Source organism: Homo sapiens, chromosome X (assembly GCF_000001405.40).
Source record: "Homo sapiens chromosome X, GRCh38.p14 Primary Assembly".
Lineage (NCBI taxonomy): Eukaryota > Metazoa > Chordata > Mammalia > Primates > Hominidae > Homo > Homo sapiens.
Window position 1 is genome coordinate 12779341 of NC_000023.11, and position 250007 is coordinate 13029347.

General features: G+C 42.2%; 4 protein-coding genes, 1 long non-coding RNA gene and 2 pseudogenes across 7 annotated transcripts, besides 40 other annotated features; 5 read left to right on the forward strand and 2 right to left on the reverse strand.

The window, feature by feature from the left end:
• Window positions 12072-44882, forward strand: PRPS2 (phosphoribosyl pyrophosphate synthetase 2). Of its 2 annotated transcripts, none has more exons than NM_001039091.3 (7): window positions 12072-12279; window positions 19867-20059; window positions 29894-29992; window positions 30682-30806; window positions 40167-40340; window positions 41304-41463; window positions 43364-44882. In NM_001039091.3, exons 1-7 carry the CDS (start codon window positions 12158-12160, stop codon window positions 43454-43456), a joined length of 966 nt encoding a protein of 321 aa, NP_001034180.1. In that variant the 5' UTR covers window positions 12072-12157; the 3' UTR covers window positions 43457-44882. The 2 variants fall into 2 exon arrangements, with proteins under 2 accessions (NP_001034180.1, NP_002756.1); NM_002765.5 differs by having other exon boundaries at window positions 19867-20050.
• Window positions 12328-12777: a silencer, noted in NCBI's record as "silent region_20663". NCBI's record gives its function as "represses an Ori minimal core promoter by ATAC-STARR-seq in GM12878 lymphoblastoid cells {active_cell/tissue: GM12878}" and the evidence as "EXISTENCE:reporter gene assay evidence [ECO:0000049][PMID:35858748]".
• Window positions 40467-41666: an enhancer, noted in NCBI's record as "MED14-independent group 3 enhancer chrX:12837926-12839125 (GRCh37/hg19 assembly coordinates)". NCBI's record gives its function as "activates an origin of replication core promoter dependent on BRD2, BRD4, P300/CBP and CDK7 cofactors, and independent of MED14, by STARR-seq in HCT116 cells {active_cell/tissue: HCT116}" and the evidence as "EXISTENCE:reporter gene assay evidence [ECO:0000049][PMID:35650434]".
• PSMA6P2 (proteasome subunit alpha 6 pseudogene 2) lies at window positions 46471-47656 on the forward strand (annotated as a pseudogene).
• Window positions 64656-64975: an enhancer, noted in NCBI's record as "active region_29412". NCBI's record gives its function as "activates an Ori minimal core promoter by ATAC-STARR-seq in GM12878 lymphoblastoid cells {active_cell/tissue: GM12878}" and the evidence as "EXISTENCE:reporter gene assay evidence [ECO:0000049][PMID:35858748]".
• Window positions 65577-66093, reverse strand: MRPL35P4 (mitochondrial ribosomal protein L35 pseudogene 4; annotated as a pseudogene).
• TLR7 (toll like receptor 7) lies at window positions 87732-111021 on the forward strand. Its single transcript, NM_016562.4, has 3 exons — window positions 87732-87783; window positions 88141-88241; window positions 106172-111021. The coding sequence occupies exons 2-3, from the start codon at window positions 88239-88241 to the stop codon at window positions 109316-109318; spliced, it is 3150 nt and encodes a 1049-aa protein (NP_057646.1). The 5' UTR covers window positions 87732-87783; window positions 88141-88238; the 3' UTR covers window positions 109319-111021.
• Window positions 88570-88639: an enhancer, noted in NCBI's record as "active region_29413". NCBI's record gives its function as "activates an Ori minimal core promoter by ATAC-STARR-seq in GM12878 lymphoblastoid cells {active_cell/tissue: GM12878}" and the evidence as "EXISTENCE:reporter gene assay evidence [ECO:0000049][PMID:35858748]".
• Window positions 88660-88779: an enhancer, noted in NCBI's record as "active region_29414". NCBI's record gives its function as "activates an Ori minimal core promoter by ATAC-STARR-seq in GM12878 lymphoblastoid cells {active_cell/tissue: GM12878}" and the evidence as "EXISTENCE:reporter gene assay evidence [ECO:0000049][PMID:35858748]".
• Window positions 122190-122484: an enhancer, noted in NCBI's record as "tiled region #5588; K562 Activating DNase matched - State 12:CtcfO, and HepG2 Activating non-DNase unmatched - State 13:Ctcf". NCBI's record gives its function as "activates a minimal TATA promoter and a strong SV40 promoter by Sharpr-MPRA in K562 cells, with weaker activity in HepG2 cells {active_cell/tissue: K562 | HepG2}" and the evidence as "EXISTENCE:reporter gene assay evidence [ECO:0000049][PMID:27701403]".
• Window positions 122385-122444: an enhancer, noted in NCBI's record as "active region_29415". NCBI's record gives its function as "activates an Ori minimal core promoter by ATAC-STARR-seq in GM12878 lymphoblastoid cells {active_cell/tissue: GM12878}" and the evidence as "EXISTENCE:reporter gene assay evidence [ECO:0000049][PMID:35858748]".
• Window positions 123477-163960, reverse strand: TLR8-AS1 (TLR8 antisense RNA 1). The gene is made up of 5 exons (NR_030727.1): window positions 163838-163960; window positions 162878-162994; window positions 128876-128993; window positions 126850-126911; window positions 123477-124645 (listed from the first exon to the last, which is right to left on the reverse strand). It is a non-coding gene; the product is annotated as a TLR8 antisense RNA 1 (long non-coding RNA).
• On the forward strand, window positions 127280-143829 carry TLR8 (toll like receptor 8). 2 transcript variants are annotated; one of them, NM_016610.4, is made up of 3 exons: window positions 127280-127369; window positions 130966-131102; window positions 139704-143829. In NM_016610.4, the coding sequence occupies exons 2-3, from the start codon at window positions 131046-131048 to the stop codon at window positions 142824-142826; spliced, it is 3180 nt and encodes a 1059-aa protein (NP_057694.2). In that variant the 5' UTR covers window positions 127280-127369; window positions 130966-131045; the 3' UTR covers window positions 142827-143829. The 2 variants fall into 2 exon arrangements, with proteins under 2 accessions (NP_057694.2, NP_619542.1); NM_138636.5 differs by lacking the exon at window positions 130966-131102.
• Window positions 167425-167868: a transcriptional cis regulatory region, noted in NCBI's record as "candidate enhancer chrX.229 targeted for multiplex CRISPR interference". NCBI's record gives its function as "positively regulates TMSB4X gene expression with high confidence in K562 cells {active_cell/tissue: K562}" and the evidence as "EXISTENCE:mutant phenotype evidence [ECO:0000015][PMID:30612741]".
• Window positions 167425-167872: a biological region, named in NCBI's record as "CRISPRi-validated cis-regulatory element chrX.229". NCBI's record gives its function as "regulatory_interactions: TMSB4X".
• Window positions 167743-167872: an enhancer, noted in NCBI's record as "active region_29416". NCBI's record gives its function as "activates an Ori minimal core promoter by ATAC-STARR-seq in GM12878 lymphoblastoid cells {active_cell/tissue: GM12878}" and the evidence as "EXISTENCE:reporter gene assay evidence [ECO:0000049][PMID:35858748]".
• Window positions 170830-171242: a transcriptional cis regulatory region, noted in NCBI's record as "candidate enhancer chrX.230 targeted for multiplex CRISPR interference". NCBI's record gives its function as "positively regulates TMSB4X gene expression in K562 cells {active_cell/tissue: K562}" and the evidence as "EXISTENCE:mutant phenotype evidence [ECO:0000015][PMID:30612741]".
• Window positions 170870-171164: an enhancer, noted in NCBI's record as "tiled region #4636; HepG2 Activating non-DNase unmatched - State 23:Low, and K562 Activating DNase matched - State 5:Enh". NCBI's record gives its function as "activates a minimal TATA promoter and a strong SV40 promoter by Sharpr-MPRA in HepG2 and K562 cells {active_cell/tissue: HepG2 | K562}" and the evidence as "EXISTENCE:reporter gene assay evidence [ECO:0000049][PMID:27701403]".
• Window positions 171512-171941: a transcriptional cis regulatory region, noted in NCBI's record as "candidate enhancer chrX.231 targeted for multiplex CRISPR interference". NCBI's record gives its function as "positively regulates TMSB4X gene expression with high confidence in K562 cells {active_cell/tissue: K562}" and the evidence as "EXISTENCE:mutant phenotype evidence [ECO:0000015][PMID:30612741]".
• Window positions 171512-172024: a biological region, named in NCBI's record as "CRISPRi-validated cis-regulatory element chrX.231". NCBI's record gives its function as "regulatory_interactions: TMSB4X".
• Window positions 171570-171864: an enhancer, noted in NCBI's record as "tiled region #3540; K562 Activating DNase unmatched - State 5:Enh". NCBI's record gives its function as "activates a minimal TATA promoter and a strong SV40 promoter by Sharpr-MPRA in K562 cells {active_cell/tissue: K562}" and the evidence as "EXISTENCE:reporter gene assay evidence [ECO:0000049][PMID:27701403]".
• Window positions 171795-172024: an enhancer, noted in NCBI's record as "active region_29417". NCBI's record gives its function as "activates an Ori minimal core promoter by ATAC-STARR-seq in GM12878 lymphoblastoid cells {active_cell/tissue: GM12878}" and the evidence as "EXISTENCE:reporter gene assay evidence [ECO:0000049][PMID:35858748]".
• Window positions 176426-177289: a transcriptional cis regulatory region, noted in NCBI's record as "candidate enhancer chrX.232 targeted for multiplex CRISPR interference". NCBI's record gives its function as "positively regulates TMSB4X gene expression with high confidence in K562 cells {active_cell/tissue: K562}" and the evidence as "EXISTENCE:mutant phenotype evidence [ECO:0000015][PMID:30612741]".
• Window positions 176584-176663: an enhancer, noted in NCBI's record as "active region_29418". NCBI's record gives its function as "activates an Ori minimal core promoter by ATAC-STARR-seq in GM12878 lymphoblastoid cells {active_cell/tissue: GM12878}" and the evidence as "EXISTENCE:reporter gene assay evidence [ECO:0000049][PMID:35858748]".
• Window positions 177354-177583: an enhancer, noted in NCBI's record as "active region_29419". NCBI's record gives its function as "activates an Ori minimal core promoter by ATAC-STARR-seq in GM12878 lymphoblastoid cells {active_cell/tissue: GM12878}" and the evidence as "EXISTENCE:reporter gene assay evidence [ECO:0000049][PMID:35858748]".
• Window positions 177354-177924: a biological region, named in NCBI's record as "CRISPRi-validated cis-regulatory element chrX.233". NCBI's record gives its function as "regulatory_interactions: TMSB4X".
• Window positions 177458-177924: a transcriptional cis regulatory region, noted in NCBI's record as "candidate enhancer chrX.233 targeted for multiplex CRISPR interference". NCBI's record gives its function as "positively regulates TMSB4X gene expression with high confidence in K562 cells {active_cell/tissue: K562}" and the evidence as "EXISTENCE:mutant phenotype evidence [ECO:0000015][PMID:30612741]".
• Window positions 182890-183142: a transcriptional cis regulatory region, noted in NCBI's record as "candidate enhancer chrX.234 targeted for multiplex CRISPR interference". NCBI's record gives its function as "positively regulates TMSB4X gene expression in K562 cells {active_cell/tissue: K562}" and the evidence as "EXISTENCE:mutant phenotype evidence [ECO:0000015][PMID:30612741]".
• Window positions 184568-185229: an enhancer, noted in NCBI's record as "NANOG-H3K27ac hESC enhancer chrX:12982027-12982688 (GRCh37/hg19 assembly coordinates)". NCBI's record gives its function as "activates a minimal SCP1, AML or CMV promoter by ChIP-STARR-seq in naive H9 embryonic stem cells {active_cell/tissue: H9 hESC(naive)}" and the evidence as "EXISTENCE:reporter gene assay evidence [ECO:0000049][PMID:30033119]".
• Window positions 194207-194276: an enhancer, noted in NCBI's record as "active region_29420". NCBI's record gives its function as "activates an Ori minimal core promoter by ATAC-STARR-seq in GM12878 lymphoblastoid cells {active_cell/tissue: GM12878}" and the evidence as "EXISTENCE:reporter gene assay evidence [ECO:0000049][PMID:35858748]".
• Window positions 194287-194546: an enhancer, noted in NCBI's record as "active region_29421". NCBI's record gives its function as "activates an Ori minimal core promoter by ATAC-STARR-seq in GM12878 lymphoblastoid cells {active_cell/tissue: GM12878}" and the evidence as "EXISTENCE:reporter gene assay evidence [ECO:0000049][PMID:35858748]".
• Window positions 194567-194686: an enhancer, noted in NCBI's record as "active region_29422". NCBI's record gives its function as "activates an Ori minimal core promoter by ATAC-STARR-seq in GM12878 lymphoblastoid cells {active_cell/tissue: GM12878}" and the evidence as "EXISTENCE:reporter gene assay evidence [ECO:0000049][PMID:35858748]".
• Window positions 194810-195649: an enhancer, noted in NCBI's record as "H3K27ac hESC enhancer chrX:12992269-12993108 (GRCh37/hg19 assembly coordinates)". NCBI's record gives its function as "activates a minimal SCP1, AML or CMV promoter by ChIP-STARR-seq in primed H9 embryonic stem cells {active_cell/tissue: H9 hESC(primed)}" and the evidence as "EXISTENCE:reporter gene assay evidence [ECO:0000049][PMID:30033119]".
• Window positions 195770-197883, forward strand: TMSB4X (thymosin beta 4 X-linked). Its single transcript, NM_021109.4, has 3 exons — window positions 195770-195828; window positions 196906-197021; window positions 197437-197883. The coding sequence occupies exons 2-3, from the start codon at window positions 196922-196924 to the stop codon at window positions 197469-197471; spliced, it is 135 nt and encodes a 44-aa protein (NP_066932.1). The 5' UTR covers window positions 195770-195828; window positions 196906-196921; the 3' UTR covers window positions 197472-197883.
• Window positions 196489-197327: an enhancer, noted in NCBI's record as "H3K27ac hESC enhancer chrX:12993948-12994786 (GRCh37/hg19 assembly coordinates)". NCBI's record gives its function as "activates a minimal SCP1, AML or CMV promoter by ChIP-STARR-seq in naive H9 embryonic stem cells {active_cell/tissue: H9 hESC(naive)}" and the evidence as "EXISTENCE:reporter gene assay evidence [ECO:0000049][PMID:30033119]".
• Window positions 198463-198582: an enhancer, noted in NCBI's record as "active region_29423". NCBI's record gives its function as "activates an Ori minimal core promoter by ATAC-STARR-seq in GM12878 lymphoblastoid cells {active_cell/tissue: GM12878}" and the evidence as "EXISTENCE:reporter gene assay evidence [ECO:0000049][PMID:35858748]".
• Window positions 198936-199228: a transcriptional cis regulatory region, noted in NCBI's record as "candidate enhancer chrX.239 targeted for multiplex CRISPR interference". NCBI's record gives its function as "positively regulates TMSB4X gene expression with high confidence in K562 cells {active_cell/tissue: K562}" and the evidence as "EXISTENCE:mutant phenotype evidence [ECO:0000015][PMID:30612741]".
• Window positions 200183-200242: an enhancer, noted in NCBI's record as "active region_29424". NCBI's record gives its function as "activates an Ori minimal core promoter by ATAC-STARR-seq in GM12878 lymphoblastoid cells {active_cell/tissue: GM12878}" and the evidence as "EXISTENCE:reporter gene assay evidence [ECO:0000049][PMID:35858748]".
• Window positions 205257-205436: an enhancer, noted in NCBI's record as "active region_29425". NCBI's record gives its function as "activates an Ori minimal core promoter by ATAC-STARR-seq in GM12878 lymphoblastoid cells {active_cell/tissue: GM12878}" and the evidence as "EXISTENCE:reporter gene assay evidence [ECO:0000049][PMID:35858748]".
• Window positions 205257-206022: a biological region, named in NCBI's record as "CRISPRi-validated cis-regulatory element chrX.240". NCBI's record gives its function as "regulatory_interactions: TMSB4X".
• Window positions 205361-206022: a transcriptional cis regulatory region, noted in NCBI's record as "candidate enhancer chrX.240 targeted for multiplex CRISPR interference". NCBI's record gives its function as "positively regulates TMSB4X gene expression in K562 cells {active_cell/tissue: K562}" and the evidence as "EXISTENCE:mutant phenotype evidence [ECO:0000015][PMID:30612741]".
• Window positions 207841-208037: a silencer, noted in NCBI's record as "fragment chrX:13005300-13005496 (GRCh37/hg19 assembly coordinates)". NCBI's record gives its function as "represses an EF-1alpha promoter that drives an FKBP-Casp9 reporter gene in an ReSE screen in HepG2 liver carcinoma cells {active_cell/tissue: HepG2}" and the evidence as "EXISTENCE:reporter gene assay evidence [ECO:0000049][PMID:32094911]".
• Window positions 224869-224918: a silencer, noted in NCBI's record as "silent region_20664". NCBI's record gives its function as "represses an Ori minimal core promoter by ATAC-STARR-seq in GM12878 lymphoblastoid cells {active_cell/tissue: GM12878}" and the evidence as "EXISTENCE:reporter gene assay evidence [ECO:0000049][PMID:35858748]".
• Window positions 225369-225428: an enhancer, noted in NCBI's record as "active region_29426". NCBI's record gives its function as "activates an Ori minimal core promoter by ATAC-STARR-seq in GM12878 lymphoblastoid cells {active_cell/tissue: GM12878}" and the evidence as "EXISTENCE:reporter gene assay evidence [ECO:0000049][PMID:35858748]".
• Window positions 226762-226811: an enhancer, noted in NCBI's record as "active region_29427". NCBI's record gives its function as "activates an Ori minimal core promoter by ATAC-STARR-seq in GM12878 lymphoblastoid cells {active_cell/tissue: GM12878}" and the evidence as "EXISTENCE:reporter gene assay evidence [ECO:0000049][PMID:35858748]".
• Window positions 234111-234190: an enhancer, noted in NCBI's record as "active region_29428". NCBI's record gives its function as "activates an Ori minimal core promoter by ATAC-STARR-seq in GM12878 lymphoblastoid cells {active_cell/tissue: GM12878}" and the evidence as "EXISTENCE:reporter gene assay evidence [ECO:0000049][PMID:35858748]".
• Window positions 234301-234470: an enhancer, noted in NCBI's record as "active region_29429". NCBI's record gives its function as "activates an Ori minimal core promoter by ATAC-STARR-seq in GM12878 lymphoblastoid cells {active_cell/tissue: GM12878}" and the evidence as "EXISTENCE:reporter gene assay evidence [ECO:0000049][PMID:35858748]".

The following is a 250007-nucleotide window of genomic DNA, read 5'->3' on the forward strand; positions in this document are numbered from 1 at the left end:
GGAGCCTCAGTTTCCTTATCTGTACTAGTGGAACACTATCCGACAGGGTTATTGTGAGAATGAAAGGTGAATCTATGAGAAGGAGCTTGGCACACAGTAGGGACTCATGTTCCCTTCTTGGGATCCCATCAATTATTGAATAAACAAGCAACCTTTTTCTTTATTAAACTGATACAATTTATATTTATTTGTATTTCACACAATATGGATATTTATTAAATGTATCTTATTGGCTTCCTTTAAGGTATCTGAAATTGAGGGTCTAAATAGTAGAGAGAAGTGTGCTTGAACTTAAATTCCTAATGGTGGCTGGCGCAGTCCTCTTATCTATGACGGAGTGACCTTGAAGGAATGCCAAGGAAGTTAATCATTTACTAAGTGTGGCTTTTTCCCCAAAGACACTTGAGCTGAGGCTTTTTCAAGCCTGAATAAGGTCACATAATTCTTCTTTTCAAAGATCGAGAAAATTACGTCATGCTTTTGAGAATTGATATGTAGATAGTTGTTATGGTAAGTTGGCATTCATGGAAAAGAACATTTTTTTGGTTAAAAATCTATGGTAATCAATCAGATTCTTATATATGATAAGCTGTCAGAAAGTACATGCCAAACTCTCACCTCCTTTAGAGGTCTGTTTTCAAAGAAAAAAATGTTTTCAAAAATTATTCATTTTCTCTTTTAAAAAAATAAATAAACACTAGCTTTTGAAATAAACAGTTTTTTAAAAAAACACTAAGAAAATATTTATCTCAGCATTTCTCTACTACTTTGGCTAAATTAATTAGGTACAATAAGCAATTTGTATTTTTTTAGCTGACACCTCTGATCCCTGGGGAGCAAAAGATGCTGAACGTGGGAGAATAAAGAGAAATAGTGTTACCATCACAGCCCTAAAGACCTGATGTTGGTGGGAACAGAAAATGGTGGTAAAGATCTAAGTCAAGAATAAGAAAACTAAGAACACATACATGAAACACTATTCTCTGGTTTACTACCAGTTTCTCCAAGGAAAAGTGCCTCAGTATTCTCAGGGAAGAGAAGGAAAAGATTAAGATAATTCAGAATCCAGAGAACAAAAAACCAATGGTAGAATTGAAAAAGTTAGCTGTGTATGTGTGTGTGTGTGTGTGTGTGTGTGTACCTTATTATACAATGAACAGAAAGGCATGCTTTGTTAGAGTTATTCCTTATCACTCTAAAAAGTTTCTGAGGGTCACTGAGTACTAATTCCTTTTCATATCTGGGTTACTTATGAGAGTGGCTTTGTCTGCACAACATAAAGAGAAGTGGGTGTTTAGGAAGATGCCAGATATTAATGAACTCTTGGTTGCTGTCTGCATGGATCATGTCGATTGCAAATATAAGGAGAATCAGTTGGAGAATATTTCTAATTTTGAAGTTCTTGCTTGCATGCCTTCTTTATTTAAAAAAAATTATGAGACTCTGCCAAGCAATATGCTAGATGAGGGATTGACAAACTACTTAAGGCCTACTGGCCAAATCCCAGCTGCTTTGTTTCTATACAGCTTTCAAGCTAATAATGGTTTTTACATTTTTAAATGGCTGGGAAAAAAAAACCAAAAGAATATTTCATGGCACATTAAGATTAAATGAAATTTAAATTTCATTTCTATAAACAAAGTTTTATTGGAACACACCACACCCAGTCATTTACTTGTGCTACCACTGAAGACTTGTGTAGTTGTAACAAAGATCCTATAGCTGACCCACAAAGCTGCATGTATTTGTTCTCTGGCTAGCCCTGTGCTAGACTCTGAGGATAAAGCTGTGTCCAGGACTGATCCAATCCCTGACCTAACGTTACTTATGTTCTAGTCACCAATGGCAAAGATATTCAACATGCAATTAAAGGCAGCAAATTGATCATTACAGATGAGGATAAATACTATGAGGGCAATCAACAGACAGAGTAATGAGACCAAGAAAACTGAGCTGGGGGTTGGGGGAGGACAGAGAATTGTTGTCTAGAGGGAGGTTAAAGAAGTGACCTTTATAAACTGAGACTAAAAGATTAAATGAACCGGCCGGGCGCAGTGGCTCACGCTTGTAATCTCAGCACTTTGGGAGGCCGAGGCGGGCGGATCACGAAGTCAGGAGATCGAGACCATCCTGGCTAACATGGTGAAACCCCGTCTCTACTAAAAATACAAAAAATTAGACAGGCATGGTGGTGGGTGCCTGTAGTCCCAGCTACTCAGGAGGCTGAGGCAGGAGAATGGCATGAACCCGGGAGGCAGAGGTTGCAGTGAGCCGAGATGGCGCCACTGCATTCCAGCCTGGGTGACAGAGCGAGACTCCATCTCAAAAAAAAAAAAAAAAAAAAAAAAAGATTAAATGAACCAAGCCTGTGATAGAGGAGCCATTTTGAGCTTTCTGAGAGAGCAAGGTGCATGTGCAAAGTTCCCATGGCCAGAAAGGTTCTGTGCATCTTAGAAAGGAGAGGAGAGAAGCTGAAGGTCAGTGGGGGAAGGTGATATGAACTCGGAAAGTTAAGCAGGGCCAGTTTCCAAGTATTATGGGAGGCCATTGACAGGTTTTAAGGAGAATAGTAATTCATTAGCTTTGATTAAAAAAAGAAAAAAAAAGTCAGACTGGGCGCTGTGGCTCATGCCTGTAATCCCAGACCTTTTGGAGGCTAAAGCAGGTAGATCTCCTGAGGTCAGGAGTTTGAGACCAGCCTGGACAACATGGTGAAACCCCATCTCTACTAAAAATACAAAAATTAGCTGGGCATGGTGGCAGGCGCCTGTAATCCCAGCTACTTGGGAGGCTGAGGCAGGAGAATGGCTTAATTCCAGGAGGCGGAGGTTGCAGTGAGCTGAGATCGCACCACTGCACTCCAACCTGGGTGACAGAGTGAGACTCCATCTCCAAGAGAATAAATAAATAAAATAAAATAATAAAAAATTTTAAAAATCATTCTGATTGTGGTGTAGAAAGGGATTGGAGGGAGGCAAAGATCTTAAGAAGAGAGCCCTCCTTGGGGGTTCAAGGAGGCTGATGCAGGGGCTGCCTGGTGGCCATGGCAATGGAGAGAAGGGCAGATTTGGCAAACAGAATCAACAGTCTTGGGATGGAAGGGTGACAGGAAAGACAGAATCGAGGGTGATTCACACATTTTGCCTCTGATTAACTGGGTGATTGGAGGTGCCACGTACTCAGGGAAGAGCAGGCTGGACCAAGAGCATGAAGACTTCCCATTGGAGAAGACCAGTGTTTTCTCTAAAGGTCCAAATAGTCAATATTTAGGCTTTGAAGGCCATGGAGTCCGTACCACAACCCGTCGACTCTGTGCTAGTCACACAAGAGAAGCCACAGATAATATGTAAATGAATGGATGTGTACATATGTAAAACTTGATTTACAAGAATGGGTTATAGACAGGATTTGGCCTGTGGGCCACAACTTGCCAACCCCTGTTGTAGATTTGTATGTTCAAGTTGGACCTCAAGTGTGAAGTCTGAGCTGAAGATACAAACATGAAAGTCATCAAGATTAAGTCATGGGCCTGGATGATGTCAAGGAGAGTTTGTAGAAAGAATAAAAACAAGAAAGCCCAGGGTCATGCTTGGAGGCATCCCAACAATTCTTGGCGAGGTGGAATAATCCTTATCAATATTGTGTTACCGGGATTATTTAGAAGCAGAAAACATTATCATAAGGAAGGAGAAGGACTCTTTATACACTACGTTGATCTCTAATTGAAAGCCCTCTTCAACTGCTCACACTTACATGGGAGAGTGAAGTGGGGAGCAGGAGAGAGTAGTGGTAAAGAGCTGCTTGGCTCCACTATGTAGCTGTGTGATCTTATCTAACTTCTCTGTTTCTCAGTTTCTCTACCTGTGAAATGGGGATGAGAGTAATAAGACCGAACTCACAGGGTTGCTGCAAAGGCCTGCCATAGTAAGTGCTATATACATGTACAATATTGTTATTTCTTCTCTTAATTGCTACCTTATTCCAGAAAGGATTTGAGACAACTCGCTTTTATTGGCCCTTGCTTAATTTAGACACTCACAGTAAAGTTAAGCTCAGCCTAATTTCAATTACTTCATGTTATTTCTTTCATCAGAATATTATCCACCTCCTCCCCCACAATGTAAATCCTTTACCCCCTTTAAGAATCTTCCATCTCCACTATTACAAAACTTCCTTCCTCTTCCACCTGCATCCTGGGTGTGGATTCCTGTGCTCCTTATCTGGCCTTAACTCCTCCTCTGCTTGAATTATGTATGCAGTATCCAGCTATCTTAAGCTGACTGAGGGCACCAGATCTTTGTTCTTATTTCCAGAAGTGACTGATACAACCTGCATGAAAAGGACGTTCCCCTTGGCAGCATCAGATTACATGGAATTACCAAGAGAAATCAATGTAATTCCATCTTCACCTTGCCTCCGAAGAAAGCTTTAATGACCAATTTTCACAGAAAGAAGCTAGTTTAATATTCATCTTCACTGAATTCAAGCGAGTTTTGTTTTGTTCAGGTTTTCATTTTGTTGAGTATCAATATGGACTCACTGATTTTTACATATTTGGTACATTTCAGGCAACTAAATTTGCATTAATTTTTGATGTTCACACTGTCCTACCTTTAATCAATAGTAGCCACTTCTTAATTAATTAATTAATTTTGCTTTTGAGAGACGGGGGTCTCACTATGTTGCCCAGGCTGACCTCAAACTCCTGGGCTCAAATGATCCTCCTGTGTTAGCCTCCCAGTCGCCAGGTTTATAGATATGCTACCGCGTCTGGCAATAGTAATCATTTTAAACTGGGACCTTTATCCTTCTGACGTATTCCCCATCATCTTTGCTATATCTGAGACAAGATGTTCTAGTTCACTTCGTCCGTTCCTGACCCAGACCTTGAATTGGTCAAATCGCAAGAATACTTGGTTCCTTTCCATGGAAAACAATATTCAAAAACCAATCTTCTGATTCTGGAAATTGGTAATGAAAGGGAAGAAAATTTAAAATTTTTCTCTTGCTTCTCTAGTACAAACCTTATTTTAGGGTAATCAAGTAGCCCAGAAGACGAAGGGAATTCCGGCTAATATTGTACACAGCAAAGATTAATAGAATTAGAAAGTTTGCATTTTGCAAGGCTAAAATGCAGGCTTATAACGCTGTCAGCACCTTAAACCAGTGATCTATCTCAATATTGTATCAAGATAACCTGACATGTTAATACGTTAGATGTGATAATGGTCTTGGAATCATAAAGAAAAATGTCTTTATCTCTCTTTTTAAGAGCTTTATTGAGATACAATTTATATACCATTACAATTCACCCATTTAAAGTGTAAAATTCAATGGCTTTTATTACGTTCACAGAGTTGTGCATTCATCATAACAATTTTAAAACATTTTTATTACCGCCCCAAAGAAATCCCACACCCTTTTGCTTTTAGCCCTGCCATCCCTCCATCTTCCCATCTCCCTAACTAACCCTAGGCAACCCCTGATTTATTTTCTGTATATAGATTTTCCTATTCTGAACATTTCATGTAGATGGAATCATGCACTATATGGTCTTTTGTGTCTGTATTCTTCACTTAGCATAATGTTTTTCAAAGTTTCTGTAGCACATATCAGAATTTCATTCTTTTTAAAAGCTAAATAATATTCCATTGTACAGGAGACCACATTTTGTTTATCCACTCATCAGTTGATGGACATCTGGGTTGATTTCATCTTTCGGCTATTGCGAATAGTGCTGCTGATAACATTCATGTAAACTATTCATTTGAATGCCTGTTTTCAACTCTCTTGAGCATATACCTAAGAGTGGAATTCCCGGCTCATATGGTCACTCTGACCATTTGAGGAACTGCTAGATTTTTCCAAAGCAGCTGCACCATTTTGCATTCCCACCAACAGTGTCTGAGGATTTCAATTTCTCCACATTTTTACCAACATTTGTCATCTTTATCTGCCTTTTTTATTATAGCCAACATAGTGGGTATGAAGTGGCATCTCCTCGTGGTTTTCACTGGCATTTCTCTGATGGCTAATTACGATGACTATCTTCTTTTTTCTTTTTTTTTTTTTTTTTTTTTTTTTTTTGGAGGCAGAGTCTCACTCTATCTTCCAGGCTGGAGTGCGGTGGCGTGATCTTGGCTCACTGCAACCTCCGCCTCCCGGGTTCAAGCAATTCTCCTGCCTCAGCCTCTGAAGTAGCTGAGATTGCAGGTGCCTGCCACCATGCCCGGCTAATTTTTGTATTTTTAGTAGAGACGGGGTTTCTCCATGTTGGCCAGGCTTGTCTCAAACTCCTGACCTCCAGTGATCCACCTGCCTCGGCCTCCCAAAGTGTTGGGATTTACAGGCGTGAGCCACAGCGCCTGGCCTCTTTTCAAGTGTTTATTAGCCATCTGGATATCTTTTTTGGAGAAATGTCTACCAGATCTTTTGCCCACATATTTTTCATTTTTTAAGAGATTAAATTTTTTAGAGCAGTTTTAGGTTCACATAAATTAAGTGAAAAGTACAGACAATTCCCATATACTCTCAGCCCCCATCCATGCACAGCCTCTCCTACTAACTAAAATCAATGTACGTATATTGACACGTCATTATCACCCAAAGTCCATAGTTTACATCAAGGTCCACTCTTGGTGTTGTACATTCTATGGGTTTTGACAGGTATATAATGACATGAATCCACCATAGTAGTATCATAGAGTAGTTTCACTGCCCTAAAAATTCTCTGTGCGCCACCAATTCATCTGTCCTTCCCCTCTTCCCTGACAACCACTGATCTTTTCACCATCTCTGCAGTTTTGCTTTTACCAGAATGTTATACAGGTGGAAGACTACAGTCTGCAGCCTTTTCAGATTGGTTTATTTCACTTAGTAATATGCATTTAGGTTTCCTCCATGAGCAAAATAGCTCATTTATTTATAGTGCTGAATAGCTTTCCATTGTCTGGATGTATCACAGTTTATCCGTTCACCTACTGAAGGACATCTTGGTTGCTTTGAAGTTTTAACAATTATGAATAAAGCTGCTATAAACATTCATGTGCAGTCTCCTTTGCCCATTTTAAAATTCGGTTGTCTTTTTGAGTTGTGGTCATTTTTTATATATCCTAGATACAAGACCCTCATCAGATACATGATTTGCAAACATTTTCTCCCATTCTTTGGGTTGCCTTTCTTTCTTTTTTTTTTTTTGAGAAGGAGTCTCACTCTGTCGCCCAGGCTGGAATGTAGTGGTGCAATCTCGGCTCACTGCAACCTCTGCCTCCTGGGTTCAAGCGATTCTCCTGCTTCAGCCTCCTGAGTAGCTGGGATTACAGGTGCGCGCTACCACGCCCGGCTAATTTCTTCTGTATTTTTAGTAGAGACGGGGTTTCACCATGTTGGTCAGGCTGGTCTCGAACTCCTGATCTCGTGATCCGCCCACCTCAGCCTCGCAAAGTGCCGGGATTGCAGGCGTGAGCCACCATGCCCGGCCTTCTTTCACTTTCTTGATGGTATCCTTTGAAGCATAAGTTTTTCATTTTGACGTCCAGTTTATATATTTTTGTTGGTGGCGCTTGTGCTTTTGATGTCATATTAAAGAAATATTTGCCTAATCCAAAGTCATGAAAATTTATACCTATGTTTTCTTTTAAGAATTCCATAGTTTTAGGCTTTAAGTTTAAGAATTCCGTAGTTTTGTAAAGATGCCATCTCTACAAAAAATACAAAAATTAGCTTGGTATGGTGGCGTGTACCTGTAGTCCCAGCTACTCGGGAGGCTGAGGCAGGAGGATCACTTGAGCCCAGGAGGTCGAGACTGCAGTGAGCGGTGATCACACCACTGCACTCCAGCCTGGGCAAGAGAGTGAGACTCTGCAAAAAAAAAAAAAAAAAGAAAGAAAAAAGAAAAGGAAAGAAAAGAAAAGAAAAAAAAGAAAAGAAAACAAGAAAAGAAAAAGAAAAGAAAAAAGAGAAGAAAAAAAGAAAAAAAGAAAAGAAAAAGAGTTTTATAGTTTTAGCTCTTGCATTTAGGTCTTTGATCAATTTTAAATTAACGTTTGCATACGGTGTGATGTCTTTATCTTTTTACAGATATATGCAGGCTAAATAATTTAGAGGTGAATATATAACATCTGTAATTTACTTTAAAATACTTTAGATAAAAACAGATAAAGCAAACATGGGAAAATTTTGACAGCTACAAAATCTAGGTGGTGGGTATATCGGTGTTCACTCTATTTTCATCTCGGTTTTTGGATTTTTCTTTAAACAACAGAAGTAAAAGGTAAAGTTCTAGAAATAAAAATCAGAAAAATTACTTGATTCTGAGTGAAAATGTTATTAATAGAGAATTAAAGTTGAATCTATTTTAACTTATTTTTAAAGTACATTGCTTATAAATGTTAGCATTTCATAATAAGTTATAAATTATTTGCCACACCCCTAATAAAAACATACAAGAAAAAGGTTATGTCAGAGTGTCTTGGCATTGCTCTTAGGAACTAGTGTTCTAGAACTTCTTGTTCTAATACAGCAACTATCAGCCACATGTGGCTGATGAGCACTTCAGATATGGCAAGTCCAAATTAAGATGTGCTGTAAGCGTAAAATCTATATTGGATTTTGAAGGCTTGACACAAAAAGATGCAAAGTAGCTCATTAATATGTTTTATGTTGATTACATGTTGGAATGATAATATTTTGGATATTGGATTAAAGTGTATTATTAAAATTACCTTCACTTGTTTTTTATATTCTTTTAAAATACAGCTACTAAAGTGTAAATTACATATGTGGCTTGCATTATATTTCTTTTTAAAAAGTTTAAAATTTTTTCATAGAAACATATAGGAAACAATCATTACATTTCTTTTGGATGGTACCATTCTAGAGAGAAAAGGACTGGACTAGAAGATCCACATTCTAATTCCTTTGCTGCTTTCAACTAGCCATGTGACTTGGGGAAATTTCTTCCGTTTCTCAGCCCTAAAATAGTCAGGGATAAATTCACTCAGCAAATACTTAGACTTCTTACTATATACAAAGAACTTGGCTAGATGATGTGGGAAATAGAAGACGTGAAACTGTTCATAAATTCAAATCATTGTTTTACCGTTAATCTCTATCCATGAGTCAATGAAGATAGAAATCAACAATAGAAAATATCTCATCATTTTAATTTTTTCCACTAACATTTTATCTTAAGATAATGTATATTTTATAAACGGTCTGAGACCCAGATCACATATGCACAGAGTATATGTTCTTTTTCTCTTCTAAGTCTTGGGTCTTTGAACAAGTGTTCCATTTTTCCAGAGGCTCCCCAACTTCAAATGTTGTTCAAGAAGTGCACTGTGGTAGACAGTTGGTGGACAGTACTCATGCCCTCCAGTTGTCCCATACCATGTTGACAGCTGGTCTTGGCCATGTAACTTGCTTTGGTCAATGAGACATTAGCAAGCAAGTTAAAAACAGAGGTTTGATAAGCACTTGCTCATTGAGACTTATCTTCTTGGAACACTCCTTGGAACCTTGCAGCCATGCCGTAAGGAAGCCCAAACAACCATGAAGAAAGGCCCACATGGAGGAGAGAAGGGCCAGGGGTTCTTTCAAACTAGTGATTCTCAACCTGTGGTGATTTTGCTCCTTGTAGGACATTTGGCAATGTCTGGGGACACTTTTGGTTGTCACAGTGGTGGATAGGTGCTACTGGCATCTAGTGGGTAGAGGCAAGGGAGGCTGCTAAACAATCTGCAATGCACAGGACAGTCCCACAACAAAGAATTACCCAGCCTAAATATCAGCTGTGCTGAGGTTCAGAAACCTGCTCTAGACCAATGTTTCCCACAACCTGGCTCCTATGGATCAAGGATAAAGGCATTTGGGAGAGAAAGTTTTCACACTTAAATAAAATTATCTGTAGCTGCTCATTTACAAGTGACAGCTTTCTGAACAGTCTGTGACTCATGATGATTTTTCAATGATTCCCATTAGTATTCTCATCAACCCCAATGGCACATTTCACCTTGTTTACATTTAGCATTTAAGCAGAGTAACTCATCAAACTATTGAACCAACAATCATTGTATTAGTTGCCCCAACTGAGATATTGTTTCTCCTTGGTGCTATCAAGTCCATGGTTTGTCACAATTCAATCCGAGCTTCCAAATCTGCAGCCATTTACCCACCCAAAGACCAGGGGCTTTAACTTTTACTGTTTTATAGTCCATCAGCTTTGGTTCTGTGTTACCAAAGAACCACAGCCCCATCATGCTAAGAGGATGCCACTTTCCCTTTGAGAAGAGCATCTATATATTTAGAAGAAACCATTATTAGTCAATTTTATCTATGAGAGAAATATTAAGAATATAAAAATTATAGTAATTTGCTGATAGTAAATTTTATTAGAAGAGTTTAAATATAACTACATTAGCAGACTCAATAAAAATTTTAAACATAGTGGGTCAAGTATAAATCTCATTGCTATGGTAATTAGCTGTGAAATACATAGATAATAAACCATTGCAGATAGGGGTTTTTGTTTGTTTTCTCACATAATAGGGCACATATGCATCTCTAGGCGGAATGAAAAAGGGCCAGAAATGCTGCTAAAATTGTCAGTTTGAATAACTTTTTGATAGGCTGGCAGATACAAAAGTTTACAAGAAACACTCGATGTGCCAAGTAATCTCCTTGCAAAGTACAAGGACCCAGATGAAAAATCCCAATGATGCGAATCATCCCTGTAATCTCCCAAATCCCATTATGAAGTCTGATTAGAGTAGGCTACAACCCAATTGCAAGTGGGCTTTGCTGTTGATGGAGAGCCAATTCGTGGCAAACATTAGTAAAACCAAGCCATTTATCTACCCGGTTGAATCAGCCTTTGTTGAGGAGTGTGAAACTGTGACCAGCATCACCAACCAGCCCTCTATAGACAGGGACTGCTTTCCTTTCTCCTACACTTGGTTTGTGCCCTGAAGTTGGCTCTGGTACTGCATTGGCATCTTGAGAAAACCTTTTTGCTGGTTTCTAGCAGGAAAGAGAGGAAGGAGGCCCTGACTCCAGGGATGTGGAGGGACTGAGCTGGATTGTCTAGGGAGATCTGTGTTCCTGGGATCAGGCCCTTGAGCACCCAACAGGCAGAAGGTTGTGAAGTGCCCCAAGGACCATCACATCTACCGAAAAATGGTGAATCTGGGGGACTTGGTTTGATCCAGTGAGCCACCAAGAGCAATACTTCCCCTCAGCCTGTGATGAGGACTCACATAGTGGTTGGATTTTTTAAGGACACATGGTGCAGGGGCAACTCTGTAGTTCAGGGGTCATCAAGTTTGAACTATGAGGGACCACATGGCCAATATTTACATTTTGCAGACCAAGCAAGAAAAGGGAAGATATTACGTAGGAACTTACATAACAAGAGAGAAAAAATTGTCACAATGTTTTTATTGATATAATCCAAAATACGGTAATATTTGAGTACAATTATTTGCAACTCACATCTATTAATGAGAGAAAAGGAATTCTTTTGCGGGGGGGATATTTCTCTTAATTGGAGTTCAAAGGCGGTGTCTGCTATCATCACATAAAGTGCAAATGTTCATGTATGAAAACCATGCTTAGCTCTCTGGTACAAACACAGGGAGCTCTCGCGATCTGGCCCATAGGCTGTAGTTTGCAGACCCTTGCTATAGCTGAACACCAGTCGCCCACACTGGGTTTGCGGTGTTCCGGGGTGGGAAGTCGCTCCGGGCTGCGAAGCACCTCGAGGGATCCCCCCGGCCCGAACTCTCCCTCTGTGCCCAGCTAACCGCGGTTCATTGGCTCTCCCCGCGAGGCAGGTCTGGAAGATCAAGAATGAAGCTCGGAGCTCTCTCGCGGAGCAAGGACACCTTCGGGCTTCAGGACCACCCAGGGCGTCCAAAACTGCTGCCAGGGCTGTGCCCCCGCCCCCCGGCACTTTCCAGCTCCCCCTCCACGCCCGCTCTTCCTCCCTCTCTGCCCCCTCTAGCTCCTCCTCCGGCTCCTCCCCCTCCGCTCCTCCCCTTCCCTACATCTAGCCGCCGCGCTTTCCCGCTCCCGCAGCAGCAGCCTCCCGCGTCGCTGTCGCTGTTGCCTCCGCCACCTCCTCCGCCGCCGCGCGCCCCTCGGAGTTCCGCGCCCCACCATGCCCAACATCGTGCTGTTCAGCGGCAGCTCGCATCAGGACCTGTCCCAGCGCGTGGCCGACCGCCTGGGCCTGGAGCTGGGCAAGGTGGTCACGAAGAAGTTCAGCAACCAGGAGACCAGGTGGGGGCCGCGCCGGCGGCCGGGCTAGGGAGAGCGCTGGGCACGCGGCTGCGGGGCCGGGTTGGGGGCCGGCGCCTGCCCGGGCCACCTCCGCGGACGCCGCGCTCCCCCTTCCGGGGCGGGACGGTGGCAACGCGGCCTCCGCGCCCCCGCGCCCGCGCCTGCGAAGAAACCGAGGCGGGGCGCCGCGCGTCCCGATGCGCGCCTCGGCTGTGCCCCCGGTTGCAGGGCCTCCGGTCCTGGGACCGCGGCGACCCGGCGGTCCCGAGCCGCTCCCGGCCTCCCAGCGGTGCCGCCCGGCCTGGCGTCCCCAGCCCGGAAGGGAGACGTCTGGGCGGTCACAGACCGTCGGGGAGAGAGTGGGCGCAGCGGGCGGGAACCGCATCGGGTCAGCGCGCGGTGGAGAGACGTCCTGGGTTGGCTGGTCCCAGTTTCCGCGTCCCTACAAAGCTGAACCTCAGACCAGTGCGTGCGACTAAAGGTTTCCCCCCGTCCCCAACTCTGGTTGCACGCTGGGTTTACCTGGGGACGGTCCGAACGCTGCTTCCCCCGACCTGCCCCCAAGGGTTTGATCCAACGGGCGGAGGATCAGCGATTTTACAAGCTTCCCTGGCTTCTCCTGAGCAGCCAGGGCGCAGACCACTGCGTTATCCAGAGGGTGCAGTTGTGCCAAGGTTTGAAAGACTGTGAGAACCCCAGGACGCACGTGCTGGGCTCCCCTCTGCTCCCACTACTCTTGCTGCTTTAAAGATGATGGACTTTCAGCTTCCTTCTTGTTCTAGGACTCTGCTGTGTCCAGCAACAACGCCGTGATTCGACTGTAACTTTCACCCATTTCTCAAGTCCAGGAGAGCCTCAGGTGGTGGCCATCCTCGGAAGCTGACCTGGGGGGCTCCTTTGTCTATCTGCCTGAGTCCACACAGCTCCTTGACTCATTTCAAATTGGTCTCATTTTTCCCCCTTCTTCCTCCAATGTCTAGTACCGTTAACTGTCCACAGTTACTGATAATTTTTATATCTTTGGCAAAGGTTCAATTTTACCAACATTTTCTAGAAATGGTGTTGGAACAGTTGGACACCCATATGCCAAAAAATATGAACTTCCATCCATACTTTTCACCATTTGTAAAAATTAACTTTGAAGTGGATCATAGACCTAATTGTAAAATCTAGAACTATAAAATTTCTAGCAGAAAATCTTGACTTGGGGTTAGGCAAAAATTTCTTAAGGAGGAGTTATGTTAATACTGATGGGGAAGATGCTATATTTTGGCAAGTCAGCTTTTTAGGATATGTGAATCTTACGTGACTTCTTCCAGGTGGCAAATTCCAGTTATGGCTCCGATGATAATATAAGCGAAGAAACATTGTGAATGAGTGGCAGGTGGACTTTGGCTAAAGAATTCCACTCTGCAGTGTTTAATGCAGAAGTCTGAGAGGATGGTCTAGGGCTCTGGAGAAGGATAGAGCTAGGTTTGAGTGTTGCAGTATTTTGCCAGTCTTGTTCAAGTTTCAGTCGCTGTAAGAACACGAGAAGAAGAATAGTTTTTGTTCAGAAGGTGTCGTCATATAAGTAAAGGAGAAATTTGTTGATGAAGTAAATTTTGAAAGCAAATATGTTGCCCTTCCAGGTACTCAGTGCAGCATGATCTTTTGCTAAGGAGCATGGTTAATCTAGATCAGTTCACTGCTAAGTCAGTGTTGAGTTTCTCCTAAAAATACCACATGTGCCACTGGGCAAAACTCACTCAGACACTGAAGTATGATTGTTTATACATTTGGTTCAAATATAAAGCAGACTCACTTTTATTTTGTTTTTGGCATTTTATAACCATCACTTGATAATTAGAAATCGTGGGACCTCAAAAACCACTCAGCATGAAGTTTGGGAATTGCCTATATAGCTACATTTTATGTTTTTAATGTATAGAGTATAAAAGGTTCACTGCCTGACTTTTCTCTTTTCCATGAACTGTACAAGTACAGAGCTTAATTTTTATAAACAGCCCTCTCTGGACCAGTTACTGTGCTAGGAATCCAGCTTTTAGCTGTGTAATCGTAGAGAGGAAAAACTGAAGGGCAAAATGAAGACAAAATTGATTCAGTTCATGTAAGGGCCCCTTCTTGAATCTGTCACTGAACTAGGATCAGAAATCTGGTTTGCTGTCTCCTGGCCATCAATCCTCCCATTTTGCGTTTTTTATATGCTACTTTACTGAACATAGAGCCTTCCAATTTTACCTTCTTATCCCTAAATCATTTCAGATATGCAGGGAGAGGTCCGCTCCAGCTTCACTATAGACCATGGAAATTCCATGATGACATCTTAGGACAGCAGGTGTCTAGATGTCTCTGTTGTAACATTTTACTATGGTCAGTTAACCTGCTGGCAGAATCTTTAGCTATACTGTGAGACAAGGTTATGCAAAGTTATACAAGGTTATCGGTTACCATGTAATAAATAAAGAGCTTAATGGCTTAAAACAGTAATTGTTGATTTGGCTTACAAATCTGCAATTTGGGAAGGGCTCAGTGAAGAAAGCTTGTTTTTGCCGCGTATGGTCACAGCTGAGGCTGGTCACAGCTGAGGCGGCTAACTGGGGCTGGAGGGTTCTTGAAGATGGCTCACATGACTGAAGTTGTTACTAGCTTTTGCCTGGGAGCTTGGTTAGGAACCTCAGCTCCTCTTCTTGTAGGCCTCTCCATGGGGCTGCTTGAGCTTCCTTACAGCATGGAAGCTGGGTTCTAAGAGCACATGTTCCAAAAGACAGGACATTGAAGCCACCAGTCCATTAAGGACTGGGCTTGCAAGTTGGTGTATCATAATTTCTGTCATATGCTGTTGGGCAAGTACAGAGCCCTCTCAGATTCAAGGGCGGGAGACTAGACCCTGCTCCTTGATGGGAAATGTGTTAAGAGTCTGTGGCTATCTTTTAGTTACCATGCCCGTTTATTGTTGAGTCAGTGACGCTCTTCAGCGTTTTTATTTGGGGGTCAATAAAGATCCTCTGGCAGAATGGCAAATGGATGCTGCCTTCTAGCCACAATTTTTTAAAGACCTAGAATAAAGGTAGTCATGATCATCTTTTTGAGTAGAAGCAGGACTAGCTTTAGGGGAAAAGTTGCCATGGTGATGATATTCTCTGTCCTCCCCTGGACTGCTAGTCATATGAGAACTGAGGTTCCTGAGTAAAAACAGGCCAAAGAATCTAATCTTGTGGGATAAACGTCATAAGACCAGGAGTTGGCAAAGTTTTTCTGCAAAGGGCCAAATCGTAAATATTTTAGGCAGTGCTAGCACATGTAGTCTCTGTTGCTGCGGTATCTTACAGTTCTGTAAGTTACGGTAATGTCTGTCACAGGTTAGCAGGGCTGTATTCTCTTCTGAGGCTCTAGGGGAGAATCTGTTCCCGTGCCTTTTCCGGTTTCCAGAGGCAGCCCACATTCCTTCACTATTGGCCTCTTCACCTTCAATGTCAGCAACAAAATGTTGCTCTGACCCTGCTTCTGCTGTCTCCCTCTTGCATTTTTAAGGGCCCCATGATTACAATGGGCCAATTTAAATAATCCAGGATAATTTCCCCATGTTAAGGTCAGCTGATGAGCAACCTGAATGCTATCTGCAAATTTACTTCCCCTTTGCCATATAAACTCACATATTCAAAGGATTAGGATGTAGACATCTTTAGGGGGCCATTATTCTGCCTACCACGCCATTCTTAACTCACAGGCCATAGAAAAACAGCCTATGTGCTGTGTTTTGTCAACCTCTCAGCTATATAATACTGTACTTGATTTCTGCTGTAGTTCATTTTGTGCTGCTATAACAGAATACCAGAGACTGGCTAATTTATAAACAATAGAAATTTGTTTCTCACAGGTCTGGAGGCTGGGAAGTCCAATACTGAGGGGCTGGCATCTGGCAAGGGCTTTCTTGCTGCATCATCCCATGGCAGAAGGGTGGAAGGGCAAGAGAGCATATTTGAGAGAGAGCAATAGAGGGCCAAATTTGCTAATATAATAAACCCATTCTCAAGATAATGAGCACACTCTAGCAATGATGACGTTAATCCGTTTGTGAGGACAGAGCCCTTATGACCTAATCACCTCTTAAAGGTCTCACCTGTCAATACTCCTATACTGGGGATTAAGCTTTCAACACATGAACTTTAGGGAACACATTTAAACCATAGCAATTTCCAAATTAAGTTTATGTCATAGTTGATGTAGTGTTCACAAAGCAGTTAGATTTAGCTCCTTAGATCTTCAAATAGGAGGGAGCACATAGAACTCTTTCTATCCCCCTCATCCTGTGAGGTTGGCATATTTTCATCCATAGTAGAAGGCGTGCAAGAAGATGTGTGAATGTTATCAAAACTAATTTTCACAACATGTCAACTTGAAAAACTTTATTTTTATTTTCCTTTTCTTTAAAATTTTTTTTAGAGACGGGGTCTTGCTATGTTGCCCAGGCTGGACTAGAACTCCTGGGCTCAAACAATCCCCTTGCCTCAGTCTCCCAAGTAGCTGGGACTGTGGGCATGAGCCACCATGCCCAGCCTGTTTTTAAATTTTCATTAGGTATAATTGGCTCTTTTTTTTTTTTTTTTTTTTTTTTGAGACAGAGTTTCACTTTTGTTGCCCAGGCTGGAGTGCAATGGTGCGATCCCAGCTCACTGCAAGCTCCGCCTCCCGGGTTCAAGTGATTCTCCTGCCTCAGCCTCCCGAGTAGCTGGGATTACAGGCATGCACCACCACACCTGGCTAATTTTGTATTTTTTAGTAGAGATGGGGTTTCTCCATGTTAGGCTGGTCTAGAACTCCAGACCTCAGGTGATCAGCCCACCTTGGCCTCTCAAAGTGCTGGGATTACAGGCGTGAGCCACCGCGCCCAGCCTTAATTGGCTCTTTTAAGAAAACAATTTCATTGAGTATCTGATAGCAGGAGAAGAGAGAAGGATAATTATTCATGTTCCTTATTTGTAATTTTAAAATATTTCATTTTGGGATGAATAAATTTACAGACAATTCTGCCATAATGTGACATATGTATTCCTAAAAATTACCACGCTATGCAAAATCAGGCAATCCAAAACCACAGGGCTTATGAGAAAAATGGGGTTAGGGACATAACATTCAAAAACTTCCTCAGTGACCCATTAAAAAATCATAGGAATGTTATATAGATTGAGCATCCCTTATCAGAAATGCCTGGGACAACAAGTATTTCAGATTTTTTTTTTTTTTTTTTTTTTTTTTGCATTTTGGAATATTTCTATTGTACTTACTGGTTGGACATTCCAAATCTCCAAAAATCCAAAATCCACAATGCTCCAATGACCATTTCCTTTGAGCATGATGTCGACACTCAGAAAGTTTCGGATTTCAGAATTTCGGATTAGGGTTCCTATCAAAATGGTAAAACACTGACATGTATTACATGCTCAAAAAATACTGGCTGGGTGCAATGGCTCACGTCTGTAATCCCAGCACTTTGGGAGGCTGAGGTGGGCGGATCACTTGAGGTCAGGAGTTCAAAACCAGCCTGGCCAACATGGCAAAACCTCCCTCCACTAAAAATACAACAAATTAGCCAGGCGTGGTGGTGCATGCCTGTAATCCGAGCTACTCGGGAGGCTGAGGCAGGATAATCACTTGAACCTGGGTGGCAGAGGTCGGAGTGAGCTGAGATGTCACCACTGCCCTCCAGCCTGGGCAACAGAGTGAGACTCTGTCTTTAAAAAAAAAAAAAAAATTACATAAATATTATGACAGAGATGGAACTTTCCATTGAAAAATGCCTGAGGTTTAGGGTTCTCTGAAATGACATGAAAAGTTGTGACACCAAATGTGAATGAGTGTGGCTCATTGTCCTCGAGGTGTGTACATGTGTATGTTTGTGTATTTCTAAGTGGCTCCATTCAGCTGGGTACACTGCAGTTTTCTGCAGTCTCGGGATAAGAGGTTGTGCATAAGAAAACATGAAATTCATGCTATGCTCAAATTGTTCCAAATAATATCAATCATTGGAACAAATTTGCCTTTTCAAAACATAGCAGAGCTGACCATCTTCTTGGTTTGGACGCAGAGCTCTGGGAAGGACATGCCTGAGCACACAGCACTATTTTCTGTTTCTTCCCACCAAAGGAATATGCCAGGGATGAGCTGGCTCTCCCTCTCATGTTGGACATCCAGAATTCTGTACCTGGAAATACAGAAACTTCCAGACATGCAATTTTCAAAAACTTAGCTGCTATTTACTCTTTCTCCAGAAGCTACGCAAGGATGCCAACCAGCAAAACAAGGAAGTATACCAAGAAAGAGGATACAGAAAATGGCAAATGGAGTGCAGGAGAGGGGGCAGGGAATCCCCGGATGGCAGCTGTGCACAGGCAGAGAGATAACCCAGGCCTGCCACCCCTGGGAGGGATGCCTGCAAGACGATGAAATGCAGATGGGACTTGAGGCCTCTGATCTTGGGAGATTTTGATTGTTAGTGAAGGGTTTAGGGTGGAATCTGGATTCAGGATTCAGAAAACTTAGCAGATAAAAAGGTAAGAGAATGACCTCCAGGGAAAATAAAAAGAAAAGATGTGCATAAAAAGAAAATACAAGCATTCGTTTAAGTTAATTGCATGGCAGAGCTCTGAGCAGCATTTGCGCAGTTAAAAACGTACAGTCAATCTTTAATGTGAATATTGATCTATATTGGGATGATGGCGAGATGGGAAGTTTACATTGCAAGTGATGGAACTGAATGGAAATGGAGTTCAGTCCTCATCTTCCATAGTGAGAAGTCAATACACTTTGCCTAAAATGAAAAATCAAGACACAGCAATACACACATAGTAGCTAGACTTGAAGGAAAGTATCCAAAAACCCTATCAAGAGTTGAAATTGGTGGCCTCTGGGCACTTTCTCTGTTATACGTCTTACAGAATGGTTTGAATTTTTTAAGCAATATGACTGTATAACTTTAATAAAAAACTAAAACTAAATGTAGTATTTTGCAGAAAAGAGTTAACATTAGCAGGCCTGAGACTTAGGCCTGTTCGCAAGGTTGGCCCTTGGCTGGCCTCTGGGAGCTTACATTTTGCAAGGGTACCCACCATTTCCCAGTAAGGATGGCTCACTGCATAAACTCTTAAACAATTGATAAACAATGTGGTTCATGCTGAATGCCTGTGAGTCTGACATTTTGGTACGTGCTAGGCAGAGGGTGCTTATATGACCAGCCCACAATACAAACCCTGGGACTTGAGTCTCTAAGCAGCTTCCCTGGTAGAGAGCCCTTCACACGTGTTGTCACAGCTCACTACTGGGGCATTAAGCTCTACCTCTGACTCCCCTCAGGGAGGAGTCTTGGAAGCTTGCACCCTGTTTCCCCCAACTTCACCCCATGCACCTTTTTCCCTTTGCTGAGTTTGCTCTGTGTCCTTTCTCTGCAATAAATTACAGCCATGAGTGCAACTATTAGGCTGAGTCCTATAAGTCATCCTGGTGATCATCAAACCTAGGGGTGGTCTCAGGGACGCCCAAGATGCAAATATGCTTCGATATTAACCGATGGCAGTTTTCTTTTCCTAGCGTGGAGATTGGTGAAAGCGTGAGAGGGGAAGATGTCTACATCATCCAGAGCGGCTGCGGGGAAATTAACGACAACCTGATGGAACTCCTCATCATGATCAATGCCTGCAAGATTGCGTCATCATCCAGAGTAACTGCCGTGATCCCGTGTTTCCCATACGCCCGACAAGATAAAAAGGACAAGGTAGGAGAGGTGTGTGCCCTAGAAACCTGCTGTGGGCCACTGTCAATGTTGTTTTTCCTCATTTATCCCCTTGATTAGAATTATCTGGAAAATGTTGGCTTTTTCCTTTGATGATCAAGTAAATATGCTTTCTTATTTTGTTTGTTGAAGATTTGGCTTTGAACCTACCCTGACATTAATATTCAAAGAAACAGGTAATGCATATTTTTGCAGGTATTAAAATACCATTATTGTCCTTGTTATAATGAAATTATTGTATGTCTTTGTGGTGGTGGATAGAACTAAATACACACACATACATGCACAAGAGTACAAGTCAAACTAGAGCACATCTGAATCAGATCACTGGATTGTATCAATTTCAGGGTCCTGGCTGTGATACTGTGTTATAGTTTCACAAGACGTTACCACAGGGAACTAGGTAAAAGGTTCACAGGATCTCTGCGTTGTTTCATACAACTGCATGTCTATCTACAATTCCCCCGAAATAAAAAGTTTAATTAAAAAAAAAACCCATGATCTCTTTTTAACCTTTTAAAAAGAACAGAAATAGTATCATTGAATTATGTTTTTCACAACATTAGCATCAGAGGAGGCTCTGTGAGTCTTTAGAAAAAAATTGAAGAAAATGTGGTTGGTCTTTGCCTTTCAGAGCAACAGAGAAATCGGAGGTTGAGAAGAACTTTGAAGGAGATTGTATTAGTTTTCTAAGCTGTCATAAGAAATTACATAAACCGCGTGGCTTAAAAGAGCAGAAATTTTTCCCTCACAGTTTCGGAGGCCCAGAAGTGTGAAATCAAGGAATGGGCAGGGGCACGCTCCCTCTGAAGGCTGTAAGGGAGGCTGCTTCCTCGCTTCTTCCAACTTCTGGTGTCTCCTTGCATTCCTTGGCTGTGGCTACATCACTCTGGTCCCTGCCTCTCTCTTCACCTGGCCTCTTCCCTGTGTCTCTTCTCTGTTTCTTATAAGGACACTGTCATTGGATTTCAGGCCTAACCTAATCCAGAATGAACTCAACTTAATCTTTACCTTGGTTATATTTGCAAAGACCCTATTTCCAAAATGAGGTCACATGCTGAAGTTGTGGGTGGACATGAGTTTTGGGGGGATATTGTTTGACCTACTACAGTGGTCAACTCCCAGCTGTTGTGTGTTCCGTATCTTATGGATAGATAGATGTTCAGCCAGGCTCAGCGAGAATCCTGCCAGTTTTCAAGACACACTGCTGTTCTGTGATTTGGTAACTCAGTGCAAGAAAGGTTTTCCCCAATATGCTGCTTTTTATCTCCATAATTCATTTCTGAAACAACACAGATTTCTGAAGCAGCACACAAGATCCCCTCATATTTGAAAAAAACCCTTTATAAATTTGAATTCATATACCAAAGTCCCCCTGAATTTTAATCCCAGTCTCCTCAAGACATGGTTTCCATTCCCTGTCTTGAAGATGGCCAGTCAGTTAATTTCTCACCTAAAATCTAATTAGAAGGGTCCACATACTTTATCTGTAAATGGCTATATGGTCTGTGTTGCAACTATTCAACTCTGGTTGTACTTCAAAAAGAGCAATAGACAATATGTAAATGAATGGGTATGGCTGTGTTCCAATAAAACTTTATTTATGGACACTGAAATGTGAATTTCATATTATTTTCACATGCCTTGAAATACTATTTTGAATTTTTTTCAACCATTTAAACATGTGAAAGCCATTATTAGCTCACAAGCAGTACCAAAACAAGTGGCTGGTGGCTGGTGGCTAGCTGGATTTGGCCTATAGGCTACAGTTTGCCAACCCCTGTATTAGACCATTGATAGATTGCGTGCGCACGTGTGTGTGTGTGTGTGTGTGTGTGTGTGTGTATGTGTGTGTGTGTTTATGATCTAAACTTGACCTTGGGCAGCCAAAACCTTAGGTCACATACACTGCTGTGAAGCTGTATCCTCCCACTAGCTATTTATACAGACAGCTCCTTTTATTTTAAACTTGATTTAAACTGTATTTTTAGCTGTTAAATTTCAATTTTCTAATTTTGTCCCATTGGTATAATCTGTTGTCTTAGCTATTCTTCCCATCTGTGTGTTTCCACAGGATTGTTTAGCATCTTTCTCCTTGTCATATCACATCCATGTCATAGAAGAGCTAATTTTCTGCCATTATTTCTTCCTTCCTTGTGGTTTAGTAAATTCTCACATTGTAGCTGGTTTTTTGTTGTTTGTTTGTTTGTTTGTTTTTGAGACGGAGTCTCACTCTGTCACCCAGGCTGAAGTGCAGTGGCACGATCTCAGCTCACTGCAACCTCCGCCTCCCAGGCTCAAGCAATCCTCCTACCTCAGCCTCCCGAGTAGCTGGGACTACAGGTGTGCACCACCACGCCTGGCTAATTTTTGTATTTTTGGTAGAGACGAGGTTTCACCATGCTGGCCAGGCTGGTCTCGAACTCCTGACCTCAAGTGATCTGCCCGCCTTGGCCTCCCAAAGTGCTGGGATTACAGGCATGAGCTACCGCACCTGGCCTGTAGCTGTATTTTTAATCAAGCTCTTTCACTCACAATAGATTTTATATTTTGTATTTGGCCCTAAGATATTGAATATATTGTAACTTCTTTAGAAAATTACTCCTTTTATCATTGCACATGCCCTCCTCCACTATTACCCGATTTGTAACCCCATTTTGTTCATTAAGTGATAAAATATCAGAAGCTCTACATTTTTGTTAGCACATATCTGATTTGCGGTGACCTCTTTTTACAAAGTTGTATTTTCAAAATGTTTTCTTATTTGAGTTGGAGAAACTAGCACTGTTTTTTCCCAATCCTTCTATTGTAGGAGGTGTGATGCAGTCCAGCCTCCATCCCCTAGTTGCCAGTAGTGCTCCCAGCCACCACTAACAAGAGCCCTATGGATTTCTGGAACTCCAGTGGCTATAACTTGTGTTTTGTTTTGTTTTGTTTTGTTTTGTTTTGTTTGAGATGGAGTTTCGCTCTTGTTGCCCAAGCTGGAGTGCAGTGGTGCCGTCTCAGCTCACTGCAACCTCTGCCTCCCAGGTTTAAGGATTCTCCTGCCTCAGCCTCTCAAGTAGCTGGGAAGCATGCGCCACGACGCCTGGCTAATTTTTTGTATTTTTAGTAGAGACAGGGTTTCACCGTGTGGGCCAGGCTGGTCTCGAACTCCTGGCCTCAAGTGATCTGCCCGCCTCAGCCTCCCAAAGTACTGGGATTACAGGCATGAGCCATCGCGCCCAGCCGGCTTTAACTGTTTTGTGGAACTGTGTTGTCTAACTAGCTAGTAGCAGCTTTCCTGATGTTAGACAGATGTGTTTTCCATTTTGACCCATTGTGAAAACATATTTCTTTTCTTTCTTCTACCCTTTCTTTAATCACTTTGCTGTAAGTGTGTTTCTTGGTAATAACATTGTAGCTGCTTTTAATTTTTTATCCCAGTCAGACAATTCCATGACTTTCTGAGCTTAACTGCTGATAGAAGAGAGGTCTTTCATCATCAACCACGCAGAGGCAGGGCGGTTGGTAACATTTGAGAGACAGTGTGTGTAGTGGCTTAGGAAGTCATGTGGTTTCTCGTTAGAGAACACAGCTAGGAAAGAAGGAATCACGGTGGGGTGTATTCGTTTCCTAGCACTGTTATAACAAATTACCACAAACTGGGTGACTTAAAACAACAGAAATATGTTCTCTTAAGTGCTAGAGGCCAGAAGTCCAACATCAAGGTGTTGGCAGAGGAATATTCCTTTTGGAGGCTGCAGGGGAGGCTCCTCCTTCCTTGCCTCTTCTAGCTCCTGGTGACTGCCAGCCTTGAGGCCACATCACTCTAATCTCTGCTGGAATCTTCGCATGGCCTCCTCTTTGTCTCCATCAGATCTCTCGCTCACTCTCTCATTTTTAATTTTCTTTTTAGAGACAGGGTCTCGCTTCGTCACCCAGGCTGAAGTGCGGTGGCACAATCTTAGCTCACTGCAGCCTCAAACTTCTGGGCTCAAGTGATCCTCCCACCTCAGCCTCCCAGGTAGCTGGGACTACAGGTGCACACCACCACGCCTGGCTAATATTTTTTGCTTTTTGTAGAGGCAGTGTCTCACTATGTTGCCCAGGCTGGTCTTGAATAGGAATTCTCCTGGGCTCAAGAGATCCTCCTGCCTTGGCCTTCCAAAGTGTTAGGATTAAAAGCATTACCACCACACCTGGCATCTCTCTTTAAAGGATACATGAGGTAGCATCTAGTGTTCACCTGAATAATCCAGGATAATCTCCCCATCTCAGGATCCTCAATGTCATCACATCTGCAGAAACCTTTCCAAATAAGGTAACATTTACAGGTTCCAAGGATTGGGCTCTGATATTTTTGGGGCCACCATTCAGCTCACTTCAGGAGGCCTTAAAGGAAGTCACTGATGTGTTAAGAGACGAATATTTTAAGGACACTTTGAGCTTTGAGATAGTACATATCATTTATCATCTAGGCCAGGATGCTTTCAAGATTGAAAGGGAGCTCTATGGATAACTGTGTTGGGAAACAGGTGTCTGCCTAGACTGTCCTGGGCAAGTGACATAGGGCCACCCTCTCTATAGCCTCTGGAGGTGGCCAAGACACATAAGCTGTTCTGACACCATTATTTCTGACATGTCTGTGTAGTCAGTGTGACTCATTATAGTGAGGAGACAATTTTGTTCTTTCCCCAAACTTCTGAAAGGGGAATTCTTAATTCTTAATTTTATCTAGTATTTGAGGTGTGCCTTTGCTTTATTTTTTTAAGACAGAGTCTCGCTCTGTCACCCAGGCTGGAGTACAGTGGCACAATCTTGGCTCACTGCAACCTCTGCCTCCGGGGTTCAAGCAATTCTCCTGCCTCAGCCTCCCAAGTAGCTAGGATTATAGGTTTGCGCCACCACACCTGGCTAATTTTAGTATTTTTAGTAGAGACAGGGTTTTGCTATGTTGGCCAGGCTGGTCTCGAACTCCTGACTTCAAATGATCTGCTCACCTCGGCCTCCCAAAGTGCTGGGATTACAGGTGTGAACCACCGCGCCTGGCCCACCTTTGCATTTTTTAAATGGCTGATAATACTTTTCCTAACTATTCCTTCCTTACCTTGGATCACGTGGCTTGGCTTTGTACTGAGAAACTGTACTTTGGTGAGGGGAACTGGGATTTAGTAAGCACCTAAGAGAGATGGCCAGAGCCTGTCAGCATACTTCATCTCTTAGAATCTCTTAGACAAGTGCTACTGTTTACCAGTACAGGTGAATGATGAGGAGACCAAGCATGATTGGGGTGGGGGGTGAGGGTTAGGGGAAATGCACTTCTACCTTTTTGCTTCATTTAGGAAGGTATAAAGCCATGTGGCGTTAGATTGTGATGAGAAGCTGTGACCTACACTTGATCTCTCATCCCAGAAAGAAAATGCTCCTGCACAGCCGCAGGAGGAGCTCTGGGCAGCCCTCCAAGACTTTCTGTTGTGCTGTTTCCTTCCCTTAGGGCTGTATTACCTATGACATCTAATGACAATGAAATTCTGTGTAATTGCTCTTCTTGGAATGCCTTGCAAAGAAGCCCAGAAAAAAAAAATCTGGAAGCTTTTAACCAGATTCAAAGCTGGTTTTGTTTTTTTCTGTAAACCTTGCTGCTGCTTTTTAAGCAAGCCCTGCACATATGTAACATTTTATTTGGGGTTTTCTTTGTATGTACAAGACACCAGGGACAGATTCTGATGGTGAAGGAATGGTTTCATAAATTAGGACACATCCATACAATGTAATGTTAACATAGAAAAATAATGATGATGTAATATTAATTGTAAAAGACATGGTGCCAAGTGGTCTGAGCTCTGGCACTGAGAATCAAGTAGGCTCAGATTTGAATTCCAGCCCATTATTTACTCAGTTTATCCTTTGTAAAAGTTACTTAAACTGTCTGTATCTTTAGTTTCCTTATCTGTAAATTAAGTACGACACTAGCTACTATTTATGAAGTACCTACCATATTATGATACATGAGTGGGCAAACTTTTTCTGAAAAGAGCTGGATGTCAAACATTTTGGGCTTTGTGGGCCGTTGGGTATCTATTGCAGCAGCTCCACTCTGCCATTTTAGTGTGAAAGCAGCCATTAGTCAATGTGTACATGAAGGGGTGCGGCTGTGTTCCAGTAAAACTTTATGTGCACTGAAATATGAACCTCATATAATCTTCAGATGTCACAAAATATTGTTCTTCTTTTGATTGTTTTTCAACCGTTTAAAGACGTAAAAACCATTGTTAACTCACAGGTTATGCAAAAACAGGCTGTGGGCTAAGTTTGGCCCATGGATTCTAATTTGCCGGTCCCTGCTATAGAAGACACTCAATAACTGCTGGTTCCCTTCCCTGGTAAAAACAGTAGGTTGGGCCGGGCATGGTGGCTCACACATGTAATCCCAGCACTTTGGGAGGCCAAGGCGGGCGGATCACCTGAGGTCAGGAGTTCGAGAAGAGCCTGGCCAACATGGTGAAACCCCATCTCTACTAAAAATACAAAAATTAGCCAGGCCTGGTGGCGTGTGCCTGTAATCCCAGCTACTCAGGGGGCTGGGGCAGGAGAATTGCTTGAACCCAGGAGGCAGAGGTTGTAGTGCAGTGAGCTGAGATCTCACCACTGCACTCCAGCCTGGGTGACAGAGCGGGACTCCGTCTCAAAAGGAAAAAAAAAAAAAAAGGTAGATTGTGGGCAAGACTGGGAATAATTACTTCTGAGGCGGGTAAAGGACTTGTAGTTTGGGGATTTCTTTTTTCTTTTTTCAAAATCATTTTCAAGATCATGTTCTGTTTTCAATAAGATTTTCTTTTTTTCCTTTTTTGTAGCAGAGAAATTGAGAACAGTTTTTCCTGATGTGAATTTCTACAGTCTTGTAATTTTTTTAAAAGCCTGTCAATTTTACACTTTTCAAAAGGTGATATTTGATGCCTTGAATAACATCTGGAATAGCCTGGGACTCTGTCATGATTGGGCTGACTTGCAAAACATTTGACTTTTATGCGTTTTTCACTAAGGGAGCTGAATGTTTTATTTTTGGCTACTGTACCTTGACACTACCTTTGTTTCAGTGCTGTACTTACTTTTCTTTGTATAGGCTAGCAAGTCAGTTAACTAGTAAATCATTTTTCCTGCAAGATTCAGTTGGGTATGAGCCAAACTCTGAGACACAGAACAGAAACCAAATTTGTAAACAAGGTGTGAAGAAGAAAATCAGAAAGCGTGAATTTAGGAATTACCCTGTGGTTTGGATCCTAGAAGTTAAGAAACACTGGATGCCACTGAGGAGAGATGAGAAGGGAGGATTCTTTTTGCTGGCATCTTAGTCTGTGCTACTGTAACAAAATACCACACACTGGGTAATTTATAAAGAACAGAAATATTCTTTGGTGCTGGGCACGGTGGCTCACGCCTGTAATTCCAGCACTTTGGGAGGCTGAGGTGGGCGGATCACCTGAGGTCGGGAGTTCGAGACCAGTCTGACCAACATGGAGAAACCCCTTCTCTACTAAAAATACAAAATTAGCCGGTTGTGGTGGCGCATGCCTGTAATCCCAGCCACTCGGGAGGTGGAGGTTGCGGTGAGCCGAGATCACACCATTGCACTCCAGCCAGGGCAACAAGAGCGAAACTCCATCTCAAAAAAAAAGAAATATTCTTTGAACGTGTGTCCTGGGAGGGGGGAAAAAAAGGACAAAAATATATTTTCTCATAGTCCTGGAGACTGGAAGACCAAGACCAAGCACTAGCATTTGGTGTCTGGTACGGGCTGCGTCCTCCAGAGGGAAGAATGCTGTGTCCTTACATGATATAAGACAGAAGGGCAAGTTTGCAAAATGCTGCCTGAAGCCTCCTTTAGAAGGACCTTAATCCCGCTCTCAAGGGAGCAGCCCTCATGGCCTAATCACCTTTTAAAGGCCCCACTTCTTAATCCTATCACATTGGCAACACCTGAATTTTGGAGGTGACCTTTCAACCCGTAGTAACTGATTCGACAATTGTAGGAAAAGCACAAAATTGATTAGTATTGCAAATCAGGTTCTATTACAAAGCAGTTGTAGCAACTGATTTGCTCTTTTTATTATCCTGGAACTTTGTTACACTAAATAATTCTCACAATTAGTGAGGCTAATGAGTAAGCCTTGGACATTTAGTGTTAATAGAGATTCTGTTAGTAAATATTTATTGAAGAACTACTGAATGCAGAGTGTGGAGCTGTGTTCTGCTGCGAAAATTCGATTTTATCCCAAAGGCAACATGGAATATAGTACGGGGGAGTTAAATGATGAAAACATGAGTTATGATCTATAATTAGTGGAGAAGATTGAAAAAATAAAAAAACAAGAAAAATATATTTTCCTATAATCTCACATTCCAGAAACATCTGTTAACTTTTTAGAGTGTTTTCCTCTCATTCTTTTCTTTCTGTTTTGAACATACATGCATACCTTTTTTTTTTTTTTTTTTTTGAGATGGAGTCTCGCTCTGTCGCCCAGGCTGGAGTGCAGTAGTGCCATCTCGGCTCACTGCAACCTCTGTCTCCAGGGTTCAAGCAATTCTCCTGCCTCAGCCTCCTAAGTAGTTGGGACTACAGGCGCCCGCCACCACGCCTGGCTAATTTTTTGTGTTTTTAGTAGAGACAGCGTTTCACCATGTTAGCCAGGATGGTCTGGATCTTCTGATCTCGTGATCCGCCCACCTCGGCCTCCCAAAGTGCTGAGATTACAGGCGTGAGCCACCGCGCCCCATATATACCTATTTTTGATAAAATATATATTTCTTTTTAAAAAGTGGTATATTAGGGAAAACACAAATAATCTGTTAACATTTTCAATGTAATTCCTTCCTGCATGTGTTTTTACATGAATATACTGTGTGTGTGTGTGTGTGTGTGTGTGTAACAAGGATCATTTGTTACTATTTTGAATGAAATCTTTTTTTAAGCTTTTATTTTCTTTTTTGTGGCTGATATATAGAAATACTGTTGTTTACAACAAAATGCTGAACGCCACCTAGGTCTAATCATGTGTCTATATAATTTCTTGGATTTCTTTGATGTGGGCAGTTGTATTGTCCATAATTTATGATGTGGAAACCAAAGCTATAGAAAAGTTAGGTAATTTTACAAAGAACATAATATCAGTAAATGACACTAAGTATGAAATTAAATAGTAACTATTATCAATCCCCTTACAGTATTCATTCTTTGACCTTGTTTTTTTCCATTTGTAATAGTGTTAGCGTCCAACTGTCAGCTCATGTCCAAATGTCGGCTCATGAATTCCTCTTTAATAGCTGGACTTCTTTTAGCCTCTGGCTGTGTGAGGGTCTCTTGACCTCAGTGATCTCACATGTGCCACTCTGTCCTTCTAGAACACTATTCTCCTCGCCTTTGCTAAACTTGCCTTAAAAGTGATTTCCTCAGAGGGACCGCTAATAATGATCTTGTTTAAACTTTATGCCCTTCCTACTACTATCATCTCTCTCTCTCGGTACCTTTTATTTCTACACACTTACCATGATTTCAGTTACACAGATTGTGACATTACATGTACATATGTTTAACTGTTTGCTTCTTTCATATTTGTTCTCTATACCCAGCGTCAAGCACTTAGTTTTGCAGTAGTATATGTAAATAGTAAATATTTGCTGAATAAGATGGAATGAATATATCTTTTGCTGTCACAACATGTATAATTTTCTTTTTGATGCTTCGTTGATTGCATCTATGATTTATCCTTCTCATGTACGTCTTAGTGGGAGGAATCTAACAGTATCCATCTTTTCCTGTTATAAAATTAATGTTCTTACTTGTAGAGTCGTGCCCCAATTTCTGCAAAACTTGTGGCCAATATGCTGTCGGTGGCTGGGGCGGATCACATCATCACCATGGACCTGCATGCTTCTCAGATACAGGTATCCGTGTTTTCCTTCTGCAAATGGTTAAATCAAGTCTGTTAAATTAAATAATCTTAGGTAACATTACTTGTGTTTGAGTTTATATATGGCTACTCTCTTGGATTTTTGTCTTTACTAAACTTGAAAATATAATTTGATATTAGTACTTCCAGTCTCTATCACCACCTTGCCCCCCAGTCAATTTTGGAGGAGTGGGGATGGCTTTTTGGTAGTAAGCTCTATATAGTTCCATCTCAGCTTATGGAAAATAATTAGAACGGCAGTCATAATGTACACTTTTTAACTTCTTCATAACTTATTTTCTTTGTCTCTAAAACAGGCCAAATTATACTGTGCCACTTTGTGTTATATAATGAACGTGAAGTATTTGATTTATAATAACTACTTAAGAGACAACAAACCTTTTCCCTCACCGTCCTGCATAGCCATTCTATTCCTCAGAATATAGGCCATCATAAGACAATGGAATATGTCCCAAGAGACAGATTGGACTGAAATATGCCCCTATAACATATCTGTCTTTTGATTTAATTCTGTTTAAAATTAACAAAAGGGAGTCTGTTATAAAAGCTTCTTTTGAACAAAAAATGCAAATGTTATTTAATGAAAGCGATTATCGTTTAAAAAAACAAAAGAAAACAAAACAAAACAAAACCCTGCAACATGACACTCACTTCTCCCTTTAGGGATTCTTTGATATTCCTGTGGATAATTTGTATGCGGAGCCCGCAGTCCTGCAGTGGATTCGGGAAAACATTGCCGAGTGGAAGAACTGTATCATTGTTTCACCTGACGCAGGGGGAGCCAAAAGGTATCATGCAGGCTACACCTTGCAGATTTCTCCATCTGCTGATTGGTTTTTCCTTTTCCGATGTATTAGATAAGGAAGCATGCTGTAAATTACTTAAAGCTTTATTTTGCTAATGAGCAAGTAAGTAGACCGCAGGCTTCACTTCCAGAGCAGAAACCCATCATCTTTGTTAATATTTCGTCATTCAGGAAAGAAGAAAATACAGAGACACACATACACAATAGGTATATATTGGTTTATTTGTTTTCAGCAAAGGGTAGATGTGTTTGAGGTTTTTTTAAGTTATCGTTTTCTGATTATAAAAGTAATGAGCCTAATTGGAAAATAAGTCTTTTAATTAACAGCACTTGGAAATGGTAGCCAAAATAGAACAATTTTTTTTTAAAAGAAATCTCTGTACATAGAATACCAAGAAGGAAATATCTGAGACCAAGAAATAAAGCAGAGGCGGAAAGCCATGTCCAGGTGGCTTGGGGGATGGGCATCAGATCCAGCAAGAGCCTGGTGGCTTGGGTTTTAATACTCACCTGGAAACCCCCATAAAGAAGGGAGTTAAAGCCAGGCACGGTGATGTATGCCTGTAATCCTAGCACCTTGGGAAGCCGAGGCGGGAGAATCACTTGAGCCCAGGTGCTCCAGGCTGCAGAGAGCTATGATCACACCACTGCACTCCAGCCTGGGTAACAGAGTGAGACCCTGACTCTAAAAAAAAAAAAAAGAAGAAGAAGAAGAAGAGAAGAGGGCTGAAGGCCAGATTTCTAGCCAAAAGCCAGGGGGAAAGCCCATCTTTACCTCGGCCTTTGGTTTAGGGGAGGAAATAGTCACCTATGAGAAGTCAAACCACGAGCCTGTGCCACATTCAGATGTGGAGTGGAATGCACACGAAAATGTGCTCCAGGCTGCAGAGCCCCTGCAGAGGGAGAATTTCACAATCCTAGCTGCTCGGTGAGTGCTCCCTGCTCAACCTGACCCGATGCCTGATCCAAAGTTAGAAAACCAAGAGAACACAGTCCACGCAGGCCCAGCATGTGCAGACAACAGGGCAGCAGGCAGCCAATACTTGGGGATAAGATAATAATTACTGGACTATCAAATAAGTAAGTTTAAAAGGAAACTGAGGTGAAGGAGAGTTAACAACAACCTGGTCGTAACAGTACGGCAGTGATGAGGCACCCAGTGGTGTGAGAACGTGGTACTAAGTAGCACCTCTGAAGGGCTTCACAGAGATACTCGAGGCGTTAACAAGCAATCAGGGTACAGGGTGTTCAGAATCAAGGATGAGCACAATAAGAGAATGCTGCAAGCTGAGGCTTGGTGACCCAATGACCTTGTAGAGCTTTGCAGATGCTATCTGGGAAGAAAAAAAGCTGGGAAGGGAGTTTTATTGTGTAGGTAGAGACCTCCATAAGGGAGAAGTAGGAGAGACTTCTACCCCCCAGTCCAGTGAGGAAGCAAGGAAGCTCTAAATGTGCACTAATAGAGGAGTGATGAGAGTGACAAGTGATCAGCCTTTGGAATGTCTGACATCAAAAGCCTGTCCCTCATTTGGCACCCTCATCTGCCTGCAGCCCAGCTGAGGACCTAGGATCTAACACAAAAGCTTAGAAGTAGCCCAGAAAGTTGTCTTAACACTCTTGCAGGGAAACACAGGCCCTGATTCTTAGAAGAGCCTTGTTCATTCTGCTCAAAGCTGCCTTCCAACGGCTGCTGGGGTTCCCAGCACAGAAGAGAAGGAACGGACCATGCAGCTGGAGATCGGCCTCTGCCAGCAGCAGGAAGTGGCTGTGGCCAGGGAGGAGACACAAATATATAAAAGACGGGAGCAGAAAGTTAACTTGCAAAGACCCTAGGTGGGCAGTCACGGGGTGGAGGGCAGCGCTGTGTCACGTAGCCTATTACTGTACGGTGTGTAATGTTCACAAAAATGCCCTTGGCCAAGAATCAAGGTTGAATGACGCTGAGAGTCCTCTGCAAAAGATTGTGAGCAACATTTTGGAGTCATATCTACTAGAAATGCTTGCAGTTGACTTGGAAACTTCTGCAAGTCACATGGAATCTGCATTCAAATGAGGCAAATGCACTGGCCCAGTGGAAGGTTAGAGGCAAAGAATCCAGCCAAAGGGGTACAGGAGCGAGCGTCAGATGTAACTGGGTTATAATAACAGCTTTGTTACAATGTAATTCAAATACGTACAATTGGCCGGGTGTGGTGACTCACACTTGTAACCCCAGCACTTTGGGAGGCCAAGGCAGGTGGATCGCTTGAGGTCAGGAGTTCGAGACCAACCTGGCCAACAGGGTGAAACCCCGTCTCTGCTGAAAATACAAAAATTAGCTGGGCTTGGTGGTGCACGCCTGTAATTCCAGCTATTCAGGAAGCTGAGGCAGGAGAATCACTTGAACCTGGGAGGTGGAGGTTGCAGTGAGCCGAGATCACGCCACTGCACTCCAGCGTGGGTGACAGGGCGAGAGTCCGTCTCAAAAAAGAAAAAGAAAATACCAAAAAACTCCAAATACGTACAGTTTACCCATTTAAAGTGTACAGTTCAGCAGTGTTTTGCATATTCAGAGATTTGTGCAACCATCACTATCTAATTCCAGAGCATTTTTATCACCCCAAAAAGAAACCCTGTACCCATTAGCAGTCACTCCCCATTTACTTCCCCCCACCTTATCCCTGGCAGCCAGGAATCTACTTTCTATCTTTATGGGGTTATCTTTTGGAGACTTTGTATATCAATTGGTAGTATAGAACATGGCCTTTGTGTCTGGCAGATACCTTTGTAAACCAGAAAATGTTATTTTGGCAGCTACTCAGCCCAAAGAATAGTAGATTCCACAAATTTGTATGACCATCTTTCTTTCCTCCCCCAACCTTGTTTTTATATACATAGTCTAAGAATATCATACATGCTCTTAGCAGAAATTCAGACAGTACAAAAGTGTCCCATCCCTGTTCTTTAAATGCCACCGTTATTTCCAGTGTCAGAATTGTGTTATTTAAGCGTATATCTGCCTATTTATTTCACGCAAATGGCAATGCGATGTACACAGTTCTTCACTGTGCTTTTCTGAAAAACTCACTTGCTGTATCTTAACAATGATTCCATAGTCGTGTTGTGCAGCTGTGCAATATTCCCTTGTGTGCATGTACCACAGCTCCTGTGACCAGTCAGGCCCCCTCTTCCCCATTTGTAGGTGCCGTTGTTTGCACTCTTAAATGCAGTTGTGAAGCAATATCGTTGCTTTGACATTTTGTACACGTGTGCTAGTAGGATACGTTCCTAGAAGTGGAATTGCCGAGTCAAAAGGCATGAGCCATTTTAGGTTTGATGGGCAGTGCCAAAATATGGTCTTTTCCAAAAAATATACCAGTTGACATTCCATCATGTATGGATGCCAGTGACTTTCTACACAGCCTTGCTCACACAGTGGGTTATCAGGCAGTTTACTTCCAGATCAGGTAGGTGATCTATGGCATCCTCTTCCTGTGAGCTCTGGTTGCTGTGGGTGAGGGTAGTGCCCTCACCAGGGTATGTTGATTTTCCATGAGATGGGTCTCTATTCAAATCTTTTGCCTATTGTTCTCTTGGCTGGGACGTTTCTTGTGGATTGTCTACAGTTTTGCATAGACGAGATCACAGCTGTTTCTCATGTGTGTTGCAAATATTTCTCCAAGTTTTTTCATTTCTTCTCCTATTTTGTATTTTTATTCTCTGCAGGACTTTAAAAACCTTCTTACGTAGTCAGGTTTATTTTTTCTTCACATTATGGCTTCTGAGTTTATGTAGGAGTCATCCTTCTCTTAAAATTTGTCTTCTCCCATGATTCTGTATATTTTTTTCTTTTTTAATGTCCCAAGTTTACTTCCATCTGAAATTTATTTTGGAATAAAGAATGAAATAAGAATCCAGCCCCCCCACCCCCGACTCTACTGTCTAGTTTTTCCAAAACTATTTATTAAATAATCCACCTCTATTGATTTGAAATGGCATCTTTCATCATATACAGAGTTCCCCATTTCAAATAGATAGCTATTTGCCAACTCCTACTTTTAAAAAAATGCAGAATAAAGTAAACAGAATAAATGGCTGGGGTTGAGATGCTGTTTTGTTTTGTTGAGACCTCCTTTCAAGCAGTCTGCACTCAATCACCCCTGCTCCCTCTGCCAGGAAAATCAAGCTTTTTAGGGAAGTACATTTCAGAATTTTTGTCACCTCCTTTCTCTTTTCCAAGTGTTTCTGCTACACATTATTGTCATCCTCATATTCTAGCCCCCAACTGACAGTCTCCTCAGAACAGCCTTGCGGGTAATACATGACATATGCAGTTGACATTATCTGTGACTTCTTTGCTTGATGCAAAAGGTCATAGTTAGCAAAATAAAATACTGTAAATTTCTGTCTGACCAATTGGAGCTTGTTGCTTTAGAAAAAGCTTTGAAGCTTGACTCGTTCCGGGTAAAACTGAATGTTGCCACAGGAGGTCACTCTTGGGTAGGCTTTGTAGCTTGGTTGGGTTGACCACGGAAAGAAAATTAAACCTAAGAAACCTACCTACCACTGCTGAGATAGCAAGTGTCAACCTAAAAGTGGTATGGGAAGAGGGTAAAACTAGATAACTCAGATTTAACTTTTTTTCTGATTACATAATCTTTGAAGATGCTCTATAGGAAATTTGGAAAGTAGAAAGAAGAAAATCTTAACACTTTATATCTCAACCAGTGATGCCACTATGAATAATTTGGTGTACTATGTATCTGTCTCTCCTGGGGGAGCTGATATGGCACATGCACCCACAGAGAAAAGATTGTAAATATGTGCCCAGAAGAAATCCAAAACTGTATGTATATAATTTTCGTTCTGCCTTTTTCTGCCTAAGATTTCAGTGTGGTATGTTGTGTCAACATCATTTGTTAGGAGTATGTATTAGGTCTCCATGATATACAAGGAAAAGAAGAGTTACCTATAGCTTTTTCAGGAAATCATAGCGTTCTAACAACCCAGGAAGCTGTTTGCAGGGGTATTTTCTCTTATCTTCTTCTTCTGACATTACCATTGGATACCTTTTAGTGGCTAGGGCTCCCCACTCAAGTGAGATGTCTGTGTCCCCCACTGCCAAGAACCACAGAGCTCACCTTCTTTCCCAGTCCCACTTCCATGCCTACCCTGCTGTCTGCTTGTGAGCAGGCTCGTGAGAACAGGCGCCACCTGGCAGAGAGATGAAAACAGGTTCTGCTTTAACTTCTCCGGTATAGAACTTCCACCACAAAGGGCAGTGCTTCCCAGTGCTGGGCTGTGGATTGGTATCCTGTCATGCCCAAATCTGCCTAGTCGTTACCAAATAAGCAGACGGTAATGTATGTGGACATTTTGTGCGAGGTGTTCATGTGTCTTGGGAAAACCTGTCTCATGTTCCCAGAAAGTAGCTTTCCTTACCTGGAGTTTGAGTGGCTTTTATGACATTGGCATGTAGATAATAGAACTGTACGTGTTTTTTTGTTTGTTTGTTTTTTGAGATGGAGTCTCGCTCAGTCGCCCAGGCTGGAGTGCAATGGCGTGATCTTGGCTCACTGCAACCTCCACCTCCCGGGATCAAGCGATTCTCCCGCCTCAGCCTCCCAAGTAGCTGGGGTTACAGGCAGCCACCATCATGCCCGGCTACTTTTTGTATTTTTGTAGAGATGGAGTTTCACCATGTTGGCCAGGCTCATCTTGAACTCCTAACCTCAGGTGATCCACCCACCTCGGCCTCCCAAAGTGCTGGGATTACAGCTGTGAGCCACCGTGCCTGGCTGAACTGTAGGTGTTTTAAGGTGATGATGGAGCAAAATTTTTGTTGGCCTTTAAATTAATTTTTTTAATTAAATCTTTAAGTAAGGAAACTGTTGACAGCTAGACAAGTTTACAAACAAAGGGTATCTGCTAGGGCTACTGTGGTTTTGGTTGCATCCTGAAGAATGAGTGTTTTAAGGGTAGGATGAGTGTTCTAAGGGTAGGAGAAACATGGACCTCAATATAGTAATGATTCCCTTTGCTTCAAGGACGTTGATGTCTTATTCTCTTATCTCACAGTCTCTGTGTTTAACTGGAAAGTTTGGTCCCTTTTCTTTTATGATAATTGACATAGTTGGATTTATGACCACCACCTTACTATGTGGTTTTTTTGTTTTTGAGACAGAGTCTTGCTCTGTTGCCCAGGCTGGAGTGTAGTGGCGCGATCACAGCTCACTGCAGCCCCCGATCTCCCAGGCTCAAGTAATCCTGCCACCTTAGCCTCCCAAGTAGCTGGAACTAAAGGCGCATGCCACCATGCCTGGCTAATTTTTGTATTTTTTGTAGAGATGGGGTTTTACTATGTTGCCCAGGCTGGTCTCCAATTCCTGGGCTCAAGTGATCTGCCTGCCTCGGCCTCCCAAAATGCTGGGATTATAGGTGTGAGCCACCATGCTTAGCTACTATATGCTTTAGTTTTTCCTTCTCCACAAAGTAGACATTATTATTATTTTGGTTTTGTACAATCAACATTTGTTTAGATTTGTCCACATATTGATCAATATCTTTGCTTACCTTTCTCTGCCCCTGCCCCTCACCACATCTCAATGTATCTGTGGTGATTTTCCTTTTGCTTAAGTTGCATTCTTTAAGTGGTTATATGTTAGAAATAAATTCTCAGGTTGTATAGTTTGGCTGAAACTATCTTTATTTTGCTCTCCTTCTGGAAAGGCAGTTTTGCTGAGTATAGACTCCTAGCCTGAGAGTTATTTTCTCATATCACATTGAAGATATGACTCCATAACTTCTGGCTTCCATTGGGGAAGTTGAGGACTTGGCCATCCTTACTAGGTGACTTGTCTTTATTCTTTGTCTCTTTTAAGCTTTCTTGGTCTTCTATAGTTTTGTTAAGATTGTTTGGGAATTCATTTGTTGGGTTTATTGGATCCGAGGATCCTCAGATCCAATAAACCCAACAAATCATCAGGAAACAGTTGTCAGAAGACATCATTGGTCCTGTGTTTCCTACGGAAATAAAAAACAATAAATATTGCACTGAATGTTTGTGGTTTGGTGTCCCTGAATAATAAAGAAGGAACATATTTGCAAAAAGTTGCATAGGGTTTTTTTATGCAGAATTTTGTCAGAAGACAGTGGTGCTGCCATGTTTTTCTTTGAGTGCAAATGTACATTGCTAAGATTTTTTTAAGATGGCATGTGCTTTGAAAAGAGGATATTGCATTTTTAAGAGTTTAAAAATCTTATGAGTGAGAAATATTAAAAAATCTTATTTTCCCCTCTTTACAAGAAATAAAAGATGTTCCTCATAAAAAAAAAAAAAAAAAAAAAGGAAATATTAGCCGAATAGGTTATACAGAGTTACCATATGACCCAGCAATTCCACTCTGAGGTATATTCCCCAAAGACTTGAAGACAGGGACTCAAACAGATACTTATACACCAGTGTTCATAGCGGCAGTATTCAGTATAGCCAAAAGGTGGAACCAACCTGAGTGGCCATGAACAGATGAATGGATGAACGCAATGCGCTGTATCCACCCAATGGAATGTTATTCAGACTTAAAGAGAGATGAAGTACTCATCTATGCAGCCGTGTGGATGGACTATGAACAGTTTATGCTAATTGAAAGAGGCCAGACACAAAAATGCACGTATTTTATGATTCCATTTATACAAAAAGTTCAGAATAGAGACAGAAAATAGATTCATGCTTGGCAGGGCCTGGGGGGAGGGGAGAATAGGGAGTGCCTGCTTAAGGGGTGTGGGGTTTCCTTTTGATATCATGAAATGTTCTGGAACTAGACAGAGATAATAGTTGTGCAATGTTGTGAATGTACTTGATGCCATTGAATTAATACACTTTAAAATGGCTCCAAGGATAAATTCTGTGTTATGTATATTTTACCACAATTGAAAAGAAACACTGGCTGGGCACAGTGGCTCATGTCCGTAATCCCAGCACTTTGGGAAGCTGAGGTGGGCGGATCACCTGAGGTCAGGAGTTCGAGACCAGCCTGGCCAACATGGAGAAACCCTGTCTCTACTAAAAATACAAAATTAGCCAGGAGTGGTGGTGCATGCCTATCACCCCAGCTACTCAGGAGGCCGAGGCAGGAGAATCACTTGAACCCAGGAGGCAGAGGTTGCAGTGAGCCGAGATTGTGCCATTGCACTCCAGCCTGGTCAACAAGAGTGAAACTGTCTCAAAAAAAAAAAAAAAAAAGAAAAGAAAAGAAACACTGGTTGTGTTGTGAAAATCCTCAGAAATAGGGAGGGGAGCCTGGAGCACCTAACTGCCCTTCCCACTGCCTTCTCAGCCCCAGAGAGTGTCCCCTCTGTCCTTCATCAGAGCACGCGAGGAGCTCCATTCCTGGTCGTCATCTGAGGATGACACAATGAGTAGGACTAGGACTTTAAAACTAGTGTGTGGAGGTTATATCCTCCATGTACTGCGTCTTAAGTTGGGCCATGTGTGTATTGGTCCCCAAAGCATTTTTTCAGCTAAATTGCATAATGACTGTTATTTTAAAAACTGGAAAAGGAAAATCTTAATGTTACATTATACCTGTGGCATTGTCTTGAAATAAGTTTCACCATTTAAATCCACTCTTCACAGGAAAATCTGAAATGCCCCAGGCTCACCAGCAAGCGAGGCCTGCCCACTTTCTCTTCCTGTTGGCAGCTCAGCTCCTCCTGAGCTAGTGATTTTTTTTTTTAAAGAGATGGGATCTTGCTATGTTGTCCAGGCTGTATTCGAACTCAGACGCAAGCCATCCTTCTACCTGCGACTCCTGAGTAGCTGGGCCTACAGGCACGATGCCATGCCTGGCACCATTGATGTCTGAGCATTTGCCTTAGATGAGCAGAGGAGCTGGACTCACAGTTTAAAGTCTCCTTAGACCTTGAATGCAATGAAGCCCATCCTGACTAGCCTACATATTAGATGGCTGTATTAACCAGGACTTTTGTCCCCACTATCTGTGCCACAAACTGGGCAAATAGTAGTTCCTAAATAACTTACTTTAAGTTGTACCTGTCATGGTTTTAAAATGCTACCCACAAATACTAACAAACTGAATATCAAATTCTTACCCAGTAGTTCTATCCAGTGGCCAGGGTGCCCTGACGGTCATTCCTAGCTGCCCCAATTGCAAGGTCCGCCATTAGCACATTTCTCCCTGTGGATTGCTAAGTGCCTGCCCCAGACCATGCCTGGGCTGATCAAGAGAGGCCTGATTCTTGCATCATCTCTCGGGTGTGGTTGCCTGCTACATTCCCAAAATACAACTTTAAAGGCGAGATCTCTAGTTGACTGTATGAACATGTTCATTTGTGCCTTTGCCAGGGTTACATCAATTGCAGACAGGTTGAATGTGGAATTTGCTTTGATCCACAAAGAGAGGAAGAAGGCGAATGAAGTGGACCGGATGGTCCTGGTGGGCGACGTGAAGGACCGTGTGGCCATCCTCGTGGATGACATGGCTGACACTTGCGGCACCATCTGCCATGCTGCGGACAAGTACGCAGGGCGGTGGGGAAAGCGTTAGGACTTCTCACTAGGAAAGGGAAACACATCAGCTTTTAGAAATTGGGCTCTTTTTTCCTGATTATTGCCGGTCTTGGCAGTGGAGTTTTAGACCAAAGGAGATTCTAGGCCCTTTTATCTTTATACTTCTTTCTCTGGTAGAAAAGAAAGCACGGGCCTTTTCGTTTTCCAGGGTGAGCTTGTAGTGTACCTGGAAAAAGGTCAAAGAAGGTGCTTCCCTTTGCACTGAGCACGACAGGAAAGATGGTTTTTCGGGCTTCTTCAGGCCCTAGCTTCCTTCCATTTGGCTTTCGTGCCAGCCTTCTCAGCCACATGGGTGTCTGGAGGATTTGTAGAGCTGCTGCCCAGTATGGAAGCCCCCACCCAGCCACACGTGGCCGTGGAGCTCTTGGAATATGGCCAGTCTGACTTGAGATGTGCTGAGAGTATAAAAAGGCCACTAGGTTTTGGAGACTTAATATGAAACAATGAATATATATCTCATTTACATATATGTTTTTATGTTGATTACACATCAAAACAATGATGTTTGGCTATATTGGTTTAAACAGGTGGTTCTCAACCAGGAGTGATTTTGCTCCCTGGGAGACATGTGGCAATGTCTAGAGACATTTTTTGTTGTCACGGCTGAGGGGTGGGTTGTCGTTAGTGGGTAGAGGCCAGGGATGCTGTTGAATTTTCCCATAATGCGTAGGACAGCCCCCGTGACAAAGAATTATCCTGGCTCAAGTGCCAAGGTTGATAGTCCCCGATTTAATGGAATACAAAGTGTTTTGCTCATGCTTGAGTGATCCTATCTTAGGTTAATAAATGTGAGTGAAATTTGTTGCATTTTTCTTTTACGGAGCACACTTTGTGCTTTTACCATTCATACTAGGGGAGAGTATTCCAAGAATATTTGCATACCCTTAATTTTTATCTTCTGCTGTTCTACAGGCTGCTGTCAGCTGGAGCCACCAAAGTGTATGCTATCCTTACCCATGGGATCTTCTCTGGACCAGCTATTTCCAGAATAAATAATGCCGCCTTTGAGGCTGTTGTCGTCACAAACACAATTCCGCAAGAGGACAAAATGAAACACTGCACCAAGATTCAGGTACTGTCTATACACCAAAGGCAGCCAAGCAGCCAGGCACCTACTTTAGATCCTTAAAAATAGCATCATGTCTTGTGTGTGTGTGGCTCCTTGCTAAGGCACATGCTTGGCAGAGGCGGCAGCTTCTCATGACGGCAGGATATAAATCATATTAGATCCCTGAAAAAGGCCAGGACCAGCAGAGGTCAACGTTCGCTATTTAGAAATAGAGAGTGAAGAAAATCACAATGGAAAAACAGTCAGAAACGGGTTGTGCTAAAGCTAAACTTAGAATTATCATATGATCCAATAATTCCACCCCTAGGTATATGCCCCCCAAATTTGGAAACATATTCAAACAGAAACTTGTACAGACATGTTCATAGCAGCACTATTCACAATAACCAAAAGGTAGAACCACCCAATGGCCATCAACGGACAAACAGATGGCCAAAGTGTGCTCTGTCGCTACGATGGAATACTATTCAGCCTTTAAAGGGAAAGAAATCCTGACACATGCTACAGCATGGATGAACCTTGAAAACATCGTGCTAAGTGAAAAAAGCCAGATGCAAAAGGAGGAATATTGTGTTTCCGCTTCTAGGAGGTACCTGAGATTGGAAAATTCATAGAGACAAAGTAGAATGGTGCCTATCAGGGTCTGGGGGTGGGGGGGGCAGTGGGGCGTTATCTATCATTTAATGACTATATAGTTTTTGTTTGGGATGATGAAAACAGTTTGGAAATAAACAATGGTGATAGTTTCACACATTAGGAATGTAATTAATGCCAATAAATTGTATACTTAAAAATGGTTAAAATGGCAAATTTGATGTTATATATGTAAATTTTCAACTGATAAGAACAGACACTATACTTGATCTTAGCCAGATAGATAAATAGATAGATACATAGATAGATACATACACACTCACACAGTGAAAAAATGGGGGTGGGAGCAGCAGGCTGAGCTGAGGATCTTCAGAGCTTTGCTCCTTCCCGTCCCTGCTGATTGGATGCCGACGGGCCAGCAGAGAGCTGGTAATCATATAGATAGCAATTGGCCTGAAATAAGTCAAAAGGGTTTGAGGCCCATTTTGCCTCTATGTCGCTGTGAACCTTGGCAAGTCATTTCATTGCTCCAAAGCCTCGGCTCCCATCAGCGTAGCATGAAGGTGCATCACAGTGATCTGCTTCATGATTTCTGATTCCTCAGAGAGAAAAGCAATTTGCTTGACACAAAGCAGTAAGTCTGGAAATGGTCAGGATAGCGATGTCATATATTTTCATGCCTGATTAGCAGTAGTTTAGGATGGGAGTTGGCACACTATGGCTCGCAAGTGAAATCCAGCCTGTCATCTGTTTCTGCAAATTTTTATCAGAGCACAGCCACGTCCATTCATATATGTATTGCCCGTGGCTGCTTTCACGCTACAATGGGCAAGTTGAGTATTTGTGACAGAGACCCTCTGGCTTCCAAGGTCAAATATGTTAACTATTTGGTCCTCTATAGTTTGCTGACCCCTGAGTTAGATGATCACAGTTGTGCTCTTAAATGACGCAGTCACCGCCTTTTCAGAAACAGAAAGAAAAACCTTCCGTATAATGATTAAACTTAATTTAAAACAACAAATGCCCCTGGAAAAGGATGTCTCTGGTTAACAGTATCCCTGAAAAGCCTTCTGTCTCTGCATTGAAAATCTCCCTTCCAGGATCCCATATGGGTCTGGTTCAACGGGTTGTAATTTGAAGACATACCCCAAAGCTGTCTGTCCTCTCAAAAGTGTCGGAAGTTTTGATAGCAACACATCATGTATGCTGCAGAAATTGTTTCTCAGCTTTCCAGCTTTTCAATGTTTAAAGAACTCTAACTAAGATGTCCTGCTTCCCTTCTCCCTTTGTTTTTCTCATTGGCATTTAGGTCATTGACATTTCCATGATCTTGGCCGAAGCAATCCGAAGGACACACAATGGGGAATCCGTGTCCTACCTGTTCAGCCATGTCCCGCTATAAATCCAGAATGGGAAGTGTCCAGCAAGCCTACTCTGACTTCTGACTTGTTTTTGTTTTCTGGATTTTTAGCTGTAGGTATTCAGCAATGATAGGTTAATCACTGGCAAAAGCATCAGATCTTTGTATATGCTAAGATTTATTGTTTCCCCTTCTAAAGCTCAAGATCATTTCTTTCCAGTTTTTGGGGAAATGGTGGTGGTTATTTGGTCTTTAAGTGAACTGTCTTAAATGAGAAACGTTTTTGTCATTTTGACTTTTAACAGGTACAGGTGATCTCTTCCTTTGTTCTTTCAGTACTTTGAGGCGACAACTTTCAAGTATATAATTTCATTGTGGAAGTCATAGTTTATATATTTCGAGGTTGCCAAAGGTGACTTCAGATTAAAGCCTTCTGTGTAAATATATACTGATAATGCCTATGGACATTTGGGTAAAACCCTGTATAGAATTAATTATCCTTTTACTTTGGAGTGAACCTTGGAAAATTTATAATTATAATACCATGGATTTTGAATTTTCCTTTTTTTTTTTTTTTTGGATAACTCAGTTTCAGATAAACCATCTTGGTTACTGTGCTTAATTTGGACCAAATTTTATTTAGCTTAATATGGACACTGACACATTTTGGGGGGTATACATTAGACATATCAGAGCAGTGTATTTCTGGATCATTTTTTAAATGACCTCTTCTAAAACATAACTGTCACTTACCTGAAATGCTGCATCCTAAAATTCCAAAATTATATTGAGCAATCGCCAAGGCCTAAAGCCAACTGACTTAAAGGTAATCATTTCAGCTAAGATTAAATTTAAAGCCTAAGAATGTATAGAGCTAGTTTTAAAATAATGATCTCAGATTTTTAAAAAGGATATAGGAACCTGCATTGTCATTCTCTGAATTAAGAACTGATGGTTTCTATCATTATTTAGCCCCACCTTTGTATTTTAAAATCCTTCAGAATACATTTATGAACCAATGCGACTGGACTTAGCCACACACAATGGAAATTCAGACCTTGACTATTTGGTGTTTCCAGTTCACAAAGGTGATGAAGACTGTCTTGGGAGCAGCTTAATCCCAAAATTTGTACATTTCTTGCTGCTCCTGGCGTGGAAACTTAAGTGAGACCACCAAATACATTGGTCCTGTCCAATTCTACTGAATGGGGGTGGACCTGGCATTTATCTGGCCAAAAACAGGAGCCAGAGAAATATGAATATACCAAAGTTGTTTGTTTAGCCTCCAACTTAAATTACATTAGTCAACTTATAGATACTCATATGATCACTTTTCTTTTTAGATACTACATCAACTAGATTCAGGAGTATATCATTTGCAGTGCTTGTATTGGTTTAAAATGTAAGATTTTAAGATCCTCTAACACTGTACTAAAACATTTCAATAAAATCATTCTGACTGCGTTCATAGTTTGTATGTATCATTGTGGAGTAATATGTTTTGACGGAGTGATGTGTTGCAGTACCTGAAAATGTTTGCTACTTTACGATTATAGGCCAGCATACAAAATTACAGAAAAGCCAGAAGTTAATTGATGTCAGCTGTTTTCCATTTTGAAGGTGTTTCTTCCTGAAGAACTTACCAGCAATCGCCTTTCCTCAAAGCGTAACAGCTGTGCCACATAAGGTGTCCACGTTGTTAATTCCACATGTTTCCTATAAAATTAAAGATGGTACAGTGTGTTCACGCATCAGAGTAGTGATGTTCAATATCCATCTATTGGAGCAAACCAAACTTAAATGTAGGCTGCATAAAACTTGTTCATATTCATTGATTTCAGAAGCACCGAGGAGGATTCCTGTCCCCATAGAACAGCCTGTTCAGTGATACTTCAAACTACTCTCGTGAGCGCAAAGTCAAGTCATAATTACGTTCCCCTGGTGAAGCTCAGCTGTAAAGTATGTGTAACACTAAGAATGGCAACATGGTGTCTTGAAGTCACAGTGAAATATGAAGAATTACATCCAGGTCCATCTGAGAAAAAAGGTGATCACAGTGTGAGAGAACATGATAGAATGTACTAGAAAGGAGGGAAGTGAAGGAGAAGTGAAAGCCAAAGACACTTCATCAGCTTTACAATTGCACTTAATAATGCTGCCACACCTCTTCAGAGACGTTTCATTTCCTATGGCATGTCCTATCTAATCCCCTAGCTGAACTACAGGGGACAGGGAAGTAGTGAAGGGAAAGATGGAGTACTAAGGCGTGCAGAGGTTGGAATCACGCTGGGGATACCAGGAAGGGCTCGGTGATCACCATTAGACGGTTCACGTCGGAATTTTCCAGAACCCTATGGTGTGTTCCAGTGTGGACTGACGCAGGACAGCAGAGGGCGTTTGGTACATGATGTGTTTGAGCAAGGATGTGCCAGGGAAGATGGGAGTTAGGGGCTGAAACATACTCAGCTATCCTGTATCTAAATTGCGTGAAATCAACAGGGCTCCTCCTTCTCATTACCAATATTTATCTTCCTGATTTATCTCCCTGTGCCCCAGGAACACATCCCTCCACCTTTTTTCTGCCCCTGCTTTCCAAGATCACATCCTGGGTGGTTTCCTTTATTGCAGTCTTTGAGCTCTGTTTCCTATTCTGAAAGCATAATGCCCAGGAACACAGACTTCACCACTTACCGGAGTTTAAAAACCAACAGCAACAACGACCTTGGGCTGGTTGCTTAACCCCTATGCCTCAGTTTCCTTACATGTGAGATGGGGATAATAAATGAGACGTTATGTGTAAAGTGTTTAGAATTGCTTGGTTTGTACATTAACTTCAGTTTTTAGAGTGAGCCTCCTGAAACTCCCCTAGAAAGAATGTAAGGTATGAAGAGGCAAGATTTTCATGCATTTTCTAGGTGTTCATCCTAGAGGGGAACAGACTGCCCTCCTGCCATTTTAGAAGGGCTACATTGTCTTGGCATGTGACTGCCTCAGTGAAGGGTAGCATTTAGGTGACAAATAGTTGCATGTTAAAAAAAAAAAAAAAAAAAAAACTTGATTATGCTGAAAGTAGTGGTTCTACCAGCATGTCCCGTGGTTCCAGCGCTGGTTTTGCCCACCACATTAACATTTTTTTCGCCCGAGGGCCAGCACTACCAAGTAGAATATGCATATGCTTTTAAGGCTATTAACCTGGGTGGCCTTCCATCAGTATTTGTCAGAGGAAAAGACTGCTGTAATTATCATACAGAAGAAATGCTTGACAAATTATCGGATTCCAGCACAGTGACTCACTTACTCAAAATAACTGAAAACATTGGCTGTCACTGTGATGACCGGAATGACAGAGGTACAGAGGGCACGCTATGGGGCAGCTAACTGGAAATACAAGTACGGCTATGAGATTCCTGTGGACATTCTGTGTGGAATTGCTGATACTACTCAGAATGCTACAATGAGGTCTCTTGGTTGTATGATTTTCATTGGTATAGATGAAGAACAAGGCCCTCAGGTGTGAAAGTATGATCCTGCAGGTTACTGCTGTGATTTAAAGCCACTGCAGCAGGAGTTAAACAAACTGAGTTAACCAGCTTCCTTGAAAAAAAAAAGTGGGCCGGGTGCGGTGGCTCACGCCTGTAATCCCAGCACTTTGGGAGGCCGAGGCGGGTGGATCACCAGGTCAGGAGATCGAGACCATCCTGGCTAACACGGTGAAACCCAGTCTCTACTAAAAGTACAAAAAATTAGCCGGGCGAGGTGGCGGGCGCCTGTAGTCCCAACTACTCTGGAGGCTGAGGCAGGAGAATGGCGTGAGCCCGGGGGGCGGAGCCTGCAGTGAGCCGAGATCGCGCCACTGCACTCCAGCCTGGGCGACAGAGCGAGACTCCGTCTCAGAAAAAAAAAAAAAAAAAAAAGTGCAAAAGAAATTTGATTGGACATTTGAACAGACAGTGGAAACTGCAATTACATGCCTGTCTACTGTTCTATCAATTGATTTCAAACCTTCAGAAATAGAAGTTGGAGTAGTGACAGTTGAAAATCCTAAAGTCGGGATTCTTACAGAAGCAGAGATTGATGCACTCACATTGTTGTTAGTTTACCAAATCCATGATGCCACTTACCTGTGTGTTTGGTAACAAAAAAAACAACATTATGGAGGTCCCTGGATTGAAAAAGGAGCCTCTCCCACTCCTCCTACTACTGAATTGATTAGGACTCTATAAATAAAAGCAATGCTTTTGGTATCTCAGCATTTTAGGAGGCCAAGGCAGGTGCATCACCTGAGATCAGGAGTTTGAGACCAGCCTGGCCAACATAGTGAAACCCCATCTCTACTAAAAAATACAAAAATTAGTCAGGCATGGTGGCGCATGCCTGTAATCCCAGCCACTTGGAGGCTGAGGCATGAGAATCACTTGAACCTGGGAGGCAGAGGTTGCAGTGAGCCATGATCACACCACTGCACTCCAGCCTGGGCAACAGAGCAAGACTGTCTCAAACAACAACAACAGCAACAACTTTCAGCTGAGTGCCGTGGTGCATTCTTGTAATCCCAGCTACACAGAAGGCTGAGGCAGTAGGATTGCTTGAGCCCAGGAATTTGAGACTGGCCTGGGCAACATAGAGAAACCCCGTCTCTTAAAAACAACAACAATACTTCCAGTGGGCTGTAGAAACAACAGGTAGGAATGAATGTCATGTGATTATAGAGATGGTAATCAATTGAGGTCATTTACAACAACCTGATTTCATTGTAGCCCTCATTCACCATCCATCCCATCATAAATACAACCAAAAGTGGTGCCCAATATAAATGGGAAGAACAGTCTTCACTATCCTAACAGCCGAGTTCTGTGGCCAAAAGAAAACCTGGCTGAATGAATTTTACATTTTAAGAGAGTGATAAAAAAAGAGAATAGGAAAGTGAAAAACATAATGCAGTGGAAAATGCCCTAAATTGGAAGTGTGGCGATCTAGATTCTGGTTCCTGATATGCTGCTAGCAAGCTGGGTGACCTTGGGAAAAATGTGTACACCACTCTGGGTATGAGCATCTTTCTGCAAAAATTAGAGGAAAGATGATTGCAGAAGTCCCCAGCAGTTTTAATAGGCAATGCCATTTATGCTAGATGTAGTTGGAATAGTTCTAACTGAAGGCACAGATGGTTGCTCTCAATAGGGTGACCAACTTGTCTTGGTTTGCGTGGGACTTTTCTCGATTTAGCCCTGAAAGACCTATATCTTAGGAAACCCCTCAGTCCTGGGCAAACCAGGACGTTTGGTCTCCCGTTCCCTCTTCTAAGGTGGATAGTTCTGCATCCCCGGCACTACCTTGGTAAGGAATCCCACGAGCATGGCTTTGATCTTGTGCTGGTTGCAAAAACAAGCAGGCTATATGATGAGCCCAACAATGTGCAGGGCACCTGTGGTATCACAGGTCTTTTAAAATCTGTTCAACTAACTATAGAAGCTCAAGAGCTGTAGTCACAAAATCAGAGAGAAAAAGCAGGGGCACCTTTAGAAAACACCTTCAAGCCTGGCTTGATTGCCAGTCCTTTGGCACAGCTACCTTTAACACCATAAGTGGTCTTCAGAGACCCCAGGGAACAGTCCAGGCAGAAGGCAGAGTGCTCTGAAGGTTACCTGATGTACGTTGTCCTTCCGCACATTGAGAGATTCTTAACATTTGTGAGGGCATGGCCATCTGTGTCTGAGGACGTATGATGCTCTGATTTTCCCTACACAAGGAGTGCTAAATCTAGTATTTTCTTGCATGGAAGCTAAGACTGACCATGAATTATGGACATATTTTAAGAACTAAAACTGAACACGTCACTCTTTAAAATCATCCTAATGATTATTTCTGGGCATATTTTGATGTACATTTACCATAGGATAAGCTCAGTATGTGCCATTGACATTTACTCACCCAAGGAACCAAGGAGCGACCCTAAATTTCTTTTCTTTTTCTTCCTTTCCTTCCTTCCTTCCTTCCTTCCTTCCTTCCTTCCTTCCTCTCTCTCTCTCTTTCTTTGTCTCTCTCTTTCCTGTTTTTTTTGAGACAGAAGGTCTCACTATATTGCTCAGGCTGGTCTTGAACTCATAGTATCAAGCAATCCTCCTGCCTCAGCCTCCAAGTAGCTGGAACTACAGGTGTGCACCACCATGCCTGGTGCAACCCTAAATTCCTTTAAGTCTCAGAAAACCTTGTATTTAGGACCAAGGCTATGGAACAGAAGAATCAAAAGAAAGATAGGCAGAGATCCCTCTCCACAGCAATGGTGATCTGACCTCGCATTAATTTCTGCACCTGGATGCATTCATAGCATTCAAAGAGCAATTCTTTCTTGAACACCGACCAAGACTCATTCCTTGTCCTAACAACAGTCAGGCTCCTCTGAATCCTCTCCTTGACCAGACCTGTCTTGGGCTTCCCTCTCTGTCATTGTGGAATTTAGTTTGAGCAAGAATCCTGTGAAGTCAGTTTATCAAAAAAACTCCTGCCCTTGGTATCTGACCACCCTCGATATCTTATCACCCAGGCTTGCCTTTAGCAAGAATTCTATTTGAGTTGATCTAGCAAGAATCCCTCCTACCCCTGATGTTTCCTTAGTGGTTTTCCATCCACGGCCCCCAACCCTGCTCGTTGCTTACAAATCCCCACTTGTCCTTGTTGGAGTCAGAGCTGAGATTAATCTCTCTCCCCCACTATAAGACCCCATTGCAGTCTGTGGTCCCTAAACCTATCACAAAGACCCCCTTGAATGAAGTCTTCCTTAGTGTCTTCAATGAATGTGATGAATAACTTTTTTTTTTAACAATACAAAATTCACAGAAAAAGTCCTATGAATTAAAAAGCACTCTGGGGAAAACCAGTTGGCGCGAGAGTTATTTTGGAAGAATCAATAATCCTCCACTGATGTGCATTGGTACAGCCATAAACACACTTTCAACCCTTGCGTTTTGGAGAGGTTTTATTACATGTACATAAATTAGGAACTTTAATACATCGGAGAAATACCACTTGCTTCTCTGTATTTTGACTCATGTGAACATCTTGGCTTAGACATATGTCAAACGGAAAATTCATATTTTTAGTCCTTCCACAGGCAAAATGAAGGAGTTGGTCTTGTTTCATTCATTCATTCATTCATTCATTCATTCATACACTCAGCAATCCCTTATGAAGCACCTATTAGTATACCATAGTGTTAGGATGCGGCTGTCATATAAGTATGAGATAAATAAAATACATGAATAAGGCTTATGTAAATCTAGCCTTCAGAGTTGACACAGGTCGTTTTTTGTTTGTTTGGTTGGTTGGTGTTTTTTTGAGATGGAGTTTCACTCTTGTTGCCCAGGCTGGAGTGCAGTGGCATGATCTCAGCTCACCGCAACCTCTGCCTCCCGGGTTCAAGCAAGTCTGCTGCCTTAGCCTCCCGAGTAGCTGGGATTACAGGCATGTGCCACCACGCCCGGCTAATTTTGTATTTTTAGTAGAGATGGGGTTTCTCCATGTTGGTCAGGCTGGTCTGGAACTCCCAACCTCAGGTGACCCGCCTGCCTCAGCCTCCCAAAGTGCTGGGATTACAGGCATGAGCCACCGCGCCCAGTGACACAGGTAGTTTTATGCACAATCATTTGATGTCAGCAACACAGAAGTATGATGGCACCATGCTGTAGGCAGGATAATTTATTTGGGGTGTGTGAAACAGTGGGGTGACCAGGAAAAGGCTAGGAATGTGGCCTGCTGGGTTCAATTCTCAGCAGTGATTCCAACACTTTATCCCCCTCCCCAGATTTTCTGGTATATCAGGCTTTGTTCTTTTAGTATTTGTGTTGGTGTGTTCCTATTCTTTTGGTATTTAAAAAAATTGGAAATCGGAATCATTTATATTGTGAGCCTACAAAGACAGCTATATTCAGCATTAAAATGCAAAAAGAACAAAGGTGCACTTGTTTAAAAAGTATGTGACCCCATCTCTTCCAGATCCTCCTACGAGATACTCCATTGTTTGCAAAGCCAATTCTGGTATACTTCTGCTGTTGAGCTTTTTTTTTCCCACATTTATTAGTTTCTTATGTTTCTCTTGTATTTTCCTGAGAGCCAATTTTATCCGCAATAAAATTCCCAAAGTCCTCGATGGAGGCATTTCAGAATCGGGGCAGGGGAGGCAGAAGGTGAGACAGATGTGAAGAACTGGAGGAGGGTGTTGGGGGTGGAGAAACGGGAGGGAGGTTGGACAAACTAGCCCAAGCACCAGCATTTCCCCGGGGCCAGACACTCCCCAGGGACAGATTCCCTGCTTTCACCTCCCAGCATGTTTCAAGGTTGTTCAGCCTCAACACTCTTGCCATTTGGGGCTGGCTCATTCTTTCCTGGGGGAGCAGCATCCCTAGCCTCCACCCACTAAATGCCGATAGCAACCCCCATCCCACATTTGTGACAACCAAAAGATGTCTCCAGACCTTGCCAATGTTCCTTGGGGGCAAAATCACCCCTGCTTGACAACCTGATTTATTTTAACCAAGACTTTCTTCCTCAATCTTCTTTCCTGAAGACTCAGGTCAGAGTTACAGAGGAGATTCATCCTGGCCCCTGGCCCAATCACAACTAAAAAAGCATTTTAGCACAAAGTGGATAAGACAACGGCAATCATACCTCACTTTAAAAAATTCAATGCTAGCGTTTTGGTACAAAATGAGGTTTACACCAAAATAATCACATTATCCTTGTTTTGTTGTTTTGTTTTGTTGTTTTGTTGTTGTTGTTGTTGTTGTTGTTTTTTCAGAGACAAATGTCTTGCTCTGTTGCCCAGGCTTGAGTGCAATGGTGTGTGTGGCACCATGCTTGGCTAACCTTTAAATATTTTTGTAGAGACAGAGTCTCGCTATGTTGCCTAGGTTGGTCTTGAACTCCTGGCCTCAAGTGATCCTCCTGCCTTAGTCTCCCAAAGCACTTGGGATTACAGGTGTGAGGCATGGCACCCAGCCACATTATCCTTTTGATGCAGGGCTACAAGCACTGGTTCCTATATCTGCCATGACCTGGACACAAGATTTTGAATCCTTCACTAAATTATTCCCTCAATTTTCTCTAAGAACAATTCAGCCTTAGAATAAGTCACAAGGATTTTGGTTTTTTAATCAAGAAATTAATATACTAGGCCTGGTGTGATGGCTCATACCTGTAATCCCAGCACTTTGGGAGGCCGAGGCAGGAGGATTGCTTGAGCTCAGGAGTTTGAGACCAGCCTGGCTAACGTGGCGAAACCCTGTCTCTACAAAAAATACAAAAACTAGCCAGGAGGCCGGGTGCAGTGGCTGATGCCTGTAATCACAGCAGTTTGGGAGGCCGAGGCAGGCAGATCACAAGGTCAGGAGATCAAGACCATCCTGCTAACACGGTGAAACCCCGTCTCTACTAAAAATACAAAAAATTAGCCTGGCGCGGTGGCGTGCGCCTGTAGTCCCAGCTACTCGGGAGGCTGAGGCAGGAGAATGGCGTGAACCCAGGAGGCAGAGATTGCAGTGAGCCGAGACTGCGCCACTGCACTCCAGCATGGGCGACAGAGTGAGACTCTGTCTCAAAAAAAAAAAAAAAAAAAAAAGCCAGGCATGGTGGTGCAGGCCTGTGGTCCCAGCTACTTGGGGGGTTTGGGGGTAGCATCGCTTGAGCCCAGGAGGTGGAGGTTGCAGTGAGCCAAGATCGCGCCACTGCACTCCAGCCTGGATGACAGAGTGAGACTCTGTCTCCAATAAAAAAAAAAAAAAAAAAGGAAGAAATTAATATACTAACAGTAACCTTGATGGAGATGATTGAAGTTTAGTCTGATTTTAACAGTGACCTCAAGAGAGCACTTTTTTTTTTTTTTTTTAGATGGAGTCTCGCTCTTGTCACCCAGGCTGGAGTGCAGTGGCACAATCTGGCTCACTGCAACCTCTGCTTCCCGGGTTCAGGTGATTCTCCTGTCTTAGCCTCCAGAGTAGCTGGGATTACAGGTGCCTACCACCACACCCAGGTAATTTTTTTTGTATTTTTGTAGAGATGGGGTTTCACCATATTGGCCAGGTCAGTGTCAAACTCCTGACCACAGATGATCTGCTGTCTTGGCCTCCCAAAATGCTGGGATTACGGATGTGAGCCACCTCACCCAGTCAAGAGAGCAGATCTTTTGATGAGCCATGCAGGTCTTGGGTTACCTGGCCCTTCAGTTATTTTTCATACTGCTGTGAGAAGCCAGAATGAAGAGGAATCAATATATCCAAGGTAATTTAACTCATATATATATATATACTTTAAGTTCTGGGACACATGTGCAGAACGTGCAGGTTTGTTACATAGGTATACACCTGCCATGGTGGTTTGCTGCACCCATCAACCTGTCATCTACATTAGGTATTTCTCCTAATGCTATCCCTCCTCTAGCCCCTCACACCCCGACAGGCCCCGGTGTGCGATGCTCCCCTCCCTGTGTCCATGTTTTCTCACTGTTCAGCTCCCACTTATGAGTGAGAACATGCGGTGTTTGGTTTTCTGTTCCTGTGTTAGTTTGCTGAGAATGATGGTTTCCAGTGTCATCCATGTCCCTGCAAAGGACATGAACTCATCCTTTTCTGTGGCTACATAGTATTCCATGGTGTATATGTGCCACATTTTCTTTATCCAGTCTATCATTGATGGGCATTTGGATTGTTTCCAAGTCTTTGCTATTGTGAATAGCACTGCAATAAACATATGTGTGTATATGTCTTTATAGTAGAATGATTTATAATCCTTTGGGTATATACCCAGTAATGGGATGGCTGGGTCAAATGGTATTTCAGGTTCTAGATCCTTGAGGAATTGCCACGCTGTCTTCCTCAATGGTTGAACTAATTTACACTCCCACCAACAGTGTAAAAGCTTTCCTATTTCTCCACATCCTCTCCAGCATCTGTTGTTTCCTGATTTTTTAATGATCACCATTCTAACTGGTGTGAAATGGTATCTCATTGTGGTTTTGATTTGCATTTCTCTAATGACCAGTGATGATGAGCTTTCTATGTTTCTTGGCCACATAAATGTCTTCTTTTGAGAAGTCTCTGTTCATATCCTTCACTCACTTTTTGATGGCGTTGTTTGTTTTTTTCTTGTAAATTTCTTTAAGTTCCTTGTAGATTCTGGAAAATAGCCCTTTGTCAGATGGACAGATTGCAAAAATTTTCTCCCATTCTGTAGGTTGCCTGTTCACTCTGATGGTAGTTTCTTTTGTTGTGCAGAAGCTCTTTAGTTTAATTAGATCATTTGTCAATTTTGGCTTCTGTTGCCATTGCTTTTGGTGTTTTAGTCATGAAGTCTTTGCCCGTGCCTGTGGCCTGAATGGTATTGCCTAGGTTTTCTTCTAGGATTTTTGTGGTTTTAGGTCTTACAGTTAAGTCTTTAATCCATCCTGAGTTCATTTTTGTATAAGTTGTAGGGAAGGGGTCCAGTTTCAGTTTTCTGCATATGGCTAGCCAGTTTTCCCAACACCATTTATTATATACAGAATCCTTTCCCCATTGCTTGTTTTTGTCAGGTTTGTCAAAGATCAGATGGTTGTAGATGTGTGGCATTATTTCTGAGGCCTCTGTTCTGTTCCATTGGTCTTTATATCTGTTTTGGTACCAGTACCATACTGTTTTGGTTACTGTAGCCTTGTAATATAGTTTGAAGTCAGTTAGCGTGATGCCTCCAGCTTTGTTCTTTTTGCTTAGGATTGACTTGGCTATATGGTATGTATTTTTGGTTCTATATGAAATTTAAAGTAGTTTTTTTTTCTAATTCTGAGAAGAAAGTCAATGGTAGCTTGATGGGTATGCATTGAATCCATAAATTACTTTGGGAAATACGGCCATTTTCAGGATATTGTTTTTTCCTATCCATGAGCATGGAATGTTCTTCCATTTGTTTGTGTCCTCTCTTATTTCCTTGCGCAGTGGTTTGTAGTTCTCCTTAAAGAGGTCCTTCACATCCCTTGTAAGTTGTATTCCCAGGTATTTTATTCTCTTTGTAGCAATTGTGAATGGGAGTTCACTCATGATTTGGCTCTCTGTTTGTCCATTATTGGTGTATAGGAATGCTTGTGATTTTTGCACATTGATTTTGTATCCTGAGACTTTGCTGAAGTTGCTTATCAGTTTAAGGAGATTGTGGGCTGAGATGATGCGGTCTTCTAAATATACAATCATGTCATCTGCAAACAGAGACAATTTGACTTCCTCTTTTCCTATTTGGATACCTTCTATTTCTTTCTCTTGCCTGATTGCCCTGGCCAGAACTTCCAATACTGTGTTGAATAGGAGTGGAGCGAGAGGGCATCCTTGTCTTGTGCCAGTTTTCAAAGGGAGTGCTTCCAGCTTTTGCCCATTCAGTATGATATTGGCTGTGGGTTTGTCATAAATAGCTCTTATTATTTTGAGATATGTTCCATCAATACCTAGTTTATTGAGAGTTTTTAGTATGAAAGGGTGTTGAATTTTATTGAAGGCCTTTTCTGCATCTATTGAGATAATCATGTGGTTTTTGTCATTGGTTCTGTTTATGTGATAGATTATGTTTATTGATTTGCATATGTTGAACCAGCCTTGCAGCCCAGAGATAAAGCCGACTTGATTGTGGTGGATAAGCTTTTTGATGTGCTGCTGGATTTGGTTTGCCAATATTTTATTAAGGATTTTCTCATTGATGTTCATCAGGGATATTGGCCTGAAATTTTCTTTCTTCATTGTGCCTCTGCCAGGTTTTGATATCAGGATGATGCTGGCCTCATAAAATGAGTTAGGAAGAAGTTCCTCTTTTTTTATTGCTTAGAATAGTTTCAGAAGGAATGGTACCAGCTCCTCTTTGTACCTCTGGTAGAATTCAGCTGTGAATACGTCTGGTCCTGTGCTTGTTTTGGTTGGTAGGCTATTAATTACTGCCTCCATTTCAGAACTTGTTATTGATCTATTCAGGGATTTGACTTTTTCCTGATTTAGTCTTGGGAGGGTGTATGTGTCCAGGAATTTATCCATTTCTTGTAGATTTTCTAGTTTATTTGAGTAGAGGTGATTTTAGTATTCTCTGATAATAGTTTGTATTTCTGTGGGATCAGTGGTAATAACCCCTTTATCATTTTGTATTGTGTCTATTTGATTCTTCTCTCTTTTCTCCTTTATTAGTCTGGCTAGTGGTCTATCTATTTTGTTAATGTTTTCAAAAAACCAGCTCCTGGATTCACTGATTTTTTGAAGGGTTTTTCATGCCTCTATCTTCTTTAGTTCTGCTCTGATTTTAGTTATTTCTTGTCTTCTGCTAGCTTTTGAATGTTTGCTCTCGCTTCTCTAGTTCTTTTTATTGTGATGTTAGGGGGTCGATTTTAGATCTGTCCCTGCTTTCTTTTGTGGGCATTTAGTGCTATAACTTTCCCTCTAAACACTGCGTTTGCTGTGTCCCAGAGATTCTGGTATGTTGTGTCTTTGTTCTCATTGGTTTCAAATAACTTATTTATTTCTGCCTTAATTTTGTTATTTATCCAGTAGTCATTCAGGAGCAGGTTGTTCAGTTTCCATGTAGTTGTGCAGTTTTGAGTGAGTTTTTAATCCTGAATTTTAATATGATTGCACTGTGGTCTGATAGACTGTTATGGTTTCCATTGTTTTGCATTTGCTGAGGAGTGTTTTACTTCCAATTATGTGGTCAATTTTAGAATAACTGTGATGTGGTGCTGAGAAGAATGTATATTCTGTTATTTGAGGTGGAGAGTTCTGTAGATGTCTATTAGTTGTGCTTGGTCCAGAGCTGAGTTCAAGTCCTGAATATCCTTGTTAATTTTCTGTCTCATTGATCTGTCTAATATTGACAGTGGGGTGTTAAAATCTCCCACTATTATTGTGTGGGAGTCTAAGTCTCCTTCTAGGTCTCTAAGAACTTGCTTTATGAATCTAGGTGCTCCTGTATTGGGTGCACATATATTTAGGATAATTAGCTCTTCTTGTTACATTGATCCCTTTACCATTATATAGTACCCCTCTTTGTCTTTTTTTAATCTTTCTTGGCTTAAAATCTGTTTTATCACAGACTAGGATTGCAACCCCTGCTGGGTTTTTTTTCTTTTTTTTTTTTTCTTTTTTTTTTAGATGGCGTTTTGCTCTTGTTGCCCAGGCTAGAGTGCAGTGGCATGATCTTGGCTCACCACAACCCCCACCTCCCAGGAGCAAGCAATTCTCCTGCCTCAGCCTCCCGAGTAGCTGGGATTACAGGCATGTGCCACCACGCCTTGCTAATTTTGTATTTTTAGTGGAGATGTGGTTTCTCCATGTTGGTCAGGCTAGTCTTGAACTCCCGACCTCAGGTGATCCCGCTGCCTCAGCCTCCCAAAGTACTGGGATTACAGGTGTGAGCCACCTCGCCTGACCAACACCTGTTTTTTTTTTTTTTTGCTTTCCATTTGCTTGGTAAATATTCCTCCATCCCTTCATTTTGAGCCTATGTGTGTCTTTGTACATGAGATGCATCTCCTGAATACAGCACACTGATGGGTCTTGACTCTTTATCCAATTTGCCAGTCTGTGTCTTTTAATTGGGGCATTTAGCCCATTTACATTTAAGGTGAATACTGTTATGTGTGAATTTGATCCTGTCATTATGATGCTTGCTGGTTATTTTGCCCATTAGTTGATGCAGTTTCTTCATAGTGTCGACGGTCTTTACAATTTGGTACGTTTTGCAGTGGCTGGTACCAGTTTTTCCTTTTGATATTTAGTTCTTCCTTCAGGAGCTCTTGTAAGGCAGGCCTGGTGGTGACAAAATGTCTCTCAGCTTTGTTTTTCTGTAAAGGATTTTATTTCTCCTTCGCTTATGAAGCTTAGTTTGGCTGGATATGAAATTCTGGGTTGAAAATTCCTTTTTTAAGAATGTTGAATATTGGCCTCTCTTCTGGCTTGTAGGGTTTCTGCGGAGAGATCTGCTGTTAGTCTGATGAGCTTCCCTTTGTGGGTAACCCGACCTTTTTCTTTGGCTGCCTTTGACATTTTTTCCTTCATTTCAACCTTGGTGAATCTGATGATTATGTGTCTTGGGGTTGCTCTTCTCGAGGAGTATCTTTGTGGTATTCTCTGTATTTCCTGAATTTCAATGTTGGCCCGTCTTGCTAGGTTGGGGAAGTTCTCCTGGATAATATCCTGAAGAGTGTTTTCCAACTTGGTTCCATTCTCCCCATCACTTCCAGATACACCAATGAAACATAGGTTTGGTCTTTTCACATAGTCCCATATTTCTTGGAGGCTTTATTTGTTCCTTTCATTCTTTTTTCTCTAATCTTGTCTTCACGTTTTATTTCATTAAGTTGATCTTCAATATCTGATATCCTTTCTTCCACTTGATCAATTCGGCTATTAATATTTGTGTATGCTTCACAAAGTTCTCGTGCTGTGTTTCTCAGCTCCATCAGATCATTTATGTTCTTCTCTAAACTGGTTATTCTAGTTAGCAATTCCTCTAACCTTTTTTCAAGGTTCTTAGCTTCCTTGCATTGAGTTAGAACATGCTCCTTTAGCTCTGAGGAGTTTGTTATTACCCACCTTTTGAAGCCTACTTCTGTCAATTGGTCAAACTCATTCTCCATTCAGTTTTGTTTCCTTGCTGGCGAGAAGTTGTGATCCTTTGGAGGAGAAGAGGCATTCTGGTTTTTGGAATTTTCAGCCTTTTTGCACTGGTTTTTCCTCATCTTTGTGGATTTATCTACCTTTGGTCTTTGATGTTGGTGACCTGCAGATGGGGTTTTTGTGTGGGCATCCTTTTTGTTGATGTTGATGTTATTGCTTTCTGTTTGTTAATTTTTCTTCTAACAGTCAGGCCTCTCTGCTTCAGGTCTGCTGGAGTTTGCCGAAGTCCACTCCAGACCCTGTTTGCCTGGGTATCCCCAGCGAAGGCTGTAGAATAGCAAAGATTACTGCCTGTTCCTGCCTCTGGAAGCTTCATCCCAGAGGGGCACTCACTGGATGCCAGCTGGAGCTCTCCTGTATGAGATGTCTGTCAACCCCTGCTGGGAGGTGTCTCCTAGTCAGGAGGCACGAGGGTCAGGGACCCACTTGAGTTGGCAGTCTGTCCCTTAGCAGAGCTCGAGCACTGTGCTGGGAGATCCACTGCTCTCTTCAGAGCTGGCAGGCAGGAACATTAAAATATGCTGAAGCTGTGCCCACAGCCGCCCCTTCCCCCAGGTGCTCTGTCCCAGGGAGATAGGAGTTTTATCTATAAGTCCCTGACTGGGGCTGCTGCCTTTCTTTCAGATGTGCCCTGCCCAGAGAGGAGGAATCCAGAGAGGCATTCTGGCTACAGTGGCTTTGCCAAGCTGCAGTGGGCTATGCCTAGTTCGAACCTCCTGGCAGCTTTGTTTACACTGTGAGGGGAAAACCACCTACTCAAGCCTCAGTAATGGCATACACTTCTTCCCCCACCAAGCTTGAGCATCCCAGGTCAACTTCAGACTGCTGCGCTGGCAGCAAGAATTTCAAGCCAGTGGATCTTAGCTTGCTGGGCTCTGTAGGGGTGGGATCCGCTGAGCTAGACCACTTGGCTCCCTGACTGCAGCCCCCTTTTCAGGGGAGTGAACAGTTCTGTCTCGCTGGTGTTCCAGGCGCCACTGGGGTATGAAAAAAAAAAACTCCTGCAGTTAGCTCAGTGTCTGCCCAAATGGCCAACCAGTTTTGTGCTTGAAACCCAGGGCCCTGGTCACATAGGCACCCAAAGGAATCTCCTGGTCTGTGGGTTGCAAAGACTGTGGGAAAAGTATAGTATCTGGGCTGGAATGCACTGTTCTTCATGGCACAGTCCCTCATGGCTTCCCTTGGCTAGGGGAGGGAGTTCCCCGACCCCTTGCACTTCCCAGGTGAGATGACACCCCACCCTGCTTCTGCTCACCCTCCGTGGGCTGCACCTACTATCTAACCAGTCCCAAAGAGATGAGCTGGGTACCTCTGTTGGAAATGCAGAAATCCCCCACCTTCTGCATTGATCTTGCTGGGAGCTGCAGACCGGAGCTGTTCCTATTTGGCCATCTTCCCAGCCACCTGGTAATTTAACTCTTATGGGCCAAAATGGCAAAAGTCATCTGTGGTCAAATCACAGAGCCCATTACGTCTGTCAAAGGTCATGGAATTGATAAGATTTTGGAGTTAGATGGAACATTCATGACTGAATGATTCCCATCTTATTTTACAGATGAGGAAACTAAGGCTCAAAGAGACTAAGTAACTGGCTTAGTAAGGTTACACAGTTCCCTAGAGGAAAAGCTGGGGGTAGAAAATGGGGCTTTTCGGCCAGGCGTGGTGGCTCCCGACTATAATCCCAGCACTTTGGGAGGTTGAGGTGGGTGGATCACTTGAGGTCAGGAGTTTGAGACCAGCCTGGCCAACATGGTAAAACCCCGTCTCTACTAAAAATACAAAAATTAGCCGGGCATGGTGGCACACACATGTAATTCCAGCTACTCCAGAGGCTGAGGCAGGAGAATCATTTGAACCAGGGAGGCAGAGATTGCAGTGTGCTGAGATTGAGCCAGTGCACTCTAGCCTGGGTGACAGAGAGAGACTCTGTCTCAAAATAAACAAACAAATGAACAACAACAACAACAACAAAAAGAAAATGGGGGCTTTTCTGTTCTTTAAGCAGAGATGTTTGCATTAACCCAGGCAACTTCAATGATTCTAATCACTAGTGCATAACAGTGAAGGAGCTTATTAAACCTCAGGGCAGTGAGGAAAAGCAAAAAATACGGTACGGTAACTTCCATCAGAACCTGAAATACTTGCATCCACTGATTTGGTTGTCCTTTGCCTTCCTCCAAAAACAAGGTCTTCATTTCACTCACTGTGTTTGCGTGGTCCTTTTTCAGGTCGTTATGCTAACATGAGAACCAAAATAACAACACTGGGTAATGGAGATTTTTTAAATAATGGTGATCTGTAAGGCAGTGGTTCTCAAAGTGAGGCCCTGGACTAGCAGCATCTGCATCACCAAAAACCTCAGGAGAAAGTTGAAAACCACCCTGATAGTTAAGTCCATGCTAGTTGCTAATGTAATGGTCCCTGTCTGTTGCGTAAGGAAGGATCATTTCCTTCTCTGATAAAAATGGCTCTGGCTCTGGTAAGTTATACTCAAATTTAATTATATTTCATGGTAAATCTTGTCAGCTGAAAAGTTATGCCAACTTGGTGGACAATGGCAGAGAATACAAGTTTCTGACTTACCTCAAGGTTTGAATGTACCTAGAGCAGAAGTTTCTGATATTTGTACTCACTTAACCAACAACTATAATTGCCGGGCACTGTTGTGGTTGCTTGGGATATTTCAGTTGTTACTAATGCTTTGGTTTTATGGAAAGACAAAGACAATGCTGGTCTTCTAGCAGCACAAAGTATAAGGTAATGTTCCTATATTATTCATAGTCCATTGGCAAAAATGCAGTTATTATCAAAAAACATTAAAATTAAAAGTATTTAAGTCATTTGTAATAAGGGATTCAACAAACACTCAATATCTAAGTAATTTCCAATGATTTCAGTAATATGAGTATTGGCTTTAAAAAGTAATGTTTTAGAGCCAAGTGCAGTGGCTCACGCCTGTAATTCCAGCACTTTGGGAGTCAGAGGCAGGAGGATCGCTTGAGTCTTAGAGTTCAAGACCTGCCTAGGCAACATGGCGAGACCCTGTCTCTACAAAAAATTTAAAAATTAGCTGGGCATGGTGGTGCATGCCTGTGGTCCCAGCTACTCAGGAGGCTGAGATGAGAGGATTGCTTGAGCCTGGAATATCAAGGCTGCAGTGAGCCATGATCACACCACTGCAATCCAGCCTGGGTGACAGAGTGAGACTTTGTCTCAAAAAAAACAAAACAAAAAAACAAATAGAGAATAAAAGGTTTAGAAACAGATACAACTGGCTCTAGGAAAACAACTCAACTGTTGAGAGCAATAAGTCATATGTACTGACAGCCTATCAAATTGAGATGTTAATAAGAAATCGGCCAACTTTTTTTTTTTTTTTTTTTTTTTAACAGAAGGTAAGGAGAATGCAGGTTAACCAGTGGAATTTCAGGTCAGTTCAGTCAAGAGAGTTTTGACTATGCCTGTTGGTCTCAAACTTGGTTATCAATTGGAATCACATGAGCAGCCTTGAAAATTCCAAATACCCAGACTACACCCAAGAGTAGTTAAATCAGAAGCTTTGGTGTCAACATAGTAATCAGGAACTTTGTAATGATCCCATTCCGGTGTGCAGCCGAAATTGAGAAGCTCCAGTTTAAGGTCATGGGCCATGAAGCTTTCAAGTTCTGCCACCTCCTCTCAACATTAATGTGTATCAGCTTTGGGAAACTACATGTAGAAGGTATGAAGAATGGCAGAAAGTATATAAAGGGACAAATCACCACCATTAATTCCACAAATCAGTACAGGTCAGTAGCTACAGTTTGGAGAATTTAAAACATTTTCCTCTTTAGTAAGAATTCCTACAAAGAAATGCCCATTTAAAATCCTGATCTATTTCAATTGCTTGCCAGAAATGTTGTACCAATTTGCACTCTCACCCAAAGTCCCTAAATCCTGACAAACACTGTGAATTGATCATCTTTTTCCTGTTTTCCAATCTGATAATTTAACAGTACTGGGGTATTGTTTTATTTGCATTTCTGTAAGAACTTTATTTTATTGACTACAAATATTTTACTTTCCAGGATCTATAAAGCAATATAGCAATATAAATAATATTATATAAGCATACTCAAACCTTGTTAACCTATCACCGATTATTGCAATACTATTTTTAGATTTTTTCTTCAATTGCAAAAATACTTTATTACTGATTAAAAATAGTATATATGCACTGATAAAATTTTGATAAATGCAAAGACAAGTAATGAAAATCATCAGCAATAACAATGGCTAAAAGTGGAGTATACATACAAACAAATACTTGTTTTGAAACTTTTTTTGGTTTACTCTTAGCATAGTATCTTTTTCCATGTCATGTAGTATTCTAATGTGTGACTTTTGGAGGCTGCATAGTATTCTAAAGTAATATGTTTTGAATCCAATATTCTTCAAAAAAATATGGAACAACAGATCTTGGCTTAAATATGAATTTTTTTACATTTCTGTTGTATATACTACAAGTGGTGGATTGCTACTTTGGTGGTTCCCGATGAACCATAACTCCTGGTATTCACACTTCTGTGGTGTATCCTTCCATATTAACCTCGGGCTCGGCCAATAAATAGGACATTAGCAAGAATGATGTAAGCAAATGCTTGATAAGTGCTGGCACACTGGAGCTTATGTCTCTTGAAATGCTCACTCTCAGGATCAAACCACCATGAAAAGAAACCCAAGCTAGCCACATGGGGAAGAAAAGAGGAAAAGATCACTCCCTCTCAACCTTCCCCACTGGGGAACTAGACATGTGAACAAAGCCATCTGATTACAACCTCACAGGAGACCCCAACTGAAACCAACCAAAGAACAGCCCAGCAGAGCCCCAGCCAACCAAAGAATCATGAACAAATAAAGTGGTTACTGTTTTAAGCAGATATGTTTTGGGTTGGTTTGTTACACAGCAAGAGATAAGCAAAATGTGACAGCATCTAATATGAATACCTGCTTTAGATATGAAAAAGAAACCCTTAGATATGAAAAAGAAACCCTTAGGATCATAAACTCAAGAAGAATTTTTTGTTTTTATCTAGTCAGATTGCTGAGGTCCTGGCTGTTTAGATGACTTACAGAAAGAACTTGGGTAGTAGAGTCAAGATATGAATAGTAACCCAGTTTTATTACTAGAGATTTGACTTCGTTGAGCATCAGCTTTCTTGTGGGCGAGTTAGGTTTTAACAATAGCTGCCTTGCAGGTGTTTTATTTTTAAGCATTATGAATGATGGTGCCTCCAGTTCCATAACAAGATGAAGGCATATGCAGATGTGAGTTAACATTTTCATTGGCTGGCCATGTATGTTGAATCCCAAACAAGTGGTCTTCACTACACCTCACCACTCACAAATCTACTTATGAGTCTCAGATGGTGAGCTAGATGGTCAGTAATACCCACCTCAGGAAAACTGCTTCTGAGTTTACAAGACAGCAGGCGGAACAGCTCAAAGACCAATGCATGCATAAATAGTCTTTCCTTTTTTTCACCAGGTCAACTACTCGATTATTTGCACTGGGGGCCTTTTTTCAAAGCATCTGACCTTTTGGACTCGTCTGGTGAAATCTAGTATGTACTTAGGACCAGCCTTCAACACAAAGGAAGGTTTTTGTTACATTCGTTTGCATATCCTGTCAAGGATATCTTCAGAACACTTTCATTTCACAGTAAAATGAAACTTACGGAAGAACTAAGCAGTGAAGTGCTTCATACTTTCATTTAAAAGGGGAATGAGAAACAAAAGACAAGGTTAATTATGACACCGGGGCTTTACAATGCTAAAAATATCCTATATACAAAGGGATATGTAGGCTGTGTTCTTTTTCCATGTCATTACAAAGAACAGGCTCAAGGTATCTGCAAATTTCTAATAAAAATATTATTACTTGAAAAATGTCCATGGTTGTATCTAACTGAAGGGATTAAAACTTTTAGACTTGTTATACAAATACCATGATACTTGTCATCAAAGTCCTCCTTTTCATCAAGCAGACCCTGACTTACAGCATCTGAGAGTGGAAAAAACTAGCATGAACCGTAAGGCAGTGGGATTCATACCTACCTCTCACTCACACGTTCATCCAAACCAAGCAAGTTGCATAAAGCAACCTGAGACTTTATACTTCCACATGCTGGCAACACAGCATTAACTAGACTCGGGCAACTTGTTTAAGGGGTTTATTTAGGTTCCTATCAGTAAAGAGGTGTTTTTCCAGCTTTGGGAGAATATGTATGATGCCAAGTTTTTTTTTTTTTAAGTTTAAATACTTTTATAAGTTTAATGTTGGCATTGGATGTTTACATATTAACTGGTACAATTTACATCGGTTTTATACTTACCTATTTTTGCAAAGATGTCATGTACACAAAGATACATATTCAATAACTGAGAAACAAGTGAAACTTCTGATCTATACTTTCAGGTTTGTTTCATAAAGATATTTCTGATAAGGATTATCAGCATACAAGTTTCACCTCTTCCAGAAGGACACTGTCATTTTATCTAAGAGTTTACTCTGGGTTTTATTGCAGAACACAAATTCCCTCAATTGCTTTTTTCTTGCAGGTGTCTTTTTCCAGAATTTTTTCTTATAACCAGCCTTTCTCCTCACCCAAAGGCCAGAATGAAGTCGAAAAAACCTATAGATAACAGCTTTCACAGTTGTTCTCTTGCCTTTTTGTGTACTGACGTATATTACAGTTCTGACTGGCAGCTTCAGGACACTTGGAAGCAAGGGGGCCACTCTGTTGGGGATCACTGCAGTATGCCCACATGTCAGGTTTCTGACAGATGTGATCAGCCTGGGAGTGGAGGAAACAAATGGTGTCTGAATATGACTAAAACGTCCAGTAGACAATGCAGAAATAAGAGAGGCATTCCTGGCACAGTTTCGGTGGGCTGGAGATGCAAAAATATTCAGGAGCCATAGATTCCTGAAGCTGCTCTCATCGCACCAGCAAAGGCAGAGGCAGCCATCTTGCCAGCCTGCTATGATGCCAAGTTTCTTTCTTTTTTTTTTTTTTTTTTTTGAGATGAAGTCTCGCTCTTGTCCCCCAGGCTGGAGTGCAATGGTGTGATCTCGGCTCATGGCAACATCCACCTCCCGGGTTCAAGCAATTCTCCTGCCTCAGCCTCCCGAGTAGCTGTGATTACAGGTGCCTGCCAACACACCCAGCTAATTTTCGTATTTTTAGTAGAGACGGGGTTTCACCATGTTGTACAGGCTGGTCTCGAACTCCTGACCTTAGGTGATCCGCCCGCCTTGGCCTCCCAAAGTGCTGGGATTACAGGCGTGAGCCACCACGCCCAGCCAATGCCAAGTTTCTATTGAACCACTTTGATGTCTATGTCTGAGTCAAATGGCAGAGCCGGGACTCAAATCTAGGTCTTCTGTCCACGACCATATCTTTGTTCAATCACCACTCTGGATGCTGATCAAGTCTGACCTTCCTTTTCATTTCAGAGCATTCACCCCAGGAATCCTTCAATGTTTAAATCTCTAGATTAAAATATGGTACTGCTGGGCATGGTGGCTCACTCCTATAATCTAAAAAAATTGGGAGGCTAAGGTGGGAGGATTGCTTGAGACCAGGAGATCAAGGCCAGTGTGGAAAACATAGTGAGACCCTGTTTCTAAAAATAAATAAGTAAAATAGAATAAAATATGGCACTAAACTAGGGTGGCCAGATAAAATACAGGACACCCAATTAAATTTGAATTTCAGATAATAAATAATTTTTTAGTAGAAGCATGTCCCGATTTGCTAAATTTGGCAACCCTACACTAAACCTTACCTACCCACCAAGGGCTGTTCCCAGTCCTCCTCATTTCCACCTAAAAAGAAAGGAGAAATACAACAAGACCTAGAAAACAAAGTGTGAGTTGCCCCAGCCAGTGAGAGGCCAGTTCTCAAAAGATAAAGAGAAGAACTGTATCCTCTCCATCCAGTGATCTCTCTTGAGCTAATTTACAGATGGGGGACTAGACCAATAACGTAGGATCTTCTGTGCCATCACTCAGACTGGGGTAGTTCACTGGAGCCACAGCTAACTCTTCAGAAGAAGATCTTTCGGAGGCCCAAGGCTATTTATCGCACTAGTGCTTGCAATACCAAAGATCAGAAACCACCCAAACGTCCGTTAGAGAAATGGTTAAGTAAATTGTGAAACTTCTAGAAAATGGGATGTTTTCCAGCTATGAGAAAAAAAAAATGCAGATGCTCCTGAGATAAAGGTATAGAAGGAACTGCAAATGAAAAAAACAAGAGAGTAAGAGAGTATATGCTAACGAAGTATGACAAAGGCAGGGCCAGAAGAATATGTTTTTATTTGCTAGTATGCCTAAAGAAACTCTGGAAAGATAAGCAAGGAACTAATAAGAATGGTTTCTTGTGGGGATGGGTGTGGGATTGGGTGGATGGTCTACAAGAAGAGCAGAAAAGTTTTTACTATGTATCTACCTATGTATTTATGTATGTATGTATATATGTATGTATATGCATGGATGTATGTATAGATACATTTATCTGTACAGAAAAGAGTTAACATGGTAGCCAGTTGCCATGGCTCAAGCCTATAATTCCAGCACTTTGAGAGGCCAAGGGTGGATCGCCTGAGGTCAGGAGTTCGAGACCAGCCTGGACAACATGATGAAACCCCATCTCTACTAAAAATACAAAAAATTAACCAGGCATGGTGGGGGGCGCCTGTAATCCCAGCTACTCGGGAGGCTGAGGTAGGAGAATCACTTGAACCCAGGAGGCGGAGGTTGCAATGAGCCGAGATTGCGCCATTGCACTCCAGCCTGGGCAACAACAGTGAAACTCGATCTCAAAAACAAAAAACCAAGAAACATGGCAGGCCTGAGACTGCTCTCCTTAGAAAGGCCTGCTTGTAAGGTTGGCCTTTGGCTCATGTCTGGGAACTTGGATTTCAGGGTGGTTCCCACCATTCCCAGAACTAAGAAGAGTGGCTCACTGCTCTTACACTGTTTGTACAAATAATATGGTTTTTGCTGCACACCTGCTTTCCTATTGGGAGGCTGGAATTTTGGTATGTGCTGGGCAGAGTGTGCCTACATGACCAGCCCCGAGTAAACACCCTGGGCACTGAATCTCTAACGAGCCTCCCTGGTAGACAGCAGTTGGCATGTGTTTTCTCAATTTGTTGCAGAAGGAATCAAGTACATCCATGTGACTAAAGTCGGAGGGGATGCTTGGAAGGTTGGGCCTGGTTTCTTCTGGGCATCACCTCATGCACCATTGTCCTTTGCTGCTTTTGGTTCGTATCTTTTCACTGCAATAAATCATAGCTGTGACCATACTTTATTGAGTTCTGCGACTCCTAGTGGATCACGAAGCCTGGGGTGGCGGAGTCTTGGGGACCTCCGACACAGTACACAGTCTCTGTCTCTCTCTCTCTCTCTCTGTCCCACACACCCCATATCTTTCTATTCAGCTCTATGTAAGAATTCTGTACCACACAAATATGTATTAAAATGAAATAAAAAATAAAAAAGGCCTTTGCTTTATATTTGCCTAACCAAAAGCTCCATTCAATCTGCTTTTCTTTCCTTCTTTGTTTCCTTCCTTCTTTTCTTCTTTCTTTTCTCCTGTCCTTCATTCTTTCCTTTCCTTCCTTTCTGCCGGCCTGCCTTGTCTCCCTCCCTCCCCACCCTTTCTTTCCTTCTCTCTTTCTTTCCTTCACTCTCTCCCTTTCTTCCTTTGTTTCTCTGTCTCTAGTTTTCCATTTACTACGTAGAAGTTCTTACCATATGACTATGTATTTTCCAGCAAAATTGAAGAAAAAGTTAAAAAGCTATTGCCCTATATTTGCCAACTAAAAGCCCCATTCAAAATGTCTCAAGGGGAGAGAGAGAAGAAAAGCAAAAGAAACAAAGAATACAACTAACTTCACTGCCTCACTCTCTATTAAGGAGACAGAAAATTCTCATAGCTTTTAAACAACAGTGTCAGGTTTGGTGTGTTTTTCTGTTGTTCAGCTTTAACACAGCACTGTTTCAAAACCTTAAGGCTTTGTCCTAGAAGAAAATGTTCCTGTTTGAACATATAAAACAATCCAGCATATAACTAGAAATACAGGTCTGCCAATCATGGTAACACTTTTGTGACAAAACTTAAAGTTATCTTTGGCGGTGATATACATTTTTAAGAAGTTATTACATATGCAAAGATTGTAGAGAAATTACAGAGACACAATCAAACTCACTATGTAAACACTGAGTAGTTCTTGAATCAGAAAGAAAATAAAGCTATAAAAGATATTTTGGGGACAAATTGAAAAAATGTGAATACAGAATCTATATGAGATATTACAAATTATTAGTTTTTAAATGTTACTTTAAGTTCTGGGATACATGTGCAGAATGTGCAGGTTTGTTACATGGGTATACATGTGCCATCGTGGTTTACCGCACCTATCAACCCGACATCTAGGTTTTAAGCCCCACATGTATTAGGTATTTGTCCTAATGTTGTCTCTCCCCTTGCTCCCCACCCCCTGATAGGCCCGAGTGTGTGATGTTCCCCTCCCTGTGTCCATGTGTTCTTATTGTTCAACTCGCACTTATGAGTGAGAACATGCGGTGTTTGGTTTTCTGTTCCTGTGTTAGTTTGCTGAGAATGATGGTTTCCGGCTTCATCCATGTCCCTACAAAGGACATGAACTCATTCTTTTTTAAGGCTGCATAGTATTCCATGGTGTATATGTGCCACATTTTCTTTATCCAGTCTATTATTGATGGGCTTTTGGATTGGTTCCAAGTCTTTGCATTTGTGAATAGTGCTGCAATAAACATACGTGTGCATGTGTCTTTATAGTAGAATGATTTATAATCCTTTGGGTATATACCAGTAATGGGATGGCTGGGTCAAATGGTATTTCTGGTTCTAGATCCTTGAGGAATTGCCACGCTGTCTTCCTCAATGGTTGAACTAGCTTACACGCCCGCCAATAGTGTAAAAGTATTCCTATTTCTCCACATCCTTTCCAGCATCTATTGTTTCCTGACTTTTTAATGATTGCCATTCTAAATGGCGTGAGATGGTATCTCATTGTGGTTTTGATTTGCAATTCTCTAATGACCAGTGATGATGAGCTTTTTTTTCATGTTTCTTTGTTGCATAAATGTCTTCTTTTGAGAAGTGTCTGTTCATATCTTTCACTCACTTTCTGATGGGGTTGTTTGTTTTTTTCTTATAAGTTTCTTTGAGTTCTTTGTAGATTCTGGATATTAGCCGTTTGTCAGATGAGTAGATTGCAAAAATTTTCTCCCATTCTGTAGGTTGCCTGTTCACTCTGATGATAGTTTCTTTTGTTGTGCAGAAGCTCTTTAGTTTAATTAGATCCCATTTGTCAATTTTGGCTTTTGTTGCCATTGCTTTTGGTGTTTTAGTCATGAAGTCTTTGCCCACGCCTATGTCCAGAATGGTATTGCCTAAGTTTTCTTCTAGGGTTTTTATGGTTTTAGGTTTTATATTTAAGTCTTTAATCCATCTTTAGTTAATTTTTGAATAAGGTGTAAGGAAAGGGTCCAGTTTCCATTTTCTGCATACAGCTAGCCAGTTTTCCCAGCACCATTTATTAAATAGGGAATCCTTTCCCCATTGCTTGTTTTTGTCAGGTTTGTCAAAGATCAGATGGTTGTAGATGTGTCGTGTTATCTCTGAGGGCTCTGTTCTGTTCCATTGGTCTATATCTCTGTTTTGGTACCAGTATCATGCTGTTTTGGTTACTGCAGCCTTGTAGTATCGTTTGAAGTCAGGTAGTGTGTAATGCCTCCAGCTTTGCTCTTTTTGCTTAGGATTGTCTTGGCTATATGGGCTCATTTTTTATTCCATATGAAATTTAAAGTAGCTTTTTCTAATTCTGAGAAGAAAGTCAATGGTATCTTGATGGGGATGGCATTGAATCTATAAATTACTTTTGGCAGTATGTCCATTTTCACGACATTGGTTGTTCCTATCCATGAGCATGGAATGTTCTTCCATTTGTTTGTGTCCTCTCTTATTTCCTTGAGCAGTTGTTTGTAGTTCTCCTTGAAGAGGTCCTTCACGTCCCTTGTAAGTTGGATTCCTAGGTATTTTGTTCTCTTTGTAGCAATTGTGAACGGGAGTTCACTAGATTTGGCTCTCTGTTTGTCTGTTATTGGTGTATAGGAATGCTTGTGATTTTTGCACATTGATTTTGTATTCTGAGAATTTGCTGAAGTTGGTTATCAGCTTAAGGAGTTTTTGGGCTGAGATGATGGGGTTTTCTAAGTATACAATCATGTCATCTGCAAACAGAGACAATTTGACTTCCTCTCTTCCTATTTGAATATGCTTTATTTCTTTCTCTTGCCTGATTACCCTGGCCGGAACTTCCAATACTATGTTGAACCTTGTCTTGTGCCGGTTTCCAAAGGGAATGCTTCCAGCTTTTTCCCATTCCGTATGATATTGGCTATGGGTCTGCCATAAATAGCTCTTATTATTTTGAGATATGTTCCATCAATACCTAGTTTATTGAGAGTTTTTAGCATGAAGGGATGTTGAATTTTATTGAAGGCCTTTTCTGCATCTATTGAGATAATCATGTGGTTTTTGTCATTGGTTTTGTTTATGTGATGGATTACGTTTATTGATTTGCATTTGTTGAACAAGCCTTGCATCCCAAGGATGAAGCTGACTTGATTATGGTGGATAAGCTTTTTGATGTGCTGCTGGATTCAGTTTGCCAGTATTTTACTGAGGATTTTTGCATTGATGTTCATCAGGGATATTGGCCTGAAATTTTCTTTTTTTGTTGTGTCACTGCCAGGTTTTGGTATCAGGACAATGGTGGCCTCATAAAATGAGTTAGGGAGGAGTCTCTCTTTTTCTATTGTTTGGAATAGTTTCAGAAGGAATGGTACCAGCTCCTCTTTGTACCTCTGGTAGAATTCGGCTGTGAATACATCTGGTCCTGTGCTTTTTTTGGTTGGTAGGCTATTAATTACTGCCTCAACTTCAGAACTTGTTATTGATCTATTCAGGGATTTGACTTCTTCCTGGTTTAGTCTTGGGAGAGTTTGTGTGTCCATTAATTTTTCCATTTCTTCTAGATTTTCCAGTTTATTTCTGTAGAGGTATTGATTGTAGTCTCTGATGGTAGTTTGTATTTCTGTGGGATCAGTGGTGATATCCCTTTTATCATTTTTTATTGTGTCTATTTGATTCTTCTCTCTTTTCTTCTTTATTAGTCTAGCTAGTGGTCTATCTATTTTGTTAATCTTTTCAAAAATCCAGCTCCTGGATTCATTGATTTTTTGAAGGGATTTTTGTGTCTCTATCTCCTTCAGTTCTGCTCTGATCTTATTTCTTGTCTTCTGCTAGCTTTTGAATTTGTTTGCTCTTGCTTCTCTAGCTAATTGTGATGTTAGGGTGTCGATATCAGATCTTTTTAACTTTCTGATATGGGAATTTAGTGCTATAAATTTCCCTCTTAATACTGCTTTAGCTGTGTCCCAGGGATTCTGGTACATTGTATCTTTGTTCTCCTTGGTTTCAAAGAACTTATTTATTTCTGCTTTAATTTCATTATTTACCCAGTAGTCATTCAGGAGCAGGTTGTTCAGTTTCCATGTAGTTGTGCGGTGTTCAGTGAGTTTCTTAATCCTGAGTTCTAATTTGATTGCACTGTGGTCTGAGAGACTGTTTGTTGTGATTTCCATTATTTTGCATTTGCTGAGGAGTGTTTTACGTCCAATTATGTGGTCATTTTTAGAATAACTGCGATGTGCTCCTGAGAAGAATGTATATTCTGTTGATTTGGGGTGGAGAGTTCTGTAGATGTCTATTAGGTTCGCTTGGTCGAGAGCTGAATTCAAGTCCTGGATATTCTTGTTAATTTTCTGTCTCGTTGATCTGTCTAATATTGACAGTGGGGTGTTAAAGTCTCTCACTATTATTGTGTGGGAGTCTAAGTCTCTTTGTAGGTCTCTAAGAACTTGTTTTATGAATCTGTGTGCTCCTGTATTGGGTGCATATATATTTAGGACAGTTAGCTCTTCTTGTTTTATTGATCCCTTTACCATTATGTAATACCCTTCTTCGTCTATTTTCATCTTTGTTGGTTTAAAGTCTGTTTTATCAGAGACTAGGATTGCAACCCCCCCCCCTTTTTTTTCTTTCCATTTGCTTGGTAAATATTCCTCCATCACTTTCTTTTGAGCCTATGTGTGTTTTTGCACGTGAGATGGGTCTCCTGAATACAGCATACCAATAATGGGTCTTGACTCTATCCAATTTGCCTGTCCATGTCTTTTAATTGGGGCATTTAGCCTATTTACATTTAAGGTTAATATTATGTGTGAATCTGATCCTGTCATTATGATGATAGCTGGTTATTTTGCACATTAATTGATTCAGTTTCTTCATAGTGTCATTGGTCTTCATATTTTGGTGTGTTTTTGCAGTGGCTGGTACTGGTTTTTCTTTACCTATTTAGTGCTTCCTTTGGGAGCTCCTGTAAGGCAGGTCTGGTGGTGACAAAACACCTCAGCATTTGCTTTTCTGGAAAGGATTTTATTTCTTTTTTGCTTATGAAGCTTCATTTGGCTGGATATGAAATTCTGGGTTGGAAATTCTTTTCTTTATGAATGTTGAATATTAGCCCCCACTCTCTTCTGGCTTGTAGGGTTTCTGCAGAGAGATCCACTGTTAGTCTGATGGGCTTCCCTTTGTAGGTAACCTGACCTTTCTCTCTGGCTGCCCTTAATATTTTTTCTTTCTTTTCAACCTTGGAGAATCTGATGATCATGTGTCTTGGGGTTGCTCTTCTCGAGGAGTATCTTAGTGATGTTCTCTGTTTTTCCTTAATTTGAATGTTGGCCTGTCTTGCTAGGTTGGGGAAGTTCTGCTGGATAATATCCTGAAGTGTGTTTTCCAACTTGTTTCCATTATCCCTGTCACTTTTAGCTACACCAATCAATCGTAGGTTTGGTCTTTTCACATAGTCCCATATTTCTTGGAGGCTTTGATCCTTCCTTTTCATTCTTTTTCTCTAATCTTGTCTTCACGCCCTATATTTGTAAGTTGATCTTCAATCTCTGATATCCTTTCTTCTGCTTGATTGATTCACCTATTGATACTTGCGTATGCTTCACGACATTCTCGTGCTGTGTTTTTCAGCTCCATCGGGTCATTTATGTTCTTCTCTAAACTGGTTATTCTAGTTAGCAGTTCCTGTAACCTTTTATCAAGGTTCTTATCTTCCTTGCATTGGGTAGAACATGTTCCTTTAGCTCAGAGGAGTTTATTATTACCCACCTTCTGAAGCCTACTTCTGTCAATTTGTCAATCTCATTCTCCGTCCAGTTTTGTGTCCTTGCTGGAGAGGAGTTGTGATCATTTGGAAGAGAAAAGGCACTCTGCTTTTTGGAATTTTCAGCATTTTTGCACTTGTTTTTTCTCATCTTCATGGATTTATCTGCCTTTGATCTTTGATGCTGATCACCTTTGGATGGGGTTTTTGTGTGGAGGTCCTTTATGTTGATGTTGATGTTATTGCTTTCTGTTAGTTTTTCTAATAGGTCCCTCTTCTGCAGGTCTGCTGCAGTTTGCTGGAGGTCTACTCCAGACCCTGTTTGCCTGGGTATCACCAGTGGAGGCCTGCTCCTTCTCCTGGAAGCTTTGTCCCAGAGGGGCACTGGCCCGATGCCAGCTGGAGCTCTCCTGTATGAGGTGTCTGTTGACCTCTGTTGGGAGGTCTCTCCCAGTCAGGAGGCACAGGAGTCAGGGACCCACTTGAGGAGGCAGTCTGTCCCTTAGCAGAGTTCAAGTGCTGTGCTGGGGGGAATCCTCCACGTCAGGATCAGCTGCTCTTTTCAGAGCTGGCAGGCAGGAAAGTTTAAGTCTGCTGAACTACACCCACAGCTGCCTTTTCCCCCAGGTGCCCTGTCCCAGGGAGATGGAAGTTTTATCTGTAATTCCCTGACTGGGGCTGCTGCCTTTCTTTCAGAGATGCCCTGCCCAGTGAGGAGGAATCTAGAGAAGCAGTCAGGCCACAGCCGCTTTGCCATGCTGTGGTGAATTCTGCCCAGTCTGAACCTCCCAGCCTCCTTAGCACTGTCAGGGGAAAACTGCCTACTAAAGCCTTAGTAATGGTGGATGCCCCTCCCCCCACCAAGCTCGATTGTCCCAGGTCCATTTCAGACTGCTGTGCCGGCAGTGAGAATTTCAAGCCAGTGGCTCTTTGCCTGCTGGGCTCTGTAGGAGTGGGACCCACTGAGCCCGACCACTTGGCTCCCTGGCTTCAGCCCCCTCCAGGAGAGTGAAAGGTTCTGTCTTGCTGGGGTTCCAGGTGCCACTGGGGTACAAAAAATAACTCCTGCAGCTAGCTCTGTGTCTGCCCAAACAGCCACCCAGTTTTGTGCTTGAAACCCAGGGCCCTGGTGGTGTAGGCACACAAGGGAATCTCCTGATCCGCGACTGCAAAAACGATGGGAAAAACGCAGTAGCTGGGCTGGGTAGCACAGTCCCTCATGGCTTCCCTTGGCTGGGGGAGGGAGATCCCTTGGCTCCTTGTACTTTCCAGGTGAGGTGATGACCCACCTTGCTTCTGCTCACCCTCTGTGGGCTGCACCCACTGCCTAACCAGTCCCAGTGAGATGAACTTGGTACCTCAGTTGGAAATGCAGAAATCACCTGCCTTCTCCGTTGGTCTCCCTGGGAGCTGGAGACCGGAGCTGTTCCTATTCAGCCACCTTGCCAGATTGGCCAATATTACAAATTATGAATTCTCTTAGGTGTCATCCTTATTTCAGGAGATACAGGATTAAGTGTTTAGGGTTAAAATGTCGTGTTGTCTGCAACATTTTAATGATTAGGGAAATAAATACATTATATACACATACAAAAAAGTAAAACCAATGTGGCTCACTATCAACAATTGTTGAATTCAGACAGCTATATGGGCTGCATTGTGCAATTGTTTCAATTTTTCAATATATCTGAAAATTTTTTAAGTAAAAAGTTGGGAAGAAAAAAGATTTTCTTTTAAAAACTAGTATATTAATATAAATGAATTCAAGTAGAATGATATAATCAGTTATTAGAAAATCAATTACCACTCAGCTATTGAATCCACCATACTGAGTTAAGAAGAACTTAGTATCTTTTGAATAAGAAAACATAGGCTTTATTGATGCTTGACTACTAGACAAGTTGCAACTCCTAGTAAATTCAACCAGCTAGTGACTGTAATTAGATGACTGATCACGTCAATCAATTAATCTGCCTAATGATCGACCTCTGAAAATTGGCCTAATTAATTGTTCTTATTTTCATGATCACTTTCATTTTCATCATCATAAAGAGTGATCTCTTAAGTACCTAGAATGGATCCTGAGGACAACACATTCTTAACTCAAGGGGTCTGCAATATCAGTGTGGGAACTAGGAGATATGAATGAAACATAAATAACCAGGCTGAGTGTGGTGGCTTGTGTCTATAATCCCAGCACTTTGGGAGGCTGAGGTGGGTGGATCACCTGGGGTCAGGAGTTTGAGAACAGCCTAGCCAACATAGTGAAACCCCATCTCTAGTAAAAATACAAAAATAAGCTAGGTGTGGTGGTGTGCACCTGTAGTCCCAGATACTCAGGAGGCTGAGGCACGAGAATTGCTTGAATCTGGGAGGTGGAGGTTGCAGCAAGCCAAGATGACACCACTACACTCCAGTCTGGGGACAGAGCGAGACTCTGGCCCCAAACAAACAAACAAACAAACAACCATAAATAACCACGCAAGAAAGCATAATATATATGCTAAATTCATAATTTCATAATCTCTTGGGATCTTAGCATATAAAACCTGGGTGTGTCTTTATTGATCATACAGCCTCATCCCTCACTTTAAAGATAAATGGTTTATTTTTATGTAGTCAAATTTTTCAGTGTTTTCTTTAAGACTCTGGGATTGTTGCTGTTGGTTCCTTTTCCTTGTTTGTTTGGTGTTATCGTCATACTTAGCACTACTTTTCTACTTCAAGATTAGAAAAAATATTGACCTATAGTTTCTTTCATATATATATATATATATATATATAATTATACTTTAAGTTCTAGGGTACATGTGCACAACATGCAGGTTTGTTACATATGTATAGATGTGCCATGTTGGTGTGCTGCAACTCCAAAAGAGTCATGCCCATTTGAATTAATTTTGGAAATGTCTGTTTTTCTTTTTGTACTTGGTTCATAGCAACTGCCCTAGGGCACCAACCATCCAGGGAAACTTTGATGCATCTTACACTTTGGTCCTGATGAGAGGGAGGCATAAATGAGAAAAGCTCTTATTCTGCAGTTAATACAGAGCAAGCGGCTGAGTTTGAAGCAGCCATGGAGAACATTCTAGAACAGGGTTGTCTAGTCGTTTGGCTCCCTTGGGTCACATTGGAAGAAGAATTGTCTTGGGGCCACACATAAAATACACTAACAATCGCTGATGAGCTTAAAAAAAAATCTCATAATATTTAAAGAATGTTTACAAATTTGTGTTGGGCCGCATTCAAAGCTGTCCTGGGCTGCATGTGGCCCATGGGTGGTGGGTTGGACAAGTTTCCTCTAGAATCAACAAAATTCTGCAATTCCGTGTGCTAACAGAAGAGCCTTACCAGTTGTGGTGACAGGCTAGACAGCCAGGTAGAGAATTCAATAGGAGCGGAAATAACTGTCCACGAACAGCGTAGGGCCTGACAATCTGAAAGAAGCAATATTCTACCTAGTTCGAAGATCTTAAGCTTACACAGAAAGGGCGCTTACACTGATACAGAAACAAAACTATGCAGAATCCAATCAAATGATTAACTTAGGTGGGGTTTGCAGTCTTTTTGTAGAAGAAGAAAGGATTGGCCGGGCGCGGTGGCTCACGCCTGTAATCCCAGCACTTTGGGAGGCCGAGGCGGGCGGATCACGAGGTCAGGAGATCGAGACCAACCCCGCTAAAACGGTGAAACCCCGTCTCTACTAAAAATACAAAAAATTAGCCGGGCGTAGTGGCGGGCGCCTGTAGTCCCAGCTACTTGGGAGGCTGAGGCAGGAGAATGGCGTGAACCCGGGAGGCGGAGCTTGCAGTGAGCCGAGATCCCGCCACTGCACTCCAGCCTGGGCGACAGAGCAAGACTCCGTCTCAAAAAAAAAAAAAAAAAAAAAAAAAAAAAAGAAGAAGAAAGGATTGGGTATTGTATATAATTCACCTCCAAAGACCTGGGCAGCATGATTGCACCCCTGTAAAGCTATGGGTTTACCAGTAGCAGCTAGGTACATAGGTTTAGAGTAACCCATTCAGGTTCCTCAGAAGGACCTGATGAGCTCTTGGCTGAAATCACTGATTGTTCAAAACCTGCAGGATACTGAGAAGGCAAACCCCAAATTTCATGGGATAAAATGACAGTTTGTACGAGAAAAATCACCTTAGATGTCTACCTTTCCAAGTCTCAGCACCCAGTTAAAATCTCTAATTAAAAGTCATCTCAGTAACTGAGGTTGCCTTTCACTTCCCGAATGCCCAAACATTTTTCAACTCTGGGAACCTTTAAAAATGAGAACAGAAATAACCAAGACACTTAAAAACATTGTATCGATGTTTCCTGGTTAAGGCATCTGCACAAACTTGGGGTTGTATATGCTTGAATAGTTAAGAGAAATATAGCCTATTAAGACAATAGCTTGTGACTCCCAGATAAAGTATATAATTGAGTGATTGATCTTTTCAAGTTGAAATCTAAATAATTTATGTGGACACTTAGAAATTTAATAAAACAAAACTAGTTTTGTTTCACCATACTTCTTTTTCCTCTCTCAAAAAAAAATTTTTTTATACTTTAACTTCTAGGGTACATGTGCACAACGTGCAGGTTTGTTACATATGTATACATGTGCCATGTTGGTGTGCTGTACCCATTAACTCGTCATTTAACATTAGGTATATCTCCTAATGCTATCCCTCCCCCCTCCCTCCACCCCACAACAGGCCCCGGTGTGTGATGTTCCCCTTCCTGTGTCCAAGTGTTCTCATTGTTCAATTCCCACCTATGAGTGAGAACATGTGATGTTTGGTTTTTTGGCCCTGCGATAGTTTGCTGAGAATGATGGTTTCCAGCTTCATCCATGTCCCCATAAAGGACATCAACTCATCCTTTTTTATGGCTGCATAGTATTCCATGGTGTATATGTGCCACATTTTCTTAATCCAGTCTATCATTGATGGACATTTGGGTTGGTTCCAAGTCTTTGCTATTGTGAATAGTGCTGCAATAAACATACGTGTGCATATGTCTTTATAGCAGCATGATTTATAATCCTTTGGGAATATACCCAGTAATGGGATTGCTGGGTCAAATGGTATTTCTAGTTCTAGATCCTTGAGGACTCGCCACACTGTCTTCCACAATGGTTGAACTAGTTTACAGTCCCACCAACAGTGTAAAAGTGTGCCTATTTCTCCACATCCTCTCCAGCACCTGTTGTTTCCTGACTTTTTAATGATTGCCATTCTAACTGGTGTGAGATGGTATCTCATTGTGGTTTTGATTTGCATTTCTCTGATGGCCAGTGATGATGAGCATTTTTTTCATGTGTCTGTTGGCTGCATAAATGTCTTCTTTTGAGAAGTGTCTGTTCATATCCTTTGCCCACTTTCTGATGGGGTTGTTTGTTTTTTTCTTGTAAGTTTCTTTGAGTTCTTTGTAGATTCTGGATATTAGCCATTTGTCAGATGAGTAGATTGCAAAAATGTTCTCCCATTCTTTAGGTTGCCTGTTCACTCTGATGGTAGTTTCTTTTGCTGTGCAGAAGCTCTTTAGTTTAATTAGATCCCATTTGTCAATTTTGGCTTTTGTTGCCATTGCTTTTGGTGTTTTAGACATGAAGTCCTTGCCCATGCCTATGTCCTGAATGGTATTGCCTAGGTTTTCTTCTAGGGTTTTTATGGTTTTAGGTCTTACGTTTAAGTCTTTAATCCATCTTGAATTAATTTTTGTATAAGGTGTAAGGAAGGGATCCAGTTTCAGCTTTCTACATATGTCTAGCCAGCTTTCCCAGCACCATTTATTAAATAGGGAATGCTTTCCCCATTTCTTGTTTTTGTCAGGTTTGTCAAAGATCAGATGGTTGTAGATGTGTGGTATTATTTCTGAGGGCTCTGTTCTGTTCCATTGGTTTATATCTCTGTGTTGATACCAGTACCATGCTGTTTTGGTTAGTGTAGCCTTGTAGTATAGTTTGAAGTCAGGTAGCGTGATGCCTCCAGCTTTGTTCTTTTGGCTTAGGATTGACTTGGTGATGCGGGCTCTTTTTTGGTTCCATATGAACTTTAAAGTAGCTTTTTTCCAATTCTGTGAAGAAAGTCATTGGTAGCTTGATGGGGATGGCACTGAATCTATAAATTACCTTGGGCACTATGGCCATTTTCACGATATTGATTCTTCCTGTCCATGAGCATGGAATGTTCTTCCATTTGTTTGTGTCCTCTTTTATTTCGTTGAGCAGTGGTTTGTAGTTCTCCTTGAAGAGGTCCTTCACATCCCTTGTAAGTTGGATTCCTAGGTATTTTATTCTCTTTGAAGCAATTGTCAATGGGAGTTCACTCATGATTTGGCTCTTTGTCTGTTATTGGTGTGTAACAATGCTTGGGATTTTTGCACATTGATTTTGTATCCTGAGACTTTGCTGAAGTTGCTTATCAGCTTAAGGAGATTTTCGGCTGAGACAATGGGGTTTTCTAGATATAAAATCATGTCATCTGCAAACAGGGACAATTTGACTTCCTCTTTTCCTAATTGAATACCCTTTATTTCTTTCTGCTGCCTGATTGCCCTGGCCAGAACTTCCAACACTATGTTGAATAGGAGTGGTGAGAGAGGGCATCCCTGTCTTGTGCCGGTTTTCAAAGGGAATGCTTCCAGTTTTTGCCCATTCAGTATGATACTGGCTGTGGGTTTGTCATAGTAGCTCTTATTATTTTGAGATACGTCCCATCAATACCTAATTTATTGAGAGTTTTTAGCATGAAGGGCTGTTGAATTTTGTCAAAGGCCTTTTCTGCATCTATTGAGATAATCATGTGGTTTTTGTCTTTGGTTCTGTTTATATGTTGGATTACGTTTACTGATTTGCGTACGTTGAACCAGTCTTGCATCCCAGGGATGGAGCCCACTTGATCATGGTGGATAAGCTTTTTGATGTGCTGCTGGATTCGGTTTGCCAGTATTTTATTGAGGATTTTTGCATCGACGTTCATCAGGGATATTGGTCTACAATTCTCTTTTTTTCTTGTGTCTCTGCCAGGCTTTGGTATCAGGATGATGCTGGCCTCATAAAATGAGTTAGGGAGGATTCCCTCTTTTTCTATTGATTGGAATAGTTTCAGAAGGAATGGTGCCAGCTCCTCCTTGTACCTCTGGTAGAATTCGGCTGTGAATCCGTCTCGTCCTGGGCTTTTTTTGGTTGGTAAGCTATTATTGCCTCAATTTCAGAGCCTGTTATTGGTCTATTCAGAGATTCAACTTCTTCCTGGTTTAGTCTTGGGAGGGTGTATGTGTCGAGGAATTTATCCATTTCTTCTAGATTTTCTAGTTTATTTGCGTAGAGGTGTTGATAGTATTCTCTGATGGTAGTTTGTATTTCTGTGGGATCGGTGGTGATATCCCCTTTATCATTTCTTATTGCGTCTATTTGATTCTTCTCTCTTTTCTTCTTTATTAGTCTTGCTAGTGGTCTATCAATTTTGTTGATCTTTCCAAAAAACCAGCTCCTAGATTCACTGATTTTTTGAAGGGTTTTTTGCGTCTCTATCTCCTTCAGTTCTGCTCTGATCTTAGTTATTTCTTGCCTTCTGCTAGCTTTTGAATGTGTTTGCTCTTGCTTCTCTAGTTCATTTAATTGTGATGTTAGGGTGTCAATTTTAGATCTTTCCTGCTTTCGCTTGTGGGCATTTAGTGCTATAAATTTCCCTCTACACACTGCTTTAAATGTGTCCCGGAGATTCTGGTACGTTGTGTCTTTGTTCTCGTTGGTTTCAAAGAACATCTTTATTTCTGCCTTCATTTCGTTATGTACCCAGTAGTCATTCAGGAGCAGGTTGTTCAGTTTCCATGTAGTTGAGCAGTTTTGAGTGAGTTTCTTAATCCTGAGTTCTAGTTTGATTGCACTGTGGTCTGAGAGACAGTTTGTTATAATTTCTGTTCTTTTACATTTGCCGAGGAGTGCTTTACTTCCAACTATGTGGTCAATTTTGGAATAGGTGCTGTGTGGTGCTGAGAAGAATGTATATTCTGTTGATTTGGGGTGGAGAGTTCTGTAGATGTCTATCAGGTCCGCTTGGTGCAGAGCTGAGTTCAATTCCTGGATATCCTTGTTAACTTTCTGTCCTGTTGATCTGTCTAATGTTGACAGTGGGGTGTTAAAGTCTCCCATTATTATTGTGTGGGAGTCTAAGTCTGTTTGTAGGTCTCTAAGGACTTGCTTTATGAATCTGTGTGCTCCTGTATTGGGTGCATATATATTTAGGATAGTTAGCTCTTCTTGTTGAATTGATCCCTTTATCATTATGTAATGGCCTTCTTTGTCTCTTTTGATCTTTGTTGGTTTAAAGTCTGTTTTATCCGAGACTAGGATTGCAACCCCTGCCTTTTTTTGCTTTCCATTTTCTTGGTAGATCTTCCTCCACTCTTTTATTTTGAGCCTATGCATGTCTCTGCATGTGAGATGGGTTTCCTGAATACAACACACTGATGGGTCTTGACTCTTTATCCAATTTGCCAGTCTGTGTCTTTTAATTGGGGCATTTAGCCCATTTACATTTAAGGTTAATATTGTTATGTGTGAATTTGATCCTGTCATTAGGATGTTAGCTGGTTATTTTGCTCGTTAGTTGATGCAGTTTCTTCCTGGCGTCAATGGTCTTTACAATTTGGTATGTTTTTGCAGTGGCTTGTACCGGCTGTTCCTTTCCATGTTTAGTGCTTCCTTCAGGAGCTCTTGTAGGGCAGGCCTGGTGGTGACAAAATCTCTCAGCATTTGCTTGTCTGTAAAGGATTTTATTTCTTCTTCACTTATGAATGTTAGTTTGGCTGGATATGAAATTCTGGGTTGAAAATTCTTTTCTTTAAGAATGTTGAATATTGGCCCCCACTCTCTTCTGGCTTATAGAGTTTCTGCCGAGTGATCAGCTGTCAGTCTGATGGGCTTCCCTTGTGGGTAACCCAACCTTTCTCTCTGGCTGCCCTTAACATTTTTTCCTTCATTTCAACTTTGGTGAATCTGACAATTATGTGTCTTGGAGTTGCTCTTCTCGAGGAGTATCTTTGTGGCGTTCTCTGTATTTCCTGAATATGAATGTTGGCCTGCCTTGCTAGGTTGGGGAAGTTGTCCTGGATAATATCCAGAAGAGTGTTTTCCAACTTGGTTCCATTCTCCCCGTCACTTTCAGGTACACCAATCAGATGCAGATTTGGTCTTTTCACATAGTCCCATATTTCTTGGAGGCTTTGTTTCTTTCTTTTTATTCTTTTTTCTCTAAACTTCTCTTCTCGCTTCATTTCATTCATTTGATCGTCAATCACTGATACTCTTTCTTCCAGTTGATCGAATCAGCTACTGAAGCTTGTGCATTCATCACATAGTTCTCGTGCCATGGTTTTCAGCTCCATCGGGTCCTTTAAGGACTTCTCTGCATTGGTTATTCTAGTTAGCCATTCGTCTAATTTTTTTTCAAGGTTTTTAACTTCTTTGTGATGAGTTTGAACTTCCTCCTTTAGCTCGGAGAAGTTTGATCGTCTGAAGCCTTCTTCTCTCAACTCGTCAAAGTCATTCTCCATCCAGCTTTGTTCCGTTGCTGGTGAGGGGCTGCATTCCTTTGGAGGAGGAGAAGCACTCTGATTTTTAGAATTTTCAGTTTTTCTGTTCTGTTTTTTCCCCATCTTTGTGGTTTTATCTACCTTTGGTCTTTGATGATGGTGACATATAGATGGGGTTTTGGTGTGGATGTCCTTTCTGTTTGTTAGTTTTCCTTTTAACACTCCGGACCCTCAGCTGCAGGTCTGTTGCAGTTTGCTGGAGGTACACTCCAGATCCTGTTTGCCTGGGTATCAGCAGCGGAGGCTGCAGAACAGCGAATATTGCTGAACAGCAAATGTTGCTGTCTGATTGTTCCTCTGGAGGTTTCTTCTCAGAGGGGTACCCGGCCATGTGAGGTGGCAGTCTGCCCCTACTGGGGGATACCTCCCAGATAGGCTACTCGGGGGTCAGGGACCCACTTGAGGAGGCAATCTGTCCATTCTCAGATCTCCAGCTGTGTGCTGGGAGAACCACTACTCTCTTCAAAGCTGTCAGACAGGGACATTTAAGTCTGCAGAGGTTTCTGCTGCCTTTTGTTCAGCTATGCCCTGCCCCCAGAGGTGGAGTCTACAGAGGCAGGCAGCCCTCCTTGAGCTGTGGTGGGCTGCACCCAGTTCAAGCTTCCTGGCCACTTTGTTTACCTACTCAAGCCTCAGCAATGACAGGCGCCCATTCCCCAGCCTCGCTGCTGCCTTGCAGTTCAATCTCAGATTGCTGTTCTAGCAATAAGTGAGGCTCCATGGGCGTGGGACCCTCCGAGCCAGGCGCGGGATATAATCTCCTGGTGTGCCATTTGCTAAGACCATTGGAAAAGCACAGTATTAGGGTGGGAGTGACCCGATTTTCCAGGTGCTGTGTGTCACAGCTTTGCTTGGCTATGAAAGGGAATTCCCTGACCCCTTGTGCTTCCCAGGTGAGGCAATGCCTCGCCCTGCTTTGGCTCATGCTCGGTGTGCTGCACCCACTGTCCTGCGCCCACTGTCTGACAAGCCCCAGTGAGATGAACCCAGTACCTCAGTTGGAAATGCAGAAATCACCCATCTTCTGCATTGCTCACGCTGGGAGCTGTAGACTGGAGCTGTTCCTATTCAGCCATCTTGGAACCACCCTACAGTTTCTTTCAATACTTTTCATGTTCAATGTCTTACACTTAAATTTTTCAACTACATGAAATTTATTTTGATATAAGAAATGAGGTTGGGCCAGGCGCAGTGGCTCACACCTGTTATCCCAAAACTTTGGGAGGCTGAAGTGGGCGAATCATGAGATCAGGAGTTCAAAACCAGCCTGGCCAATATAGTGAAACCCCACCTCTACAGAAAATACAAAAAATTAGCCGAGCGTGGTGGCGGGTGCCTGTAATCCCAGCTACTCGGGAGGCTGAGGCAGGAGAATCGCTTGAACCTGGGAGGTGGAGGTTGCAGTGAGCAGAGATTGCGCCACTGCACTCCAGCCTGGGTGACAGAGTGAGACTACATCTCAAAAAATAAATAAAAAGACAAATGAGGTTGGACAATAGCTTGATTTTTTAAAAACTCCAAGCCAGTTGCCCAATAATCCATTTTGCCATTGATGTGACTTGAAACTAAACACCCATATGTGCTTTTACTTAATTCTGCTCACTTCTCAGTTTCACTGATGCACTGGTACTATGCCATTGGAGGCAATACAGCATTCTAATGCATTTACAGATATGGAAGAGAAATCCTCCCCTTTTATTTTCATTCAGAAATTGCCTGGCTATTCTCACATGTGGTCTTACCCCAGTCAGACCCAACACCTCACTTTTATAACAAATATTTGGTAATGCACCCTTTGTTATATGAAAGGAGATATTTGTGGATAATGTAACCCCAGTCTTCATGATAAACAAAAAGGCCCAGCTGATTTCCAAAATGCACCCCAGTTTAGAATCAGTCTGGCAAGTATCACATGAAATCCTATTGGTATTTGATTGGGATCACACAGCATTTGCAAATCAATTTAAGCAACATTTCTATTTTTACAATATTGTGGCCTCTAGCCCCAATAACAATTATTTCTCTTCATTTACTTATATCTTTGTGTCTGGGCAGGGTCCTGCCAGGAAACAGACGGCATGTTAAAGTGAGAAACTGATGAGTTCAGCAAAGTGACTATTTATATATTTGGACAGGATTTAAGGAAGTAAGAAAGGATGATGCAACACTTCAGAGGGGAGTCTTTCCGACCTCAGGCTGAAGGAGAAGGAACGATTACTGGAATTCAGGGAGGAGAGCATCACCAAACAAGAGCTTCATTAGAGGACTGCAGCCAACGCAGGGCCAGGCGGAGGGAGCCAGAGGGAGGCAGGCTCTGCTCTCCCTCTTCCTGCCCTTCAGTTTCCAACCACGGCCTCCTATTGGCCAAACCCAACCAGAAGCCAGCGAGCAAGGGGCTACTGATGAAGCACATATAGCTCAGCCTCCAGAGACACAGAACAGGATAAAAGGCTGAGACAGTGGGTCTGGTGGGGCAAAGAGAAAGCTTGCACCTGCCAGGTAAAGCATTATAGTCCCCATCCTCCCCCCACCACCTTAGTTCTTGTGCATTTCCCATCAGTTTTCTTCCAAAGCATTTCAGATCTCACTGATTTGAATGGGACCTCTTCTTCTATTACCAATTTGGATCAGTAATTATTTATGTATGAGAAAACTATTGATTTTTACATATCGTTGCATAGCAGAGTGGTTTAATAAGGAGACATTTGGTTTTTACTGCCTGTGTGGGTATCACTTGCTATGTGACTTGAGGCAAATCCAATATTTCTTCTGTTATAAATTCCAGTATTTGTAAAAAATGGGTAATAAGATCTCTATTTTATATAGTTTTAGTATTTAATGAGATAATACATATAAAGTCATTAAAACAGTGTCTGGCTCATAAAAAACCCTCAATAAATGTCACTTATTACTGTATCTGGTTTTTGAGCTGCTCTATTGCACCATTGAGTTTTCAGCCCAGTATATGTTAACCCTGATCATTATCTGCAGAAGTCCCCGTGCCACACTCTACATCATCCAAATTCTCTCCAGGTGGACTAAGTAGATTAAAGAACTTTAAACATAACTACCATATTTTGGCTCTATCTACAAAATGTCCAATAATCAGTTAAGAAAGGAACAATTCTCTTGGGGCCCACACTTTGAGAAGCAAATGCAGCTGAACTTTTTTAGAGGAAAGTGAGTGAACCAACTGGTAGCTTTGCCACTGCTTAAAAACCAGCATCCTTTCCAGCTGGGTCTAAGACAGAATAAGGTAAATTTAGATATGTCTCTAATATATCTATAGAACAGTGGTTCTCAACCCGGGGTGTTTTTGCCCCTTAGGGGATAATTTGCAATGTCTGGAGACATCTGTGATTGTCATAACTGGAAGGGGGCAGTGCTATTGGCATCTAGTGGGTATAGAGCAAGGGTGCTACCAAATATCCTATGGTGCAACAGAGAATTATCTGGTCAAAAATGTAAATAGTGCTGAGGGTGAGAAACCCTGCTATAAAAACGAAAGAAATTTGGTCTACAGAGTTGTTTGGATTTAGACAAGACGTTGCCCCAATAGTGGTGATAGAAATAAGAGGAACCCCGTGCTTTTGCAAAGCCCATATCTGGGGTGGCTTAAATAATCATGCTCCTCCCCATCCCCCGACCTGATCTTTGTAGTTGGAAACTCCAGGGCTGGCTGCCTGTAGTCTTTGTGACTACACTTCCTGCCTCCCATCACTTCATCTCAGAAGACTCCAGATATAGGATCACTCCATGCCATCAAGAAAGGTATTTTAAACATTGGAACACATATAGATAATTTAAGTAGGTAGATGTATGTGCTGTTATAAGGAAGTGGGGAGGAGAGAAGAGGGAACCGAAATCATATGCACAAAAATTTTTTTTAGAATATAAATAAAAAATGTGGTAGTCTAAAATGTCAATTCTTCAAAGATAAAGTTAGGCTTTCAGTAACGTTAGAAATGGTTTTCTGGAATATGTCTCCAGTCTACCTAACTTTGAGGAAGTAAATACTGTAAATAGATGTTTCAAACGCATTTTAAAGCAATGATCCTAGCATGTCTTTAAGCTACAGTATTGTGCTGTCTTTGAAATGTAAACTTTGATGTCTTCTCTTTCTCTTAGTTGATGCTATTGGGCCCATCTCAAGCTGATCTTGGCACCTCTCATGCTCTGCTCTCTTCAACCAGACCTCTACATTCCATTTTGGAAGAAGACTAAAAATGGTAAGAACAGCTCAGAGAACCTTAAAAAGTGTTATCTGTAATCTTTGTGGAAACAACTGAAACCAGCTGGCAAGAGCAATATTGAAGAATCTGTACTTAGGTTATTTGCTGGGGGAAAGTGCTTCCTGATATTTCACAATTGGCATTAATGAAGGGGGCATGTCACAATTTCAGATTAATCAACGCTTGCTCTGTTCAACTTCCTACAAGAATTAAATATGTGCTGTGGGGAGGAGGAGCAGATGTTTGAATTGGGGACATAGCTTCTATGTATCTCATTTCTTCAGCCTACAATTTTGGCTTTAAAGCCATAACAAATCACTGAATTACTGAAGTTACTTTGTGCTTTTTCCAGCATATGGTGTTGTCTTAATGACTGTGTGGATGAAAGTGTGTGGGCAGGCTCATAGCAATAAAATACGGGAAATCCCCGGGCTTGAGTGCTGTCAAAGAAAACTAAATTTGGACAGTAGATAAAGATACTATCAGGACTATTGCAATCGGCAGAAAGAGACCTCAGTATAGAAAGGGGCTCAATTCCAAATACAGCCAAAGACCAGTAAAGATTTCTGGCCAAGGAGTAGAGTGGGGGTCAGTGGATGGAAAATTACTAAGAGGAAACATCAAGGGTAAAAGGATTCTGGCTAAACCGACCTGACAGGATTCTTGCTGAAGACAGGCCAGGGTGATCAGACCTCACCTGTGGATGGTGGGAGATGAGGAATTTGATCAGATATTGAGGGTGATCACATACCAAGAGGAGTGGATTATCAATAAAATGACTTAGCAGGATTCCTGCTTGAACTGGGCAATGCAAAGATGGACATGAAGCCAAAGGCCGAAGCCTAGGGGTGTAGTAGAGCCTGATTAAGTTGAATTAAGGAGAGTCTTTGTCAGCGCTGGCTCTCCCAGTCACTAGTTGGGGGGGCCTTGTGCCTGTCATCAAAGTCCTCTGAAACTCAATTTCTCTGACTATGAAATAGGCATTAGAATCCCTCCCCTGTTGCCTTCCAGGGCCACTGTGAGGCTCAAATAATAGACTATTTTTCAAGTCCTTTGCAAGTGGTATGATGCAAGTGTGAGTTATTAGGTATGCCAAAACTTAGTCGGAAAAAGACGTCAAGGGCCTTTTTCTGAAATTATTTTGTCACTTAAATCAGACACATTCTAGATCCGAATGTTAGCTCCTAGGCTCATTTTGTGTCAAAGTTCTAATGAAGCATTAACCATGGGGCTATTGTTACAAAGGAAACAACTGCTTACGGTTTCATTTCCTAGAAACCCAGATGTCTATTTTAATGCAAACCTATGCCCACATCTGTCTTTGCCCCTTGATGGGTGGCATAATGGGAATGATAGTAATACAGAGAGCTCACATTTCTTGACCACTCAACTATCATGCTGAGGGCTAGATAGACATGATTCTATTTTGGCCTCAAAGTAGCCCTATAAGGTAGAGATAACGAAACTGGGGCTTTGAGAGGTTAAGGAGCTTGGGTGGCTCTGAAAGCTGTGCTGAAGACTCTTCTGTTCTTCCTAGACCAAGCCCAGCACACACGCAATAAAGATGAGGTTGGATATGATGGCTTCCTACTCAAGTACAAAGGGGAAATAGTATATCTTTTCTAAGAAAAGACGTGAAAATAATTTTCAATATAAGAAATTCAAAAGGCAAAAAAGCACAGGGAAAATATTCAACTGTATTGAGTCATATGGCAGATCCTTTGATCTAGAGATTACACTTTTAGAAACTCTTCTTAAAGAAGTGACCATGAGACTGGATAAAAAAATGTGGCACATATACACCATGGAATACTATGCAGCCATAAAAAGGAATGAGATCATGTCCTTTGCAGGGACATTGATGAAGCTGGAAGCCATTATCCTCAGCAAACTAACACAGGAACAAAAAACCAAACACCGCATGTTCTCACTTATAAGTGGGAGCTGAACAGTGAGAACACATGGACACAGGGAGGGGAACAACACTCACTGAGGCCTGTAGGAGGAGGGTGGGGCAGGAGAGAGCATTAGGGTAAAAAGCTAATGCATGCTGGGCTTAATACCTAGGTGATGGGTTGATCTGTGCAGCAAACCACCATGGCACGTTTAACTATGTAACAAACCTGCACATCCTGCACATGTACCCCAGAACTTAAAAAAACAAGCAATAAAATAATTTTAAAAAAACAAAAGAAGTGATCGTGGACATGGAAAACTATTTACCAAGATGGTCAGTGCAGCCAGGCAAAAAAAAAAAAAAAAAAAAAATCATGTCCCATGTTGGGAAGGGGTGAATTAATTGTAGTAGACTCATTAAATGGAATATTATGTAATCATCAAATCATGTTTTTTAAAATAATACTGAATGACCTAAGAAAGCACTCATGGTATAATGTTAAATGAAAAAAGCAAGCTAGAAATGGATAAGTACCGTGTATTCCTCATGTTTTTACTGCACCTGCTAGGCAAATACTAGATGCTCACTAAATGTTGGATAATCTGTGATGATGGTTTACATAAACACATGTGTTGCATATTCTAATTTCATTCAACATCCCTACTTTATAACCATTTTACAGTTGGCAAATCAGAGGCTCATGAGGTCAAGTGATTTATGAAAGTCAGAGAGCTCTTACATGACAGAACAAGGACTTAAAACCAAATTTTTGTACTGACAAAGCCTTGGCTGTTACTAGAATGCTTCTCACCATGTGAAATAGATGCAGGGATGGGAAATTACTATTAGAAGGGACCATCTCCCAAAATGTCAATAGTGGTTCAGCAAATTTAAAAGTAAAAATATTATTCTGCTCTTAACCTATAGGAAATTTCTTTATGGCTAAAAAAAGGTTATTAAGTAATCAATTTATTAAATTAATACAATCTGATTATTTAAAAATTTGGAACGCTGTACTAAAATTAAAAATCATCATTACAGATTAACCAGCCAGTACCTCTGCACCCCAAGAATAAATAATGTATATCCCCGAAACTCACCGAAGTTTAGGGCTGGGGTTGGCAAACTATGGCCCATGGGCTATATCCCACCTGCTGTACAGCTCATGAGCTAAGGGGTTTTTTTTTAATTGTTGTTTTTAAAAGACTGAAAAATATCAGAGCAAAATTACTATTTTGTGACATATAAAAGTTACATTCAAGTTTCAGTGTTTACAAATGGTTTTATTGTTTGAGTATTTGTTTACTTATTGTTGATAAGTGCTTTTGCACTACGATGGCAAACTATTCAAGGAGTTGGGTAGTGTGACAGAGAACCTGATGGCCTGCAAAGATTAAACCATTTACTAACTGGCCCTTTACAGAAAAAGTACGTCAGGCCGGGGCTTATAGAAAACAAAGGGATAAGGTATAAGGTCAAATAGGTTTGAGAGCCCTATGGTCTTTGGTGACTGTTGTGATGCATAATAGCTGTTGAGTTCCTAATTTATGTAAGACAACTTTATATCCTTTTATTCTTTTAGTTTGAAAACTAAGTCTGTTGGGCTAAAATGATAGGAAGTAAATGATAACTCTCTCCTTTTTTTAAAAAAAAGCAAGTGGTTTACAACCTTGTACTTAAACGTTTTGGTGACATAATGAAACTGATATTCATGGTATTTGTACTTTACAGAGATTAAACTAAAATTAAAAATATTTCAAAATTCACAAATAGGGGATATTTGTTAATAAATCTATTTGGGAAATTCCTAGCAGAGGCTCAGTCTATAAAATGAATAGCATTTCAGCAACTTCCCTTATTCACAGTGCTTGGTTATTCTCTAGGGAGACATACACAACACATCTCTAGTTACCAAACAATTCAGTGTGATATAAACATGGCAAAAAGTCAATGAATTTGAGGGCAAGGTTTCCAGCAATCGCCCCGGCCATTGCTTACTTCTTCCATGCCCTTTCTAAGTTTTCTTCAGCCAGGCAGCCATCCCCTCTGGTTTCTCCCAGACCCCCGCTGCAGGCTCCCCGCCATCACAGAAAGCCCCTCGCTCACACGTCTTGGCTCAAGCAACTCTTTGTCTTAGAAATGCAGATCCCAACATTTCCTTTTAAACTCAGGCAACTTGGCTTTTTTCTGCTCTGTGATCTTGAAAGTCGCTTGGAGGAACAGCTGAGTGCATGGGGCTGTTGTCCTCTCAGGGCTAACATGTTGTAGCCCAGGGGGTGCCCAGGGGCCTTTCTGACTGGTTGGTTAGTTGGGTAAAAGAGTAGAGTCAGGAGAGCAGGAAATCCTTTCTTAACTCACTATAAAAATAAAAGCGTTCCCCAGGCCTCAAATAGTCTCATCTCAAGATAAATTTCCTTTTGCCAAGATTGCTGCTGAAAATAATCCATTGTAGCCAGATAATAGCTATGCAAAGAATATATAATAGACTGGCAGGGGCATGCCTACCGATTCAATACAGAAAGGTGAGGGTTTCATTTGCTGGGGTGTAGTGGGTGGGAGAATTCCTTATTGCAATCACACTCTACTTCTCCATCCAGAAAACTCTCCAACCCTCCTGGAGGACTCTCCATTTTCTCCTCTTTCTCCTCCTTGTGTACCTACCTAGACCATCTGCTCCCATATGTCCTGTCTGACTTCCTGTTCCAGTTACCTATCACTGCGTAAGAGATCACCTCAAAATGCAATGGCTTCAAACAACAACAATCATATACTGCTTTCTATCATGGGTCCAGGAGTTGACTGGACTCATTAGGCAGCTCTCCCACAGGGTCTCTCTTGGGGTGGCAGTCAGGCGGTGACTGCGACTGGAATCACCTGAAGACTCACTCTCCAGGTCTGATGCCTGGGCTAGGAGACTCAACAGCTAGGTGCCGAAGCAGCTGCAGCTCCTCAAGTGTCTCTGTCTCCATGTGGTCTCTCTAATATGGTGGTTGTCGTATAGCCAGGCTTCTTACAAGGGTGATGACTCAGGACTCCAAAGCAAGTGGGTGAGAGAAAGGGAGAGAGGGAGAAACAGGGAGAGAGAGAGAGAAAGTGTGTGTGTGCCAGTACGCGCGAGGTGAAAGCTGTATTGCCTGTGAACTACCCACCATGTCTTTCGTCCTCTTGACAGGAAACCTCCTAGAAATGTTTGCTGTCTCCAAATCCCTCTCCTTACGTTCTTCCAAGAACTTTGAAGTCATATTTTATGTAGCTACTCCTTCAAAACATATCTGGTGTTCGGCCAGTTCTTACGCCCTCCAGCACTGCTACCTGGGACTTCTGCTTGAATGACTGTAATAGCCTCTCAACTAGTCTCCCTGCTTTCACCCTTGCCCCTCACTGTCTATTCTCAACACAGCAGCCAGCAGCATCCTTCTCAAATGTAAGTCAGACCAACTGATTGTCAGCTCAAAAATTTGCAATGCATCTGCATTCCACCCAGAGCAGAGACCGCCATCCATGGAATGGTAGAGAAAGCCCAACATGCTCAGGGACACTCCCTCTCTGACTTCATCTCCTATTGTTCTCCTACACCCCCTGCTTCAGCAATATTGGCCCCGTTGCCATTTTTGTGAATATTCTAGCATGTTTTCACCTTGGGGCCTTTGCTCCAGGCTAATCCATCTGTCTGGAATGCATTTCCCCTGGATGTCTGTTATGGATGACTTTGTCCTTTCCTTGAGGTCTTTGTTTAGATATCAACTTCTTAATGATGCCTATCCAAGCTGCCCTATTTATCGTCACAATCCTACCCCACATTCCTGATCCTTTTCACTCTGCCCTGTTTTCTTTTTCAGTAACACTTATCACTTGACATGCAATATCATTTCTGACAGTTATATATTTTTGTGATTATTTAGAGAACATAAGCTATAGTTGAGTGGAAATCTTTTCTATTTTGTCCACTGATGTCCCAAACACCTAGAGAAGTACCTGGCATGTTGCAGGCATCAATAAATACTTGTTGAATTTTTCCTTTTTCACAATTTCCTTCTACGTTGTTATGATGAGATCTTATTTCCTCTGTAATTTGATTTTAAAAGTTTTAATAAAAAACAATACATATTATTTATGATAAAAAGTCAAAGAGTAGAGAAGGGTATAACATAAAAATAGAAGTCCCCCTCTTCCCAGGGAAGGCCCCTTTATACCACTGCCCAGAAGAAATTGCTATTAAAGGTTTCTTGTGTATTCTTTCCTACTTTTCTCTGCAAATACAAATATATGCATATATATTTATCATAAATGCATTATATGTTATATGTTATTTTAATGCTGCTTTAAAAATCCCCTTTATTTTTTGTAACTTAGTAGTAGATCATGCATAGCTTTTTATGTCGATACCCACAGCTCTACCACATTCTTTTTAAGGGACATTTGATATTTTACTATTGGTAGTTTCCCATTTTTAACCATTCTCTCAAATCAATGGATTGTCATGTAATTCTTCCTATTCTTACTATTTCAGAAAGCTGAATCAAACTAGCAAAATAGTTTTATCTAAAGACATATAAGGCCGGGCGTAGTGGCTCTTGCCTGTAATCCCAGCACTTTGGGAGGCTGAGGCAGGCAGACCACCTGAAGTCAGGAGTTTGAGACCAGCCTGGCCAACATGGTGAAACCCCGTCTCTGCTAAAAATACAAAAATTAGCTGGGAGTGGTGGCGGCTGTCTGTAATCCCAGATACTCAGGAGGCTGAGGCAGGAGAATCACTTGAACCGGGTAGGCAGAGGTTGCGGTGATCCAAGATCGGGCCAGTGTACTCCAGCCTGGGCGACAGAGTGAGACTCTGTCTCAAAATAAATAAATAAATAAATAATAAAGACATATAATGCTTACTTTAAAGAAAAACAAAACAAAACATGTACTAGTTATTTTTTTCCTCCCTCTGTGGAATTCTTAGAAGGTTTATGGTAGTTTGAAGCTTTGCATGGACCATTTTGAAACAGCAGCAGCCTGAGGTTCCAGGGGGTTATGAAGACTCCCAGCTGAGGACAGACCCTGGCAGATAAGTTTCAGGGGGCTCTACACCAACCATTAGAGTCATAGAATAAGCACAATAGAAAAGGACCATTAAGGTCAGTTAGCCAAACTCCAGAGTTTGTTGATGAGAAAGTCAAGGTTCAGGATAATTCAGTTGGTAGCCCTGTAGCAGACAGAGAGACTGAAAACAAATCTGACTTTCAGTTCACGTGGTGCTAACCCCTAGAATAAATAAACACGAGGAGAAATCAGACTAATCCCAGTCTTCTTCTAACTTGTCACAAGACACAAACCACTTACCTTCACTTCCTCATTTTTTCCATCTAATAGTTCCCAGTTATATACATGTCCTTCTCACTCCTCTGATTGCAACCAGACATCTCTTACAAGTTTACAAAGTTTTGAAGATAAAAACGCTATTTGGAAAGCGTAAAGTTAAAAACAGCTTGGTAAATGTTTTTTTTTTTTTCTATTAGTAATTCGATCTCTACAACTGTAAATATTGTGGTAGGAATCTAATACAGATCTAAAATCAGTAAAATTCAATCTTGAATATGGGCTTCAGTCCTGCCATCAAAATAGTGCATCCAGGTGGATAGGTTTTGCCACCTTGAAGAGTTGTTTATTCAAACTTTTGTTTGAAGAGTAGGAAAGCAGTGTTACCTTTAGGCCTGACTTAGCCCTTGCCCCACAATCTATTGTTTTTTCTCACCATAGATTTCCCTGACAGCAGAGAGAGAGTTCTGTGCTCAAGAGATACACACAGCTTCTGACAATAGAGCAGCAGAGTATTTGGTTCCTAATTGAGCAGGAATGGTGTTTGACTCATCATCATTTCCCTACTTTGTCTAGCACAGTACCTTGCACAGAGTAGATTCTCAATAATGTTTGTTGAATGACTGTGGGAGCATATAATTCATAATGGAGACAAAGCTCAATGAGGCTTTAAATTTCTAAATCCACAAAATGCCCTCATGTAACATTGCTGGATGATATGGTTTAGCTGTGTCCCCACCTAAATCTCACCTTGAATTGTAGCTCCCATAATCCCCACGTGTTGTGGGAGGGACCCAGTGGGAGGTAATTGAATCATGGGGGCGGGTTTTTCCCATGCTGTTCTCATGATAGTGGATAAGTCTCACAAGATCTGATGGTTTCATAAACGGCAGTTCCCCTGCACATGCTCTCTTGCCTGACGCCATGTAAGACGTAATTTTGCTCCTCCTTCACCTTCCACCATGATTGTGAGGCCTCCTCAGTCATGTGGAACTGTGAGTCCATTAAATCTCTTTTTCTTTATAAATTACCCAAACTCGGATATGTTTTTATTAGCAGCATGAGAACAGACTAATACAATGGACATTGGATGCAATTCATTTAAAAAATCATCTTAAAAATATCTTTCTTTTTTCTCCCTCAAGTTGGTCCCACTCAAAACATAAACACACCATTTTTTTTTTTTTTTGTCTTGAGACAGAGTCTTGCTCTGTCACCCAGGCTGGAGTGCAGTGGTATGATCGTGGCTTACTGCAACCTCTGCCTCCCGAGTTCAAGCAATTCTCCTGCGTCAGCCTCCTGAGTAGCTGGGATTACAGGTGCATGCCACCATGCCCGGCTAATTTTGTATTTTTAGTAGAAATAGGGTTTCACCATGTTGGCCATGCTGGTCTCAAACTCCTCACCTCAGGTGATCCTCCCGCCTTGGACTCCCAAAGTGCTGGGATTTCATGTGTGAGCCAGTGTGCCCAGCCACCATTTTTTAATACTTGTAAATTTTTCCTATAAAAACAAACCAATTTCTCTATGCCCCAAAACCGCTAAGTAGCACAAAATAGAAACATTAGAGTACCAAGAATACTTGAACTGAAAAGGAAATTAATCAAAATGCAGACACACATTATACCAAGTGCATTTGCTGTAGCTGTGTAAGGCAACTTGAATAGAATTGGTCAACAATGAGTCTGAATCTTGGTTTGAAATTGCCTGTCTGATCTCTGCTTCCTCATCAGTAAAATGAGAATATTTATATGGCCTTTCAACTTCAGTGTGAGGGATCAATGATGTAATATAAACAACAAGTCTGCCTTAGAACCTGGCACACCATAAGTAATAAAAGGCAGCCAATATTTTAAAAAATACACAAATCATGGTCTGATGGCTGTCCAATATAAATTCTCTATTTTCCATTTTAACTAAAGAGACGATATATTGAGAAAATAGAAACACCTGTGTGTATGAAATCACCCATTCCCATTTTTACAATAATTAGTTTGCTAATTGAGCATCCAAATTTACCCAGTGTATTTGCATGTGTAATTAGCTGTGATTCAATACCAAAGCCAGGCCTATCATGGTATACTATGCTATTTTACAAGTCAAATTACTGAAAGATGCATGTCTTTAGGCAATCATTACAAATAAAAAAAAAAAAACCGAAGCAAAACAAAATAACATAGATTATTTGTATCAGATGGACAAAACAGACCTGGCTTGATGCCGAACCCTTAAATCTCAAAATAACGATAGTTGAAGCTAAGGTTCCAGCTTAAGTCTGAAGCAGGTAGTTTCCAATGGCTTGAAAGGAGAAATTTCTACACTGAAGGAAATTTCCATTGGAATAAAGGAATATTTCACACTTTTAAGTCATCTTCTCTAGATGGTCTTTTGGGTATACTTTCTCTTTAAATAACAGATTTAGAAGCACTTTGTTCATTTGTTTAGAATTAATTCCATTCACAAGTTTAACACAGCCTAAGGTTTGGTCTAGACCAGGGGTCTGCCAGCTATGACCTCTGGGCTAAATCTGTCCCTTCACCTGCTTTTTTTTTTTTTTTTTTTCCAACCTGTGAGCTAAGAATGGGTTTTACTATTCTAATAAATAGTGAGTTCATTTTTCTCCCTCACCTGCTTGATCAGAGCCCAACTTTCTCATTGCAGTTAATCTTCCTTCTGGCATGGATCTTGGAATGCAAACTTGCTGGGATCTCCGAGTTCCAGGCTTCCCGTGCAGCCGGTGTGGAGAGCCAAGAGATGTTTTGTTTGGCATAAAGCATTCCAAGGGTCAGTGGGCTTGGGCTCAACTATTGAGCATAGGACAAGGGCAGCCCCATCCTGACTGTGACTCTTCCCACAAGAGACAAACGAGCTCTGTGCTTTCACTGGGGTTTCAGGTTCAAAGGGACAGAGCGTCTGAGAAAAAGGATTATGAAAGAGTCCGTCTGCAGCTCCACTTCCCGTGCCCTTCCAATGATACCATCCTCGTTTCTTCTGTGGCATGCTCCCCACTTCAATCCTTCCTTCAGAGGCCCCAAACCCTCCTGGTCTCTCCTTGTCACCTTGTGAAAATCTGATCTTCAGGGAAAAATTCCTTACTATTTATACTAGTATAATGTGAATCTTCTATGGGATTTTAAGAAAGTTCAAAGCCTTGGTTTACTCAGCAAATATTTAGCTTGCACTCACTATGTGGCGGGCATCCTAATGATGGAGTATATGTAAAGACAAAAAAAGTTTCCGGACCTCAAAGTGTTCTCCATCTATAGGGGCAGATGACTGAGTTGACATCTCGAGAAGTAGAATAGCAGAGTGGCTAAGAGTGCCAGCTCTGTCTCAATCACCTAGGTCTCACCTCAGCATTAATTTCACTTTCCTCATTGTAAATGAGCATATCTCTTAGAATTGGGATAAGCATTAAATAATATAGACTTGGAATGAATTTGCTTAGAACTAATTCCATGCACAAGTTTATCACAGCCTAAGGTTTGGTCTAGACCAGAGGTCTGCCAAGTATGACCTGTGGGCTCAATCTGTCCCACTACCTATTGTTGTTGTTGCTGTTGTTTTTTAATGACCTGTGAGCTAAGAATGGGTTTTACTATTCTAATTAGTTACATTCTCAATGGTTATTTAAGTACCTCCATAATATCCTCAATTTTGCCTAAAATATTTACCATCTGGCCCTTTACAGAATAAGTTTGCTGACTTATTGGTCTGGACCAATGCTATCTAATAAAACTTTCTGCAATGATGAAAATGGTCTCTATCTGTACCCTTGAATACAGCAGCCACTAGCCTAATGTGGCTTTTTGAGCTCTTGAAATATAGTTAGTGTGACTAAGAGATTGAATTTTAATTAATTTAAATTTATGGAGCCACATGTGACTATGACATTAGAGCAGCTCTAGACAGCCTGAAGTCTAAAGACTCTATGCTTTGTCGGTGCTCCCCTCTCTCAATTGAATCAACTACCCTGAGGCTGCATGAGTCAAGGGGAAGGCCACACTCTTCAATCAGATTTTTTGCCCTGGACTGGCTTTCATTGTCTACTAGAAAATGCTTAATGGGAAGTGCTTAGAAAATGTACATGGGCATACACTTAATTAATCTAAGTTGCTGCTTTGTCTGTATCCATTAAATCTGCTTTATTTTGGGGTAAACTACAGTAGAAGTTGGCTTTTTCAACCCTGCAAAGCCTTAAAATTCAGGATGTCTTACTCAACTTAAAGTGTAGAGTTGCAGCCAGAGCACAACTGTATTTCCTTCTAGCCCTGCTTGCAGAATGGCTAACTTCAGTCCTATTTCATTTCTCTTGTAAGACTGCTAAAAACAGTAAGAAGCCACCAACATCATTATGAATATTGCCAAATCATTTCGCCTAAGAGTAAAGTCACAGTTGGCATGTGTTCTGCCCTCCAAGACAAGATAGCATAGGTGACAGTTTTATCAGATATCTTGTGATGGCATAATATAGGCCACCCAGCTTTCCAGCCTCTGATATCTGAGTCTTCCCAATAGCCTGATGACATCCGCATCACATATTTTAGGTTCGCTCATGGACAGTAACTTATTTCCAAATTCTATACTGGTTAAAATTAGGTTTGCATTTGTGCAATAGAAAATCCAATTGACATTGGCTTAGCATAACAATTTTTTGATTTCTCATAAACTCTTGGCAGTCAGCAGGTCCAAGCCATTATTTCTGCTCTGCTCTCTGAGGTCATATAAGGAAGGATCTGGATGCTCTGGGTCATCTACGTCATCTAACTGGTTGCTGTGCCATCCCTAGCTCATTTTTCTCATGTGCATTGCCCAAGATGGCTGGCTACAACATCCACATTACAAGAAGCCAGGTGGAAGCAGACAGGAGAAAGAGGAGAAAGGGGAACTGCCCCACCGTTTAAGGACATGTCCCAGAAACTGTACACCTCACTTCCTCCCAAATTTCACTGGCTATCACTTAGTCATATAGCCACACTTAGCTGCAAGTGTGTCTGGGAGATATAATTATTTTTCACAGTGGTATATGCCCAACTACAAATGGAGGTTCTGTCATTATGAGATGAGAGAAAGGCAGAAAACATGTTGAGAGATGTGTAGCAATCTCTGGACTCCACGGGGATAAAAAAGAATTGAGAGTATCAAAATTCAGGATCAAAATCAAAATTAAAGATAAAAAATATCAATAACTATCACCTGGAATAAGAACAACGTACAGTTCAGCTACACATATACAAGTGGCAGCATCTTGTCTGGAAGGAACTAATGGTCTTTCTACATTGTATTTTAGATATGTATTTTTTTTTCTCCCTTCCACAGGATTTTGAGCTCCTTAAGGGCAGAGACTTTGTGTCTCCTGCTCCTAGTAGGCATCCAACACGTATCTGTCAACTGAAAGAATGAATATGAGTCAGTAGATACATATTAGAATTCTAATATCCACTGGCTGGGTCCTTGGTGTGTCCCATATTGTTGTTTCTGTGTCCATCATTCTTTTGCAGGGTATCTTCTACTGGGCACAGAACCTGCCTCAGAGGGGCATATGGGTAATGAACTACCAAGAAAGGAGTAGAACCCAGTTCTTCCAACCCTCCACCCAGAGTGCTTTTCACAACCTCATGTGTAATAAGTGCAGTAGGAGATGAGAGGAGGGAGTGATTACTTCTGTCTGGTTTGATCCCAGAAGGTTTTTTGAAGAAAGTGTTTTTGAATGAGACATTATGAAAACAGAGCTTCTTAAACCTTTTCCCCCAAGGAATCCCTGGGCAGATAGAAGAGACAGAAATCTGACCTCTGCTTAGTCTGGGGGTATAGACTGAAGGAACCTACTCAAAGGAGAAATTTTTCTCATTTTTCTTTACTTCACGATTCATATATGCAGGCATTCATTCTTTCATTCATGTATCTCACAGACATAACGAGGTCCTAATTAAGTGCCAGGCATTGTTTTACATGAGACCACAAGAGGCCCTACCCTCTTGCAGCTTACATTCTTGTACAGAATAGACATCATACGAATAAGCAACATAAATCATCAAGATAATTTCTGACCGTGGTAAGGGCTATGACCGAAATCAAACAGGGTAGTCAGTTACAGAGTGCATATACCTCTCTGTGCCTCAGTTGACTCATCTGTAAAATGGAGATAATAATAGAGGTCTAGGCTAGGCATGGTGGCTCATGCCTGTAATCCCAGCACTTTGGGAGGCCGAGGTGGGTGGTTCACTTGGGGTCAGGCATTCCAGACCAGCCTAACCAACATGGTGAAACCCCGTCTCTACTAAAAATACAAAAATTAGCCAGGCCTGGTGGTGCATACCTGTAATCCCAGCTACTTGGGAGGCTGAAGCAGGAGAATCGCTTGAACCCGGGAGGTGGAGGTTGCAGTGAACCGAGATTATGCCATTGCACTCCAGCCTGGGCAATAAGAGCGAAACTCAGTCTCAAATAATAATAATAATAATAATAATAATAATAATAGTCTATAATTCCAAAACCCAAAACTGAAAGCTTTGTCCTAACTCAGTTGATTGCAAACATAATATGATCTGAATGCATTTGGAGGTAGATCTTGACCTGAACTGAAGTTATTTATTCTTTTTAATAAATAAATGAGTTATTTATTCTTTTTAATAAATAAATGAGTCATTTATTCTTTTTAATAAATGAGTTATTCTTTTTAATAAATAATAAACTGAGTTATTTATTCTTTTTAATAAATAATAAATAACTGAGTTATTTATTCTTTTTAATAAATAATAAATGAGTTATTTATTCTTTTTAATAAATAATAAATAACTGAGTTATTTATTCTTTTTTTTTTAATAATTCCACTTAGAGTGGACAATCCTATATGTCACTGCAGAAATTTTGTGTGTTTGATTATGGAATGCTGCCCCAGGCCTCAATAGTTATTACATAATTTAGGGTACATGTAGCGTATTACCTTCTAAAATTTGAAAAATTCCGAATTCCAAAACACATGTAGCACCAAAGGTTTCGGATAAGGGATTGAAGACCTGTAGTATCCATTATTGTGAGGATTAAATGAATGAATATATGGAAAACACTTAAAATGATGCCTGGCATGTGGTAAGTGCTACGTAAGTTAACTACTATTACTATTATTATCACTATTCTTACATGAGAAGATATTTAGATAAGTTGGTCAGGGAAAGCCTCTCTGAGGATGTGTCACTTGAATAGGCAACTAAGGGGTGGTAATGACCGGGCTGTGGGAAGAGGAGGAGAAAGATGATTTCAGGAATAGGAAACAGCAAGTGCCAAGACTGTGGTGGTTACAAGGCTGGCTTGAATGCAGAACAGAAAACAGACCAGATGGCTGATATGTGGTAAAGGAGGGGAAAGATGGCTCAAGGTCAGAGAGGTAGGCTGAAGTCAGAACACCCTTGATATAAGCAATGGTAGAGACTTTGGATTTCATTTAAAGTGTAATAGGAAGACATTATAGTTGATCTGATTCAGGTTTATAAAGAACGCTCTGATGCTGTTGGATGAATGAATTATAGAGGAGAAGGGGGAGCAGGGAGAGCAATTTGGAGTCTAGCATAGTGGTCCAGATGAGACCTAATGACTAATTGGAGTTGGGAGGTGGTAATAGTCAAAGAGAAAAGTGGACAGGTGCGAGAAAAAAGTTTAGAAATAAGTGGGGGGCGGGGGAGGTTTTCTGATTAATTTGCATTCTAATTTATAATATGTCACTGTGTAGAGGCTAAAAATTTCACAGTCATTGTCTCAGGTGTGTTAAGGCCAGTGGCGTGCTGGACCCCACTTGAAATTGGCCATGGAGGGAATATTTACACTATAGAAATTGACAAATGCTACAAATCAAGACAACAAATCAGGCAAAGCTTCTTGTTAAACATTTACCATCACACCACTGGTGAAGGTGACTTGATTTTTCCACAACTAAACTTCCTTCATTTCACAGCCTCCATTTTCCCTGATCACGAAAACACTTAAACTAGGCACATCCTCGGAAACGCAGTATGAGGACTGCTGTGTCAATCACTTCATGTTTTTAACTCAATTCAGCGATCCTCCCACTTCTTCCCAGGCTCTCATTTAGGTACATGGGAATGGGATGGGAAGAGGGACCTGGTTCATGATTGTCATTTACCCACCTTGGCCCCCTCTGAAGTACAACTCCACTCTCTGCTTTACAATATCACTCTGGGCAGCATTACCAATTGCCTCCTGATAGTGGGATCTATGAACCCATTATGTCTTTGGACAAAAGCATAGCCAGGGGTTGGGTCCAGGGCCTGGGATCCTATAACCGTACAAATCCTATTATCAGGGACTATAAAATCCTATTATCAGGGACCATAGCCATCCCTCTATCTTGACTCAACTCCTCCTCCCTGAGTAGTGAACATTTTTCCTAAATCTCTGAGAAAGACTGGTGCTCTAGAAAGATGTACCATATTTATTTAAGGGCTTCCTGTACCCACTGGCATATTGCCATATATTCTGAGGTATCTGAGTGCTCCTTTTGAGAAACATAGCCTTAAAGGATAAGTAGAAATCTGGTGGGTGAAAATGGTAGGGAAGAGGACTTCTAACGGAGGGACTTGCAAGTCAGGGAACTTGGGTTTATCGACTAGTGAGGCTAGTAGAGGAATTCAATCAGGTAAGCCGGACAAGTAGACAGGGTACAAATTATGGAAGACTTTGGATGCCATGATAAAAAGCTTCAGCTCATACTGTAAAAAATAAAATAAAATAAGAAGGTTGGGTGCAGTGGCTCATGACTGTAATTTCAGCACTTTGGGAGGCTGAGGTGGGACGATCGCTTGAGCCTGGGAAACAATTTCAAGGAGTTCACAGCAAGAAACTGACTGATTAAGGTTTGGGAAGCTTGATAGATAGGGTAGACTGGGAAAGTGAGAGAGGAGGCTTTGGAGTGGACCAAGGATAGAGGGATCTCAGCTGATATTATGTCAGCTAAAACCTCAAAGCAAGGAGGATGTTAAGAACAATGAAGGAGGTCAGCTGGACTCTCAATGTTTTTAACGATAGGGAGGAAAAGATAGGGGGGTGACAAGAAGAAGAGACAATTTTGTACCTCTAACTCCAACAAACTTTAGACCTGAAAAATCCCTTCTGAGCCATCTTGCATTGGAGAAAAAAAATTGCTTATTTACCTCCAATTAGAGGAATTAAGGGAAGTAGGATTTTTTTGTTTTTCTTTTGAGACAGGGTCTTGCTCTGTCACCCTGGCTGGGGTGCAGTGGTGTGATCACGGCTCACTGCAACCTCAAACTCTTGGGCTTAAGAGGTCCTCCCAACTCAACCTCCCGAGTAGCTGAACTACAGTTGTGTGCCACCATGCCCAGCTAATTTTTTATTTTCTGTAGAGAGAGGGGTCTCACGCTATGTTGCCCAGGCTAGTCTTGAACTCTGGCCTCAAGCGATCCGCCTGCCTTGTCCTCCCAAAGCGTTGGTATTAGAGGCATGAGCCACCACATCTGGTGGAAGTAGGCATTTGGTTTCTTAGATAACAACATGATTGGTTGATTCAGTCACTTGGGAAGATAAAAGCATTAACTGAGCTAGATCCCTATGGTAGAGACACAGGCTGGACCACTCCATGCGTAAGTACTAAACTAAAACCAGTGTTCTGGAGTAGACATTGCTAGAAATCCTGAAACTTGAGAGCCAGTCCACGGTTAAAGCATTCTGTAAGGCAGAGCCAGTGGAAGGTAATAAGGTGATTTTTAAAGCTCTTCTGCACTTCCCATATTCCCTTTTAGGGCCTTTCTCCCTAGGGTCCCAGTGTCTGTCATGCTAAACCTAGATGCACAACAATCATCTTTATGGGTAGTTTCCCATATGTCCCAGTTTGCCTGACAGACTCTTGGTTTATGCCTATAGTCTTGGTGTAATTATTACCAGCCCCACTTCATTCTTGTAAGTATACTAATGGATCAGTTATACGGTTCCTCTGATTATGTATCACCTAGGCAGTGCCCTGACTCTACTACTATCTCCTCTCCAAATTTATGTAATGTAAACCCAATGTGTAGGGAAAATGCTCATCCTAAAATCTCCTTGGAGGGGATAATTTGCAAGATTCTTTGCAAAAACAATCCAAGACAAGAGCCAGATTATGGAATGTCAGTGCCAGAATGGCAGGAATGTATGTTTTCTAATCAAATGCCACTTACTACTGGGTAACCTTGGGCTAATCAGTTAATATTGCTGAGCGATGTCTTCATTTGTAAAACGGGAATCTTAGAATATTCTGAGACTCAAATACTATGAAAGACTCATGTAATGTGTACCAGGGCAGGTTTAGCAGGCCGACATAAATTGCACTAAAGTCTTCATGTGTTATTTTTCATGGGTGTATCCATATTCTAACATTTCTTCACCCTCCAAATTTCAGACTTTGGCAGTGAATCTATGGCTCTGCAATTTTAGTGTTCCATGTAACAACGAATAGGAAAATGCTGCTTCTACCCTCTCGAAAGCTATTTTGCTAAAGAGCTAAGATGCTAAAAGCTAAATATGTAACTAAATAGTTGCAAATCTCAGTAACTGACAAATACAGTCATGGGGTTGGGGATGCTGTTTAGACAGCTGAAAATAAGACCTGAATTGTTTATTTTTAAAATGTTGCAAAAGAGAGGCAGCAAATGGGAATTTTTAATTCTGATTCTTGGTATGTTTTAGAACAATGATTTGTTCTTTCTTATACTTTCAGGTGTTTCCAATGTGGACACTGAAGAGACAAATTCTTATCCTTTTTAACATAATCCTAATTTCCAAACTCCTTGGGGCTAGATGGTTTCCTAAAACTCTGCCCTGTGATGTCACTCTGGATGTTCCAAAGAACCATGTGATCGTGGACTGCACAGACAAGCATTTGACAGAAATTCCTGGAGGTATTCCCACGAACACCACGAACCTCACCCTCACCATTAACCACATACCAGACATCTCCCCAGCGTCCTTTCACAGACTGGACCATCTGGTAGAGATCGATTTCAGATGCAACTGTGTACCTATTCCACTGGGGTCAAAAAACAACATGTGCATCAAGAGGCTGCAGATTAAACCCAGAAGCTTTAGTGGACTCACTTATTTAAAATCCCTTTACCTGGATGGAAACCAGCTACTAGAGATACCGCAGGGCCTCCCGCCTAGCTTACAGCTTCTCAGCCTTGAGGCCAACAACATCTTTTCCATCAGAAAAGAGAATCTAACAGAACTGGCCAACATAGAAATACTCTACCTGGGCCAAAACTGTTATTATCGAAATCCTTGTTATGTTTCATATTCAATAGAGAAAGATGCCTTCCTAAACTTGACAAAGTTAAAAGTGCTCTCCCTGAAAGATAACAATGTCACAGCCGTCCCTACTGTTTTGCCATCTACTTTAACAGAACTATATCTCTACAACAACATGATTGCAAAAATCCAAGAAGATGATTTTAATAACCTCAACCAATTACAAATTCTTGACCTAAGTGGAAATTGCCCTCGTTGTTATAATGCCCCATTTCCTTGTGCGCCGTGTAAAAATAATTCTCCCCTACAGATCCCTGTAAATGCTTTTGATGCGCTGACAGAATTAAAAGTTTTACGTCTACACAGTAACTCTCTTCAGCATGTGCCCCCAAGATGGTTTAAGAACATCAACAAACTCCAGGAACTGGATCTGTCCCAAAACTTCTTGGCCAAAGAAATTGGGGATGCTAAATTTCTGCATTTTCTCCCCAGCCTCATCCAATTGGATCTGTCTTTCAATTTTGAACTTCAGGTCTATCGTGCATCTATGAATCTATCACAAGCATTTTCTTCACTGAAAAGCCTGAAAATTCTGCGGATCAGAGGATATGTCTTTAAAGAGTTGAAAAGCTTTAACCTCTCGCCATTACATAATCTTCAAAATCTTGAAGTTCTTGATCTTGGCACTAACTTTATAAAAATTGCTAACCTCAGCATGTTTAAACAATTTAAAAGACTGAAAGTCATAGATCTTTCAGTGAATAAAATATCACCTTCAGGAGATTCAAGTGAAGTTGGCTTCTGCTCAAATGCCAGAACTTCTGTAGAAAGTTATGAACCCCAGGTCCTGGAACAATTACATTATTTCAGATATGATAAGTATGCAAGGAGTTGCAGATTCAAAAACAAAGAGGCTTCTTTCATGTCTGTTAATGAAAGCTGCTACAAGTATGGGCAGACCTTGGATCTAAGTAAAAATAGTATATTTTTTGTCAAGTCCTCTGATTTTCAGCATCTTTCTTTCCTCAAATGCCTGAATCTGTCAGGAAATCTCATTAGCCAAACTCTTAATGGCAGTGAATTCCAACCTTTAGCAGAGCTGAGATATTTGGACTTCTCCAACAACCGGCTTGATTTACTCCATTCAACAGCATTTGAAGAGCTTCACAAACTGGAAGTTCTGGATATAAGCAGTAATAGCCATTATTTTCAATCAGAAGGAATTACTCATATGCTAAACTTTACCAAGAACCTAAAGGTTCTGCAGAAACTGATGATGAACGACAATGACATCTCTTCCTCCACCAGCAGGACCATGGAGAGTGAGTCTCTTAGAACTCTGGAATTCAGAGGAAATCACTTAGATGTTTTATGGAGAGAAGGTGATAACAGATACTTACAATTATTCAAGAATCTGCTAAAATTAGAGGAATTAGACATCTCTAAAAATTCCCTAAGTTTCTTGCCTTCTGGAGTTTTTGATGGTATGCCTCCAAATCTAAAGAATCTCTCTTTGGCCAAAAATGGGCTCAAATCTTTCAGTTGGAAGAAACTCCAGTGTCTAAAGAACCTGGAAACTTTGGACCTCAGCCACAACCAACTGACCACTGTCCCTGAGAGATTATCCAACTGTTCCAGAAGCCTCAAGAATCTGATTCTTAAGAATAATCAAATCAGGAGTCTGACGAAGTATTTTCTACAAGATGCCTTCCAGTTGCGATATCTGGATCTCAGCTCAAATAAAATCCAGATGATCCAAAAGACCAGCTTCCCAGAAAATGTCCTCAACAATCTGAAGATGTTGCTTTTGCATCATAATCGGTTTCTGTGCACCTGTGATGCTGTGTGGTTTGTCTGGTGGGTTAACCATACGGAGGTGACTATTCCTTACCTGGCCACAGATGTGACTTGTGTGGGGCCAGGAGCACACAAGGGCCAAAGTGTGATCTCCCTGGATCTGTACACCTGTGAGTTAGATCTGACTAACCTGATTCTGTTCTCACTTTCCATATCTGTATCTCTCTTTCTCATGGTGATGATGACAGCAAGTCACCTCTATTTCTGGGATGTGTGGTATATTTACCATTTCTGTAAGGCCAAGATAAAGGGGTATCAGCGTCTAATATCACCAGACTGTTGCTATGATGCTTTTATTGTGTATGACACTAAAGACCCAGCTGTGACCGAGTGGGTTTTGGCTGAGCTGGTGGCCAAACTGGAAGACCCAAGAGAGAAACATTTTAATTTATGTCTCGAGGAAAGGGACTGGTTACCAGGGCAGCCAGTTCTGGAAAACCTTTCCCAGAGCATACAGCTTAGCAAAAAGACAGTGTTTGTGATGACAGACAAGTATGCAAAGACTGAAAATTTTAAGATAGCATTTTACTTGTCCCATCAGAGGCTCATGGATGAAAAAGTTGATGTGATTATCTTGATATTTCTTGAGAAGCCCTTTCAGAAGTCCAAGTTCCTCCAGCTCCGGAAAAGGCTCTGTGGGAGTTCTGTCCTTGAGTGGCCAACAAACCCGCAAGCTCACCCATACTTCTGGCAGTGTCTAAAGAACGCCCTGGCCACAGACAATCATGTGGCCTATAGTCAGGTGTTCAAGGAAACGGTCTAGCCCTTCTTTGCAAAACACAACTGCCTAGTTTACCAAGGAGAGGCCTGGCTGTTTAAATTGTTTTCATATATATCACACCAAAAGCGTGTTTTGAAATTCTTCAAGAAATGAGATTGCCCATATTTCAGGGGAGCCACCAACGTCTGTCACAGGAGTTGGAAAGATGGGGTTTATATAATGCATCAAGTCTTCTTTCTTATCTCTCTGTGTCTCTATTTGCACTTGAGTCTCTCACCTCAGCTCCTGTAAAAGAGTGGCAAGTAAAAAACATGGGGCTCTGATTCTCCTGTAATTGTGATAATTAAATATACACACAATCATGACATTGAGAAGAACTGCATTTCTACCCTTAAAAAGTACTGGTATATACAGAAATAGGGTTAAAAAAAACTCAAGCTCTCTCTATATGAGACCAAAATGTACTAGAGTTAGTTTAGTGAAATAAAAAACCAGTCAGCTGGCCGGGCATGGTGGCTCATGCTTGTAATCCCAGCACTTTGGGAGGCCGAGGCAGGTGGATCACGAGGTCAGGAGTTTGAGACCAGTCTGGCCAACATGGTGAAACCCCGTCTGTACTAAAAATACAAAAATTAGCTGGGCGTGGTGGTGGGTGCCTGTAATCCCAGCTACTTGGGAGGCTGAGGCAGGAGAATCGCTTGAACCCGGGAGGTGGAGGTGGCAGTGAGCCGAGATCACGCCACTGCAATGCAGCCCGGGCAACAGAGCTAGACTGTCTCAAAAGAACAAAAAAAAAAAAACACAAAAAAACTCAGTCAGCTTCTTAACCAATTGCTTCCGTGTCATCCAGGGCCCCATTCTGTGCAGATTGAGTGTGGGCACCACACAGGTGGTTGCTGCTTCAGTGCTTCCTGCTCTTTTTCCTTGGGCCTGCTTCTGGGTTCCATAGGGAAACAGTAAGAAAGAAAGACACATCCTTACCATAAATGCATATGGTCCACCTACAAATAGAAAAATATTTAAATGATCTGCCTTTATACAAAGTGATATTCTCTACCTTTGATAATTTACCTGCTTAAATGTTTTTATCTGCACTGCAAAGTACTGTATCCAAAGTAAAATTTCCTCATCCAATATCTTTCAAACTGTTTTGTTAACTAATGCCATATATTTGTAAGTATCTGCACACTTGATACAGCAACGTTAGATGGTTTTGATGGTAAACCCTAAAGGAGGACTCCAAGAGTGTGTATTTATTTATAGTTTTATCAGAGATGACAATTATTTGAATGCCAATTATATGGATTCCTTTCATTTTTTGCTGGAGGATGGGAGAAGAAACCAAAGTTTATAGACCTTCACATTGAGAAAGCTTCAGTTTTGAACTTCAGCTATCAGATTCAAAAACAACAGAAAGAACCAAGACATTCTTAAGATGCCTGTACTTTCAGCTGGGTATAAATTCATGAGTTCAAAGATTGAAACCTGACCAATTTGCTTTATTTCATGGAAGAAGTGATCTACAAAGGTGTTTGTGCCATTTGGAAAACAGCGTGCATGTGTTCAAGCCTTAGATTGGCGATGTCGTATTTTCCTCACGTGTGGCAATGCCAAAGGCTTTACTTTACCTGTGAGTACACACTATATGAATTATTTCCAACGTACATTTAATCAATAAGGGTCACAAATTCCCAAATCAATCTCTGGAATAAATAGAGAGGTAATTAAATTGCTGGAGCCAACTATTTCACAACTTCTGTAAGCTTTATTGTGTTTCATAGTTTCCGTTCTTCTTCTGTGAGAACAAGGATAATGGCATTAAAAAATCAGCTTTTGGTCATTATAAATTGTCTTCTATTAAAACACATATACACATAAAATCACTTGAAGACAATTTAAACATCTTCTGAAATGGATCAAGAGGAAGGGAAACTGAAAATAATGCAACTCAGAAACCACAGAGTATTTTGACATGAGGTTAAGCACCGTGGTTTGTTGTAGGAAAATAACAGCACACCAACAGATGGTTTTTATCTGAATTCTTTGGTAATCTTGACATGTCATTCTTCTAACTTTCTGAGGGCCCTCAGTGCAGTTTTGTAGGACTGGAGCTGTTCACAGACGGTCCCCACAAAGCTCTGAACGTGGGGCTTCTCTGCTGACTGGCCTCTGGTTGGCTCCACCCCGGAAGGAACTCCCAGATTCTCCATGAATTCCGCTTCCACCATCAAGCCTTGGTCCAAGCCCCTTTCAACCTTGACTTGGCCAGGAAGTGTCCTTTCTCTTCAGATAGATACTACACCTTAGCAAGACTTGGCATTTTTAGAATCCAAGCCAAGGGAGGCACTTGGCAAGGCAAATGTTATGGATGAGAAAAAGGCAAAACAAGTGTCTGCAGTTTGTAGAGGAGAGAGAGGATGAGTCTGATTGTAGCCCTGACCCTGAGTCAGGATCTCTCGGCCCCATTTGCAGGTCTACTTCCAGCTCCATCTGTCTGGACACTCTTTTAGGTCCAGATCATCTCTTACATGTGGCCAAGGAATATAGAGTATGCAAGGGGATGTAGCGACCTGAGAGTGTGAGTAACTTGTGCCCATCTCCAAGGAAGCTGTGATGGGGATAGCAAGGACACACACTCTTCTTATTTATAATGCCTTTCCCCCTCCCATGAGATATGCTTTTTATTTACTTCCTCCTTCTCATCCTAAGTCGGGTGAACAAGAGGACCAGGTTGCACATCCTACTACTTATTTATGGCCCAATTTTAACATGGGGGTGGAGTTGAGGTTGGAATTGTTCCTCCGCCTCTGCTGCACATGCTCAGTAAGCAAGAACACTGTTGATGGGAAAGGCTTAGTCACAGACAGTGGGAGCACATCCCTCCTTGGAGCTTTGGGTCGCTGTGCTCCAGAAACAGTTAGTTATAGCACACCCTGCTCCTGGCATCTACTGGAAGGTGAAGCCCTTGACCCTAAGAAACATTGGGAATGATTTGTACCCTCCAAAGTCCAATAGCTATGTCGGAGGGAAACGATCAAAGAACATGATTGAGGAGACTCAAACAGAGATGTGCTTCAGACAACACCAAGACAGAAAATTAATCCATTTTACCAAGTTAACAATGTACTGAAGGCGAACAAGAGACCAACCCACCTGCCAACCAACGCTATGAAGAAGGAGGGTTGATCAGTCTGGCTAACATGGTGAAACCCCATCTCTACTAAATATACAAAATTAGCTGGGCGTGGTGGCACACTCCTGTAATCCCAGCTACTCGGGAGGCTGAGGCAGGAGAATCGCTTGAACCTGGGAGGCAGAGGTTGCAGTGAGCTAGGATCAAGCCACTGCACTCCAGCCTGGGTGAGAGAGTGAGACTTGGTCTCCAAAAAAAAAAAAAAAAGAAGGAGGGTTAAAAAGAGAATAAGTCCCAAACTCATAAGATGGTGTGGAAAGGGCCCTGGTGACATAGGGGCCACCCATGCCAGTGAGAATGAAATCACAACAGGGCAGTTTCACACTGTTTCAGGTTTTTATTTTTTCTTCTTCTTCTTTCCCTCCTTTCTTCTTTTGCCTCCCCCTCCCTCTCGGTTTCCTTTTTGGCTCTAGACACCCACAGCAAGTGTCAAGCAATGTACAAGAATGAAAAGAAGACAGCCGTTGTTGCAGGTGGATGCTTCTGTTTGGAAGGTGTGGTTTTGTGTGCACTTTTGGTTGGAAACCTATGTCTCTCTCACACACATGTCCCCCACCTGCTTCAGTGAGCATGATCTTCTAAAATTGGCTCCATGGAATCTTCCCTAGGTGACACTGGCTGGACTCTGACACATTCAAATTCATTCTTTCTACTTATCTCAACTTTCAAGCACTAATTCAGTCTTTAAGATTCCCCTAATCTCAGGTTGTAATTCATTTCTAACATGTTTGTCATGACATCAGTGGTTGCATGTCTTCATATGTTTATCACTGCCCCCTCTTGGGAATTTATATTAATTAAACATTTTGGAAAAGCTCAGACTTAAAATGACTGAGAAGGTTCATGTTACAGTGTCTCACACTGAACACTCACTAAAAATAGTCTGGTAAAATCCAGAAGGAAATGGGAAGTCCTGGGGGCCTCATGGCAGTTTTCAGACTTCCCTAGAGCAAAGATGAGCCAGACAGCGGCTCCCACAAACAGAAAATGGCTCTCAATATTCTTCTGGCCAGTGGCAACTACTGAGGGTAAAACTAGACAGAGACGGCTAACTAGGAAGCCATATTGCTCTTGTATGACACATGGCTGCTTTACTTCTCACTGGCCAAGGCAAAACCATGAGGCATTGATTCCAGGGGATTTCATAACAGTGAATTGCATGAGTTGACTTGAGCAAAAGAAGTTTGTAGTAACATCTCCATGAACCATATCTGAGGCCCATTATCCAGGGGGACCACACTGCTGAGAAGATTGCTTGGGCTGTTTTGGGAGCCAGAACTAGGTTGTTGTCCTGCTATCACCCTGGGATGGTGGTTACATCCCTGCACCAGGTCCAGATGGAGGCCCACCAAACAGAACTTAGTAACAGGTGACATGCATTAAATAAAACAGTTTATAGCTCCCATCTCTCTTCTGGGCCTACTTTTCTCATGATTGATTTCTTTGCCTTTGGATTGAGGCATTGTAACTAAAATTCCCAGTTAATTTACAACGTTCCAAGGGTTGTTTCAACACATCACTCCTGTCCATTAACACATTGTGATGGATTAATTTGTGAGATGATCAACTCTCCAGAACAGGCCACCTAAGAAAACAGAACACAGGAAGCATGTTCTGAATGGAGAAGATGCATTTTAAAGTAATCCCAACTTTGGCTCCTGCTCATGAGGGCAGGCCCACAAAGGGAATGACAGGCAAGGAGGGAGTGAGGAGGATCTTAGGAAGAAGGGCTCAAGATGAAGTCACTGGTATCCCGACAATGTCATTCAGTAAGGGGTGGAGGGGAAGGAGGAAGGGAAGTCACATCTATTAAGCAGCAAATGCAAATTAAATGCTTCCTTTATTCCCTTGAATCTTCACATCACCTCTATGAGGCTAGTATTAGCAGCTCCATCTTAAAGATGATGGGTTAACTCAGAGATAAAGGTGAGATCAGAGAGGCAAAGTCAACTGCTCAATCTCTGGGACCCAGGAGTCCGCATCCCTGGAATACTTTTGAAGCAACTGGCTTGCAGAGCAGTTTGGGAAGCACCACATCTTCCTTTGTGACACCAGGGACTGTTATTACAGGGATCACTTTAGTAAGGAAAGCCCAGACCCCCAAGCTGTGCTCAATTTCCTTCCTTTTGTGTATAAACTTTGGTGCTCTCAACCTACTTCCCGGGAGTGGAGCTGCACTTAAACTCAAATTGCTTCCCGCTGGGCACTGTTTTTGGACAGGTATAATTTAACTATATAGGACTGGCATTTCTGTTTAGGGCCCAAAGGTGAAGACAATTTGAACAAGAACACTAGGGCAGAATTAGATAGACAGGGGCAGGTGGTTAATGGAATTGAAGTCTCGTAAGTCCTGATAGAGTTGCTGATTACATTTGTGGGTAAAAGGATGTCTTTACCGTAACTTCCATAACATCTTACTGATAGACGCTGTGGTTCTACTTATGTGGCGCCAAGCGCCACCTAGTGGGGTGGGAAATCCCTCCTGGATGCTGATGTTCTGCTTCTGAGACCCTTAGACGGGCTTCCAAAGGGGGATGTGGGAAGAAAATGTAAGAACAGATATAGTCATGTTTTTAAAAGTATGTCTGTGGCTATTTTTATCATATACCCAGTGTATTAATACAGAAATATGTAGGGCTGTGTGTTGAATGTTTACTGATGGGAGGGCAGTTTACAAAGAAGTTGAAGGCCACAGACTATTGAATATTTGTTTCTATCATTTATTTCCATTGTTTTTGCTTTAAGTCTCAAAATGGGGCCAGTCATGAATTTCCTTTTGCCCATGCAGATGTAGATGTATAGCCTTGAGTTAACTGGGTGACCGATCCTCTTTTTCCTACATTTCCATTTTTTATAGACTGTGGCCCCCATTTTAAAACTGTATTTGAGTATCAGTAATCTTTCTTGCACATTCTAGCTGAACATTCTCTCTCTCTCATATTTCCGAGCAATCCAACCACTAACCATTCCCTTCTGTCACCACCCCCCGCCCTATAAATAGCATTTTGAAGCATGCAGTAACTTGCCAGTTTGAGGATTTAGGTCTTTTTCATCCTGCTTGCCTACTTGACTGTCAGTTCATGAAGACAGTTGGTGAACAGGCATGATGCTTGGGTGTTTCACGCCCGTTAATTAAGTCAAAGATGATGGGGCGCTTACTTGCTAAGATATATATACATGTACACACCTACCTATGTATTCTGTATGCACATATATATAGCTGTCCATATATGTTTGTGTATATGCACACATATACATGCAAGCATGTATATATTTGTGTGTATTAGAATTACTGATAATTAGAATTACTGAATTACTGATGGCCATGTTTTGCATAGATTAATTGTAAACCTAAGTAAGATAAACCATAAAAAGTACTCAGCACAGGGTCTGACATCTATCAAACACTCCATAAATAACTTTTTAAATTCTTTTTATTACTTTTTAAATTCTTTTTATTACTTTTTAAATTCTTTTTATTGCTTTGGATATCTAATCAAGTATATAATCTTTTTTTTTTTTTTTTTTTTGAGACAGAGTCTCACTCTGTCACCCAGGCTGGAGTGCAATGGTGCGATCTCAGCTCACTGCAACCTCCACCTCCGAGTTCAAGCGATTCTCCTGCCTCAGCCTCTCCAGTAGCTGGGACTACAGGCACACACCACCACACCTGGCTAGTTTTTGTATTTTTAGTAGAGACGGGGTTTTGCCATGTTGGCCAGGCTGTTCTCGAACTCCTGACCTCAGGTGATCCACCTGCCTCAGCCCCCCAAAATGCTGGGATTATAGGCATGAGTCACCGCGCCTGGCTAATCAATTACATAATCTCAAGAGGCTAATTCTATATTCTTCATACAGTGAAAATTTTTAACATTTTTCTTTTAGTATACAGTATCTGGGAAATTTTTTCTACTCATCACTTACTCTGTACATAAAGTTTATGTTCAACATTTCATGTACTATATTCATACATTATTTAACAATTTTTTTAATTTAAAGGGTGACACTCAACGTATTGCTTTTCCATTTGTTACATATTCTCAATCAAAATTCGTTTTCTCTAGATTTAAATCCATCAAAATTTCCAGAAATGTCCCAGATACCCAGACGTCCTGTAGGCTTTAAATATAATTTTTCATCTTCAATAATCTTCTATTTACCATAAGAATGCTGACCACTTCCTGCTTGTAGCTTATCTGAGGAAAGTCCCTTTTAGTTGATCCAAGTTCCCAGATTTCCCCAATTCTGCTTTTTCCTGTGATCCCACAAGAAGTTCCAAAAGTATGAAGTAGCGCCAAATGTTAACTTGCATAAAACCCTGTGATGATACTTGTAAGCATCAGCATTGAGTTCTTCCTGTTCCTACCCACCCCTACTCCTGATTTCCTCCTGACTCTGGGTATAATTGGTGTTCTCCATGGTCACATGTGAGTTTAAATTCTTCCAGATGTTTTGATAAAACTTCATTTTAAAAGCCATGTTGAAGGAGACCATAGCAGAGTTTGTATGCAAAGGTATGGAGTGGTTTCTTCTGAGAATGGGCCCAGCAGGGCTTACCTGCCTATAAGAGGCACTGGTCTCCAAAGTTGTGCCAAGTCTAGCCTTCGTGAAATTCACCTGGGAATTTAGAATCCCAGTTGGAATGCTTGATGTTTAGGTGTTTCATGCCTGCTAATTAAGTCAAAGACGTTGGGGTGCTTACTTGCTGAGATATATATATATATATATATATATATATATATATATATATATATATATATGTACACATCCACATATATATTCTGTATACCCACATATATACCTGTCCATGTAAGTTTGTGTGTATATGCATACATATACATGCAAGTGTGTATATATTTTGTGTGTGTGTGTGTGTGAGAATTACCGATAAGCTCATAGCCATGCTTTGTATAGATTAGTTATAAAACTAAGTGTTCAGAATTGTTGGGGCTTGAGGGAGCTGGTTACTCACACCCTCTCCAGCTGAGCAATTCACACTGCAGACAGTGCAGCTGAGAGTGAGCAGGTGCATGAATTCCATAGGCCATAGCTTGGACTTGCACTCTTGCAACTCTCCAGTGCCTCCCGGTAGCAAAGAAGAAACGCAAGCCATCAATCCAGAACAAAGGATCCCTGTCACAGAGAGCTCACCTTAGGGCAGCAGAAACAAACAGAGGGTGCACTCCACCTATAGGAAGGCTGTCCCAAGAGAACAAGAGCCAGGAGACTTGAGGCAGCAGCAGCAGGGACAGTTTCCCCACTGTCACCAATCCCACAAGTCACTCTGTCTCTTGTGAGAAGCATAGGAAGGAGGAAAGGGGAAGAGGGACAAGTCCCCACCCTTCCGTATTTCAGGGGTTGATTTCGAAATGTAGGGAGAAGAGAAAAGTTCCTCTAAAGTACCATCCTGAAGCTAATAAATGAATAAATTCTCAACCAGATTGTCTACACTGAGGAGACGGGTCTGTAAAACATGGTGCCGTGCTTGGACTCATGACATGAAAAAGACTCTTCCCTGCAGAGCAGAGACCAAAGCTTGCAGGTTTCCCCTCATTATGAATCTACTGTACAGAAGATAGACAGAGTCCCTACCTTCATGGGGCTAAAGATATAATTTCCAAGACTTGGCCGGGTGTGGTGGCTCACACCTGCAATCCCAGCACTTTGGGAGGCCAAGGCAGATGGATCATCTAAGGTCAGGAGTTCGAGACCAGCCTGGCCTCGGTGAAATCCCTAAACATACAAAAAATTAGCCGGACGTGGTGGCTCATGCCTGTAGTCCCAGCTACTCAGAAGGCTGAGGCACAAGAATTGCTTGAACCCAGGAGATGGAGGTTGCAGTGAGCCGAGGTTGTGCCACTGCACTCCAGCCTGGGTGACAGAGCAAGACTTCATCTCAAAAAAAAAAAAAAAGAAAGAATTTCCAAGACTCATTATTATTGATTGGGTTCTACAATTTCCCCTAGGCATTTCTGAAATGGTATAGAATATAGCTATGAAATTTGTATTCTGCATTACATAGATGTAATATTCAGAAACTGTTGATTGCATTCATCCATCCATCTATCCATCCATCCATCCATCCATCCATCCATCCATCCATTCAGTCAGTCAGTCAATAAATATTTATGGTGTGGCCACCATGGGCCTGGCATGATGCTTAGGGTGAGGAGACACTGGCGAGCCAAAATAGAAATAGTCCCTGTTCTCCTGGAGCTTATTCAGAAATCCATTAATCAGATTATTGCACTGAAGGAGATTCAAGTGTGATGAAGGAAAGGAAGAGGTTTCTATAAGAGTGATGACTTGGAAAAGGGAGCGAAACCAGGGAGCAGGAGAGGCGGGCTGCCCTGAGGAAGGCCACCCAAGGTGAGATGTGAAAAATGAGTTAATTGAACCAGGCAACACTGAAAGATGACCATATTTGGGGGCGGGAGACAAAGAGTGTGTCTTAGTCATATGGCATTTGGGAGCCTTCGAATCACCAAGTGGATGGAGATGCTGAGTCAGTAGGTGCCCATAGTCTACAGAGCTCAAAGAATAGAGCTGAGCTGGAAAGATGCAGTTGAACACTCCTGTGGCAATGGGAGTAATGGACACCTTGGGCGGGGTCTTGCTACTCAAACCATGGTCCCTGGACCAGCAACATGGGCATCCCCTGGGAGTTCATTAGACATGCTGACTCTCAGGCTCCACCTCAGACCTGCTAAATCAGACACACAGGCAGAAGATGACCCTGTCCCATCAATGACAAGGTTTACAACCAGAGATTTTCAGGGTGAGGATAATACCACAATATCCCAGCAGTGAGTATATATTTATTGTGAGACAGTCTCAGTGATTTTTATTTTATTTTTTTAAGACAGCGTCTCACTCTGTCGCCTAGGTTGAACTGCAGTTGTGAGGTCTCAGCTCACTGCAGCCTTTGCCTCCTGAGCACAAGCAAACCTCCACCTCAGCCTCTCGCGTGTGCCCCCACACTTGGCGAGTTTTTTTAGTTTTTTTTGTAGAGACAAGGTCCAGGCTGGCCTCGAACTCCTGGGCTCAAGCAATCCTTTTTCACCTTGGCTTCTCAAAGTGCTAGGATTACAGGTGTGAGCCACTACACCTGGCCAGTCCTAGTGATTTAGGTATCAACTCCCCAACCTGTTACAGTGGCTCTTAACTTTGCCTGCACCTTGCAATTACCTGGGCAGCTTTAAAAAAAGACTATGTCTGGGTTCTACCATAAAGATTGTGATTTAATTGGTTTGGGCTACAGACTGAGCTTTGGGATTTTAAAGCTGGAGGGCGATTCCAACATGCAGGCAAAGTTGAGAACCACTGCTTCAGAGTCATTGCTTGATTGCAACAGATTCTCAAGCATGAGCAGGCATCAAAATCACCTGAGGGGCTAGTTAAAACAGATTGCTGGGCCCTACTTCTCAGCTTCTGATTCAGTAGGTCTGGAGTTGGAACCCGAGAATTTGCATCTCTTACAAGATAGGTCCAAGTGATGCTGGTCTTGCTCTATTGAGCGGTTGTCAAACTTGACTGGCTAATAGAGTCACCTATGGGTGCCTAGGCCTTGTGCTAGAGCCCCTGGATTAATAGATATGAAGGCAAAGTCCTGACATCTATGTTTTAAATAAAAACCCACCCAGATGATCCTGATGTAGATGACCTAAAGATGAACTTTTGCAAAACCCTGCTCTAGACACAATTTATATTTATAACCTTAAGCACTGAGATGACACTGGGAGGTGGAGTAATCTTCGAGAATGCCATCTCTTCTTTCTCTTTTCCTTCATCCCCATTCAAGCTGATCCTAAACTGTATGCATTGCCTCAGGGGGCACGTGCAGGGGAAGCAACCTAGTCGGCTTTTGTCTTCTACAGGAAGGCCCAAAGGCCTTAGGGGATCATAGAAGAGCCCGTGGAACAAAGCGACTCTAGGGCATCAACCAGGTGTCCAGGAAGAGAAGGGATAGGGCTGCTTTTCTGCCCCTTCTGGAGAAAGACGTGAAGAGGGAAGGGGAGGAAGGTAATATTAACAGATCAGGGAGGTCTGTCAGACCTGAGAAAAGTGGGACCCTGCCAACTCCACGTGAGAAATGATCAATCTTCCACAGAGTTGAGATGAAGGAGTTGAATTAAAAAATCAATTGTGTACCCCGCTTCCACACACCCCACTCTGGTTTGCCACTGCATCAGACTCAGAAGCTGTACCCAATCCCTGGCAGGCAAGGACTCCTGTGAAAGGAAAATACCTTGGGCCCCCAACATCGCTAAGCTAAAAGGAAAAGTCAAGCTGGAAACTGCTTAGGGCAAACCTGCCTCCCATTCTATTCAAAGTCATCCCTCTGCTCACTGAGATAGATGCATATTCTGATTGCCTCCTTTGGAAACGCTAATCAGAAACTCAAAGAATGCAACCGTTTGTTTCTCACCTACCTGTGACCTGGAAGCCCCCTCCCTGCTTCGAGTTGTCCCCCCTTTCTGGAAGAATCAATGTACTTCTTACAGAGATTGACTGATGTCTCATGTCTCCCAAAAATGTGTAAAACCAAGCTGTGCCCCAACCACCTTGGGCACATGTCGTCAGGACATCCTGAGGCTGTGTCACAAGCACGCGTCCTTAACTTTGTCAAATTAAACTTTCTAAATTAACTGAGACCTCTTTCAAATTTTCGGGGTTCACACTCCCCACTCCTCCGAGGGTCTGAGTTGATCTTCTGGAGAGTGAGGTAGGATGAAAGCTCAGAGACAAACACAGAATGGAGTCATAAAAAACAAACGTCTCTGCACATTTCAGTTGGTGGACTAAGTCACAGCAGATACATTAGACATATGTTTAACTATTTGAACATTTTTCACCTGGGTATATTTCTTGCATAATTGTATTTGTTTTGTTTTCAAAATTTAACTCAGTAAGTAGATTTAGAATATACATTGGGAATTCTGAGCTCGATTTTGTATCATTCATCAATTATAAAAGTGACCCCTCCCTAGCATAGAACGTAGTTAAAATCCTCTGTCTGTTCCAAAATGGGACGAGCAAAAGATCGTTTCATGTTTCCTTTTCTTACATCTTAAGCACTTTGGTGCCTATAGGGCAAACTATGAATCAAAGTTGTTTTTTATTTAGAAACTTGGATTTCCTTAACTGAAGATGCTCAAAAGCCTGCCGGGCGCGGTGGCTCACGCCTGTAATCCCAGCACTTTGGGAGGCTGAGGCGGGCGGATCACGAGGTCAGGAGATCGAGACCACGGTGAAACCCCGTCTCTACTAAAAATACAAAAAATTAGCTGGGCGTGGTGGCGGGCGCCTGTAGTCTCAGCTACTCGGGAGGCTGGGGCAGGCGAATGGCGTGAACCCGGGAGGCGGAGCTTGCGGTGAGCCGAGATCGCGCCACAGCACTCCAGCCTGGGCGACAGAGAGAGATTCTGTCTAAAAAAAAAAAAAAAAAAAAAAGCCTGAAGCAAAACTTTTAGACATGTGTACATTTCATAAACTTAATCCCAGCACTTTGGGAGGCTGAGGCAGGAGAATCGCTTGAGCCCAGGAGTTTGAGACCAGCCTGGGCAACATAGCAAGACCCCGTCTCTACAAAAAATAAAAAATTAGCTGGGCATGGTGTGTGCCTGTAGTCTCAGCTATTTGGGAAGCTGAGGCAGGAAGGTCACTTGAGCTGAGAATTTGAGGCTGCAGTGAGCCGCGATTGCACCACTGCACTCCAGCCTGGGTGAAAGAGCGACACACTGTTTAAAATATAAAATAAAATAAAATGAAAAAATAAAATTTTATACTGTACGTTGCCACACAAAAATTATTACCTACGAGTCTGATCAGGAAGCCCGAGATATTGGGTGGTGGGCGCCATCTTGTGGCAGCATGGTTATTAACATCTTGGCCATTGGCTGGATCTTCAAGCCAATGCTGACACGTGAAGGCGTTTCTGCAGTCCCTGAAAAAAGGTGCAGGTGCAGGAAGGAAGAAACAAAAATGCCTTTCTCGAATGCTAAAAGCACTGATTCTGGAGATAGGAAGACTTGCAAAAGAGAACTAGAAAAAAAGAGGAAATAAAACATATTGGGGGGAAGGGCAGAGGAGTCCTGAGACTGTGAGGAATCAAATGAAGATTCCATGGAGAAGTAGCCTGTATAACAGGAATGGCCCTTCTCAAATCTTCTCCATGCCAAGCCCCGGGCCTCAAATCTAGCAGGTTGTTCTTGTGCTTTTCCAACAGCCCTCATATATTTGAATCAATTATCCCCAACATCTTCCCACATATTTTCAGCATTTGGTACTGATCCCTCTACCAGATGCCCTGTCCCCAACAAGCAGCCTCGCCTCCTATATCTGCCCACCAATGGATGCGTCCTCAAATTCTGTCCTCTCTACATCAAACATGTTTTATGTCACCGACTTCATCATCATCATCTCACAAAACCCAGATTCTTTCCTCACAGAGCCTATCTGCATTCGTTCTCATTCCAAGGAGAGGTGGCCCTTCCCTTCCTAAATTGCAAGCCCACCCACCACTGCCCCTGGTTCATTCACTTTCCCTACTTGGGAAAGCGGCTCCATGAGGTTGACTCTGTCCGTTGCACATGTGACCACTCTTCTCCATCCTGCCGGCTTTTCCTCCTCACTTGAACACACTTCTTTTAAAATTATCTTCCCTCCAAAGATGTTTGTCGCAGCATTGTTTGTAATTTCAAAAAATTAGGACAAGCACAAATGCCAATCAATAGAGGATTCATTAAGCAAAATACCACATGCATAACCGGCTACAGAACACAGCCACTGAAAAAAAAGAACAAGACAGATCTGCATATCCAAACCAGAATGCTAGCTGGAAAAAAAAAATGATGCAGAATAGCACGTATCATGTGAACTCAGTTTTCAAAAAGAATTCTGTACGTAATTATATGTCAGTATATACATAGGAAAAATCTTGAAGAACATATACCAAACCATTAACAATGGTCAACTCTGAGGAGTGGAATTTGGAGAGCTTTCATCTGATGTGTTCTACATTCCTTTATTGGGATATTTAGGACCATGTAATAACATTATACTCAGAAAAATTTTATATACAAAAGAAACTTCCCTTAATTCTATCAATATCATCCTCTGTTTCCCTTTAATTTTCACCAACATCCATCCATCCATCCATCCATTCGTCCCCATCCATTTTCACCAACATCCATGTGTAAGACCAGGCTGGATGGATACAACAGCCCTTGGGCTCAAAACTTGTACAGTCTGGTGAATGTAACACGGAGCCACCAAAATGTCATCCAGCAGAGAAAGTGGCAAGTACGACAGAGCTTTCCGTTCAGATCCAAGCTTTGCTGCTGAATTTGGGTAAATGACTGAGCCTTTATGAGCCTGTTTCCTCCTCTGAAAATGGGGATTATAGTAACAAGCAGAGAGAACAGGAGTGGTGGGTGGGTAGCGCCTTAAGTAGGTGTTGGTGCAGAGGACTCCATCCCATCTGGGCCACAGACCATCAGGAGGCACGTGGGGACTTGGGGACAAAGAAAACAAGCAGCCCATATCTGCCGGCAGGACCTGGCAAAGTGGGCGTGACACCAACAAGTTGCATCCCAGAGGTGACCACAAAGCGCCCAGGATTTGCAAAGCTAAGGTCAAGTGGAGGCAGGAGGAGACAGTTTCAGGAAACACCTGTGGCCTATCTCACCCGTGTCTTCCCTGGCCAGGGAAGGGCAGCCGCTTAAAGGGGCCAAGGGAAGCTGCAGCGTGGCTCCTAAACATGGACGCACAGTAGCTGTCCTCTCAGGAGCTCTGCACCCCCACTTAAAACCAGGATCACAAGAGATTTGTGTAAAGGAAGCCTCTTGTGCATTTCTTCATCTGAATCGTTGACTTAAAAGTTTCTTCCACGTAAGTCCTTTCACTTTAGCTTTGTATATATTTAGCATTGATTTCACAACAAACAACTGATTCCAGGCACTTGGTGTTTTCCCAGACCTTGAGCTTTTTCCAGGGTTGCACGTTATTTCCATATGTGGTACTTCGCGGCAGCCCCAGTATGGGGAAGCCATTTGCTGCCTTATGAATTGTCTGGTCATCCACTCGAGAGGAAAGGGCTGTGTCCAGGGCTGGGGAAGGCCCCAAGAGTGGTTCTTCAGGCCTACTGTTGGCAACAGCCCAGGAATGTGTGAAGTCTGTAACAACAAGCGTAGTAATAATAATTCCAGCTCTGCTAGTTGAACGCTCACTTTGTGCCAGCTACTTTTCTAAGAGTTCCACGATATGAACAATTTAATCCTCAAAGCCAACATCTGAGAAAGATACTACTATTCTTATCCCAATTTGACAGATGAGAAAACTAAGGCTCAGAGAGGCTTGTCTGCTGGTGATTTGTGTGTCTGGGAAGTGCACGTTGTCTGGCAGGCTTGCCTGGCAGAAGCGGTTCATGACAGGTCTTCTCCATTTTGGAATCAAGATCTGTGTCAGCATGGATGGCAAGGGGAAGAGTAAGGAAAGATTGGTCTAGGAGATGCCCAGGAGCTTTTGGCCTCACAGTGCAGGGTGGGGAGAGCAGACCTGGCCACCAAGGACCAGTTTCTGGGCTTGGGCAGAAGCCAATCATCTGGCTACTTTACAAGCAGATGGAGCTTCTTCCTCTCAGTAACCTTCCTGCCCTGGTGTCAATTCCATTTTCATTTTCATCTTTTATGGTACTGGTTGTGTGGAGAAAACTGAAGGCTCATTTGGTATAAGTAAGTAACTCATTTTTATGAGTTTGCTTGACATAGATACTAGACTGTATGTGTGTATATATACATATAAACATGCATATGTACATAAAAAATATATATATATCATATATACATGATGATACACACACACACACACACACACACACACACACATATATATATATACGTATACAAGCATGCTTTACAAGGCCAATTGACTGGTCTACAATTGGCTGACACTTGGTGGCCTAGAAGCCAGGGTATGTGAGTCTCGCTTTTCTAGAAAGCTGACAAACTCTCCAGTTCCAAGGATCCTTGCTCAGTCAACGGCTGGAAGTCATTTTTACTTCGCTGTTTTTTGTTTGTTTGTTTGTTTGTTTTTTTAGACAAAGTCTCATTCTGTCACCCAGGCTAGAGTGCAGTGGCACTATCATGGCTCACTGCAATCTCCACCTCCTGGGCTCAAGCGATCCTCCCACCTCAGCCACCCGAGTAACTGGGACTACAGGTGCACACCACCATGCCTGGCTAATTTTTGTATTTTTTTAGAGACAAGGTTTTGCCATGTTGCCCGGGTTGGTCTCAAACCCCTGAGCACAAGTGATCCTCCTGCCTCGGCCTCTACAAAGTGCTGGAATTACAGGTGTGAGCCACTGCACTCGATCCATTCTTACTTACTTTCTTTACTTTATTTCCAAGCAAATGTTTGGAGGGAAACCAAGAGACTTGGATGCGGCCAGCCGAGGCCTTTGGGTTTACAATCACAAATGTTTTTGGTTTGCCCATGAAGGCCCAGGCTGCACTCTCTGATGTCACAGGAATCACCTCTCAAACCATGCACCAGGTCTTGAATTCCCTTAGGGTGTGATCTTTAGAGGTCCATCTAGGTATACCCACCCAAGCCATTCTTTGACTGCTGACAGGCCTTCCTTCATAACAAGGTGTTCCACAGTCCATTTATATATGGATGTCATCTCTGCCCACCCTGCTGCCAATTTGGTTTTCTCCCACTCCTGGGGTGTAAGGCAAGATGAAACATATCACATCCCGTTCTAAACTTTATTCTTGTGGCCAGGGGTCAGCAAACTTTTTCTGTAAAGGGCCAGATGGCAAATATCTTAGGTTTTACAGGCCAAGAAGCAAATTTGGCATATTATGTAGCTACTTATATAGTAAAATAAAAATTTCCACAATTATGTAATTGATGAAACTCAAAATGTAATAATAATAATCGAAGGCAGTTTTTTTGTAGTATAGGTTTAATAATGAGAAGAATGGAATCATTTTTGGAGGTGCTAACATTCTGCTTGGTTGGAATTTAAAGTTAGTGTTCTGTATCAGCAAATCCATTGCCAATGTTCATCTAAAAATGTTTTCACTTCTGGGCCGGATTTCGTTCAAAGGCTGCAGTTTGCTGACCTCTGCTCTTGGTTACACCTTTTGAGGCCCTTGCTCTCCGAGCATAAAATGGAATCCATTTATCAGACTAAATCGGGAAGATTAAATTTTCCAGCCTCACGAATGCTCAGCCATTGACTCACTCGTTCATACAATGAACACTCATTGAGCTTATACTACATGCCAGGTGCTGGAGGAGGCATGGGGCGCCCAGGAGAAAGATGCTCGCTTTGCGGCCACAGCCCAGTGGGAGGGAGACCCATACCTACCGGTGCTGTCTCAGAAACTTGTGGAACAAAGATGAAGCAATGTTCATGTTATTCGCCTACATCTGTGAATTACACAAGGAAGACGAGTTTGAGAAATCCGAAGTTCAGTACAAATTTATGGTAACTTTTTTAAAAAAGAATACACTGAAGTTTTCTTAGTGAATGGAATAATGTTCCCTTTTTCTCCCCTGTACACACAAATACACAAAAACTAACAAAAATACGTCGTGTGTGTCTGATTTGGGTTGTATTTAAATCATTTCATAAATGACTTTTTCCCATAACTTCAGTTTCAAAGTTTTAAAGCACAGTCAATTAATGATTTGGCAACAGCTAAGAAATCACAAGTTCCCTTCTTTTCATGTAAACTTCTGTAAAACACACGCTACGTTCTGCTGATGGTAAATAGAGCCATTTCAGGAAGTTAGCCAGTTTCTCTTCTCGGCCACCTCCTGCATAGAGGGTACCATTCTGCGCTGCTGCAAGTTACGGAATGAAAAATTAGAACAACAGAAACATGGTAAGCCACTTCTATTTCTTTAGCAAAGCTTTCCAACAGAATATGGGGTTTCTGACCCAGAAATCTGGGTTGGTGGCAAATGGTGTGAGCCTAGAAAGTAATAAATGGGCAAATAAGGATAAAAATTAAAGATCGAAACAACTGTAAATGCAGGTAAAGCGGCTTGCTATGATCTTTAATTTGTGCACACGTTAGTATAAAGGAATTAGAGAGTAAATTTTGAAAATCAAATGCAGTGATGATCTTACTAATTTGGACAGGAAAATAAGAAAATTTCAAGTTAGAAATTGAACTGGAAATATTACTTACTGGCCCTACCAGAGACAATATCCTCTTCCAGAACAACAGGGTTGGAAGAGAAGGTGAGGGAAATATTCTTCCTTTGCTATTTCTGTAGAAAAGGACAAACTCTCTTCCTTCACATACATAGGTCAATTGCTAGATCCTAGTGAAGCCTGAGCTTAACCTACTGTTGGAGGCTTAAAGTTCGACATTAATTGCTACTTTTCTTGGTCAGAGTTTTAAATAATTAGGTTGGTACAAAAAACTGTGATTACTTTTCCACCAACCTAATAACATGCTACAATTTCTGTAATTATTATTTTACACTGTCAAGACATAGCAGGTGGTCCGTTTTTGTTATTGTCAAGAACTGTCAGACTAAAAATGAACTTTACACTTCTTTTTAAATGATACATTTTCTAGAAAATTCAATGAGGTTTAAGAGCAATTGAAAAGTCTGATTTCAAGAGAGTCTCATCCAAAATGTACTATATATTTTTCCCCAAAGTCCTTGGAGTTAATTTTGACAACAATTTAAAGTACACTTAAGTCTTTTGAAGTTAATGGGTCTGCCACCCAGGTTGGAGTGCAGTGGCGTGATCTCAGCTCACTGCAACCTCCGCCTCCCGGGTTCAAGCGATTCTCCTGCCTCAACCTCCCAAGTAGCTGGGACTACAGGTGTGTGCCACCACGCCTGGCTAATTTTTGTATTTTTAGTAGAGACGGGGTTTCTCCATGTTGGCCAGGCTGGTCTCGAACTCCTGACCTCAGGTGATCCGCCTGTCTCAGCCTCCCAAAGTGCTGGGATTACAGGCATGAGCCACCGCGCCCGGCCTGAAGTTAATTTTTATACCCACCTAATGTTCATTATGGATCTTGAAGGTAAATTAATTCTGCACTAAAATTTTACAATGCTTTACAAAATGACTGTAGGTGGCCCATATGGAATTCGGTCAACTGGGCCAATGACACATATGGGATTGCAGTTGAAATTATCCAATTCCTACTTGATATTTGTAAGCTGCTGTGATAGCCAGTATAATTGTACTGTAAGAATGTGGTAAATAGCCGGGGCCCGGTGGCTCACGCCTATAATCCCAGCACTTTGGGAAGCCGACGTGGGCGGATCACTTGAGGTCAGTAGGTAGAGACCAGCCCGGTCAACACGGCAAAACCTCGTCTCTACTAAAAATACAAAAATTAGCCAGGTGTGGTGGTACGCACCTGTAGTCCCAGCTACTCAGGAGGCTGAGGCAGGAGAATCGCTTGAGCCCATGAGGTGGATGTTGCAGTGAGCAAAGATCGCACCATTGTACTCCAGCCTGGGCAACGGAGTAAGACTCTGTTTCAAAACAACAACAACAACAACAACAACAGATTGGTAAATAGAGTAATAATAAAATCAAATTAAACTTGCAAAAAATGGCCACTTTGCTCCCACTGGTGGCCAATGGAGGTCAAGGACCTGGCTGACCTCCTGCCTAAAGGCAGAGGTTGTTAGCCTTCGCAATGGACTCAAATCAGAGGGGGAGCTTTCAAAACTCCTGCTGCCCAGACTGAACCCCAGATCAATGAAACCAAAATCTCTGGATACAGGGCTTGGCATTTGTAGCTTTTAGAGTTCCTAAGTATCTCTACTGTGCAGCCAAAGTTAAGAATCAGTGCCTTAGAACATCAACAGTTTTTTGGTCCTTTTGTTAAAAAGCACAGTCCGTTTTTTTAGGTGGCTAGAAATGCTCCAGGAAGAGCTGAAATGTATTTACCAGCCACCTTGGTTTGATTTTAGAAAGCAAAATAGAAGTTCTAAGTATGCTTTCTCTGAAAAGCTGAGACTGCAGATAAGAGTGAGGGCAGTTGATGGAGTTCATTCTCCTCTTTCAATCACTGCTTCTCATCCTTTCATTATAATAATCTAAGAATCTCAGAGATTATGAAAGAGAAAGCAGTCTTATGGAAGACCCCAGACTCACAGAATATTAGGGTGTGTTTCACAGGGAAGGATGTCATTACCCACAGTTAGTCTTTGAAACGCAGTTGGACATTATTTGTAAGTGCATCATAGTGTCGCCTCCAGGTTCCATTGAGGGGAACGTCATTCCAATGCAACATCTCTGAGTTCATCTGGGTTATTAAATGGGGTTGAGGGATTTGTTATTTTTAAATTAGTAGCCCCAATTTAGGACTACTCAAGACCATAGGACAAGCCTGTCCAACCCTCGGCCTGCGGGCTGCATATGGCCGAGGACAGCTTTGAATGCAGCCCAAGACAAATTCATAAACTTTCTGAAAATATTATGCATTTGTTTTTTAGCCCATCAGCTACTGTTAGTGTTAGTGTATTTTATGTGTGGCCCAAGACAATTCTTCTTCTTCCAGTGTGGCCCAGAGAAGCTGAAAGATTGGACACCCCTGCTATAAGACACAGTAATATAAATACATAACCTGTGGTTCTGGATTGGCATTAGCAGATACAGGCTGTGTTGATTTTGCAGAAAGTTACAAAGAGCTGCTAGTTGGTGTGTATGTCTAAAATCAGTAGATTTCCTGTGGTTCTAAGGAATGACAAAGAATCTGGAAGTTCTCTGTGGTAGCCTGCTCAGTGCAGAAAGGGAACGTGGAAAATCCGCCACCAGCATTTGAGTCTTGGAGGTTCCACATAGGGCTATCAGGTCTCTGCTGATCACTGAAACCAGATCATGGCCAACTAGCCCCTTGGCTTCAGCCCTCCCAATTCATTAACTACTCAGGTAAATCTAGGGTCACTTTCAACTCTACCACCTACCATCTGAGTGACCTTGAAAACATTCATCTCTCTGAGCCTCAGGTCCCATGTCTGTAAAGCAGGGGCCTCATGGACTTCTTTGGGTTTTTTTGTTTTTGTTTTTGTTTCTGAGGATTAAACAAATGCTCCCTACCCTATTTCCCAGCATCCAGTAACACAGTTTTTCATATTTTTGTGTATGTTAAGTCAGGACCCATCTCTTTAATGATAAGTGCACTTAATGTGGTCATGTTTTCTTTTGTCTTCCAAAGCTGTTAGTGAATCCATTGAATTTGGGATGGGTAAAATAAAGTATCTATTATTAATTGTAAATTTCATCTAAAGTGACAAATCCTACCTGCATAACCATTTCTTAATTTCCTTTCATCATGTATCAGTGGTCAACATTGTTAACTGCGAATGAATCAGAATCCATCAAAAATTAGAACTATTTCCAGTCTGGCAAAAATTCAGCTCTGGTTGAATCCAAACATTGTGCTGAAGCAGCTAAGTAATTCAACTGAGGAGATTAATTACATGTTATAATCAATAGGTTCTCTTGACACTTCAGTGTTAGGGAACATCAGCAAGACCCATCCCAGGAGACCTTGAAGGAAGCCTTTGAAAGGGAGAATGAAGGAGTCATCTTTGCAAAATAGCTCCTGCAGCCTGGGAAAGGAGACTAAAAAGGTAAAAAGCTGTTAATTCCAGGAAGACAGCTTTACGCCCCTCCCAGACCACCTGCACTGCACACTACGTGGAATTTATTTTAGTCTCACATGGCAGCGTCCCTACCTTTGTGCCCACACATCTGGTCTCCGCCCTGGCTGCAGCCCTCCCCTTCAGGCGAATTCTGGGTGTGTCCTATCTGCTCATTGCAACTCCCAGCGAATGAGTTTTCAGCGAAGGCAGACTTTCTGACCTGTTCTTCAAACTGCACTGGTCTTTTAAAAACGTGTTTGGTGGCCATCAGCATCCAATTTCAGAAGAAAGATTTGGGTGAGGACTGAGAGAGGCTGTTGTTGTTGTGCTGTCTGTTTCCTTCAGAATCTGCAGAAGAAAATTGGCAGGTCATGTACTGTGGACCTAACCAAAGGACAAATGATGTATGGAAAATAGAAAAACTGTTGTGAAATTGCTTCCTCATTAGCAATAACTGTATTTGGCAGGGAGAGGAGAAGTTGGGCACATTTTTTTTTCTTTTTTTTTTCATGATTCATACGTTTTCTTTAAAGAAGTGGGTTTTGCTTTTCACTGGGTGCTCTAAGACAACCCCAGTGAAAGATCTGGACCACGAAGACCCAGTCATCCTCATAAGGGTGTTCATTGCAGCAAGCTCAAGGGCATGCCAGGCAAAGGCCTTTTTTCTGGCAGCTTGAACTTGTCTCAGCAGAGGGTTTCACAGAACAACTGTCATTTACCTGTTCTCTGCTCTTACTTGATTCGTTTCCCAGGACTGCTGAAACAAAGTACCACAAACTTGGTGGATCAAAACAGCAGAAATATATCCTCTCACAGTTCTGGAAACCACAAGTCAGAAACCAATGTGTTGTTGGCAGGGTTGGTTCCTTCTTAAGGGGCTAGAGGGAAAATCTGTTTCATGCTCCTCTCCCAGCTTCTGGTGGTAGCTAGCAATTCTTGATGCTCTCTGGCTTGCCGCTGCATCTCTCTAGCCTTCACCTCTCCTCATGTGGGTGGCCTTCTTTCCTGTGTGTCTATTTCCAAATTCCCCTTTTCTTATAAGGGGACCAGTTATTGGATCAGGGCCCACCTTAATTCAGTAGATCCCATTTTAACTTGATGACATCAGCAAAGTCCAAATAAGGTTGTATTCACAGGTACCAGGGGTTAGAACTTCAAGTTATCTATTAGGGGACACAATTCAACCTAAAAACTCCCCTTTTTTGATTCTCTATTCTGCCACTTCTACTCAATCCAGGTTCTTCACTTCATCAGCTCCCAATCTAATACTTATCTTATTTCTAGTAAGCATCTCTTCCTTATCTTAACTGGTCCCTGGGGCCTGGCCCGAGCCCCATTATACCATCAGCTGTTGACATCAAGGGTGGACTTCTCTTTCGGCACAGAAGGCACAGGGCTGTAGGCTTCAGCCTTCTCTGCTTTGCTCTGCCCCATCTACTGTTCATCCACCTGCTTTCCATTTTGCTAAACTTTGTAGAAAATTCTTGTCAGCTGTTGTCTCCTCCTACACTTTCTTTGATCTTAGAGGATTCTATTCTTTTACTATGGCTTTAATCGGAGCACCCGACTGTTAGGTTCAACCAACAGAAGTTGGTTGTGCTCTCTCACTCTTTCTTTCTCTCTCTCTCTCTTTCTCTCTATTTGCATAGTGGTATTTTTTTTTTCCTCTATTTTATTGGCAGAATTGCCATTTCTCTAAGTTATTGTAGAGTTGCTGTTTCTCTATTTTATTTGCATATTTCTCTTCTGCCAGGCTGGATTGTTTCTATTGATTGGTTCTGCTGTAATGAGGGTGACTTCTCATTAGTATCCTTCTCACTTCATCTGGGACCAGATGCCCTTTGATATCCTTTTGGAGCCACAACTTTTGGTAGTCAGAGGCATGGGTGTGGCTCAAAGGAAGAACTTGGCTCAGAAGGTGCAGCTCTTGCTGGGCCTTTGGTCTCTGCTCTGTCTTCTGAGATCAGTGGCTGCTGGGACCTGGGGTTCCCCCATGCCGGGCATGGTCACACAGCACTCCTATGGACTTGAGCAGAGCACCCTGCAAAGTGAGCATTAGCAATCCATTCCAACTCTGTGCAGTCCTGCACGGAATATAGAAGGTGGAGCAATGACAGTCTCCCCAACTTCTCTGCAAGCAACCTGCTCACCATTTCTTGCCCTTCCCATTTATGTACTTTTCAAAATCAGGTTATTTGGAATTTGTCGACTCATGTTTCTTACTTCAGTACTTTTTTGGGAGGGCAGCATTAGAAACCTCAAACTCTTAACTAAAAAATGTCTTTGGGAATGTTCTGGCCATTTTCATGGCCCACAATTTGCTTTAAGCTGCTTTAGACTCTCCCAGAGGCTATTTTCATCCCGAAAGAACAGAGCAGAGCTCAAAAGACTCCAGTTTTGGTCTCTAGCAGCCCCTAGAGGATTTCCCCCTCAATTCCTCTCTGCCTTGTATGAAATAGAATTGGATTTGAAATCGGATGTTGAGGCCTTACCTCCAGGCTAGTGAGGCCACACAAGATGGATCCTCTGGACCCGCCCAAGTGTCCACCTAAACATGAGTTACCAACTAACAATGTTTTGTTTAGCATGCAAAGGGAGTGGTCTGGAATCTGGCCTTGCCCTGACATATTCTCCTTGGGCCTTTTTAAAAAAATAATTTGTGTTAATCTGTAGTTAAAAATTATAATAAGGACCTGACAAACACTACCTCAGTCAGATGATCAAGGTACACATAAATAGTGAAAGTCATGTTGATAGCATGCACCCTTCATATGATATGGCTAGAATGGCCCTGCACTTCTGTGATCTTCCTCCCCTAGACTCATCAGCTCGATCTAATCATAACAAAAGCATCAGATAAGTCCCCGCCCAGGGACATTCTACATAACCATTTCCCTTCCCAGTTATATTTTTCTCCACAATACTTTCCACCATCTAACATTCTATCTTTCAAAATGGGCAAGTATTTTAGCCTGGTTTGTTCATTGTTTTATCTGCAACTCAAATACAGTTCCTGAAATAAAATATCTGCCTAATAAATATTTAATGAATGAATGAATATAGCATTGCCTTATCCGTTTAATTGCCACATGGTATTTCATTGTGTGAACATAATATCGTTTATTTACCCAGACTACTACTCATAGGCATTTAGATTATTTCCGGTCTTTTGCTATTGCTAACAGCCTTTGCAATGAACATCCTTGTATACAGACATTTGCATATATGAGGGTGTGTCTTTAGGATCTACTTCTAGAATTGAAATTGCCAACTCCAAGTATATGTTTCCAATTGTGATAGATATTACACATTACCCTCCATCTTAGAGGTGGTGTTAATTTAGATTCCTGCCAGCAAAATTTAAGAGTGTTTGTTTCCCCATATCCTCAACTGCCTAACAGAATCAGTGAAAAATGGTATGACAGTGTAATTTTTGAGTGAGGTTGAGTATCTTTTCCTATGCTTTAAGAGCAATTTATGTTTCCTTTTTATGTGAACTGTCTGTTAATATATTTTTTCAATTTTTCTATTGGGTTATTTGTCTTTTCATTAATGCATATACCTGTTACATATTTATACCAAGTATGTATTAAATACTAACATATTGATGAAACAGAGCAAAAAGCCTAGAAATAGATCCAAATAACAGAAGAGTTAGTATGTGATACAGGAAGCCTATAAAATCAGTGAGCAAAAGACCATCCAATTAATAACGTTAGGGTAAATGGGTCTCCATTTAGAAAAAAATAATGTGGGTCTACACCTCACATTTTATACCTAAACAATTCCAGTGGGATAAGAAAATGAAATCATAAAAAATTACTAGGAAAAAGATGAGAAAATTGTTCATAAAACTGAAGTGTGGAAGATCCTTTATGCCTTACACTGCCCTGAGTGATCTCATTCATACCCATGGCTTCAATTGTCATGAATCCCAAATTCATTCCTCTGTCAGAACTCTCTTCTGAGCTTCAGACCCACATACTCAGCTGCCTACTGGACACCTCTACTTGAATATCACAAACTCAACTCAAAAGCAAACCTGTCAAATTTAATTACTAGTAGCCCTACCCCAAACAATCTTCCTGCTCAGTGAATGACACCCATCCCTCCAGGTGCACAGACCAGGAACCTAGAAGTCACTCTGATTGCATCCCTCTCCCTCACAACCTCTACCTCCCTTTATTCATCCATTGCTATGTCTCTCAAATGTACCTCCCAAATATCTCTTGAACGCGTTCTTTTCTATCTCTATTGCCACCACCCTAGTTCAAACTCCCATCATCTCATGACTGAAGTTCTGTGCCCTCTTGCCAGTGAACACTGTAGAATCAATCTAAACATGGTGCCACCCTGCTTAAAAACCTTCAAAGGCTCACATCACTTCTCAGATGAAGAGATTGGGGAGACGTTGGTAATAGGACACAAAATTTCAGTTAGGCAGGAGGAAAAAGTTCTATTGAAGAACTCTATTGTACAATATGGTGACTATAGTTAATAACAACATATTATACACTTGAAAATCACTAAGAGAGTCCATTTTAAGTGTTCTCATGACCAAAAAATGATAAGTATATGAGGTAATGCATATGTGAATTAGCTTGACTGAGGCATTCTACATGTATACATATTTCGAAACATCATGTTGTACATCATAAATGCATACACTTTTTAGTTGTCAATTTAATTAATATTTTTTAAACCTACTCTGGCCTTTTTTTCCTTTTTTGAGACGGGTGGTCTCTGTCCCCCATGCTAGAGTGCAGTGCGCAATCATGGCTCACTGCAGCCTCCACCTCCCAGTCTCAGGCGATTCTCCAGTCTCAGCCTCCCAAGTAGCTGGGACCACAAGCATGAGCCACCATGCCCCGCTATTTGTTTTTGTATTTTTTGTAGAGATGGGATCTCGCCACATGGCCCAGTCTGGTGTCCAACTCCTGAGCTCCAGTGATCCACCTGCCTCAGCTTCCCAAACTGCTGGGATTACAGGCGTGAGCCACTGTGCCTGGTCCACTCTGGTCTTTACTCAAGTCCCTGGCTTTCTCTCAGTCTCTTAAACTTATGTGCTTAGTAAGATGAGGACTGAAAAATGTCCACAGAACATAGTGACATGGAGATACTGAGAACCTCAACGACATCTCCATTAGCCACTTCCTCTGTGCCATTCCAGTCCTCTGGGCCCCACTGTGGCAAGCAGTCCTACCATGGCAAACATGAAAGCTGATGTGCCTTGTCTTAGACCCACACCATATCTCTCTGAATTCCTGTCCCAGGGCTTCTCTGGAGGTACAGCCTGGGAAACTCACGGGAATAGACACAGGGCCTTTGCACATGCTGCTCCCTTTTCCTGAAAAATTCCTTTGACATCTTGGTTGTGCCTTACACATGCCTACTCAACCTTAGGATTGCAGTTCAGGTTTCACTCCTTTTTTTTTTTTCTTTTTGAGACGGAGTTTCACTCTTGTTGCCCAGGCTGGAGTGCAATGGTGTGATCCTGGCTCACCACAACCTCTGCCTCCTGGGTTCAAGTGATTCTCCTGCCTCAACCTCCTGAGTAGCTGGGATTATAGTCATGCACCACCACGCCCAGCTAATTTTGTATTTTTAGTAGAGACAGTGTTTCTCTATGTTGGCCAGGCTGGTCTCGAACTCCCGACCTCAGGTGATCGGCCCGCCTCGGCCTAGGTTCCACTTCTTTATGGAAATCTTCCCCAGTTGCCTTGACTAGGCCAAAGTCCCCTCTTCTTAGGCTCTTACAGTGTCATGCACTTCTTTTTTATCACAGTGTAAACCTTGTAATGTTGTGTTTAAGTCATATCTGTTGTACCCATGAGACTGGGAGCCAATTCATATATTGTGAGTGTAATCGAACAGACTTCCCAGGCCACCCACTAGCTAATCAAGGCAGGGATGAGTCCGGAAAGTGACTTTGAAATCTAGCAATGTTGGAACTTGGAAATCACACAGGCTGAGATCTGCTCAGGTGCCTGAACAAATATAGCATTGCCTGTGGCGTCTCCCTCAAAGTGCCTTGCATGTCTGAGCCCCGTTGCCCCTTCCTTTGGTGTGCCTGTGTCTCCCGGTACAGATGTGAAGCCTGGAGACCTGTGGCTGCCTCTGCAGGAGCTCCATGTTTTCAAGCCATAAATCATCTTAGAATTCATAGCATCTAGATATATTAGTTTTCTATTACTGCAGAACAAATCGCTCCCAAATGTAGAGGCTTCAAAGAATGCCCATTGATTGGCCTTAATTTCTGTAAGTTAGAATCTGGGCAGGTTTGCCTGAGTTCTCCACTCCAAGTCTCATAAAGCCAAGCTGGGCTGTCATCTGGAGGCTCTGAGTAAAAATTTGTTTCCAGGTTCATCCAGATTGTCAGGTGATTTCAGTTCCTTGCAGTTGTTGTTCGACTCACTACCCCACCACCACCCCGAAAACCTCATTTCCTTGCTAGCTGCCTGCAGAGAGCCACTCTCAGCTTCCACAGGCTGCTTGCATTCCTTGTTGTGGGGCCGCTACCTCCTCAAGCCAGAAATAGGGCATCCAGTTCTTCTCATGCATCCTACCCCTCTGACTTTTCCTTCTGCCGATAACCAGAAAAAACGTTCCGCCTTCAAACGCTCGTATGATTAGACTAAGCCCATCCAGATAAATTCCCATATGCCATATACTATAATGTCATCACAGCAGTAATACCCGGGACAAAATTCATGGGGGTCATCTTAAAATTCTGCCTATCACACCAGGTATAGTAGAGGCTTGTTTTAGTGCAAGTTAAACATTAAGCAGCAACATCACGATAGTGCTGCATTTGAAAATAACTACTAGCAACTGAACATGTCTGGGAGTTCTGCTCCACTTTAATTTCCATCTCAAAAGGAGCTGGGTTTTCCTTGGCTGTTACAAATGGGCAATAATGATTGAGCTTAAGAATAATCAATGTCCACATAAAAATCTTTTATAACATAGTGAGAGTGTGACATATAAAGGTGTTAGTTCACCGGCCCTAAATTTTAGGAGAATTTTTAAAAAGGCACTTATCTGGTTTAATCCATAATAAAGACATGAGTTGGGCTTTAGTGAAAAATCTAGGCTGGTTTCTGTGTTCAGTGAAAGAAGATTTGAGAGTTCTCTTAATTACAACCCTTGATCAAACCTACCACATTAATCTGTTTATTGCATTGTATGGTTACCAAAAGTGATATATTCAGCCCTCTATTTATTAAGAAACAGTTACAGAAAGTGAGGCACTCTCCTGTGTTACTGAGGGTGCATAAAAATATAAAGCACCATGTGTCTTCCCTAGAGAAGTTTCAAAACTAGCAAGCAAATAGCTATTAATGCTAATGTTTGTGTGATAGGGAACATATGAGTAGTAATTATTCCACAAACAATTTTTTGAGTGCTGTTTACATTTGAGGCACAGTTCAGGCACGAGGATTTCAAAAGGAGATTGTGTAGCATGATGGCTTGTTAAAAATATGATTTTGGAATCAGATTTGCTCAAGTCCCAGTGCTACAGCATACCATCCTTCAAAAAGGTACTTAAGTCTCTGAGTTTGTTTTCTCATCTGCAAAATATAAATAATAAGAGGACCTACTGCGTCATGTTCTTGTGAGCATTAATGTGGGTGATGAAATGTTTATGAAGCACTTAGCACAATACCTGACATTTTGTTTGTTATTATTATCAACATAAAGTGCCCACTTTCCAGTCATGCAAGAAGAAAACATAATATATGTCACCATAGAAGTATAGAACAATTGTGGGAAATACCAGTAAGAGAGATATAGCTGTATAAATAAGGTAAAGATGACTGCCTAGAAGATCTAGGATGATACCATATTAGAAGTTGCATCTGAACTCTCCTTGGGGACTGGCCAAAGTTTCATCAAGTGTCATGTCAGTAGGTTGGTGCTATAAATATATAGCTTGCAAAGCTATAGACTTACTATAAACCATAGCTGTGGTCCAGCTTAGACTCATTATGGTGGTGGAGTATCTTGATTAATGGCCTCTGCAGAAGCTTCCCAGGTCTTCTCATCATCATAATCTCAGATAGCTTCATCTTCAACTTCCTTTTTTTTGTTGTTTTTGAGACAGGGTCTCACTCTGTCATCCAGGATGGAGTGCAGTGGCACAATCATGGCTCACTGCAGCCTCGACCTCAGGAGCTCAAGCCATCCTCCCACTTCAGCCTCCCGAGTAGTTGGGACTACAGGCATGCACCACTACGCCCGGCTAATTTTTTCATTTTTTTGTAGAGTCAGGGTCTCCCTATGCTGCCCAGTCTGGTCTCAAACTCCTGGGCTCAAACCATCTTTCCACCTCGGCCTCCCAAAATGTTGGGATTACAGGTGTGAGCCACCACACACAGCCCATCTTCAACTTCTTTTAGCACCATGAAGCTGAACATAGTAAAAAAGTAAAATCATTCTGGACCTAATCTGATGCAATTTATTTAATTGTTAAGTGAATGCACACATCAAAATTCATACAAGTATGGGGCAGCGCTGCTAATTTATTTACAAAACACCTGGCAAATACTGCTACTCTAATACTGTGCTTCCACTTTTGATTTTCCTTAGGAAAACATGTTCCTTCAGTCGTCAATGCTGACCTGCATTTTCCTGCTAATATCTGGTTCCTGTGAGTTATGCGCCGAAGAAAATTTTTCTAGAAGCTATCCTTGTGATGAGAAAAAGCAAAATGACTCAGTTATTGCAGAGTGCAGCAATCGTCGACTACAGGAAGTTCCCCAAACGGTGGGCAAATATGTGACAGAACTAGACCTGTCTGATAATTTCATCACACACATAACGAATGAATCATTTCAAGGGCTGCAAAATCTCACTAAAATAAATCTAAACCACAACCCCAATGTACAGCACCAGAACGGAAATCCCGGTATACAATCAAATGGCTTGAATATCACAGACGGGGCATTCCTCAACCTAAAAAACCTAAGGGAGTTACTGCTTGAAGACAACCAGTTACCCCAAATACCCTCTGGTTTGCCAGAGTCTTTGACAGAACTTAGTCTAATTCAAAACAATATATACAACATAACTAAAGAGGGCATTTCAAGACTTATAAACTTGAAAAATCTCTATTTGGCCTGGAACTGCTATTTTAACAAAGTTTGCGAGAAAACTAACATAGAAGATGGAGTATTTGAAACGCTGACAAATTTGGAGTTGCTATCACTATCTTTCAATTCTCTTTCACACGTGCCACCCAAACTGCCAAGCTCCCTACGCAAACTTTTTCTGAGCAACACCCAGATCAAATACATTAGTGAAGAAGATTTCAAGGGATTGATAAATTTAACATTACTAGATTTAAGCGGGAACTGTCCGAGGTGCTTCAATGCCCCATTTCCATGCGTGCCTTGTGATGGTGGTGCTTCAATTAATATAGATCGTTTTGCTTTTCAAAACTTGACCCAACTTCGATACCTAAACCTCTCTAGCACTTCCCTCAGGAAGATTAATGCTGCCTGGTTTAAAAATATGCCTCATCTGAAGGTGCTGGATCTTGAATTCAACTATTTAGTGGGAGAAATAGCCTCTGGGGCATTTTTAACGATGCTGCCCCGCTTAGAAATACTTGACTTGTCTTTTAACTATATAAAGGGGAGTTATCCACAGCATATTAATATTTCCAGAAACTTCTCTAAACTTTTGTCTCTACGGGCATTGCATTTAAGAGGTTATGTGTTCCAGGAACTCAGAGAAGATGATTTCCAGCCCCTGATGCAGCTTCCAAACTTATCGACTATCAACTTGGGTATTAATTTTATTAAGCAAATCGATTTCAAACTTTTCCAAAATTTCTCCAATCTGGAAATTATTTACTTGTCAGAAAACAGAATATCACCGTTGGTAAAAGATACCCGGCAGAGTTATGCAAATAGTTCCTCTTTTCAACGTCATATCCGGAAACGACGCTCAACAGATTTTGAGTTTGACCCACATTCGAACTTTTATCATTTCACCCGTCCTTTAATAAAGCCACAATGTGCTGCTTATGGAAAAGCCTTAGATTTAAGCCTCAACAGTATTTTCTTCATTGGGCCAAACCAATTTGAAAATCTTCCTGACATTGCCTGTTTAAATCTGTCTGCAAATAGCAATGCTCAAGTGTTAAGTGGAACTGAATTTTCAGCCATTCCTCATGTCAAATATTTGGATTTGACAAACAATAGACTAGACTTTGATAATGCTAGTGCTCTTACTGAATTGTCCGACTTGGAAGTTCTAGATCTCAGCTATAATTCACACTATTTCAGAATAGCAGGCGTAACACATCATCTAGAATTTATTCAAAATTTCACAAATCTAAAAGTTTTAAACTTGAGCCACAACAACATTTATACTTTAACAGATAAGTATAACCTGGAAAGCAAGTCCCTGGTAGAATTAGTTTTCAGTGGCAATCGCCTTGACATTTTGTGGAATGATGATGACAACAGGTATATCTCCATTTTCAAAGGTCTCAAGAATCTGACACGTCTGGATTTATCCCTTAATAGGCTGAAGCACATCCCAAATGAAGCATTCCTTAATTTGCCAGCGAGTCTCACTGAACTACATATAAATGATAATATGTTAAAGTTTTTTAACTGGACATTACTCCAGCAGTTTCCTCGTCTCGAGTTGCTTGACTTACGTGGAAACAAACTACTCTTTTTAACTGATAGCCTATCTGACTTTACATCTTCCCTTCGGACACTGCTGCTGAGTCATAACAGGATTTCCCACCTACCCTCTGGCTTTCTTTCTGAAGTCAGTAGTCTGAAGCACCTCGATTTAAGTTCCAATCTGCTAAAAACAATCAACAAATCCGCACTTGAAACTAAGACCACCACCAAATTATCTATGTTGGAACTACACGGAAACCCCTTTGAATGCACCTGTGACATTGGAGATTTCCGAAGATGGATGGATGAACATCTGAATGTCAAAATTCCCAGACTGGTAGATGTCATTTGTGCCAGTCCTGGGGATCAAAGAGGGAAGAGTATTGTGAGTCTGGAGCTAACAACTTGTGTTTCAGATGTCACTGCAGTGATATTATTTTTCTTCACGTTCTTTATCACCACCATGGTTATGTTGGCTGCCCTGGCTCACCATTTGTTTTACTGGGATGTTTGGTTTATATATAATGTGTGTTTAGCTAAGGTAAAAGGCTACAGGTCTCTTTCCACATCCCAAACTTTCTATGATGCTTACATTTCTTATGACACCAAAGATGCCTCTGTTACTGACTGGGTGATAAATGAGCTGCGCTACCACCTTGAAGAGAGCCGAGACAAAAACGTTCTCCTTTGTCTAGAGGAGAGGGATTGGGACCCGGGATTGGCCATCATCGACAACCTCATGCAGAGCATCAACCAAAGCAAGAAAACAGTATTTGTTTTAACCAAAAAATATGCAAAAAGCTGGAACTTTAAAACAGCTTTTTACTTGGCTTTGCAGAGGCTAATGGATGAGAACATGGATGTGATTATATTTATCCTGCTGGAGCCAGTGTTACAGCATTCTCAGTATTTGAGGCTACGGCAGCGGATCTGTAAGAGCTCCATCCTCCAGTGGCCTGACAACCCGAAGGCAGAAGGCTTGTTTTGGCAAACTCTGAGAAATGTGGTCTTGACTGAAAATGATTCACGGTATAACAATATGTATGTCGATTCCATTAAGCAATACTAACTGACGTTAAGTCATGATTTCGCGCCATAATAAAGATGCAAAGGAATGACATTTCTGTATTAGTTATCTATTGCTATGTAACAAATTATCCCAAAACTTAGTGGTTTAAAACAACACATTTGCTGGCCCACAGTTTTTGAGGGTCAGGAGTCCAGGCCCAGCATAACTGGGTCCTCTGCTCAGGGTGTCTCAGAGGCTGCAATGTAGGTGTTCACCAGAGACATAGGCATCACTGGGGTCACACTCATGTGGTTGTTTTCTGGATTCAATTCCTCCTGGGCTATTGGCCAAAGGCTATACTCATGTAAGCCATGCGAGCCTCTCCCACAAGGCAGCTTGCTTCATCAGAGCTAGCAAAAAAGAGAGGTTGCTAGCAAGATGAAGTCACAATCTTTTGTAATCGAATCAAAAAAGTGATATCTCATCACTTTGGCCATATTCTATTTGTTAGAAGTAAACCACAGGTCCCACCAGCTCCATGGGAGTGACCACCTCAGTCCAGGGAAAACAGCTGAAGACCAAGATGGTGAGCTCTGATTGCTTCAGTTGGTCATCAACTATTTTCCCTTGACTGCTGTCCTGGGATGGCCTGCTATCTTGATGATAGATTGTGAATATCAGGAGGCAGGGATCACTGTGGACCATCTTAGCAGTTGACCTAACACATCTTCTTTTCAATATCTAAGAACTTTTGCCACTGTGACTAATGGTCCTAATATTAAGCTGTTGTTTATATTTATCATATATCTATGGCTACATGGTTATATTATGCTGTGGTTGCGTTCGGTTTTATTTACAGTTGCTTTTACAAATATTTGCTGTAACATTTGACTTCTAAGGTTTAGATGCCATTTAAGAACTGAGATGGATAGCTTTTAAAGCATCTTTTACTTCTTACCATTTTTTAAAAGTATGCAGCTAAATTCGAAGCTTTTGGTCTATATTGTTAATTGCCATTGCTGTAAATCTTAAAATGAATGAATAAAAATGTTTCATTTTACAAGAGGAGTGTATGATAAATATATCATAGAGAAATTGGTCTTTAATATAAAAGAAATTGCCATATACACTGAATTTTTTCAGAACTCTTTTTAAAAAACTATTTGGTAGAAATCAAAGGGGAAGCAGTTTTCATGACACTTTTACTTTAAGATACTTATTAATAGATAAATTCTATCTTGATTCCCTACTCAGAAGACATAAAGTCAGAATGCCTGGCTGTTGGTAGCCTTTGTGCAATTCCCCCAAATGAAACAACTTTGGCAACCCTTTCCACTTCTACTGTCCCCTTGGTTCCTCTGCATCAGTCCATAGCATCCTCTATCCAGTATGAATCTTGAGATATCTAATGAAATTTACCTGAGAATAACTAGAAATTATCCAAGCATAAGAAAAGGAAGTTGCTTCAGAATGAAAAGAAGATAAACCTCCAATATACCATCTTTCCTTTTTAGTTAAATCTTACAGCATGAGTTACCTTTTAATATGTGCTTCTAAGAAACTGACCAAAATAATGTGTCATAGTGTTATTTAATACGCACAAAGTGGAAAGCAGTGCAAGTTTGCCAAGGACAATTTAATTTTGTCACATTGCATGCTGTTTTGTGACCATGAAGAGTTTATACAAAGATGTTTATGCTTGTGCTTGTTGAGGTATAGGGACAAATATCTAAAAGCAAGATCAGATGGGTGTGGTATCTCACACCTATAATCCTTGGATTAAAATCTACCTCAATTGTAGGACTACCAGTTGAACCACATGCTTCCCACTGCCCTCAGCAAAGGGCACCTTAGTTAGAGGAAAGGTAGAGCCTTTCTATGGAGGAGGAATTTGTGAGGTTTGAGTTTTATCAGCTACCTGGGAGTCAGACCCTGATAGATTCTCCTTCACACTCCCTGGACCTTTTCCTGCCAAGTGGAGGCTCTCACTCAGAGGAAATCTCCATTCTTTTGATGCAGGTCATTCATACTCAGATATTCTGCACTGTTCAAGCAATAAAAATTGAATGAGCACCTATTATGTACACCAGTTGGCACTGTGTCAAAATGTACTTGTGCAGAGACCTTGGATCATTGGTGACAGGTCTTCTTCTCCTCTGCATTTTTCTCAAGACCAGGCCTCAGTGTAGCATGTTTCCATGGAGTGAAAGAGGGGAAGGAAGAGTGGGCTTTGGAAAGTGGCAGCTGTGTCATAGCAGTCAGCCTCTGTGTATGTGAAGGACTTTCCAGAGCCCCCCCACTAAAGCCTCCATGCTCCTCCTGGGACTGCCACAGTTCTTGAAACTATCCATACAGTCTTCATGAGTTATTTTTAATTTTTTTTTCTTCTTTTCTCTTTCCTCCTTTTCCCCTTTTCCCCACTCCCTAGTTAGATCTTTAAAAATGCAATTGTAACCTTTATCTTCCCTTCACCAGACACTCCCTACAGGGCAAGCTTATGTATACGCTTACCTAAAAGCTCCAGAGCCAGAAATCTCTCCCACTCGGGGACTGCCTCAAGAGACAGCAGTCAATTTACAACCTAAAGCATGCCCACAACAAAACTCTCTCCCACCTGGAGGATATCTTGAGGCAATGGTCACTTTACAACCTAGTTCTGCCTGCAATGGCACCAGCTCAACCACCTGGTACATAAGACACAAAAGCAAGTTGCATAGACCTCACCTTCTCACTCCCTTCCCTGCATGCCATTAATGCCAACTCCCCCTTTAAAAGCCCCTGCTTTCTGCCCCAAAAGCAAAGTGATACCCTTAAAGTCAGGAGCCTATACTTCTTCCCCCTAAGCTAATTTTTGGAATAAAAGTCATTTTATTGAGAACCTCCATAAACTGTTGGTGGGAATATAAATTAGTAAACCATGATGGAGAACAGTTTGGAGTTTCCTCAAAGAACTAAAAATCGAATTACCATATGACCCAGCAATCCCACTGCTGGGTATACACCCAAAAGAAAGGAAGTAATTATATTGAAGAGATATCTGCACTCCCATGTTTGCTGCAGCACTGTTTACAATAGCTGAGATTTGCAGCAACCTAAGTGTCTATCAACAGATGAATGGATAAAGAAAATGTGGTACACATACAAAATGGAGTACTAGTCAGCCATAAAAAGAATGAGATCCTGTCATTTGCAACAACATGGATGGAACTGGAGGTCATTATGTTAAGTGAAATAAGCCAGACACAGAAAGACAAATATCAAATGTTCTCACTTATTTGTGGGATCTAAAAATTAAAACAATTCAACTCATGGACATAGAGAGTAGAAGGATGGTTACCAGAGGCTGGGAGGGGAAGTGGAAGCTAGGGGAGGTGGGGATGGTTAATGGGTACAAAAAAATAGAAAGAATGAATTAGATCTACTATTTGATAGCACAACAGAGTGACTATAGTCAATAATAATTTAACTGTACTTTTTAAAAATAACAAAAATCGTGTAATTGGACTGTTTATAACTCAAAGAATAAATGCTTGAGGGGATGGATATCCCATTCTCCATGATGTGATTACCCATTGCATGTATCAAAACATCTCGTGTACCCCCTAAATATATACACCTACTATGTATCCACAAAAACTAAAAATAAAATTTTGTTTAAAAAGTCACTTTCTTTATACCACATCTCACCCTTGTTAATTGGACTCTGCGAGGGGTGAACAACTGGACCTGTGATTCAGTTAAAATTAGATCCTCAGGCACCTTCTGTTGAGAAAGAATAGGTCTCAAATGTTGCAAATCTCTTTTACCTTTCTCAAGGTTCTAGCCTCTCCTATCACCAATTTAGGTAAGAATATAAAATCATCAGGCCTGTGTTACCTCAACTATCTTCCTCTTTGATCCAAAACGTATACTTAGTGGACAAAGGCTTTTTGGACAACTAATATGTGCTAAGTCTTAAGGTGGGTTCAGAAATGGCCAGGATCCATCAACTAATCAATGGATAAATAAAATGTGATCTATCCATACAATGGAATATTATTCAGCCATAAAATGTAATGAAGCACTAATACTATGATGCAACATGGATGAACTTTGAAAACATCATGCTAATAGACCAATAACAGGCTCTGAAATTGTGGCAATAATCAATAGCTTGCTAACCAAAAAGAGTCCAGGACCAGATGGATTCACAGCCGAATTCTACCAGAGGTACAAGGAGGAACTGGTACCATTCCTTCTGAAACTATTCCAATCAATAGAAAAAGAGGGGATCCTCCCTAACTCATTTTATGAGGCCAGAGTCATCCTGATACCAAAGCCGGGCAGAGACACAACCAAGAAAGAGAATTTTAGACCAATATCCTTGATGAACATTGATGCAAAAATCCTCAATAAAATACTGGCAAACCGAATCCAGCAGCACATCAAAAAGCTTATGCACCATGATCAAGTGGGCTTCATCCCTGGGATGCAAGGCTGGTTCAATATATGCAAATCAATAAACGTAATCCAGCATATAAACAGAACCAAAGACAAAAACCACATGATTATCTCAATAGATGCAGAAAAGGCCTTTGACAAAATTCAACAGCCTTTCATGCTAAAAACTCTCAATAAATTAGGTATTGATGGGATGTATCTCAAAATAATAAGAGCTATCTATGACCAACCCACAGCCAGTATCATACTGAATGGGCAAAAACTGGAAGCATTCCCTTTGAAAACTGGCACAAGACAGGGATGCCCTCTCTCACCACTCCTATTCAACATAGTGTTGGAAGTTCTGGCCAAGGCAATTAGGCAGGAGAAGGAAATAAAGGGTATTCAATTAGGAAAAGAGGAAGTCAAATTGTCCCTGTTTGCAGATGACATGATTGTATATCTAGAAAACCCCATCGTCTCAGCCCCAAATCTCCTTAAGCTGATAAGCAACATCAGCAAAGTCTCAGGATACAAAATCAATGTACAAAAATCACAAGCATTCCTATACACCAATAACAGACAAACAGAGAGCCAAATCATGAGTGAACTCCCATTCACAATTGCTTCAAAGAGAATAAAATACCTAGGAATCCAACTTACAAGGGATGTGAAGGACCTCTTCAAGGAGAACTACAAACCACTGCTCAAGGAAATAAAAGAGGACACAAACAAATGGAAGAACATTCCATGCTCATGGGTAGGAAGAATCAATATCGTGAAAATGGCCATACTGCCCAAGGTAATTTATAGATTCAATGCCATCCCCATCAAGCTACCAATGACTTTCTTCAAAGAATTGGAAAAAACTACTTTAAAGTTCATATGGCACCAAAGAAGAGCCCGCATCGCCAAGTCAATCCTAAGCCAAAAGAACAAAGCTGGAGGCATCACGCTACCTGACTTCAAACTATACTACAAGGCTACAGTAAACAAAACAGCATGGTACTGGTACCAAAACAGAGATATAGATCAATGGAACAGAACAGAGCCCTCAGAAATAACGCCGCACATCTACAACTATCTGATCTTTGACAAACCTGAGAAAAACAAGCAATGGGGAAAAGATTCCCTATTTAATAAATGGTGCTGGGAAAACTGGCTAGCCATATGTAGAAAGCTGAAACTGGATCCCTTCCTTACACCTTATACAAAAATTAATTCGAGATGGATTAAAGACTTAAACGTTAGACCTAAAACCATAAAAACCCTAGAAGAAAACCTAGGCATTACCATTCAGGACATAGGCATGGACAAGGACTTCATGTCTAAAACATCAAAAGCAATGGCAACAAAAGCCAAAATTGACAAATGGGATCTAATTAAACTAAAGAGCTTCTGCACAGCAAAAGAAACTACCATCAGAGTGAACAGGCAACCTACAGAATGGGAGAAAATTTTCGCAACCTACTCATCTGACAAAGGGCTAATATTCAGAATCTACAAGGAACTCAAACAAATTTACAAGAAAAAAAAAAAACAACCCCATCAAAAAGTGGGCAAAGGACATGAACAGACACTTCTCAAAAGAAGACATTTATGCAGCCAAAAAACACATGAAAAAATGCTCACCATCACTGGCTATCAGAGAAATGCAAATCAAAACCACAATGAGATACCATCTCACACCAGTTAGAATGGCAATCATTAAAAAGTCAGGAAACAACAGGTGCTGGAGAGGATGTGGAGAAATAGGAACACTTTTACACTGTTGGTGGGACTGTAAACTAGTTCAACCGTTGTGGAAGTCAGTGTGGCAATTCCTCAGGGATCTAGAACTAGAAATACCATTTGACCCAGCCATCCCATTACTGGGTATATACCCAAAGGACTATAAATCATGCTGCTATAAAGACACATGCACACGTATGTTTATTGCGGCACTATTCACAATAGCAAAGACTTGGAACCAACCCAAATGTCCAACAATGATAGACTGGATTAAGAAAATGTGGCACATATACACCATGGAAGACTATGCAGCCATAAAAAATGATGAGTTCATGTCCTTTGTAGGGACATGGATGAAATTGGAAATCATCATTCTCAGTAAACTATCGCAAGAACAAAAAACCAAACACCGCATATTCTCACTCATAGGTGGGAATTGAACAATGAGAACACATGGACACAGGAAGGGGAACATCACATTCTGGGGACTGTTGTGGGGTGGGGGGAAGTGGGAGGGATAGCTTTAGGAGATATACCTAATGCTAAATGACGAGTTAATGGGTGCAGCACACCAGCATGGCACATGTATACATATGTAACTAACCGGCACATTGTGCACATGTACCCTAAAACTTGAAGTATAATAATAAAATAAAATAACAGAAACAAAGCAGACATAGACAGTATGCAAATTAAAAAAAAAAAAGAAAACATCATGCTAAGTGAAAGAAGCCAGACACAAAAGACCCTATATTGTATGATTCCACTGATATGAAATGTTCAGAATAGGCAAATGCACAGAGACAGAGAGTAGGTAAGTAGTTGCCTGAGGCAGTAGAGGGTTGAGGGATTGGGAGAAGATGGGCATGGCTATTCAGGGGTCTGGGGTTTCTTGTTGAAGTTATGCAAATGTTCTAAAATTGATTGGAGTGATGATTACACAACTCTGTGAATATTCTGACAGCAATATTTCTCTTCCTGGCCCATTTTTTGGGTGGTTTTTCTGGCATTGCTGCACCATGTCTGAAGCTCCTGGCACTTACACTCTTGAAGTCTTCTCTATCAGCTTTCCCGGACCCTCTGCTTTTTTCTTGGAATTGATCAAGATTTGCCAGATCATAGTTTGGCACTGACCTCTGATTGTTGGCTTCTGTAAAGAACCCCAAACTACAGGAATTGGAATGCCTGGTCTGGTCAAAGGAGAGGATCTGGTTGATTCTGGACAAATCACTCCACCTCGCTGAGTATGATTCTTCATCTATAGAGTGGACTGAATGATCTCCAAGTACTTTCAAATATGAAAACTACTCTAGTTTCCTCAAGCTGCCACAAACTGCACGGCTTAAAAAACAGAAGTTTATTGTCTCATAGTTCTGGAAGTTAAAAGTCTGAAATCAAGGTGTCTGCAGGGCCACGCTCCCTCTGAAACCTATAGAGAAAGATCCTTCTTGCCTCTTTTGGCGTCTGGTGTTTGCCAGCAATCCACAGTATTCCTTACCTTGAAGACGCAGGACTCCAGTCTCTGCCTCTGTTGTCACATGGCCATCTTCCCTCTATGTCTCTCTCCTCTTCTTAAGAACAGAAGTCATAGTGGATTAAGGACCCACCCTACTCCTACTATGACCTCATCTTGACTAATCACATCTGCAACAACCTCATTTCCAAATGAGGTCAGCTTCTGAGGTCCTGGGGGTTAAGACTTCAACATGTAATTTTGTGGGGATGCAGTTCAACCCATAACCACAACCGTGGCTTTTCTTCCTTAGAAGTTACTGAGAACTCCATGAAAGTTGAAAATGCCCTTGTGAATGGGAGAGTCATTCACGACTATTGGAAGAAAAAGGCAATTTTCCTGTCGGCTATTAATAAAGCTATTATAGCAATATGGCAAGGTTTCTACTCTGATTATCCTTGAACTTAAAGTCATAATAGTATCCATTATTTCCAGTGAGTACAAGGGAAGGTCACATTACTGTGTTCTCTTCATTGCTGCCCTTAAATGCTTTCAGGGAAAGGGGGAATAGATAAAGCCCCAGGCCTTACTCAGCAATCGGGGCAAGACGTAGCAGTGTTTTGAACCTGAAGGAGACAACCCAGGGCTTCCTGTGCCAATGACTCAGAATGGAAAATGGTCTTTATAAATGTCCCTCCAGTGTGCAAAGGGTAGAGACTAGAATTTAAAATTCATCAGATATTAATAAGAAAAACCAAAGCAAACAAAAAATCTACTTATGATCATAGAACATTGCCATTGGGGAGCTGTTTATTATTTGAGCCTTTTTAAAATTTCTTTTTTTGTGTGTGAGAAACATATTTCTAGGAGTAGAGAGAAAAGGCTCCCCTGTTTTATGTACTCAGTCTTTCCCTCCTTTGAGATTACCCCTAAACTATTTTAGGGATAGCTCCCTGGTTATCTCAGTAATGATGACCCCAGAAGTTCAGAGATAATTAAGAGCCATGTCTGGGTTTGTGAGAGAAGCCCAAATGCAGTTATTCAAACCAGAAACCAGAGCCTCGTTGTTGACTCTTCCCTCTCACCGTGAGATCCAACCACTCATCAAGGACTCTCCATTTGACCTCCTAAATTCTTCTCCCATCCATCCCCCATCTTTGTGTCCATCATCAACACCCCTTGTCCAAGATACCTGCATTGCTCACTAGCTTCCTGGTATCCACTGTGTTCCCTCCAATTCAGTTCCAGAAGCTAGAGTGATTCTTATCAAAAGTGTGGCTTCTTCTGAATTAGGCTGACAATCTCAACTCCTGGAGAAGACCCACAATCCCTTTGTGACCTTCCATTTGTGCACCCCTCCAGCCTCCACTCTAAGCACCCCCACCAGTTGTCTTCGGTTTGTGCTAAGAACACACCAAACTCCCATCTCAGCACCTACACACATACGACTGCCCCAAGGCACGTCTGACTCCAGACTTCACTTAGCTAATTCCTGCTTACCCTACAGGGAGAGGTTAAATGCCACTGAGAGCAGCTTTATTCTAACCTCCAAATCCCACTCAGACGTCCCCCTTATACTATCTTCTCAGCATTTACCACAAGTTTTGTTGGATAAATGATAGAGAAATGAATAGTGTGGCTACAACACGTGTCTTCCATTAGACTGTAGGCCCCAAAGATCAGGGAAGGTGACTTTTAGTCCATCACTCTGTCCCCAGTATTCATCACCACGCCTGATACACAACAAAGACTTTCAATAAATACTTTTCAAGTGAATGAATGAATGAGCAAAGGTTCAGGTTGGCTTCTCTAGCTACACCCTAGGACAGATACAGTAAGGTCAGGCCACATTGTCAAATGTCCCACTGTAGCAGTCATGCATAAGGGTAGGCCTTCTGCACCTTCCATGTTCCCATTGCCCACTCATGGTGGCAAGCATGCTGATTGTCTCTTGAGTACTACACAGCACCAACAATCTCAGGTACCATGATGCTGATTCCATGAGGCTCTGAGCCTGGGCAAGAATCATTTACATTCTTATTGAGTGTTGGGCTATGGTTCAGAGCAAGCACAGCATAAGCCAAGAAGAAGGCAAAGGATGTTATCATGAAATGGAAGAAGTGTGTAAATTGAGTGCAACTATGTAGAAATCATGCGATGGTCCATAAACAAATATGGGCATAAGAGCAAGTCTGAATTCAGGCTCATGGAAGGCTGGTGTGGCTCTGCCAGCATGTGCTAGTTCACTAGTTCTATGCCACCATTCAAAGCAGAATTTCCCCAAGTCAATTCCATACGTAAGTACTCCATTAAAAACGCTCCTGAGTTCAAACAGGTTTGGAAACATCTTAGTTACTATAGTATTTCTCATATGCCTTGTGATCTCCAAAAGAGAACTATACTACACTGTGTCCCAAACTTACTTGATCACGATTCCTTTTTTTCTTTTTTTGCAGGGCATCTCCTAGAGCTAATGTTCTCTCTCTCTCTTTGGAAATGCAGATTTGAAGGCCTGAGATTTACCCAGCCTAATGAACCCCTGAAAATGTTCCCAGGTATATGATGATAGTCACCATATTGACATGAATTGTTCTGTTTTAAAAACAGAAAAAAAAACCACAATAATCTAGGCCATGTCCCTTGAGGCCTTTATATCAAGATGATTAGCTCCTTGAACTGGTCCTATTAGGTCTCTAGAGGAGAGATTATTGCTTCTGAAGAGAGATGTGACAACAAGGCAGAATATGATTCAGAAGCGGTAAATAATAAAACTAAAAATGATAGCTTCTCCTTTGGTACAGGGTGGAGAGGTTAATATTCATTTCTAAAGCATCATTAGCCATATAAAGTATAATTTCAGCACTTGACATAAACTGAAAACACACATAATCCTCCCATTGAGTGGGCTAACCTTGGCTGTGGCTGGATGAGCTCTCTAGGGACTTATTAGGGAATATGGTACTTTCAAAGATGTTAAATCCAGTGGAAGTGACTGAAGCAATTAGTCTCTGATCTTGAGAGAATTTCCACCTTTGAATCAGCAAACCCTATCCAACCGAAGTTGAGTACTCTAGAGATGATATTGTTTATACTGGAAACCAATATGAAATATGTGAATGTATGTATAATGTACATATATAGACACATGTAGAGGAGTATTTATATATAGATAGAGATGTTCATTATTGACTGCTTAGTAGATATAAAGAAGAGAATAAAATTTAAAAATAAGGAAATAAGGAAAATGAGAGCATGATGTAGTAATTTTTCTATTTCTATTTAAATGTTCTTTCCTAACATCCAGTTTGTTGTGGAGTCACCAAAAAGCATCACCTCATCAAAACACACACACACACACACACACACACCAACAAAAGACATAACCTACCAGCCAAAAAAAAGCCCAGGACCAGACGGATTTACAGCTGATTTCTATCAGAGGTGCAAAGAAGAAAAGAGCTGGGACTCTTTCTACTGAAACTATTCCAAAAAATTGAAAAGGAGGGACTCCTCCCTAACTCATTCTATGAGGCCAGCATCATCCTGATACCAAAACCTGGCAGAGACACAACAAAAAAAGAAAACTTCAGGCCAATATCCTTGATGAACATTGATGCAAAAATCCTCAACAGGCTGGGTGTGGTGGCTCATGCCTGTGATCCCAGCACTTTGGGAGGCCAAGGTGGGCAGATCACTTGAGAGCAGCAGTTTGGGACCAGCATGGCAAAACCCCCTCTCTACTAAAAATACAGAAATTAGCCGGGTGTGGTGGCTTGTAATCTCAGCTACTTGGGTGGCTGAGGCATGAGAATCACTTGAACCCAGGAGACGGAGCCTGCAGTGAGCCATGATTATACCACTGCGCTCCAGCCCAGGGGACAGAGCAAGACTTTGTCTCAATAAAAAAAGTCCTCAACAAAATACTGGCAAACTGAATCCAGCAGTACATCAAAAAGCTAATCAACCACAATCAAGTAGGCCTCATCCATGGGATGCAAGGTTGGTTCAACATACTCAAATCAATAGATGTAATTAATCACATAAACAGATCTAAAGACAAAAACCACATGATTGTCTCAATACGTGCAGAAAAAGCCTTTGATAAAATTCAACATTCCTTCATGTTAAAAACTCTCAATAAACTAGGTATTGAAGGAACATACCTCAAAATAATAAGAGCCATGTATGACAAACCCATAGCCAATACCATATTGAATGGGAAAAATCTGGAAGTATTCCCCTTGAAAACAAGAAAGACAAAATCTGCATCATTCCCTGAGGGGCATTTCTTTTCCTGGCTCAGCACATAGGCTAAAAAGAGGCCAAGAGTGAGCAGATCTGTGAGCTGTGGTTCAACGTCTGGTGGTGGGGAAGAGAAAAGAAGAAAGAATTGGGAAGGAGAGAGAAGAAACAAGGCCTTGTGAGTGGGGAAAGATGCAGGTAGGAGTCAGTCAAGTATTTATCTTGAGGTGTCTATCTCACATCAGTTTCTCTTTGAGGCAGTGGTTTTCAAATTCGGCCTATATCACCTAAAGGGCTTGTTAAAACACAGTCTGGGGCATGCCTGACAAGTGTGCAGCTCCAGTGAGTTACCAGGTGCTGCTGATGCTGCTGATTGGGGAACACACTTTGAGAACCACTGGTCTAAGCATCCCCCAAGTGCACAACTCAAAATCAACAATTTCTACCTCCACCTTAGACAGCACTTTGCTCCTGTATCATGGCACTTCTTTGTTTTATCTTGGTCAGAGTTAGTAGCTTGATCTCCCTCCTCTGTAAATTCTGTAGGGGACTGAAGATTGTAAATTCCTGGAAGGCAGAGGCCACAGTTTACTCATGCCTGTATCCTCCAGAGCACAAAGTACGGTACGTATTAGTTAGCAGTTGTTTAATCAATGTTTGTGGAATAAAATTCTAGAAAGTGATCTGATAAATATGTGTATTATGTAACTGATGCATACATTAACCTTTCCAGAGATTTACATGGTTTGTTTACTGATGGCAATATCTTAAAACCAAACAAATGCATTTCTAATGATGTTCATTTAAGCAATGCACCAGATCTGTTGAGGGGATATAGTTTTGGCAAAGACGTGCTGACTGGTTCTTAAACCACAACGGCTGGATTTTTCTGGCTTTCCTGCTCCTCTGACTTATCAGGAGAGCTTTGCGTACCTCCCGAGCCTCCAACAGCCAGAAGTTTCAAGTTAGCCACTAATCTGAACACACGATTATCATGTTCTGATCACAAAATATGAAACATTACAAAAGGAAGGCTCATTTAATTTTCACATGTACACAGTCCAAAGATAAGGTGTGGCTCCTTATTCGCATTACTCTGCGAACCCAAATGCACATAGGGAGCCACACCAGATGGGAGTGGCTCCCTATCTGCATTACTCTGTGAACCCAAAATATCTGAGACAAGCCTCAGTCAATTTAGAAAGTTTATTTTGCCAAGGTTAAGGATACACCTATGACACAGCCTCAAGAGGGCCTGACAACATGTGCCCAAGGTGGTTTGGGTGCAGCTTAGTTCTATACATTTTAGGGAGATATGAGACATCAGTATGTGTAAGATGTACATTGGTTCGGTCCAGAAAGGCTGGACAACTCGAAGCAGGGGAGGGGACTTTCAGGTCATAGGTAGATAAGATACAAAAGGTTGCATTATTTTGGGTCTCTGATCAGCCTTTCACTGAATATACAATTCACATGGAAGAGGAGTTCGAGATCAGCCTGGCGAACATGGCAAAACTCCATCTCTACTGAAATACCAAAAATTAGCTGGGTGTAGTGGCAGGTGCCTGTAATCCCAGCTACTCTGGAGGCTGAGGCAGGAGAATTGCTTCAACCTGGGAGGCAGAGGGTGCAGTGAGCTGGGATCGTGCCACTACACTCCAGCCTAGGCGACAGAGCAAGACTCCATCTCAAAAAAAAAAAAAAAATTGTAATCATTTTGACTGTAAAATATAATTTCCATAAACCCTTTTATAACCTTTTATTAAGGAGTGGGTTAACATTCCAAGAAAACTTGTTAATCTGACACAGGGGCCCATATGCTGGTCTTGCATCAGTGTACCTTCAATATTAATGGTTAATTTATAGAGAAACTGAACTAATTTTATCTCTCAAAATTGGCCTTTACAATCTCTTACACCATCCTCTTCCATGGTAGTCCCTGGGCCTTGAGGAGTTGAATAGTTTTAATTTCTGGATTGGTGCCTCACAAACACAGCTTATTTTGATTGGCATCTTCTACCAGGTCTGAAGATGAGGCTTTAACTGGTGTCAGTGTTTAAGATTTAGCAGGACTTGGTGTCTTTTTTAGACCCAGGAGTCAAAGCCTTGAAACTTAATGGCACAAAGACTTTAAGAGCAAAATACAGAAAGTTACATGGATGTGATAATCTTAATTTAAAACAATTTTTAAAGTCTCAGTTTTTTTCTAAGCAAATCAAAAGTTAGTAACAATGACATAGGAATTATTTTGATAAAATGTAAAATTTGTTTGTTAGACCAGTCACCAAAAGGCAAAAGAAAAGACCTTCTGCAGTGCAATTGCTGTTCCTATGGGTGTCCATTTAGATAACCTGCAAGTCAAACTAATGAAAAGGGTACATCAATTAATCAGACATAGGAAGAGTGTTTCTTGGGTAATAAGTGAAAATTTTTGGATTCATAGAACAATTTAAAGCCAAGAGCACAGAATGTTATGTTGGAATAAAATATTTCCTTTAGACATTTATAAAACATTTTTAGCATCAGACTTCAACAAACAGTTAGAACCTAAGGGAAAAAAAATCTTACAGGAACTGAAAATGAGTTGAAGGATAGAGTTATTATTTCAGGCCTTTTAAAAAGGGAGAGAAAGCTGAAAATAGCAAGACACAAAAAAGTTGAACTTTGGGTTCAAAAAAATTAAAATCTCTGGTAATTTTATTAAGAATAAACCAATACCTTAAGAAAATTCCAGGCCAGGCGTGGTGGCTCACACCTGTAATCCTAGCACTTTGGGAGGCTGAGGTGGGTGGATCACCTGAGGTCAGGATTTCGAGACTAGCCTGGCCAATATGGTGAAACCCTGTCTCTACTAAAAATGCAAAATTAACCAGGCATGGTGGCATATGCCTCTAATCCCAACTACTTGGGAGACTGAGGCAGGAGAATCATTTGAACCTGGGAGGCGGAGGTTGCAGTAAGCCACTGCACTCCAGCCTGGGCAACAAGAGCAAAACTCCGTCTCAAAAAAAAAAAAAAAGAAAATTCCATTGTTCTACCCAATTCTTTAGTGTATAAGTGCTCTTTAAATATTAAAGCCCAATCTCTAGAAAGACCATCATAAATAATTTCCCTTTAATTTTAGGCAACTTGATCATAAAGACCCTTTTTTTCCATAAATTCTCTTTTTACAAACCTTATTACAGCTTACACAGGCCATTCATGATATTCATGACATGCTTGGACTTTGTGGATTGTCCTGAACATATCTCTTTCTTAAACAACCAGTCATTTTATTCTAGGACAAAAATTTACCATACAATATTTTTTCTCATATAAAATTATTTTGTTTTTAACCTTTCTTGCCAAAAATACCTCTTTACATTTATAACTTTTTTTACATTGCTTTTATTTACTGGTTACCATTACTTTGTTTTATAAATAACTTTTAAATAAACTTTGAATTAGACAAAAATTATTTTCTTTTAAATAAGAACACATTTCTTTTTTTTAGAAAAAATGTTTTCTTATCACTTAAAAAAATTGGAAATGACCCAGACATTCAATGAATATCTATTATTTAACTTTAGATTTTAAATTTTATAAGTTTATTTATAAGCATTTATCTCATTACATTTACCTAATTAATTTTTAACATAGTTTAACCAGATTACTTATAAAAACTGTGATAGTTATCATTTAAAGTTATTTCCCTGTTAACCATTTTATAACCTGTGAATTTCAGGTTTTCCTAAGTGAGAACCTTAAGGTTAGATAAATAGTTTTTTTGGTGTGTTTTTTTTTTTTTGCCAATAACTCAGGATTTAGCTGTTTTCATTAATTGAACAATATTAAATGATTTATCAAAGTTTACATAAAGATAATTTTCCTTTGGGCTGCATTCATAGCTTTACAACCCTCATGCCAAATTTTAACATGTAGCAGCGATAAAATATAAAACCACTTTACCAATAAATCTAAACAATAATGTATGTTGACAATTCTGAAGCCATTTCTAATTCTGTTTCATGAATACTTTCAAAACCAGCTTATTTACTAAAAATTTACTTGAGTCATATGAACTTGAAAAAGCATTTGGCTTAAAGTATTTTTTTCTGATAATTTGATTTTGGCTGGGTGCAGTGGCTCACATCTGTAATCCCAGCACTTTGGGAGGCCAAGGTAGGCAGATCACTTGAGGTCAGGAGTTCGAGACCAGCCTGGCCAACATGGTGAAACCCCGTCTCTACCAAGAATACAAAAATTAGCCGTGGTGGCACACGCCTGTACTGCCAGCTACTTGGGAGGCTGAGGCACAAGAATCACTTGAACCTAGGAGGTAGAGGTTGTAGTCAGCTGAGATTATGCCACTGCACTCCAGCCTGGGCAACAGAGCAAGACTCTGTCTCAAAGAAAAGAAAATTTGATTTAAGCGCTTTTTTTTCCTTTAAGCCAATTAATTAGAGCTTGTTGGTGTATTTTTAGTAGTGAAACATTATATACATGACACATAAATACATAGATATATTAGACATGCAGATAGACCTTATAGATTCATAAGACCTCTTCTTTTTCCTCCTATTTTAGACTTCCAATTTCTTGATGACCCATTTTATTACCCTAGGTAGCTGTCAGCTAGATAGCCCCAAATTTGCATATCAAAGGAATAGCTCTCAGGTGAAAAATCAGATATTGAAATTTATATCTCAAGGTAGAGAGAGAGAGTCTGGTGGTGCTAGGAGATTAAAAACAAATGCCAAATCAAACATAAATTTATAGAAATCTATCAGGATTGTATAAGGAAATAAATTTTATTTAGATAGGTAGTTCTATTAAATACATTTAGTCTCTATCTTTTAACTGGATCTCTGAGCTCTGAGCAGAGCACCCATTGAATCCTGGGTCTCCAAAAAGCGAGAATTATTATGGGACTAGAACACATGATGCTTTTACAGTATACTTTTTTTTAAAAAAAAAGATATTTCTTTAAGTGTCTAAACTATACTCTTCCTTACTTTAAACACCCAAGAGAAACCTCTGTTATAATAACTATTTTAGTTAAAGAAAAAAAGAAAGAAAGAAATCAGGTAACACAATAAAAAAACAAGCAGTTTAAGATCTGAGATGAACTTGTCTCTTTACGCTCTTTGTGTTCCATAAGGAAAAACAGAGGTTTCTCCCCAAAAGGGAGTCTGGCACTGTCTGTTTTCTTTAAGGAATCCCATGCTATTAGAAACTGTATTGGTTCCCTCATGCAGCAGAGGGTGGCAAAAGAAAGTAGAGACAGCAGAAGTAAATGGCGAAAACAGAATTCAGTCTACTGAGAAGAGAAAAAAAACTTTTTCTCAAAAAAAAAACAAGGTCCTAGGAGAGAAAAAAAAACCATAACAACCTTTTTAAATACACACACACACACACACACACACACACACACACACACACATCATCATCATCATCATCATCTTGGATATTAGCTTTTAATTAAACTGACTTTTAACCATTGAGCTCCATTTAAAAAAAAACCTTTTTAATCTCATTACCATATTTTAACTAGGATAAATTGCTGATATTTCAAAAGTAACACAAATATCAAACCAGAAAGGGCTTTAGAAACCAAACCCAGACTGTCTTGATGAAAAAAAAGTGGGGGCAGAAGCTTAGCTATGGAACTGCTGCATGGGGCGACAGCCATTACTCTTTCAGTTTGGCTTGGCTAACAAAAACTGGCCTTATTATGTAAATAAAGCCCTCAGGGTAGTCAAAATCAAGAACCTTTCTCTTTTATCCCCTTTTGCTGGACTGTTTTTCCTTCTCCCTGCTTTTTTTTTTTTTTTTTCCAGCTGTGGAATTTAGCCAATTCAGAGGTCTTGTTCCCCGTAATGTGGAACTTTCCTTCAGATTTGATCAAGTTGGATAGAGTTGGTCAAACCCAATTGTCAGGCCTCTGAGCTCAAGCTAAGCCATCATATCCCCTGTGATCTGCACGTACACATCCAGATGGCTGGTTCCTGCCTTAACTGATGACATTCCACCACAAAAGAAGTGAAAATGGCCTGTTCGTGCCTTAACTGATGACATTGTCTTGTGAAATTCCTTCTCCTGGCTCATCCTGGCTCAAAAGCTCCCCCACTGAGTACCTTGTGACCCCCCACTCCTGCCCGCCAGAGAACAATTCCCTTTGACTGTAATTTTCCTTTATCTACCCAAATCCTATAAAACGGCCCCACCCTTATCTCCCTTCGCTGACTCTCTTTTTGGACTCAGCCCACCTGCACCCAGGTGAAATAAACAGCCTTGTTGCTCACACAAAGCCTGTTTGGTGGTCTCTTCACAGGGACACGCATGAAATTTGGTGCCGTGACTTGGATCGGGGGACCTCCCTTGGGAGATCAATCCCCTGTCCTCCTGCTCTCTGCTCTGTGAGAAAGATGCACCTACGACCTCAGGTCCTCAGACCGACCAGCCCAAGAAACATCTCACTAATTTCAAATCTGGTAAGCGGCCTCTTTTTACTCTCTTCTCCAACCTCCCTCACTATCCCTCAACCTCTTTCTCCTTTCAATCTTGGCGCCACACTTCAATCTCTCCCTTCTCTTAATTTCAATTCCTTTCATTTTCTGGTAGAGACAAAGGAGACATGCTTTATCCATGGACCCAAAACTCTGGTGCCGGTCACGGACTGGGAAGGCAGCCTTCCCTTGGTGTTTAATCATTGCAGGGATGCCTCTCTGATTATTCACCCACGTTTCAGCGGTGTCAGACCACCCAGGGATGCCTGCCTTGGTCATTCATGCTTAGCGGCAAGTTCCGCTTTTCTGTGGGAGGGGCAAGTACCCCAACCCCTTCTCTCCGTGTCTCTACCCCTTCTCCACTTTTCTGGGGGAGGGGCCAGAACCCCTCAACCCCTTCTCCTTCACCCTTAGTGGCAAGTCCCGCTTTTCTAGGGGGCAAGAATCCCCAATCCCTTATTTCCGTGCCCCGACCTCTCATCTCTGCACCTCAACCCCTTATTTCCGTGCCCCGACCCCTTTCCCGCTTTTCTGGAGGTTAAGAACCCTCGAACCCCTTCCCTCCATGTCTCTACTCTCTCTTTTCTCTGGGCTTGCCTCCTTCACTATAGGCAACCTTCCACCCTCCATTCCTCCGTCTCCCTTAGCCTGTGCTCTCAAGAACTTAAAACCTCTTCAACTCACACCTGACCTAAAACCTAAATGCCTTATTTTCTTCTGCAATGCCGCTTGACCCCAATACAAACTTGACAGTGGTTCCAAATAGCCAGAAAATGGCACTTTCAATTTTTCCATTCTACAAGATCTAAATAATTCTTGTCATAAAATGGGCAAATGGTCTGAGGTGCCTGACTTCCAAGCATTGTTTTACACATTGGTCTCTCCCTAGTCTCTGTGCCCAGTGCAACTTGTCCCAAATCTTCCTTCTTTCCCTCCCGCCTGTCCCCTCAGTCCCAACCCCAAGTGTTGCTGAGTCTTTCTAATCTTCCTTTTCTACAGACCCATCTGACCTCTCCCCTCCTCCCCAGGCTGCTCCTTGCCAGGCCGAGCTAGGTCCCAATTCTTCCTCAGCCTCCGCTCCTCCACCCTATAATCTTTTTATCACCTCCCCTCCTCACACCCGGTCTGGTTTACAGTTTCATTCCGTGAGTGGCCCTCCCCGACCTGCCCAGCAATTTCCTCTTAAAAAGGTGGCTGAAGCTAAAGGCATAGTCAAGGTTAATGCTCCTTTTTCTTTATCAGATGTCTCCCAAATCAGTGAGCATTTAGGCTCTTTCATCAAATATGAAAAACCCAGCCCAGTTCATGGCTCGTTCGGCAACAACCCTGAGACGCTTTACAGCCCTAGACCCTAAAAGGTCAAAAGGCCGTCTTATTCTCAATATACATGTTATTACCCAATCCGCTCCTGACATTAAATAAAACTCCAAAAATTAAATTCCGGCCCTCAAACCCCACAACAGGACTTAATTAACCTCGCCTTCAAGGTGTACAATAATAGAGACAGCCAAGTAGCAACATATTTCTGAGTTGCAATTCCTTGCCTCCACTGTGAGACAAACCCCAGCCACATCTCCAGCACACAAGAACTTCCAAACGACTAAACCGCAGTAGCCAGGCATTCCTCCAGAACCGCCTCCCCCAGGAGCTTGCTACAAGTGCCAGAAATCTGGCCACCAGGCCAAGGAATGCCCGCAACCCAGGATTCCTCCTAAGCCGTGTCCCATCTGTGCGGGACCCCACTGGAAATTGGATGGAAATCGGACTGTTCAACTCACCTGGCAGCCACTCCCAGAGACCCTGGAACTCTGGCCCAAGGCTCTCTGACTGACTCCTTCCCAGATCTTCTCGGCTTAGCGGCTGAAGACTGACGCTGCCTGATTGCCTCAGAAGCCCTGTAGACCATCACAGATGCCAAGCTTTAGGTAACTCTCACAGTGGAGGGTAAGTCCGTCCCCTTCTTAATCAATACGGAGGCTACCCACTCCACATTACCTTATTTTCAAGGGCCTGTTTCCCTTGCCTCCATAACTGTTGTGGGTATTGACGGCCAGGCTTCTAAACCTCTTAAAACTCCCCAACTCTGGTGCCAACTTAGACAATACTCTTTTAAGCACTCCTTTTTAGTTATCCCCACCTGCCCAGTTCCCTTATTAGGCCGAGACACTTTAACTAAATTATCTGCTTCCCTGACTATTCCTGGGCTACAGCCACACCTCATTGCCACCTTTTCCCCTAGCTCAAAGCCTCCTTCACATCCTCCCCTTGTATCTCCCCACCTTAACCCACAAGTATAAGACACCTCTACTCCCTCCTTAGCGACCGATCATGCACCCCTTACCATCCCATTAAAACCTCATCACTCTTACCCCGCTCAATGCCAATATCCCATCCCACAGCATGCTTTGAAAGGACTAAAGCCTGTTATCACTCGCCTGCTACAGCATGGCCTTTTAAAGCCTATAAACGCTCCTTACCATTCCCCCATTTTACCTGTCCTAAAACCAGACAAGGCTTACAGGTTAGTTCAGAATCTGCGCCTTATCAACCAAATTGTTTTGCCTATCCACCCCGTGGTGCCAAACCTATATACTCTCCTCAATGCCTCCCTCTACAACCCATTATTCTGTTCTGGATCTCAAACGTGCTTTCTTTACTATTCCTTTGTACCCTTCATCCCAGCCTCTCTTCGCTTTCGCTTAGACTGACCCTGACACCCATTAGGCTCAGGAAATTACCTGGGCTGTACTGCCGCAAGGCTTCACAGGCAGCCCCCATTACTTCAGTCAAGCCCAAATTTCATCCTCGTCTGTTACCTATCTTGGCATAATTTTCATAAAAACACACGTGCTCTCCCTGCTGATCGTGTCCGATTAATCTCCCAAACCTCAATCCCTTACAAAACAACAACTCCTTTCCTTCCTAGGCATGGTTAGTGTGGTCAGAATTCTTACACAAGAGCCAGGACCGCACCCTGTAGCCTTTCTGTCCAGACAACTTGACCTTACTGTTTTAGCCTAGCCCTCATGTCTGTGGGCAGCGGCTGCCGCTGCTTTAATACTTTTAGAGGTCCTAAAAATCAAACTATGCTCAACTCACTCTCTACATTTCTCATAACTTCCAAAATCTATTTTCTTCCTCATACCTGATGCATATACTTTCTGCTCCCCGGCTCCTTCAGCTGTACTCACTCTTTGTTAAGTCCCACAATTACCATTGTTCCTGGCCCAGACTTCAATCCGGCCTCCCACATTATTCCTGATACCACACCTGACCCCCATGACTGTATCTCTCTGATCCACCTGACATTCACCCCATTTCCCCATATTTCCTTCTTTCCTGTTCCTCCCCCGATCACGCTTGATTTATTGATGGCAGTTCCACCAGGCCTAATCGCCACACACCAGCAAAGGCAGGCTATGCTATAGTACAAGCCACTAGCCTGCCTCTTAGAATCTCTCCTCATTTTCTTTCCATTGTGGAAATCTATCATCAAGGAAATAACTTCTCAGTGTTCCGTCTGCTATTCTACTACTCCTCAGGGATTATTCAGGCCCCCTCCCTTCCCTACACATTAAGCTCGAGGATTTGCCCCCACCCAGGACTGGCAAATTAGCTTTACTCAACATGCCCCGAGTCAGATAACTAAAATACCTCTTAGTCTAGGTAGACACTTTCACTGGATAGGTACAGGCCTTTCCTACAGGGTCTGAGAAGGCCACCGCAGTCATTTCTTCCCTTCTGTCAGACATAATTCCTCAGTTTAGCCTTCCCACCTCTATACAGTCTGATAACAGACCAGCCTTTATTAGTCAAATCAGCCAAGCAGTTTTTCAGGCTCTTAGTATTCAAGGAAACCTTTATGTCCCTTACGGTCCTCCGTCTTCAGGAAAAGTAGAACGGACTAAAGGTCTTTTAAAAACACACCTCACCAAGCTCAGCCACCAGCTTAAAAAGGACTGGACAATACTTTTACCACTTTTCCTTCTCAGAAGTCAGACCTGTGCTCAGAATGCTACAGGGTACAGCCCATTTGAGCTCCTGTATAGACGCTCCTTTTTATTAGGCCCCAGTCTCATTCCAGACACCAGACCAACTTAGACTGTGCCCCAAAAAACTTGTCATCCCTACTATCTTCTGTCTAGTCATACTCCTATTCACCGTTCTCAACTACTCATACATGCCCTGCTCTTGTTTACACTGCCGGTTTACACTGTTTCTCCAAGACATCACAGCTGATATCTCCTGGTGCTATCCCCAAACTGCCACTCTAAACTCTTGAAGTAAATAAATAATCTTTACTGGCAAGGCTATGCTGAACCTCCTTAGGCACTCTCTAATTAGATGTCCTAGGTCCTCCCAATTCTTAGTCCTTTAATACCTGTTTTCTCCTTCTCTTATTCCGTTTAGTTTTTCAATTCATACAAAACTGTATCCAGGCCATCACCAATAATTCTAAATGACAAATGTTTCTTCTAACAACCCCACAATATCACCCCTTACCACAAAAACTTCCTTCAGCTTAATCTCTCCCACTCTAGGTTCCCACGCCGCCCCTAATCCCGCTCGAAGCAGCCCTGAGAAACATCGTCCATTATCTCTCCACACCACCCCCCAAAATTTTCACCGTCCCAACACTTTACCACTATTTCGTTTTATTTTTCTTATTAATATAAGAAGACAGGAATGTCAGGCCTCTGAGCTCAAGCTAAGCCATCATATCCCCTGTGACCTGCACGTACACATCCAGATGGCCGGTTCCTGCCTTAACTGATGACATTCCACCACGAAAGAAGTGAAAATGACCTGTTCGTGCCTTAACTGATGACATTGTCTTGTGAAATTCCTTCTCCTGGCTCATCCTGGCTCAAAAGCTCCCCCACTGAGTACATTGTGACCCCCACTCCTGCCCGCCAGAGAACAGCCCCCTTTGACTGTAATTTTCCTTTATCTACCCAAATCCTATAAAACAGCCCCACCTTTATCTCCCTTGGCTGACTCTCTTTTCGGACTCAGCCCGCCTGCACCCAGGTGAAATAAACAGCCTTGTTGCTAACACAAAGCCTGTTTGGTGGTCTCTTCACACGGATGTGCATGAAACCAATGAAAAAAAGACCAAAACAACAACCAAAACAGAAACAAAGAACAACAAAAAACAGCTAAGCAAAGCAAACAATGCCACAATTTATAGGTTGGTGCAAAAGTAATTGTGCTTTTTGCCATTAAAAAGAATGCAAAACCGCAATTACTTTTGCACCAACCTAATATATGATTACCAAGCGCTCTAATGGTAAGGATAAATTAAAACCAGCTGATTGTTAATTTTAACTTTAGCCAAGACAAAAGCCCAATTCAGCTACTTACCTAGGAATGGGGCTCAGGCTGAACACTGCTCTCTACCATCTTTGAAGCAGGAAAAAACTCAAACTCGCCTTCCCTGTTGGAAGTGAGCTGAAATTCCAGAAAGGAGTTACCTGCACTCTTCATCATGGAAGCAGGAAAACTTGCCTTCCTTTTTGGGAGCAAGTGAAACTCCAGAAAAGGAGTTATACAGCAAAATAAACTTTAGATCTCAACCAAATTTGGAGAGATCAGGGATTCTCTTGGTCGGGGGTGGGGGTGTCTCCCAGGCCTCAGCCAATTGTCCTACTGGCTTGAGCCATAAAGATAGCTCAAGCTGGTACCAAGCACCAACAGTAGATTTGTCAAAGGTCAGGGGTACCTCCACTCAGAATCCCTTCATGGTTACCAATTTGTGAATCCAAAATATCTGAGACAGGCCTCAGTCAATTTAGAAAGTTTATTTTGCCAAGGTTAAGGATGCACCCATGACACAGCCTCAAGAGGTCCTGGCTACATGGGCCCAAGGTGGTCGGAGCACAGCTTGGTTCTACACATTTTAGGGAGACGTGAGACATCAATCAACATGTGTAAGATGTACATTGGTTCCGTCCAGACAGGCAGGACAACTCGAATCAGGGGAGGGGGCTTCCAGATCACAGGTAGATAAGAGACATTTGTTGCATTCTATTGGGTCTCTGATTAGCCTTTCACTGAATATACAATTCACATGGGAGAGGAGGGTGGAGGAATAGTCACTTATGCCTGGTCTGCCTTGGTGAAACGACAGGGCAGAGGAAGCAATCAGATATGCATTTGTCTCACATGAGCCTCAGAGGGATGACTTTGAGCTCTGTCTGTCCTTTGTCCACGAGGAATTTCCTTGTGGGCAAATTGTGAGGGAGGTATGTCTTTTTTTTTTTTTTATCTTTGTAGCTGTCTTATTTAGGAATAAAATGGGAGGCAGGTTTGCTTGACGCAGTTCCCAGCTTGACTTCCCTTTAGCTTAGTGATTTTGGGGTCCCAAGATTTATTTTCCTTTCACAACTCCCATCTGATATATTTAAGGGGGAATTCTTTTGTGCCTACAGCATTGTTAGTGGAATGTGGAGCGACAGCAAGGGATGGGCCTAGCTGGAATTTACCACCAGGGGGCTTGGACTCTTTCTCATGCGTCAACACCAATCACTGCCAATAGGGGGCAGCAACAATTTGCCTACAGCCTTTAGGCTTTGGTTTTAGACTCAAGGAGCTCAGGGTGTGGAATCTCCATTGTTTTTCCTCTGAAACTTGGCTTCTTATCTGCCTGCGGACTCAAATCCTCCTCCTGCCAATACTACAACAGCCACAGAACAAATGCATTGAAACTGAGAGAACTGGTAAGAGGCTAGATCTAGTGTAAATCAGAGAATGGGCCTCATAAAAGGAGCAGTTTGGAGGAACCTAATCCTTCACAGTTTGTCTAGCAATTTCTAGGTTCAATCAATTGAGGGCTTAACTGGTAAACTCAAGTGGAAATTTTTTATTGGCTCCTGGTGATGTCACTCCTGGTGAGTGTGGGAGAACTGGTTTTCTAGGTGTGGGGATTCTTTATTCTCTGAAACACCCACTAGGAAACGCCCTGAGGCCTTTTCACCTTCTGTGGTGTCAGGACCTCTCATGTAACTGGATACAGTGCTTTTCCCAAACAGACTATACACAACAGAAACTCAAAAAATAGAAACGCTAAGTGGGAATAAGGGAAATAAACTACAAGAGTAGTGGTTCTCGACCTTGGCTGCACATGGGAATCACCTGGGAGCTTCAATCCGCAAGGACCAATGCCAGGGACCCCCCTACCCCCTGCCCCCGAGATTTGGATTAACTGGTCTGCATGCAACCAGGGCAGCTGGCGTTTTGAAAGGTCCCCAGGTGGTTCCCATGTACAGCCAAACTGAGAACCATTGTCAGATGTGCAGTCTTTGCTCCTGGGTCAATTAATTCCTCACGCCCACTAACTACTTTAGATGTCTTATGCTTTGAGCACATTTAAAATAAAACCCAAAACTTAATAAAACAAAGTTAGTACACAGAGAAATAGGAACCTGATTAAAATAGAACATGAAGTCAAGTCAGTTTGGTTTTGTTTTAAATCTCCAATTGCCACCATTAATTCTGCTCCCAAAGGTCAATAATGCTAGCCTGCTATTTGCTTTGTTCACTTCTGAATGAAGCACTTGTGTTTGCTGACCTTCAAACACTTCCAGGTTGTCTAAGAGGAAGCCATGTGGCACTTTGACTTTTGTGTGACCTGGCAATTTGTTTACATCAAATCCCTTTTAACCCTCTGCAGTTGACAGTGGAGAATTCAGTATTTTCATATGCTGCCTAACCTCTAGGGTGGAAGGCTTTAAACTTGATTTAGGTCAAGTTGGCAGTGACCCAGGTGAGCCCCCAGGAAACTGCACTTCCACAGCCAAAACGTGGCCATCCACCAACTTAGGCATGACAGTTACAGTTTTGAACCTGCTATTAAGTCCCACAATTCTCTTGGTTAGTTAGAGTAATCAAACCTGTCAAGGGTAGGCAGAACTGGAGGAGTGAAGAATGGTTTTGAGGGTACAGTGGAAAAATCAACTTTGGAGTATGACAAGCCAGCCTCAACACTCAGTCACTCTTACCAGCTGTGAGATCTTAGGTGGGTTTATCACTGGCTGTGAGCTTGACTTGCCTATCTATACTATAAAGGAATAAAAGCCCCTTCAGGTGGTTTTTCTTAAATAAATGGAATAGACCTGTCATGTGCTGGTAAATGTTTAACAACTGGTTCTCAAGGTGGTGGGGGCAGCCCTGATTTGGAGTATTTCCATGGTGTAAATACTGTCACCATGGCAGATCTCAAGACACCAGTGTGACAGCTCTGAATGTGGAATTGGGAAGAGGTATGCGCCATCTGGGATAAACCATCTCCTAGTACCTACCTAGAATGCAGCAGACACTCAGGATGTTATCCCCTGCCCTTCCCCCTCATAGGAACATCTATGCTGACAGAGACCTTTGCCATTATTAAAGCATTTTTACAAACACTATCTCATTACATTCTCAGGTGAGATGGGCAGGGCGGGTCTTATTTCTACTTTTTACAGACAAGAAGCCTCAGGCTCAGAGAGACTGGACAAAATTGCTCAGGGGCACACAGCAAGTAATCTACAAAATGAGCATAGCAGGCAGAGTAGCAGCCCCAAAACATGTCTGCATCCTAATCCCTGGAACCTATGAATATTTGGTTACATGGCAAAAGGGAATTTTGACTGCAGACGGATTTAATATTGCTAGTCAGGTGACCTCCAAGTAGGGAGATCATCCTAGATTATCCGGGTGGGCCTAGTGTAGTGACAAGGGCCCTTAAAAGTGAAGGAGGGCAGCTCAAGAGGAGAGTCAGGGGGAAATGTGACTATGCAGGACTGGTCAGAGAGATGTGACATTGCCAGCTTTGAAGATGGAGGAAGCAAGGAATCTAGAAGGCCTCTAGAAGCTGGAAAGGCAGGGAAGCAGCTTCTCCCCCAGAACCTCCATGAAAAGATGTAGCCTACCAGGTACGTTGATTTTGGCCCAGTGAGACTTCTGACCTCCAGAACTTTAAGATGATCAATTTGTGTTGTTTAAGCTGCTGGATCTGTGGTCCTTTGCTACTACAGGGATAGGAAATGAATTCAACGGGACTGGCAATCAGATCTCCTTATCCCTCAAATCTCAGCTCAAATTTCACCTCTTGAGGGAGCCATGTTTTTCCTGCCTTTTCTAGGCCTCTGGTTTTACCCGAGTTCTGATAATATCTGGCTTTAGGCACTCACCAGATGGTTGTGAATCTTTGCATACTTGCTGGTTTTCTCCCTAATCCCCAAGTGGCAAGAATATTCTTTTCACTTTGCATCACTTTCCACTAGCACAGCTCCTTCCCCAAGACCACAGCATAATAACTGCATTCAGAATGTGTGAGTGTGAAAATAGAGGAATGAATGAATGGGAGCTGACATTAACAATAGTACTGCACCCCAGCACCACCAGGAATCACGATGCTGAGCTGTCACTGTTGCAGAACAATTAAAAGCATCTCCTGCTAGTATCCTGAGCTACCTACCCCCTTCCTGCAGGAAAGACTTCCCGTCTTCCCACTGGCTCACAGAAGTGGCCTTTTCCTCCGGAAACCAGCGTGCATCTGTTAGCATCTTTTGTCTTTTGTGGGAAAGGGAGGATTCTGGCTCCAGACTGAAGAGGGACAGGCATGGTGTGTGGGTTCACAGAGCCCCAGACTCCAGACTCTGATGCCAGCATCTTTGTCTCAGCAAAGGTCATAATTGGATTTGGATGTTTAAGGCAGTCACTGATTTACTGTTCTCATTTTTCAAGTGTGAGAAATACTAACTCTGTGCTTTGCTTACTTCTAAAGGAACAAAGGCAGTATGAGCAGCCTTTAAATACTGCCACATAATACACTGAGAGCAGACATGACCACGTGCTACAAAGAGTCAGGGCTACGTAGGAAAGTTCACATCGGCGTGGGAAGTGAAAGTAAGCCACGTCACCGTTTCTGTCACGTGACAGCTGTGGGGTGTGGAGCAACTCACTGAGCCTCTTTCCTGGTGTGTAAGATGGGGATAATGATAGCTCCCATTCACTGACCGCTTCCAAAGTGCCTGACCCTGTTCTAAGCCTTCACTGTCATCCTGATTTTATAGTTAGACAGTTTGTCAGTGTCAGAAGCAGAATTGGCTACATAGTTTGCAAGTCCAGTGCCCTGGTTCAAAAATGATTAAGAATTTCAAGATGGTGGTAGCAGAGCAAAAAACCAAGCCCGGAGCCCTCCTTAGTGTGGCTCTTATGTGACTGCACAGGCTGCACACCCTGGGCAGAATTAGTATACAAATCCTGCAGCCTGACTCCAGAACCTTCCATCTTAACATCTATGCCACAAGAGCTGTCTCCTAAGGTGGCCGTGAGGTTGGAAATGAGACTAAGGCATTCCTGGCAGAGGGCACAGTGTGAATGATCTGGAAATACAGGCGTGGACAGGAAGATGAGGAAGGAATGATAAACTCTCATGGCTAAAGCTTTGGTGAGCTGAAGGAAACAGAAGTGTGCTGGTAGGCAGTACTGGCTGCAAACTGTGCCCTCCCTGAAGGCCAACTATAAAGTGCAAGGCCCTTGTACTTTATAGGCGACTGGTGTTGAGGATCGCTGGAAGGTTTAGAAGCAGGGGGTAGCATGGACGCAGGCAGAGAACTGCCCCTAGGGGGAAGTGTGGAGCAGAGCAGACTGGGGCCTGGGCACCCGCTAGAGGAGGCCGTTACAACCACACTCTAGGGATCTCATAGTGAGAGGCTCAGGGAGTAGAGGAAGGAAACAGGGAAAACTGAAGGTCTTCAAGGTAAGTAGAAATTATAGCTTTGGAATACGATCTGGAAACAGGAAACTGGGGGAAAGGAAAAGCTTCTGATGCCTGCTGGCCTGGCCTTCTGTTTGAGCGCCATCAGGCCCGTATGGAGTATCATGATGTACACAGACTGCCTTTGCACCCATAGAAAACAGGGTACATCTCTTCAGGAAGTAGAAACTCTTTGAGCAAAAGAAATCGATTTAACTTCCTAAAAACAACAGCTGTTACTGGCTATAAACTCAGTCATTTCTCAATTTGGGTTTTTCCCCCAAAATATTCCCTTCCAATTTTCAGAGGCATAATCAGTTCTGTGATTATGTTGCTTGCACATAATTAGATCACACAGTAATAATAATAACTGTAAACTCTGGAGGAAACAGAGTGCAATTAAAACCAGAAAGAAAAAAATCTCCCAAACCTCTCCCAGATTCTTCTCTCAAACTTGGGAGTGGGGCACCTCAAGCCCAGTGAAGGAATCAACATATTTTACCCCAAAATATATTTCTTTGACATATTTTGAGATGGCTGTTCACAGGGCCCGCAAACAGAAGCAGCCCTACAAAACTGTCTCATGTGGCGAAGATTTGCATCTGCAGAGAAAAACTACGTTGATACAGCCAGGCTTTCTCTGAGGCTCTCTCTTGTCCATATCTAGGAAAAACTGAGAGTCTGATACCTTTAAAGGTCTGAAAGAAACATTTACTATCTATTCTGTCTGAGAGCGGCTACCTCTGAGATTTCTCCTATGTAACAAGAACGCCTTTGCCAGCCAGGCCTCCTCTTCTCCCCATGCCATAATCTCTTTGCCAAGATCCAAGCCTCCAGTCTTTCTGTAACCTCAAGGCTTCTGTACCCCACTGCGGGGATTGGTAATCACTCTATGGTTCTCCTCCATGTGCACAATAAATTTGTATGCTTTTTCTCCAATTAATCTGCCTTTTAATTTATTATTATTATAAATTTTTTTTGAGACGGAGTCTTGCTCTGTTGCCCAGGCTGGAGTGCAGTGGTGTGATCTCAGCTCACTGCAACCTCCGCCTCCCAGGTTCAAGCAATTCTCCTGCCTCAGCCTCCCGAGTAGCTGGGATTACAGGTGCACGCCACCAAGCCTGGCTAATTTTTGTATTTTTAGTAGAGACAGGGTTTCACCATGTTGGCCAGGCTGGTCTCAAACTCCTGACCTTGTGATCCGCCTGCCTTGGCCTCCCAAAGTGCTGGGATTACAGGCGTGAGCCACCATGCCCGGCCTATTATATATATTTTAATGCTCTCTCTCAGCAGAGTCAAGAGGATTAGTTATCGGTGTGTTGGACATACTGAGTATAGGGGGTCTGTGGGATATGTAAGAAGAAATGACTACTGGGCTGTTGCATATGTGGTTCTTCATCTCATTTTGTTTTAGAGCCAGAGTCTCACTCTGTCACTTAGACTGGAGTTCAGTGGCGAGGCTTTTTTTTTTTTAGACAGGGTCTTAACTCTGTTGTTTAGGCTGGAGTGCAGTGGCACAATCATAGCTCACTGTAACCTTGAACTCCTGGGCTCAAGCAACCCTCCCACTTCAGCCTCCTGAGTAGCTGAGATGACAGGCACGTACCACCACTCCTGAATTTTTTAAAAAATGTTTTAGGCATGTACCACCACAACTAAAAATTAGGCGTGTGCCACCACACCTAGTATTTAAAAAAATGTTTTCGTAGAGACGGTGATCTCGTTATGTTGCCCAGGCTAGTCTCAAACTCCTGGACCCATGTGATCCTCTGGCCTCAAGCGATCCTCCAGCCTCAGCCTCAGCCTCCCAAAGTGCTCAGATTATACCCAGTGTGCCCAGTCTATTAATCTGCCTTTTTTGAGTTGATTTTTCAGTAAACCTTCAGAGGGCGAAGGGGAGGTTTTCCCTTGGCCCCTACCCTGGATTCAAATCCTAGCTCCCACTTCCCAACAATGTGACTTTGGGCAAGTCAGGTAACCTGGTTCTCTTCTATAATGTGAGGGAACCATTCTAGCACTTAACCTCAATCATACTGCATTACCTTGTTCTGAAGTTTAAATGAGAAATTCTTAGACTAGCCTTCAGCATGTAGTAAAGCAGGCCATAAATGTCAGATATTATCATAATCTCCAGATTTTCTACAGTGATTCTTGAATGACATTTAAGATCAGAAACATCCATGTAATTCTCATATTACTATCATTGTTATGTATTCTTTCTCTCCGAATGAAGAATGAAGGTACCATCCACTGACACCACAGTCACGAGGTTGGGTCAAGCCTTATGACCACCCTAGAAGCCTAGACAGAAGGGTTCAAAGGCTCTTCCTCTCATATGGGCTAGTAATAAACAGGGTCTCTAACAGAATAGCGGAAACCTGAGTTGAGCATGTTCATGAGGGAGGGGAAGCTGACGCCCACATCAGCACTTGTTTTCGAAGAGGAGCTGTCTTGGCCCAGAGCCGTGGCTCACGCCTGTAATCCCAGTATTTTGGGAGGCCAAAGTGGGAGAATTGCTTGAGCCCAAGAGTTCAAGTCTAGCCTGGGCAACATAGTGAGACCGTGTCTCTAGAAAAAATTTAAAAAATTAGACAGGCATGGTGGTGTGTGCCTGTGATCCCAGCTACTCGGGAGGCTGAGGTGGGAAGATTGCTTGAGCCTAGGAGGTCGAGGCTACAGTGAGCTATGATCACACCACTGCACTCCAGCCTGAGCAACAGAGCAAGACCCCGTCTTAAAAAAAAAAAAAAAAAAAAAAAGAGGAGCTCTCCAGATTAATAACAATCTCCCCAGTTTTCATGATTCAGGCGTCAAATCCTGCTGCCCCATATGGTTCTCACCACTCAACGAGTATTATTTACAGAGGGCCGTCGTTGCTATGTCCTGGAGATACAGAGACAAATAGGACCCAGGCCGACCACTGAGGAGATCCAACCTGATGGGGAAAGAAGACAGAGAACACACAAGTGGGGCTAGACACGGTGGCTCACACCTGTAATCCCAGCACTTTGGGAGGCTGAGGCGAGTGGATCACCAGAGATCAGGAGTTCAAGACTGGCATGGCCAACATGGTGAAACCCTGTCGCTACTACAAATACAAAAATTAGCCGAGTATGGTCCTGTAGTCCCAGCTACTGGGGAGGCTGAGGCAAGAGAATCGCTTGAACCCAGGAGGGAGGGGTTGTAGTGAGCCGGGATTGCGCCACTGTACTCCAGCCTGGGCGACAGAGAGAGACTCCATCTCTAAATAAATAAAAATAAAAAGAGAACACACAGGTGGCAGCAATTGGGACAAATGTCACTGCAGAAGACCTTCCAAGGGGGTATTGGGGGGTGAGGACCACATTTTGCCTTAGGGTGACAAAGAAGGTTCACACAGTGGGCCACTTTCCGGGGTGTTGGTGATCTGAATCTTGATGGGGAGGGTGGTTACATGCGCGTACATGGTTGTCTAGCACTCATCGAGGTACATTCAAGATGAATTTTATGTCAATTAAACCTCAGTCAGGTTGATAGTAAAGAGTCTGAAACATCGTGTTAGCACTTAGTGGGCTCTTGGGAATTCTTGCAGAATGAGAACGTGAGGGGTATGGAGGGTGGGAGTACTGGCACTTTCTGCATCCCCAGGAGCTGGCTCCACATTGCTCCTGGCTCTGCATCCTGCTTTTGGGTGGCCACGGGGAGAAGACAGGGCTGAAGCCAGCCTCCACAGCGGAGGGTCCTCTAGCAAGGCCCAGCAGGGCCTCAGGGAGTTCAGAGGGAGGCTTGCTTTTGCTTGCTTGTCTCAACACAGGCCCACCTTGACTAAACACAGGCTTCTTGCTGGGCGGGCCAGCTCTGAGCCTTGCAGGCCACTTTATCACGTTGGTGGCTCCCATCTGTTCTTAGAGTCCACATTTCCACTGGGTTGAGCTCTCAGCCACCTCTGCCTAGGCTGCTCTCTTCTGAAACTTTCTTCTTCCTCTGCCTCCCCTACTTCCCCTCACCCCTTCCTCACCCCTCCCATTCTCTCTCCCCTAGGGCAGAGGACCCAGCTGGAGCAGGGCTGACAGGAGCCCCTGAGAGGAGAACTTAGAGGCCTGAGACCCGTTGAGGGTGTGTGTGTGTGTGTGTGTGTGTGTGTGTGTCTATGTTTGGGAGAATTTGGATAAAGAGACAGGCTGGTAGCGGTGGCTCCCACCTGTAATCCCAGCACTTTGGGAAGCCGAGGTGGGCTGATCACTTGAGGTCAGGAGTTCAAAATCAACCATGCCAAATGGTGAAACCCCGTCTCTACTAAAAATACAAAAATTAGCTGGGCGTGGTGGCACGCACCTGTAATCCCAGCTACTTGGGAGGCTGAGGCACGAGAATCACTTGAACCCGGGAGGCAGTAGCTGCAGCGAGCCGAGATCATGCCACTGTACTCCAGCCTGGGCAACAGAGCGAGACTCCGTCTCAAAAATAAAAAATAAAAAATAAAAAAAAAACAGAGACAGCCAAAGTAGCAATGTGCCTGTGAGAGGGCCTAAGTTTTCCCCCTCAGGGTAGTCTTGTCAGATGAAATACAGGATGCCCAGTTAAATTGGAATTTCACAGAAATAAAATAATTTCTATGGTCTCAAATATTGCATGGGACATATTCATACTAAAAAGCTATTTGTTATTTACCTGAAATTCCCATTTAAATTTGAGGGCGTCTTCCATTTTTATTGGCTAAATCTGGCCACCCTCCCTCAGGGTGTGACGGCAGGAAGCGGGAGAGAACACAGATGTCCCCTGTTATCTCCCTGGGCCCTGCGTGGCCCTCTCAGGGAACCACAAGCCAGGGCCAAGCCCATCCAATCCTCCTGCACCAGGAGCAGCAGAAGCCATGCCGCTAATGGCAGTCACCTCGGTGGAAGTAGAGCGGGCCTGTGGCGGCGTGAGGCTTTTCTGCTCTGCTTCTGTGGAAGTGATTATCCAATAACTAGTAGGAATCGGGCAGTTGGCAGACGCCTCCCATGCTATAAAGCCACACAAGGCAGGCAAGTGTGGGCACAGATGAGAGGCTGAGAGCGGAGGTAGGATGTCACCCCTGCCCTCGCCAGCCTCATCTGTTTTCCCAGGCGTCCCCCAACCACTACCCACGTGGATTCTCCCTCGAAGAGCCCCCTTTCAGGGCCCCATTGGCACTTCACTCTTGAGGGAGGCCTAGGAGAAGCTAGTGGAAAGTTACTTCCACATAAACGGTCAGACAGACGGATGATGAAACCACAGGAAACCACAGCTCCTCCCCTGCCGGGGCACCAGGCCAGAAGCCGACCTGCTAGGCTTGGGGACCCCTTCTGGTCTTGCTAGGGGCTCAGAGACCCTGGGGAAGTCCCTTACTGTGTGTCTCATGTCTTCACTTATGGATGGGATGCCAGCTGCCCTCTCATGCCCTCACAGGGCTGTTGGGAGGCAAGGGTGAGCTAGCAGATGCAAAATAATGGCAAAATTAAGAAACCAAGTACCTGTACAAATGTACACCTTTATAGTGGTTCAATTTGGCCACACGTGCTTCTACTTAGAGAAACACCATACATGAATATTCAGGCACATATACATATCACTATATGATCCTACGAGCAACTTCCCTACCTCACTGAAAATATGATTCACTTCACCAAAATGTAATGCTATGGTCACATTCTACAAGGAAAACATCCAAAGCACAGCCACTGTAAGTGAGGATAGTTCTCAACTGGGCCTATGGTGGGCTGGCTGACTACACTTGCAGTCTAGAACGGGGCCTACTGCAGACTGGTCTGCAGTTAGTTTGATCTAGGGTTATGACAGCAGTTGACTTGAAAATAACTTTCCTCCTGCCCCTTTAAGAACACGGGTTCCTTCCCTTGCAGATAAGCAGGAAGTCCCCCTCCCTCTGTCTTGGTGCTTGGTGGTGTGTTTCACTTCCTTTCAAAGGTGTTTTCTTACTAAAGAAACCCTAAGCCCAGGGTCACATTCTGTTTCTTTCACAGGCATACTCAACTGCGTGTTGTTGATTCTGTGACAAGTTTCTTGAGCAAGAAAATACACAGAAAAAATGTTAAATGTATAAAATATGAAAGTAAAACATCAATAATGTTTTAAATATTTAAAATATAAAAGTAATGCATGCTTCTGGTAAAAATGTAAATGGTAGAGGTTTCTCTATTTCCTTTCCCCAGAGGTAAGCTCTTAAAATTCCCTTCCGGAAATGGTCTCTCTACACCTCACTTTTTTATTGCACAGAAGGGATCAGACACTATTTATGAGGCTCTTTATTTTCCACTTAAGAGTATTCTGGCTGGGCGCGGTGGCTCACACCTGTAATCCTAGCACTTTGGGAGGCCGAGGTGGGTGGATCACGAAGTCAGGAGTTGGAGACCAGCCTGGCCAACATGGTGAAACCCCATTTCTACTAAAAATACAAAAAGTAGCTGGTGTGGTGGTGGGTGCCTCTAATCCCAGCTACTCGGGAGGCTGAGGCAGGAGAATTGTTTGAACCCAGGAGGCAGAGGTTGCAGTGAGCCAAGATCGCGCCACTGCACTCCAGCCTGGGTGACAGAGCGAGACTCTGTCTCGGGGGAAAAAAAAAAAGAGTATTCTTTGGACATCCTTCCACAGCATATCATGAATAAATCTGCCTCAATCTTTTTTTAACAGCTGCATAGTTTTCCATTGTTTGGGTACTCTATCATGTATTTAATTAATCTCCCAATTAATATACACTTAGGTTGATTGTAGCTTTTACTCTTATCTACAATGCTATGGGGGAAAGATCTAGATGTTTGTGCATGTGTATGTATATGTATATGTAAGTGTGTTAGTATGGCTATAGAATGAGAGTCCTGTCACTGGACTTAAACTGGAAATGCTGGGTTCAACTGGAAATGCTGTTTTAATTGTGACAGCCACCGGTGCCTCTGAAAAGTCCCTACGAATTGACCCTTCCAACAACAGCATATAAGAGCTTTCACTTTTCTTTCCCTGCATTCTGGCCAACTGGAGCCACTACTCAACCTTTTCATTTTTGTCAGTCTGAAATGAGCAGAGAGGTCCTCATTGTTTGATTTGCATTTGAAAGCCTACCATACACGGGCATCTTCTCATGTTGTTCTTAGCTCAGTGAGGAGGGCCTTAGAGACCAGACTTTGGAACCAGATAGAGCTGGATACCGTCCCAGCTCAGCCACTTGCCAACTGTGATCTCTGGAGCCTCGGTTTATCCATCTGTAAAATGAGCATCCTTAGACTAAATTCATGGGATTTACTGAGAAGGTGCAACAAAGCAACAAAAAATGTTTATCACTACAAATGTTAGTGTGTTTCTCATCCAAACAAACAAAAAAACATATATATATATATATATATATATATACATATTTACATATAGTCATGCATCGCTTAACAATGGGGATACGTTCTAGGCGATTTCCTCATTGTGCGAAGATCACAGAGTGTACTTACACAAACCTAGATGGTACAGCCTACTACATACCTAGGTTATATGGTACAGCCCATTGTTCCTAGCTTGCAAACCTGTACAGCATGTCACTGCACTAAATACTGTAGGCAACTGTAACACAATGCTAAGTATTTGTGTATCTAAAATTAGAAAAGGTACAGTAAAAAATACAGTATTATTTTATGGGATCACTGAAATGTCATCACACAGTACATGACTGTGTGTGTGTGTATATATATATATATATATACACATACATATATGCACATACACACAGTCTTATACTGTATATGTATACAGATGTGTGTATATATATAGTCTTATACCATATATGTATATAGCGTATGTGTGTGTGTGTGTGTGTGTATATATATATATATATATACAGTGTGTGTATATATATATATATATATACACACACACACACACACACACACACACACACATACACAGGGATATATATATACTTTTTTGACCTAGTCAATGGCCAATTTAACCGTCTCTACAGCATCTGAGATCTCACCTTCTCCTCACTGCTGCCCCTGCTTGAGGGTAGAAAATGTAAATAAAATGCTGAAAAATAAAACTTAAAACTGTCACATTCAATGGTTGGTCTTACTAGCTGAGCAACCTTGGCCATGGTACTTCTCGGAGCTCCAGTTTCTTTCTCTGTAAAATGGGGTGTTCACTCTACCTACCCCACAATGTCACTGGGAGAATGAAGAGGCGCTTAAGGCAGTGCCTGGCTCTGGCAAGCACTCGATAAATGATCCTTGTGGTTGTTCTTCTTGGCCAGGGATCCCCTTAAGTGCTCAGGCCACTTTCCCCAGTGGGATAGGAGGAAAATAGTCACCTCAACTAACAGAGGGTAATCTATCAAACACCTACTGGGCTAGTTGAAGACCCTTTGGGCCTATAAACACTGCAGTAGGGTGTGGTGGAAGGGCATCTCCAACTCTCTGGTCCAGTCTTTGAGACACAATTAGATCCTGCCATGCTCAGCAAGCAGGTTGAGCCATCAGACCCTGTTTTTTTTGTTTGTTGTTTTGTTTTGTTTTGTTTTTTCTTTCTTTCTCTCTCTCTTTCTCTCTTTCCTTCCTTTCTTTCTTTCGACGGGGTCTTGCTCTGTGACCCAGGCTGGAGTGCAGTGGTGCCAAGGCTACAGCTCACTGCAGCCTTGACCTCACGTGCTCAAGCCACCCTTCCATCTCAGCCTGCCAAGTAGCTGGGACTACAGGCATGTACTACAATGCCTAGCTAATTTTTCTATTTTTTGTAGAGACAGGGTTTTGCCGTGTTGCCCAGGCTGGTCTCGAACTCCTGGGCTCAAGCGATCCTCCCACCTCAGCCTCCCAAAGTGCTGGGATTACAGGCATGAACCACCTCGCCCGGCCTCACTCCTCCATTGTCTTTTAATCTCCTTTGTAGAGGTCATCAACAACCCCATTCGTTAGCGTTTAACAAGAAAAGAACTTCTTGGGGTGGGGCGGGGAGTGGGAAGTTATTGTGAATCTCCTTTGTGAGAAACAAATGCCATTTTCTGAATGATTTTTGCCACGTTTTATTTTTTAAAAATTTTCTCCTTTGGAAGCAGGGTGCACTGTGTATACTGTCATGTTGCTCAGATGACAGGTAAGTTACCCGTGAGTAGGCATAAGTGCTGATGTCGTTTCTGGGTCCTTCAATACCACACAGAATCTCCTTGGGTTTATGCATGGTGAGGAGAGTAATTCGCCCTCATCAAGGCTATGATTTATCCCGCCATAACTGAGCTAAGGTTTTTGTGAAGACAGCTGAAATATCCACACCATGCAGGGAACAGAGACACATTAAACAACAACACATCTCAAAAAATACTACTTTTGCAGTGGAGAAACCTGAGTGGTAACACATTAATCAATTGATCCAAGTTAACATCCCAATAACGGAACATACCAACTTCATGGGCCCCCGGCTGTGAGACACCGAGAAGGTCACAGTGTCCCTCGCTCGAGTAGCATTCCTGCCAAAAAGGCAAGCCCAAATCTAATCCCGAGGAAACATCAGTCAAACTTAAATCAAGGGAAATTCCACAAAATAAGCGGCCAGTCTTCTTCAAAAATAGTGTCATGGAATACAGACAGGCTGAGAAAGTTCTAAATTAAAAGATACTAGTGGGGCATATCAATTACATGCCATGCATGATCCTGGATTGGAACATGGACCGGAAAAAGCTGTTATAAGAATGTTATTGGGCTAATAGACAAAATTTGAATAAGGTCTGCACATCAGATAATAGTCTTGTAGCAATGTGACATTTCCTGGTACTGACAATTGTACTGTGGCTATGTTGGAGAATGACCTTATTAGAAAATGCATACCTAGTATTTGTGGGTAAAAAGGTGTCATATTCACAACTTATTCTCACATGGTCTAGAAAAAATAAGTAAGTAGGTAGACAGAAAGAACGATAGGTAGATAGAAAAATAGATATAGATAGATAGATAGATAGTAAAATATTGATAAAGCAAGTATGGCCAATTATTAACAACTGGTGAATCTGGGTTAAGGGTATACCACAGTTCTTTACTGTCTTTTTGCAGCTTTTCTGTAAGTTTGAAATTATTCTAAAGTGAAAAATTTTAAACATTCTAGTAACTGCAACCATGGTGCATGTTACAAACTAAATAATAAATAAGTCCTAATTAATAAAGGAAGCGAAACATTAACGTTGCAGAAATGTAAAACCAAAAACAAATGACAAAGCACTCTCCCTCTGCTGGCAGTTTTAGCATTCTTGTACACAGAATGATCATTGATTTTGTTTTGTTTTGTTTTTCAAGTTCCTCTTAGTACAAAATTTAAATCTCTTTCATTTAACATGCCTGCACAAAGTACTCAGTAGGTGCCAAGCAATGACTCACAACAAAGCCAGTTCCCAATGGCTCTTGTTCTCATTGGAAGTGAAGGCCATATTCTATATGTATGTATCCTCTCTGCCTTCAGTAGAGAAGGCAGGAACACTGGGAGGAAGGAAGAAGGTAAAAAAATCTTTATTAAAATGCCTCCTGACATGTCCACTTGGACTCTACTAGGCAAATCAAATGTCCTACATTCCATCCGAGCTCCTGATCATCTATCCTAAAACCTGAGCACACTGCGCCTCCCCATCCCCTGCCCAGTTAAGTTTCTCCACTTCAGTGGATGGCCACTCCATCCTTCCAGTTGCTCAGACCAAAATCTTTGCATCAGCCTGGACTCCTCACTTTCTCTCCCCCTCCATACCCTGTAGATCAGCAAATCCTATTGGCTCTACCTTCAAAATACATCCAGCATCTGTCCACTCATCACCACTCCACTTTCCCATCCTGGTCTGTCCTCCACCTGAATTGTTGCAATGGCCTGTAAAGCAGCCTCCCTGCTCCTAGTCTAGTCTCAACCCAGGAGCCAGAGTGGCTGTGGTCCCTTTCAAACCTGAATCAGGTCATGGGACTTCTCTGATGGCAAACTGCCAGTGGCTTCCTAACTCATGCAAAAAAAGGAAGGCCAAAGTTCTTAAAATGGCCTGGGAAGCTCCTCATGTTTGGCACCATCCATCCCACACTCCCATAAGGGTGATTTGACCTATTTGGCTTCACGTTGTACGACTCCAGGGAACACTGCTGCTCTCCTGCTTCAGCCATGCTGGCTTTCGTGTGTGGTCATGGTCCCTGCTCAGGGCCTTGGAGTTGGCTGTGACCTCTCCCTGGAGCACCTCCCCCAGGCATCTGCGTGGCTCACTTCCTCTTTCCCTTGAAGTCTTGCCTCTGATGGCTTACCTGGACCATCCCTCCTACACACTCCCTGTTCATTTCCCTTACCCTACTCTCACTTTCCATGGTCATCTTCTAGTATACTATGCACACTACTTATTTTTAAAAATATGTATTCTCGATTCCACACAAAAGTCCCTCTCCCTCTCCCTCTCCCTTTCCCTCTCCCCTCTTTCCACGGTCTCCCTCTCCCTCTCTTTCCACGGTCTCCCTCTCCCTCTCTTTGTCTCCCTCTCCCTCTCTTTCCACGGTCTCCCTCTGATGCCAAGCCGAAGCTGGACTCTACTGCTGCCATCTCGGCTCACTGCAACCTCCCTGCCTGATTCTCCTGCCTCAGCCTGCCGAGTGCCTGCGATTACAGGCGCGCGCCCCCACGCCTGACTGGTTTTCCTACTTTTTTGGTGGAGACGGGGTTTCGCTGTGTTGGCCAGGCTGGTCTCCAGCTCCTAACCGCGAGTGATCCGCCAGCCTCGGCCTCCCGAGGTGCCGGGTTTGCAGACGGAGTCTGGTTCACTCAGTGCTCAATGGTGCCCAGGCTGGAGTGCAGTGGCGTGATCGCGGCTCGCTACAACCTCCACCTCCCAGCCGCCTGCCTTGGCCTCCCAAAGTGCCGAGATTGCAGCCTCTGCCCGGCCGCCACCCCATCTGGGAAGTGAAGTGAGGAGCGTCTCTGCCCGGCCGCCCATCGTCTGGGACGTGAGGAGCCCCTCTGCCTGGCTGCCCAGTCTGGAAAGTGAGGAGCGTCTCTGCCCGGCCGCCATCCCATCTAGGAAGTGAGGAGCGCCTCTTCCCGGCCGCCATCCCATCTAGGAAGTGAGGAGCGTCTCTGCCGGGCCGCCCATCGTCTGAGATGTGGGGAGCACCTCTGCCCCGCCGCCCCGTCTGGGATGTGAGGAGCGCCTCTGCCCGGCCGCGACCCCGTCTGGGAGATGAGGAGCGTCTCTGCCCGGCTGCCCCATCTGGGAAGCGAGGAGACCCTCCGCCTGGCAACCGCCCCGTCTGGGAAGTGAGGAGCATCTCCGCCCGGCAGCCACCCCATCCGGGAGGGAGGTGGGGGTCAGCCCCCACCAGGCCAGCCGCCCCGTCCGGGAGGGAGGTGGGGGGGGTCAGCCCCCCGCCCGGCCAGCCGCCCCGTCCGGGAGGGAGGTGGGGGGGTCAGCCCCCCGCCCGGCCAGCCGCCCCGTCCGGGAGGTGAGGGGTGCCTCTTCCCAGCCGCCCCTACTGGGAAGGGAGGAGCCCCTCTGCCTGGCCAGCCGCCCCATCCGGGAGGGAGGTGGGGGGGTCAGCCCCCTGCCCGGCCAGCCGCCCCGTCCGGGAGGGAGGTGGGGGGGTCAGCCCCCCACCCGGCCAGCCTTCCCGTCCGGGAGGGAGGTGGGGGTTCAGCCCCCCGCCCGGCCAGCCGCCCCGTCCGGGAGGTGAGGGGCGCCTCTGCCCGGCCGCCCCTACTGGGATGTGAGGAGCCCCTCTGCCCGGCCACCACCCCGTCTGGGAGGTGTACCCAACAGCTCATTGAGAACGGGCCGGGATGACAATGGCGGTTTTGTGGAATAGAAACGGGGCAAAGGTGGGGAAAAGATTGAGAAATCGGATGGTTGCCGTGTCTGTGTAGAAAGAAGTAGACATGGGAGACTTTTCATTTTGTTCTGTACTAAGAAAAATTCTTCTGCCTTGGGATCCTGCTAATCGGTGACCTTACCCCCAACCCTGTACTCTCTGAAACATGTGCTGTGTCCACTCAGAGTTGAATGGATTAAGGGCGGTGCAAGATGTGCTTTGTTAAACAGATGCTTGAAGGCAGCATGCTCGTTAAGAATCATCACCACTCCCTAATCTCAAGTACCCAGGGACACAAACACTGCGGAAGGCCGCAGGGTCCTCTGCCTAGGAAAACCAGAGACCTTTGTTCACTTGTTTATCTGCTGACCTTCCCTCCACTATTGTCCTATGACCCTGCCAAATCCCCCTCTGCGAGAAACACCCAAGAATGATCAATAAAAAAAAATAATAAAAAATAAAAAATAAAAAAAAAAAATATGTATTCTCTCTTTCTGGCCCGCTAGAAAGTAAACTCCTTAAAGGCAGAAGTTTTGTTTATTGAGATATCCTTGGCTCCTACAACAATGCTTGCCACACAGTAGTAACTCAATAAAAATTGGTTGAACAAATAAAGACTATTTCAAAAATTAAGCATGGGAGATCAATGTAGTTGCATATTAAAATGATTTCTATAAAAATAAACATGATCAGTCGAGATCTTTTTTTTTTTTTTTTTTTTGAGACGGAGTTTCGCTCCTGTGTCCCAGGCTAGAGTGCAATGGTACAATCTCGGCTCACTGCAACCTCCGCCTCCCGGGTTCAAGCGATTCTCTCCTCCCTCAGCCTCCCAGTAGCTGGGATTGCAGGCGCCTGCTACCACACCCGGCTAATTTTTGTATTTTTAGTAGAGATGCGGGTTTCGCCATGTTGGCCAGGCTGGTCTCGAACTCCTGACCTGAGGTGATCCACCGCCTCGGCCTCCCAAAGTGCTGGGATTACAGGCATGAGCCACCGCGCCCGGCCCAGTCAAGATTTTTTAACAAAATTTTTAAATTATGTCTTTCAACAAAGGTGTTTATTCTGGGTTTTGGAGTTTGCATTCAAAATTTTGCATTCAAATCTGAATTTAGCTTTGTGATTCCTGAGTTTCAGTTTCCTTCCAGCAAAACCAAAAATAGAAGGACTTGGCTTGAAGGGTTTTAACTGAGGATTAAATTAGATGATACACCTGGCACTGGTTTAATAAATGAGAGTACAAGCTTTTTCTCATTTTGTCATTCTGTAAATCTACCCAGAGTTAAGCCAAACTTCACAAGTTAAATTCTCTACAAGACAGCCCTCACTTCAGACACCAGTCCCCAGGGTCACTCACTCTTCCAACCAACTGGCTAAAATTGAGGGATTCCCGTGACCACCCTCTGGCTCAATAATTTGCTAGAACGATTCACAGAACTCAGGGAAGTGCTATACTTACAGTTTTATTACAGTAAAAGGATACAGCCCAAAGAAGAAATGCGCAGGGCAACATCTGTCAGGGTTCCAAGTGCAATGCTTCTGTCATCCTTAAGGACGTGTTATCCTCCCAGCCTGAAAGTGTGACAATACTCAAGGAGTAATGTCAGTCAAGGAGGCTCACTTGAGCTTTGGTGTACTAAAATGTTTACTGAGGCCTACTGAGGCCTCATACAGGCATGATTGATAGAACCACTGGTCACATGGTTCATTCTCCAGCTCCCCTTTTCCCCTCCAGAGGTTGGGCTTATATCTCATGGCTTAAAGCCCCAACCCTCTAATCACATATTTGATCTTTCCGGCCTGGCCAGCCCCTATTCTGAATCGTTTCATTAGCATAAACTGTCCAGTGTGAGCCACCTCATTATCATAAACAATCAAGCCTGGTCCAAGGGGCCCACCATGAATAACAAAGACACTCCAATCACTCAGGAAATTCTAAGGGTTTAGAAGCTACATCTCAGGAACTAGAGATAATGGCCAGCCAAATTCTTCATTACACAAAACCAAACACAGTGTTCTAGCTAAAAAGTAAGGCATTTATGCAAACATAACCACAGAGTACAAAATATAAAATTCAGACATTAAAATACCTCCTCCTGGCCCAAACTAAAATTGTGTTCCTGTCTGTGTATACATAGAAAAATAGAAAAATTTAAGTGCAAATGTATGCTCACTCTTTGTGCCAAGGACCTTAAGTAGTAAAAAAAAAAAAAAAAAAAAAAAGACTAGGAAGCCATTTTCATGAATGAGTAAATTTAGGTCTTTAGAAGCCACGTGTGTAATTTCAAATCTGAGAAATGGATGCTTGTATGACAAAAACTAACAATATACACCACCATCACCACCACTGCCACTACCAAAACAAAATCAGGTCTATTATTGTTTGGTTAGCACTGGGAACAATTCCAGTATTGGTGAACCATCCTATGTTTAGGTAAAATACACATTCTGAGTTGACTGAGTTTCATATATGACTGAATCTGAATTTGGCTCCTTCTCATCTTAGATATACAATCTTCCTCCTAAAGTATGGATTCTATGAGATCTAGCACCTAAAATTATGCCTAAAGGACTATGGGCCCACAGTTGAATACAAGGAGTTTTGGTTTATGGTCTTGGCTCTGCAAACCAACTGAATACCCTTGAATGGGTGGCTTAACCTCTCTGTGCTGAATTCCATCCTCTGCAAAATATTGATACGAATATCTAGTCCCTTTATCTGCCTACAAGTACTTTAAGGATAAAATGACACAAAAGGTGAGAGAATATTTTGATGAAGTTCACTAAAACTAGATAAATATGAGTTGCATTACATAAGGAATTACTAAACACCAAAATGTAAGGTGACACCTATAAGCTGGTCTTCCCCCCGCCCCCACCAGCTGTTGTCCAATTTGTTGCTTTCTCTGAGCTGGTGCCCAAACCCTTTCAGGTAAGCTGCTGGTATAGATGGTGAAATTTAGATCAAGCAGAGAATATTCAGAGGTAAATGGTAAATTAAATTTCAAAAGCAGGGTTATTGGTTTATCACATTCATCGGTAGCCACGCCATCACTTCCATTTTTTTCTCAAAAAACGCTGTTGGTGGCCGGGCGCAGTGGCTCACACCTGTAATCCCAGCACTTTGGGAGGCCAAGGCAGGCAGATCACGAGGTCAGGAGATTGAGAACATCCTGGCTAACACAGGTGAAACCCCGTCTCTACTAAAAATACAAAAAAAAATTAGCCGGGCGTGGTGGCGGGCGCCTGTGGTCCCAGCTACTCCGGAGGCTGAGGCAGGAGGATGGTGTGAACCCGGGAGGCGGAGCTTGCAGTGAGCCGAGATCGCGCCACTGCACTCCAGCCTGGGCGACAGAGCAAGACTCTGTCTCAAAAAACAAAACGAAACAAAAAAAACAAAAACGCTGTTGGTGACTTTCTCTAGTTTAAGAAACCGTTCCTTTAGTTTGGGGTCCACGGACACCCAAGAGATTTTTGAAGAGAATCTAGGGAACTTAGAAGGAAAAAAACCCATCTTTATTTTCATTAACCTCTGAATGTTAGCGGTTTCTTCAAATACGCATGTAGTCAAGAAACCTCTGAAATCTTAGCAGTTCCTGTGCTTGTATCAACAAAAGAAATTACAGATATTTTTATATCTGTTAACGTTGTGTAGATATCAAACACTGATCACTATTTTGAATTTATAGTGGATATGAGACTGACTGCTAGACTGTGTTCTTTAATATATAAAGAAGCACATATATTACATCACAATTATTAAAAACTTTTGGTAACTGTATGTAAATATAATTTTCATTTGTGATCCCAGGTTTTTGTTTTAAGCATTGACATAATTCTGAGAAAGGATCCATGAGGGGGTGGGGTGGTCCCCAACCCCCTGCTGTGCAGTTAGGAACCGGGCCACACAGCAGGAAGTGAGACGCCAGTGATCGAGCATTACCACATGACCGCCTGAGCTATGCCTCCTGTGAGATCAGGGCGGCATTAGATTTTCATAGGATCGCCAACCCTATTTCAAACTGCACATACGAGGGATCCAGGTTGTGCACTCCTTATGAGAAGCTAATGCCTAATGATCTCAGGTGGAACAGTTTCATCCTGAAACCAGCACCCTCCCGACCCTGTCCATGGAAAGATTGTCTTCCACGAAACCGGTCTCTGGTGCCAAAAAGGTTAGGAACCGCTGATCTATGGGACTATTGGGTCAGTTTCAATTCTCCTTCATTGGCCTTGGTACATGCAAGTCAATTCTGAGGCACAAGTAAGCTGAAAGTTGCAGCCATCCCTCAGACAGGAAAAAATAACCCGGCAGAAAGGAAGAGAACAGAACTGGTGTGTGCACCTCACAGAGGCCTAGAAAACGGTGGCGGCTGCTCCAAAACACCAGCTCCAAGGGCACCTAGGCTCAGATCGAAGCATTGCAGGTGGCAAAGAGGCTGGAGCATCCTGTGTACACACTCAGACTGATCCACCAGTGAAAGGAAGGGGTTAAAGAGGAGGAGCATGGAAAACTTCCAGGAGAGCTGACAAACTTAGCTGCAAAGTCAGGATAAAACAGTCCAAGAACCCCAACAAGGAACTACTGGAGGTGATGTCGGAGAGTTCCTCTCTCTCATAAAGATCAAAGATTTCTTGGGATTGTCTGCTGTGCACAAGCGTGGCCCGGCCCTGGGTCAACAAGAATGTCCCTCAACTGGAAAGAAAATAGAGGGATGAAGAATTCCAATTCTGGCACTGGTGCCACCAGCTCTACTGGTGCCAGCAGTCTGAGAACCTTGGTCTGGTATCCGCACCTCCTCCCAGGTGCTCTGGGAATGGGTAAGGGAACTAAGATGCTGTGGCCCTTAAGCTCTGCCGGTCAAATCAACCTATGATGAAGCTCTATAGCATTGTTAAGAAGCCCATTGTTTTGTACTTTAAAATTTGTTTTCCTCTAGTTTCCTAATAAAAAGTTTTTTTTTTTTTCCTAAATTGGCACCACTTTCTCAGCTCAAGAAGAACAGGGAGTTTCCACACCTGAGAAGTGTTAATGGGCATGACCTGAGAGGGCATTATAGGCAGAGGAAGAGGCACGTGTGTAAGGGCCCATTCCTGGGTCCAGGAAAAGACAGTAGCACTGGAGGCACTCAAAGAATGAGAATCTAAAAAGGGCAGGACTGGCTTCAGAATTTGGGGGACACAGTACAAAATAGAAATGTGGGGTAAGAATTTCAAAATGGCGGCAGCAGTACATTAAGCCAAGCACCAGGGACTTCTGAGCGTAAGGCCCAGTGCAGCTGCACAGCTGTGCACCTGTGAAGCCAGTCCTGGAGAGGCCAAATCGTCAGGGTCAGCCAAGGAAGTTGATCTTGGCCTATGTGGGTTTTCCCCTCAGATTTGAGCCAGTGCTCCATTACCTACACTCCATTTTCCTCACCATAAAGCTATTAACCATCTTCTGCTGATGATCTGGGAACTATATTTTATATAAAGCTTTGGCACCCACAGAAAAAACACATTAAAAAATACAAACACTTGTTACTTGCTAAGCATAATTCTGCTTCACAATGGAATCAAAGGTTTGTCATTTTTAACACAGAAAGCCATTGGGAGTGTGTAATGCCTCCCCTTTCAATATGCTATTGAACCTACTAATTTTTTTAGCCATTGTAATATGAATGACTTCTTAGAAAAATATTGTAGTAAGGCCAGGCTCACGCCTGTAATCCCAGCACTTTGGGAGGCCGAGGCGGGTAGATCACGAGGTCAGGAGATCAAGACCATTCTGGCCAACACGGTGAAACCCTGTCTCTACTAAAATACAAAAAATTAGCTGGGAGTGGTGGTGTGCACCTGTAACCCCAGCTACTCAGGAGGCTGAGGCAGGGGAATCGCTTGAACCTGGGAGGCGGGGGTTGCAGTAAGCCGAGATTGCACCACTGCACTCCAGCCTGGTGACAGAGCAAGACTCCGACTCAAAAAAAAAAAAAAAGAAAAGAAAAAGAAAAAGAAAAATATTTAAGTAGTGAAAAGCTGAGGAAAACTACTAACGTTCAGGATACAAATTCTCTTTATTGCCAGTGCCTTGGCCATGCAGGAGGAGGAAAAAGAGCAGATTGAATTTCTGTAATGAAATAATTTGAAAATTGGGGCAGGGAAAATTTTAATGTATATGACATTATTACGATATCTATGTTTAAATGTCTTCATGATGTAGGCTGGGTGCGGTGGCTCACGCCTGTAATCCCAGCACTTTGGGAGGCCGAGGTGGAAGGATTGCTTGAGCCCAGGAACTTGAGACCAGCCTGGGCAACATAGAGAGAACCTGTTTCTTAAAAAAAAAAAAGAAAAAAAGAGAAAAAACATCTACATGATGAAAAAGCTAGACAGCTGATTGAGACAGAATATAACTTTACCCTTATCTGGCGTATGGAACAAAGCCTTTAAAAGGCCTTAGGATTCTAGAGAAGAGTAGTGTTTAAATGAGGCGGCTTCTGAGCCAGCCAGTCTGAGTTCAAATCCTGCCTTTGGCTTTCGTTGTGTTTTCTTGGGGAAGTTATTTAATCCCTCTAGAATTCTCTCATCTGCAAAATGAGGAGAATAATGGTGCCACTGTCATAGGATTGTGTGAGGATTCGGGAAATACTACATGGAAAGCTTCCCAGTATATGGAAAGCACTCAGAAAGCACTTGCTGTTATTACTGCTATGGGTACAGCCATGATTGTTACTATCATTATTCTACAACCTGGCCCCTGCCTGGTTCCCAGCGTTATTTCCTGTCACTTTCTCTCATTTTACGCAAGTGCCTGCCAAGCTAAGCTACTCATTGCCCCCTGCGTTAACTCGAAGATTCTCTGCTTCCGTATTGTTCCCTGGCTGTGTGGAGGCTGAGTAACCACTTGGAGGGGATGTTGTAGAGGAAAATTCAAGCCACAGAAGGGAAACTGGGTTGAATGAGATCCCCTTTTACATTTCTTTTGGCTCTAAAGTTTCCATCGGATCAATAAAGCAAACAGGACAATTAGCAGCACGGCACTCAGCACTGAGCACAGGCGAGGGTGTTCTTTCACTCCTCTTTGCTTTCCTGCCACCCCCTGCTCGCCTTCCTCTTTGCACCATGTGGGTCCGCTCTGGGTGGGAGTCCTGGAGAAAGATACTTCAACTAAAGATAAGGCAGAGATAGGCCTCGGTGGAAAGACTTGGTAGACAGACCTGGGCATTTGATTAAGAGCAAATTGCTTAAATTCTCGGAGCCTCAATTTCTTTAGTAGTAAAATGGGGATATTAGTACTCACTCCATAGGGTAAGAATGGAATCAGATATTGTTTAAAAGGGCTTATAGCTGAGGTTACAAGATATAGCTAGTCTACTAAATATCCTTTCTCTTTTCATTTTCCTGTTATTCACAGGGGGGACTTAGGCTGTGTCTTTAAGGGGTTTTAGATTCCAATCAGTGGAAGGAGGGCTCTGCTGTGAGGGAGACCAGATGGAGACTGCAGGGGCCACAGGGGAACGTGGGGTGCAGGCAGGTGGGGCAGATGGTAGGAGGCCCTGAAACTCAGACAAAGGGATCTGGGCTTGAGAAAGCAAGAGCTGGGAGCTCAGCTTTGTTCCTGTTCTTCCGTTCCTCCCTCCTCTTCCTTCTTCTCTTCTTCTGGTAAGTTTTTGGCACAAAATTAAATAGGTTCAAACTAATAGAACTCATTTTCATGAATTCAGACTTCTAGCCAACTTCTCCATGGTTAGAAATAGCCACGACTCTATCCCAGGCCCGCCCTGGAAAGCAAAATAAAACTGCGTCCCCTGCCACCTTTTCCGGGTTCCACCAGACACAGGGTTGGAGGGGAACCGCCCTTCAACGCAGGCAATGTTGGCACATTTTTCATTGGGCGCTGTGGCCCGTGAGATGAGGAAGGCAGGACAGGCGCAAAGTGGACTCTACTTATCTTTCACCAGAGAGCCCCAAGGCCAGAGTGCACCATACAACCCGGAGTCACCCAAGGCCTTTTTTTTTGGGGGGGGGTCTCACTGGGAACAATGTCTGCACCCATTGTAAGCAGTTCCTTTGCCCCTGTGTGCCTCTGTCTTTTTAATTGGGATCGAAAACTGCTACCTCAATGGTAGTTGTGCCCGGCACATACTAACAGACTTATAAATGTAGCTGCCTGGGGCAGGGATGATCCTGGAACATTCTGACATCTAGAACATTAAGACTAAATGGATTTAATTATCTGGGGAGAAGAAAGCAAGACAATTAGAGTCACAGGTTCAACACCTGAGTTCAAGTACCTCCCTCATTTAAGAAAATCAATTCATGGAAGGCTGAGGCAGAGAATGGCTTGAATCCGGGAGGTGGAGGTTGCAGTGAGCCGAGATCACATCACTGCACTCCAGCCTGGGTGACAGAGCGAGACTGTCTCAAAAAAAGAAAAGAAAAGAAAATCAATTCAATGCAGTGGGAGAACTGTTATTGAGCAATTACTATCCACCAGACGCTGTGGAAAGCACAACTGCCTAGCTCCTCACACTCTTCCTGGTGATTCTCGGGTACAGACTAAGAGGATGTGGGGAGGACTTTTACATGCTCTTGGCATATATAACAGAGTGGCTACCAGCTGAGGTAACCCAATGATGGCTCTCTAAGCCTCAGTTTCCCCATCTGGAAATTTCTTATGGAAAGGCGGTGGGAAAGAAAGGAAAAAACAAATGTAAAACTTACGTTACAATGCCTGACTCTTAGAAAATATCAACCGACAGGAGTTGTCATGTTTTATTTGCTGTAAAACTACCAAAAGATCTTCTATCAACATTTTGTAAGTGAAAATAATAATATATATTCATATGTATTAATTATATAGAAATAATATATAATAATATATAAATGTCTCTATAGGAGAAATAATATCAAGACACCTAAAATTTTTAATTAATTCTAAACACTAAGACAATTATTTTATTATTTTTCCTCAACCTTCCATCCTAAATCATACGAATAATAACAATAGAAAGAGCTTACTAATTGTCATGCACTGTCCGAAGCATTTACTCCTCCCAACAACCCTGTGAGGTCGGTGTTGCAATGAACCCATTTTACAGATGAGAAAACTCCAGCACAGAAAGATTCATTCACATGGCCAGAGTCATGCAACTTTTAAGAATATTCCTTTGGTTTGCATTTCCTTGTATCTGCACCACCCTTCCCTTTCCTGTCTCTCTAGGTCTCCTGACCGGTTGGCAGGTCAGTCCCAATCATGGGAACTCTTTTCCTTTAAGCAGTCGTCTCTCTTTCTCTTCCTCTCTGTTTCCACCTGCCCTCCATCAGTGTCTCAGCACAGTGGAAGGCTGCTTGCTACCGCACTGGAAAACTTCTCCAGACATTTCCAAGTTTGCATTCGTCCATCTCCTTTGGAGAATTGCTTCAGTGAGGCCTAACCCTTTCTGAGGAAAGGCCCTTGGGAGAAGAAGCCAGGAGAAGGTAGTGGCACTCCTTTGTCATCAGGAGACATTGGGAGGAAAGAAATGATTTTCGACAGCAGCTGGGTGAGGGGAAACAGAATCACAGAACCTGCGGAAACGGTGTCGGTACAACGGCAGCTGCCAGCTAAACGGGCGAAAAGGCACCCTGCAAGATCTTTTCTGTGTTTCAACGATGAAGTAGACTCCCAACATGGAACAGGGGCGGGGGGGCTGTTACCAGACAGGTGACATTTGGTGCATGCACGAACAGGTCCAGTGCCCCATTCGGAGGCCAGGAAGGCAGCCACCCAGCAGAGCATTAACTAGGGGACCAGACGGTCACCTGCCCCTGCTCACCCCCACCTCCTTCCTCCCCAGGAAAAAGGAAGTCAAGTAGATGGAGAAACGGGGAAGTCCAAGCTGCTGGCAGTGGCATTCAAGGGTCTATATATAAGGTTGACTCTAATCCCCAGCGAGACAAAAGCCTGTGCCATAAAAATGATTAGCAAGGGGTTTCTAAAAACATTTCCCCAGGCCACGGAAAAGGAGAAGGAATATTTTGCACACTGCCTTGTCTCTTAGAAATAATCACAGCTAGGCCTCTTTATAACCGGCGAGTCTTTTTCCTTTCACACGCCATTTGCAGGCGCGTGGCATGGTATTTGTAACTAATTTTCAGTAGCAAGTGGGTCACTGGTATTCACAGAGTCAGGTGCCATTTTGAAAACTGCTTCCCTCTACCCGAATCTCTTATATTTCCAGATGCAGATGCACTTCAGCGATGTCCTAGTGCTGGAAACGCTCCCTTGAAAATATAATTTGATTTTTGAATTTCATCTTAAGACATTAGAGATAATGTAACTGTAGTCTTTGGAATTCAACGCTGGCCTCCTTAGCCATCACTTTTAAAATTTATGAAAATAAGGAAGAGGAAGGTAAAGAACTTCCTCATTGTCCGGCAGTAAAGTCAATGGCAGAGCTTGAGCTTGACTTATTTTGCTAAGAGGGAGGTGTTTTACCCTATAAACTCCAAATTACCTTACACCCAGCAAATACTACTGTTGAGTGCTCACAAAAATTATGCTGATGAAACAATATGGATGTTTCAGTGATGAAACTTTCTCTTTTAAAATCACTTAAGGGTGCTTTACGTCCCACCCAAGGCAAGAGGAACGCCAGCGAGGAAGACAAAGAGGCCCGGGGTGGGGCGCATGCCCGCCACTGGACTGAAAGCTGAGTCACAGGAATCGTACCCCTGCAGCGGGCCAGGCCCTCCAGGGAGGGACACCGCGCCCTTGTGTGGAGATGTCCACAGTAGACAAAGGCAGTTTCGAAATAAAAGAATGCCTGTCACCCCAGGTGCCACCCCGACCCTTAGTTATTATGCACTGGTCCCCAAGAGCAATTTCTGCGCTGCTGTTGCAAAAATTCATCGTAATGAAATAAACGTAAAAGGGGAAAATGTGTTATGAAGTGTTGGAGGGTGCTTTGCTCATTTTTTTCGCCATCGTTGTGGTTAGGGTGCATGCACTAGTGGACCCCGGGTGGGGGTGGGGCTCCCCTCCCCAAAAGCCCGGCAGGCCTCCGGATGCCGTTCCGAGACGCGGCGCGAAGGAGTTAAGCGGGCCGGCGGGTGACATCACCTCATTTACATAGGAGCGCCCATAAAGCTGCGCCCGCCGCACCCCGCCCGACAACTCGGTGGTGGCCACTGCGCAGACCAGACTTCGCTCGTACTCGTGCGCCTCGCTTCGGTGAGCCCCAGGGCCCCTGCCTCCTTCCTCCTGCCGTCCTGCCTCCGTCCCCGCCCTTTCATCATCCGCGTCCCTGTGAAGGCATTCCCTAAATCCGAGCCCGAGTGGTTCTCCCCGGGAAGGCTACTTTGGGGAGCTGGGGGGATGCGAAACACCCTAGATACTGGATAATGGGGTGGGGAAATCGATGATTTAAGAACAAAACCGAAAAACTGGCGTTTTGCCGTGCCGCTCGGAGGGGACATTAAAAAATTTCTTAGTGTTTGCCCGCAAAGGTATTGTGCGTTGCCTTGGAGGCTGAGATATGGGGGAATAGACAAGTCCTTTGTTCTGAGGTTCATCTTCCGAGCCCCGAGCCTCCTCCCAGCCTCGGACGGCTGCGCGGGCTGCATCTGTGCAGCCTGGCGGCGGCGGGGCTGTGCTATGACATCTTTACAGTCCTTCTTGCAGAGACATGTGTGCCAGGGATGCCGAATTGCCGGGAGAGCAGGCAAGACCGGCTTCGGGGCGCGCGGCGGCCGCTTTGTGTGCGGGGCTGCATTGTGACGCGGGCGATGAAGCCGGTAGGGCGGTGGTCGGAAGCTCCAGCCGCGGCCGCCGCCTTTGTGAGAGGACTAGAAAGCCGGATCCGGCCCGCATCCTTGCGGAGAGGCCGCGGCTAGGAAATGGAAACGCTTTTCCTACCTGGGCTCCATTTTAGGAATTCTTGCCGATTTTTCCCACTTGAATTTGGAAGTGGCTTTCCTCTTCTTTCCTTGTCCTAGCCAGCCTTTAATTTTAAACGCTGTAATTAACAATTCGCAGTGGTCAATTTCCTTTATTCTGCAAGATTCGGCTTTGAGAGGCATCCGCCCTCTTTGGTCCACAGCGTTTTGAAATATGGGGAGGAGGGGCGCGGGGGGTGTCGCCTCTTTTTCTGTAGAAAGAGGAAGCTCGTGAGCGCGGAACGGCAGCAGTAGGAGAGCGAGAAGGGTTTTTTTCAGGCTGCGGGTCGGAGGGCAGAAGTGCAGTTCCCAGCCCAGAGACAGCGGGGCGGGTGGCTCTTCCTCACGCTCGCTCTTGGCTTGCTCCCTGCAGCTTTTCCTCCGCAACCATGTCTGACAAACCCGATATGGCTGAGATCGAGAAATTCGATAAGTCGAAACTGAAGAAGACAGAGACGCAAGAGAAAAATCCACTGCCTTCCAAAGAAAGTGAGCTCCGACCCACCCCCATCTTTAGAAAGGCTGGGTGGGAGCGGCCGGTGGGAGGGCGGGAGGCTGGGAGCGGCCGCGGGAAGAATTCGGGAGGGGGGAGTGCGGGGGAAGAGCCGACAGTTGATGAATGTGGCTTGCAAAGGTTAATTAAAAATGGTTTTGCAGCCAACAAACACGGGGCTTTAGTAATTTAGTAATGGAATATTTAATATGCCATATTAATATACAAACATTTATCCATTAAAATGTATTTCTATTTAGTATATTCAATATACATATTTTATTCCATTGTGGAATACCGTGTAGAATGTTTATGATTTGAAAAGATGCTTTAAATGAAAGCCCTTTAGTCTGTACTGAATCCTTTAATCATCTCCCTCCATCTTTTTTTTTTTTTTTTTTCTGGTCACAGCGATTGAACAGGAGAAGCAAGCAGGCGAATCGTAATGAGGCGTGCGCCGCCAATATGCACTGTACATTCCACAAGCATTGCCTTCTTATTTTACTTCTTTTAGCTGTTTAACTTTGTAAGATGCAAAGAGGTTGGATCAAGTTTAAATGACTGTGCTGCCCCTTTCACATCAAAGAACTACTGACAACGAAGGCCGCGCCTGCCTTTCCCATCTGTCTATCTATCTGGCTGGCAGGGAAGGAAAGAACTTGCATGTTGGTGAAGGAAGAAGTGGGGTGGAAGAAGTGGGGTGGGACGACAGTGAAATCTAGAGTAAAACCAAGCTGGCCCAAGGTGTCCTGCAGGCTGTAATGCAGTTTAATCAGAGTGCCATTTTTTTTTTTGTTCAAATGATTTTAATTATTGGAATGCACAATTTTTTTAATATGCAAATAAAAAGTTTAAAAACTTAGCTGGTGTGTCTGTTTGGTTTCTGGAAGGATCGCGGATGAAACCTTTGCAAAGAGGCCTACCTCTTGGTCCATTGGGGAGGGACAAGCATCTGGTGACTGGATAAATTCCCTTATGGCATAGAAATGGGTTTCACCCAGGTATGCAAAATACCTTGTCTATACTAGGAGATCATTTTCTCAGGCTGATTGAATTCCTAGTATGAATTGTGTGAGAGCTTTAATAAAAATATCTTTGCAGTTCTTACGGGTTTTGATAAGCTGACATTGCACGTGCTCAAGAAAATGAAGGTGATAATTTACAGCACAGTATCTTATTTCAGGGTATCAAATTGAACTTGGTTATTTAACCAAGTGCTAGCATTAACATAGATGAGTAAAAATTACATTTTTAGCAGCTGCGTTAAGAAGGAATTTAGGACTTGAGCTTACTCATTTTCTAATGGCCGGTTTCTAATCAGAGTTCAATATTTACAATTGCTTTAATGAATACAGTTAAGATTAGTGAACATGATTTTAAATTTATTGGGTCCTCTTCATTTGAATAATCTTTGGATTTAAAAGATACTTATTCGATCTTTTGGGTTTAAAGGACACTAGCAGGACACAGGTGAGATTTGTACTAAGTTTAAATCCAGCGGGAATTAATTGACTCACATTTAGGTCTTTGAGTCCTTGATAACTTCTCAATCATCGGAAGTAGTTATTTTCACTGATGGGTAAAAGCAAAGTCCTTGGTGCGGGAAGACGGAAACAACGTCAATTTTTTAAGAGTTAAAAAAAGATTTGCCATTCTATAAGGTCCTTAATGGATTCCTCGGTTCTGTAGGGAAGGGTGGAGACTTTTTTTTTTAAATAAGCACCAGTTTTATTAAGCCGAAACAACAGCATTTAAGAAGGCTCTTAGTTCACTGAATGTTCTGCAAAGCTAAATTTTACAACGCAAATGTCCAAGAAGTTAAACATTTTTCTCTCAAAACCGATTTATGAAAATACCCTTTTTGAAGCGGAGGGGTAGGGAAAATTGTTGATCACTATTAAATTGGTTGCTTTCATTTCCTTTGCTCAACGCTTATTTTGAGAAATGCACAGGAAACCATTTACCTGTGGTTTAGACAATCAAGTAGACCATCAGGCTAGAAGCCTTGCTCTGCGTTGCAAGGGAAGGGGTGTGTACAGGCTGCTGCAGAGGCTGCTACAAAACCTGAAGCGCCACAGCCCGCTTAGCTCCGTGAAGAGAGGAGTAAGCACAAAGGTTCTGGAGCCATCTCAAGATGGAGACGGGCCTGGAGCCCTGTAGTTTTCTTGCCTATAGGGAAGGGTGTGGGCACAGTGCAAATGCCCAAGGCACAAAGAGAAACCATTCCCACGTGGGCTTTTGCTGTGTGCCTTTTTCAAACAATGCAAAGACGAAAGAAGATTTTAAGAAATTAACACAGCTCCAGTGTTCCTCAGTTGAAGAAGGAACATTTAGGAAAAGGGATAATTCATGGACTAAAAGACCTTTCTCCCCTAGAGGGACGAAGCTAAAACATAGCACAAAAAAAAAAAAGTAAAATGGTAATGATTGAATTCAGGCTGCTTGACGTGTGGAATGGGGAAATTCAGAAGCTTCTGCCCATATCACACTCTGTACACTTAACTGCTGCACACGGGGATGGGAGAGAATTTATTTTTTTAATTTTGATGGGGGATTCTTTGTTTTTCCCAAGAGAGATTCTTCCCAGAAGGGCTGGGGGTATTTATGAGTCAGTGTGGGGATATATGTTCCTGCTATGTAGGACTTGGGAGTCGACAGTATTTTTCACAGATACAAAGAGGACATTAGGTTTACCCTTAGAATGAGAGAACGTTGGGATTGAAGGAGACCCTATGACTGTTTCTCTTCCCCCCAGGACAAAACAGGCCAAGGTAGCTTAAGTAAGCCCCGAAGGTCACACAGTTTAGTCTGGGATTTCTGCAAATTTTGAATTGACCAAGACAAATAAAGCAAAAATAAAGGAAATAAAAAGAGACTCACTAAAGGACCTTTGAGATTGAGCTGGCTTCATTTTGAAATCTCGCAAATTTGTCAACCATCACAGCCACATTTGCAGCCTTCCAGTGGTTGGAATTTTAAAGCTATTTTATTCTTTCAGGAGAACAACACAGCTTTTGGGCTGTGTATGCAAAGATTGAGTGTGTATGGGGGGGAGGTGGGGTTCAAAATCTTCACAAACTTTGAGTCTCTCGGCTGTGTAAGAGACCCATTATAGTCAGAATCAGGTATTGTCTCCTTTAAATGCACAAGGAAGGTCTGTTTATTTTCCCCCAAAGAAGCATCTAATTCCTCAAGAGACAAAAAGAAAATATTTTTGCATTTTTTTTTTCTAAACATATGGGGTCAATTTTGTGCTAACGAGAAAGAACAGAGCGTTTTGGAGACAATATTACAGACAAAGAGTAAAAATAAAAAATCTTGAGTCTTTCTTTGTTCAAGAATGGAAACTTCAAACGTTGTTTAAAAACGTTGAAAGCACTCAATGCTTCATTTACCCTAGTAGCCTTCACTAGCCTAGCAAGAAAATAAGAAAAAACCACCCTCCGCACTCCACACTCCCCAAATCCTTTCTTTTCGATTACACTTTCAAGAGTGGCTTACACTGCAATCTAAGAGAATCAAACACACCAATTTGGGACTCAACTAGGTTTTCTCTGCATGTAATGAGAAGGGGTGAAATTACAAATGTAAGGCAGAGATATACAACAAAGCAAGCTAGGAAGAAAATATGTTTCTAAGACCTGTATTTACCTAGTTTATATTTTCCTTGGACACTTGCATAGCATTTTATTTCTGTAATCACATTGTCGTGCTAATACCATCTTTGCCCCTGGCTTCTGAGACTTTTGTAGGCAGGGCTGGTGCATGCCACATTCACTGTGTGCATACACCACGCACTCTTCCTTCTGTGCCTCAAAGCACACTTCTCCCCTTACTTGATGGAGACTTCATTTTTTTTTATTTTTATTTTTTTTGAGATGGGGTCTCTCTCTGTCACAGGCAGGAGGGCAGTGGCGCAATCTCGGCTCACTGCAACCTCCGCCTCCCAGGCTCAAGGGATCCTCCCACCTCAGCCTTCCGAGTAGCTGGGACCACAGGCATGCGCCACCATGCCTGGCTAATTTTTTTTTTTTTATTTTTTATTTCGCCATGTTGCCCAGGCTCGTCTCAAACTCCCGAGCTCAAGCAATCCAACTGCCTCAGCCTCCCAAAGAGCTGGGGTTACAGGTGTGAGCGACCACGCCCAGTCGAGACTTCATTTAACATGCTGGTTTGGGGGTCCCTTTGAACATGTGAATGTCATGTTAGACATCACAATTTTAAATATGTTTTTAACAAATATATTTAAAGAGCTTTGAACAGCAATTTGCCTGACTTTGGTTGTGCTGAGTTTTTTGTTTTTGTTTTTGTTTTTTGAGATGGAGTCTCACTCTGTCGCCAGGCTGGAGTGCAGTGGCACAATCTCGGCTCACTGCAACCTCCACCTCCTGGGTTCAAGCAATTCTCCTGCCTCAGCCTCCCAAGTAGCTGGGACTACAGACGCATGCTGCCATGCTGGGCTAATTTTTTTTTTTTTTCTGTATTTTAACAGAGACGGGGGTTTCACCATGTTGCCTAGGCTGGTCTCGAACTCCTGAGCTCAGGCAATCCGCCCGCCTCGGCCTCCCAAAGTGCTAGGATTACAGGCTTGAGCCAACGCGCCTGGCCGGCTGTGCTGATTTGAATCAATACTTATAGCCAACTCCATATTATGAAGCCAGAGCACTGGATCATTAGTTCACTCCACCAGTTCATGCCAGGTAATTCATTTGCCACAGAGACACGGTTGTAAATAAGATGTAGTCCCTGCCCTCCTGTGCCCTCCATTAGTTAAATGCATTTTTCATCTGACTCCAAGTGGAAAATACTAAGAAATTATTCTTTTCCATTTTTAGGGTACATGATGAGTCTAAGGGCTTTGGATTTCTAAATGAGGTTTAATACCTATTCTTTGCTTTACAGTGGCCATTTTTCCAAATGTATCTAGAATGATTAATTCAAATCCCTCCAAAAGTTCAATGGTGAGTGAATTTTGAAGGAAACTGATTCTTCACCTTGCAATCAAATATTCTATTAGCATAGAAAGATTGGGCATGATAACTCTTGCCTGTTATTTTTTGAGAATCCTTGCTGAGGAATGCCCAAGGTCTAAAAATGGACTGAATGAATAGCGTTTTGTTGTTGTTGTTGTTTTTCTGGGCAGGGTCTTGCTCTATTGCCCAGGCTGGAGTGCAGTGGCCCTATTATAGCTGCACTATAGCCTCAAACTCCTGGGCTCAAGTGATCCTCCCACCTCAGCCTCCTGAGTAGCTAGGACTACAGGCATGTGCCACCAGCCCTGGCTAATTTAAAAAAAATTTTTTTTTTTCTTTTTGTAGAGACAGAGTTTTGTTATGTTGTTCAGGCTGGTCTCAAGCTCATGGCCTCAAGTGATCCCCCTGCCTCCACCTCCCAAAGTGCTGGGATTACAGGTGTGAGCCACCACACCCAACCTGGATAGATAGCATTTTAAAATCTATCTTTTGCTAGGATTTTGTGGCTTAGATGTTGAATCTCCAGAGAAACACTTCTTACTGCTAAATCCTTCCCCTTCCTCTGTTTGCCTTCTCTTTCCAATTCAACTGTATGATTACTGGGGGCTGAAATGGTTGCTCAAATTTTGAAATCCCTCAGAGAACCAAGCAACATGATGACCACGTGTATCCATAAGCACAGCACCTGGCTGGCTGAGGGCTGGTCACATTTGTTTAGTAGGATTCCACAGTTTGGAACTTCAATGGAGGGGGACAATAATCTATTCAAAGCAGTTGGAGCTATTCCTGTCACGTTATTGTCAAACCACAGGAAATTATGCCTTTCCTCATTACCACATTGAGCGCTGTAAGTGGCTGATACCTTTGACCACACAGAGACTTTGTGATAGCATTTTCTTAATCTAGAAACAAAAATATTTCAAAAGATTAAAAAATATATATGGAATGCCACATGGTTGTTTCTACTTAAAATGACTTGCTTACTTGGAGGGTAGAGTCATTCTTTTTTTTTTTGAGGCAGGGTCTCACTCTGTCACCCAGGCTGTAGTGTAAGTGCAGTGGCACGATCATGGCTCATTGCAGCCTCGACCTCCCAGACTCAAGCAATCCTCCCACCTCAGCCTCCTGAGTAGCTGGGACCACAGGTGTGTACCACCATGCCTGGCTAATTAGAAAGAGTCATTCTTTACTCAACAAACGTTTACTGAGCACCTAGTGTCTGCCTGGCTCTTTCCAAGTTGCTGGAATAGGAAGTTGAATAAGGCCCGGGCCTACTCTTGGTCTATGGGAGAGGAAAACCTGTGCGAATGAACAGCCGTATCCGGCCTGAGCCAGATATCCATTCATTTATCCAACTACGATTCACCCAGCTTCTGTTTTTGCCAGGTAAGACACTGAGCCAGGAGATAGCCTGGAACCAGATTGTGAAGGGCCCCTGAGCCAGGCTAAGGAGTTTGAAAATTACCCTTAGGTAATTGGGAGATATTAGAAGTAAAATCATTTCATCCACATGAGGCAGTCTGTAGACCCTTCTTGTTTAGAAATGTAGCTATAGGGAAGGAGGGCGAAGAAGAGACTGTCCATACTTGTCACTGAAAAAGCATATTGACATCATCAGTGTTGCAGCAACGTCATACAAGAAGGTGCTAAATCTTACTTTTATTGGTATTTCTTGGTCCACATTTCGAAAAGATGGGCTTGTAACACCTCTATATTATGAACACTTCATGGTCATTTGGTATCAACTTTTATACTGGAGCGGAAAGAAGTTTAATCAATTTGAAATGGTTAAAATTACATTTTTGTGTGGAGATCTCTGAGGTTTGCAGTGCCTTGTACTAGGGTTTGTACATTAAAAGCTGGTCTTCAATCATGTATTATGTTCCTGGGGCAGCTGTAACCAATCCCTACAAACTTGGGGGCTGAAAACAACAGAAATATATGCTCTCATGTTTTGGAAGCCAGCAGCCCGATATCAAGGTGTCGGCAGAGCCGGATTCTCTCCAAAGGCTCAAGGAGAGAATCCTTCCTTGCATCTTTCAGCTTCCAGTGGCTCCAGGTATTCCTTGGTTTGTGACTGCGTCACTTCAATGTCCACTTCCATTTTCACGTCGCCTTCTCTGCGTCTGTGTCTTCTCCTCGTCTTTCTCTTATAGGGGCACTTCTCATTGGATTTAGGGCCCACCTGGGTCATCCAGGATGATCTCATCTCAAGATCCTTAATTACATCTGCAAAAAAAACTCTTTCCCAAGTAAGTTAGCATTCACAGGTTCCAGGGATTTGATATGGACAGATCTTTGGTGGGGGGAGGGCTGCTATTTAACCCACTATAAATCGTCATTAGTGGGTTGTCTAGTAGAGGCACTGTAGTGCGATGGTTGAAATGATCAGTCGGTCAGCACTGTGGGCAGGGACATTTTACCGAATGAGTGGGTCTGTGGAAGGAGAGAGGATAACTGAAGATTTTCGACATTAATCAGAACATTATCCAGTGATTTAAGGACCAATATGGAAAAACTTATAGGACCCATAAGTGGGTGAAGAGAAAGGGGTATGGAAGGAAGGAAAATGAAAGGTTTGTAATTGGTTATTTGTTTCCTGTGATTACAGGGATGAATAACACAGGTGGTCATGGCAGAAAACAGTTGTGCTTCCTCAAGAGCAGTGAAAAATACCATGTGGGAAAAGAAGTGCATATACTACCCTAAGTAATTAGAGAGGTCAGTCACAAAATTTAAAAGAAAAGAAAGTAAAAAAGAATATAATCTGAATGGGTTTTTTTTGAAGAAAGGATAGTAATTATATAACCCTGAATTTGTCATTTCAAATATCATTGATAACTTGAGCTAGGAAGGTGAGAGCACCGTGAGTTCATATATGCAAATGTAAATTCTCAAAGCCATACGTGCATGCCTAAGGCATTCCTCTAAGGTTCCACTGACTTTCTCTGTATAAGCTCCGTGTTATAACAGGTGTATAAATATACATGCAACATGCATCGAGAACAAACATATTGGCATCTAATGTTTGGAACCTTCCGCCTATCAGGGCTTCTTTTCTGAAATAAGTCATGAAGTTTCCCAACAGGAGAGATGGATACCAAAAATAAAATCCATTTAAGTCCTCAACCCATTCAAATAATAAATCCTTCAGATTAGAAAGAGGTGAGGTCAATTGAATCTAACATAGACATTAAGAACTATCTGCCCCAAAGAAGGCTACTCCACACTTTTGACCATATTCCTTTGAAACAGGGAGGATTCATGTTCTCTCTCCTCTCCTGGAAGCTGACAGATACCCATGTATGATGTTGACATTTATGTATGTCTAGAATGCCTAAGGCATTTGGCTTGGCCAAGGCCGGTTGTGACTTGGCCCCCTGCCACCATTCTTTGTACCACAGGTGTTTCCAAGTAGGATCTCATTCGAGTTGGGAGGGTGAGTTAGGGCTTTAGACCACAGGAGCAGCTGAGGGAAAACTGTAAGGGGCCAGGCTTAGCCAAGAAAAGAAGGCTGAGAAAGATCCAAACCAGACAGCTGGCTACCATTCTAACCTCTATCCCCACCCCAGCGCTACCACACTTCAGGCCACACCCTACCCAGAGTGTGGTTTTCAAACCACAGGCTGTGTCGTAGGAAATCAATTTATTGATTCTTGCCAGCATTGAAAACAAAAATTAAAAAAAAAAAAAGACAAAATAAATCACTAAAAAGAAATCAAGCAAGAATTTTCAGAACTCCCCAGCATGGTAAGGGTAACTATTGTTTATCAAACTTCTGTTTGAGTTATTTATGAGGGGGAGAGATGACTGATCTGTGATGTACAATGTTTCTTTCAGTGTGAGTCAGACTCACACTTGTCAAGACTTCCATCCCCCAGCCTCCTGCCTGCTTATGGCCTCAATTCCTTTCTTTTCTCTGTCTAGCTTCGACTCCTAATCACTCACTTCAGATTGATTTTAAACCCTTTCCTCCCCATGTCCAGCTGAAGTCTTCCTTCATGCCCCAGTCCTGAATCCACTCCAAGAACCTGTTTGCCATTTTTTCACCCAGGCTCCCAAGTACTAACAGATAAAATATACACTTTGCCATGCTGTCACCTCAAAATTTGTCACTTGTTCCTGGTCAACTTACTATTAGCTGTGCCACCTTCAGAAACTTCGTAACTTCTATGAGCTTCACTCTTCTCACCTGCCTAATGTGGAAGGGGATGGCCATGACACATGGGGTTGCTGTGAGAGTTGAAGGAAATATGTACATTGTAGGTGCTCAGTATATGGTCTCCTTTATTATTACAACAGCCTCTTAGTTCACAAATCAATGCACTATTATTACATGAAATACTTCTTGACCTCTTTGTAGCCTTGTGTGTGTGTGTGTGTGTATGTGTGTGTGTGTGTGTGTGTGTGTGTGTGACAGGGTCTCACTCTGTCACTCAGGCTGGAGTGCAGTGGTGCAATCTTGGTTCATTGCAGCCTCTCCAACTCCCAGGCTCAGATGATCCTCCTGCCTCAGCCTCCCAAGTAGCTGGGACTACAGGTACATGCCACCATACCCCAGCTAATTTTTTCTCTGGGTAGCTGTGATGGTTAATACTGAGTGTCAACTTGATTGGATTGAAGGATGCAAAGTATTGATCCTGGGTGTGTCTGTGAGGGTGTTGCCAAAAAAGATTAACATTTGAGTCAGTGGGCTGGGAAAGGCAGACCCACCCTTAATCTGGGTGGGCACCTTTAATCAGCTGCCAGCATGGCTAGAATATAAAGCAGGCAGAAAAACATGAGAAGACTAGACTGGCCTAGCCTCCCAGCCTACATCTTTCTTCTGTGCTGGATGCTTCCTGCCCTCGAACATCAGACTCCAGGTTCTTCAGTTTTGGGACTTGGACTGGCTTTCCTTGCTCCTCAGCTTGCAGATGGCCTACTGTGGGACATTGTGATTATGTGAGTTAATACTTAATAAACTCAGTTCTGTCCCTCTAGAGAACCCTGACTAATAAAGTAGCTTTTGACAATGCTGACCACACTCTACTTTCTGAAACCCTCTCCTCTCTCACCATTTTTAGTCTCTGGCTTCTCTATTCCACCAACATCTCTGATTGCCTTTTCTCTCTTACCCCGTAAGTGTTGTTGCTCCCTGGTTTGAATCTTTTGCTTACCTCTTTTGGTGTCTGACTTCACTCTACAGACTAGAGGCTAGGTCTTTAGTTTCTAGATTTCTTTTGAGTTCTGAGCTTCACCTCGTCTTATCTCTGCAAACAGAAACCCCAGATAGCTGCTCATTCCTGCTCCAACTCTTGCTTCTGTTTCAGGGCCCAGTGTCTCAGCAAAGACTTAGAACATGGTGCTACTTTCTTCCTCTCCCAAGAAGTCATGTGAGTCACTGTGTTAACTTTAAAAAAAAATCGTAATTTCAAATTTACAGAAGAGTTGCAAGAATAGTTAAAAGAATTCCCTATATCCTTTACTCAGATTCACTAATTGTTAACATTTTACCACATTTACTTTCTCTCTCACCTCTTTTTTTTCTGAACCATTTTCTGAACCCTTTGAAGGTCCCTCAGCTTATATTTCCTAAGAACAAGAATATTATCTTACATAACCACAGTGCAATGATTAAATTCAGGAATTTTAACATCAATGCTGTGATATTGTTATCTAACATAAAGTCCATATTTAAATGTTGCCAGTTGCTCCATTGTCCTTTACAGCCCTTTTCTTCCTCCTCATCTGGGATCCAATCCAGGATCATGCATCACATTGAGCTGTCATGTCTCTTTAACCAGGAACAATTCCTCAGCTGCTCTTTTTCTTTCAAGACAGTCACATTTTTGAAGAATATGAACCAACTGGTTTGTAGAATTTCTATCATTTTGGGTTTGCCTGTTGTTTTTTTCATGATTAGAGTCAGATAATTCGGGGTAGGAAAACCGATAAAGGATGTTGTGTCCTTCCTGGTGCCTCACATCAGGACGCACGTGATGCCGATTTGTCCCATTCATTGATAACTTGGATCACTTGTCTAGATGGTTGCCACCAGATTTCTGCATTGTAAGGCTATCATTTTTCCCACTGTAATTAGTAAGTAACCTGGGGGAGGATAGTTGGAGGCTCAGGCTCAAGTCTCCTGTTCTTCCTCAAACTTCCACCAAGTAGTTTTGGCACTTATTGATGATTCCTGCCTGAATTGATTTTTTCTATGATGTCAGCAAAAACGGTGAATTTATGACACTATCATTTCTTTTTTTTTTTTTTTTTTGAGACGGAGTTTCACTTTGTCACCCAGGCTGGAGTGCAATGGCGTGATCTCGGCTCACTGCAACCTCCGCCCCTCAGGTTCAAGCAATTATCCTGCCTCAGCCTCCTAGGTAGCTGGGACTACAGGTGTGTGCCACCACGCCCTGCTAATTTTTGTAGTTTTATTAGAGATGGGGTTTCACCATGTTGGCCAGGCTGATCTTGAACCCCTGACCTCAGGTGATCCGCCTGCATTGGCTTCCCAAAGTGCTGGGATTATAGGCATGAACTACTGCGCCTGGCCCCTATCATTTCTTCTAATGTGACTTACCATTTTCTTATGTTCTAACCTGTATGTATAAACCAACAAAAATGCAATTTCAAAATTTATATGCTAACAATAATAAAAATAACAGTAGCTTCTATATGTTGGCCCATGGGCTTGTCCTGCCTGACTAGACACAACATTATAGAGGTGCAATGTTGCAAGGAACATTTTCAAAGACTTTGAGAATGTGGCTGATGCAAGCTTGTGCTGTCATTTCAGTCTTTAAGAGTCGGCTTAGGGCTTGTTTGCAACTGACATCCTCGTGTGTTATGGCTGTGATTTTAAAAGAGAATAGAGATACATGTATGTAAACCACATTCATGTTCAGTTCATACTAGATCTTTAACATTAATTTTGATTGACCAAAAATATTATTCAGTTCTCGTAATCTGGCAGAGAAATGTCTGTCATTAGTTCTGTGGGGCTACAACAAAGGCTTGAGGTGTCGAGGAATCAGGCAGAGGCAAATCCTTTTCAGGTTCCTGCTAGATAACAGATGTTTGCATTATAAAGGAAAACTAAACACAACTGGAATAATTGGGCGCGGCATTCAGAACTGTCACTTCTGCAAGTGCACCATAGGAAGAAGGCCTCTGCTCTTCCTCTGAGAATCAAGAGGTGGTCTCAAAATTGCGAGCTTGGCCAAGCGTGGTGGCTCACACTTGTAATCCCAGCACTTTGGGAGGCTGAGGCAGACAGATCACCTGAGGTCAGGAGTTTGAGACCAGCCTGAGCAACATGGAGAAACCCTGTCTCTACTAAAAATACAAAATTAGCCGGGCATGGTGGTGCACAACTGTAATCCCAACTACTCGGGAAGCTGAGGGAGGAGAATCGCTTGAACCTGGGAGTTGGAGGTTGCAGTGAGCCGAGGTTGCAGCATTGCACTCCAGCCTGGGCAAAAAGAGTGAAACTCCATCTAAAAAAAAAAAAAAAATTGCGAGATTGATTTTGGTCAGGTGCCTACGTTTCCGTAAGCCTTAAACAAACATCACCCATTCTACTGGTCAAACACACCTTCCTAACACCAGCGTGAGAGGAATGAAAAGGTAGAGCGCTTCAAGGGTGTCTGGCCCTCTTCCATTTTCTACCTGGAAAAAATATCTTCATCCACGTACTGCTGTTTGCTTATAACAATTGTGCCCTGTATTATCTGAGTCTCGAGGCCAGTGCTAACACAGCTGCATACCTGAACAATGACTCACCCCTAAAGTCATTTTCAAGACACCCTGACCATGAGTTTGTTATGGAAATAAAGAAAAAGTTTATGATTTCAGGGAGACTTGTCCTCCAAAGAGGCAGAGTCCTCAATATGTAATAATAATTAATAGAAATTTCTCTTGTGTTTTTTTAGGGTGGAGCAGCAGATGATCTTTTTAAAGTGTTTTTAATTGTTAAACTTTTTGGAACACATCCATTTATGTGGTTCAAATATCAAAAGAATATGAAAAATACAGTCCCATTCGACTGATTGCCCTCACTCTCTTGGGATAATGCTTTTTATTAGTTTCTTGTTTAACCTCCGATATATATGCAAAAACAAATATATAGTTGTAATGTCCCCTCCTCTTACACAGTTGGTATTATAAATCATCTTCCTAATATAATATTCTTAAACTTAACATTGTTATTACAAGAATAATGCATATTTATTTGTTTCAAATAAATCAAACAGTATAGAATGGACTGAAAGAGAAAGGGAAAGTTCCTCTTTCAACTCATTTTCCAGAGATAGCTACTGTGAACAGTTTTATGTGAATCATTCCAGATGTTTTCTAATAATAGTGTTAGTGGCAAGAGCTGCTTGTGAAAGTTTTTGGAAAATTGAGAGCCGGTTGTTAAACGAAGTCACTATTAAATGATATAAACTTACAATAAAATAAATTATATGAAAAGTAAAGGTAATAAATGCTTAAAATGCATCACCGCCTAATTATTTTACACATTTTACTATTACTATGCTCTTAGGGTTACTTACATCTACTATATCTGTATGGTGGAAATACTATAAAATGCTGGCTGCAGGCATCTCTTCCCAACTCCTCTTGACGACTTTACACCTCTACTGATGCTATGGTTTAAATGTTTGTCCCCTCTAAAACTCATGTTGAAACTTAATCCCCAATGTGGCGGAATTGAGAGGAGGGGCCATTAAGAATTGATTGAATCATAGGGCCCTACCCTCAAGAACGGACTAATTCATTCACAGATTAATGAATTAATGGGTTGTGATGTGAGGGGACTGGTGGCTTTATAAGAAGAGGAAGAGAGACCTCAGCTAGCATGCTCAGCCCCCTTGCCATGTGATGCCCTGTACCGCCTCAGGACTCTGCAGAGAGTCCCCACTGACAAGAAGGCCCTCACCCCAGATGTGGCCCTTCAACCTGGGACCAGCCTCCATAACTGTAAGAAATAAATTCTGTCCGGGCATGGTGGCTCATGCCTGTAATCCCAGTGCTTTGGGAGGAAAAGGTGGGAGGATTACTGGAGGCTAGGAGTTGGAGACCAGCCTAAGCAACACAGCAAGATCCCGTTTCTAAAAAAAAAAAAAAAAAAAAAAAAAATTTTAATTAGCTGGGCATGATGGCATGCACCAGTGGTCCTAGCTACTCAGGAGGCTGAGCCCAGTAGTTTGAGGGTGCAGTGAGCTATCATGCACCACTGCATTCCAGCCTGAGTGACAGAGAGAGACCCTGTATCTAAGGAATAATAATAGCAAATAAATAGAAAAAAATCATTTTCTCTATAAATTATCCAGTTTCAAGTATTCTGTCATAAGCCACAGAAAATGGGCTAAGACAATTGACATAGTATATAAAATATAACCCCCCAAAATGACTCAAAAATAAGAAACGTAAAGGTGCAACTAAAATGCCAATACAATACTTTTAAATTTAAAGAAAATTAGCATTACAGTAAATGGCATTGCTTAGTCAGGAAAAAACGTGGCTAACTCTCATGGATGTACAAATGCCCTTTTCCTTTTTTTATTCAAATACCCAAGTAGACAAGACCTGTCTTCCCTCATCCTGGAAAGCCCCCTCTTTGATTTGACAAATATTCTATGTAGATGCTCTCTCCTCTAGGAGGGAGAGATTAATCTCCCCAACATTCACACTTGAAGGCGGGCTAGATTTAGTAACTTACTGACAAAAATCCTTGTATGGAACCAGAAGGGAAAAACAGTAATATTACAGTAGAGAAATTTGGCAAACACCCCTTTAACTAACTGATGAAGACTAACATCACGAGTGATGTCATGCAGACATCATGTACCCTCCAATATGTTGTGATGAGAAGGGCACTTCACTGACTCCAAAAACCCATATCCCCAGTGTACAAGAGGAAAAGTTTCCTCAGTGCTCCTAGGGTTCATGGCTAGGTCTGAAATAAAACTGACAAAGACAGATTAACAGGAAAAAACGTACACATTTATTTAATCAAAGTTTTACGTGACACAAGAGCCTTCAGAAATGAAGAGCCAAAGACCCAGGGAAAACTTTCCATTTCATGCTTAGGTTCAACGAAGAATGGACAGCCATGCAGCAATGTGATTGGACAAAAGGGTATCATCTAATGGTAACAGACTAAGGTGGGAAACCCAGTAAGGCCTCTCTATTCCAATTCTTCTTGGTCTCTCTGTGTAGCTTTCCTTCCTCCTGAGTATGGAGCAGGACCCCTCTGGAGTGAGGGTCTTATGACCTACAGTCAGACAAGGTAGGTCAGAGAATTTCTTTATGATCAGCTCCTACACAGAAAGGCGAAGACATTTAATACTTCCAGGCTCTGTGGCTTGATCTGAAGAACAGGAGTTCTAGTTTCTATGGCTTCCTTTGGGGGAGAAAGAGGAACAGGAGAAAGAAGAGTAGGAGAAGGTCAGAGAGAGATCTTGTTTCTGAGGCCCTGTCAATCTCCTTCAGTTCAAAGTATTCGTTGTGACAAGGCACCATATTTTGCGGTATTGTGTCTGAGCTCTGACATCAGTCTAATGGAGAAAACATCAGGCAAACCCAAATTGAGGGACATTCTACAATATAGCTTACTGGTACTGCTGAAAATTGTCAAGGTCATGAAAAGACAAAAAAAAAAAAAAAAACTCACAGAGGAGAGAAGACCAAGGGGACATGACAACTAAATGCAATGTGCTATTCTATGAACAGCAAGAACAGAACAGAGAGAAGAAAGAAGTATTTAAGGAAGATATTTAACAGAAAATCTGATGAAATTGGAATAAAGTCTTGAGTTTTGTTAATAATTTCATACTTTTTTTTTTTTTTTTTGAGACAGGGTCTTACTCTGTTGCCCAGACCGTAGTGCAGTGGCACAATCTTGGCTCACCCACAACCTCCACCTCCCAGGATCAAGCGATTCTCCTGCCTCAGCCTCCCGAGTAGCTGGGACTACAGGCATGCACCACCATGCCCAGCTAATTTGTGTACTTTTAGTAGAGACAGGGTTTCACCATGTTGGCCAGGCTGGTCTTGAACTCCTGACCTGAAACGATCCACCTTCTTCGACCTCCCAAAGTGTTGGGATTACAGGCATGAGCCAATGAGCCCAGCCAACAATTTTGTACTATGGTTAATTTCTTAGTTGTGACAAGTATACCATGCCATAAGAGTTTAACAATGGAGAAATTGGATGAGGAATAAATGGGAACTCTGTTCTTAAAGTTTATTTCATAAAGCCAAACAACAAAAAGATAACATCTTTTTATTGGATATCGAGTATTCAACATAAATTTGTTTTTTATAATTCAATACTCCTCATGTACTGTTCTTGTGCAGACCAAACGTTAACGTGGTAAAGACCTGTTTTCTATTTGCAGCAGGATATGACAGGTTGTTTAGTGTATAATGCAGCTAAAATCAAGACTATAGGTTTGACAAGGGCTTCTTAATTCTGTTTGATTCCATATTCATAGTCTCAGTCCTAGCTTTGTCCAGAGAGACCTTGTACAAATGTATACTGTTTGAATCGGAGTGGGTAAATGCTCTCTGTCCTCTCCTCCCCAGCCTCCCAGAAAATAACTGAAAGCACATGTTCTCTTGAAGGAGAGCCAGCAGTGCTATCTTTTTGTATGAAGACTTGCTTGATTATAATTAAAACTTTCATTTGACTATTAAAAGTAAAGAACAGCTATAAATTAAGGTAGCAATATTAAAACCTCTGGAGGTAAGTCTAAAAAGCCTCTCTGTAATTAGAGAACTACAAAACTTAAGGAACACTAATTCTTTTCGGCGTCAAGGTCTCATTTTGCCAGGAAGCTGGTATTTTGTAAATTGCAGCTCTTCCAGGGCTGAGGACAGATTTTGATTCTTGCTTATAACTGTTACCTGAAATTTTTTGCCCTTTATGAACTGGGCTATGAATTAGAAGACTGATTTCTTATCCTGATTGAATATGTGAGGATTTGGGTGGCCTAGGTTATGTCATGACCCCTGTAGATTAGAGTTTCCAAATTTGTCTAGCTAGATGTTGGCCTATTAACCTTCTTTGGCTCTTCCAGTTCAAAAGAGTTGAAGTTTTTGTATTAATGAAAATAATACTTCCTAACACCACTTCTCCTTAAAAATAGAAGGCATTAGTTAACCTTGGGCAGTGGATTTGGTTAGTAATAGTTTGTATATTCTTCCCTGCACTTTACCTTTCCAAATGCATGTGTGTATATCTAAATATAAATGTATGTGTGTATACATATATATACATACACATCATACATGTGAACACATACACACATATATAGTCATTTCACTTTAATATGATGAAAAATAAAATAAAAATTTGTATTTGAAACCACAATAAGGACATATACCAATAGATTTCTTATTAAGTCTTACTAAGTTAAACTAGGGAATTGTGGTCTGATGGGCCTTATCCTTCACTTTAAGGAGAATTTTGCCAGGACAATCTGAAAAGTCTAAATTGGCCTTGAGTTCATTCCCTGTCTTTTTCCATTTGACAGTCTTAATATTTGTACTTTCTCTTTATAGATCTTACTCCTTAGTTTTTATCTCTTTTTTTCTCCACTGGATTAAAACAAACAATGAGCTTTAAAAAGAACACTTCTTCTGGTAGATATCTCCAGAGAGCTTATATTTACTTTAAACTGAATTCTTGCCAGACCGCCCAAGTGGATACTCCTGATTTTTCATTATCCATCAACATATTACACCATAATGGATACAATGGCATACAAATTGTGTAGCCAAGCACCAAGCAAAGCCTTGACAGTCCACTAGGACAAGACAGAATTTTGAGAACATTTTTCTGTTTAGTTCTAGAAAAATGGTCCACATCTTTCTCTCTTTCTCTCCCTCCCTCTTTCTTTCCTTTCTCTTCTTTTTGATGTTTGTAAAAGGCAATATTACACCTATAGTAATTTAACACCTAAGAATTTGGACTCTGAGAAATGGGACTGACACTTGCCATGTTTCCCATTGGCTAAGGAGATACCTTTTCTAAGAATATGCAAACACTGGTAATCCAATCCTTTACGTCTTTTAAAGCTACGCTTGTTTGTTTTATAACATAATGCCAGCAGGACGTTAAGGTCAGCTATATCAGAGATTAAACTGTATATTTGCACTCAAAGCAATAGATGAGGAAGTGGAAAAACCAGACGTATGAGTTTGTCCATGATTATCTTAAGTTGGCAGTGATCTGAATATGGCTGGGTCACTTGATTATCTTGGTTGATTGCCACCAATCATATTTAAGGATTCTGCCATCACATGGCCATTTTTCATAATACTGACTTGTGTATGTTAAAGAGTATAAAGGAGCCAGGCCTGATAGTGCATGCCTGTAGTCTCAGTTGCTTGGGAGGCTGAGGTAGGAGAATTGCTTGAGTCCAGGAGATTGAGACCAGCCTAGGCAACATAGTAAGGCCCCGTCTCTAAAAAAAAATTAATTAAATTATTAAAAAATAGTCTAAAGGACTCTGGTAATTTTAATAGACTATCTGGATCTTCAGTTGTAAGAACCACAAGACATATTTCAGTTTCTTGAGTTTATTGTGCAGAATGAAATGCACATGTAGAACCAGTTCCATTAGCAAAAGTCAAATCAGTCTCCTCTTTGAAGATGTAGCATGATTTGTGGACCTGACCATTATAAGGGCATCTTTTGCTAATTTAATACATATCTATATACCTACTGCTACTTTTGTATCCATAACATTTTTTATTCCATAAAGAGAAATACCTTCCACAATGATTAAGTCATTAACTCTGATAGCATCTCATTATAAATCAGGAGTCAGCAATCTCTGGCCCAAGAGCACAAAACGGTTAGCTACCTGTTTTTCTACAACCTGAGAGCTGAGAACAGTATTTACATTTTTAAAGGACTGGAAAACAAATGAAAAGAAGAATACTATTTCTTGGCATGCAGAAATTATATGACATTCTCCTACCATTTGATCCAGCAATCCCATTATTGGGTATATGCCCAAAGGAATATAAATCATTCTATTATAAAGATACATGCACGCATATGTTCACTGCAGCACTATTCACAATATCAAAAATGTGGACTCAACCTAAATGTCCATCAATGGTAGACTGGATAAAGAAAATGTGGTACATATGCACCATGGAATACTATGCAGCCATAGAAAAGAACGAGATCATATCCTTTGTAGGGACATGGATGGAGCTGGAAGCCATTATCCTTAGCAAACTAATGCAGTAACAAAAAACCAAGTACCGTGTGTTCTCACTTATAAGTGGGAGCTAAATGATGAGAACACGTGGACACATAGAGGGGAACAACACACACTGGGGCCTATTGAAGGGTGGAGGATGGGAGGAGGGAGAGGATCTGGAAAAATCATTATTGGGTACTAGGTTAATACCTGGATGACAAAATAATCTGGATGACAAAGCCCTGAGACACAAGTTCATCTGTATAACAAACCTGCCCATGTAGCCCTGAACTTAAAAGTTAAAAAAAAAAAGCATATGAAATTCTCATTTTAGCATCCGTAAGTAAAGCTTTCTTGGCCCACAGCTGTACTCATTTATTTACAGTTTATCTACAGCTGCTTTCCTCTTAAAATGGCAGAGTTGAGTAGCTGCCTCCAAACAGAAAATATTTACTATATGGCCCACTTCAGAAAGTTTGCTGCCCCCTGGTATCAACAAAGTGGTTTTCAGAAGGAACCCTGAGGCGCAGCATGGAATGTGTAGACACGTAAAAATTATGACAATGGACTGACGTGGATTTACAAGCCTAACTTCTCACAGGATGTAATTCCTAGTGGAACACCTTACATGAGCAGAAAAAACAAAAATCTGGAGGAAAAAAAAACAAAGATGGAAAACCTGAACTTTGTGAACTTTTGGAGAGTAGAGCGTGAAGACTGAAGAAATATTGTACATATTGCCAAGATGTGCCCTTTCTCCATAGCACACTTTCCTTCTTAAAGTGGAGCTGGGCAGTCTGGAGGTAAACACTAACCCTGTGCTGATTGACTGATGTATGATGGACATATAACTGTGATTCTAGTCTGAGTAGGAAGTGATGAGAATGGCCTTTGAATGTCTAGTATCTGAAAGCAAACATACATTAGGGGTCCCGTGAGAAGGCTGAGTATCTATCCCTCCATCAATGGCCCCTTAGAAATACTACGGTCACGCTTTAAAAAAGCCTGCCTCCACCTTTGATTTTATAGATATTTTAGTCCATTTGGAAGGGGATAACTAAGATTTAAGTTTCAATACTTGTTGTGACCCCTCCATCAGGGAAGAGATTGGCAGTAGCAGAAGAGGGATGTGGCTAAGAACAACGGTCATCCTTTCTCATTTCCAGAGTGTGTGTGTGTGTCGTGTGTCTCATGTTTTATTTTGGGATATTCTCTTGGTATGGTAGTTCATGTGCATAATTTATAAATATGTAATACATTTTGGTATATATTTGTGTATTCACACTTTTTATGGATACTTCTGTTTGTGTTATCAGTTTACACGTGTCTTGACTTAATTTTCTGTTCCTGTATAACAGATTAGCACATATTCAGTGGCTTCAAAAAACACATTTGTTATTTCATTGTTTCTTCCATTAGAAGTCTGGAAATGGCTTAGCTGGATCCTTAGCTCAGGGTCACACATGGCTGAAATCAAGGTGTCAGCCTGGGCTGGATTCTTATCTGGAAGCTTGGGGTCATCTTCCAAGCTCAAGTGGTTGTTGGCAGAATTCTTTGTCTTGAAGTTGTACAACTCGTGATGACTTGCATCTTCAAGGTCAGCAGAAGAGAGTCTCTATGATTCAGAGAAGGCCTAAGCCCTCTTTTAAAGAATGTCCAACTGATTAAGTCAGGCCCACCCTGGATAATTTTCCATTTGATTCCTTAAAGCTGACTGATTTGGGACCTTAATCACATTTGCAAAACTCCTTCAATTTTGCCATAAAACCTAACATAATCAGGGAGTGACATCGATCACCTTTGTCAAATAACATAACCGAAGAATCATGGTGTAACACCACAGGGCTGAGATTATAGGCACCTGTTGAGCAAGACAAGAGTCAGAGAAATCCAGCTTTAGATCTTAGCTCTCCCACTTTCTAGCCATGTAATTGCACAAGTGACTTAACCTCTCCATGCCTCAGTACTTTCAACTGTAAACTGGAGATCATTCTAGCAACGTGCTAGCATTCTAACACCTACCAGTTTGGGCTGGCTTTGGAATTAAGATTATACTTACAAGAGGTCTAACAGTGTGACTGACAAATAGCAAGTGGTCAATAGGCATCAGATATTTCATTAGATATTCATTTTCATGCATACATATATTTTATTCATAAAACAGAAAAATAATATGAACCGGAATACATGTCACTGGGTCTCCAAGAAAGCAAGACAAAAAAGGCGAAATTAGAATGCAAACTGTCTCATTTCATATTACTTTTGTGGTAAGAACAAGCTAGTTCAATAAGTGGCACTTTAACACAAAGTGAGATACTGTAAAAGCATGTGCATTCAATAACTCTCAGTTGAATTTAAATCTGGACAGAAGTACTTGCTTCTAAATTGTTAGTGGATTCATTGACTTATTTTCCTAGGCTCAAATCATTTATTTAACCAAATTATTCCTTTCCCTTTAGTGTTACCCACAGAAGTATTTTCACATAACAAACATTAGTTTGCCCAGGCGGCCCCTCCCTTCTTCCCCACTCTAAGATAAAGTCTGTTAATATGAAACCAATAAAGTCAACGTGGAAGTACACTTGCCAAAGATCTTGATAAAGTGCTGTGTAGCAAATGGACAAATATGAATAACAAATCCAGGACCTGCAGTTTCTGTACTGAAAAGTAGTTCTGATCCACCTCCTAGTTTCAAGTTAAAAGCCTGCACTAAGCTCTTCTTCTATGAAAGGGAGGAGGAAAAAACAAACACAAACCCCCCAAACAAGAAATCCCTCCCCAAAACACTGCTCTAAATTTGCTCATGTCCTTGGAAGTAAAAAGAAACAATTTCCCCTGATTACAGATTTCCTGATACGCAGAGAATGCACAACCCCAAGTTGCCTCGTGCTCACAACAATGGGGCAGACAGAAATGCACACAGAGCAGGCTTTTGTCCTCTCGGTTATTGTCATCTTATTCCCCAGAATGGCTTCTTGCCTGGTGATGGGCAGAGGGCCTGATTGCTGAGAAACTCTCTTCAGAGGGACTGGTGTGTGGCTGTGGGTGGTGTTTGGGGACACTGGGAAAGGAAAATTCCTGGGAGCAGGGGCTGTACAGTAGCTGCAGTAACTCAGTTGCCCTGGAATTCCTGAAAAGGCTGGGGCTTTGGGCTCTCTTCTATTTCTATCAGAGTGAATAAAAGAGCTAGTTATTCTAAAGCTTTATGGAAAAGGCAAGATAAAGAGGGGGGAGAGAGGGTGAGAGAGAGAGAACTGCATCAATATACAGCAACATTCTGAGTCTCATTGTCAAGTATTGGCAAACTATCCTAAGTGACATATCCAGATGTGGCTCAATTTCTCATAGAAATTTTTTTAGAGGGCAGTAGGAACCAAGAGACTATGGGGTAGGTAGATCATGTCTTGCCTTGCCTGAGGATCCCTGTATATAATCTATTTTTATCATTAAATAATAATAGAAAATAGAATCGTAGAGGCAACCATCCAGAAGTTTCCAAACATCCAAGTGTTTGACATTATGGAAATATATAGATACAGACTTTCTGGGCTTTACATGGGCTTGTTATCTATCCTTATTTTTATTTATTTGTTTATTTATAGGTATTTACATGGAGAGGGTGGGATAGGTGCATCATGAACCAACTTAATTCATTCAACACTCATTTATGAAGCATCTATTGTGTGTAGGATACTGTGAATGTCACACAAACGAAACACAGGAGCCCTCTGGCTTTATTTGCAATCCTATCCCAGAGACTATAAAGCTTGGAAGAAGCATCATTCAAAGCCATATTGACATCCATCCACATCACTCAGCTTCTGGAAAAGTGGGTCAAAAATATTCAATGAGTTACCCAATTCTCGAAGAGAACAAGAGTGAGATAGAATTCGTTGGTAATTCAATAGATTTCGTTAACTCAATTTCCAGTTTACCAACAGCCAAACCAAAGGCTTCTAAAAGGAGTAAGTCAGCTCTCTGACCTACTCTGATCATTTCTGTGTCTTTTGGAGGAAAAAACAACCAGCCCAACTGCTCTTAGTAAGGAAAACTGCAACCCGCCAGTCAGATGCAGATTTCACCTCTGAACCGAGTGTTTGGTTTCACCTACACACTTCCTGCCGGGTGCTTTGCTCATTCAACGTTCAACAGCTGTATCTTTCCCAATTCGATTCATCTCACTTTCTTTTTGGTCATCAGTGGCAAAACAGTATAAAATACCTTTATTACTATCTGACGCTCAGCGTTATACCCAAGATTTATCTTTTTAAAAGCCAAGAGACCATTGCATTTATCAAAAGGAGAGTAGTGGGTGCCACTGGGGGCTCATATTGCCAGTGGATATTGTGAATTACATTAAGAAGATCTGAGAACAAATGTCTTCTGATATCACCTTCTCATATTTGATTACCACTATTTCATGAGTGCCTTTTATTTTCCTTCTAAACATTTGTGGCATTGTTTTTTTTTTTAAGCAACAGCCAACCTAATATATATTATTTGTGCCACGTGTGGTATTATTGCTAAGACACTCTATGCGGGTTCTGGTGCAATTTTAGTCTTATATTTCTGAGTTGTTAGAGCCATTTAAGTAGCTTGCCTATGGGGGAATCCTTAAAACAGCTCTGAATACCTTAGAGAGGTACATTTTAAGTAAGGCTGCATCATCATTTTGGCTATGAGAGTTCCTGGGATGTGGGGGAAAGGATGTTAAATCAGAACCCTCACATTATTTAAATGTTTTCATGAAGGATATAATCAAGTGTGCCTCTTGATTCTATTTGAAGATGTGCCAAGCGGCAGGGGCCCTCTTGACAAAAGCGGCCAGGAAGTGACTTTTTACTCCCCAGCGACAGCATTTTCAAATTGCTCTTTTCTGCTCAATAAAGGCTAAAAAGGAAGTGAAACCTTTTGTCATATTCTGCACCACTGATTTTTTCCAGACGAGCAGAAATGCCTGCCTGTATATCCTTCTAAGGACTGGCTAAGAAAGGGTGGAAAATAACAGGCAAGAAATGTATCTGTTTGAGTGTCTGTTCTTTGGTTTGGCTATGAAGTAAAACCCAAAAACGACATTGAATTTGGCATTGGAAACTGCAGTGCCATTGTTGCTTTGGGACTGGCTTAACAAGCCCACAATATTCTAGAAGCATGTGCCCGTCCCAGGAGCCGACTCAGCCATTTCTCAAACATGAAGAGGACTGGGCCGTGCAGTCCTGTTTCCTCTTCCTGATCTTTGTAGTAGTTACAAGCTGAACAGAAACATGCAAATAAAAATCGAGAACCCTAAAGAGTAAGAAAATCATTTCCAGAAAGACTGATAATAAATTTCAAGCCATCAGCTCAAATATCACTGATTTAAGTGCATTTGTTCCAGCTCTTTTATAGAATGTGAGGTTAAATACACAAACTTGATATTAGAGTTGTCCCTGTACTAATTCCCGCATGCGATTCTTTTAAAAAGAAAAATAAAATAGAATGATTTTTAAAAATCTCATCTAGAATGAGAAAACATAAAGTGCTTTTGGCTTTCCTTTCCCTGATTTTGAAGGGCTTTTTTTTCCGCTTTTCCTTTACTTCCCTACCTTAAAGATGTTTAAATTTAAGCCAGGTGTGAGCTCTGAGAGAGATCGAAGCTGCATTTTATTTACCTTTGTAGCTCAGACAACCAGAAATGGTAGCGTTAGTATTTGTGGAATGAGTCTTCACCTGACTTATCCTGAAGGGATGCATCTTCTACTTAGGATAATGTTAGATTTGAATTTTACAAGATCCTGAGTCAGTAGTCTGTCATCCAGGCTGCAGTGCAGTGGCACAATCATGGCTCACTGCAGCCTGGACCTCCCAGGCTCAAGTGATCCTCCTACCTCAGCCTCCCAAGTAGCTGGGACTATACGTGTGCACCACCATGCTCGGCTAATTTTTACATTTTTTGTAGAGAACAGGTCTCACTACGTTGCTCAGACTGATCTGGAACCCCTGGCTTCAAGTGACCCTCTCACCTCAGCCTCCCAAAGCGCTGGGATTACAGGTATGAGCCACTGCACCCCACCATTATCATTATTTTAGAGTGTACTCCTACATATAGATATAAAGTTAAGTGTAAAACAGCCTCACGCAGGTCCTTCAGGAGGTATCCAGAAGAAGGCATTGTTATCATAGGAGATGACAGCTCCATGCCTGTTACTTCCCCTGAGGACCTTCCAGTGGGACAAGCTGTGGAGGTGGAAGACAGTGAGATTGACAATCCTGAGCCTGTGTAGGCCTAGGCTAATGTCTGTGTTTGTGTAAAAACACACACAAAAATAAAATAAAAAGTTTGAAAATAGAAAAAAGTTTACAGAATAAGGATATAAAGAAAGAAAACATTTCTGTACAGCTGTACAATGTATATTTTAAGCTGTTATTACAAAAGAGTCAAAAAGCTAAAAAAATTCGAAGGTGTATAAAGTAAAAACGTTACAGTAAGCTAAGGTTAATTTATTATTGAAGAAAGAAAAATATTTTAAACATAAATTTAATGTAGCCTAAGTGTACAGTGTTTATAAAGTCTACTGTAGTATACAGTCATGCCCTGTGCCTTCACATTCACTCACCACTCACTGACTCACCCAGAGCAACTTCCAGTTTTGCAAGCTCCATTTGTGGTAAGTGCCCTATACAGGTGAACCATTTTTTATCTTTTATACCATATATTTACTATACTTTTTCTATGTTTAGATATACAAATACTCACCATTGTATTACAGTTGCCTACAGTATTCAGTACAGGAACATGCTATACAGGTTTGTAGACTAGGAGCAATAGGTTATACCATCTAGACTAGGTGTGCAGGAGGCTACACCAACTAGGTGTGTGTAAGTACCTCTATGATCGAACAATGATGAAATCACCAAACGATGCATTGCTCAGAACATAGCCCCATTGTTAAGTGATGTGTGACTATAATTACACTACTGGGATTACATTTGGGAGAAGTAAGGTCTTCCTTTCTCTTTTTATGAGTTGGAAGATGTATTGAGAAAATCTGCCTTCAGCTGCTATAGTGGTGAGGTGGTGGTAGTTCTCTCTTGCTTCCTGTTAATCATTTACATTTATATGGCCTATTACAACAAAACATTTCAAAGAACCTCATAAACGTGAGGATTGATTCAATTAAACTGTACTTCTGGTCTCTGGGATGAATATGACAATGTTTTGTTCATCTCAGAACTGGAAAATTAAGGCCCAGAAGTTGTAAAGATATTTCTCATTCCAAATTCTGCATATATATATATTATATGAATAAATAATTCAAGAGAGTGAGGAAAAATCATATTTTTTTCTCCTTTGAGCTGGAAACAAAAACCCTTTGTACAGATTTTGATGATTCTTACTTCCTCCAAACCTTAGCTTTATTCATATGTTCTGCAAACTAAACCACCATTATGAAACCAACTGAAACTGTGATCACAGGAGGCCATAAATAAATTAGCTAAAGAATTAAAATCCTCCTGGTCAGGGATTAAGCCTTTTATGATCTTTCTCCTCTATGAAAATACCTTAATCTCTCCTCCTCTGAATTTTCCATTTATATTGCTTATATCAACGGTTCTTAATTTTAAAAACGTGACCCCTCTTCTTGCACTCTGAATTTTTATGTCCTCGCAAAAGATATCATAATTCTTTTTTAGAAATTACAACTGTATCTAATAGGAAAGCTAAGGAATGGCATTCATGTGATTTTTTTTTCTTTTCTTTTGAGGCAGAGTCTTGCTCTGTTGCCCAGGCTGGAATACAGTGTTGCGATCTCAGCTCACTGCAATCTCCGTCCCCCGAGTTCAAGCGGTTCTCCTGCCTCAGCCTCCTGAGCAGCTGGGATTATAGGCACCTGCCACCACGCCCAGCTGATTTTTGTATTTTTATTAGAGACAGGGTTTCACCATGATGGACAGGATGGCCTCGAACTCTTGATCTTAAGTGATCCGCCCGCCTCGGCCGCCCAAAGTGCTGGGATTACAGGCGTGAGCCATTGTGCCTGGCCGGGAAAAATACATTTTTGATATCGAATATCTCAGTCCCTTTTATAACTCTGTAAGCCCCGGGGAGTCTGAAATGCACAAGCAAAAATCTCTGGCTGATTTCAGTCAGCCATTTGGGGGCTTATTTGCTTTGTTTTCTAATTGCTTCTCAACATTTAGTTTGAGAGGATAGAAATTAGGCCATTTTTTTCATCTGTTATAGGACTGGCCACACAGTAGTGCTTCAGAAACTAGTTGCTCATTTATTGCTTGGTCCATTCTCTTGATTTTCTTTTGCCTGGGAGGAAACACTGCACTGACCTTTCAACCAAATATTTGGGTGCTGCAATTTTTTTTTTTTTTTTTTTGAGACGGAGTCTCGCTCTATTGCCCAGGCTGGAGTGCAGTGGCGCGATCTTGGCTCACCACAACCTCTGCCTGCTGGGTTCAAGCAATTCTCCTGCCTCAGCCTCCCGAGTAGCTGGGACTACAGGTATGTGCCACTATGCCCGACTAAGTTTTTGTATTTTTAGTAGAGACGGGGTTTCACCATGCTGGCCAGGCTGGTCTTGAACTCCTGACCTTGTGATCCACCCGACTCAGCCTCCCAAAGTGCTGGGATTACAGGCTTGAGCCACCACGCCCAGCCGCAGGCTGTTGCAATAATTTTTTTTTTTTTTTTTTTTTTTTTTTTGCGACGGAGTCTCGCTCTGTCACCCAGGCTGGAGTGCAGTGGCGCGATCTCAGCTCACTGCAAACTCCGCCTCCCAAGTTCAAGCAATTCTCCTGCCTCAGCCTCCTGAGTAGCTGGGATTGCAGGCGCCCGCCACCACGCCCAGCTAATTTTTGTATTTTTAGTAGAGACAGGGTTTCACCATGTTGGTCAGGCTGGTCTTGAACCCCTGACCTCGTGATCCACCGACCTCGGCCTCCCAAAGTGCTGGGATTACAGGCATGAGCTATCACGCCCAGCTGCAATATTTTAAATATATTTTAGTATAAAGTGAAGGGCCTCTGACGTCCATCTAGTAAGAATCGGGCCACATATTCATAGACTGACAGTTTCAATCTTTGCAGACTTTGTCCTTTGAAGTTTGCTTTGCTTTCTCTTTTCACACTTTGGTAGCATCTTTCAGTTCTCTGCTGCTCCAGAGAGGAACATTATGGCCTCTTGATTGGATGGATAAAGGGTCCAGCCCTGACCCATTGGCTGCTAGAAGGGCCAGGGGCAAAAAGATGACCCCATTAACCACCTTTTCCACCTGTACTTCAGTCTTACTTGCAAATTGTTTTTTCTCATGTCTTTTCATCATAGTCTATACAATCATCTTGTCAACAAGTTATCGTAAAAATTGTTGAAAAGGATCTATTAATTCTCAGCCCAGAGGCTGTCCTTTGGATTTCTTTGTGACTATTGCTTTGGTCTTACATGTGGCTGATATCAGCTTGTTTTGAAAATCCAAACACTAGTCCACATTTTCACCTAGTAAAGTCATTGATGCCTTCTTTGTGGCCAGTTATAAGGAGCTTTTTCATCTAATTCATGATGACCCAGGAACCTTACCTCCATGACAAAAATGTTCCTGGAACTCAGCTTCCCAACGTCATCTCTACTTCAGTTCTTTAGGTTGCCAGATGTTGAAGATAAATCACTTTAACTGTGGTTGCATAGAATTGGTTGGGAATCACATGAGTTTCTTCATGTAAAAACTACCAAGACCTCTGCTTTGGGTCTAGATCCTGGTTTATGCTGCCTTCTTCAAAACTAAGGGGAGATGCTGGGACTTGCTGTTAGCTCCATTTTTTTTTTTAATTGCATGATTCTCTGACTTTGCTGAGGAGTTGTAGATCCAAGTTCAAACATACATTGGCAACTACACCCAAATGCAGCCAAGATACAAGGGTCTACATGTGATACAGGGTCTAATTAGCCATGTGACTTTGGACAGGTCATTCTCTCTGGCTTTGATTTTCTCATTTGTAAAATGATGTATTAAATTGGGGCAAAAGTAATTGCAGTTTTTGCCATTAAAAGTAATGAATTCGGTTCTTCCTAATAATTGAATTAGGTTCTTTCCAGGCCCTTTTCTGGTTCTTTCCATTTCTAAAGGTCTATGATGAATAGGCCAACCATGTCATCATGGGTTCCAGCGCAGCACCCTAGAGCCCCACACCTCATTCCTGGCAGGCACGCACATCTCCAAATAGGGCTCCTTAGTTTTTAAAGAAGGGAAAACGGATAAGGAGAACTGAAACCCACATACTTTCAGTTCTGACTTTGTGAGTTTTGAATTTAAATGCTTTCTCATATGAAACAGTGAGTGGGCAGAAGCATTCTACAAGAAGAGAGCCCTGAAGTTAGATGAGCAATGAGCAATCCCTTTCTGTTGGTGATTCTCTTTTGAAACAAAACGCATCACTGCTCAAAGCTCAACTGCCAAAAAAAAGAAAGAAAGAAAGAGGGAGAGAGAGAGAGAGAGAGAAAGAAAGAAAGAAAGAAAGAAAAGAAAGAAAGAGAGAGAAAGAAAAGCTAAGAGTAAGGAGAAAAAAGAAAAAGAGAGAGAGAACCCACCACCCTGTGCGAACAGCACAGCTGAACAAAGGGAAATAGAAGGTAGTGGCATGTGAATCCACGTGGCCCTTTGCCAACCCACTTGCCTCTCACGCTGCCACACTTGCATATATCAGGGTAATTTCTGGGATGGAGGTTTTTACTGAGCACTTGTTGGCAGAGAGATTTTCTCCCAGTCTCATGACGTTCACAAAAAGCTAGTACTGAGAGGAAAAAACTGCTGGGACTTACATGTAATAGCATCTTCCAAGCAGCTCTATAAGATGACTAACATTTCAGCTGGACACGAGACAAAACTTGGCACCAGAAATGGTGGATGATGGTGCACCACCACTGCTTCATGCAGCCCACTATCGAGGCAAGGGGGTCTGAGCACATTGCCTGCAAATAATATGTTTGCAACTTTTCAATTCATTTGAGTCCTGACTTAAAAAAAAGCGTGCCAGGCAAATGATCATCTGCATGACTTTTCAGAAGGTTTTGCCCTGCTAGCCCTTAAATGATATGTGAAAACAAATCAGGGAGTTGGGGCCATCTGAAATGTAGCTTGAGAGGGTAAGAGAAGATGGAGAGACATGCTAAGGGTTTAAATAGGAGGAACCAATGAGGAAAAGCACATGACACTATTATAGTGGAATTTTGCCTTTTTTTGGCCATTCCTGTATTTCCATAGTTGTAACCATTTGTTACAAGCTATTCCTCTGATTTTTTTTTTTTTTGCATCTTATAAAAGTGAGGAGTCTATAAAAGACAACATTTTGTAGGCCTGCAGCCTTTGCATCTAGTTTTTGGAAATAAGTTGTTACTTATCTGCCTATGAATGCCTTCTCCCAGCTTTCCTCGAATTTTTTGAGGGATGAGGAAAAATTAGTTTCCTTTTAAAATACGGAACCCCTGGAGAACATTTGTTTCTCAGAGAATGATAAACAAGGAAAGGGGATGTGATGCATACAGCAAATTTAAAAACATTATCAGGCTGGATGCAGTGGCTCATGAAGCTTGCATTTTAGTGCAAAAAAACAAATAAATATATAATGTGGCAAGTGTATTGCTAAGCATTTTAGAGAAAAGTGAAATAGGATAAAAGGATTAGAGAAGAAATGGGAGGGTGGAGGGTCCATGCTATGTTGTAGGTCATGATTGTAAATACCATTAAGTCTAGTTTCCATTCTCCCTCTGTGCAGATGAAGAAACTGAGGCACTAAAGGAAGACATGACTGCCCAGGGTCTCCCAGCTGGCTAGGCACCCACTGGGAATGAAACCCAGCTCTCCTGACCCAAGACAAGCCCTCTTTTCTCCCATCTCGACACCCGCACTTGGAAATGGGTTGCTGCAGTAGGAATTTGAAGTCTAGCATTTTTTCCCCTTGCAATCAATTGATACTGATTTTCTTATGAGTACAAAATGAATTGTCCAACACCATTCGCATATCAGCTTGTGGCAGCAGTAATAGTCACTAACATTTAGAAAGGGGTGGCATGGAATTCACCTAGAGTTGACTCCCCACTGTGTGGTCAGTTCATGAGCATCTGCCCTGTGCTCAGCACCTTTCACACTGATGTGACAAATTCAGGATGCATCTCCAACTTTAATATGTACATGAGTCACCTGGGAATCTTGTTAAAGTGCGGATTCTGATTCAAGAGGTCTAGGTGGGACCTGAGACTCTAATAAGCTCCCAGGTGATCCTGGGGTTGCCAGTTCACAGACCACATTTTGGGTATTGAAAGTCTAGGTACCTCTGCTAGTTTGCTGAATGCAACTGAGAAAGAAACCTCAGGGTTAATGCTTGCATTTTTCTGTCTTCATTTCTCCATTGTCCTACTCTCCTCCCTTGGAAGGCTCCAGCTTAGAAAAAGAAAACATTATGAAATAGCAGTGCCAAACCTGAATTACAATGTTAGGCATGTAATTATCTGGGCAAAAGCCAGATGTCTCAGACTAGGGTTTAGTACAGCTTGCCAGGGCTGGGTAAAGTTCCTAGATTGAAGACACAGTTGAGACTACATGACATATGCAAGAGAAAAGGGGTACCTGTGCCTGAAACTCTGGGAGGTGAGAAGTGGACAAGGGTTACTGCTGCATAAGTAATTGAGGAAGCTTCTCCTTCCCCACCAGACTGCAAACTGAGATGTTTGCATATTAATCTTGGCCACAGGGGTGACTCGGTCTGTGTCTGCAAATGAAAGGTTTCATCCTTGGCTGTGAAATAAAAATAGCAAATAGCATGTGGCATGCAGGGGCTTTTCCTCTATAAGGGGCTGTCACTGTCCACTGTTTAAAGCCTCTGCTTGAGCCATCTTCAAGGAAGGAGGGTTGTGAATGAGTGGGGGCAGATTGCAGAGCCAGTTCGTAGACAGCAGAGATGCTCCAGGGAAAACCTCCCTTCTCTTGCTGTTTACATTTGCACATACTTACCAGTTTGCCAGAACTTCTTGGTGTCAACAACTTTGACTGAGACTGCGCCACGTGAATGTATCTCCTGGGGACTCAGAAGATAGCTCAGGAGGTAAAGGCAAGGCCCCCGCACTGTGATCTGACTGAGCTTAGGAGAATTGGGCTCCTCAAATCTTTTTGCAAACTCAGTTTCTTCTCAGAGGAAAATGGTAACAGTGACAATAAGAAAAAAATAAAACCGTATCTCTAAAGTGGAAAAGGCTATAACAGTTCCCATTACTCTTCTGGAGGGAAAACCAGTTCCAGTGGGCCTAGGGTTCCACAGCTATGTAGGGCTTCTTTACAACTGAAGACTTTAGACCATTTGGTTTGTATTCAGTAGGACCAGGTGGAAGATGTGAGGATGGGATGGTGAATGGGAGGTAGATATCTGACTTTAGATTTCTAGGCATTTGCCAAAATATTCCTCCTCCAGTCAAGACTTGTTGCCATCGGTGAAAATGGTTAGTCACCTTATAACAGTTGTGATCTTCCTAAATGCGCTCAGCAAAGGCAAATGGAATGTTCTGGATTACCAACCAATGGCCCAGAAGGTTGTACATCACACTGGGAATTGTTGCTGGTCTCTTTTGTTCGAAGTTGAACTAGAGAGGTGGCAAGCAGAGGTGGAACACTCTCATCAGTTACTAGAAAGATTTCCCACCACCCAGATAAGCCATAAACCATCTGAGGGAAAGAAAGACTAATTCCCTCAGCCAATATCAGCTCTAGCTCGATAATAATTCCCATCTTGGAGATGGGAATAGGGAAGGCAAATGCCCTCTTCTTCAACAAGTCTCAGAGCTTACTGTAGTGTCTCAAGGATAAGGCTCCTATGACCCAAGAGCTGCTGGGCAACCTGTGTGTGTCTCAGCAGAGTCGAGGGTTTGGAGGACTGCCTGGGGCAACCCAGCTGTCACTGGCTGGCCCAGGGTTTCTGTATGAGGCCATGATCTTGGCTTGGCAAACAGCAAGGGAGATTCCAGGAAAACAAAGAAAAAAAAATCCTTTTCACTTTTAATTCAAGTGGCCCTTCTTGCTGCCACTTTGAATGGCTAAGACATTTGTACTTTTTTTTTTCTTTTTTTTTGAGACGGTGTCTCACTCTGTCGCCTAGGCTGGAGTCCAGTAGCACATTCTCGGCTCACTGCAAGCTCCGCCTCCCGGGTTCACGCCATTCTCCTGCCTCAGCCTCCCCAGCAGCTGAGACTACAGGCACCCGCCACCACGCCTGGCTAATTTTTTTGTATTTTTAGTAGAGACAGGGTTTCACCGTGTTAGCCAGGGTGGTCTCCATCTCCTGACCTCGTGATCTGCCTGCCTCAGCCTCCCAAAGTGCTGGGATTCAGGCGTGAGCCACCGCGCCCTGCCGGCAACATTTGTACTTTTTAGTGGCCCCCACTTCCAGACGTGGAGTATACAAGTGGATGCCCACTGATGGGGCCACTCTGTAGCTCTCCGGAGTGAGTCAACCCCAGGATATTGGAGGAGCAGGGAGGGGCAGAGAAAAGCTTAATTCATTTTTCTTATTGTACGACTCATCTTAAAACATTGCAATTTCTTTCAAGCAAAATAGCAAGCCTTTTTTGTTTGAATAAACATTTTACTTTGGGATAATTTTAAATTTGCAGAAAAGTTGCAAAGATAGTACAAAGAATTGCCATATACCCAGCTTCTGCCAATGGTAACGTCTTACATTTCTACCGTACATTTGTCAAAACTAAGAAACTGACACAGGTGCAATACTATTACCTAAACTCCAGACTTAATTTCAGTTTTGCCAGTTTGCTATTTAATGTGCTTTTTCTATTCCAAGAGACAATCCAGGGGACCATATTGCATTGAGTAACATGCTCTTTTCTAACAAATCTCTGCTTGAGCTAATCTAGCTGATCTTTTAACCAACCTAACTGAGCACCTGTTCTGTACAGGGCCCTGGCTAAGCCAAGTGGGAGGGATAAATAAGTCCTGACATAGTTCGCTGTCTACTTGGAGAGGCTGATGCATAAATAACACTGTAAGATGCATGTAATCAGAGTGGTTTGCAAACAGTGCCCCAAGATTGTGGAGGACAGGCATAGTTCTCTCCACCTGGGGCCTCACTGGGGCCACATTTGCTATGAGTCCAGGAGAATCAGAAGGGCGTTCCTAGATAGGGAAGTGAGCTGGAGAGGGAAATCTGGGAAGGTGATACAGAGTTCCACCCAATTTGACTTTGATAGGAAAGGGAAAGTACTGCAGGGTACTGAGCTGACTATTTAAGATGTGGACGCTTAGAACTAGGAAATGTCCTGGTTTCTAAAAACAATGAAGAGAAGTACTCTAATACTGGGAAAAATGTGTGAGCATGTTAGTTGGGGGGGCTTTTCAACTGGGGCTCATTAGGAAGAAACCCCAGCGATCTTTCTTTCATTATGTGGCAGCTAGTTGAACTATTTGATTTTACAGCAAAGAACTCACAAAAAGAGGGCCTTTGTTCCCAGGTTGAAAGCACAAGAAAATACCAAAAACTTGAATCATACCAGCATCCAGGTAGAAAATCATTCATATCATTTGCCAGTTGTTAATTTTGTTGGTGGCGATCATCTATGCTCTTCCCTCACCCTAGGGGTGCTGACCCTCATCTTAGGAGAGGCTCGACTTGTAGAGCGAGGACTCATTTCCCCCACCCAAGCCAAACAGGTGCAGGGGAATGGAGCAGTTTGACACCAGCCGCAGCTCTGTCCTAGGAGAAGATCATGATGTGACCTGGGGATAAAGACTGAAAACAAAGCTCAAAGCAGTGCTCTCTAAAAGCAGGGTGTCCCTTGATGTCTGAAGAAATGACAATGTTGACCTATAGGCTTCTAGGTAAGGTTCCAAAAATGTACCCTCAGGGTCCATCTTCCATACTCAAAGCTTAACTTCAGTTCCCCCACAAAGATTTGCTTTCTCGACGCAAAGAAGGCCAAGATGTAGGATCCATGCTCTTCTAATGTGGTCTTCTACAAAATTCTCAATGGGCCCACACTCCCCAGCAATCCCAGACTTATGAGTCCATATTCCAGCTGTTTAGCTCAAGGGCTCACAAGGCAGGTGGGTTTCACTTAAAGGCAAAAGAAGAGGACAAGAGTCGTGGGGGTAGCTCCCCACAGGTGAGGGCTGGCGGTTGAGAAGGCAGGAGAAAGTGTCAGTTTCATGGCTGACGGGAATCCAGTGTGACTTCAATAGCTGAATTGAGGCCGGGCGCGGTGGCTCGTGCCTGTAACCCCAACCCTTTGGGAGGCCGAGGCAAGAGGATCATTTGAGCCCAGGAGTTCAAAACCAGCCTGGGTAATGTAGTGAGACTTCGTCTTTACAAAAAATAATGATAATAATAATAATAACAACTTGAGTGAGCCTTCATCTTTCTGAGCCTCAGATTTTCCATCTGTAGATGAGAATCTTATCACCTGCCCTGCCTATCTTGCAAGGTTCCAGTAAGAATTCGAAAAACAAATGAATGCAGAATACATTGCCTGGTATAATAATACTCAATAAAGGGCAGCTATTGTTCATATTACTTCATGTATAATAAAAAAGTTATTTCTTATAATTGAATTCCTAGTAAATATGAGAGTCTCCCTGCAGTAAAGAAGAGAACAAACTTTATGCTACTAGAAAAAATATGTGGCTATTTGCCTATTGTGGTGGAGAGAATTATCACTCTCCAATTCAGGACAGGGTCCACGTCCTGTACGTCACATGGGAAAGGGGAATTTAGGTGGCAGATGGAATTAAGGTTGCTAAGCAGATGACTTTAAAATAGGGTGACTATCCTGAAGTTTTGGGATGGACTTAATGTAATCACAAGAGTCCTTAAAAGCAAAAAAGGAAGATGGGACTATGCAAGGGAGGACCAGCGGGATGGCAGCCTGAGAAGGACTTGGCCGGGCACTGCTGGCTTTGAAGATAGAGGGAGGGAGTCCTAAGCCAAGGAATGTAGAAACCTCTAGAAGCTGGAGAAGGTGAGGAAATGGATTCTCACCAAGAGCCTACAGACAGGAATGCAGTCCCGCCGACACCTTGCTCTTAGTCCAGTAAGATTCATGTCAGACTTCCGATCTACAAAACTGTAAGATAAAAAGCATGTGTGGGCTGGGCGCAGTGGCTCACGCCTGTAATCTCAGCACTGTGGGAGGCCAAGGTGGGCAGATCATCAGAGGTCGGGAGTTCAAGACCAGCCTGACCAACATGGTGAAACCCCATCTCTACTAAAAATGCAAAATTAGCCTGGCGTGGTGGCGCATCCCTGTAGTCCCAGCTACTTGGGAGGCTGAGGCAGGAGAATTGCTTGAACCCGGAAGTTGGAGGTTGCAGTGAGCTGAGATCACGCCACTGCACTCCAGCCTGGACAACAAGAGCGAAACTCTGTCTCAAAAAAAAACAACAAAAAGAAACGTGTGGCCATGGACACAAACAAGGGAACAATAGACACTGGGGCCTATTCGAGAGTGGAGGGTGCGGGGGAGTGAGGATTGAAAAACTACCTATGGCTACTATGCTGATTACCTGGGTGACAAAATAATCTGCACACCAAACCCCTGCAACATGTAGTTTATCTATAGGACAAACCTGCACATGTATCCCTGAACCTAAAATAAAAGTTTAAAAAATGTGTGTGTTGTTTTAAGCCACTTCGTTTGTGATCATTGGTTACAGCAGCAATAGAAAACGGACACACCTGTCAACAGAAATTCTGGAGTAATGGCACATTCTTGGATGTAGGAATGATATGTTATTAGCTGCACAGTTTTTTGGAAACTCCTTTACTCCTCTTCTCATGATGAATTAGTCACAGATGAATTAGTATTTTTCCCCCCATTTATCTGGCATGGATTGTAGTTGCTGAACTAAGGCAGCTATTTACAGCGCTCTTCTTATACCTCCGACTATGTTTGCAGAAACTTACATACAAAATACTGTTGCCTGATTCAGGCTGCCTGGTTTGGTTTTGAACAGGGTGTGTCAAGGTACATTCAAAGAGAAACTCTGACTCAAGGGCAAAGTGATGTTGATAGAGTCCAACTCAAAATATTTAGAGAAAAAGATGGGTATAGTCAGACAGTGGGCTTTCTCCCTTGTGTTTTCAAGGTTTTCCTGAGAACAACAGACATATTGTGGCTTTCCCCTTAGCTTACTATTAACATGAAGCGAGAGGTCAATGACACTGTCTGGCTCCTCAAAGGAGCTAAGAGAAGGGAAGAAAAATCCAAATTCCCAGGTAAACATCTGTAAAAGGATTTGGAACTAAGGATAAGGAAGTTCCGAGGCTTACTGAAAGGGAAGGGAAGGCAGCATTATTTACTGGCCATGGATCGTACTTCCTGTTGTGAAGCTCAGCACTGTTTCATAACAGCTGGGGGCTGCTGTCTCTTCTGCTGTAATGAGGAAGCAGCGTTCTTGGTTCCTCCATATTACACAAGTTAATGACCTCTACTGCACGGTGAAATTGGCATAGGGAGAAGAATGGGACGCTTGCCCCTGTAAATACAATAAAGCTTTTTTTAAAAAAATTGTGGGAATATCTTTTCATAGATAATGTTATTGAGTATGTCACATGTCCTTTACCCCTCTGTAGGCTCTTGACTTGTCTGGAGATTAAAACAGGTTAAAGAGATAAGTACTCACCAGGGACTGCCCCTTAGCATGCATTTGTTGTCACTACACAGCCAGGGGCTACAAAAACCAGCATAGTCCTTTAAAAAAGGAATTCGGTTCGTGTCCTTCTTATCATATAATTTTGCTACAAACCCCACAAAAACTGTTTTTGCAGCAAATTTGCCTGGAAGGTCGGCCAGGGAATTGTGAAACAACATTTTTACCTTGACAGGAGACATGATAACTTGCCCTTATCCTTCTGCAGATAAGTCATACTGTGGCTAGGTTCACACATGTGAGATACAGTGAAAAACTGAAGAGACTTCTTGGATATCTCATTGGATAAATGCTCAAAAATCTAGATTTTTTTTGGCAAAAAGGTCTTTCAGGTTAGCAGACAGAGGTTGGCTTTCCTTATCACACCGTGTGAGTTCAAATTCAGATTGGGCTATTAACAAACTGTGTGGCCTTGACTAAGTTAATTAACATCTCTGTGCTTCAGTGTTCTCAACTTTAACGGAGAGAGTAGTAATACATATGCCATATTCTTGGTGTGAGAATTAAGTAAGGCAACATATGAAGCCCACAGAACAGTGCCTGATACTATAAAATGCTCCATCAATGTTAGCTATTTTAATTAGACAGAATGGATGTAAATTCGTGATTGAGGAATAGAAGGTACAGAAACAGATGAGTCATCAAAGGGAAGGAATGCTTGAAAGCCCAGGAAACACTGCCCACCCGCATGTATGCTATCATTTGCACCCAGCATTCAGGGTTCTCCTGACTGAAGAAGCTTCTCTTCCTGCCTTCTTCTCTCCTTTCCTTGTTTCCCATGACAATCCTTCTGGAAGTGTCTGCACCAGCCACACAGGTCTCCAGGGCTTTCCTATCTTCTTCCCCTCAGTCTCACACATTCACAAGGTTTTTGTTTTTTTTAAAAAAAATTATTTTAAGTGACTTTAGATATCTTGCTTGTGTTATAACTTTAAAAAATCTTGGGCTGGGCGCAGTGGCTCACGCCTGTACTCCCAGCACTTTGGGAGGCCAAGGCGGGTGAATCACGAGGTCAGGAGTTCAAGACCAGCCTAGCCAACATGGTGAAACCCCGTCTCTGCTAAAAATACAAAAATTAGCTGGGTGTGGAGGTGCACACCTGTAATCCCAGCTACTCTGGAGGCTGAGGCAGGAGAATAGCTTGAACCCGGGAGGCAGAGGTTGCAGTGAGCCAAGATCGTGCCATTGCACTCTAGCCTGGGCGACAGGGTGAGACTCCATCTCAAAAAAAAAAAAAAAAAAAAAAATCTGGACCAGAAACATTGCATGGTTTTACAAACTTATTCCATTTTGTACTTAGGAAATATAGACTAAATCCCAGGTTTTCAATTTCCTTACCATTGTGCCATACTAAATATTGGGGATTCTACTCTTCTAGCAGTGCAAATCTGTGCTACTCTATTCATTCTCCATCATTGCTTAAGCTTCCAGGTTTGGTTTCTTATCTCTCCATTAGATTCTAAGCATTCCAGGGCAGGGATCAAATGTAAGCTTTGTATTCTCAAAGGTATCTCAAGTTCAAATCTCAAGTCTGACACTGGTGAGAATCTTCAGTAAATATCTAATGACTTTTGCATTGCTTCAGTGATTAAATGGCTATAAAAGGCAGATTGTTTCCCTCCTACTGAAGGCACTGTGGATAGGTGCACCCATATCGAATGGCCCCTCACTATTGTGAGTGCTGGCTGTTTTCATCACAGTGGGTGGCATTCTAGGCTCTTTCCCCAGGCTTGGAGTCTCTCTCAATGCCATGATCTTAGCATTCTGCCCGTTGACCACACTGGAAGTGAAACTACATGCTTATTTCTCATGGTGGGACACAGTGCACAAGGAAGTAAAAAAAAAAAAAAAAAAGGGAAAAAGAGAACAGACCTACTTTGTTCCCCTTAATCTCAGGATTGGTGAATTACTGAGTTTGGGGCAGGCTTTAGAGGCTGGTAAATGACATGACATTGCCTCCTTTGTGGCTACTGAGTTCCTTTTGCGGGGGGATGGAAGACAGTTTCAAAGTTTTAACTTTGATCATCTTACCTGGGAAATGTAAGAAAGGCAGGACCCTCACCTGTTATGATGGAGTGCAGGGCCCAGGCAGGGGACACTGCAGGGACTTGTGGTGGCAACTAGTGCATTATCTTCTTGTGTCTTCATTTCTTCTGGATGAAGTTCATGCCGAAGACTTCTTAGGAAACCCATTCGTTAAGGGGAAGGTACTCCATTGCCTCACTTAGTTACATATTATCCTGGCCTTTCACAGCCTGGATTAAAGTCTGAGGCCTCTCTAATGCAAGCTCATGGTAGGATAGAATATCACTCTTGTCAGGCCATTCATATTGACTGGTCTTTGACATACTCCGGATACTCTGAAAATACTGCTCTGCAGTTGTCAGCATTTTAAAGGGGGAAAACCATGGTTAAAACAAACTAAATATGGCCTGAGAAGAACTCCATACTTCTATATTTGAGTCCTTGTGGACAAACTATAGCCTAGCTTAATAGGCAGACAAAATTGAAAACCTAACTTAGTAGTATGCACCTGTAACAATAGCTAAGTCTTGGCCAATCCCAGTGGCCATACTTCAACCATTCATACACCGCTGAGTGTTCAAACTGTGTTCAAATAAGGCATATGCCGAGCTGTAACCAGCCCAGTCGTTCTGGACCTCATTTCCCATTTCTGTACATAATTTCCCTTTTTTTGGTCTATAAATCTTCTTCCATCACGTGGCTGCACTGAAGTCTCTGTGAATCTGCTGTGATTCTGGGGGCCGCCCGATTCAGGAATTGTTCATTGCTCAATTAAATACCTTTACATTTAATTTGGCTAAAGTTTTTCTTTTATCACCATTGCCAGGCCTCCTTGGAACACCTATCTCCCACCATTCATTGCCTTTCATGGACTAAGTCAGGTACCACTTTCTGTTTCAGCCTAGAAAAAGTATTTCCTCCTCAACCTTAGAGAGAGGAGGCTAGACGAGATGGCAAGTACCTTCCAGTCCCAACATCCTAAGCATCTCCTTTCTCTTGGTGTGAAGTGATATAGGGAAAAGAAAGTAGGAGTTGGAGTCAGATTTGGATTCCAAAGGCAGTATTCCTGCTTCCTGGCTGTATAGAGTTAAGTGAGTCCATTTCTTCAAGGCTCAATTTTCTCATCTCTAAAATGGGAATGACGATACTAGTCTCAAAGTGCTGTTGGGAGCACTACTGACGTCCTGCTTGCAAAGCATCTAGTACAATGCCTGGCCCACAGTAAGCATTGAATGCATTTAGCTATTATTATTATTATTATTAATAGAACTGTGTAAATAACATTAGTATCTTTTATGGGACTAAAAAACAAAACAAAAAAAGAACTGGTCAGGTGAATCCTCACATGTTATGTTAAAACTCTAGGGACCAGGCCAGATGTGGTGGCACATGCCTGTAATCCCAGCACTTTGGGAGGCCGAGGTGGGAGGATCTTTTGAGCCCAAGAGTTTAAGACCAGCCTGGTCAACATAGCAAAGCCACATCTCCACTAAAAAAAAAAAAAAAAAAAAAAAATTCTGCCTGGTGTGGTGGTGTACACCTGTGGTGCCAGCTACTCGGGAGGCTGACGTGGGAGGATCGCTCAAGCCTGAGGGGGCCAAGGCTGCAGTGAGCCGTGATCATGCTACTGCACTCAGCCGGGGTTACAGAGTGAGACCTTGTCTCAAAATAAAATAAACAGACAAAAAACAAAATTATAGGAAATAATAAATGCCAGTCTTTCTCCTTCATTTCAGGGCCCAAATCACATCTTGCTGTTGTTGTATGACTATTTTCTTTTTGGTCTTCTTTCTACTATATTTAACTTTTGCATGTATTCCAGAGTATCTGACAAAGTGCAGTATGCATGGTAGTGTATTACAAAACATCTAAGATATAGAATTGATCATCTGTTTCTTAGCTGGCCAGTCTATCATGGCAAATAATAATGAACTTCTACCATTCTGACCAGTGCTCAGAGTGATTTGATAAAGCAGAGATGGACTGGAATTGTTCACAACCACACATTCAGCGACATCCAAGTTTTTCATTGGCCATGCTGAGGAGCAAAGCTATTTAGGGGCTGGTGGGAATTGGACCTGGATGAGGACAGAGGTTGGGCATAAATAAACAGGTCCTTCACTCTGTCACTCAGGCTAGAGTGCAGTGGCGTGATCTCAGCTCACTGCAACCTCCACCTCCCAGGTTTAAGCGACTCTCGTGCCTCAGCCTCCCAAGTAGCTGGGATTACAGGCATGTGCCACCATACCCGGCTAATTTTTGCATTCTTGGTAGACACGGGGTTTCAACATGTTGGCCAGGCTAGTCTCGAACTCCTGAGCTCAAGTGATCCGCCCGCCTTGGCCTCCCGAAGTGCTGGGACCACAGGCGTGAGCCACTGGGCCCAGCCTCGGTCCCTCTTATTGACCAGCTACTTCAGACTAACACTGGCCACACACTGTATCTCATAATCCTTTCAGTCATCTTTAAAATAGAGATTTTTGTCTTCCATTTTACAAATGAGGAAACTGACAGCCAGAGAGATTAAGTAAGCTTCTCAGAGTGGAGCGAGGACTTGCAACTTCACAGCCGTGTGCTTCTCTGCAGTATTGCCTGGATTTAGCAAAGTGGGATTTAAGGATTGCTTCCTTTGTCTTTACCTGTACTTAGGAAGTAGGCTTAGTTCTCTGAATAATCCACTTCTTGGACCATCAGACAACTATTTTCACACATACTTTCATCTTTCCCTAGCCTCCCTGAGTAGGTTAGGTAGTTATTCTTTGCGTGTTTTCCAAAATGGTAAGGCTTCAGGTAGACTTTCAAATTGTAAGAGTCATTTCAACAGAATTAAAATGTTCCACCTAAAGCCTTATACAGACAGTGCTTTGAATACGTCTCCAAAAAGTATCTGACTGAATCTAATTTTTTTTAATGTGCTTTTGCTTAACTTACATTCAGTAAGCCCACCCCGTCTCAGACATTTTTACTTCTGAAGATCACTGGGGCCGAGCGCAGTGGCTCACCCCTGTAATCCCAGCACTTTGGGAAGCCAAGGCAGGGGGATCGCTTGAGGCTAGGAGTTTGAGACCAGCCTGAGCCACATAGTGAGACCCCCATCTCTACAAAAAAAAAAAAAATTAAAATTGACTGCTTGTGGCGACACATGCTTATAGTTCCAGCTACATGGGAGGCTGAGGTGTGAGGATGAATTGAGCCCAGGAGTTCAAGGCTGCAGTGAGCCATGATCACACCATTGCACTCCAGCCTGGGCCACAGAGCTGTCTCTCTAAAAAATAATAATAATAAAAATAAAAAAGAGAGAGAGAGAAATCAGAAATAGCTCCTTATAGCAAATACATTCAGAATTTCCCCATAAACATAGACTCCCATGACAACCAAACAAAAAGAGACAAGGAAGGAGAAACTCACTCTCTTAAAGCCACCAGCTGTAAATCCTTTCTGCTAAAAGCTGTAGGATAGTATAGATTCTGTTTAAATTTTTATTTTTATGACTGATGTAAAGAATGATCCTTTGTTTAAAAGCCCTTTCTACTACTCTCTCTATGTTATATCTAAACTGGTACAGAGATATTGGTATAAAATATCTCTCCAATGGATAAATTGATTAATTGACTTGATAAGTTTGACTTAACGTGTATATGTCAAAAATCATTTTGAGTATTTCCACACACTTTGGGCTTCCAACGATCTGCATCCTTTCCCCCCACTGAGATTCTCTATGCTGGCATGTTTTTCTATGGCACAGTGAGGGAGCAGTTGACACAGTATAGGCCAAACGACCCATCTATTTCTGTTTTCTCCCTTAATTTACAATATCACTGATTACACCTAATAATTCCATTCTAAAATACATTTTTACACTAATTTTGCTACTCACAGGTCCTAGAAACACCATCACCAGGGTATACTATGGATTCAATTTTGGGGACATAAACATGTTCAAACGTCTATGATGAAAAAGAAAGGTTTACTATTACTTGTCATCCTCAGTTCCATTTGTCTTATTAGAACCTTGCTGGGCACAGTGGCTCAAACCTCTAATCCCAGCACTTTGAAAGGCCAAGACGGGAGGATTGCCTGAGGCCAGGAGTTTGAGACCAGCCTGGACAACATAGTGACACTCCGTCTCTACAAAAAATAATAATAAAAAAAATTAGTCAGGCATGGTGGCATGCACCTGTTCTCCCAACAACTCTGGAGGCTGAAAAGAGAGGATCACTTTAACCCAGGAGTTTGAGCTTGCAGTGAGCTATGATCACACCACTACATTCCAGCCTAGGCAACAGAACAAGACTCTGTCTCAAAAAAAAAGAAAGAAAGAAAAAAAAATAGAATCCAACAATCCCCCCACCCAACATTACGTTTCCTTTTTCTGTACCCTGGGCAAAGAATATCAGAATTTTCATACACAGTAAATTCTCTATATGTGCTTGTCACTGGGGTAGTTTAAAAACCAGTGCTGTGGGGTACAGGTTTCTCTCCACAAATCACCACCGAATCAGCTTCTGACAGATCTGCAGCTAGAATGACTCTTGGCCAATCCTAGGATGATTCCTTTATTCATTAGTGGCTTTCAATGCCTTGGGGCTACTCTTTCTGTTATTTGAGGACACCATGCAGCATGCAGCGGTTTTTTATTAACTCACTAATTGTGCCATTTCTTTCACTCTTCGGGTGATGTTGTATGTGTTCTAATATAAGATATACAACTCTTCATCATTTTTCCCTGTTCAGATAATCTATTCTGCACGAGGACTCCCTGTAAGAATATTCATAGTATTCAACTGTAGTAAGAGAAAGTTTGAAATAAACTGAATAGCCAAGTGAAAGGACATTGGTCAGATAAGTTATGGTAAACAAAATGGAATGCTAAACATCGATTAAAATCAGATGTTTGCTACTACATACTCATTAAAAATTTTTTTTAAATGAGATGTTTGACTGGGTGCAGTGGCTCAAGCCTATAATCCCAAAACTTTGGGAGGTCAAGGTGGGCAGATCACTTGAGGCCAGGAGTTCGAGACCAGCTTGGCCAACATGACAAAACCCCATCTCTACTAAAAATACAAAAAAAAAAATTAGGTGGGCATGGTGGCACATGACTGTAATTCCAGCTACTTGGGAAGCTGAGGCACAAGAATCACTTGACCTGGGAGGTAGAGGTTGCAGTGAGCCGAGATCGCAGCACTGCACTCCAGCCTGGGTGACAGAGCAAGACTCTGTCTCAAAAAAAAAAAAAAAAAAAAAAAAAAAGAGAGAGAGATGTTTGAAGGGTATTTTAAGTTATGGAATGTTTGCAATGCTACAGTGAATATCCTTGTACTGAATCATGTACACTGATGCAAGAAATTCTGTAGGATATATTTCCAGGAATGGAATTGCTCACTCAGAAAGCTTAACTATTTTGCATTTTATATATATTGGTGAGAAAAACTTCAAAAAGATTGTACAAACTTATAATCACAAAGCAGTAACCGATTGGATGAGATTTTTTTTAAGAGACCATTTTTAATCCATCCAGTTTAGTCTAGCAACAAGCTGGAATGCTCTAAAAGAAACTCTAAAACACTAATTTGTCTTTTCACTCAAATATGTATCTTTTTCTGAAAAAATGTCTAGTGAACTATATATAAAAATCATTCTATAAAGCATTTCTTTTATGTTACTAAATTAATCAGTAGAAAGGACATGTATTATAAAAATATACTGTTGAAAACATGTTTTCTCAACATCCTAAAAGCTTCAGGCTGTATAGACACAACCCAACTTTGTGTCTAAATGCTGTGTCGTTCATATGTTCCAGCCTTGGTTTCCTTATTCTTAAAATGAGGAGTTGGAATCTAAGGTCGGTTTCAGATGTAACGACTCCATGATTTTACAATACCTCTTATCAACTGATTGTAGTAACCAAGAGAACTTCCTTCTCTCTCCTAATAATGACTTTTTAAAAAAAAAATTGGAGACAGGGTCTCACTCTGTCACCCAGGTTGGAGAGCAATTATAAGATCCTAATTCACTGCAGCCTTGACCTCCTGGACTCAAGTGATTCTCCTGTCTCAGCCTCCCGAGTAGCTGGGACCCTGGGTGCGCCACTATGCCCGGATAATCTTTTACTTTTTGTAGACACAGGATCCCAGTATGTTGCCCAGGCTGGTCTCGAATTCCTGGACTCAAGTGACCCTCCCACCTCGGCCTCCCAAAGCGCTAGGATTACAGGCTTGAGCACTGCACCCAGCCAGAATGACATCGTTTGTCATAGGTTGTGTTTAGTCCGCACAAAAGCACTTTGAGGTCTCAGTATCATTGTGCCCATCTTACAGAGAGGAAACTAAGGCACGGAAAGGTCAGTAACTTTTCTGAGACCACAGAGCAAGGCAGGGGTGGCAGAGGAGCAAAACTGCAATCCCCGGGGGCTGGGACAACAGAGCCACATTCTTTCTCTTTTCCTCCCTTTCTTCCCTATTGTTAACAGATGGAAGCAAATCTCAAAGTGAACCCTACAAAAATTTTGACATTGCATTCCATAGCTTAGATAGACAATGTTTGTTTCTGTGATCCAAGGGAGAAGATTCTTAAATTATGTTCAATTGAATGTACACATCCAAACGTGGCTTAGCTTCTTTATGTCTTATGCTGTAAGAGTCTTTTTATGATTTGTTTTGATTTTTATGTTTTTTAAATTTTTCTAGGATATGTGCTTGATAGTACTGAAACAAAGGCAGAAAAGAATCCTGGGGTAGGGGGGTGAGTGGGAGGGAAGTCTCTTTAAGGTCAAATTGAGTTACTGTCTCTTGCAGATGAAGATGAATATGCTCTCTCTCACCAGACAGATTCTTGTGGCCCACGGAGAAATCTGAGCTAGTTCCCTTTTCTTGCTAATGAAGGGTCATCACTGAGGAGACTGAAGGGGAATTTTTCAAACCAGGTGAGACTAAGTGTGCAGGGTAGGCTCTCAACAGATGTTGGCAGCTGCCTTTCCCTCAAGGTCCCACCTCCCCCACCCCAGACTTCCAGACACAGGCAGCTCAGGACATTTTCGTACTTTGTGCCAGGCAAGAGATGCTCTTCAAATCTGTGACACGTTGGAAAGTTTTTTTTTTCTTTCAAATCACTTGGATGTTCCACATCTCCAAATAGCAAGGAAAAATGCTTGATCTTGCATTTTAAACTTTCTTTCTTGTTGGTCTTAATTTTCTTTATGTATTTATTTATTTTTTAGAGACAAGGTCTCCCTCTGTTACCCAGGCTGGAGGGCAGTGGTGTGATCATGGCTTACTGCAGCCTCAAACTCTTGGGCTCAAAGGATCTTCCTGCCTCACCCTCCAAGTAGCTGGGACCACAGAGGTGCACCACCATGCCCAAGACAAAGAGTCTCAGGCTGAGAGGCAGCAAGTGCAAAGGCCCTGGCAGGGTGGGAGACTGCTCACTGTGTCGCAGGGAAGGAGAGGAGACCTACAGTGACTGATGGGCGGTCATGGCGTGTGAGCAATGAAGAAGGCTGATGAGGCCCCACCCATTGGCCTTATATCACTGGGATCTTTTTCTCATGCAATGGGCAGCTAATGGAAGGTTTAGAGCAAGGGAATGAAGGGCTCTGATGATTCATAATAATAATAGCATAGTGTGACTATTATGATCATTTTAGAACTATCACTCTTCTAGCAGGATTAGGAAAGAGGCCCTACACCAAAAACATAGACAGGGAGACCCAGTCCAGGAACAGGTGGAGATGATGGATTAGCAAGGGAGGGCAGGGACTGAAGAGCCGTGGGTACTGAGTGCACCAAGGGCACTGAGAGAAGGCCTGGGCTGCTGATTCCATGCTCTTGTGTTGCTTTGCTTTAGTGTTACTGCTGTCCTGCCCTTTGGCCAAGGGAAAAGATAAGAGTAATTTGAAAGGAAATATCCCTGGGAGAATAACAGCTTGTTTACCTGAAACGGATAATTCCTTGGAACAGGACTTGCCAGCTTTCAAGGATTCTAAAATTATGAGGCCAATCTGCACTTTAACCTGGACATGATCAGGATGTACTAAACTGAGACCGGGGAACCAGCCCTGGAGTTAAGACTCCTATTTTCAGTTTTGCTTTCGACCTTCCATAAACTGTTCCAATTCTCACTCATCTCCTGATACCATATTATTTTGGGCATCACATTTCCATGACTTGACTCCCTACACAAATTCTGCTTTGAAGCTTTTTCTATGCTGAAGCCACAATGGATCAATTCAGTCCAATAACAGCTCAGCGGAAGGGAAGGGAAGTCAGTCAAAGCAGGGATTTGGTGTCAAGTAAACACAATAATAGGCTTTTAACTGAATGAGTCTTTCCCTTTTTATTTTCACTTTTTTATTTTTTTATTTTTATTATTATTATTATTTTTTTTGAGACGGAGTCTCGCTCTTTCGCCCAGGCTGGAGTACAGTAGCGCAATCTCGGCTCACTGCAAGCTCCGCCTCCCGGGTTCACGCCATTCTCCTGCCTCAGCCTCCTCAGCAGCTGGGACTACAGGCACACGCCGCCACGCCCGGCTAATTTTTGTATTTTTAGTAGAGACGGGGTTTCACTGTGTTAGCCAGGACGGTCTCGATCTCCTGACCTTGTGATCCGCCCGCCTCCCAAAGTGCTGGGATTACAGGCATGAGCCACCGCGCCTGGCGCGTCTTTCCCTTTTTAGCCAATTATTTTGTTGTGTAGACAGAGCCTCAACCAGCCCCGGTACCATTTGTCTCTTCCCAACGACTCCTCCCTATTCTCCTTCCTGGTAGTTCTGTGGGCTCCTTCATGCTGGTTTCCATGCCACAACCTATCTGGAATCTTGGAATTGCAGAACTTCAGAGGAAAGAGAAGTCTGGAGTATATCTGAAGTCATGACAAACAACTTCCTTTCCCCATAGCTGATAAAGAATGGGCCTGCAGGTCCCATATGAAGGGAAGGTGTGAACACCCTGCATGATAGGAAACAGTTTACAATGCCCTGGAGGTCCCTATGATTCACTGAGCAGTGCTGGACAACTAGACAAAAGCAAATATATCCACCCGGTTCAGGGGGCTTAGCCAGCTGTTTACCACGCCAGCAGTTTTCCTGTTTCACACCCCATATCCTTAATATAGGGCATTCTCTTAAGGGACCTATCATGTCCCTTCCAGTACACTCATTGTCAGTCTTTCCTTTTTTCTCCTCCCTTCACTCTTTCCACATTTCATCCAAATTGTTCTCTTTTCCTCCCCCTCCAGGGGAGAACAGGAGGATGGCCTGTGCCTGTTTCCAGTCTTACCATGAGCACAGCCAGTTGGTGTTTACACATGAAACGGAACTAACTGATCTCCTATGCATGTACATCAGAGGGAAGTACCTGTTTTCCTTTGAATTCAATAGGCAGCTAATGAGTTTTCCATTCCTTCTGATCTCAACCTGCTGTCACGTCCACTAGTGGGTGATCTTCTTTCTGTTGCAAAAGAAGACTTTCTGAACTCCTATGTGGGTGGTCATTTATGAAGGTTGATTGGTGTTTGAAAATAATTTAGAACTCTGTATGTTCATATGTGTATGTGTGTATGTGTAAAAATAAAACTTGATTGGCATGACATCATGGGTGCTGGGAGTGGGTCTGGTAACCAGAATAAAAAGTGGTCTTCTCTGTCCCTTGTCTAGCCACAATTAGGAGAGAGTATGGATTGTCAGGAAATGGAGCTTGTTCCACCCTCTCACTGTGGCTTAAGAATTTTCTTCTCAACAATGAAAAGATGCACAGATCATAGTACAGGAGATAATAAGAGTCACTCTTGCTATCTTCAGCAGATCATAGTTGTACACCATTCTATAAAAATATGAGAGAGAGAGAGAGAGAGAGAGAGAGAGAGAGAGAGAGAAAGATCTTTGTAGGAATAAACATAGAAAGCCATTTTATCTACAAAGCCAATTCAACCTGGACTGCAGTACTTACAATCATAAAGTTCTAGTTAGGTTATTAGTTAGTGGTTGACAACCATAAAGTACCAGTTAGGTTATTAGTTAGTGATTGGAGGGATGCAAAAGCTGACTTGAATACATGACTTCAATCACTTGGACACATGTTTAATTTCCTGTAAGAAAGCTGCAGAAAATCAATGACCTAAATATCTGAACTTGGGTATTTCCAAGGAAACCACCAGACTTCCCCATTGTCTTAGATTAAATACAATTAATAAAATGCCTAACAGACCCCAGAGTTCTTCTGTGTAATTAGATCAATAGCAGTACAACATCTGAGATTTACTTCTCTCTCCAACAAGACCCTTTAGGCTTGGTAACACATCCAAGTGGAAGAGGAAAGAAAGAAAGAAAAACCCAAAACCAAAAGCACAAATAAAACTACCGCTGAAATTAAGAAGTTAGGATCTTCCCAAAGGCAAGCAACTAAACTCATTCTACCAGTGAGACTGAGTGGAACCCTCTGCTCAGCCATTCCTCAGCATTGGACATGGCTTATTCTTGATGTTTGTATAAAATATGGGTTGGTCCACAGGAAAGACATTCATTTTAAAAATAAGATAAAAAATATGAGTTAGCATCAATAAAATTCTACGTTTTAAGAAATGCAGGTTGGTATTATCAGCCCTGATTTGCAGATAGAAAAACTGGCTGTGAGATCATCAGCAATCCTGACGTCTAGAAGATTTCAAGGCCGGGACTCAAACCTACGACTCTATAGTGTAGAGCTTATGCTGTCTCCTTAAATAGTCATGGCTTCGCTAGGCTCACTAGAGGGAGATGATTTCACATACAATATTTAAAAAGTAAGGATGTAGGGGCAATGAAAATGTGGCCCAACTATATCTTAAAAGGAAGATAGTTCACTGGCATATCAGGTCATGAAACAACCACGAGTGTGAACTAGGAAACCACAATGCATGTGAGAATGGCCCAAACACAATTGACTGCACCATCTGGAGAAAAGGTGAAGCCTACACAGAATGCCAAGTAGAAAAATGAGATGGGTTTATGTCAAGCGAAGATTAACATTTCATGTATCTTCTCACTTTAAGCACTTCGTCCTGCTTCTGGTATATCCCTTCACCCTGAGCTGAAGCGAGTTCATTAGTTAGGTGGAAAACAAGAGGAAAGCCAGTGGAAACTGACACTCTTTTTAGATTGTAACCCCTACTTGGGGCAAACCTACAGGATCTCAATGACAGAGGTTTGCTTTCTTAGTAAACAGCCTTGGAAATTCCCCCTCATCTTCCTTCATGGGTCTGGTGTTCTTCATCATTTTACCAGTGACTTATATGTTGGGAGAGAAAACCTGCTTGCTAGATATTAAGCTTATTAAGAGAAGAGGATAGGAGTTGGAAGGGTGGGAGTTGAGTACTTAGCATCTTGCAAGACAGTATCAGAATTTGAAAGAGATCAGAGGAAATTGAAAAATAATTCATAAACATAAAGTACAATAAATGCTTGTAGAATAAATAATAAAACAATGCAAAGCAATTATCCTAGGGAAAATAGAGATAGAGAAGTTGGTTATAACGCAAAAGGTCTATGGATCATGGTGATGGTACTTTTGCTTCTGAAATAAAAACTTAAGATGTATCACAACAAGCATAAATGCACTTCATAACACCAGTTCATTGAGTGCCTACTTAATTAATTCTGCTGAGATACTGATGAGGTACAGAAAAGGAAAGCGAGAATCAAAATAGTTTGACTGCCTGTTGGGCACTCAAAGGGTAGTTCTTGATTGATGCATTAAAATGTACTGTTTTTGCAGTCTTCAGCTTTATTGAGGCATCACTGACAAACAATAAACTGCACCTGTTTAAAATGTGCAATATGGTGAGTTTTGATGTATACACACATCTGTAAAACTGTCGCCACAATCAGGATGATCAACTTATCTATCATCCCTAAAACTTCCTCATGCCTCTTGGTAATCCCTCCCTCTCCGCTCCCAGTACCCGGGCAACTACTGATCTACTTTCTGTGACTATAGATTATATTTTATAGACTCAATTTTATATAAATGAAATCACCCAGCAGATCTTTTGAGTCTAGCCTCTTTCATGCAGCATAATAATTTTAAGAGTCATCATGTTGTCTTAAGTGTCAATATTTCATTTATTTTTATTCCTGAGTAGTGGTGTTTCATGTAGCTTATTTTTTGGTGCTCAGTTATTACTTCCCTGGAGAGATTAGTCAGTTGACACATTCTTATCCTATTTCTTTATTCTGTACTTTTTGTTTAACTCACATCATAGACTCACTAAATATTTATATGAATTTATTCAAGGATTTGGTTCAAAAATGAACATCTCTTCGAGAGGATTCTATTGGGGGTCATTCATTCATTTGTTCATTAAGTCATTCAGCAAATATCAATTAAGCCCTTACTAGGTCCCAGGCACGGTGCTAGGCACTGGGGATACAATAATAAAGAAAAGAGACATGCATCCCTCACATTCTAATGAGAGGAGACATGTGGCAAACACAATAAAAGCAAAAATTATTAGTATGTTAGAAGCCAACACATGTGATTTAGACATAATAGAACAGGCTGAAGAGCCAACAGGCATCATCCTAACAATGCAGCCCGGATTCCAAACAGCTCCTGCAAATTGGACTGAGTGTAGACTTTGGCATGGTTTTCTCAGTCACACTTATAAAAGCCCCATGGAAATCAACTTCCAACAGGACTTCAAAGAAACGGAGGCTGCCATGAATGGTCAGGTATTAGGGAATGAGGTCATCCTTCCACTGAACACTCCCCTACATCCCCTGCAGGTGTGTATGTCTTAAGCTTTTGTGCTCACCTGCAGGAGAAAGGCCAGAAAGTGGCTGCCACATTCTTCTCCCCCAACTGCAGGAGTGAGGCCACAGAGGTTTACCTGGGAAGAATACTCTCCACAAACTTAAATCTCAGCACATTACACTGGTAAATGTCACATTCCAGTTCCAGATATCAATCTGGATCCAGGAATGTATGTGCTTCACTCATTCCAAGCACTCATTTGTTTGGTTTGGGGGAGGAGAGACAAGGCTAGAGCAATCTGAAAGTTCAATCAAGCCAAAATACCTTGCTCAAAAACTGATAAAACAGGGCCCCCAAT

What these genes read in the sequence shown, in the direction of transcription:
- PRPS2 (NM_001039091.3), top strand. Translation starts at nt 12,158, where the DNA reads ATGCCCAACATCGTGCTGTTCAGCGGCAGCTCGCATCAGGACCTGTCC. An exon ending in TTCAGCAACCAGGAGACCAG is followed by an intron (nt 12,280 to 19,866) that starts GTGGGGGCCGCG and finishes TTCTTTTCCTAG; the next exon opens with CGTGGAGATTGGTGAAAGCG. An exon ending in ATCTGCCATGCTGCGGACAA is followed by an intron (nt 40,341 to 41,303) that starts GTACGCAGGGCG and finishes GCTGTTCTACAG; the next exon opens with GCTGCTGTCAGCTGGAGCCA.
- TLR8 (NM_016610.4), top strand. Translation starts at nt 131,046, where the DNA reads ATGAAGGAGTCATCTTTGCAAAATAGCTCCTGCAGCCTGGGAAAGGAG. An exon ending in TGGGAAAGGAGACTAAAAAG is followed by an intron (nt 131,103 to 139,703) that starts GTAAAAAGCTGT and finishes GATTTTCCTTAG; the next exon opens with GAAAACATGTTCCTTCAGTC.
- TMSB4X (NM_021109.4), top strand. Translation starts at nt 196,922, where the DNA reads ATGTCTGACAAACCCGATATGGCTGAGATCGAGAAATTCGATAAGTCG. An exon ending in TCCACTGCCTTCCAAAGAAA is followed by an intron (nt 197,022 to 197,436) that starts GTGAGCTCCGAC and finishes TTCTGGTCACAG; the next exon opens with CGATTGAACAGGAGAAGCAA.